The sequence below is a fragment of the Tribolium castaneum genome, chromosome 5, assembly GCF_031307605.1.
Source record: "Tribolium castaneum strain GA2 chromosome 5, icTriCast1.1, whole genome shotgun sequence".
Lineage (NCBI taxonomy): Eukaryota > Metazoa > Arthropoda > Insecta > Coleoptera > Tenebrionidae > Tribolium > Tribolium castaneum.
Genome location: NC_087398.1, coordinates 11,240,693 through 11,446,376, shown reverse-complemented (window position 1 = coordinate 11,446,376; position 205,684 = coordinate 11,240,693). Strand labels below are relative to the sequence as shown.

Here is a 205,684-nt window from a genome sequence, read left to right as displayed (position 1 = left end):
TGGGAGCAAAAAATGGCACAAAAAATTGCTTGTGGGAGCAAAAAATGGCACAAAAAATAGCATGAGGGAGCAAAAAATGGCACAAAAAATAGCATAAGGGAGCAAAAAATGGCACAAAAAATGGCACAAAAAATGGCTTGTGGGAGCAAAAAATGGCACAAAAAATAGCATTAGGGAGCAAAAAATGGCACAAAAAATGGCTTGTGGGAGCAAAAAATGGCACAAAAAATAGCATGAGGGAGCAAAAAATGGCACAAAAAATAGCATGAGAGAGCAAAAAATTGCACAAAAAATAGCATGAGGAAGCAAAAAATGGCACAAAAAATGGCTTGTGGGAGCAAAAAATGGCACAAAAAATAGCATTAGGAAGCAAAAAATGGCACAAAAAATGGCTTGTGGGAGCAAAAAATGGCACAAAAAATAGCATGAGGGAGCAAAAAATGGCACAAAAAATAGCATGAGGGAGCAAAAAATGGCACAAAAAATTGCTTGTGGGAGCAAAAAATGGCACAAAAAATAGCATGAGGGAGCAAAAAATGGCACAAAAAATAGCATGAGGGAGCAAAAAATGGCACAAAAAATGGCTTGTGGGAGCAAAAAATGGCACAAAAAATAGCATTAGGGAGCAAAAAATGGCACAAAAAATGGCTTGTGGGAGCAAAAAAATGGCACAAAAAATAGCGTGAGGGAGCAAAAAATGGCACAAAAAATGGCTTGTGGGAGCAAAAAATGGCACAAAAAATTGCTTGTGGGAGCAAAAAATGGCACAAAAAATTGCATGAGGGAGCAAAAAATGGCACAAAAAATAGCATGAGGGAGCAAAAAATGGCACAAAAAATTGCTTGTGGGAGCAAAAAATGGCACAAAAAATAGCGTGAGGGAGCAAAAAATGGCACAAAAAATAGCGTGAGGGAGCAAAAAATGGCACAAAAAATAGCATGAGGGAGCAAAAAATGGCACAAAAAATAGCATGAGGGAGCAAAAAATGGCACAAAAAATAGCATGAGGGAGCAAAAAATGGCACAAAAAATAGCATGAGGAAGCAAAAAATGGCACAAAAAATGGCTTGTGGGAGCAAAAAATGGCACAAAAAATAGCATTAGGGAGCAAAAAATGGCACAAAAAATGGCTTGTGGGAGCAAAAAATGGCACAAAAAAATAGCATGAGGGAGCAAAAAATGGCACAAAAAATAGCATGAGGGAGCAAAAAATGGCACAAAAAATAACATGAGGGAGCAAAAAATGGCACAAAAAATGGCTTGTGGGAGCAAAAAATGGCACAAAACATAGCGTGAGGGAGCAAAAAATGGCACAAAAAATGGCTTGTGGGAGCAAAAAATGGCACAAAAAATAGCATGAAGGAGCAAAAAATGGCACAAAAAATAGCATAAGGGAGCAAAAAATGGCACAAAAAATGGCTTGTGGGAGCAAAAAATGGCACAAAAAATAGCGTGAGGGAGCAAAAAATGGCACAAAAAATGGCTTGTGGGAGCAAAAAATGGCACAAAAAATAGCATGAAGGAGCAAAAAATGGCACAAAAAATGGCATGAGGGAGCAAAAAATGGCACAAAAAATAGCATGAGGGAGCAAAAAATGGCACAAAAAATGGCTTGTGGGAGCAAAAAATGGCACAAAAAATAGCATAAGGGAGCAAAAAATGGCACAAAAAATAGCATGAGGGAGCAAAAAATGGCACAAAAAAATGGCTTGTGGGAGCAAAAAATGGCACAAAAAATAGCATGAGGGAGCAAAAAATGGGACAAAAAATAGCATGAGGGAGCAAAAAATGGCACAAGAAATGGCTTGTGGGAGCAAAAAATGGCACAAAAAATAGCTTGTGGGAGCAAAAAATGGCACAAAAAATAGCATGAGGGAGCAAAAAATGGCACAAAAAATTGCCTGTGGGAGCAAAAAATGACACAAAAAATTGCATTAGGGAGCAAAAAATGGCACAAAAAATGGCTTGTGGGAGCAAAAAATGGCACAAAAAATGGCTTGTGGGAGCAAAAAATGGCACAAAAAATAGCATTAGGGAGCAAAAAATGGCACAAAAAATGGCTTGTGGGAGCAAAAAAATGGCACAAAAAATAGCGTGAGGGAGCAAAAAATGGCACAAAAAATGGCTTGTGGGAGCAAAAAATGGCACAAAAAATTGCTTGTGGGAGCAAAAAATGGCACAAAAAATTTGCTTGTGGGAGAAAAAAATGGCACAAAAAATAGCATGAGGGAGCAAAAAACGGCAGAAAAAATGGCTTGTGGGAGCAAAAAATGGCACAAAAAATTGCTTGTGGGAGCAAAAAATGGCACAAAAAATAGTATGTGGGAGCAAAAAATGGCACAAAAAATTGCTTGTGGGAGCAAAAAATGGCACAAAAAATAGCATGAGGGAGCAAAAAACGGCAGAAAAAATGGCTTGTGGGAGCAAAAAATGGCACAAAAAATTGCTTGTGGGAGCAAAAAATGGCACAAAAAATAGTATGAGGGAGCAAAAAATGGCACAAAAAATTGCTTGTGGGAGCAAAAAATGGCACAAAAAATAGTATGTGGGAGCAAAAAATGGCACAAAAAATTGCTTGTGGGAGCAAAAAATGGCACAAAAAATAGCATGAGGGAGCAAAAAATGGCACAAAAAATAGCATTAGGGAGCAAAAAATGGCACAAAAAATGGCTTGTGGGAGCAAAAAATGGCACAAAAAATAGCATTAGGGAGCAAAAAATGGCACAAAAAATGGCTTGTGGGAGCAAAAAAATGGCACAAAAAATAGCGTGAGGGAGCAAAAAATGGCACAAAAAATGGCTTGTGGGAGCAAAAAATGGCACAAAAAATTGCTTGTGGGAGCAAAAAATGGCACAAAAAATTTGCTTGTGGGAGAAAAAAATGGCACAAAAAATAGCATGAGGCAGCAAAAAACGGCAGAAAAAATGGCTTGTGGGAGCAAAAAATGGCACAAAAAATTGCTTGTGGGAGCAAAAAATGGCACAAAAAATAGTATGTGGGAGCAAAAAATGGCACAAAAAATTGCTTGTGGGAGCAAAAAATGGCACAAAAAATAGCATGAGGGAGCAAAAAACGGCAGAAAAAATGGCTTGTGGGAGCAAAAAATGGCACAAAAAATTGCTTGTGGGAGCAAAAAATGGCACAAAAAATAGTATGAGGGAGCAAAAAATGGCACAAAAAATTGCTTGTGGGAGCAAAAAATGGCACAAAAAATAGTATGTGGGAGCAAAAAATGGCACAAAAAATTGCTTGTGGGAGCAAAAAATGGCACAAAAAATAGCATGAGGGAGCAAAAAATGGCACAAAAAATAGCATAAGGGAGCAAAAAATGGCACAAAAAATGGCTTGTGGGAGCAAAAAATGGCACAAAAAATAGCATTAGGGAGCAAAAAATGGCACAAAAAATGGCTTGTGGGAGCAAAAAATGGCACAAAAAATAGCATGAGGGAGCAAAAAATGGCACAAAAAATAGCATGAGAGAGCAAAAAATTGCACAAAAAATAGCATGAGGAAGCAAAAAATGGCACAAAAAATGGCTTGTGGGAGCAAAAAATGGCACAAAAAATAGCATTAGGAAGCAAAAAATGGCACAAAAAATGGCTTGTGGGAGCAAAAAATGGCACAAAAAATAGCATGAGGGAGCAAAAAATGGCACAAAAAATAGCATGAGGGAGCAAAAAATGGCACAAAAAATTGCTTGTGGGAGCAAAAAATGGCACAAAAAATAGCATGAGGGAGCAAAAAATGGCACAAAAAATAGCATGAGGGAGCAAAAAATGGCACAAAAAATGGCTTGTGGGAGCAAAAAATGGCACAAAAAATAGCATTAGGGAGCAAAAAATGGCACAAAAAATGGCTTGTGGGAGCAAAAAAATGGCACAAAAAATAGCGTGAGGGAGCAAAAAATGGCACAAAAAATGGCTTGTGGGAGCAAAAAATGGCACAAAAAATTGCTTGTGGGAGCAAAAAATGGCACAAAAAATTGCATGAGGGAGCAAAAAATGGCACAAAAAATAGCATGAGGGAGCAAAAAATGGCACAAAAAATTGCTTGTGGGAGCAAAAAATGGCACAAAAAATAGCGTGAGGGAGCAAAAAATGGCACAAAAAATAGCGTGAGGGAGCAAAAAATGGCACAAAAAATAGCATGAGGGAGCAAAAAATGGCACAAAAAATAGCATGAGGGAGCAAAAAATGGCACAAAAAATAGCATGAGGGAGCAAAAAATGGCACAAAAAATAGCATGAGGAAGCAAAAAATGGCACAAAAAATGGCTTGTGGGAGCAAAAAATGGCACAAAAAATAGCATTAGGGAGCAAAAAATGGCACAAAAAATGGCTTGTGGGAGCAAAAAATGGCACAAAAAAATAGCATGAGGGAGCAAAAAATGGCACAAAAAATAGCATGAGGGAGCAAAAAATGGCACAAAAAATAACATGAGGGAGCAAAAAATGGCACAAAAAATGGCTTGTGGGAGCAAAAAATGGCACAAAACATAGCGTGAGGGAGCAAAAAATGGCACAAAAAATGGCTTGTGGGAGCAAAAAATGGCACAAAAAATAGCATGAAGGAGCAAAAAATGGCACAAAAAATAGCATAAGGGAGCAAAAAATGGCACAAAAAATGGCTTGTGGGAGCAAAAAATGGCACAAAAAATAGCGTGAGGGAGCAAAAAATGGCACAAAAAATGGCTTGTGGGAGCAAAAAATGGCACAAAAAATAGCATGAAGGAGCAAAAAATGGCACAAAAAATGGCATGAGGGAGCAAAAAATGGCACAAAAAATAGCATGAGGGAGCAAAAAATGGCACAAAAAATGGCTTGTGGGAGCAAAAAATGGCACAAAAAATAGCATAAGGGAGCAAAAAATGGCACAAAAAATAGCATGAGGGAGCAAAAAATGGCACAAAAAAATGGCTTGTGGGAGCAAAAAATGGCACAAAAAATAGCATGAGGGAGCAAAAAATGGGACAAAAAATAGCATGAGGGAGCAAAAAATGGCACAAGAAATGGCTTGTGGGAGCAAAAAATGGCACAAAAAATAGCTTGTGGGAGCAAAAAATGGCACAAAAAATAGCATGAGGGAGCAAAAAATGGCACAAAAAATTGCCTGTGGGAGCAAAAAATGACACAAAAAATTGCATTAGGGAGCAAAAAATGGCACAAAAAATGGCTTGTGGGAGCAAAAAATGGCACAAAAAATGGCTTGTGGGAGCAAAAAATGGCACAAAAAATAGCATGAGGGAGCAAAAAATAACATGAGGGAGCAAAAAATGGCACAAAAAATGGCTTGTGGGAGCAAAAAATGGCACAAAACATAGCATTAGGGAGCAAAAAATGGCACAAAAAAATGGCTTGTGGGAGCAAAAAATGGCACAAAAAATAGCGTGAGGGAGCAAAAAATGGCACAAAAAATGGCTTGTGGGAGCAAAAAATGGCACAAAAAATAGCATGAAGGAGCAAAAAATGGCACAAAAAATAGCATGAGGGAGCAAAAAATGGCACAAAAAATTGCTTGTGGGAGCAAAAAATGGCACAAAAAATAGCATGAGGGAGCAAAAAATGGCACAAAAAAATAGCATGAGGGAGCAAAAAATGGCACAAAAAATGGCTTGTGGGAGCAAAAAATGGCACAAAAAATAGCATGAGGGAGCAAAAAATTGCTTGTGGGAGCAAAAAATGGCACAAAAAATAGCATGAGGGAGCAAAAAATGGCACAAAAAATGGCATGAGGGAGCAAAAAATGGCACAAAAAATAGCATGAGGGAGCAAAAAATGGCACAAAAAATGGCTTGTGGGAGCAAAAAATGGCACAAAAAATAGCATGAGGGAGCAAAAAATGTCACAAAAAATTGCTTGTGGGAGCAAAAAATGGCACAAAAAATTGCGTGAGGGAGCAAAAAATGGCACAAAAAATAGCATGAGGGAGCAAAAAATGGCACAAAAAATAGCATGAGAGAGCAAAAAATTGCTTGTGGGAGCAAAAAATGGCACAAAAAATAGCGTAAAGGAGCAAAAAATGACACAAAAAATAGCATTAGGGAGCAAAAAATGGCACAAAAAATTGCTTGTGGGAGCAAAAAATGGCACAAAAAATAGCATGAGGGAGCAAAAAATGGCACAAAAAATATCATGAGGGAGCAAAAAATTGCTTGTGGGAGCAAAAAATGGCACAAAAAATAGCATGAGGGAGCAAAAAATGGCACAAAAAATTGCTTGTGGGAGCAGAAAATAACTTGTAAAAAGAAAAACTGGAGAAATATTCACATAAAATTTAAAATTCTTAAAACAACGGGTTATTTTTTGTTAAATTTTTTGTATAAATATTTAATTCACAAAAAATGGAACAAAAAATAGCATAGAGTAACAAAAAATGCAGTAAAAAATAGAAGGTGGAAGCAAAAAATGGCACAAAAAATTGCTTGTGGGAGCAAAAAATGGCACAAAAAATAGCATGAGGGAGCAAAAAATGGCACAAAAAATAGCTTGTGGGAGCAAAAAATGGCACAAAAAATAGCATGAGGGAGCAAAAAATGGCACAAAAAATTTCCTGTGGGAGCAAAAAATGACACAAAAAATTGCATTAGGGAGCAAAAAATGGCACAAAAAATGGCTTGTGGGAGCAAAAAATGGCACAAAAAATGGCTTGTGGGAGCAAAAAATGGCACAAAAAATAGCATGAGGGAGCAAAAAATAACATGAGGGAGCAAAAAATGGCACAAAAAATGGCTTGTGGGAGCAAAAAATGGCACAAAACATAGCATTAGGGAGCAAAAAATGGCACAAAAAATGGCTTGTGGGAGCAAAAAATGGCACAAAAAATAGCGTGAGGGAGCAAAAAATGGCACAAAAAATGGCTTGTGGGAGCAAAAAATGGCACAAAAAATAGCATGAAGGAGCAAAAAATGGCACAAAAAATAGCATGAGGGAGCAAAAAATGGCACAAAAAATTGCTTGTGGGAGCAAAAAATGGCACAAAAAATAGCATGAGGGAGCAAAAAATGGCACAAAAAATAGCATGAGGGAGCAAAAAATAGCACAAAAAATGGCTTGTGGGAGCAAAAAATGGCACAAAAAATAGCATGAGGGAGCAAAAAATTGCTTGTGGGAGCAAAAAATGGCACAAAAAATAGCATGAGGGAGCAAAAAATGGCACAAAAAATGGCATGAGGGAGCAAAAAATGGCACAAAAAATAGCATGAGGGAGCAAAAAATGGCACAAAAAATGGCTTGTGGGAGCAAAAAATGGCACAAAAAATAGCATGAGGGAGCAAAAAATGGCACAAAAAATAGCATGAGGGAGCAAAAAATGGCACAAAAAATTGCTTGTGGGAGCAAAAAATGGCACAAAAAATTGCATGAGGGAGCAAAAAAATGGCACAAAAAATAGCATGAGGGAGCAAAAAATGGCACAAAAAATGGCACAAAAAATAGCATGAGGGAGCAAAAAATGGCACAAAAAATAGCTTGTGGGAGCAAAAAATGGCACAAAAAATAGCATAAGGGAGCAAAAAATGGCACAAAAAATTGCCTGTGGGAGCAAAAAATGACACAAAAAATTGCATTAGGGAGCAAAAAATGGCACAAAAAATGGCTTGTGGGAGCAAAAAATGGCACAAAAAATGGCTTGTGGGAGCAAAAAATGGCACAAAAAATAGCATGAGGGAGCAAAAAATAACATGAGGGAGCAAAAAATGGCACAAAAAATGGCTTGTGGGAGCAAAAAATGGCACAAAACATAGCATTAGGGAGCAAAAAATGGCACAAAAAATGGCTTGTGGGAGCAAAAAATGGCACAAAAAATAGCGTGAGGGAGCAAAAAATGGCACAAAAAATGGCTTGTGGGAGCAAAAAATGGCACAAAAAATAGCATGAAGGAGCAAAAAATTGCTTGTGGGAGCAAAAAATGGCACAAAAAATAGCATGAGGGAGCAAAAAATGGCACAAAAAATGGCATGAGGGAGCAAAAAATGGCACAAAAAATAGCATGAGGGAGCAAAAAATGGCACAAAAAATGGCTTGTGGGAGCAAAAAATGGCACAAAAAATAGCATGAGGGAGCAAAAAATGGCACAAAAAATAGCATGAGGGAGCAAAAAATGGCACAAAAAATTGCTTGTGGGAGCAAAAAATGGCACAAAAAATAGCATGAGGGAGCAAAAAATGGCACAAAAAATGGCATGAGGGAGCAAAAAATGGCACAAAAAATAGCATGAGGGAGCAAAAAATGGCACAAAAAATGGCTTGTGGGAGCAAAAAATGGCACAAAAAATAGCATAAGGGAGCAAAAAATGGCACAAAAAATAGCATGAGGGAGCAAAAAATGGCACAAAAAAATGGCTTGTGGGAGCAAAAAATGGCACAAAAAATAGCATGAGGGAGCAAAAAATGGGACAAAAAATAGCATGAGGGAGCAAAAAATGGCACAAGAAATGGCTTGTGGGAGCAAAAAATGGCACAAAAAATAGCTTGTGGGAGCAAAAAATGGCACAAAAAATAGCATGAGGGAGCAAAAAATGGCACAAAAAATTGCCTGTGGGAGCAAAAAATGACACAAAAAATTGCATTAGGGAGCAAAAAATGGCACAAAAAATGGCTTGTGGGAGCAAAAAATGGCACAAAAAATGGCTTGTGGGAGCAAAAAATGGCACAAAAAATAGCATGAGGGAGCAAAAAATAACATGAGGGAGCAAAAAATGGCACAAAAAATGGCTTGTGGGAGCAAAAAATGGCACAAAACATAGCATTAGGGAGCAAAAAATGGCACAAAAAAATGGCTTGTGGGAGCAAAAAATGGCACAAAAAATAGCGTGAGGGAGCAAAAAATGGCACAAAAAATGGCTTGTGGGAGCAAAAAATGGCACAAAAAATAGCATGAAGGAGCAAAAAATGGCACAAAAAATAGCATGAGGGAGCAAAAAATGGCACAAAAAATTGCTTGTGGGAGCAAAAAATGGCACAAAAAATAGCATGAGGGAGCAAAAAATGGCACAAAAAAATAGCATGAGGGAGCAAAAAATGGCACAAAAAATGGCTTGTGGGAGCAAAAAATGGCACAAAAAATAGCATGAGGGAGCAAAAAATTGCTTGTGGGAGCAAAAAATGGCACAAAAAATAGCATGAGGGAGCAAAAAATGGCACAAAAAATGGCATGAGGGAGCAAAAAATGGCACAAAAAATAGCATGAGGGAGCAAAAAATGGCACAAAAAATGGCTTGTGGGAGCAAAAAATGGCACAAAAAATAGCATGAGGGAGCAAAAAATGTCACAAAAAATTGCTTGTGGGAGCAAAAAATGGCACAAAAAATTGCGTGAGGGAGCAAAAAATGGCACAAAAAATAGCATGAGGGAGCAAAAAATGGCACAAAAAATAGCATGAGAGAGCAAAAAATTGCTTGTGGGAGCAAAAAATGGCACAAAAAATAGCGTAAAGGAGCAAAAAATGACACAAAAAATAGCATTAGGGAGCAAAAAATGGCACAAAAAATTGCTTGTGGGAGCAAAAAATGGCACAAAAAATAGCATGAGGGAGCAAAAAATGGCACAAAAAATATCATGAGGGAGCAAAAAATTGCTTGTGGGAGCAAAAAATGGCACAAAAAATAGCATGAGGGAGCAAAAAATGGCACAAAAAATTGCTTGTGGGAGCAGAAAATAACTTGTAAAAAGAAAAACTGGAGAAATATTCACATAAAATTTAAAATTCTTAAAACAACGGGTTATTTTTTGTTAAATTTTTTGTATAAATATTTAATTCACAAAAAATGGAACAAAAAATAGCATAGAGTAACAAAAAATGCAGTAAAAAATAGAAGGTGGAAGCAAAAAATGGCACAAAAAATTGCTTGTGGGAGCAAAAAATGGCACAAAAAATAGCATGAGGGAGCAAAAAATGGCACAAAAAATAGCTTGTGGGAGCAAAAAATGGCACAAAAAATAGCATGAGGGAGCAAAAAATGGCACAAAAAATTTCCTGTGGGAGCAAAAAATGACACAAAAAATTGCATTAGGGAGCAAAAAATGGCACAAAAAATGGCTTGTGGGAGCAAAAAATGGCACAAAAAATGGCTTGTGGGAGCAAAAAATGGCACAAAAAATAGCATGAGGGAGCAAAAAATAACATGAGGGAGCAAAAAATGGCACAAAAAATGGCTTGTGGGAGCAAAAAATGGCACAAAACATAGCATTAGGGAGCAAAAAATGGCACAAAAAATGGCTTGTGGGAGCAAAAAATGGCACAAAAAATAGCGTGAGGGAGCAAAAAATGGCACAAAAAATGGCTTGTGGGAGCAAAAAATGGCACAAAAAATAGCATGAAGGAGCAAAAAATGGCACAAAAAATAGCATGAGGGAGCAAAAAATGGCACAAAAAATAGCATGAGGGAGCAAAAAATTGCTTGTGGGAGCAAAAAATGGCACAAAAAATAGCATGAGGGAGCAAAAAATGGCACAAAAAATGGCATGAGGGAGCAAAAAATGGCACAAAAAATAGCATGAGGGAGCAAAAAATGGCACAAAAAATGGCTTGTGGGAGCAAAAAATGGCACAAAAAATAGCATGAGGGAGCAAAAAATGGCACAAAAAATAGCATGAGGGAGCAAAAAATGGCACAAAAAATTGCTTGTGGGAGCAAAAAATGGCACAAAAAATTGCATGAGGGAGCAAAAAAATGGCACAAAAAATAGCATGAGGGAGCAAAAAATGGCACAAAAAATGGCACAAAAAATAGCATGAGGGAGCAAAAAATGGCACAAAAAATAGCTTGTGGGAGCAAAAAATGGCACAAAAAATAGCATAAGGGAGCAAAAAATGGCACAAAAAATTGCCTGTGGGAGCAAAAAATGACACAAAAAATTGCATTAGGGAGCAAAAAATGGCACAAAAAATGGCTTGTGGGAGCAAAAAATGGCACAAAAAATGGCTTGTGGGAGCAAAAAATGGCACAAAAAATAGCATGAGGGAGCAAAAAATAACATGAGGGAGCAAAAAATGGCACAAAAAATGGCTTGTGGGAGCAAAAAATGGCACAAAACATAGCATTAGGGAGCAAAAAATGGCACAAAAAATGGCTTGTGGGAGCAAAAAATGGCACAAAAAATAGCGTGAGGGAGCAAAAAATGGCACAAAAAATGGCTTGTGGGAGCAAAAAATGGCACAAAAAATAGCATGAAGGAGCAAAAAATTGCTTGTGGGAGCAAAAAATGGCACAAAAAATAGCATGAGGGAGCAAAAAATGGCACAAAAAATGGCATGAGGGAGCAAAAAATGGCACAAAAAATAGCATGAGGGAGCAAAAAATGGCACAAAAAATGGCTTGTGGGAGCAAAAAATGGCACAAAAAATAGCATGAGGGAGCAAAAAATGGCACAAAAAATAGCATGAGGGAGCAAAAAATGGCACAAAAAATTGCTTGTGGGAGCAAAAAATGGCACAAAAAATAGCATGAGGGAGCAAAAAATGGCACAAAAAATAGCTTGTGGGAGCAAAAAATGGCACAAAAAATAGCATGAGGGAGCAAAAAATGGCACAAAAAATTGCCTGTGGGAGCAAAAAATGACACAAAAAATTGCATTAGGGAGCAAAAAATGGCACAAAAAATGGCTTGTGGGAGCAAAAAATGGCACAAAAAATGGCTTGTGGGAGCAAAAAATGGCACAAAAAATAGCATGAGGGAGCAAAAAATAACATGAGGGAGCAAAAAATGGCACAAAAAATGGCTTGTGGGAGCAAAAAATGGCACAAAACATAGCATTAGGGAGCAAAAAATGGCACAAAAAAATGGCTTGTGGGAGCAAAAAATGGCACAAAAAATAGCGTGAGGGAGCAAAAAATGGCACAAAAAATGGCTTGTGGGAGCAAAAAATGGCACAAAAAATAGCATGAAGGAGCAAAAAATGGCACAAAAAATAGCATGAGGGAGCAAAAAATGGCACAAAAAATTGCTTGTGGGAGCAAAAAATGGCACAAAAAATAGCATGAGGGAGCAAAAAATGGCACAAAAAAATAGCATGAGGGAGCAAAAAATGGCACAAAAAATGGCTTGTGGGAGCAAAAAATGGCACAAAAAATAGCATGAGGGAGCAAAAAATTGCTTGTGGGAGCAAAAAATGGCACAAAAAATAGCATGAGGGAGCAAAAAATGGCACAAAAAATGGCATGAGGGAGCAAAAAATGGCACAAAAAATAGCATGAGGGAGCAAAAAATGGCACAAAAAATGGCTTGTGGGAGCAAAAAATGGCACAAAAAATAGCATGAGGGAGCAAAAAATGTCACAAAAAATTGCTTGTGGGAGCAAAAAATGGCACAAAAAATTGCGTGAGGGAGCAAAAAATGGCACAAAAAATAGCATGAGGGAGCAAAAAATGGCACAAAAAATAGCATGAGAGAGCAAAAAATTGCTTGTGGGAGCAAAAAATGGCACAAAAAATAGCGTAAAGGAGCAAAAAATGACACAAAAAATAGCATTAGGGAGCAAAAAATGGCACAAAAAATTGCTTGTGGGAGCAAAAAATGGCACAAAAAATAGCATGAGGGAGCAAAAAATGGCACAAAAAATATCATGAGGGAGCAAAAAATTGCTTGTGGGAGCAAAAAATGGCACAAAAAATAGCATGAGGGAGCAAAAAATGGCACAAAAAATTGCTTGTGGGAGCAGAAAATAACTTGTAAAAAGAAAAACTGGAGAAATATTCACATAAAATTTAAAATTCTTAAAACAACGGGTTATTTTTTGTTAAATTTTTTGTATAAATATTTAATTCACAAAAAATGGAACAAAAAATAGCATAGAGTAACAAAAAATGCAGTAAAAAATAGAAGGTGGAAGCAAAAAATGGCACAAAAAATTGCTTGTGGGAGCAAAAAATGGCACAAAAAATAGCATGAGGGAGCAAAAAATGGCACAAAAAATAGCTTGTGGGAGCAAAAAATGGCACAAAAAATAGCATGAGGGAGCAAAAAATGGCACAAAAAATTTCCTGTGGGAGCAAAAAATGACACAAAAAATTGCATTAGGGAGCAAAAAATGGCACAAAAAATGGCTTGTGGGAGCAAAAAATGGCACAAAAAATGGCTTGTGGGAGCAAAAAATGGCACAAAAAATAGCATGAGGGAGCAAAAAATAACATGAGGGAGCAAAAAATGGCACAAAAAATGGCTTGTGGGAGCAAAAAATGGCACAAAACATAGCATTAGGGAGCAAAAAATGGCACAAAAAATGGCTTGTGGGAGCAAAAAATGGCACAAAAAATGGCTTGTGGGAGCAAAAAATGGCACAAAAAATAGCATGAAGGAGCAAAAAATGGCACAAAAAATAGCATGAGGGAGCAAAAAATGGCACAAAAAATTGCTTGTGGGAGCAAAAAATGGCACAAAAAATAGCATGAGGGAGCAAAAAATGGCACAAAAAATAGCATGAGGGAGCAAAAAATAGCACAAAAAATGGCTTGTGGGAGCAAAAAATGGCACAAAAAATAGCATGAGGGAGCAAAAAATTGCTTGTGGGAGCAAAAAATGGCACAAAAAATAGCATGAGGGAGCAAAAAATGGCACAAAAAATGGCATGAGGGAGCAAAAAATGGCACAAAAAATAGCATGAGGGAGCAAAAAATGGCACAAAAAATGGCTTGTGGGAGCAAAAAATGGCACAAAAAATAGCATGAGGGAGCAAAAAATGGCACAAAAAATAGCATGAGGGAGCAAAAAATGGCACAAAAAATTGCTTGTGGGAGCAAAAAATGGCACAAAAAATTGCATGAGGGAGCAAAAAAATGGCACAAAAAATAGCATGAGGGAGCAAAAAATGGCACAAAAAATGGCACAAAAAATAGCATGAGGGAGCAAAAAATGGCACAAAAAATAGCTTGTGGGAGCAAAAAATGGCACAAAAAATAGCATGAGGGAGCAAAAAATGGCACAAAAAATTGCCTGTGGGAGCAAAAAATGACACAAAAAATTGCATTAGGGAGCAAAAAATGGCACAAAAAATGGCTTGTGGGAGCAAAAAATGGCACAAAAAATGGCTTGTGGGAGCAAAAAATGGCACAAAAAATAGCATGAGGGAGCAAAAAATAACATGAGGGAGCAAAAAATGGCACAAAAAATGGCTTGTGGGAGCAAAAAATGGCACAAAACATAGCATTAGGGAGCAAAAAATGGCACAAAAAATGGCTTGTGGGAGCAAAAAATGGCACAAAAAATAGCGTGAGGGAGCAAAAAATGGCACAAAAAATGGCTTGTGGGAGCAAAAAATGGCACAAAAAATAGCATGAAGGAGCAAAAAATGGCACAAAAAATAGCATGAGGGAGCAAAAAATGGCACAAAAAATTGCTTGTGGGAGCAAAAAATGGCACAAAAAATAGCATGAGGGAGCAAAAAATGGCACAAAAAATAGCATGAGGGAGCAAAAAATGGCACAAAAAATGGCTTGTGGGAGCAAAAAATGGCACAAAAAATAGCATGAGGGAGCAAAAAATTGCTTGTGGGAGCAAAAAATGGCACAAAAAATAGCATGAGGGAGCAAAAAATGGCACAAAAAATGGCATGAGGGAGCAAAAAATGGCACAAAAAATAGCATGAGGGAGCAAAAAATGGCACAAAAAATGGCTTGTGGGAGCAAAAAATGGCACAAAAAATAGCATGAGGGAGCAAAAAATGGCACAAAAAATAGCATGAGGGAGCAAAAAATGGCACAAAAAATTGCTTGTGGGAGCAAAAAATGGCACAAAAAATAGCATGAGGGAGCAAAAAATGGCACAAAAAATAGCATGAGGGAGCAAAAAATGGCACAAAAAATGGCTTGTGGGAGCAAAAAATGGCACAAAAAATAGCATGAGGGAGCAAAAAATGGCACAAAAAATTGCTTGTGGGAGCAAAAAATGTCACAAAAAATAGCATGAGGGAGCAAAAAATGTCACAAAAAATTGCTTGTGGGAGCAAAAAATGGCACAAAAAATAGCATGAGGGAGCAAAAAATGGCACAAAAAATGGCTTGTGGGAGCAAAAAATGGCACAAAAAAATAGCATGAGGGAGCAAAAAATGGCACAAAAAATAGCATGAGGGAGCAAAAAATGGCACAAAAAATTGCTTGTGGGAGCAAAAAATGGCACAAAAAATAGCATGAGGGAGCAAAAAATGGCACAAAAAATAGCATGAGGGAGCAAAAAATGGCACAAAAAATGGCTTGTGGGAGCAAAAAATGGCACAAAAAATAGCATGAGGGAGCAAAAAATGGCACAAAAAATTGCTTGTGGGAGCAAAAAATGTCACAAAAAATAGCATGAGGGAGCAAAAAATGTCACAAAAAATTGCTTGTGGGAGCAAAAAATGGCACAAAAAATAGCATGAGGGAGCAAAAAATGGCACAAAAAATGGCTTGTGGGAGCAAAAAATGGCACAAAAAAATAGCATGAGGGAGCAAAAAATGGCACAAAAAATAGCATGAGGGAGCAAAAAATAGCACAAAAAATTGCTTGTGGGAGCAAAAAATGGCACAAAAAATAGCATGAGGGAGCAAAAAATGGCACAAAAAATATCATGAGGGAGCAAAAAATTGCTTGTGGGAGCAAAAAATGGCACAAAAAATAGCATGAGGGAGCAAAAAATGGCACAAAAAATTGCTTGTGGGAGCAAAAAATGGCACAAAAAATAGCATGAGGGAGCAAAAAATGGCACAAAAAATTGTTTGTGGGAGCAGAAAATAACTTGTAAAAAGAAAAACTGGAGAAATATTCACATAAAATTTAAAATTCTTAAAACAACGGGTTATTTTTTGTTGAATTTTTTGTATAAATATTTAATTCACAAAAAATGGAACAAAAAATAGCATAGAGTAACAAAAAATGCAGTAAAAAATAGAAGGTGGAAGCAAAAAATGGCACAAAAAATAGCGTGAGGGAGCAAAAAATAGAATTAGGGAGCAAAAAATGTTACAAAAAATTGCTTGTGGGAGCAAAAAATGGCACAAAAAATAGCATGAGGGAGCAAAAAATGTCACAAAAAATTGCTTGTGGGAGCAAAAAATGGCACAAAAAATAGCGTGAGGGAGCAAAAAATGGCACAAAAAATAGCATGAGAGAGCAAAAAATTGCTTGTGGGAGCAAAAAATGGCACAAAAAATAGCGTAAAGGAGCAAAAAATGGCACAAAAAATAGCATTAGGGAGCAAAAAATGGCACAAAAAATTGCTTGTGGGAGCAAAAAATGGCACAAAAAATAGCATGAGGGAGCAAAAAATGGCACAAAAAATTGCTTGTGGGAGCAAAAAATGGCACAAAAAATAGCATGAGGGAGCAAAAAATGGCACAAAAAATTGCTTGCGGGAGCAAAAAATGGCTCAAAAACAAAGAAACACAACTTATTCTCTGTGCCTTCCTTTTTTCGTGACTTGTATAATTTCTGTTTATTTTGGTTGTTGGGGTAAGGAAAAGGCGAGTAAACGACAAATTGTTTATTAAAATTAATAAGTAAAACAGAACATGAATACATAGTCAATTACTTGCATTTAAATTACTTATATACAATAAGTAGTTGATAATTATACTCCCAATGCAAGGAGTGGGTTCGTGATGGCTGTACACATTACATTACATTGTGTAAATTTTAACAGTGTGACAATGTAATGTTATCGTCTAGGAACACATAACTGTTGCGTTAGTTAGTTACATAGTGAGTGTCACAGCATATAGTATTTTGGATGGGTAGGTACTATAATATAGTAAGAATGAAAAAACACGAGTACCGTTTGCTGGTAGAATCCATACTACATGCAGAGACTAAAGGACAATCCCTTAATCTATGACAGTAGCTCTTACCTAGAATGTCTTCTAAATATTATGTATGTATGCGCAATATAACAATCTATTAAACATTACAATATAATCTGACGAGATTCTGGCGTTCCCTGAATACTATTACAATATTATTTAAAATTTTTCATTGCGTTTTGTACTCTTGGTATTCCTGAGTTTACATAAACACCTAGGTAAGTCGCATATAAAACAATATACAATTACATTGTTTGTACTAACATTTTCAACGAAGGAGTAGTGGAATACATTAGTCTGAGGTAGATTTACAATTTTTGCTTCCATAAAAATTCTTGTTTCTTTGTACTGTCACGTAACATGTGTCGATTATATTATAAATTGTGACCTCTGTATTGAGTTAACAGGCAACAAATAACATTATTCGAGTGCCAATATATACAAATAGCCCATCGGAGGCGAACTTCTAGCGAAATTCACGTCCGACACTCGTAACATACATGAAAATGTGATAACATATAGTAGAAATATAACAGTCATACATCGCATGCACACGCCTTAAAAATAATAACATGCATATGTATGTAAAAAATAAACGAAAAAATCCCTGAACAAATACCTGAGATTATTGCGAAATTATGAAGAAACGTCACATTCACATCGATCGCCACGTTAACATTGCATTGCCACTAGTAATACAATATGACACAGTAGATGTAAACATGTAAAAAACAGATGGAAACGACTCGTGATAACATCAGGAACAGCACAAATTTATAGAAAAGCCGTTTACAACACACGAGGACATGGTTTTACCATCAAACACTGACCAAATCCTCAAATTTTCCATTATAAAAATCGAAACAATTCCGTTTTCACTGATTAATTTTTGTCCAGTTCCATCACCAATCAATCACTGTGCATATAATATATCAAACCCAATTTTTTTTCTTCATAAGATTAAAAAAAACTCGAATTTTTTATAGTTGACACGATCAACTCTCAACAACAAAAAAATTTCTCTCTTTTCTTTCTCAAAGAAGGGTATTACATACGAATAAACTTAATTACACTTTAAGCCTAAAGTAACTATAACATACATATATAAAAACACGAAAATGGAACCCTGAATGCCTCAGATTTTTTCAATGTTTGGTTTAAATCAACAAAAACAAAAAAGATTCTCAAATAAATATAATTACAGCACAACAATTCCCTTTTGTTTTCATGAATTTAAGCGCAAACCATGACATGCATATTTACAGCCTTAACAAATCGCAAAATAACTGAGTGCATTAGGACGAAGCTACTTGAGACACAGTAAGCCGGAGAAAAGTGTGTGTAAAAAAAGAAATTTTGTACTGTGGTCGTTCTTATAAAAAGCTCTCAATTGTATAACAGTGCGATTACAATTCCTATAAAATATAATAATTCCTTTTTAAAAAAATCTACGATTAGAATAAATTAGCGATGAATTGTCATGTTCTATGAGGTAGTTGATGTAACTGAAAAGCCACTTGTGTCGTCTGTACGTATTCAACAGTAACTGTATGAAAAATAGACCCGTAATACAAGAAAAATACTGTAATATACATTATATAGATTGTTGAGGTAGTGTTATGCAGAAGTAGCTATTGATTTAATGACTAGTAGCTTATAATTAATATCTATTTGGTTCATTGTATAGCAATTATGGCATGTTGTTACCTTCAATAAACCCCAATCGGCGGAAAAATCGCAGTGACACAATCAGGGTCCTTTTTTCAAAACCCGAAAAAAATTGAGCCAACAAAATCGGATCACATCGTTTACCGTGAATTGTATTCACCGAAAATAAATCGTTAAAGCTTCTCAAAGGGGGCGAAAAGTAATTTGCTACCATACCTGAGCTTCGATTGTAACTAAATTCTAAATTTAAATGTGTTGCACTAAATGACTAGCTGATACTAAAATGGTAAAGAAAACTGAGGCAGCCGTTAAAGTTATGAGGTAGTTTCTGGGTTAACGGTTATAACCGCATGGCCAGGACGGTTAATATTCACATACACCCTGGCATACAAAATTTCACTTAATTAATACTTAAACCTATCGACGTAAGTAGTTAAAAAAATAATATAAGTACAAGGAAAAAAATTAGAGACCTCGAGACAAATTTTTCCGCGCCGCTCGTTTGGGAATATTGTAAATAACTCATCTTTCGGTCTTAAAATGTAGTAAACAACCTGAGTGTAAAGAAAGCTTAAATCTTAGCACTTGCACATTTTTACAAAAACAAAACAAGACCAGCTCGTATTGTTTCTATCTCCTTACGTTTTCCTACTCCTTAACTAAAGTATAAAAAATGACACGTACCATATTTAAGATAACAACACAGACAAGAGTCATGAATCCGAGACAGGGGCGCGCAAGACGAGAATATATTATATTTACATCAGATCTCAAGCTTTGACGCCCGTCTCGGGGTGCACCTTACATTTAAAAATATCAGGTAGTTGTGGTTTCAGCATTGGTTTTGTTTCTTTATGGATTATGGTTGTGTACCTGCTGTTGCTGGTTCTGAAACGCCTTCAGACTCAATTCGGCTTTGTGTTCGCGGGCTATGTGCCGCCTCACTGTGTTATTGCGGGTGAAAGTACGTGAACAGAACGGACAAGGCACCCGGATCCCCTGGTGCCGCTGTCGTATGTGAGCGCGCAAGTTGGTCTCATAGCCGTACAATCGTTCACAAAAAGGGCACTTCAATTTCTTTCCTGCAACCAGATATTAAATTTTAAATCCAGTCCACATATACGGATTACCAAAGATTAGGATACGAAACGACGTACAAATAAAACGTCCCCAACCTCAATAGTTAACGTTAATGTCGCTAGAGAGCGCCCAAGTTTTCAGAGCAACGAATTTAAAGAAATTGCTGTATTTAAATAACGGTTAGCATAAGGCAAACAAATAAATATAGGCAGACAGAGCATTAATTCTCATTAGTAAGAGATAAAAATAATAATTGCCAATTTGCACTCTGTCCCATATTCAGATTCATATTTCAGATACAAGAAAAATGTTAGGAAAAAAGTTGTAGAAAATGTAATTCTAAAGTCCAAAAGCCGTTCAAGCAACGGATTCGTTTCATTTTACTGCTGATCAAGATTGGAAAATTTAATTTAAAATTAAATGTTTGAAGGTGGTAAATATGATGTAGATTTTTTTGTAGGAAATTCAATTCACTACAACTTTGTGTCTTACTTTTTTGTATTTTCAACCGTACTTTCTGCAATCTTAAAACTAAATTAACTAAATTAACTAAATTGGTAATTACTTTTAATTTTTTCAACTAGTAATCGTACTCTTTTAAAAAATTAAATTGTGGCTTATCTGTATTTGTAGATTTTATAATTATTGAAATGGTCGCATTCGTCCCTCTCCTAAATATACTTAAAAAAGAAATACAAAATGTTATATTGTAAAGAAAGTAAAATTACGTTTTATAATTGTATTTTTATTAAATCTAAAATTTGTATTTTTTCTTCAACTTCAGTTTTTTTTCTGGGTTTTATTTGTGAAGTTCATTTAAAATTTTACATAAAAAATACATTCGAGTTTTATCTATTCAATACTGCTTCAGACAGACTCTGACCAAGGATATTACAACCAATTATTCGAGATGCTGTGTTACTTCTAGCTCTAGTTACACCTTTTGTTGGAACTACATTTAAGAAAGCTGATTCCAATTTGCCAATAAAAGAGTACAAAAAGCATCTGATGGATACGTAATAACTTTTCGCAAAAATTAAGGTTGCTGTTATCAGGGTTTTATTAAATCCTAAAGTATAATTTTGATAAAAAAAATTCAGAAAACTTTTCGTTTTATAAACAGAGGCTTTAATCAAAAACGAAAAATGGCAACGCCGTACAGATACCTATATTTACACGTTTAAAAAAATATTAACCAAAAATATAGTCGTAGTAACATGTTGTCAAATGTTGCACTTTTAAACTGGGTTTTTTTTTCTACAATTCTTTTTGAAAAATTGAATAAGAAAATCATGTAACGTTAAAGTATATCACTAAAAACTGCTTTTCCTACAATTCCACAATAAAATATCTATTTTTTGCAACTTTTACGAGCTGCTGCATCTTAAATAAGAAGCAAAACATTTTTTTAAGTTTTTTTAGTGGTCAGTAAAACCACTAGTATCCAGTCTCAAGAGCGTGCCGGCGTCTTTTAACTCACTCGATATAGCCAAATTTTGTTCCAATGAGCAAAGTGAAGATGATTATTTGATCACATAAAAGAATTTTGAAAAATTCGACTTAATCACAAGCAGGATCGGCTGTCCGGAGCAAAAACACAGTAACCAACAATTTTTTGAAGATGAGCTTTTCACATATTTTACTTTATTTTTACGAAATTAATAAACAAAATTCTTATTTTTTACAAACAGTAACTGCAATACAATATTCCTTTTCCAAAGGAAAAACACAGTACCTAAAAATAATACCTTAAAGACGGTCGATTATAGTCCATTTGTTTAGGTAAAAATAATTCACAAAAAAGTAAAAAACTATATTTTATAAGTTGATTAGCAGAAAATACATTTACATAATAACAAAACTTTTAATCGAACCTTTACAAGACATCTCTGTCTTAGGTTACTGCATAAATTTATCTCGTAAATGTTAAAATTTGTACTATTATTATTAATTAATTGCTTTCTATTGAAAACTACTTGAAATTGTATTTACTTTACTTAACGTAGTAGCATTTAGTACTTAAATAGTATTATTGAGTAGTAATTGTAAAAATTTAACCTATGAAAAACACAGTATATGGCAACACAAAATTTTCACGTTGTTTAAGACACTTTAATACTCTTGTCTTAAACTGCCCTTAAAAACCGATAATTTAAGTTAAACAATATAGGTAAAGAGTAAGTCATTCGTAGAGGCTGTTTAAATAAGTTATTTCTGGGTCCAATGAAAAATTAAATAAAAAGAAGATACTGCACTGCGTTTTAGCTTAGGACAGTCGAGATGTATGAAGGTTTATTTCGAGTGCTTCAACTTTGCACAATAGAAGAATACACAACTAAATAAACCTCTTATCTTACTTCACAATCAGACAAGTTGTTGAAGTCAATAGTACTAAAAAATTTGGATAGGTATTAAAATATTTCATAATAGTTTAAAGTTTTATTTTGGGAGTTAATAAATATTTGATATCGTTCTAAACGGAGGACTATGGAGTTTAACTTAACAGAAATGATTAAAGTAGACTATACTTTAGTTTCATCTGCAAGAATTGCAATGGAAAGGGTTTTAAATTATAAAAACCTAATATATAGTCAGATACGTTATTTAGTAGAAGTTAATAAAAAACCTTATAGAAAACAACATAAAAAAATGCCATCACCAATTATAAATTTGCGCAGTCTCAAATTTATAAAGACGCTGCAATTAGGTTGAAGATACAAAACAAGTGTAAAAAGAACAAAGTTGTAGAGAATTATTTTTTTTATAAAAAAGTTCTTGATAGGACAGCGTGTATCAGAAATAGGTGTGCTAATTTTAACAAGTACCAGGTATCTTTGGTGCCGATTAGACGGTAGACGTATACTAATATTTTTGGAAATATATAACGCTTGACACCCCCTCATTTTTACTCTACCATACTAAATTTTTTGCATGTAGATTTTGTATCTCGTTTCGTTTCCTAATCTACAGCTGAGTACCAACATGGTACCAACTCAAGATTCTAAATCCAACAGAATGTGGTCTCACACCAAATTGGGGAATCCCAGGTTATTGGTACCTGCAAAATTCTTACTTACCATCGGGCGTATTAACCGTTCCGCTTTTATGCGACAATTTTCCCACAGAATTCCACAACGACGGCGGTACCAAATCCTTATCCCTCTCGTGATCATACTTATTAATCTGTCCCAGTGACCCATTAGCCGAACCGTTATTGCTGATCCCTCCACTGCTACCGCTCGTACTGTTCGGCGGTTCGTCTTGTTGAATAGCCGGTTCCATTTTCATCCTTAAATCTGTAAAAAACGCTGATTAAATACCAATTTTACTCAGAAATTTCTTTAAAATCAATGTTGAGCACAACACGCCGCCACTGTGGGCACGATAATGTGGACACCATCAATGATACTTATTGCAAAAAAACGACTTCACGACCCTCTTTCGCACTTATTTAAATAATCAGAGACAGTTTTCAGCAACTTTTCGCCTTTTTTTGAGGGACTTTTTTGGAAATGTCAGTTGTCAAATTGAAAAGTGTGCGCGCATGCGCATTAACTTTCAACATTTCGAGAATTCATCAGTTGATGAATGAACCTTTTTGACTAATATGAAAGAGTTTTAATGCAACATTCTTTATTTATTTCCTCTCATTGTCCCAGTGCTTGTGTTTTTCGTCTAGCAAATCGTCCAACATTTCCCAGGGGGTTAGACTTCAATGAAAATCTGAAGAAGTGAGATGCCACAAAAACAAAGACAGACTCATCATCTATGAATTAACGTAAGGCACGTAGTGATTGTTGTAAAATTTGTAAGCATTTTGATTGGGCCGTTTGAGGTCGGCCATTAAAATTACGATGGAAACCAATCACTTTAGATTTTTTGATTCATTGATCAATTATATTTTAGGATATGATTGGTCCATTTAAGGTCGGCCATTATTATAAAGTGAGAAACCAATCACTTTGAAATTTTGGATTCATTCAATAATTTAATGCGAATGGTTAATTTAAATTTGAAAGTAAACGATTTTTTAAACAACCGTTCTTAATGCTTCCCTAAGTCAAAATTTTAGTGAAAAAATTGGCAATAACTGAAAGAATTACCACAAATTTTGTCTATTAATTGTTTTTGTATCTTAAAATTTCGTTAAAAAATTATGTTTATGTTAAAGATTTGCCAAAAAAACCTTTATGGATTTTGGATATACTTCTGTCCGTTGAACGCGTCATTATCGAAAACATGAGGTTCCTAAAGGAATACACTGCCATGAGTTTAAATAAATAAATAAAGAATTAATTCGTTACTAAAAGATACAGACCACAGACTGCAAGTATAAGAACAATAAGAACAAATAGTCGAAAAAAGTAGATTGTACAAAAATTTTAATGAAAAAAAATATTCGATCAAGAATATAAATTTTCTGTAATATATTGGAAACAAGCTTAAAGCTGAAACTAGTTCTAATTTTTTTAATTGTAAAATACACTGAAACCAGACATCCTTACATGATTGCTTCCTTATATGAAACTTTTTTCAAAACAAATCAGAAATATAAATTGCCAACTTCTTTATTTATTAAGATTACTTTACGAATAAATTTGCTAGTAGTGCCGATGTTAAAAATATTTGAAATGTTCATTTAAAAAAAAAACGGTTTTGCACGTGGCCGATTAATTCGGAAGATCTATTCGCGGATTATTTATTTCGTGTTAGTGAAAGACAACGGTTATAACGCCGACAGATAAAACAGCAAGTTTTTTGTTAGATTTTTGTTATATTTAATCAATATTTTGAGTTCAAAAATGAACTAAATATAGTGAAACAAGCAAGAAAATAATATTAAATTCTATCTCATTTGGTGATTTTTCAGCAATTTAAAAAACATCTTCACTTTTACCTCATAAACGTACTTAAACAGTCAAAGAAGGCAAAAATAATCCCATTTTTTAATGATATAATGATTACTATCGTTAACAAACATCTAGTGAAATACAAAATATTAACCTAAAAATATAGTAATATCTTACTAACCAGTGGTTAACCAATTAAATATGTTTTAAAGTCAAGTTATATAGCCTTATTTCTTAGATCCTTTACCTATAATGTTGTTGTCATTTCTACTAATATAAAAAACCATTTGAAATCAAAGCCAGTAAACTTATTTAAAAAACAGATAAAGCTAAAAATATTTACATATTACTTTAGTAATTGTTGTTTTGCTGTTTTTGTTTTTCATTCTTTATTATTATTATTATTATTATTATTATTATTATTATTATTATTATTATTATTATTCAATATTATTACAAATACATACTTTTCATTTTATTTCATAAAACATATTTTGTGTTTTCTTTTTGCATTTATTCTTGTTTTAGTGATTTTTGGATTTTGTATTTCATAGTTAATGTTTTGTTTTTGAGACAGCTAAAGTAGCATTAGCTAGACTTCTCATTTTTTCTTTAATAAAGGCATTTATTATTATCAATTTGAACGCACTAATTATGCCTCTTATTGTTAATTTTAATAACAGTAATAGGTTTTTACGCCTGGAAATAACTTGGAAAAAAAATCTTAGATTTTTGTAAAGTAGCTCTACCTTCAGCACAGCCACTGTCTTGGCAGCACTCCGAAGTATTGCTCTCTGGACACACCACCGCCGTCGCCGGGTCCGGATCGAACCTATTCTCCGGCGGGGCGTCAGCCTCGGGCTGCAGTGGCAACGAGGGCCTGAAAGCCAGCGAGAGGGGCCCATGGGGGCTGCCCGGACGTCCGGCCGTTTTGCTGCCATCGCGCAAAACCGACGCTCGTTCGTGGAGAGTCTCGCTGGGGCTGCGCAACGGCCGCTTCATCGCCGATTCGAAGGCAGCCCCCGTGGCAGGCATACGCTGCTCGTACTGCCGGTAGTGATGGGGGTGCATGTAGGGCGACATGGCGGGCGAGTAGCTGGGGGACGGGCTCGACTGCTGCTGGCTGGAGGAGGTGTCCATCTCCTCTTTGAGGACTTTGAGGTGCTTGCGTGGGGAGTCCAACGTCGTGTCCATGTGGCTTTGGGCCACGGCCAGCTTTTCGTGCTCGATGCTCAGGCCTTTGACCTGGAGGCATTCGGCAGCTTTGAGGAAGCTGGACAGGCAGTCTTGGGACACGTGGACTTCCCCTTTGTACATGAACTCCAACAGGGCGGACATGTTGGACGCCGAGGTGCCATCGAGGATGATTATTAGGTTTTGGTGAGGGGGCGACGTTTCGAACAAGTCGGCTAGGTGTTTACTACATGCTGCCAGGATCAGCTTGTGGGCCTTAAATGTTACTCCTAAAGAAAAAAATTGTTATTTATTATAAAAAAACAATAAAATTAATAAATTAATTTTATATTTGAGAGCAGTTTTATTTTATTTCCTCCCTTATTTTGATTGAATTACTGAGTTATTTAAAAAAAAAACGTCAAGACTATAAAATTCTGTTTTATTATAAAGTAAGCAGTGGATCCTTGACAAGGGAATCTGGTTTGAAAAGTGGCGGGAAAACCAACTCACCGTCACAAAATAACGTCACGTCGGCCAAAGTTTCGGATTTGAAGAGGTTGCTGAACGATGTTGCAAGATTTGTACCAAAACTGTTCCATTTCAAACAGAATTGTTGTTGCTGAGAGTCCATCTCAACACCAGAATGGAAAATATTATGAGCTGCAACAAAAAATCCAACTTATTAAAAATAATCACTTCACATCTTTAAAATTGCAAAACTTTTTTAAAAATTCCGACAGATGGCCCCCGGTTAGGTGTGTGGTAAAGTACAAAACAATATGCAATTACACCTATCTATCAACCCATCAAATCTCACTTTTTGTTACGTGAGAAAATGAAAATTCTCCGCGAGAAAAACAAAACGCCATAAAAATGGGTCGTAATAAATTAGACAAATATACGAAAATGTATTTTCTCTTGTTAATTCTTTCACTATACAATAAAATGGATAACAATAAACTGCTAGATAAATAATTGTCGTTCTCTAAGTAAAATATTGTAAATGGTGGTGTTTTAATTTGCAAAGTCAATAAATACAACATATTGTAAATGCTAAGTAAAATAATCGAAATGCTAAAAAATAATCTTACTACAGAATAAGCTCGATTATTATGTGAACTAAATAAAACCAGACGTGTTTATAAAATCAACAAAGATCACTCAATCAAATAAAATTTTTGGTAAACTGTTTATTGTGTAACTAACAAAAAATAATAACTAGTAAACAATGAACTAATTAATTAGTAACAGCAATATTTTCAATATTTATTTAGTCACGTTTAGATTGTTTAACTTTTTTAACAATTTACGAGATCTATGATTTCTCTCAAAATTAGTACCCCAGGTGGTTAATAAGCTCACGGAAATTGTTTTCACTTCAAATTAAAATTTTATCGAACGCTAAAACGGCTTCGGGTTCAGTTACATTTTTTGGTTTAATGAAATTTGTACTTATGTAATCTTCTTCGTATGTGTACCTACTTTCTCCTTCGTTTTCGTATTTATTCGATATTTCAACCTACACGTTTATCATTGTCTACACAGATTTTATCGAGCAAAAGCTTACATCTTTATTAATTTTGTTACATAATGTTACTCGTATTTCTTATATTTTTCCATTAAAACACTCAGCGAAAGACCTCTTCCTCTGTGCAATATGTCTTCTTTAATCTCGAAGAAAATGCAATAAAAAGTATTAACACTAATCACTAAATTCCACTAATGGAACAACTAATGTAATCGCATACAAAAACTGTAATAAGTCGAGTAGTCAAAAAATTCCAAGAACACAACTAAACATTGAGCATAACTGAACCACAAGAAATAATAACTATAACTCGAGCCCAAGTTGTTTACTTCATACAGGGTGATTCAAAGGTGTCGAACAAACTTTCAAATGGTAAGAAAAGACGTTCGATTAAACACAAATATGAAGTAAGACTTTTTCAAGCAACGTAATTTTTAATTTTGAATATATATTTTTTAATTTGTTTTCCTTAGCAACGGTATCAATTGTTGCTCTTTTGGTTTTAATTTATTATCAAATTTGCAAGTTTTTTAATTGTTTTGTAAATAATAAGACATTAATTGGTGACTTTTTTCAACAGGTATCTGTTTAATGTTGCAAGAGCTGTCGTTTCCGCGAATTAAAGTAAAAAATTAAAACTAAATCGCCACTTTAAAATTTAACTTTGAAGAGCTATATCTCGTGAAAATAGGTTCGACCAATTATTTGTCATAGGAACTTTTAATTCAGTTTGATGTCCTTTATCCCTATCCAAGAGATAATCCGACACTTTTGAATCACCCTGTAGAATAGTGAGCGCAATTTTTATTTAACTGGATAGCTCTCATAATAGGATATTGCCTTTATATGCCCTAGGTATGGACTAATTTTTAACGTGAAGATCCGATTAAAATCCATCTCTTCCAAAAAACAAAAAAAGTTTTTTTTAAGAGTTGGGATGAATAAACCCAGTGGCGTATTTAATAAAAGGAAGTAAGAAGTATAGTGTGTGAGATTTGCATTGATACATTTTTTTTATCATAAATAATCTTTGGTAGTACTTCTGTTTACACATAATTTTGTGTTTATAATTTTACCAGCGATTAAATTTTTACCTACAGTTTACGGTTTTTTACCTAGCAATTATTTTTTCCCAAATAAAACGTAAATACTTGAATAGTTAGTTGGGTGCAAATCGCTCTCGATCTTTAAACTTTCTCTCCATCCCACTAGATGTCTCGCGTTTATGTATTTTCTAATGCAATCAAATACCAACCGAAATTCAAAAACTCGGATTTTGCCAAATATTAAACTCCAATTAACGTCGCTAGATGTCCCCCCATTCATCTTTCCCTCGTTCCGTTCGTTGCCAAGACAATTCAATCGTTTCCACCTCTTTTGTTTCATGAAAATGAAAATACGATCTTTGTCACATTCGAACGAGTAGTGCAATCCCATGGCCAACCAGGATGCAGATAGTGCTCTTGCGCCACTCACTCAACCTTGTATTCGGTAATAACGCGTGTCCAGGCCCGGACCGGCCCGCGATGCAACCGAAAATTGGCCTTGAATACACACATACACAGAGAACCGGACTCACCCTTGCATGAAAAGCCCGCAATTATCGGGGCACGGTGCACGGAAAGGGGTGCATAAATTAACGAAAAGTTGCAGAAAAATTACATAATAAGCACCTTGCGTTAGTTGACTCATTCCGGTTATCACAAATATTGACCCAAAAACGCGCCGAAAGGCGAGATGCAACACTTCCTCAAAAAACGTGCTAAACGGTCTGCTTTTTGTCCCATTATTTATTAAGGAAAAACAGTTTTAAATGCGCTCGAAATTAATCAACTTGTCACTTGCGCCAAAGGATTACGACCTGGGCTGTCTTAACGAAGACATCAAAAATTGTGATTGATGATAAATCATTATCTTAGCTGTTTACAACCAAAAACAGGCGTTTCAGGCCCAATTCCAGGGCCGGCCTTATTTTTGTCGGGTTGGTGGTTTTAATCAAAGAAGTTACGGTTTTTGATCACGTGATTTGGCGCGAACTTTGAATCTGGTTTTCAATTGTTTCGTTGGTGCAATTGTTCGTTTTTGTGGTGAAACGGGTAAAGTAGGCGCTGCAGCGTTCCGGTCCAGTTTAGCGAGTAAATGGCCTCCAAACGAGCATAAGATGGATGACATAAAGACTATTAAAAAAGTATTAGCGTTCAGTGGCGTCCGTGCACTTTTTAATTGTTTAGCTTTAGCGAAATTAATTGAATGATTAGCATTTTTATCGCCGGCTAATACCCTAGAACGCTTTACCTAAATCAGTTCCACTCGGCTAAATAATTTCCCCTCCATTGTTGAAATTTGCACAGTTGTAAATAAACACTCAGATCGCACGAATAAGATGGTTAAAAAATGCACCGCCACTTTTTCCCCTGTCATTAAACCGATCATTATCGCTTCGGTTCTATGCGGAAAGTTATTTTTACTCTTACGTGATCGCGGTAGGTGGACACACACACGAGCCCGTAATAATGCAAGTGAAAGTATGTACGTATACGTTGCGTTTGAATTTCAAATTCAATTTGCACCGCCAATCTCTCTTGCACTAAATTTTCGCTCCGTTGCATAATTGCGTGTTGTTTGTGTGGTTTTTGGGGAAAAGAACGAGCGAGTCATGGGCGGACGTAGAGAGGGGGCCGTAACCCTGACTCCGCTCAAACGAATCATTTAAACTAGTTTTCGGTATGTTAAGGTTGAAAAATATACGATTCGACGATATTTATGCTTTTCCTCGATCTCTTCACTTTTGACATTTGCTTTTTGACTATTAAATTTTACGCCGGACATTAACGTTTTACACCGAGGGACGAACATCAATCACCTGACTCACCGAATTACGCCCAAGGACCGATAGTTCCCAAATCTTTCTCTGCTGCTATTATGTGGATGCCTATTTTTAGATTTTGGTAAACAAATAAATTCGGTTCCTTATCCTCATCAACAAGGAAACAACAAGATTTGATGCAAATGTTGGGTCAAATAATTTAAAAAATTACTATTTTCAAGCGCAGTCACAATTTAGGCACACTTTAGATTGACTATTCCATCAAAATACAAGCTGAGTCTGTTACCCATATAATTTTATTGTAGGTATTTCAGAAATTAATAATCACACAGAATTCAAGGTTTGTTGTTAAATTACGTTTTCCTAATTTTTTTCTGATTTTTTTTGTGTAATTTCTTTCAATTAGAATTAATTAATCAATTAAAAAATTAAGTAATATTAAGTTACTCCAAAAACAATTATTTCTTGTCAACAACACGCGACGCTTAAATGTTTTGTGCGAAAAATATGTTAAATAAATATCGCGGTAGCCCCAAAAAATTTATAATTAAAAAGTCAAATAAAAATAATTATGAGGCTAGAAACAATTTTCTTGATTTTTTTTCTAAAAATAATAAAACTTAGATTAATTACACTTCATTTTATTATAGTTAGCGCTACAGTCTCAAGTGCATTTTTTGATAAATCCAGTTTTTAAGCCAAAAATCTTAATAAAAAAATCTCAACTTTCTCTCTTGTGTATTTTGTTTTGTTGTACCTTACATTCCCAGTTTTTATGTTGCGTTTTTGATCTTTAATTAGAGTTAATTAGCAACATGACAACGCTCGTATAATTAACGAAAACTCGCAATCACTGATTCAATGAATTTTATATAAAACGTCTAAGCGGGAGCATTAATACAGTGAAACTCCGTTATAATGAACCCGGCTTTTAACGAACGCTAGGTTACAACGATCAAAATTTGGAGTCCCGTTTTCAAAGTCCTATATTATAGTAAAAAAACAGGATATTTGCGATATTATCATAGAATGTATACCTACGTATATCTACGTAATTGTATCTTATTTAATAAAATAGATTAATACTTTTATTTCCTGTATCTATTTCAAACTTTAGAACTCATTTAATTGAAAAATTACTCCAGAAGGATGACGTTTGGTTAGAACGAAGGATCATTTATAACGAACAAATTTGGAAGTCCCTTGGGTGTTCGTTATAACCAAGTTCTACTGTACATTTCACTAAGTCGGTGGTGATCTTTATTATAACGAATTGCAAGAAAAATCGTGCAAAAATAAAAAATAAAGTAAAAATAATAATAAACGGTGATAATTAGTTTTTGCGAAACATCAAAATATACTTTTAGCCAACTTCTTGACTTGAATGCATTGTTTTATTAGTTTTTATAAAAAAATCGAATTTATGAAATGAATGATTTCGCTAAAATAAACTAAACAATCGCGGAAATTCCAAAACACATTTTTTATTTTTTTTGTTCTTTGTACTCATAGCTTTTAGACATATACAGGGTGTATCAGAAATACGTGTGTTAATTATTTTGCAATAAAATTTAGGGACATTTATTAAGTTGGTATCGCGACTGTTGACATAGAAACTACGATTTTTTATGATGTCACTGAAATTTGATAATTCTAGTGCACTACTTTATCTCGTCAACTCATTGAGAAAAAAAAACAAAAATTCAAAAAATATTGCACGTAACTTATTTGTAAAGTAATTGCCCGCACGAGTAATTTATTTACAGCACGAGGGCAGGAAGTGCTGCATGAATTACGAATTGTATTTTTCAAACACAATAACTAAAGAACTACTGATACGTTTTTCGTACATTTTTGCTCATCTTTCAACCAAAAACGCAATTTTTGGGAGAATAAGCGTGAAAAACAAGACGAAAAATAGCGGAATTGAGTCGCATTTATGCAGGTTTTTAACTTAAAACTCAATCACTTCGTTAAGTTTCTTCAAAAATTACGAAAACATTGCCGAATAGGGTCGAAATTGTTGTTATTCTTATGTTATCTAAGGCTTTATTTAGAAGATTTTTAATTAAAAAAAAATACAATGTGTTCAAAAATGGTTATTCGTTAAGTCGACTATATTTATGGAATATAAATTCAATGTCCCGCTTCGTCTAAATGATTATTGTAGTTTCTTAGTCACCTCTGTCAAATTGATAGCATTCACAATTTAAATTAAGCGGCACATTACGTTCAAATGTCCTAGGTGACTTGATGAACAACCATTTCTGAACACTGTGTATTGTATAAATGTAGGTATATTCAGACAGCTTTAGGTGGGACAGCCCGTTCATAAATAAAATGGTGGGAAAAGCATTGAAAGGTTATGTTTAAAAAAACATTCGAAATAAAAAACACCAAGTATGTAGTTTAAATATTTTGGCGGCAAATTCGAATCATTCCACGCGCTCTTAGATTTGTCGTCCGTATAAATCGCATGTGTCGGCTGTAATTTATGGCACGGCATTTAAACGTCTTTTATTTAAACAAGCGTCCGTTTAATAATAAATTTGAAACAAATGAAAAGTGACGCGTTGTCGATTAGCATAAAAATTCGTAAATCTCCTTGATCGTAACGATGTAGCCGCCCATGGAAAAGTTCGTTAACTCCTTCGAGCCGGTCCTGACCCACCTCGTGTCAGTTTGTAATACGCACCGACGGCCTTAGCGGCAAGGCCGTCGTCGCGACGCTCCTCCAGCTTACGCACCGTTTCGGCAGCAGCAGCCGTTATCACTCCATGCGTCGCGTTCCTTATCAGTATCACAGATGGATTTTTATATTGGCACTCACACACACGCACGCACGTCCGCGACTGCACTGAACCCAGCCGCGATTACACTTCGCAAGATTTCAAAACGCCGCCGGCTATCATCAACACGGAACTCAGCGGCGCATAATAAACGCACTTGCGTAAAAGTGCGCCGATTTCGGCCGTTTTTGCATCGAAATCGGTCGCGACCTCAATGCTGCGCTGCGGTTTCGTAAAGAAATCCGCATTTGCACCACGAGACGCATTTTTCCGATAGCCCAGGTCTTGAAGGTGCGTTCACGGACGCAGAACGAGGACGCAACGGAATAAAGACGAGCTCACGCAATCGCAGCCTTGACTCCAACAGTTGCAAGGCGATTTGTGTTAGATCTCGCTTGACTACGACATAATGTGTTACTTTTTATTATCAGGCGACGATTTTGGACGCTGCTGCAAGAGATTAAAGCTTGGGGAAGGTGCATTGACACTGTTGACATGATCAAAAGTCGCCACAAGAGCGAAAAGATTGACGTTCGTTATTTCCATATCTAGTGAGATAAGAATAAGTTACATTGACTGACTCATTAATCAAATAATACTACTCCTTAGATAATAGCAAAGACACACAATACGAGAATATGTCAATAAGCCCTAAAAAAATTTCGAAACTTGATTATGGCATCTGTACTATAGTTGGGTTTCAAATAGACTGGTAACGCTAATTTTCGCGCTTTCACACTCTCATTCTTTGACACTACATTAAACATCATAAAAGAAAAATACAAAGAAATTCACACTAGTGAGTAAATCCCTCAACTTTGGTTTATAATGCGAATATGAGAACAAGAATGAATGAAAGTATGTATAAAACTTTTTTCTTTTAAAAGATATAAAGAAAAAAATGTTGTGAAGACCCCCCCATAAACTACATTGGATGACATCTGTCATCGCTTATTTAACGATACAATGCCACTACTATTATTATGTCAAAAAAAGCAAATAAAAGAAAATACTACCAATTATTAAATCTTTATGTTAAATATTCATTAAAATTATTCAATTTAAAGAAAGAGTTGGAAAAAAATTATTTTTAACGTCATTATTTTTTGTTGACGCGATACAACTAGATTTCATTAGTTTTCAATTTTTTTCAACTTTCATATTTTTTGTAAATACAATTTTTAGTAAATAAAAAAAACAAAGTTTAAAAACCCGACACACCCATCCTTTATTTGAAAGAAACACTACGCGTTGCAACCACAAAGTGGTCATCCTCAGGTGACAATATAATCTCTAAATATAAAACTATAAAGTTGGAGATGAATTTTTAGTAAAAGCATATTTTGTACTACAAAACCCTAATATCTTTCAAATTCTAGAAAGAAATCGGACCATGAATAAATAAAAAAACACCTGGTAGTACATTTTTCTGAAAAAAGTCATAATACCAAACCGATTACCAAATTGAAACACCCAGTATAAATTCTCTGTCTACATAAAAGCCGTGCAGTTACTTAGCGTCCATTCACGTGCAAATAGCGTGCTCTTGGCATTAACTTTTATATGAGTTGTCATGGTAACAGTTTAGTTATTAGCACCACAGTGGTTGTTAAGAAAGTGAACCGGTTTTAGATTAAAAAATAAGAAACAAAATCCCTAAACAAAATCCAAAATAATGCTATTAAAAACATTAACATCAATCTGGAAATGCAATACTCTTGGTTTCAAATAACTTTGTTGTTCACTTTATGAAATAATGTATTGGTAATAAAGCTGACATTTTATGATTTCATACTAATTTGACAAAAAATATTTGAAAGGACATTATTTTTAGTATGACAGGTACTGGCAGTACAAATTTTTGTGAATAAAATTTCAGTTTCAGAATTCTCACTTAAAAATTAATTCGAAAAAAAGTTAAAATTTAGTTTCTGGCATTTCACGCTTATACCATAAAAATTTGAGAGAACATAAAAACATCAAATTGAAGCGTATAAGAGACTAGCGTTTGCGATAGGTATATTTTTTTCTTTTACACAATTTGAAGTATTTAATTTTTAATTAGCACTAAAACTTGAAACACCCTGTACATTCACAAGTCTAAAAATGAAGTAACTTAATTTTTCATTTTTAAGATACCTATTTTTTTATTTGTTCTTCTTAGTAACCGCCTTAAATGTTGTTATTTTGTTTCCAATGATGTAAAATTAAGTTATTGTGGAATTTGAAAGTTTGAGACACCATAAGACACTAATTGGAGATGTTTATAACATTTATCCGCTTAATATTCTAAGATAAAAAAAAATATATACGGTTACAAAAATTTAACTTAAAAAATTAATTTTGCGTGGCTATGGTGCGTATTCTGTAACGAAATCATTAACGTTAATCGTTGTTGCTATAGCAATAACCAATAAAATTCCAAGATTTGCGATATTAACAAGTTTTAAATTTTAACAACTCGTTAAAAAAATGTAGAGTACGCGCTAATATCTCGTAAAATCTGGCTCAAGCAATTTTTGCCATAGAAACTTTTTTAACTCAATTTGATGTCCTTTATCAGCACTCAAGAAATGGTCCACGACTTTTAAATCAGCCTGTATGTCAAAACATTTTTCGAAAAATTACATTAAGAATTTGCATTTTTTAGGTGTAATAACTATTTCCACTTTTTGTTGTTAATTTTATTTTCATTTAAGAGATAACAAAAAATCACAACCTCAAATTTTCGAGTTTTTTTGTTTTGATGGATCAATAATTTTTAATTTAATGCTCTATCTGCCTGCTTTTTTTATTTCCCATGTGTTAACGGTTACACAAATACAACCATTTTTCCAAATTCATTGCTCTGAAAACTTGACGGTAAGACAGCGCTCTCTGGCGACATTAACGGAACTATCGAGGACGGGTACGTTTTATTAGTACGTCGTTTCGTATCCTAACCTTTAGACATCCGTAGCTTCGACCCATCCATGTTATTGTTTTATCGGTTAGTAGATAAGACTTATTTTTTTATTGCCGATAATCCCGAAAGTGCATTACTTGCATTATTTGATATTCATAAAAAAACAGAAAGGAATGCGATGGAGATAAAGATAAAATCGTCATTGACGCAATTTTCGCCTTGAAAAATCACCACTTGCATAAGACAATCAAATTGTTCGGCCCCACCTTCCCGTCTGGCTGTCATCTATATTTCACCTGACCTAAACCTTTCGCATTTTAATCACCATACGCAGGGCCGCACCTAGTCTATGCTCTTTGACGCCAAAAAATGGCGTTTTTCTACGCTCGTGGAGGTTCTAATGAATTCGCCACGACGTGATTTCACCGTGGAAGTGCATGAAGAAAGCGGACTGCAACAATACTCTGACACAGTTTCGGTCGGCCGGTACTTTCGTTCGACACGTGCAGTCTTGCATTCTGCAATAAGGCCATGAAACGGTTTTAAAACCCCGACAACTTTCTTTCATTCGATGCAACGCAAAAGCGCGCCCGCTCCTCTCCAAGGACCTATTTAGACTTGATTGAATAATCCGGAGTGGTTAACTCGAGTTCCTTGACCGTTCGCTCTAGTCCTTTTGAATAAATCGCAGTCACGCGAATCGGAAAATTCGAAACCGAAGGTGAGAGGAAATCATCGCTCGGACACGTGCGCCCCTTCGAGGCTCCTCATCACACCGGCATCTTCTTTCAATCAATTCGAGAAAAAAATCGAATTTGCTTAAAAATAGCGAGTAATCGTAAACCCGCAAACTCGTATTCTCCGACTCGCTAAAAATAGGACGTTGCATAAACGCGCTTTGTTTCCGTGTTTTGGCAACCGAAAGTGCAAGTGGCGAGGCGAAATCATCAAAACGTACATCTTTTTTATAGAAAAAAAACAAGATTGTTGTTATTATCAGAGACCGGATCTTAGCAAGCTTCCCTCACCCACAATTTTAAGGGCTTTTCTTGAAACTCGCATTAAATCTGTTTTGTAAAAAAAAATTAAAAAAAAATATTAAAGAAAAGCTTTACTAAACTACACTAAAAAAGAAAAAAAAAGTGTTTGTATCAAAGAAGAATATTTTTGCTTACAGGTTTATGAAAACTTGGGGAGTGATCAACTTAAAATAATTCTTTTTCAGTGCACTTTTATTATAAATAAAAGCTTTTTTTAACGTATTTTCTATATTGTTTTTTTATTTTTAGCTTTTAAATCTTTACTTATTCTAATCGTCTATTTCTTGGAGTTACATTTTCACTACGTTGTAAGACCATTACTTTGCTGATTTGTTTAGCACTTGTAACTTGTAGCAGTAACATTTGACAGCACAGCCAACCTCTGTTCTCTGTCATCCAAAATAAATGTATTTAAAAACAATTACATAAAAGCGAGTTTTTTCTAACAACGAAACGTAACGAAAATAATAAGGTACTATTAATATATTTATTTCTACAAATGAGTGAACAGTGCGCTTTATATACAAATATCGTGACGTCATAATGTCCAACATACCGTGTACAATGGGTGTGTATGTTGGTATAAGATGTGGTATGTACCAATAGAGCATCCCTTTTAACAGCTAACCTAAAACTTTAACACCCCATTTCACCCCTTTAACGGGTATTTAACTATACAGAATTGCATTGTCAAGCAGATTACGTAAGTATGCAAAATTTCAATACATTCGGACATCAGGAATCCTCTCAAATTTGCTTCGGAAAATATGAAACAGACAGACAGCCAGACAACGAAGCAAGTAAATAAACCTTAAAAAAAAATATTTGACACAATTTTAAATTTTTCCTAGGTCCTAAATGTATCTAAGATCCCAAACTCTTTCTAATTTAAAGAAAGATATTTTCTCATTTTTTATTATTAGTATTTAGTTAAAAAAAATACTTTCATTAGTTTCTTAATGTTTCAGTCACACTGTTTTAAGGTTTCTCAGTATTTCAGCTTTTTAATTTCTTAGTTCCCTCATATTTAATATTCATTAGTTCATGGTTTTACTATTTGCTAACTTCAGTTTTCCAATTACTTAATAGATGCAGCTTAATATTTTTTCAGTCAATTAGTTGACAGAATTTTAAAATCTCATTTCTTTCTCACTTTTTTGTTTTTTTTTTGTATTGTAGCTTTTCAGTTTCGAAGATTTTTATTTAGCTCGTCAGTCTCTTAGTGGGCTAGTTATTTATTTAAAATGTAATGTTACAACTTATTAGTGTTTTTCTTTCCGAGTTCTGTAGGTTTTTTTTAATTACTTACTCATTAAGTCACTTCATTCTTTCGAATTTCTGTCTTACTATTTTTTAGTTTTTTGTGTTTCAGCTTAATAGTTTTTTAGCGCTAAATTTACTTTTTTAAAATGCTAATTTTTTAATTTTTAATTTTTCTCCTTCTCAGTTGAATATACCAGTTATAATAATAACATGAGATTGAAAACTAACTGAATTAGAGCAAGCTATGCCTACAGAACCTTAGCCACATTTTAGCTGTTTATTAATAACCGCAGTTTTGAGGTTATGTTGTTTTATGCTGGCCTGACACATGTGGCTAAAGTTACACTCCACTTTCAAGACTTGCTCTAATTCAGAATATTTTCGATCTCATGTTATAATAATAAACAATCTTTATTATAGGCGAAACTTAACCGGAGCTACTCCAACTTAACCGAAATTAAATTATTTTTTTTAAGGTATTAGAAGTACAGCATACTTTAGTTTTGAGACTGTGAAAAATTACTTATTTACTCGCTTTTAAAATTTCACTAAATAGTATAACCAAATAGTAACAGTAGGCCTGGCACTTGTTTAGCCAATGACACGTGAGTAAAGAAATTTTTGTAAAAAATTCTCCAGAAGTTGTGGGAAAATTAATATCTAAGACAAACTGTACTAAAAACTTCTATTGAAAATAAAAAGATTAATTGAATAAAAAATATTGGTAATACAGAGTATTTCCGGTGGTATTTTCACAAAGTGGGTTCGTTTTCTAGGGTGAGATGAATTCTTACAGAAAAACTAATTTTACAACACAAATAAATGTAAAACAATATTTAAGTTCAACGATTAATTAACACCTTCATTTTTGTGCAATTAATATTTTTTTTTCGTTTTATTCGTTTTTGTAATAGAATTTATTGTAATAAAGTGTATAATTTAACTTTTCCTGCTGAAGAAATTAATGAATAATCTGGCTTAAGTACCAGATTTTAAAACCTAATTTCTGTTTTTTAAAATAAGGTCTCTAGTTATTTTATTATAATTGCGAACTGAGAAAAAATGTTGGCAAGACCTGGAATCGAACCCCAACTTTCGATTATGTGTTTTGTGGTCGAATTTTTGAATGTCTAGCTTCGTTTGCGATCGCATGTTATTAATTGCAAGAGATAAAAGATGATGCAAAGTCGGGTTATACACAGTGGTTCCTAAAACAATGTTTAATGCATGCTTGCACGTGTGTGAGGCTTTTCTATTTTTTTGTTATGTGGGTTATCGAGAAGATTGCAGATTACAAAAGTTTAATTATAGATTAGATTCTATTGTGCAAATTCATTGCCACTCAGGCGAGTCCAGTGACACCGTCTTTATTTACTTTTGCGTGAAACTTTCGGACCAGCTCGTACATTCGCAAGATTCGATCGGTGGCGACACGTAAAATAAACATCAATCGAATGACCGATATTGTAAGGGTGAATAGCACCGAAATGAATGAAAGTGTTTATTTATAGCTCTGCAACATTAATAAAAATGTTTTTTGTGGTGGTCCACCGATAAAGCCCGAAAAATACAGCACAAATAATAAACAAAGTGGTGATAAAAGTGCAGATAGTTGCGATAAGTGTAACCCCGTCTGCGATAAAAACATGAAAGATCAAGCTCGAGTCGAAAATTGGTAAAGGGCGGCTTGACCGGTTATTATAAACAATCAATGCAGAGCCTAATTGAATATTGGTTGGATTGTTCCAGCCTTGAACTCAATGGTGTCAAAAGCGACCGTACACAATGCCATGATGTAATAAACTCAATCATATAATTTTTATATGCGTGTTGTTATTGCTCGTTGCGTTTACTCATGTAAATGTAAAACTTTTACTCGCGAGTTAAAAAAGAAACCGGAAAAAATCTGCCAAGTTTTTCCAAAATAGAACGCACGTCACATGATGCTAAATTGCAAGTTTCGAGGCATGTCCGGGTACACAAAAAAGCCGATCTAATGCTAATGCAGGCCAATGCACTGGAGGCTTCAAGGTTGCAAAAGTTGCACGTTGGTGGGCCCCCTTGTACAAATCAACCGCCCAAAAGGGCGAAGATCATTCAAAGCGATTAGGAATGCAAGGAAACCATCGCGAGGTTAATGTTATCGTTCAATGCCAAACCACCTCTCAATCGGAAAAAGCACCTACCTCGCATTTCCATAATTTCCAAAAACCGGGCGTTATAACCGGAACACTTCCATCGGAAAATCGCACGCACGCACAAAAATTCCAAATAATAGAACTGCAATCGAGATTTTTAGCAGCCGCTATTTCTGGCAACCAGGAAAAAATGTTCGCCGAACTTGCGACTTGCCAAATTGGTGGGGAGGACGCGGGGCCAGGGACGGATTCGCATAGGACCTATTACGTAAGCTCCTGGTGCACGTCCGCGGGCCGCCTATCAACGTTAGCAAGGTTATTTGTGCCGGTTGCCGAAAATTATGCGGACACATTATAACGTGCATTTATTCGCTCGGGGAGATGGTGATGAGATGAGAGAGGGGCCCCCTATTTACGCGAATGCAGTGTGGGGGCAATTATGCCAAAATGGTTTTTGCTACGGATTGCTTAAACTTCAAAATGCGCAACGGTGCAGAACTGGAAGCGAAAAGTCGAGGCAACTGCGTTTCGGGTTTGAATAAATCAACGAAAATGAACAAAAAATTTAACAATTGAAAAAACGGGTACACTTTACGGTCACTTCTTTAAGTGATTTATTATTATTTTATTACACTTCACTAGATAAACGCCAAATCGGTTTCAGTTAGGATTTTGTCTTATTTCTAACACCAAAAATTTCATTTTTTTTTACTTTTTCAGGGTGAATTATTCAAATCGTAATCAAAAAATCGTACTCTCATGATCATACACCCTGAAAAGCTTTATAAATTTCACAAAAACTGTATCAGTCCTGGAATCTCTGAAAATATCCTTGGAATCCGAAAAGGACTTTCAGAGTTTTTCCCCAAATGTCAGAAAATTCCAATATATCCTTTAAATTGTTAAATCCCTTTGCTTTCTAAAACTTTTTTTTCTATCGACCAAATGTGCTGTGTAAAAAAAAGAATGAGGTTTGAGATTCGAATTATTCAAATATATTAAACTTCTGTAAATTGTAAATCTTGGACGTTTTAACGTTACTCCTGAAATTTTAAAAGATAATACATATCTAGTCCTTTAAGAATTTTCCCCTTGACCAAATCTAAGTGAAAATCGCTTACGTTTAAAAAAATCCCACTCTTATAATATCCATCGATCAATTAAAATATCCTGAAAAGCTTTAAACTCTCTCAAAAACTGTAAGAGTCCTGAAAGCCCTGAATAAGTTAAAATAAATTTTCTTTGTATCGCAATCTCAAAATTTTCAGAAAAATCTTTAAAAATCGTAAAAATATCCTTGAAATTTTCAAGAATCCTTAAAGAACTTTCAGTAAAATATTTGTCCTTTCAACGTTTCTCACGAAATGTCAGAAAATCCCAAATACCTTTAAATTGTTAAAGTCCTTAAGTTATTAAGTCTTTTTTTTTTCTATCGATCGAATGAACTATGTAACAAAGACTGGTATTCGAATTATTTTATTGGACGTTTTAACGTTGCTCCTTAAATTTCAAAAGATAATAGTCCTTTAACAAATTTTCCTTTGACCAAATCTAAGTGCATTCGAGTTTTTCAAAATTTAATAAATTTAAAAAAATCCATTCTTTTAACGTCCTCCGCTCTACTAAAATATGATCAAAAAGCTTTAAAATCTTACAAAAACTCTAACAGTCCTGAAAGCCCTAAAATATTCTTCAGGGTAAATAACTAAAACTTCCTTTGTTTCGCAATCCTAAGATTTACAGAAAAATTTTTAACAATCGTAAAAATACCTATCTTCGGAATTTTTAAGAATCCTAAAAGAACTTTTTGTAAAATATTTGTCGTTTCAGCGTTTTTCCCGAAACGTCAGAAAATCCAAACATATCCTTTGAATTGGTGAAATCCTTTGGTTTTTATGTCTTTTTTTTTCTATCGACTATGCAAAAAAAAAACTGAGATTCAAATTATTCCAATTTGTTAAAGTTAAAACAAGTTTTTTAATAATTTTAATATGCTCTCGGTCCACATATATCTATTGTATCCTTAATCAAAGAACTTGTGATAAAAATCTATGGTTTCGGAGTTATTTACTTGTTTGTTACTCCCAATCAATCTCAGGAAATCCTAAATGTATAATCGTATATCCTCTATAAAAATCCCTAAACATCTTAAAAAAAGCTCAGGCAACACTGACGCAAAAGGCAATATATTTGCCTCTCTCTGAAATGCTGAATATTCCAAGGAATCATTAGAATTTTAAAAATTCTAGATTTTAACAATTTTTGGAGCTTAAATGATTTGAATGTTTATTTTTCACAACTTTTAAAAAATCCTTCAAGACGTTGTCACAAAGTACAAATATTTCCTTTCCTTTTACAATTTCAAAATTTACTGAAAAACATTTCCGGCGAAATCTTTAAAATGTTATAAATCGCAACGAATTTTTAAAATTAGATTTTTTTTCTATCAACCAAATGTGAGTAAATCGGCTTGTATTCAAATATTTTAAAATTTTACTATGTATTATTTGAAAAAATTCTAAGCTGGTAATTATATCCTCACGGTTCAATGAAATATGATAATGTGATAAGATGATCCTAAAAAAAGTAATAAAACCCAAAAAAATCCCCGGAAATCACAACAAGTGTCACAAAGACGTCTTAGAAGTCATCGAACTTCTTTTAAATTCTTTGAAAACTGGAAACATATCCTTGTAATTTTCACGAATTCTAAAAGAGCTATCGGCTCAGCGTTTGTTCGGAAACATCAAAAAATACTAAGATATCCTTTAACAAGCCATTAGTTTCTAATCTATTAACAAACCAAAATTCCAGTTATTCAGATATTCAACTTAAAAAACATTTTTTAAATATAATTGTAATATCTCTTGGTCCACAAAAATCTGCTACTATAATCTTAAAAAATCGTCAAAGAACTTGAAAAAAATCTATGGTAATATTATTTATAAAAATCCTTAAACTTCTCACAAAAACCTCAAGAGATCTATAAAAAATGCTTTTCCCTGAAATGTTACAATAAAATCTGAAAAATCTATCACAGATAGTCTTTTATCAATTTTTTTAACTTACATTCGAATAATTCAAATTTTAAATCTTCTTCAGGATAATGCCACAAATCACAAATATTTCCTTTTTTTACAATATCTTAATTTATTGAAAAATATTCGCCGTTTCAGTGTTTCCTCCTTACTATCCTATAAAATTCCAACGAATCCTTAATTTTTTTCTATTATCCAAAATGTGAGTAAAACTTGTATTCAATTACCTAAATTGTGTTATTTGAAAAAAATCTGAACTGGTAATTATATACCCTTGTGGTTCACAGACGTATGATAATTGATAAAATATTCTGAAAAAACTAGTAAACCCCAAAAAATCACCGGAAATCGAAAAAAATCCTCGACTTTACACTTAAATCCCAAAAAACATCAGGCAATATGCTTTGTAAAAATCCCTAAGCAAATCTTATGAAACCTATGAAAGTCCTTCATAATCTTTCAGAACGTTGGCACAAAAAACAATTTTCATGAAAATGTTACAAGAAAATCCCCAGAAATCTTTAAAATTTAAAAAAACCTAGAAAGCATTTCAATAATTTTTTTGAACGTGAATTCGAAACACTTAAATATTAAACCTGGAAATCTTAGAGAACATCCTTCAGGACGACGTCACAAAGCATAGAAGCATTCTTTCATTTTCATTTTTCATCTCAAAACTAGTCAAATTTACACTAAAATCGTTGCCGGTTCAATGTTATAAAATACCAACTAATTCTTTCCTATCGACTAACAAATTTGAGTAAAAAAATTACCATTCGAACTATTCAAATTTTACTAGTATGTATTTAAAAAAAATCGAATCTATTAATTAAATCTCCGCGATAAAAAAATATAATCCTGAATTTACGGGAAATGTCAAAAAACTTCGGTTTTGCAGTTTTTTTACTTGTTTGAAAAAATTCGGTTTAACCGAAAAAACATGAAGAAATTCTAAATGACCCACTCTTATCCTATTATTTTTAATTCGTAAAAATCCTTAAATAAATTTCACGAAAGATCCTTCAGGCCGTTGACACAAAGGACTTCCACTTTCAAGTCCAGGGTCGCACTGAGAAAATCATTGATTTTCGTTATATTTAGAATGTCCGTTACGGAAAAAAATAATCAATTCAATGTCATATGCCTCGATGTTGTGTCTAATTTATTCTAATTGGGCTGTTTTCGTTCATTATTTATAGAAATATAAATTATCTCATGTTGGACACCAGCGTGCAACAAATCAATCAACAGATTCAGCTTCTACTCAATGAATTTCCGTAAACAGGACCATGAAAATTCCGAACAATGGTGTGAAATAGCATTCGTGACCTTTGATTTCCGAAAAAAAAAAAATTAACTGCGGCCTGAACCGCCTCGAACTGGGTCGAGTGTTTCTATTTTTCGCTAATATCAAAAAACGAAAAACGCATCTTATGCAACCCACGCGATTTTTTTTCATCTCCACGTGTAGCCCATCTCCATTAATTTCCGACCGCGAATTTAAAATCTTGCTCGACGAGTTTTGTGTGAATTTCAGCTGTTGAAATGTCGGCCAACTGTTCCGGCACACGATTTTTCACGAAAGCCCCCCGATTCTCTCACGGTTTATTAGGCCAGATGTGCGTTTTTTGCGTGAGGAGGCGCCTTATCAGGTTATCGATTCGGCACTTATCAATAGTTTATTAGACACAAGTCGACATTTTCCTAAACATTAGGATACGGCTCTTCATTTATTAATCGGTTCTGATCGAACTTATTACAAGGATACCCGGGTCAACGCCGAGATAATTGGACTGAGTCACTGGAAAACGAGAAATTTTCTTGGTCGGGGGCGAGCTTTCAGGCCAGAGTTTTTCAGGTTGTTTTAATTAAGTTGCTTCCGTTTACGGGACGGCGAAAGTGAATTGTAAACGGAAGGCGATGATGGGCAAAATTTGACGCCAATAAAACGGTCTCACGATTAAAACATTCCAAGCTACACAAATTTGAACATCTTCAAGATAATTTCGTAATTTTTAAAGATTTAAACCAGAATTTAAAAAATACGTGCGAATTTTTATCTCTTTATGACTGTCAAGAACAAATTTAATTTTCGGAAAAAGTATAAGGAATAGACAAAAAAAAACAGTTTTATTGGAAAGTTGCTCCAGGATTTTTGGGTTTTTTAGGTATATTGTAAGATTTATTTGCATGGGATATTCGGAAAAAGGAAAGGTAATAAATAAGAGTTTAAAATTTCTAGAGAATTATATAAAAGACTCTCAGGATGTAATTAATTAAAGTAGGGTTTTTTCAGTCAAATACCAGTCGTTTCAAATGATTTTGTCAAAAAAATTCCTTACTCCTATTTACGAATTCTCTAATTTTTGGGATGTCCTGGTATTTTCAGAGCATTGTAAAACTTGAAAAATACTGTAAAATATCAGATACGTGTTGATTTTTCTCTTATAAAACTTAAATAAATGTTTTATTTTAATCTAGAAAGCTGTTTCTAAGAACAAAAAAATAAAAATCTAAAAAAGAAAAAAACCTAAATTTCATCTGAAATTAGGACTTTCAAGTACGCATCCACAGAGGATTTTCTCAAAAAAAAAGAATATTAAGAGATTACGATATTTGGAACTTTAGAAGATTTATAAGACTTTCAGGATTTATGTAATTAAATCAGGATTTTTTCATTAGAATGCAAGTTGTTTTCAAATAATTTGATCAAGAACAAATATGTTCAAGGACCAAAAAACAAAAATCTATAAAGAAAAAACAACTAAATTTTATCTGAAATTAGGACTTTCAAGTACGCATCCACAGAGGATTTTCTCAAAAAGAAAGAATATTAAGAGATTACGATATTTGGAACTTTAGAAAATTTATAAAGCTTTCAGGATATATGTAATTAAATCAGGATTTTTTCAAAAGAATGGAATCTGTTTTCAAATAATTTGATCAAGAACAAACATGTTCAAGGACCCTTAATTACAATTTTTCAAATTTTCAGGATGTTCTGCTATTTTCAAAGCTTTGTAAGATTTGAAAAATACTGTAAAGTATTAGATATGTGATGATTTTTGTCCCTCGTAAAACTTGAATAAATGTTTTATTTTAAACTAACTAGCTAAAAAGTGATTGCAGTTTTCCCGAACAAAAAAATAAAAATCTATAAAGAAAAATCTAAAATTTAGGACTTTCAAGGACGTATCCAGAGAGGATTTTCTCAAAAATAAAGAATATTAAGAGATTACGATATTTGGAACTATAGAAAATTTATATGGCTTTCAGGATATATGTCAGGATTTTCAGGATTTTTTCAATAGAATGGAATCTGTTTTCAAATAATTTGATCAAGAACAAACATGTTCAAGGACCCTTAATTACAATTTTTCAAATTTTCAGGATGTTCTGCTATTTTCAAAGCTTTGTAAGATTTGAAAAATACTGTAAAGTATTAGATATGTGATGATTTTTGTCCCTCGTAAAACTTGAATAAATGTTTTATTTTAAACTAACTAGCTAAAAAGTGATTGCAGTTTTCCCGAACAAAAAAATAAAAATCTATAAAGAAAAATCTAAAATTTAGGACTTTCAAGGACGTATCCAGAGAGGATTTTCTCAAAAATAAAGAATATTAAGAGATTACGATATTTGGAACTATAGAAAATTTATATGGCTTTCAGGATATATGTCAGGATTTTCAGGATTTTTTCAATAGAATGCAAGCTGTTTTCAAATAATTTGGTCTAATTTGGTCAAGAACAAACATGTTTAAGGGTCCTTAATTACAATTTTTCAAATTTTCAGGATGTTCTGCTATTTTCAGAGCTTTGTAAGATTTGAAAAATACTGTAAAGTATCAGATATGCGATTATTTTTGTCCCTTGTGAAACTTGAAATGATTGCATTTTTCCTGAACAAAAAAATAAAACTCTATAAAGAAAAAACAACAAATTTTTTTCTGAAATTTAAGACTTTCAAGGATGTATTCGCTAAAAATTTTCTCAAAAAAATTAAGAAATTAAGACTTTTGAAACTCTTAGGATTTATAAAACTTTCAGGATGTATGTAATTAAATCAGGATTTTTTTATTAGAATGCAAGTTGTTTTCAAATAATTTGGTTAAGAACATGTTCAAGGACAATTATTTACGATTTTTTAAACATTCAGGATGTTCTGGTATTTTTGAGCTTTTTTTTTGTAAGATTTAAAAAATCTTCCGAACCAAAAAAATTAAAATAAAGAAAAAAACAACTATATTTTATCTGAACTGTAGGACTTTTAACAATGTATTTTGAAAAGGATTTTCCCAAATTTCTGAGATTTATAAGGCTCTTAAAATGTATGTAAATCTGGATTCTTTTCATTCGAATGTTAAGTCGTTTTCAAATGATTTGGTCAAGAAAAAACATATTCAACGACTGTTTACGATTCAGGATGTCTTTGTCAGACTTAAAAAAAATACTGTAAAAGATTGTAAGTGTTGATTTTTGTCGCTTGTGAATCTAGAACAAAGGCTTTATTTTATTCCAACTGAAAAAAAAAATGTTTCCAGATTTCCCGAACCAAAAAATTATAAAATAAAGACAAAACAACAAAATTTTATGTAAAAGTTTTTTTGGGAGTTTTTGCGGATATGTAGATACGAGTATGTTGTAGGATTTTTACAAAGAAGGGGAAACAAGATTGAAATTTTTGAGATTTCTAGAGATTTGTAGAGCTTTCAGGATGTAATTCGATAAGGATTATTTTATTTGAATGCTAGTAGTTTTCAAGGACTATTTACGATTTCTCTAATTTTCAGGATGTCCTTTGTGTGCGTTGAAAAACAGTGTAAAATATCAGATATGTATTGATTTTTGTCGCTTGTGGAATTTGAACAAAGGCGTTATTTTATTCTAACTGAAAAAAATGTTTGCAGTTTCCGCGTGCCAAAAAATAAAAATAAAACAAAATAAAATATTTCCCCCTTGCAGACTATTCAAAGCAATAAATTTCCCGCAATTCTCTTTTAAAAAAAAGTGAACAACTCTTGGCGTGTATTCAAACCGTCTCCGGGAACCCTTCCAATTCCTGCAAAATCCTGCAAACCATTACATCATTCCTGCCGATCAACCACATGACGTCACAAAAGAAAAAAAACCATCATCTCGATGCGAATTTTCCGCCGCCTACTTATCCCAATTTTGTTGCTCGTCGTTGCTATGTTGCATAACGATTGGTACGTTGAACTCGCGGCCATTTTGGCGCGAAAATGGCGTCTTTTCCTGCGTTAATTAGGATGACTCCTGCAGGTGCGGAATGTGAGATCGAATCGATCATCCCACGCAAGCCGTCCTTGAACCTGAGCAGTGAGCCCCAAAAAATGTCAGGGCTAAAAAAAGTGCATGGGAGCGCTAGCAGCTCCTAGGAGGCCCTGGAGCGTGGGTGACGTAACCGCGAGCGTGTGTTATGTGTGCGTTTAGCGCTGCAGGTTTGCAAATGTCGGCGTTGGCCATGAAATGGGGCGCGGGGCGGGGGGCTGTCGGGGCATTAGCCGCTGCTAAGGACGCCCGATGTGTGCGTGTGCGACCCCAACTGACTCCGTTCCTGCTATCGGGAAAGTCTATCTGGACAAGGTCGCAACAGCAGGCGGGGTTTGCAGCAGGAAATACCGTGCATGCACCTGCAGGAGGGGCGCACGCCACTGTTTTTTTTTTGGCACGGAAATTGGAAATATTCCTGCAATTGACCTCTTCTTGGCCCAATTTCAGGAAGAAAACCGAAATAAATTGGTGCCGGTTTAAGTGCACGCGGGTTTTTGGCAATCGCTGCAATAAAATGGGATCACCGGAAGTGATATCAACTTCCTTAAGATAATGACCCAATTACAAACAAGCCATTACGATTCTTTAAGGTTTGCACTTGGCGGTAATAAACTAATAAAGCGACAACAGGTTTGCCGATAGATAATAAAAATTGATTTTTCGATTTTTCTAGTTTTTCCAATTTAAAATTTAAATGGCAGTTAACAAGAAATGAAGGTTAACAAATGAATGAACGAATTATACAAAATAATGTCAAGTTCTCGGAATCAACAATGAAATTCCTTTGAAAAAAGTAAAATTTCCTGGTAGTGTGACCGACTGACTCTATAGGACGGATACTCTTTCCATTTTCTGTTTATTTCGGAAGAAACAAAATAATTACGTATGTAGGCCAGTGTTAATAATTTCCGGAATTTTGCATGACTTATCTTTATAGTTTCGTTAAAGATAAAAAGGTTTTTTTAGTTCAGTAATACGTTTTAATTACACATTAACCAGAATAATTCCCAATTCAGAAATTTTACTACTGGTTCAAAATCTGTATTCAAAAAATCAATCCAAAATAAATAAAAAAGTAAAGTTAAAAAACCAAAAATTCTGACAAGAATTAGTGGTTTCATTTTTTCTTGAGTTCATGAAATCACGAAAATAGTTATTTACATCTTGAAACCACAATATCCTCAAAAACATTTTTTTTTAAATTAGTCTGTATTTACGTTACTCACTGGAAATGTTTGTAATGGAATTTCTTTATTTCTATGGATTTATAAAAATCTTCGGGATGTACTGCAGAGAATTTCTGGGAAGTAGTCTAATAATTTGAATACAAGTTGTCCACTTTGATTTAATCAAAAGAAAAAAATATATTGAAGGACTACGGGGATTTTCCAATTTGCTAATTTTAAGAATTTCTTGGCGATTTCTGGAGATAATTTGGGATTATCATTAACGCAGTTAAGAATTCCGATGGAATTTACCTGCGTATATTTTTCAGAAATTATAATTCAAGACAGAAAATATGAAAATCCTTTTTTGTCCTGAAAAGAATCCTAAAGAATGAGGTATTTCAGGATGAGATCGCTTTAATTTCTTAATTTAACTAAGGAATTAATTTAATTAATAATAATTCTATTTCATCATAGTGACATTTATGACGTCATTCGTTTTTGATATAATTCTTATTTTTTATAGTATACCGGGTGTCTCGTCTAAGACTGTCGAGCTGAATATCTCAGTTATTTGGCAAGGGATTGTTATGAAATTTAGTAAAATGTACATATTTTAGAAGGTGATTTTTCATATAGGAGTAAGAAAATGATCTCAAGTTAAAAATGTAATTTTGACTCACATTTTTATATAATTTATTACTATTAGATTTTTAAATCCTGAAAAATAGATGTCTACACAAAAAATACCAAATCGTTCGTCTGATCCTACAAAAAAATTAGATTCTGTTAAGTATAAAAATGTGATTGATAAAAATGTAAAATAGTTATTAATGATCTCTACCTGAAACTATAGATTACATTAACTATTATTTTTTTAAAGTGTCTGAATAATTTATAATAATTAACTTTGAGAGAAAATGCAACATTGGCATTTCTATAGTTTTGAAACAGCTAATACGTTTTTGCATCTATGTCCACATAAAGTATAGTTTTTTTCATTTTTTCTTGTAAAACAGACGTTTTTTATAAACGAGTTTCTTCTTCCAGCGATTTTTATTGACGATGAATTTTTTTTATATAAATCTTAAATGATTTAACTTTTTAAAAAGGTATGTAAAATTACGTTTTTATGAATAGAATTGTTGCATTAATTGGAATTTTAATATCTATTATCTAAAATATCTCCATTTTAAATTTCATAAAAATCCGTTGACAAATAACCCAGATATGAGGTTCGAAAGTCTTAGGTGACTCACCCTGTATGGCAATCGACATTATTGTTCACTGTTTTAAATGATACACATCTCTAACTTTCTGGTAATAAGAAAAAAAAATAATTAAAAAAATTAATAAATTTAGTGAAAATAAAAAATATTGACAATTAAACAAAGAGGGCTGTATTTTTTTGTTTTTGACATATTTCATAAGCGGTAATTGTGTTTTATAATTTTTTCGTACAATTAGCATGAAAACGCGTAATATGACACCAAACACAAAAAATAAACCAAAAACAATCACACCCTATAAAATAATGCAAGAACACAAAAATAAATGTATAATACTTTCAATAACTCAGAACTTTTTAAATTTAATTTTCTTCTTTTTCTAAATTTTTATGCTAAATTTTATGATAAAAAGATAAATGAGTACTATCTAAACCACTAATAAAAAATGTCAGTTGTCATTTAAAAAAATTGAATATCGCGTCATTACTCAAAAACGAATGACGTCATAAATGTCACTATGATGTCAAAATGAAGCATTAAAAAAATTAAAACGACCTGTTCGCGATTTTTTTTTGAAAAATTAGTTATAATCGTAACAGTCGTAATAAAGAGATGAATTTAGTGCATTACTTTTGGTTCAGTCTGTTTTTAAAAAATTAATCACAGATTCGAAAACAATCTAAAGTTTAATTTTTTCTAGTCAGTTTTAATAAATCACAAAAATTTTTTTTATCTCCGGAAATCCCGGAACGCACCAATTACGTGAATGGTTATGATTACGAAAAATTCCATATGATCCGAAAATCTGCATTTTTTAAATCAAGTCTAGAATTCATAACTTTGGCTGAAGCTAATTCAAACTGAAATGATTTTCCTAGTTTGCTTTTAATTGTGAAAACTTGGTGCTAATTTTTAGCACGACTCTGGAATTAATTACAGTTACACCCAACGCATATTTCCTTTCAGTTCTTATCTCATCTCTTGTGAGCCTCAACCTTCAAAATCCAGTTACCGCAACTGTTCGTCACATCCCAAAAACGTGAAAATCCAATTTACTTATTTTCTCGATAGAAACTGTTAATTTACGCACTTAACATTCATAAGATGACATAAAATCGCATCCTTGACCACCTCTAATAACAACTTCCGGAATTTTGTTTACAACATGAAAAATCACTCTAGTGTAATAAGAAAAATCCGCCAGATCGCCCCGGAAAAAACTCGTCGGTTATCACCGCTGGAGCATTGCTCCCAATGCATGAGAAACCATTTTTTTTTGGCAAAAAGATAACGAGGTCGAAGGCCACCTGCGTCGAATTCGGCGTCCCCTGCACTTTTGACCTCTTTCTAATCAAGGGTTTTGTATTCAAAATTTTAAATTCCATGGCCGTGGAACAACGTACATTCAGCTCATGAATTTTTCGTGTGTGCATTTGTTAAAAAAAGGATTTTTTTATTTACACGATCGCGCTTATCTATTGAATTTCCAAATACTCATGCACTGATAAAGTGCCCATTTTATTTCGGTGTTTACACACTCGGTAAAAATCCAAGGTCGGACACTTTTCAGATATGAATTTTTTTCCACGTTGAAAATATTTACACGTAGAGAGAAAGATAACGCGCTTTTACACCGATTGCAACAGATTCGAGGACACAGCCAAATTAACCAGCGGCGCGACGTGAAACAACAACAATTTTTCAAATTTTCGATTCATTTTTCGCATTAAATTTATTACCATTCGACTAATTAGCCCACTTACATATTGATTGCTTCTTCAAATCACATTCATAAAGGTTTGTCGTAGAGATAACACATGACTTCACTGTAATTTTGTAACCTTGCATAGGCTCAATGATTTTTTTTTATCTTAATGATATTTTTTATAATACAGTAGCGTTAATTCGTATTTTTATCAAAGATAAAGGTTTTATTCTCCGAAAACATATTTCTGATAGATTATACCCAAATATTCTCTAATTAGGGATAATCAGACTGAATAATTGGAACAAATTTTCTTGGTAACGATTTTCCTTTTAATAATTCAGGAATAGACTGCCAACAATTTCAGGTCTAGATTTTAAAAATTTCTATTTGCTGCTACGCCAACGTCACATTTTCTCTCAAAATTAGTTATTATAAATTATTTATGCACTCCAAAAAATAAATAGCTAATGTGATTCATAGTTTCAATGAGACTTAAAACTTACTTAAAAAAATTATTTGGTAAAATGCGACGTTGGCATTTACATAGTTTTGAAACAACTTATAACTGTCTATTACGTCCAAATTTTTCAGTTAATATTATGTACAGACTGCAAAAAAAGTAATGTACAAAATTCATATCTTCTTTATGAGTCATAATTAAAAAAAAATACTAGAATAGGTCGATTTTATTTTCTTAAATGCTTCATAATGATATTATAATGAATATTTGAGGTCATTCGATTTTGAGTAATGACGTCATTTTTAACTTTTTTAAATGACAACTGACATTTTTTTATGAGTGTTTTAGAGAGTATACATTTTTATCTTTCTGGTGAAAATAAAAAAATAAGAAAAGGAAAACAAAAAGTTACTAAAAGCATTGAGGATATTAGACAAATAGCTTTATCTTTTCGTGCTTGTTTTATTTTATAAAGGGGTGATCGTTTTTTGTTATTTTTTGTGTTTATGTGTCACATTATGTATTTTCATGTTTATTATATAAAAAAATATTTAAAAAAATTCCGCTTATAAAATATATCAAGAACAAAAATATATTAAAAAATTATATATAATTTATTTTTTTTATTTAAAAAAAATTAATTGTATTTTCTTATTACCAGAAAGATTAAGATGTGTATTATCTAAAACATAGATTTAAAAAAATTAAGAATGACGTAACAACTCAAAAACGAATGACATGATAAATCATAAATTTATCATAAATAAATCATAACATATCAAAATGTAGCATTTAAAAAAAGAAAATGGACCTGTTCGTTTTTTTTTTTTTTGAAAAATGCCTAATAATATTGTTGCAACGTTTTGCTTGTAAATTTATTGTGTTTTATTACAGATTGGCTGTAGTCTTTCAGACGAACCGATAGGTATCGTAAATGTCTTTGAATCAACCTTGTCAAAACATCTTCATGTGAGAGTTGATTATCATAAACAGCATTAACTGCTGTAAAACTTATGGTATTCAAAGAAAACTTTGCTACAATAATGTTGTTATTTTAAGTGCGTTACTTTTGGTTTAGTCTGTATTGTTACCACGTTAAGTTTTCATTTTGTAAATACGTTTTCTGAAAAATTATTTATTTCAGAGAAATCTACGTAAATCCCTCTTCAGATCCAACTTTTCAGATCGCAAAAATGACAATTTTTAAATTTTTTAGTCACTATTAACTTAGGAATATATCTTAAAAAAATTGTCGGTACAGACTAAATGCACAGTAAAGCTAATAAACGAACACTAAGGGCCGGTTTACAGAAAGCTAAATTAAAATTTCATTAAAAATTAAACTAATTCGAATTAAGTTGCCATTTAAAATACATTGACAAATGTCAAGTTAATCAATTTGGTCACGTGATCAGTTAGTCACACATTTAATTGCAATTTAAATTAATGACGTTTTTATAAACCGGTCAAATAATAAATGGACAGTAGAAAAAATAAATGTACAGAAGAAATAATAAATGCACCCTCAATAGCGGTTTATACATAGAAGCATCATTAATTTAATTCGCAATTAAATGCATGATTAACTGATCACATGACCAAATTGAACAACTATGATTGGTCTATTCGCTTTGTTAAGTTTTAACAACCAGTTAAATTTTAACAAAGCTTTCTATAAACCGGTCCTTAAAATAATAAACGCACAGTAAAAATCATAAATAAATAGTTGAAAAAAATAAATGTATAGTAGAAACAATAAATGTACAGTAAAAATTTAATAATAAATGCACATTTAATATACATAGGGCTGTAATTACAAAACTGGATAGTCTAAAAATAGGTTTTTGTTTTAAGTAAATGTATTTTCAAGTAAAAAAAAAAACGATTAGCACTGCAAGTTCAAAACACTGATAGTTGCAGTCACCCAAAATAAAATTACGCGTCTACTATTTCGAATTAATAAACAGAATTGAAGATCAATCAAATTTTTCGTTAATTTTTGCGAAACAATTTTAGAGTAACTTTTTTTGAACAAATATTATCGTTTTTCAGTTTATTTCGTTTAAATACAAACAAAATAAAGTAAAATAGGCAAATTATAATAACATCAATGTTATTTATTATTTTGTTTTTACAAGAACTTACAAAATAAATGAGTTTTAGATTCAAAAGTAAAATAAGTTGAATGAAATAAGATCTAACTAATAGCAGTTCTAGCGAAATTGTTCGAGAGAAAATACTTATTCAATGTTTTTGGGTTTGGTTTGAGTAAAATTTTGCGAATATTTCCTTTCTGGTTAAAAAAAAAGACAAAAACTATTTCATTTTCGACCTAATCTAGGTAACTTTTGCTTTAGCGACATCTCTAAACTTACAACTTTTAACTCAGAAAAAGAACATGATTTTCAAACCGCTTATTTTGACAAAATTTCAAACAATCATTCCAAAGAATGATAAACAATATATCAGACTTCTCTTACGATTTCTGATGATTTATAACAGCGGCTGTGGTTGTGCGCGTCATTTTCATTTTGGGTGACTGTACATTTTAGCTACCCTTCATTAATTTTTTTAATGGCAGCTCGTATATTTTGAAATGTTGGGGAAAGATGTTGAAAATGCTTATCTAACTCCAAAAGAAAGAAAAATGTCTATTTGTTTTTGTTAGGGGTGATTTATTTTTGTAATTTAAAAGTTCAGTAATCTTCGATTTTGAGCTAATTTAAAAAAAAAGCTTGATTTAATTTGCAAGAAATAAAAACCAACATTTAATGCATTTTAGGTTTCATCTCAATATCACTAGCTACCCTTACTTTTAAAATTTTAAATAGCACCTCCTACTTTGTAACACACCATTTGAAATAATTAAAGTTTATTATGTTTACTGCGCAAACTGAAATTAAATACTGTGAATAACCGATTTTTTACTGAACAAATTTTAATAAAATACTGTGCGTGGTTTATATTTTTATTTATATTTATTTATATTTTTCACTATGCAAAAAATAATTAAATACTGATCAAAATTGAATTGATTACCACCCAACCACCCATAACTTTAAAGAAATTAAACTTTGCCTACGCCTCTGGTGAGCACCAAAGGCTTTCTCCTTCGGTGGTAATTATTTTACCTCTGCTATAAATAGCGCATTATTTTTCGGTTTGAGGCAATTTCGGTAAACCCCTATTAAAAACCAACCGCATACACCTTATTAGGTAATAGGATAAAAAATTCAGGTAAAGCGAGGCAGGTGATGCGAGAGGAATTAGACATTTGTATGTATCTTGCTTGAATATCGGAGGCCAAAAATTAGACGAACATTGCATGCGTTAAATTAAAAACACGTCGACTTTTACAACATGAAAAAGTTTAGGGAAATTGTGGTCGCTCAATGACGTTTGTTTCTAAGACCAATGCCATTTGAAAAAAAGTCATTTGATTGTTATAATACGTTTCAATTAAATCTCGTCGGAAATCAGTGGGCATTATCCCCCTTTTAGCCTAAAATTGATTATCGCCGGAATCCAGATCCGGCCTCGTCGACTCGCCACCTGCTACATTGTCGGATGTAGCGCCCGGAGCTGTCGATTTAAAAAACAGCACGCTTTTCATTTAATCATTCGGTTGTCCACTGATTGAACTTCGATGTTTGGATGGAAACTCGGAGGTCGCCCCAAGAGTTTACATTAAAAAATGAACACGACCCAAAACATTTTTAAGCCCGTTTGATTATTGATAAGATTTGCTCAGAATGTGCTAATTTTTATCGATCCACTGCTATTTTTGGGGAATTTTCGATACGCACAATTGAAACACTGCTCCACGCAGGGGCGTAACTGTTTTTTTCGCACAGCGTACTCCCCACTAGGCATTCCCGGGCAATATCTTTGTTGCTAACCAACAAAAATCATTACTTTTTGTTCGGTTCGATAAAAAAATTAATTGTGGATCAGCTGCATGCAAATTGGGTTAGAAATGGGTATTTTTAAGCGGAAAGTGGGTCAGTAGTGAGGCAATGAAACGCAGAGTGCAACACGTCCAAGTTCCCGTAATAATAGTCCAGTCAAGTGAGCCTTTATTAAATCTAAATGTTGATTTAACTTACTGAGAAGTATATCAAAAAGTTTGGTCGAAGAATTTGTTGCTTCAACCCTCGAGAAAGGGTTAAAAAACAAGAATAAAGTGTTTTAGATAAAAATGAATTTTGCATAAAGTTTTACATAACAATGTTAGCTTAACTTTTTTTCTACACACTGTTTAAAAATGGTTGTTCATCAAGTCAGCAATGAAATTGTACGTAATGTGCCGCTTAACTTAAAATGTTAATGCCCTCAAAAATGACAGATCCGTCAAAATAATGCAAAAAGGCTTCGAATCAAAAAACGAAAAAATACTCAACAAAAAAATCAAGAAAATATAAAACACACATCATGACAAACTCTACACTTGAAACAAATTTGCCGAAAAATACAAAACAATGAGTAAAAAGCTAATTCAATTATTTGACATTTCAATTATTTGGGCGAAGCGGCACATTAAATTTGAATTACATAGTTGACTTGATGAACAATAATTTTGGAACACACTGTACTTTCAAATTAACAGAGTATCGAGTGATTAAATGTAAAGAGATGATATGTACAATTTTACAAAATCATCATCATTACTTGATTTTTTATAAAAAAAAATCTGCTGAATTCGAGTCCGAATGTCGTTTTTGGATTTGAGTTGACTTTATTTACCGAAAAATTTACAAAAACCTACAATTAAACAAATTTTGCGGTTACATACTTCCTTCTATCTTTGTTCTAGATAAAGCTAAATATTTTTTTCACGGATTACCGAATAAATGCAGATTTTTAGTTCTTGTATGACAAAAATTCTCGTCAAAAAATAGTTTGGAATGAACAAAAATTTCGTAATTATTTAGTTCTACTTCATCACTTTTTTTGACTTTTCAAATACGTTCACGAAATAAAAATGTTCTTTCTTCTGATATTATTTAATTTAATTAACAAAATTAGGGTGGCTAAACGTAAAAGGGTTATAACTGATAACTTTAAAAAAATTACTAAGCATAAGAATTATGTATTAACTTTCTTTTTATAAAATAACAAAGTTATGGACAAGCATGGCTATTGTAAAAAACAAAAAAATGCTTCGGATAAATTTGGCTTTTTAGAAATAAGGTTATAAAAGTTGTGAGATACCAATGACATATTGCCAAAAACATTAAGTTAAAGTCCAGTGCTTTAATATTGTATACAATTGCAAAAAAAAAGTAAATAACACAGTTGATTTAGTACCTCTTTAGGTTCGAAAAGCTACAAACACAAAAATAAATAAAAAATTTTAATAAATTTTGGATGTCCCAGTTTTTTATATCTACGGATGGATTTATAACAAATGGTATAAAAAATGTTTTCATCATACAAAAGCTATTTATTTTGAAAAATAAAAATAAAAATTGCAATAACTTTGTTACTGCAAAAAATAAAAGCTAATACATTTCTTAGTAAATAAAAACCCTGCAACTGTGTAACTTACTATGATTTTTTTTAAAGTTCTATTTACTTATCACTTATAGCCGAGCTTTTAGATCGTCCGTCACTTTTGAATCACCCTGTATACATAATACTTTAACTTTAACATCGTTTGACTTAAATATAAGAAATTAACAAAAATAATTAATTAATAAAGATTAATAAAAAAAGAAAATTAATAAAAATAGAAAACGAAAAACTGAAAATAAATTAAAGAAGTGTTTATTTAAGTGAATAAAATGCAAAATAGGTAAAGAAAAGTTAAATAGACTTTTTAATTAAGAACGGTGTTTCAAGTAAAATACATTTGATTATAAACTCCAACTTTTGTAAACGAAAAAATCTGCAAAAAACAATTAAAAACTCCCTTTACTTTTAACCGCCCTAACTCTCTGTTAATTTTAATATTAGAAAAGTCAAAAAAACATTTTTATCGTCTGTACTTATTTAAAAAGTCAAAAAAGTGACGAAAAAAAACTAATTTGTAAAATTTTAATTCATTCCCAAATATTTCTGGACCTTACTATTAATTTTAACTAATTTGTTGGTGGTTTACCATTTTTAGCCCTAGAAATGTTTGCAAAAACAAACGCTTCAGAGGCGCTTTCATTTTTTGCATTTTTAACTTTAAAAGTAAAAAAATTTCACCACACACAAATGCAATTTTACAAAAAAATGCATTTTTTTGGTTTTCTTCTATCAAAACATAGCCTTGTGTTACTACGTAAAAAAATCCGCATTAATTGAGAAACCCTTTCCAAAAAATATGAAGTTTCTAGCTTTATCCAAGAGAATAAAAATTTCTCCAATTTTTGGTTTTTGTAAGTTTTTCTGTAAAACGTCTTTTCCAAAATGAAGACAATTTCAAATCTAAAAACGACATTCGGATTCGAATTCACCACAAAATTTTACACAAAAATCAAGTGCTATGACGATTTTTTCAAATTGTACTACACATCATTCCTTTACATTCAACAACTTTGTTAATTTGAATAATATCAATAGTCAAGAAAACATTGTATGCATACAATTTTTATTCACAACTACATATTTTTTAATTGTTACTGATTTTAAATAGTCTTTAAAAACCACTTTATTTTCGTTTTGTCAACCCATTCTTGGGGATTGAAACAAAAAATTCTTTGGCTAAACGTTTTTCATATAATACTCGTCCTTCACAGTAACTAAATATGAAAAATGCAGGCTTATCCCCAACATTTTGATTTAAAGGCTTATTTGAGTGGACTATAAGAAATGGATATTTTTATTCGAAAAGTGGGTCAGTTGTGAGGCAATAAAACGCAGAGTGCAACACGTCCAAGTTTTCGTAACATCGGAACATAACCATTAATCTTGCTATGTTCCGCCACTGGTCGCTGAAACCTTGTGAATTATCCCAAGTTTATTAACCCTGTCTATTGTAAATTATGTATAAGTGAAAAGGAAAAAGTTTGGCCGCCCCCGCAGGTCTCGTTCGATTGATGCGCCGCCCCTGGCTTAAATAATATGTTGCCAGGACATCCGTGCAAGGTCAATGAAAGTGGCAGAAACAGAGCGAAAGTGAAATGTCACCGGAGTGACGGACCGGGAGGCGGCGGCGGCGGCAGCCGCCCACGGACCGGGAGGCGGCGGCGGCGGCAGCCGCCCCCGGGCCGGGGCAGCGCTCAGCCTTGGCCCTTGAGCGTGGGCAGACGTCGAGGACGGCGGAGGACGCGGGCGGCGGCGTCGAGTCGTCGCGCAGACACCTTGCACTCGCTTTGCAGGCAGCCGCCGCCCCCGCGCCGCCCCCGCCGCACTGCGTGCCGCACTCTCAGGGTCGATCGTCGTAAAGCCTTCACTTTCTCTCCACATTCAATTATTCTGCGCCAAAAATCGAAAGCGCTCTATGCACCCGCGGCGGCGGCGCCGACGCCGTCTCTCCACCAGGTGCCCCCAAACACTTTCACCGCCCCCAGGAAGTTCAAGGTCGCGCGATTATTCACGCTAATTGCTTTAAATAATAAAAGCAAGCCCTCGAAATGTACACGGTCGAGCCCTAATTTAATTATTCCGAACAGAAATCACATACGCCGCCACCGTCACCGCCGCAAATAACAAATGAAAATTGCACTGCTGACACGTGCGACGCCTAAATTGAACTAATGAAAGTGGGCGGTGGAGCCCTTAAGGGGCGCACTTTACGCAACTTTGCCGCTGAAGTGAGTTTTAGGGCACGCCGAGATGACTTATTTCCAAAAACACCACCCAAAAAGACTTTACTTAAAATCAAATGAATTTATGATCAAACAAACCTGTTTTATTTCTTATTCCCTTATTCGTATCGACTAAAAGTTAATCATGAATAAATTGGACACAATTTCAACAAAACAGTTTCCCTTAAAAACGCCCGTAAAGTGAACAATGAGATTCGCAAAGTAGACAAGGTTCATATCTTATAAATTATAATATGTCGTTATTAACTGAAATCGGCCTTAAACTGTCCATATGTTTGTTATTTATATTTTCTGACTCTATTATTATACAGGGGCGATCAAAAATCGAGGCACCATGTGTGGTAGAAAAATGCTTACATAGTAAAAAAAATAAAAAAAGAAAAAAAACAAAGTTACATATTTTTTCACGTAGAATCTAATTATGAAAAAATATATAGGGTATTCGATTTAAAAATATATATATATATATATATATATAACTTTGATTCCACCACCCTGTTTGTATACCTTGTATACAACACCCTGTGATTAATAAAAATATTTTTAGTTTGTGGGCTTTAAATCGATCTATAGACTAATATAAATGGTATGGCAGTAAGTCAAGCAGTAAAAAAGTTATAGACCGGTTACATCCCCCAGGTCACCCTGTTTGGATTAAATAAAAGTTACTGATATAAAGATTTTGAAATAAATGATATGTGATAACTCAATTGCTGAAAACTAAAAGTGAATTTAAAAACACAAGACGAATCAATTATATGTTATTTCTGATTTTTTTAGATGCAACCAGTAACTGAGTATTTTTCTTTGAACACCGTAAAATTTTACAGCAATTAATACTGTTAATAAAAATCAATCCTCACAATAAGATGTTTAGACAAGGGTGATGCAAAGAAATTTACGATAGCGATCGGTTCGTCAGAAAGACTACAACCTGTCTGCAATAAATTAAAATTAGACAATAAGCTTGCCGGAGTGATTTGCTTAAAGGGTCCCAGCAGTTTGGGGTGATCTCAATAAAATTTTATGGTGTACAAGCAAAACGTTGCCACAATTTTGTCAAGTGTGTCTTGATAGCTTTGTTAAAATTTCAATATAGATTATTATTATTTAATAGTTAAAAAACCAATGTTCATGCAGTTAATGTTTAAAAATTAAACGCATCAGTACCAACGTGGTAAATCAGTAAGTGTAATTAGTATTTTTGGTTGTCTCTTAGGACATGATGTCCGAAGTAACCCATAAATAATTCACCTGCCTGTAATTATTATTCATCATTGTGTTCGGTAACGATTATTTAGTGTGGAATATAAAAACATAAAACTATAAATGAAAACTGAATAAGTTATAAAACTAAGTTTGTAGCTCCAGATTTTTAAAAATACGACAATATTTTTTGCTGGTGTAATATGTTCTATAGGTCTATAAGTATATGTTCTATAGATCATTATATTTAGATGATTGGGAAATTAAATAACTGAGAAAATTCATCTTGCTCTTGGTAGAAACCCTTCTTCGTCCAGGCCTAAGACTTCTGTCTCAATCTTTTTCAAATATTGAAGACGGCATTATTAACAATATTCGAAGCATTAGAAATTATTCCAAAAAATGTTTTAATTACTTTCAGTTTTTTTGACAAGTAGTGTCAAATTTCAAACTTCACATCTGAGTGTGTCTTAATTAACTAAATTTTATCGAAAAATTGGAACAAGACTTGTCCGTCCCTTTTTTTGTCTACAACTGTACAACTACGACTGTAACCAATCAGAACGTGTGATGACAACCACGTGATAATTTGTGACCAATAGAAACTAACTGATAGTATTAATAAGATTGCCTTGAGCGCTTGACAGTCGTGTGACATTTAAAAATACAGCTGATATTAAAAAACAATTGTTTTGTTATGACGTTTTTGATCGTAAAAAAAATAGTGTATGCAGCTCGAACTTAATGGTTATTAAGACACCTGTACATTTATTTTCGAACTCGTTTCTTCAAATTATAATTAAGTCGACATTAAAGAGTTTAAAATTTTTAAAATTTAAATATTTTTAATATCTGAATCCTAAATTATAAACACTATTTTAAAACACGATTTCGATAGCAACGTGTTTTCACTATTTTAAAACACCCTTCCCATAGCGACGTGTTTTAAATTAAAATGTTCCAACAAAAAAAAATTAATACCACTCATGCGAAAACGCTTAATGTTCTCGGGTGTCTAGGTATGCAACTCGCATACGCTCGTTGCATAACGACAGCACTCGAACTTTAAGCTTGTGTTTTCGCACTTGTTTATTAATAATTAAAAAAAGTCAATAATAAAGCAAGAATGAATAGAAAGATTTTTAATTTAATTTTACTTTTTGTAACTGCGTTACTTTAAACTGGCCTTGTATGCGTAATATCAATTAAAACAGGTATTAGTGACAGCTGACAAGGCGAAAGCGGCGACGTTTTAATTTAAAACCGCCCTTTTGGTCCCTTTTTGGGTTGTGAGCAATAAACGTTTTTTAGAATTAGCGCAAGCAAATAACGGGACATTAAAATTCATTTGACAGGTCATGTATGAATTTTTTCCCGGTTTCATCCCCTGGATTTAGTTACTTTAATTTTTTCACTGTGACCAAAGCTGTTGTGTCACTATTAATTTAAAATATTTGACGTTTAGCTCTCGCACGATGAGGTTTTTTTCAAACGAACGCAATTTCTCGTTCTATTTAATTTAACCGAAACGTTTACGCATAGAGAGCATTCCCAACGTTAGAAATCGATCGGCACTTGCACTTTCCATCGTCCTCCGCCCCTCTGAGTCGGGAAACCCCCGAAACTAGGGCACCTCTTTATGATTTTTTCCCCGAGTTAACACTAGACAGGAGACACTTTTCATGTTGATTTATCACCGTGTCGTAAATCCCGCTCGTAAAACGTCAAATTCCACACCCCTTTTATACATTCATGGATATTTCACCTACGATTTACAATCCATAATTATTACGAGCTTTGATTAGACGCGCACGCCGATGGATCATTTCTGGCACCTGCCCAAAATACTCAACATCTCATCAGAGTGAAATAAAAGGGAAACCTTGATTGGTTTCTGGTTCTTTTTTAATCGCCAAGGTCACGAGTGAATTAAACCGTCAATCGAATTATTCAACGCCAAGACAAAGACATTAGAATCATTGAACGAAAAAACTGATATGCATATAAAAAAATATACCAACTTAATTAAATGCAACCCAAAAAATCCACAATATACGAGATTGTGATTTTATTTAATGACAAATTATTTTAAATAATTTTATATGAATCATCCTGTATAGTGGGTACTACAATCGTTTCCAATATCCAATAAAATGTTTAAAGTTTTGCTGGAAATAATATTAAAAAAAATATTTTTAAATAAGTATTCAAAGAAGAAGTAACTTAATGCACAATCTGAGGTTACTATGATATAGCTCAAAATGTAATGTCCACTCAGTATCACGTTTAAATTTTTCGCTACATTGCAAAACAACGATTTCAGAATTGAACAAAGAATTCAAAATTTTTATTCGCGAATATTTTTTTTTGAATTCTTAAGTGGTTCTTAAGTTGTGTATGCATTTTTTTTAAAATAGGAACATGCCATATTTTTTTATACAGAGTGTCCCTTTAAATAATAATAGAAAAGTAGGTAAATGTTTTTTTTTACAAAAGCCGTAGATACTAACCCCCTGCCTCACCTAAAATTATTTTCAAATTTACAGGCTGTTTCAGAAATTACCTACAAAATACATATGTATATATGTTTTTTTTAAATTGATCACCCTAAGTTTTATTGTGTTTTTAGATGTAGCTTTCAATAACGATGATTTTGATGTAAACTGTTATTGATCGATTCCGATTATTTTTAGTTTTTTGACGAAAAAACACACTTTTTTAAAAATATATTACACAAGGCCTAGAGATCCTAAAAACTTTAAAGGGTAAAGTTCAAACTTGATTCTGTACTAACTGAGAAGAGTATTGTGATCAGAAACGTAAAAAAAATAAAAATTTTGTTAAAAATGGAATAACTTAAAAAAGTTAAATAGAACGTCCTATTTTTGTTTCTATTTCTCAAGGATTTTTAAAATCGCCTATTTAGAAACGTAAAGCTTCAAATAACAAAAGTTAATAAGTAAAAAAGTATTTGACTTTAAAAGTTAATTTCAGCAACAATGCAAATTATTCATATAAGTATTGTTATTACCACAGCAAACCACAGGAACTCCACCATAGATTATTTGTTAGATTTAAAAATTTGGGGATTTAAAGATTTAAATATCAAAATTTTAGATAATTCACTGTAATACCTATTACATTATGATGAATAATGACCTAAGGGTAGTAACATAAAACGTATTACAGTAAAACCTCTTAACAAGGGACACCGATAAGAAATCTTTAATTGTCCGTTGAAGAGAGGTGTCCACTAATGGGAGGTGAAAAATTTTAATATTGGTTTTGTTACTATCCCACAAAAATGCCCGTTGGGAACAGGTGTCCATTATTCAGAGATGTCCATTAAAAGAATGTATTAGGTAAAAATTTCACTTTTCGAATAGTGAAACAATAGTTAAGTAATGATGTTTGAAATGTTTTAAGTTAAATATCTTTTGATTAAGCAGAAGAGACTGTTAACTGTTAATGTTATTAGTGTTCCGTTTAAAATCTTTAAGTTATTCTACTTGCAACAAGCGTTTTCGTTTTTTTTTATCTTCTTAATTATAGTGGTTTAAAAAAATATTTCCTTAAAGTTTGAACTTTACAGTGGTAAAAGTTCTGCTTTATAAGATTATTAGTTTTTAGGTAATAAATTAAAAAACAGCATGTTTTCGTCAAAAAAATATTTCAAAAACTAACCAAATCGTAAACAATTTAGAAAAACATTAGTGTTAAAAAAGTTACATCCAAAAGTAGAAAAAACCTAGGTGTTGTTCAATTTGAAAAAAACATAGGTTTGTATTGTAGCAATTTCAGAAACACCCTGTATGTATGCAAATCATTTTAGGTAAATCACGGCGTTAATAGATATCTAAGGCTTTTCAAAAAATAATAACATTTAAAGGTTAAAATAAATATTGGACTTTTCCAACTAAGTGGAACACTCTGTATAGTATAAAAACTACCATGTGAGGATAAATTAAATTCAACTTTATTCGAAACAAATTTTCATAATAATAGATCGAATAACTCAAAAACAAAACAAAATCACATTATTTATAGCACTCTTGATCCCCTATTTTTTATTCACCCTGTATGTATTTTTGATATTCATATCTACCTATACATTTTTGCAAAACTCTGTGAATACATACTCTAACAACATCATTACCAGCAATAAACAACAAAAATTGTGTACAATGGAAAAGAAATTTTTTGCTCGCCACCGTAATTTCCATTTGTTTAATATACAGAATGGCAACTAGAAATGATCATAAATTGCAAATTTTACTTCGACAAAGCGTTTTAGTTAAAAAACAATACAACATTACATTCAAATAATAAAAAATGCGGCCGTAGATAAAATATACTATTCACTTCGTGTATAATGGGCGATATCACACTCAAATAATTAGACGACTCGCTCACTGCGTTCGTTTGTGTTCTAAACAATTCACGTATGATATGATGCACTCATTTAGAGAACATTTTAATTGCGAATAATTTTAATTTCGCTTTCTGTATACCGACCGTTGATACACCAACTATTATTTCAGCTCTTTGTCTCGTAATTTTTTTTTTGTAAATAGTAATTAAAGGTTTTTGACGAGAGAACATAAAACAAAGAATAAAAAACGAACAGAAATTAAATTTTAAACAAATAAAGAACGTGAATTTGCTACATTTTGAGTTTGCTTTTCGCGTCCTTGTCAATTTTCTCGAGCCCACATCCTGTTTTTTGTAAATTTGGTAAAATCGCCGTGGGCGTACAAGCCTCAACCTGAAATTGGCCGTTCTTCGTAATGAAAGTGGTGCAGATGTTCGATATGTTATCTCCAGGAGGCGGAATATGAAATTAACGCGTGCAAACCCCCCAATTAGTCCGTTTTTCGGTAATTTCTAGCAGTGTTTTATGGTTTCGTAGTGAAGGAATAAGGAAGGAACAAGGGGTGTGATGCCGAGGGGTTGGTTAGCTGATTAGCAATTTTGCTCTTCGCTATTACACGGCAGTCAATGAGTCAATCAATAGTTAGGTAGGCATGCATATGCGCTATGTAAGCACCTTCCACACATCCTGCACAAAGGCCGATCGGGACGAACGCCACTGTCGGGGGGCGCCGATGCCGTTTGAAGGTTATAACGCGTTTGATTGGCGGATTTTTCGGGGCGAAAGTGAACAAAAGCACTCACCTGTCGACGAATTTCCTCCAATTTCCCGTTCTAGCCTTCCATAAAATTATAATGCACAGCAATGATTCAGGTACGATTTATTTCGAATTTAAAGACTGGGAAAATCGCGGTTGCCGCGAATTCTTATAATCTAACCTAGCATTTATCACAATTATCACAACATTTATTTAGGTAGTTAATTAGGTACGAGTTTAAGAAATGATTTGCCAGTGTCGAGATGCATTTCTCGGGTAAAACAATCAATTTTATTTCAGGCGAGTTTTGTACACTGGCACTCGGTCTTGCACCTATCGGCGCATGTCAAATTTTACCTTTGCCTTGGTGGTGGATAGACGTTTTTTGCCCAAAGCGGAAGAGTGCGCAACTTGCGTTCGGGCCCACCCCAGGCGCAAACCCACACGCACGTGCGTACTGTGCGTTAAACCACCGACCACACCAGAGGGCGCTACAATACGGGACACTACCTGTTTATTTGGTTGCATAAACACGCCCATCAGAAGGATTTTGTTAAACAATCAAGATTATAATTATTTTTAAAAATAGAGGTTTGATGGATGTCAAAAGGTCCAACATAGACATTGTAGCAAACAATACGTTAGTAAATAGAACAATTATCTTGGCGGAACATTGGAAAGCTCTTATTTAATATAACACAGGGACGGCGATCCCTAAAATAAAATTAAAGTAAAAAATAAAAATGCAAATAAAAACCTCCTTAGTGCTTACGTGATTTCCAAAATATTAATATTTTAAAAAATTAGAAATTTTTAAAAATGTTTATATGCAACTAGTTATACACGCAAAAGTATTTTAAATTGTCTACCTTTGGCAAAATTTTACAATAACAACATAATCTATGCAAGAACCTAAAACTAAAAGAAAAAGAAGAATCACCTAAACGCAAAAAAATACCAATTTAAATTTGGTCCTGGTCCTAATTATATTTTAAAATTTTGCAAATTGAAAGACTATTGTATGCAACCAGCTACATACTCTGGCATATTTTGCATAACCTGTCTATTCCACTTTTAACAGACAAAGTTTATAAAAATTTTTCAACATTGGAAAACCAAAAGAAGTATTAAAATCAAGAACACACAAAGAAGTCTTTACATTCTAGTACCTCTTTGCGTTCTTGTAATTCTAGACCTAATAGTCTAAGGTCCAAATTAAAGCCGTCCTGCACTCACCTGCTTACCGGATAAAACTTATTTAAAGAGTACATTCTTATTCTAGAGCTGTAAAAGAAGTCTTTTAAAATGTGGCCAGTGCTTTATTTAAATAAGAAAAATTGTAAAAAGTAAAAAAAATTGTTTTCTAACAGTGTTAGCTGACATTTTTGAATCTGAGTTACAGGATCCATTCTTTATTCCTAAGAAGAGTTCACTACAGGACCAAAAATATTTTATTTTCTCTTTCACATTGTTAATAAGAAATAATTTTCAAAAAACAGTTTTTTAGATTTTTTTCAGTTTCCAAGATTCTTTAGGATTAAATGTAACTATCACCGCATTTTAAAAGGCTTACTCCCCTACTGCCTGGGTAGAAGAATGTATTCTGTACGTCAATTTCAAAAATGTTACCTAAAATGGCTGTAAAACACTAAGGAAACTAAAAATAAAATCGACGCTTTTAGCTCCTTTGATAACAATCCTGAACATTATTATAAATTTTCTAAACAACGCATTCGCAACACATTCATTTAGATATTATATTTGATAAAAAATAAGTTAATTTTTAGAAACCCATGACAGTAATTATCAGACTAATAACTGTTTAATTAATAGTCGTAAATTTCTGTTTTCACAAACAATCATCATGTATTCAACGAAGAGACGGCATGAATATGGATATAATCTATTCATTTTAATTACTAACTAAAAGCGTCGTAATTTTTTGAAGAGATGAACAAACTACAAAACTCTATCCAATTTTTCAAATGTGTAATTAAGTTCGTATCGGAATTAGTATTGCAGGTTTCATTTTACAGGCCCAAATCTCGTAAAATTATGTAAAACACTCTGTATATTGGGTTCACTTTCATATCTTAGCATTGACTTCTATATGAGTTGCCACAATGGTTTTTATGAAAGTGAACTAAAAGAAAAAAGTTTCTGAAATTTTTTACGGAATTTTGCACGTAACCAGCTACGCAACCAAAGGTATTGTAAATTGTCTAGCCTTACCATTTTTCAGCAAAAAGTTTTTTTAAATTTAGCAATAATCTATAACTACAAAAAATATTAGAACTATATAAATAAAAAAAAAAATCGGTTTTAACTTCGATACCTCTGAGTTCCTGTAATTCAGGTTCTAATTTAAAACTAAAAAGAAATATTGAGATCACATAAACGCAAAGACGTTTTAAATATAGAGACCACCTTGTGTTTCTGACACCTTGATTCCAATTTTCTTAAATTTTTAGCTGTTTCTAGTATCTTCATCACTTTACTTACATTTTTTACAAATAAAAACACATAGAGGTCTTTACATTTTCGGTACTGTTTTGCGTTTCTGTGATCTCTATACTCCAATAACTTTTAAAATGCCGCAATATATAACTTAAAAATCATATAACCATAAAGAATCTATGGCTTTAACATTTTTTAATTTTTAGCAATTTTCCTACGCAACCAGCTATTCACCAGTATTCTCAATTGCCTACCCTCACAAATTTTAAGCCCATAAAGTTTTGTAACATTTTAATACTAAAAAAGGTGTTTGGAACACATGATCAAAAGGATCCTTAAAATTTTTGATATCTGTTTGCACTTCTGTAAATATAATACACATACTAGTTTTATATTGTTGCAAGAATTAAAAACATGAAAAATTTGCAATACAGGAAAAATTCTTTGTACGCAACCAGTTATTCACACAAAGTATTCAGGATTGCCTTTACTTACTACTTTCAGCCTATAAAGTTAATAACATTTTACAATAATTTTAAACTTAAAGAAATATTAACATCACATAAACGCAACGAGATCTCCAAATTTAAAAACCTAACTGCGTTTCTACCCTAGTTCTATGGATTTTTTAAAAATAAACAATTGTTTTATTAATTTTTTTGTATACAACCAACTATACACGGAAAAGTATTTTGAATTGCATACGCTAATCACTTTTTAGCTGACAAAGATTAGCAAAATTTTACCACAATTTAAAACTAATAGAACAATTAGGATCACTTAAACGCAAAATACAACAAATTCAAATTTAACAATTAATTCAACGTTTACCAACCACTGAAATTAAATTCACTACAATTGGCACCCACCTGGTGAATTTAGGCTTTGATGTTGGCAATGCCAGATCTGCCCCATCAGCTGTTTTTATTATTATTGCGATGTTCTTCTCATGACACCGTTTTTCCGCCTTTTTATCAATTAAAACAAGTGTAAACAAGAATGATGCTAGTGCACGTTGCTACAATTTTATTATTTTGTGTTAATTTCCTAAATTCTGGCCATGCTGGGGTGATGCACAGCCACTCAAACGATATCCATAAGGAACGTGAAACGGACGGGGCGTACAGCCCTAGGGACCATTCCCACTTCACAGACAGTGGCGAGCATCACAATGAATTTGACCACGAGGCAATCATCGGAAGCCATAAGGAAGCAGAAGAGTACGACCACTTGCCTCCAGACGAGGCCAAGAGACGTCTCAGGATTTTACTGAAGAAGATGGACTTGAATGGCGACGAACAGATTGACAAAAAGGAACTCAAGGCCTGGATCTTGCGCTCATTCAAGTATTTTTTATTAATTAATTTACACAAATTGAGTTAAAATTTTATTTTTTTAACTAGAATGCTATCAGAGGAAGAGGCAAATGAACGTCTGGAGGACGCCGATGAGGACAACAACGGAATAGTGACGTGGCAAGAGTACTTATCAGACGCTTACGGGGTCGATAATGAAGATAATCTCTCAGTTGGTGATGAAAATGAGCAATTAATCAAAGACGATAAAGAAATGTGGGCCGCCGCTGACACTAATAATGACGGCGTTCTGGATTCAAAAGAATGGATCGCCTTTTCGCACCCTGAGGAACACCCTTCAATGCTACCAATCATCCTTGAACAAACCCTCAGAGACAAGGACAAAGACGGGGACAAATCAATCAGTTTTCAGGAATTTGTAGGCGATAGAGCACACGAACACGACAAAGAGTGGCTCCAAGTTGAGAAAGATAAATTCGACCATGACTTGGACAAGGATGGCGATGGGAAACTCACCAGTAACGAAATTTTATCCTGGATTGTGCCAAGCAATGAGTAAGAGTTTCACCCACAGCTTCCTTGATCAGTGATTTGAGTGGCCGTATTGTGGCGCCATCTCTCGTTAGCATGGTCATTGGTCAAGAAAGCTGTGCCCTAGCCCTAGCCAACTACTCCTGAACTATCATTTTAGGGAAATAGCCGAGGAAGAAGTCGACCATTTATTCGCGTCGAGTGACGACGACCACAACGACGTGCTGAGTTTCGATGAAGTTGTTGAACATCACGAAACGTTCGTTGGGAGCGAGGCCACTGATTATGGTGATCATTTGCACAACATACATCATTTTGAAGATGAATTGTGATACCTTATCAAGTTCGTCGTGATGTGTGTGAAGGTAGCTTTAGAGTGTATTTGTTTTGGAATCTCATCGGTTTTTATAGTGAATTTTATTTATTTGTGAAGTTTTTAATATTTATTGTACGTGCCATAAAACCAAATAAAGTAACTTAAGCTTTTATTTTGAGAATCTTGGTACAAAAAATAACGAAACTATGGTTCATTAACTTAAGGCTGTGGAGTCCTCCTTATGTAATTTTTTCCCGATGGTAAGGCAACTATTGTTAATTGTGGGAATAGAGTTTTGACTTCCTCATCAGATACAGTTGGCTGTACCATAACGTGCTCTTGGGGCTTTAATAACACAAAAAAATATTAGCATATACTCTTTCTCATATTAATGTGCATCAGAAAAGTAGCAGAAATATAAATGCACCTTTTGCTACCTCAAACTGGGGCTGCACCTATTCATATGGGAGAATCATTTTTAAGAAAAATTAAGATTAGGATAATTTGAATCTTCGCATGGACTCTAACATACAATGATCCAACTACTGGGAAAAATATAAACTAAAGTAAAACGAATAAATCGTTTCAGAAAAGTCATAAACCGAATTAAATAGTCGGTATTATTCGATAATTTATATGTAAAAAGCAAGAAGCATTCAACAAAAATTGAAAATTACTTAATAAAATAGCAAAGGTCTTTTTAACTCTTACTTATTATTTTTAATTATGTCATAATTACTATATTAAATTTTACATAAATTATTATTAAATTAATAAATTACTTAATAAAATAGCAAAGGTCCTTTTCATTCTTATTTATTATTTTTAATTAGGACATAATTAAAACCACGGCAACAAAAAAAACAGTTCACTTTAGTAAAATACCGAATTCGATTTATTCCTATGTTCAAATTATTCTTACAATCCTTACAATCTGTTACTTTGTGGATCTAATCGTCGTCCGTGAAAGTCAAAGGATATCTCGAAGAATACAAAAATTTTGATGGATATTTAATTAGTTTAGAACCTTAAAACCATATAACCTAAGGAGTAAGTATCCTTCTAGTAAAAGCATTCTTTCACTGACAAAACCAACCTTCGTAATTTAAATGAGTTGTCGATGAGAGTTTCGTACCACTTTTATTAAAAAATCATTCACATATAACGTAATTAGAACAAATATAATGAAATTTTTAATTCTGGAAATTCAGTGTTCACATTCAAGAGTAAAATTAAAAATTTGCTTTTTAATAATTAACTTTGCTCAACTGAATTGACTGTCTGTTGTTGATAATAAGTGGTAAATAATTTTTTTCTGTTAAATTTCTTTTTTGGTTTACCTTTCTATAAAAAATTCTTTCTTATTTCTTGTTTCTTGAGAAACCAGCAATGATATTTCTTTTTAGCTCTTAGCTCTTAAGTCATTTCTAAATTATTTTCTTTTATTTTCTATGTTGTTTATCATTTTATTTTTATTTTTTTTATTTTTTTACTTTCCATCAATTTTTCTTTGAGGTTAAGTTGAATAGCTTTAAGCTAGACTTCACCTCTCCATGTGTTCATTATTGTTTAATTTCATTCAATAAACGGCTTGTTTTTGAGGAAATAGCAAAACAATTATAAAATGATACATGGCCAAGTTGTCTAAATACATGAAGAAGGCCATGAAATGATATTATATGATTTGGTTTGGTAATAAAGAGATGGCGCTACGTAACGAGATCTTTTAGATTACTAGAATCGAATTTAACTATGGAAAAGAAAGTTTTATTACGGCCATAGTGAAGCGACGCGAGATTTGATATAAGTCGATCATAATTTAACTTACCTTCCAATCAACTGGCGTCGCAACTCTGTGTTTATCAGTCAACTGAAGCGAATCAATAACTCGCAAAATTTCACTGAAAAAAATTAATCAGTTTTACAAAATTTTCGCCAAATTAACCCAACTCAAAATTCCTCCCAGTCGTCGCTGGGTACAAAATCGACAGTCTCATCCTCTTCTTCGCATCAATTATGAAAACCGCCCGCGCTGTTAGGGGAATCCCCTGCGAATCTTTCTCATCTTGATCGATCATTTGTAGCGTTGTGGCCAACTTACGATCTTCATCGGCTATCAAGGGGTACGGAAACCCCTCCATGGAATACCCAGCGTACATTTTTATATCATTCAACCACTTCTTATGCGTTTCAACTGAATCACAAGAGAGCGCAATCACTTTAACCCCACGTTTTGCAAACTCAGAGTGTAATTGCACGACTCGCGCCAATTCGGTTGTGCAAACTGGCGTAAAGTCGGCGGGGTGCGAAAATAAAATGCCCCAACTGGAAGTAAAGTTGATTTTTTTTGAGACAAAGGGGGGTCACTTACGAGTCGCCAAGCCAGTCGTGGAATTTGATCGGACCGACGGTTGTGTCGGCCGAGAAATTCGGGAAAATGTCGCCCAGATTAACCATTGCTAGTTTATAACGTTTTTTTAATAAACGTTATGACTTGATTCAACTCAAGTTGGAATGTGAGGTTAAGTTAAAACACCGGCTACGTAACGTATGCGTAACGCAACGCAGCGCTGTCAACCAAAACGATCGTTTTTGTTTAAAAATAAAAAATTGTTGACTATTTTTAAGTTGTTTGTTGATTATTTTGGCATTAAGATCGGTCACTTTTTATCGTCAATAAATAAAAATAAATAAATTTAAAAGAATAAAAATCCTCACGAACGTTATTCCGTTATTCCGCAGGTACCGACTTGAGCGAAATATTTATTTTTTTCTTTGTTTTCCAACTAAAACTTTAAATTATTTGTAATTACACATTTTGGTGTTACATTTCCCGAAAGTTTATTGGTTAAAATCATTTTTTAAAAATCTCAAAATTCTGCCCAGCTTGGCAACGTAGCAACCACGTGTTTTTGTTTTTAATTTTTTTATGTTACGTTTACGTTACGTCTACTAATTTTTTCAGGCTAGTTTTTTTCTTGTAATACAAGTACAGCTAAATAAAAATGCATTTTTCCATTTAATTACAACACAATTAAATTGGTTTTAACTTTTTTATAACCTTTGGACGCGAATGGACAACTTGAGTTAACAAGTGGGTGTTGTCAATTGTCACTATCATTTTTAATCATTATTTACAAAGAAAGTTGTATTAATTACTTGTTGTGTATTCCCTTCATCGCAATTAGCATTATTCATTAATTTTCCACCATTTTACTGCAGTGTCACCAGGTAATATTATTACTTTCACTTGTAGTTGCTTTTCAATTAACCTTAACAATTGACATGTTGACAAATTATGAAAGGTATTTAACGTTATCAGCGTTCTTTCATAACAGTAAATAATTTTTTGTTATAGAACCCGATTATCAACCGATAAGATGATGTTATCAAGGACTAGACTCGTAAGTACACAAGAATCCAAAATTGTGGCCAATACTGTGTCCATATGTTACAGTTAACTCCAAGGACTTTCAAGGGGCTGTATAACCGCCTCCAAAACCAGGCTCTCACCATGTCACACGTCGCGGCCCCGCAGCCCCAGAAATTGCCCCATTTACCGGTCCCCAAATTGAGTCAAACTTTGGAAAAGTATTTAAAATCAGTTGAACCCTTTCTAAATGAGTCGGAACTGAGCAATACCAGAAAAGTGGTCACTCAGTTTCAATCTGAGGATGGTCTTGGCCCCAAATTGCAAAAACTATTGGTCGAAAAAGCGCAAGAAACGGATAATTGGTTGGCTGATTGGTGGCTTACAACGGCCTATTTGGGGTACAGGGACCCTGTCGTGGTTTACTCCAGTCCTGGACTGGTTTTTCCCTTCCAAAAATTTGGTTGTGAGGAACAACGGCTTGAATATGCGGCCAAGTTGATTGCAGGGGCCCTCAGCTACAAGGAACTAATTGATAGGTGCGTCTCTGTCAGATTATATTGCATTGCAATTAAATTAAAAATTACTTTTCAATTGGCTGTAAAATGTTATGTATTATTTAAACTGAAAAGTAATCGATTATTTTTTTAATTTTCAATGGGAACAAACAACCTGCCAATTTGGAAAAATCAACAAGGTGTTAACAAATCACTTTATTTTCCGATATTTATCACTGTTGTTTGAATCAAACATAAAATGAGGCCAAAAAACTATGTCTTCTCTTTATTCTTGCAAGTTTTATTATTTTTGAGTTTATGGAATAAACTTGAGATTTAAAAATAAGGCTTTATTTTGATGATTTAAAGACAGGAATTACATACACATAGATCTTTGTAAAGAAAAAGTCGTTTATTTTAAGAGAACTTTATGAAATTGTTGAAGAACATCAGAAAAGTAGATTTTAACATTTGCATTTTTTTAATTTAGCTTACTATTCAACAAAAATCGTTTCATAAAAAATGTTTATGCAAAATCTTGCAGATTCCTAATAGAGTTGGTTAATTTTTTAATTCTAGTGACTTGTATCTGTTGATTTTACATTCACATATCGGCCGATTTGTTAAATGAAAACATGTCTCATTTGAGAAAATTTCTATTTTCTTTTTTATATAGTTCTAAAGTTCGTATTTCTCTGCATGTTTCATACATTTGACTAAACTTATTCTTTCAGGAAGATTGCCCTTAATTAAAGAAATGCTCAATTTATACAGAAATAAGTTTTAGTTTGTTTCGTGCAATCTAGTTTTTTAAAGAATTGTTTGTATTCTGTTGAATTGTAGCAGAAATCGCAGTAATAAAAATCCTTATTTTCTTCGATCTAACTCATTTTTCAATGAGAATTGCTTTTACGATATTAAAAGAAAGGTAAGTTAAATAAAATTGTTAAAGAAATCCTCTTATTTCAAAGATTCCTTGTCGATTCACAAAATCACAAAACAAATTCTAAATTTGTATTTTTCTGTAATTAAAATATTTAGTTTCTTCGACTTATCTTATTTATTAATAAGGACTACTGCCCTTAATAAAAAATTGATTGATTCGTCGTTAAGTCGTTTTTTTTTGTTTTTTAGAGAATTTCGATGAATTAAGCTAGAATTTTCCTACGTTATTTTCGATGAGTGTTACGCACTAAATTATCGCAATAACTTTGAATTTTTTACCATGGCTAATCACTGAGTTAAAAAAACCTTTAAGAACCGGTTTATAAAAGCGTCATTAAGTTAATCCGCGATTAAATGATCAGGTGACCAAATTGAAGCATTTTGATTGGTCTATTAGATTACATTGTGCACAACATTGCTCATTAAAATTTTCATTTGAATGTTTTTCAGTGGCAAAATGCCGGTTGAGAAGATGGGAAAGGATCCACTCGACATGAATCAATATAAGAAAATTTTTGGCACTTGTAGGATTCCAGGTGTTAAAGTTGACCATTTAGAGTACAATCCGCAATCGAGACACATCGTAATTGTCCGAAATAATAACGTGAGTTTTGCTTTAATGAAACTAGGGCTTTTACGCTTTTATAGTTTTTCAAACTTCAAGTCATAAATGAATGTGGGAAGATGCTCAACACTGGCGAATTAATTAGTTGTCTGAGTGAAATTGTGCAAGAATCACAACAGATGGGGCCCCCTGTTGGAATCCTAACTAGTGAGAATCGAAACAATTGGGGGAGGGCCTACCAAGACCTCACGCTAGGTTCGTTCAGTCAAAGTGGCCCGTGACTGAATTTAAGTTGGCAACAATTGAGTTGCCAACTTAATTTCCCTGCCAACTGGAACAAATAACTGTGATTTTAGATATGACGAGTTTAAAGTCAGTTCGTGAGATTCAAACCTCGTTATTTTTGGTTTGCTTGGATAAAGCGTTGCCAAATTGTGGCGAGAGTGAGAGAGTGATAGCGAGTAAACAATTTATTCATGGGGGAGGTAGTGGTGCCAATGCTGCTAACAGATGGTATGACAAAACGGTTCAGGTGAGAATATTTTTTTCCTATTTTATTGTCTTTTATTCAAAATTATTATAGTTTATCGTCAGTGAAGATGGCTGTGTCGGTTTGACTTACGAGCATTCGCCAAGCGAAGGACAGCCAATTGCTGTCATGACTGATTACATTGTTGATTACATGTAATTAACAAAAATGTATTTTTTCTCTCACCAAAACATAACTTTGCAGTAAAAATGACACGTCAATCCAACATCCTGATGTAAGGTTTAATGGAGAACCAGAAAAGTTACAATTTAATATTGATGAAAGCGTACAAAAGGCCATCAGTGTTGCCAGCGCCAATGTTGATAAGTAATAAAACTTGCGAATTGTTGCTAATTTTTTAAAATAATTTTATTGCAGACTTGCCGCAAATTTGGATTTGGATTCGTTTCAGTTTGGTTGTTATGGGAAAGAGTTTGTCAAGTCGCAAAAAATGAGCCCCGATAGTTTTATCCAAATTGCGATTCAATATGCCTTCTACAGGTAATTTTATTTGTTTGTGCTATGCCTTCAATTAAAATTTTGGTCGCTGAAATTAAGTTGGCAACACTCAGTGCACAATAAATAAAAATGTGATAGTTAATGTTGCCAACTTAATTGCAAAACCATAAATCATTTGGTCAAAAAAACAGCCTTCTTAAAAGTTTTTTTAAGCAAAAAAGCAAAAAACCGCAAGATGTCGCCCTGTTAAGTGACGCCACCTGTCGCCTAATAAAACCGAGTTGTTTATACACAAATAAATAATTAATTTCAGGATTCACAAGGTGCCAGGCGCTCACTACGAGTCCGCAGCCACCCGAAAATACATCCACGGCCGCACTGAAACAATCCGCTCGTGTTCAAACGAATCAATCGCCTTCGCTAAGGCCATGTTAAGCGATTGCAAATCCGACAGCGAAAAAGTGTCAGCTTTGAAAGAAGCCGTCAACGCCCACAAAAAATATTCAATCGAGGCTGTGAATGGTTTTGGAGTTGACAGACACCTCCTTGGCTTAAAACTAACAGCGCTTGAAAATAATCTACCAATCCCGCAACTGTTTAGTGACCCTTCATACACCAGAAGCACGCATATGAGAATATCGACGAGTCAAGTGGCCACAAAATGCGATGGTTTCATGTGTTATGCACCACTAGTGCCCGACGGTTATGGTTGCTGTTACAACCCTAGAGCCAATGACATGAATTTTGCCGTTTCGGCCTTTGTGGAACACCCAGATACCACAGCTACACAATTTCGTAAAGCGTTGGAAGAGAGCTTGCAAGATATGCACGACGTGTTGGCAAAAACGCAAAAATCGAAACTTTAATAAATTTGTATTTTGATAAATTCTTTTTTATTTTGATAAAAAAAACAAACTTACATAGTAGATTACTTGATTAAGCTCGTCTGGTGTCAGACAGCACTCTTACAATACAGCCAACTCCCCCTACGTTGAATACTTTCTCATGCCATACCAGTAAGTGGCCACTGCTTCCTTCCGAAGGATATTCGAACCCGCGGTAGATGTATTTCATCAACACGTCGACCAAGTCAGGGTTTAACGAATTAACAGCCTCCTCAATCTGAGAAGGCTTGATAGCCAATAAGACCCTCAGCGTTAAATTAACGGCGTTTTCCTTGAATAAACAGTTAAAAACACACTAAATGTAGCTAAGCAATTACTTTGATTTGTTGGTTTTTGCTTCCAAGCGGGGCGTTCACAAGCACGGCTTTGAGTGCCTCTAAATGTTTACCTGTGTCTCTAATTAAGGAAATTTGCAAATTTTTTTGACTGGCAATAACAACTAACAAGGAAAAGGATATTTTTGCAGTAAACCGTTGACTTCTGACTCATCCGGCCCAGTGGGACCCCCTTGATCACCATCGTCTTCTTTGAAATTGTCTTCACAGTATTGATCAACATCAATTTTTCTGAAAGCTGAACTCGACGTGTTCTTTGCCATTATTATTACGTAAAGTATTGTTGAAAATACTCTGTTAATTCAATATTTAATAAAATTTGTTTGTGCAAAACACCACCCACTTTGACAGTGTCACGGGTACCAACCAGAAAAAAATCAAATGTAAATTTTGTTGAATTTAGAGTGTGTTAATTAATTGATACAAAAGGCAACAGCTGAGCAAAGTATTTATAATTAGACTGTTATTTCGGAAGCATAAGTTTCGGTCCTTGTACTATTACTATTATTTTTATAATTTAAGAAATTTAAACTGGTGTCGTAGTGCCAACTTAACCGACGTAAATTCTTTCAGATTGTTGTTGCGGAAGGCAGAATGGTAAGTTAAATAAATCTGAGTTTATTTTATAATTTACGGATCATCTGGTAACCAAACGACCAAGTTTCGCCCCCATTACCGTCCCCCGACTCTTGCATTGCGTTATTTCCCTCTTTCCTCGCAAATTTCGTGTTTGTGTCCGTTAGGTTAACTAACCTACAATTTTTTCAGGGTAAGGTAAAGTGCTCCGAACTGCGAACTCGCGACAAGAAGGAGCTCACCAAGCAGCTCGATGAGCTCAAAACCGAGCTCACAAGTCTCAGGGTGGCCAAAGTGACGGGCGGCGCCCCCTCGAAACTGTCCAAGATGTAAGTGTTGTTTTGCTTCAGCCACCAAGTAATGCTCGAATTACAGTCGCGTTGTACGCAAAGCCATCGCTCGCGTGTACATTGTGATGCACCAGAAGCAAAAAGAGAATTTGCGGAAGTTGTACAAGAACAAGAAATACAAGCCTCTGGATTTGAGACCTAAGAAGACCAGGGCTTTGCGCCGTGCGCTCACCAAACACGAGAGACGCATCAAGACGCCCAAGGAGCTCCACAAGAGGTCGATCTACCCCCAGAGGAAGTTCGCGTTGAAAGCTTAATTTGTACAATTAAATAAAACGTTTCGTAAAATAGTTATTTCATTTTATTCATCAGGTACGTGTTGTTTTTGGGGTCGTAGGATAAACATGTAGACCGTGTACAAGCCCTTGGGGAAGTTTCGTTGCTTCACTTGTCGGTAACAGTCCAAGTCAGCTTTTGCGAATATTTGGCGGAATAAAGACAAGGGGCGTGTGACTGAAGAGTCTCGCTCGTCTTTGTCAATTTCCTCACTTGACGAAATGTTTTCTTTGATTATTATGACACCATTTGGTTTAAGTCCACTTCTGGAAGAATAATTAATTTCAAATAAAAACTGTAACCAAAAGTGGCAAACACTTACTGGCACGACTTTAAAAACGTAACTAAATCCAGATCTGTCAAGTGCCCCAAAACCCACTGGCACCAGATAACATCGTACTGTTTCTCGGGCTTGAAACTCTGGAGCCCCACAGAATAATAATTAACCTTCTCCTGCAACTTGGGCCCTAAATACTGTTCGGCTTGACTTAGAAACTTTGGATTTTGCTCGACTAGATCAATTTGATCGAAAAAATCGCTAAGGAGGTGCTTGGTTATGCGCCCAATGCCGGCACCACAGTCAAGGGCGTGCCCCCGGCCTGGGGGCTCCTTCGAGTTAAACAGCTGCTTGAGCAGCAATTTGGAGTCCCTAATATCGGTCTGAGAGATGTGCCCGAAACCGCCGAGCATACCGTCGATGGTTGGGGGGATCTCGGACCAATACTGAACGGCGTTTGAGTAAAATGAATCATCGGTTGTCGACGCACTACTCACTTCCATTTTCACACTTAAAAATTATTAACAAAATGAAAATGAAACGAAAAAGGCGGGCACTTTACGACATAACCTATCATTTTTTGACATTTGGTAAAACTGGCACGTTCCATAAATCGCAATAAATTAATACAGCTTATTAAATTATAATTAAATATCACTCAAAATGGCAGGCAGTCGTGGGGGCGAATCACTAATTGTGTACAAATAAGTCGGTGAGTTTGTCCAAACTTTTTGATTTTTGTCAGGGTGACGTTTCGGAAAGCACCCAATTTGGCAGCGATTGTTTGGTCGACTGTAATGTTCATGATTTTTGGTGCTATTTTCTTATTCTATGATCCAATTTGACAAATCGGTGTGACAAATAGCCCCACCGGCGTTTGTCATCATGTTTTGTTGTGTTTCGTAACAAATTCAATGGATTTGTTCCATAAAGCGTTGAAAACAATACTTTCGTTATCATGATTGTGATAAGGCACCCCAAATGCTATTAAAGGCGTGTTGGTAGTGGACGGTTTTAGTTACAAAATGCGCATAATTAGAACAATGCAAATCAGAAAAGTGTTTCTTCTGGCCATTTCTTCAGCCTTTGGTATTCTGATGTTACTTATAGTAACACGGGACTCTCCAATAAATGACATCGACCGAAAATTCCGATTGTGAGTATGAATGAGTTATTTTCGTAAATTCGAATTTGTGGCCTTTAGGGAAAAAATCGACGAACTGATTCACTCACAGGCGAGCTCCCTGGCTTGCAAACAGCCCAACTTGCCGGTATTTTCCCCCGAAATGATGAAATTCGTCCATGAGGAGCCCCCAATTGACTGTTCATCGGCAGGGCCGGACTGGGTCAAATGCCAAGTAAAGTTTTGCCGAATTTTAGCACAACTCTCAAACGCTGATTCAAGGGTAGCGAGTGTCGAATCCAGGACGAAATTAAGGCGAGACACGGACGCGTCACTTGTTCTTTCACTGATATAATCCGAGTCAATGATTTTGAGTCAACCAGTGGGGAAACAACCTACTCAGACTCCTACTATAAACTCGAAGCGAGCGATGTAGTCAAAGTTTCGTGTCGGGGGCAAAAGGCCCAATGGTCGGCGACTTTGACCGGAATTCGCCTCGATAAAAAAATTTGGGAGAATACTAGTTGGAGTAAACTACCCTCGGACGCTGTGAAGTTCAACGTTTTGATGTTCGGTTTCGACTCAATTTCGCGCAACTCTTTCGTGCGAAAGTTGCCCAAAAGCTACAAGTTTTTGACTGAAATATTGCACGGGGACGTTCTACAAGGGTATAACATAATCGGGGACGGAACCCCGCAAGCCCTAATACCGATTTTAACGGGGAAGACCGAACTGGAACTCCCTGATACGAGAAAACGGTTCGCAAACACGAAATTCGTGAACTCGTACCCGTTTATTTGGAATGAGTACAAGAAGGCGGGATACGTGACTGGTTACTTTGAGGATGTGCCCGAACTGGGGATTTTTACATATCGCCTAAATGGTTTCAATGTTTGTGTGTTATTGTATTGTTGGCTATGAAGTCAGAAATGGTTTTAGGAAACTCCAACTGATCACTACATGCGGCCGTATTACCTCGCTTCGTTGGGGGAAAGACGCAAATGGCCAAGACTTTGTACCGGGGAAATACCGAGGCATCAAGTCATGTTCAATCAGATGAAAAATGTGATAACACAACTGCAAATTTAAATACTGAATTATGTGTTTTAGTTTTTCACAGTTTATAAACAAAAACCCAAGTTTTTGTTTGGTTTTCATGGAGAGTTGTCACACGATGATTATAATTTGGTGGGGGTTGCTGACGACGATTTCTACAAGTTTTTACAGTTTCTGAAGGAGTCGGGGGTTTTGGATGATACCATTTTGATTATTATGGCAGATCATGGGCACAGGTAATTCCCCGAGCACGACTTTCTTGATCAAATGATTTCTGTCAACTGTGCATATTTACAAACGAGCTTGTCAGTTGTCCACGTATTCTTTACGAATACTATCTAGACTCTACTCAACTATTTTACCAAAACACTTTCTATATTTTTTTTAATTCTTCTTTAGAATTATTTTGGATACATATTGCATTCAAAATTCTTTTATAAACACATTTTCTGCATTCTTCAAATTCTCTTTTAGATTCCACTCTGCGTCTTTTCAAAATTCTTCTATAATTTTGTTACAGTTTTTCTTGTTTATTCTTTATTATTGCTTGTGTAGTTTGTATAGATTTTTCGTAACTTGTTTAATTTATTTTATAAGTTATTTTTTAGATTTCTTATTACAGTATTAGTTTCTTCTCACATATCTTTTACAAACACTTTTTTACATTGTTTTCTATATTTTCCAAATTGTATTTTTCTGCTTCGTTTATAGTTTCGTTTAGAATTCATCCAAATTACTTTTTAGCATTATCTTTGTACTCATCTTTAGATCTTAAATCTAGACTCGTTATAAATTCTTCTCTAGATATTGCTTTGCAAATATTACGTAGATTTTTACTAAAAATTATTTTATAAACACTCTATATTTTTTTAGTCTCTAAATTCTCTTTAAAATTTTACTTTGTATATCTTTTAAAAATTCTTCTCTAGTTTTGTATAGAATTTCTTTAGAATATTCTTTAGCATTGTTTCTGTTTTCTCAAAAATTTTTTTTTAGGTTTCCCTGATATTGTACATTTGAAATTTGGATTTTTTTCTAAATTCTTCTTTGGAATCATTTTGTATACTTATTGCGTTTAAAATTCTTTTATAAACACCTTTTTCAAAATTCTTTAATTGTTTAGTTTAGGATTTTTCTTGTTTATTATTTAGCATTGTCTGTGTAGTTTGTGTCGATTTTTCTTAAGATTCCTTTCTTTTGTAAGGCCGTCCCAAGATTTGAATTCAGGAAACTTTTTTAATTTCTTTTATAAATTCTTTAACAAGTTTTTTTTTAGATTCCTTATTACACTTTTTTCTCCTAGCTTCTAATTAAACCCCTTTACTAAACACTACTTTTTCATTTTTTCTACATTCTCCAAATTCTCTTTCTCTTCTTCGTTTGAAAATTGATTAAAGTTTCGTTTAGAATCCGTCCAAATTATTATTTTATCATTTCTATACTCTTCTCTAGATTTTCTTCTCTGATTCTTTTGTAAATTCATCTCCAGATTTTTTTATAAATTCTTCTCTAGATGCTCCTTTACCATTATTTTCCAAACTCTGCTCAAAATTATTTTATAAACAGTTTTTCTATATTTTTCCTACAGTCCCCAAATTCTTTTAGATCCTAGTCTGCATCTTTTCAAAATTCTTCTCTAGTTTTGTATAGAATTTCTCTAGAATATTCGTAGCATTGTTTCTTTTCTTCTCTAATTTTTCTTTAAATTTCTCTTTGATTCTGTAAATTTGAAATCTGGATTTTTTTGATTTTTTTTAGAATTATTGTGTAGACTATTCATAATTCTTTTATAAATACTCCTAGTACATTGTCCAAATACCCTTTTAGGTCCTACTTCGGCGTCTATTAAATATTTTTTTACAACTTTGTTTAGAATATTTCTTCTCTTCTATATATTTTTATTAAGATTTTTCTCTGACTTTCTTCTAAAGCCGTCGAGATCTAAAATCTGGATTCTTAGTTTTCTTCTCTAGTACACTTCTAGATTCTTTAAAATTATTTTGTATACTGTACTCAAAGTTATTTTATTATTTTTATCTACATTTTCCAAATTCTTTCGTAGATTCTACTCTATTCTTTTTTTCAAAATTTTGTTATATTTTTGTTCGTTTAGATTTTTTCTACATTATTTTTTCGCATTGTTTCTCTACAAAATTTAACGTTCAAAAATCCAAGTGTCTTTCTAAAAAAAATTTTTTTTTAATCAACAAAATATTTGGAATAATATTCTCTAGAAATTCTGTACAGAATCTTAGAATTCAAATAATTCGAAACGGCTTAAAAGTTCTTAAAATATTCTTAGAATTCACCTAAATTGCGAAAAATTTATCAGATTGGCAGCAGTTTTTTAAATTCAATTTGGTAACTCTAAAATAAAAAGGTGGCGGTCACATTGATCAAGGAAGCAGCGTCTTTATTTATGTATTTATTTTATTTTATTTGTTTGTTTAGATTTGCAGAAATCAGAAATACGATTCAAGGTAAACAAGAGGAACGTTTACCATTTTTCTCATTTACGTTTCCCGAAAGTTTCAAAAATCACTTCAAACAAGCTTACGAAAATTTTCAAAATAACATTAATAAGTTATCAACCCCGTTTGATATCCATTTTACGTTGAAAAGTTTGCTGGAATTGAACGATATTGGGGAGGCAAATATCAATTATAGAGCAGTGTCACTGTTTACAAAGGTGATTGTGAAATGAAATATTTCCCACCTGGGTTATAATCATTATTTTCAGATTCCGGCCGAGAGGAGCTGCTCCCACGCGTACATTGAGCCCCACTGGTGTGCGTGTCTCGACTGGGAAAAAATCCCCCTTTCTGACCCGATAGTAAAACGAATATCAAATTTACTAATTTCCACTTTAAACGATTACACGAAACCGCACCGCCACATATGTGAGGTGTTATCAGTGTCTGATATTGAATGGGTGATGAAAATGACACCCAATGAAAACCTCATAAAGTACAATAAAAACGCCGACTTGGACGGTTTTGTTGCCGATTTGTCGGCGAAAATGCGAATCAAAACGAATATGTATCAAATTAAAGTGGTTGTGACGCCTGGAGATTCAGTTTTTGAAGCCAGTGTGACGTATTACATTGATGAAGATAAGTTGAATCTTAAAATGAGTGATATCAGTCGAGTCAACATGTATGGAAAACAAGCGAGGTGTGTGGAGGATAATCTACCAGATTTGAGAAAGTTTTGTTATTGTAAAGATTGAAAAATATTGCTCAGTGTTTGAGTGACTAAAACTACAAATGTGAGTGTAGGGGGCAGCACCAGAACAAATCGTTTTCTTTATCAGTATTTCAAGTTGCAGCACTTTATAAAAGGGACAACTTGAATTGTTTTACATGATCAATTACATAATTGTTTTTGTTTTTATTAACTGTTTATTTTGTACATAATATAATGATTTTCAAAAAAAAAAGTTTTTTTCTGTCGCTTTTGAATTTCCTGCATGCAACTTGGAAAGAGTTTAAATTTTTTTAAAATATAATGTACGATAAAATGGTTGCATTGTGTTCATCTCTTACTAAAAAAATTAATCTGTGTGCAAAACCAACCATTTTTTCAAATTCATTGCTCAGAAAACTTAGACGGCGATGGAAGTGCGCTCTCTGGCGACATTAACGGAACTATCGAGGACGGGAACAATTTGTTTTGTATCCTAACCTTTCGATATCCGTAGACTCAACTCAATAGCAATTGGGGATTTTGTTTTTCAACGTTGGCGTGCGGTGTCACTAGTGTCACCCCTCAAATAAATTGTTGGTTTTGTAAATTAAAAAACATCACAAAATATCGAAAAATTGTCATTGAAGAAGAGCACAGCTATTATTTATCGCAATGTCTCGCGCTTCCACACGTTTTGACACCAAAAAAGTGGTACGTTGATTTGCCCCTGCGTCCAATTTCGCCCCCTAGTCTAAAATTTCAGAATTCCGAATTGGTCACTCTAACTTACGGCGCTTTGGTGACACAAATGATCAAAGACTTGGACAATACCGACGATGTGAGTAAACAGTTGGAGAGGTTAGGTTACAACATGGGTGTGAGACTCATTGAGGATTTCCTCGCAAAAACAGGGACCGGTCGTTGTTTGGACTTGAAAGACACTGCGGATAAAATTCAGAGCGCTTTTCGCATGTATTTAGGCGTACAACCGAATGTTGCCAATTGGAGTGCGGCAGGAGATGAATTTTCATTTATTTTGGATACAAACCCCTTGACTGACTTGGTTGAACTTCCCGATGAATTGAAAAGTTTAAAGTACTGCAATGTCATTTGTGGGGTTATAAGGGGGGCTTTGGAGATGGTCCAGTTGGATGTGCAAAGTTGGATTGTTCAAGTAAGTTAAATTGGAATGAATGTGATCCATTTCTATTATCTAGTACATGTGTTATGGATGATAATGATAGCAAAATTCCAATTATGTAAATTATGTAAACTCTATTTCAAAACTACGGAAATTCCAACATCGCATTTTACCAAATTTTTATTATTGTTTTTTTAATAAAGTTTTTAAAAATGTAAAATAGCTGTTAAAATAGTTATTGATTATTTGATTTGTCAATGAAACTATAAATTACGTAGGGCTAATGGGTTTTGTTTTTGTTTCCTGTGTTTTTTCTTACAGTTTTGTAAGAAAATAACTGAAGGAACCGTCAGGTTGGTATTTGAGTTGGGGGACATTATCATGAATAGTAATTTTTTGGATTTAAGATTGGTACCATTTTTTACCAGTCAAATTAAATTTAAATAGTATTCGTTCCACTCTCATATTTTAATTAATTTGTTAAATGTTTGTCACCTGTTCTTTAATGAAACGAGTATTTTTATGTGTATTAAAACTCAGATATGGAAATTACGATACGAGCCGTAGTCGAGTGTCGTAAAGAGTAGGAGTGTTTTAATAGCCATTAAATATGAGCTGTATAAACTATTTTTTCTAACACCCGAGCAGTCAATTATTTTTAAATGTATTTATATTTATTCCTATTATTCCCTGGTTGTTATATTGCATTCTGAGCGGTTTCATAATGAACATTATTAAAGCACAGGTCACAAACATTTAACGGGTCCATTATTAAAGGTTGGGAGTAGAAAAACATCGTAAATAAATGCATAATACTATACCTGTTGGGAGTGACATGATCAGGAATTACTTGTTTCAGGATCAGCTAAAAGGGGACCAGAACACGGAAATCAGGGTTAAGTTCATCAGGAGATTAGAAGATGCAATGCCGGCTGGAGAAGACTAATAAATTATATTGTTTTGTGTTTAAACTGGACCGCGTTTTCTATAAATTTCGCTACAGCTAGGAGCATAGGTTCACTCAAGTTTCTACCCATAAGTTGTAAGCTAATCGGCATTCCATTACTTGATAATTTGACAGGAATTGTAACTGCGGGAATTCCTGAAAAATGATTTATAAATTGTTAATTTAACACTAGATATTTTATTATTTACCGGCCATGTTCGCCGGTTGTGTGCAATAATCCTGCAAAGCACACTGCTCCCTGTTCGTTTTTTGTGCAAAATCTTTGTATAAAGGCGCTGTAGTTAAAGTGGTTGGTGTCAGTAACACCTGAACTTGTTCCCAAACGTTATCAAAGTCTTGCAAAATCAATCGTCTGACTTTCAGCGCTTGATTGAAGTATTTATCGTAATTTCTAGTGAGTAGGAAATAATTTCCTGTTAAAATACGATTCCTAACAACTTCGTTAAAACCCAAACTGCGACTAGTTGCAAACAGTTTTTCCGTTGAGGAATTTTCTTTAGCACGAAAACCGAATTCAATGCCATCGTATCTGGCCATATTGCTGGCAACTTCGCACTGGTTCAGTATTGAATAGCACACAATGCTGTACTCAGTGTGGGGCATTGAAACTGGCTTAACAGTGGCCCCGTTTTCGTGCAGAAATGTGGCGATTTCGTTCCAAGTTTGCAAAATTTCGCTATTTAAATGCTCACAGTGATACTCGTCAGGAATACCGACTTTCAAATTTTTTATACTTAGTTTATTGGCTGATGGTAATTTTATACTTTTGTACGGTTTTGTCAACGAAGTTGAATCTTTAGGGTCAAAACCAGCCACTGCGTTCAAAACTGAGACGCAGTCGTCCACATATCGCGTTAAAATTCCTGGTACGTCCATTGAGTTCACTAGAGGTATCAACCCATGGCGTGAAACCAACCCATAGGTGGGTTTTAAACCCACGAGACCGCAATACGAAGCTGGGTTGCGCGTCGAGCCGCCTGTGTCAGACCCAATAGCACTAAAAAATAAAGTTTTTATTGATTGAAATGGATATTATTATTTTTTTAAATAGTACATAGTACTATGAAAATTCATTATTTTTAAATATATATCTATAAGAAAATGGCATATTGGTGCAATTGGGCTTTAGGTTTAAAAAAAAGAAACACGTATTTTAAGATTTTTGGAAATGTCCCCAAGAGTGTTAAATTAAAAAAAAATTGAAGTTATATTCGTATAAATAGATATTTCTAAGGTTTTTTGAAATCTAATCGCAATGGGGCTAAGTAGGGGATGAAAGTTTATATGAAAATCTGTAAATTTGTAAATCATACAGGGTGTTCGCCAAGTTGAGACATACTTTTAACAAGTTTTATCATCATCATCCAACACCTTCGTAAAATGTTGATGGTAAAGAAGATACGACGATAATTTCTTTTTTTTAATGAAACCGGCCTTTGAAAATTTACAGAAAAAAATCAGCGAGGCATTGGTATTAATAAAAAAAACTGCCACAGTTATTAAATAATTATTAACTTAATTATTAACAATCATTTGAGTTCCTATATTGGGAGAATAATATCAAAAAAGTCAATAGAAAATTATATGCTTTACAATTTTTATTTAAAACTTTTTTCTAGCTCTTACTGTTTTTGAAAGATTTTTAAACAATTTATTTTCGTTTTTTCCTCTTGAAACGAAAAATTCTTTGTCTACTTATTTGACTAAACTAAATAATAATAAACTTACGCAAAACACGTCCCTGTGGCCACTGCAACCGCACTGCCCCCACTACTACCCCCAGAAATGTGAAACTGATCCTCTGTGAACCCCCAGTGATTTTTCGTCGGCCCGAAAATGGAGTCCACAGTTCCTGAGCCCATTGCAAATTGGTCCAGATTTGTTTTTCCAATGAGCACAGCACCAGAGTTTCGTAATCTCTCATAAACTGTAGAATTATAAGTCGGGGTGAAATTTCTCAACATTTCCGAACCACACGTAGTTCGAATGCCGCAAGTACAAAAATTGTCTTTGATAGCAACTGGGATTCCGTCGAGTTGGGATCGAGGTTTTTTAGTATCGTAACGAGAGACAGATTCTTCCGATTGCTTTTTTGCCTCATTGTTAGTGATTGTTACGAAAGCGTTGTATTTGTTGAGTCGTTGGGCTTTTTCCAAGGAGGCTTTTATCAAGTCCGTGGCAGCGATTTTGCCCTCGTTTAATAGATGAAACGCCTAAAAAACACTCTGAAGTGAGGAATTTATGGTGGATTTTGGTACCGTTTTAATGTTGGAATTAAGGACTTTGTCCATTTGAAATGTGGCTCTTGCAATTCGTTTCGTTCAAATTATTATTACTGTAACTTTACCAATTGTGACACTGTCTGTTTATTTAAAAAATACGATTCAAAAGAGAAGTGTGAGGCAAGCACACATAACCTACAAAAACACGTGACGTAACGTAAAGATACGTAAAGCCCGGTTTACATCGCAATAAAATTAAATATTTCCCGCCATTTATGGCTCTGTTTCATAAAGTAATTTAACTAAATTATAATAAATACATATTATCGTTATTTTTTTATGCTATAAAGTAATATACGGTCCGCGCAGACAACCAATCTATTTTAATTTGGCTAATTGCCCGAGATACGCCCTTTATCCACTTTTTTCCATACCCAATGCAAATTTATGTAAATATACAAATTCACTGATTAATAAGTGGTATAAAAGCAATTATTTGCGGCGTATTTTTAAAAAGTACCCACACCATGATGAAGCTTAGTTCCAGTTTTGTTTTTTTGGCTTTTGTCGCAGTCGTTGCAGGTAATTATAAAAATTTGCAATAACTGAATAATCACCACTTTTTTTTAAGTTTTAGGGAGTGAGTCTGAATTTGACTGTTCCGGGGACGGAGAAGAGTACAGACTTTGCGGAACTGCTTGTCCTGTAACTTGCACCCAACCGGAAGTAAGGCCTTGCACTTTGCAATGCGTTGAAGGATGCTATTGCAGAAAAGGACTCTTCAGGGACGAGAGAAGTGGTAGATGTGTCACGGAATCGCAGTGCAACGAAATTATTACTGGAAATTATTAGCTTAATTCAACTCTGGATCACTTGTGACTTCGTAGATTAGAAATAAACAACAAACATAAAATCCAAGTTTTTAATTACAAATACGTAAATAAATAATTCATAAACAATAATAATAAATAATTATACAAGTTAGATATACATATTTTAAAAAATTAAGTACAGATTGATCAATCTCAGTATCACAGCTTTTAAGAATTATACTAAAAATTTAAAAGAAATAATTTGCATCAATTGCTGTCGGCTTCGGCTGAAGAAGGGCCTCCGTTGCTCTTTAAAACGCACTTTTTGTAGTGAGTCCTCATATTGCTACTTTGCGAGAACGCTAATCCGCATTTCTGACAAGTGTACGGTTTCAGTCCTGTGTGGAAATTCATGTGTGTTTTTAAGTGATGTTTCTTCGTAAAGCTCTTCGAGCACAGATTGCACGAATAGGGTTTCACGCCTGAAAAATAAAAGTTTATTATTTTTTCTAAATAAAATGTGTTGCTAGAAGAGAAATATCTCTCTCAATGAACCTGGCTAACACCGGTTTTACACCGAAGATGCGTGGAGTTTCATTATTTTAAAATAACAAAAAAATAATAATTTCAAAATAAGTTGGTTTGTGATGAGAATGGTTATGCAACTAAATATACAAACAGCTACAGTGTCCCGCGAGTCGAAAAAGTGCATTTTGACCTTTAAACAACGTAGCTTTTAATACTGATAACTTTGGTCTAAACTTGTATTAGTCGATTCTCCTTAGTTTTTTAAATAAGTGGATTTTTTTGCCAAAAACACGTTTAAAAAAATAATCAATTAAAATCCTAGAATCCTAGACTTTTAACACATTAAAGAAAAAAATTCAAACTTTTAAATCTATACGAGCCGGTTTATCGAAACCACAATTAAAGTTAATTCCGTAGTTAAAAGTTAACAGCGCGAATGGACCAACCAAACTGTTTCAATTTGGTCACATGATCAGTTAATGACGAATTTAATTGCGAATTAAATTAATTGATGCTTCTATAAACCGGTCCTACCAATTATTTAGCGCATTGCAGTTTACAACGTAGAAAAATTCAAAAGTTTGCTAAAGGTTGAATAACTTGAAAAAGTTAAATGGAATGCCCTATTTTTAGTTTTTGCTTCTTCAAGAATATTAATTGTCTATCTAAAAACATAGAGTTTCAAATGCCTAAAGCTCATAACTAAAGAGCTAATGTCATTTATAATTTCAGGGACAGATTTAATAATCAAAATTATTTTGGTAAAATGCAACTTTGGCACTTTTACTTGTTTGGAATGGAGTTTATTAAAATTTTAATTGTTTCACTGTAATAAATAACGAACAATGGCCTAAGGGTAACATTAAATTTATAATTATATGCGTTTTCCAGCGATAGATTCGACTTTTTTTTTAATAACCTAGAAACATTAAAATTACTGGGATCTTAGGTTGGTAGTATTCCCGCGTTTGTAATCCTCCGCCGATTTGTCATGTTTTGTGGTCCTGTCAAATCCGAATTTAAAACGTGTTGTGCTAAAGATTTAGGACTAATTTCGTTTAAAAACGTTTGTAAAGTGTTCATAATCGTTTTTAGTTTGTGTTCTACTCATTATTTATTGTTCATAGTGGATTCGTTTTTGGCCATTTGAAGATATTCACGAGATGAAGATTTTCAAGAATTTTTACAATTTTTCTCAGGTAAATGCATATATTCCTAGTTGATTATTAATAGGGGCTTCATCTTAAACATTGTGATTCACCAAAACGAAAATTAAAACGTTTTAAAGGAAAAACTAAAATTGAGTCCGGTACTACTTTAATCGCGGAGTGTTAGTAAGTAGTTTTTCACTTAATTATTGGCTGGAAATAGTAACAATAGTTACTTTTGTAATATTTAAAGTTAAACATTTTTTGAGCAGTCAGAGAGCAATCATTTAATTCTCAATGTTTTTATTAGAGAGACCATTTAAAAAGTCTTTTAGATGCGAAAATAAAAAAATATTATGTTCCATTTAGAATTTTTAAGTTACTCAACTTGCAAGAAACTTCATTTTTTTGATTGCATTGAAGTAGACCAAGAAGTTAATGTACGTCTGCCATTTTGTCAATAATTTAAAAAAATATTTCCTTAAAGTTTGAACTTTCTTTTATGAAGTTATTAAAAGTCCTGCGTTTCTAGGATTCTTAGTTTTTATGTAATATTTTTTTTTCGTAAGGAATCAAAAATAAAAATTACTAAACATAATCGTCCAATAACAATTCTCATACCGACGTTTTTAGTTTTTTTTGTCTTTGCAACCGAATATTCGGAAATAAAATTAACTAGACGCCCTCTGATAATGACTTTTGAACTATGTCGAAAACAGTAAAGAAATTTTCGTAATGCCACATTTAACTGACATTTAATGAATTGTTCAACAAATTTGCGTGTATAGTGTTAATTACTTACAATAGAAAGAATTACTTTAAAAGTACGTGGTGGTAAATACTAGCGTTGACTTTGGTTCTGTAGTTTTTCGTGGTATAAAGTGTTTATTGTTGGAACTTGAAAGTGGATAAAAAGTGAAAAATATTTAAATTTTAATTACAAAGTGTTATCAAACAGTTGTCTAATTAAAGATTATAAGTAATGGATCACAGCGAACACAAAGTTTGGTTCAAGAAACCAATAAATTAGTGAAATGTTATGAATTTTAGGTTAGAATTTTCCACTGAAATAATCATGAAATGCTGCGGTAAATCTACAAAACTACAATAAAGATTAACAACTGCTGATACATTTAAACGTAAATTATGCCAAAAGGTAGGCTTTTCAATGTCTTTGTAATAATTTTCCAATAAAGAAAGTGAACCAAACAGTCATTCGTTATTCGTGTTTTCCTCGTCATCTCTCATTTGTCAACATAAGTTTCTTGCTTCAAAGATGCAATAATCATTCCGCATAGGTAATGTAATAATTGTGAAGCCCCAAAATTCGTACAACGCTCAAAATATCCGAATAAACATTTTCCCGCCATTTATGGTTACTGTTTTCGACCTAGCTCAGTGGCGCCCCCAACGGTAATTTTACTTCCGAATTGAGGCATGTAGTTAGAGATCGTGAAATGATAGAAAGACCTCGAGCGGACGAGGGGATGAGTGCACTTCTCTTTAAAGGGGTGAAAACCTTATTTATCTCGTATTGTGTGTTATACTTTAAAAAAAAGGCTGTCTGTTTTTCAAAGGCATATTTTTTATTAAATCCTACGTCTAAGGTGCACTAAAATATAGGAAGTTTCATTAAAAAAAGCATGCACCCAAGTTTGTATTGTAACTCGTTTTTGTGTAGCTACTTATAAATTATTTTCGGTAATAACTACATGGGATTTAGTAATTTATTAATTTTGTACATATGTATTTTTTTAATAACATTATCCGTATACATACCCTCCTACAACATCCTTTCTTTTTTTAGCAAAGATTAAAGATTCGGTGTTACTACTATAAACGTAGGATTAATTTTTGCATCAATGTGTGATTTTAACGATGTTATAAAATTTTTCGAAAATATTTATAGACAGAAAATAAGTGAGTTCAGGACTTGCTAAAATGTCATAAAATAGAATTAATTTATGACGCTTTTTGTATTTCAAACCTTTGGCATAAAGTGTCACTTTTCATAATAATAATTTTTTTCTTTAAAAAAATTTTTGAAAGAACACCTTTTTTGACACATTTTATCGAGTATTTTAAACGAGCAAAGGACTGAAAACATTACGTCCGTCTAAAAAGATGCGTAATAAAGTGGAAAGCAATTCCATTGAACAAGAACAAGACGTGCAAAATGCCGCAAATTCATTAATCCCCTTTACACATCTCTAATTATCAAGGTGTGAGAAGCAATTTCATACATACCTGTATGTAGCCTGGCATGTAAGCTCATATTAGATCGATCTGCGAAAGTTTTTCCACATTCCGGACAAGAATACGGTCTCTCTCCTGTATGAACACGTTGGTGCTGCTTTAATAGCATTTTTCTCGAAAAGCTTTTACCACATGTGGGACATTCGTGCGGCTTTATTCCTACAAAAGAGTACTGGTTTTGTTAATCGTAAAAATTTCAAACGGAAGAGTCTGACAATAGATAGATCAAGAACAGGAGGATAATATGTTACTCCCACTTTTTTATACCAAACAACAATGAAATTACAAGTTACAAATAACAATAAAGGATTTAGATTTATGAGAGGAGCTTTCCGCACACCTGCAAAACTGATGCGGTCACGTTTGCAGAGAATGCGGACGAAAGTTCTAAATCTTCAATTTAATCTCTAACTCAATTGTTAAACTTGCCGACAGACTTATTTGTTTAACAATTATATCTTCATGTTTGCGGGCATTGTTTGGACTGAAGCTGTAAAATATGATGTGCAAAGTTGTAATTTTCATACTTCGTAGGTATAATTACTGTTCCTTTATGTAAACTGTATTTTGTCTAGCTGACACTTTGACGTGCCAGCCAGATAATTACAGAGAGAAACTCGATGCATTTTAAACTGGTTATTAATGATTATTATTACAAAAATTTCTTTACCTGTGTGAATTCGAAGATGCATATTGTAAGCCACTCTTTGATTGAACCGTTTTGGACAGTGGGGACAAGCATATTCTTTCCGGTCGCGATGTATCTTCATGTGGCTGCTTAAATATCCCCGATCGTTGAAGTTTTTGCCACATTCGGGACATTTAGCTGCGAATTCTTTCGTTCCTTCGTGTACTGATCTGTAAAAATTACATTATTTTTACGAAATTATTCCCATTCACTGCTTGCTTCAAAGTGCACGTTGCCAGTAGGTCAGTTAACGTTGTGAATCTTCCAATGCTTTCATAAATATTAATAAGTTTCTGAGGTCCCATTTTAAGATTTTTTCCGAGGGGTAAACGATGGAGGAAATCGGTTTACAAATTTGAGGAAATCATTGGAAATCATTTGAAAATATTATGGGAAATTAAAGGAAATTAGAATTTTTTTTATTAAATTTAGCGTACAAAATTACCCCCTGATTTTTCCAATTTTTTTTACAGTGGTCGTCGCACTATTTAACAATTACTTGAACTAATGGTTATTAAGATTTGCTAGTTTTTTTTTATTTTGTTGTTCTAAATAAAATGCAAGTTTTTGGGATTACTCAAATCGATTCAAAAAAATTCCTCAAAATACGCAAAATGTTCACTAAAATATCAGTGAACTTGGTAATTTCTGGCATTGGCATTGGTTCAATTACGCATCATGTAAATAATAAGAGAAGTTTTTCATGAGCTAAAGTGAACAGAATAAACTGAAAATTACTTGCAATTTTATTTAAAAAATAATTACAGTTTTCTTTAACATAATGTACGCAATGTTTTAAAAAAATTATACTGAACGAAACGAGCCAAGATATTTCACTATTTTTTTAATGGCACCTCAAATTTTGTACACCAGATTTCTTCAAGTTTTTTCCCTAATTGAATATGATTTCCCGTAGTTTTTTTCAATTTCCTATTTTTATCATTATTTATTTTACCCAATTCTAGGTTGGAGCTTGTTTTTTTTTGTTTCGTTAGATATTCTGAATTGTGAAACCTACTAATTTTAGTACTACCTACAAAGAAAGTTTGCTTGTACAAGAATAAAAAATTATATTTAAAAATGAAGATGGGACTAGTCAGTGCCGAAACATGTTTAAAAATGAGCGAATATCTTAAAAACTAAGAAAGATGGATTTTTTAAATATTTTTTTTTGATGTTTCTGGACCATAGGCCACACCTCCCTGCTAATTGTTCTGCCAATTTTGGGACAGCCTGTATAATTTTAATTTTTGAAGACTTTATTTTGTGAGTTTCTCCATTCTAATTAAAAAAAATTGCACTTTGAAACTACAAATAAATTCCCTTTATTATAAATTCTGTTGAATTTAAAGGTCACCAGTTAAAAAAAGACTGAACTCAATTAAAAAACGATTTGCAATTACAGTGATTCTTGTTGAAAAATGAATTAAGTCCGAGGCTAAATCGATCTAAATAAGACGAAAAATGGAAATTTTTTACCTATTCACTAAATTTTCACTAAAAAAATTGCCGATTTTGCAATTCTTAAAGAACCAGAAAAATTATAAATTCAACTCATTAAAAAAAGTAAATCTAATAAAATAAGCTGAAACATGCTGTTTTTGATTTCCGCATCTATTAAAATAATATGTAGCAATTTTATATAAAAAAATGCGATTTTCGGACGTAATTCAACAAAACACACAATTCTTTAAGAGAGCCTGATTGAACGAAACAAGTGAAATAAATAATAAGATTTTTTTAGGAATGTCTTTTCGTTAAAAATTTAGTCAAGTGGATTAACTGGAATACGCCTCAAAATAGAAACGAACTTATTTTTTAATCGATAAAAAAATTCTTAAATAAGTCAAGTTTTTATACAAAAAATTCGGCCGAAGTGTGATACTAATTGAACAAAAAAATAACAGACTGAACTCAATTAAAACATATGCTTTGCAATTAGAGCAAAATAAACCTAAAAATGGAAATTTCTAACTAATTCACTAAATTTTTACTAAAGAAGTCCGCCACTTTTACAACTTTTAAACTAACTGAAAAATATTCTCCTTGAAAAAAAAATTAAATCAATTAAAATCAGCTGAAAAAATCAATTTAGAACATTTTATTTCTAATTTCCGCATCGATTAAAACATGTTGTAGTTTCGAATTTCGGATTTAATTCAACAAAATATACACATTTCTTTTATAGAGCTCGATCAAATGAAAGAAGTAAAATAACTGATGAGAATTTTTTAGGAATCTCAGTTCTCGTTAAAAATTTAGTCCAGTGAAATACGCCACAAAATAGAAACTTATTAAAACTTGTTTTTAATCTACAAACATGTTTTTAAATAAAGTGAAATTTTTATATAGGGTAAGTCAATAGTGGGTTATTTCTGATTTTTTGTTAATATGCAACCAATAATACTGATTCCAGCAGACCACATAGGTAATCATTAAAAAATTCCAAAATTAATCCACGATTACATCGTTTAAGTATTGTCAAGTTCATTTTAACAGTTTTACTAAAGTTTCATTATGGACTATTATTACTTAAGAAAATAAAAAAAAATGTTGATTTAATTAATGGTTTTTTTTTAATTATACAATCTCCAAGTGGTAAATGCAATTAGAATTTTTGGTTGCATATTAGTACATGTGAGAAATAACCCACTATTGACTCATCTTGTATGAAAAATTCGGCCGAAGTGTGGTATTAATTTAACACAAAAAAACAACTGTTAAGAAAAACAGAGTGAACTTAATTAAAAAATATTTTGCATTAGACTGATTCTTGTTGAAAAGTAAACTAAATCCGAGATTAAATCGAATAAAATTAGCCGAAATATGGAAATTTTTGACCTATTTATTAAAATTTTACTAAAAAAATCCGTCAAACTTGCAATTTTTAAACAAACAAGAAAATTATTCTCTTTGAAAAAAAAACTAAATCTAACAATATTAGTATTTGATTAAAAAAACTTGATTGAACGAAATAAGCGAAATAATAATGAATGATTTTTTTTAGAAATGTCTATTCTTGTAAAAAAATTAATCGAGTGGAATACGTCGCAAAATAGAAAATTAGGTTGATAAAAATTTTCATAAATAACTCAAAAAAATAGAGCGATAGTTATTGCTTAACTAATAGAACAAAAAATATCTTAAAATAAGAAAAAAAAAACTTATATACAATAATTTTTCAATCCTTAAAAAAGGGAATCTTCCTCAGTTTAAAAATGACATGGAACAATGTATAAGCTGAAATATTAATTTTAGAACATACCTACTTTTATTGTTATTTTCCGCATCATTTAAATATAAAATCTCAAAATAAATGTTTTATTAAAAAATTCATTTATTTAACGAATTTACATTGTTTTAAACAAAGTGTAAACAAAACACGCCAAAATAACTCAAGAGAATGACAATTATTATTGAACAAATCCAGATACATTTACAACGTCTTACAATAGTTTACATCGATTTTATAAATTATTAGGAATTAAAAGTGAGCCGAATTTGCGATTTTTGCCTTTAACTCATACATTTAAAAAAATCGAAACATTATTTCGAAGGATTTTTTAGGTAGAAATTCAACCACGAGATCTAAGCTATTTTTTTTCTGTTCTAACAGGTAAAATTTGTAACATCAAGAAATTTAAAAGATATTAAAATTAACAAATCATTTACTGATTCAATTCCTGCGAGAGGAACTTAATTTGTGATTACAATTCCACAAAAAAAATTGTAAAAGAAAAGTTACTTACCGATGGTATTTGTAATTGCGCAACTGACTGAACGTTTTCTTACAATCCTCACACTTGAAAGGTTTCTGTTTTTCGTTGTCGTGACACGAATTTTTCTCTTCCGTTCCTTCGTCTTTCCGACTACAAAGCGTTCTATTTGTGTGTTTTTTCGGACATGTAAACGCAGTCGTACTGTCATTAACACACTTGTCATTTTCTTTATTTACCACTAACGAATCATTTAATTGAGGTACGAGTTTTTGTTCAAAGACTAATTTATTTAATGAGGTAGATAAGTCCAATTCTGAGGAAGAATTCGAGCTTGGTGATAGTATACTATTAGTTTTGTTTTTCTGGTGCTGTTGCGAATTGTTGTTATTCGGATCGCTCTCCTCCAGTCTATCACGTATTTGATGAACATTCTGAAAATAAACGGATTAATCTAAAGTGAGAACTTGAATTATTACTGGATGTTAGTTGCAATTTTGTAAAAGAGCTTAGCTTAAATTTATGTCGCTTCCCTGCCCACACGCTAGAGAACAGGTCACGATCTGTCGTGCGAGAATATATGGCAATAACGAGTCCCGATTTTTGAAAGTTTAATAAAATTGGACGTGCCATAAAATGCGAAAATGGGGTAGCTTTTTGCAGTAAAGTTTAATAGATTATTAATATTAATAGCGAGTGGTCAGTTGAGTTGAGTTCTGATTTGTTTTTCTTTTAATAACACGAACGGCTCTCTTGAAGCTTGTCTTTTTTTGTAATTACCAGGTTATACCTGCACATGGCAATTCTTGGTAATTACTGCTTTATCTACGATCTTCAGATGCACTTGCGAAAATCAAACTAAAAACATAAAACAAAGACGCGCTTCAGTTTCTGTTTCAATCAAACTGACTGTGAAGTATTCAATGTTATGTTGCTGTCGGCCGAACATTAACAATTTCATTATCAATTTGGCTTTTACCGCAACGTGATTCAGCAGTATTTAGCCGAAATTAGGTTCATTAATTAGAAAAAAAGAATTACTTGTTTTCTTTCTTCGCTTGAAATAAGAGCGGAATTCGTTGGCATAATTTATTATTGTTGTTTGATCTTTACAACATATTTTCCAATCAATCAATTAATTAAACTGTTCACTGCGGTTTACAGTTAACCTTTTTGCAACAGAATTTTTAATTAGTATTTTTTTACATTACAAAACAAAAATTATTTAGTACAATTATGAAACATGTGTAAGCACTTCCTAAGATTTGCTCCAATTAAAATATCACGAATGCGTTTGCATTATTAATTGTTTCGGGAAATGAGCATTAATTAAGTCGTTCAGTTAATGAAGGAATCGATTTTGAAGATGCTTGGCTAAATCACTACCTATCATGAGTCGATAAGTAGCTGCGGATGTCTGAGTGATTATAAAAAGAGAAATTTCTGCTTTAATCAAATGCACATTCTTTTACGGACAGATATGTGCGTAATAATCCCAGTTTTTTAAATGCTTGAGTAGTAAATCATACAGAAAGCGACTAAATATTTATCGGTAGGAAAACATAGAGGGCAGAAAAAGTAGTAACCAAATATTTATTTCACATAATTTCAGCTTTGTACGTTCGGATCTAACGGTAAAATCGTAAAACGGCGGATGTCTGTAGTCCAATATTAGCAATGTTTCGCTGAACTTTAATTGGTATTAAAATATTACCTACCTGTACGAAGATCGGAATGTCTGCACTTTCCAATAAATACTCCTAATATTTCTCTTTGAATAAGGTGTTCAGACTTATTTATTTTAATAAATTGTTGTATTTTTTATGTTTATTCTTCTACATAAAATGAATTTTTCGGTTGCTTTGTGTTTTTTTTCTTTTTGCTGATTTATGATTTCTTCACACGATGACAGAAGTATCGAAGCGCGACATGATCACGCAATAACGCAGCGAGCAAAATTTAATCACAGTGTGTAAATGAATAATAATTGCTATTATTGCTTTCATTAACCACAGAAAGTTGACCGAGTTGTTTACCTCAAGAAAAATGTGCGTGAAAATTTTGTTAATATTAGTTTCAACTTATTGTATAAATAGATATTGGATTTCGATTGCGTTTTACTAATGAATAAAGAAAAGCTGAAGATACCCGCTTCGGTGATTTTGCTCTTCAAGAGAATAAAACTAGGTTTATGTACAAAACGGTTTGGATTTTTGCAAATTTTCTTGTTGCAATGTCTTTTAAAACTCTGAATCTCGATGCTCTATGCGCTTATGCCTGTTTGCCTAATTAGTAGAACAATAAAAAAAAATATGAAAAATCAATTTTCTTAACATTTTGGTACTTTTTATATTAAATGGTATTAAATTTACCTTTTTTGGTTTGTTTAAGCATATTTTTGCAATAGAAACAATTTTTTTTTTGAAAAAATATGCCTAAAACTTGATGGAAAAACACCAAATCGATGTTATTTTCGCCTGTTTATTCGATTACTTCTGTTTTGAATGGAAATCACAAAAAATTCGTCAAAAATAGACAAAAACAAATGGTGTTTTTTACTAAATTTTCAGTTTTTGTCGTAAAATTTTTCTAAAACAAACTGAAAAATCAGAGAAAAATCACTAAATTAAAATACAATAATTATTAATAGGTTAATAATTTTTAATCTTTTCGAGCGTTTTGTGTGTTTTAAAGCCAGGAACTATTTTGCGATAATATTTTAATACAAACAAAAATAAGAAAATTATTAACATGTTATTTTTGCCTTTTTAGGTGATCAATTGATTATTATTTAGCCAAGTTTTTTTTCGAAAAAATTTGCTAAAGTTGTCCAAAAAATCCCGAAGTTATGTCGAATATGATATTACATTTTGTTTGTTTCACTTGATTTTAGTTGGTTTTTGTTCAGAATTTCATCAAAAAATAAACCGAAAAAACAAAGCCTGGTTAAAAATTGTTTCATTTTTACCTTTTTCCGTTTCTAAGCGCATGTTATAAAACAACCATATTTAAATTTTTTGTAATATTTTGGTAGATCAAACCGAAAAACCACCAACTTGGATAAAAAAAATTTTTTTCGGGCGTTTTATGATAGGTATTTACTATACAATTTGAGTAGTTTTGACAAATTTCTAAACTTTGTAAGATAAATTACATTTTGTTTGCTTTTTTCTTGTGTTTTAAGACCTTTTTCAGTTAGAAAACCGTTACTTGAAATAAAAACCAAATTTTTTATAACAGTATCGTCAAACAAATAAAAAATCTTGGTCAAAAAGGTTTAAATCAAATTCAAAGTTTCTGTTTTGCTCGAATAAGCCGAAAAATTAGCGAATTAAAACAATAATTACATTATGATTTGTCTTTTTGGAAGTTTTTTAGTTTGAAACCCAAATACATATTTCGCAAAATTTTGTTAAAAGTAAGACAAAAATGACAAAGTAAAGTCTTTTTTGATTGTTATTAAAGCAAGTTTTTTCGGACTTCTTTTTGATACTTTGCTAAATCACACAAAAGAATCACCAAAATGGATAAAAAATGAATTGACTATTGTCTGTCGCAAGCGTTTTAGCACAAAATACTCGATTTTCTCTTGAGGTTTTGTAAAAAATAAGCCAAAAAACCAATAAATTAGTCCAAAAATTGTGATGTTGTTTTGAAAAATTACTAAATTCTGTCGGAAATTACATTATGTTTGGTTTTTTCTTTGTATTTTAAGACGTTTGTCATTTTGAAACATCATTATTTGAAGTAAAAACCAAATTTTTTGGCAATATCGCTAAACAAAGAATAGAAAAATCCAAAATATGTTTTTGGATTAAATTCTCAGTTTTTGATTGAGATTTCGTTAAAACAAACCGAAAAATCAGCAAATAAATACAATAATTAAATTATCATTTTTTTTTTTGGTAAAATTACATTTTGTTTGCTTATTTCTTGTGTTTTAAGACGTTTGTCACAAACACCATTGTTTGAAGTTTTTTATTAAAATATCGCCAAACAACTTAGTCTTAATCAAAAAAGATTTTAAATTAAATTCTTAATTTCTCTTTGTGATTTTGTTAAAATAAACCCAAAAATTTAGTGAATTAATACAATAATTACCTACATTATCATTTGCCTTTTTGGGCATATTCCGCTAAATTTTGTTAAAAACCAGCCGAAAATGATAAGATTACGCCGAATATGATTTTACTTTTGCCTTTTTTAAGCGTTTAAACCAGATTTTAAGATAAATATTTACTCAAGTTGCCCGAAAAATTTATCCATTTTTGAACTAGAGACTCGATTATTGCCAGATCTTTAAATACACGTCAAAAAATTAATCGAATTTAATATTATTTTGTTAGTATCACTTGAAACATTGGAACTACTCGTAGATATGTATTTAAATATTTCATATTCGTTTAAGCTCATTTAAGAACACAATTAAAACGTAGGTATACCGGACTATGCAAAGAAAAGGAAAAAAACTATTTCAAAAATATGTCTTTATTCAAAATAATTATCAACGTAAAGAAAATTTCGACAAAAAATTGAAGAAAGCTGAAAGTCCGTATCAAACCTATTTACCAAAAATAATTTCAATAGTTTTTGAAAATCAATTTTTTCAGATTTAGGATCAGATTTCGAGTAATATTTTTAATACGAGTTTTATTACAAATTGTAAAATCACTAAACCAAACAAGATAGTTAAATTAATTATTAAGTAATAAACAAATGAGTGCCCTTTTTGTTAAAAAATGATGCAACCAAAAAAGCACATTTATTTTTAAAGGAATTTTTAAAATAATCCACAGTGAACGGAACAAGCTGATGTTAGAAGCAATATTTAACGATTTCTTGCATTTATTCAATAATCTTTTTGCACCACAAGTCAATAATGCAATTTCTTGCCTTAATTCTGAATAATCTCTTGAAGCAAGGACTTGGAATAAATTGTCTTCGTTGATTTGAGCGACTTCTTGCTACAGTTATGTTAACATGGCATTCCATGCTCTAGCAATTTTGCGTAGGTAAAATCGCTCAATATTATGATTTATTCATACAATAGTTCAAATATAGATAATCAGATGAAAATCTGTTTACGGGCCGTTAAACCAACGCGATCTAAATGATTTCCAACCGTCATAAGCAAGTCTCAATATTGACTTAAAATATTTGAACTTTCTAACATGAATACTGATTTTAATAATGGGTATAACATGTGTATATTAGACGCGAAGTGAGCATAATGATTCTTTTCTCATACCTAAGTTAACCAACATTTAAATAATCGCTCGTGTAAATATTTACCGCTCGTTCAGTGCTTGAGAGGCAGGTTCTTGGGTCGGACAGGACGGGCATTTCCCTGGGCATCCATGGGCTCGGTATCACACAGCTCACCAACTTCCGCTCCTTTTTGCTGGGCATGAAGCTGGAAATGGGCACTAAACTGGGCAACTTCCTTTGGTTTCGTTTGCTGAACACGTCGTTCGCTGGTTTTTCCTCCTTTTTCTCGAACAATTTGTATTCTCTGAGCGTGTTTGCCTTTTGCAAAAACTCGACGTCAATGTGTAGTTTCAACAGATTTGCAGCCGTGAGGAAGTCGTTGATTGTGTTTGAGTAAATGATGACGCTTCCTGTGTAGATGTAGTCCAGGATTAGGGACATGGTGTTGCTGTTGATGTCGGGGAAAATCAGAACGGATGGCTCGGTCATGTCTTGCAGCAGCAAGTCCTGCAAAAAATCCATCCTCACTAATGCAAATTCGAATGACTGGCGGGATTTTGCGCAAAAAAGTGGCCTTACTGTTGTTCTTTTCGCTTGATTGCTTTAGTCCATAGCGATGTCATAATCAATTAAACGCCTGTTGGGATTCTCTCAACTCTATCTAGCCAAAAGTGCAAAAAATGCGAAATATTGGAGAGATTTTCACTCGTGCTGCTTCCCCGACTTAATTATAAGCTAGCACCGTTGCACGTGAAACTTAATTGAAGGTTTAGTAATAGTAAGTTCGCATAAATTTGGCGAAAATTAATTGTAGGCAAATATTATAATAAGAAAGTTTGTATTTGCCTCACTGAGAACAGTAATTACCGTATTTCATTAAAATACAGTCAGACAATAATAAACACGTCGTAAAATTTTGCAACGCTTTGTAGAACTATTGTATTGTGAACACGGCGGCAAAAGATCAAAAGCAGTTTATTAAATTGGTTTAAAAAAACCTTCAAATTAATTATTTGCCTACTGAATTTCATGCAAGTTTACTTTATTTTGAGAAAATTTAGTAAAGCCCTAGCTAGTGATTATCGGTTCACACTATTTTTTCCAGTCAAAAGCCCTTTTGATAAACTTCGTTTTCTACAAACGAACAGATTGTTCCCTTAAAAACGAACGAATGTCAAAATATTTTGAAAAAACAAATTTATTAAAGCTCTAAGAAGTGACTGTTGGTTCATTATTTTTTTGCAGTTGAAGGCTTTTTTGATAAACATTGTTTCCGGCAAAAATTAAGAAAATCGCTACACATTTAAAAAATGAATTTCCTGAAGTCAAAAAGACTTGGCTTATATTATATTAATTACAAATATTATAGTAGTTTTCATACCGGGTTCTCAAAAACCGGCGCTCATTGGTACAATACAGAGAAATCCTTACATACACATAAAGGTCAAAATAGTAAAAAATTCTTTGTTTTAAAGTTACTAATAAATAAAAAATTTTAAATAAATTATATGTGGCAACGTTGTCTAACAATTGTAGGCACATAAAATTTAATTATCAATAAAAATAAATTACTTTTCAAGCAGTTTCCTAAGAAATATTTTCCAGTGTTGGCAAATCTACAAATTGTGTTTTTTTGATGAATTTTAATTTTTTTAATCCAAAAACTGCTAGTAAACTTAAAAATAATTATTTGTCATTTTGTTAGGGAACGGTGACTTAATATAAAACATAAAAACATAAAAAAATTATGAAAACTGAAGAAATTAACAAAATAAGTTTAAAATATGACTTTAGGAATTTCTTAAGATGTTTGCCATAATCTACACATGTTTCTCATCAACCTATTACTGAGTTAGTGCGTCAGTTTTTCATCACTCTGTATAATCGAAACAAGGATTAATAAAAAAGGTAAACTGAAGTACTTTCATTATTATTAAAAATTCGTCAATAATTAAAAAGCATTGTTAAACAAATTTTGAGGAAGTTCTCTGATAGCCTAGAATAAATAATAATAAAAATAATAATAATAAAAATAATAATAATAAAAACAATAATAATAACATTATAATACAATAATGACAGTGTTAGGTGTCAAAAAAGTCCTTAACATTGTACAAGAATTTTTTGCTAAGTATTTTTTAAGTTTATGTTTAATTTTATCGAGAGTATTAGCGTTTTTAATTTCCTGCGAAGGGCGATTGAAGAATTTATTATTATATTATTATTGTTGAAGAAATAAGCTTTTCTGACTCATTGTGACATATTCTCTTTCAACCAAATTAGTAAAAAATGACTAAAATAATATTTCATTACAACAATACAACTTACGACAGAAGATGATTAGTGTGCAGCAAAATGCAAATTAGGTTTTCCTCGGGTAAAATTGTTTATTGCTCATCATTTTCTGTCTCCTGCAGCATTGTTGTAATGAAATATTATTTTAGTCATTTTTCACTATTTTGGTTGGAAGAGAATTCTTGAAAAAATGTTTTATTCAATTGCTTCTTTTATCAAAGATAGAAATTCCTTATTACTTATTATTAGTAGAGAGGAGAGACCATACCTTAAGAAACTCTACTAAAGAAATCCGTTTTGTTAAAAATGTAAATTTTTGACACTATTTTAATTTTTTTAATTTAGTTTTCCTAATTTAAAACATACTTTTTTCAAATTTTTCTTTTATAGTTGTCTGAAATTTTGCAAAAGATTAATTAACTCTTTTGTGTCATAAAAAATTAAATGTTTTACATACATATTTTTTTGTTTTGGTATTGAAATCTATTACAACAGTAATAAAGTTTTTATTTTTCCCATTACAAGAATTCATAAAAAATTATCCTAAATTACTAAATTTTATTATCTACATACTTTCCTTTTTATAACCTTTTTGACAACGGTACTTAAAGTTTCTAACTTCCTAAAATCTAGGTTCGGCTCATAAATTATGTAATAAACTATTTAACTATTATTTAATATTTTAATTTAATATTCTCAGTTTTTGAATCTCTAAAAATCTATTATTTTTTTGTTATCAATTGCAGATTTTGTTGAATTTGAACAAATAACAACTTGAACGTCTATGTTCAACTAAATTCAGCCAATATAATACAAAAATATAAACCAATTTTTAATTTATTTCATCATAGCACTCAACACCATCTTAAAACTGATCCTTGTTAGCAATTTTTGACCACTTTATTTAAATTCTTGTAAGTTTTTTTAATCTTCTATAATCTCAGAAAAGGCTCCATCGAAATTTATTAGAACCATTTTTCGCCAATATTTTGTGCCATCCCTAATTATTCTACTGAACTAACTGATCTAAATTTTCTTCGTAAGAAACTAAATGAATTCTAAGAACTGAAAACACTATTATTTCGCTATTGTCAAAAACACATTCTATTTGAAACGCTTATTAAGGCATCAATCACCTGTACTTGGTGAATACTGACTCCATTCAACGTTGATTATTTACAGGCAAAAAATGCATTATTTTTCCAAACCTTAATAGCGAAAAATAACAAAACATGATCTTTGGTGTGTATTAATCAAAGTATGTACGCATATGTAGAGAAAACTCTCATACAGTACAAAGCCACCATGCTGTGTCAATTAAGTTTACACATTGCAGCTATTTAGCAATTATTAGTCTTATTATCACTCAATAATAGAGAGGTATTTTTGCCGGACCCATCTAATAGCGTTAGTAGGTACGACAATGATTGATGTTCCAGTTTCTTAACTAATTGAACAATATTAATAGTCATGGATAATTAAATCCTACTTAAAACAGGCCCAATCTTAATTAAAATAATAAGTACCTACATGTAGGTAAATGATGATGAGTGGCAGTTATGATAATACAACTTTTTCCGATTTCTATACACATTTTTGCAATTTAAAATTCGCTTTATTGATGTTCCAATTATGTCCGCCTAATTTACTGGCGAAAAATAATAAATATGCACAAATCTGAGTTATTGCTAAACGCGGCTTCTCTAATCTTGTTTACCATGCGTTTCAGTTATTCTGGTATAATTTGATCTCAAACCAATGGAACAAAGTAGCAATTATAAACGTATTTGCAAAAATGATCTATGCTCACATTTTTATACAAGAATACAAATACCACCGTATCTTTGAGATAAATCTTAAGTTGAGAATATTAGAAAACACTTTATCTAGTTAATGGACGCCTGCAGCTTCTGGTAGCTGTACTTGCAAAAATCGTAATTATTGGGGTGACTAGAAACTGCTCCAAGGAGCGATGTGTTTAATCAGATTTCTGCTAAATCAAATGAATTTACCAAGAAATAGGCGCTTTTAAGGATGATTATTGTTTTCGTTTGATTGTCGAAAGTTTAGGCCAGCTGCTGGCTAATTCTCTTTTCGGCGCTATTTAAGGCCCGTCCATTAGTGCTTCTGTGTTGGTAAAAAGTGCTTAGTAATGGTTTCTTTTGTTGAAATTAGATATAATGGCACTTTAAAGCTATCTCTCCCATCAACACAAAAATACGAAGGTAATCCTAATGTAGCATTAATTTCCAATTTTCACCTCCTCTCTGGAAATACGTGATGGTGTTGATGGAACGATAAATTTTCCATTGGGAAAAAAGGGAACCTCACGCATCACAATGCCCACTTGATTGATTCTACACGGTCTTCATTTTTTATTAACTTACTTTTTATTGAATTAGTTGAATAGGCAACGGATTTTTTAACTCGAACATTGATTTTTTATTGATAGAATCAGGCCTAACGGCCCACATACAGTGTCTCAAAAACTTGAATTTTTTTTTTAAATTTTCAGTTTTAAAGGAAACAATGTGTACGTAATCACTGCAGTTCTCTTTAAGAACTATTACAACGATAAATAATCGGCATAAAATATGTGACGTCGGCTGGAATTTGATGCTCAAACATTTACAACACAAAACGTGTCGACAGTATTTCTGTAATAATAAATTACGTCTCTTGTGTGCCTAATAGGGAAACTATGTAGCGTGTCTAAGGGGAATTCGGGATAATTTACTCAGTCTTGCCAGTTCAGGAAATTTAAATTCACTAGATCGGAGAAGAAAAAGTTGTCAACTTTACGACTATTCTCACCAGGTTACAAGACTTGATTTCATTCCCAATTGAGTTTTTTCACAACAAGGCAAAAATATTGTCTTTTGATCAAAAGCTACTTTTCGACTGTGTTTAGTATACGGATAATTAAAGGCTAGGAAATAAAACGACATACAAAAAAACGTTCCCACCCTCGATAGTTCCGGTAATGTCGCCAGAGGGCGCAATTACCAGATTTTCAGAGCAATGAATTTTAAAAAACGATTAGCACACAGAAATACAGACAGATAGAATATTAGATTCTCATCAGTAAGACATTAACATAATGCAAAAATTTTACCGTAAACTATATTTAGAAAAATTTGAAACTTTTACCAATTTGCTTTCTGCTCCATGTTTTTCGAAACGCTGCGAATACGGACACAGGTGCAAGAAAAATGTTTGGAGAAAAGTTGTAGAGAATTAAATTTCCTACAGAAAAGTCTGCAAGATCATATTCTTATCTTCAACCAAAGTCGTTCAAAGACGCTCAAGCGACGGATTTGCTTCATTTTGCCGGTGGTCAAGTATTGGAAAGTTAATTTATACCTAAACCGTTTAAGATAGAAATATGGTGTCGCGGACTTTTTTATAGAAAATTTAATTCTCTACAATTTTGTTAGTTACACTTTATTTGTATCTTCAACCGTATTCGCAGCGTTCGCAAAAATATAAAGTGGAACGTAAATTGATAATTCTTTGCGCACCGTCGCATATTTATCAAAACGCTGGGAATACGGTTGAAAATATAAAAAAAGTGTAGGGAACAAAGTTGTAGAGAATTAAATTTTCTATAAAAAAGTCCGCGACACCATATTTCTATCTTCTACAGTTTAGGTATAAATTATCTTTCCACTACTTAACCACCGGTAAAATGAAACGAATCCGTCGCTTTAGCGTCTTTGAACGACTTTAGGCCCTAAACCATCGACGATAGAGATATGGTTTTGTGGATTTTTTTAAAGGAAATTTAATTCTCTACAATTTTTTTCTTAACATTTTCCTTGTATCTTGAACGGTATTCGCAGTGTCTTGAAAAATACAGGACGAAGCGCCAATTTTTTCTGTCATGTTTTAGTCTTCCGATTTTCTGAGTCTGTTAAAAATCCAAAGTTCAACATTTATGCATTTTTTCCAAGTAATTAGTTGAATTTAAATTGAAAGCTCGAAGCGTCCTCATTTTTCTCTGCCGTACCATTTTTTGGGTACAGAAAATCTGCGCTTTCGTCTCCTAACTTATAGTGCTCCGTAGTATAGTAAACTCTTACAAAACAACAAATAACACTTTCTTAAAACATTTGTTAACTTTTATACTCAATTGAGTGGAAAGAAATAATAAGTAACATATTTTTGTTTTTTTAATTTATTAAAAAAATATCCGACTTAACGATTGATTTACTCACATGCAGCATAGGACTAGCAATTGACAAAATGAGCTTGTGGGCCATTAGCCGGTGTCCTTGGCAGCTCAGGATAACATCACAGGATGCCTCAGATGTCAACAAACGAAGTGCGCCTTCACGAATCACTGCTTCCATTTTTCTGAAATAAGGAAAATAAAATTAATGGCGTGTGTTGCTCATTTGAATACAATGATGCCTTTGGGCGAGACACCGCAACTCGGGTTTCATGCATGAGCAGCATTCGGTAGAAAACAGTTAATAAAAGATAAAAATAAACAACGTGAAATGTCAAATTTTGACTATTATTACTTGTGGTAGCTGTTTCCCAACGGAACAAAAAACAACATAAACAAAATTCGAATTAGAAACTTCCTGGTGGTTTTTACAAACACAGTAGTCTCTAATAATTACCTCCAACTACTTGAGTTGAGCAAAGAAATGCAAAATGGTAATGTGGACCACCCCGTAGACCTGTAATTTCTCACAATCAGTTTCAAAGAGGCGGAACTGCTGAGCAATAGCACCGACAAGTTGTAAATCAAATCTCGCTAGAGCCTCATTAAATGTTGTACCTCGTAGTCAGCATTTTTGATTAAAAAAATTCTTCGAAATTAATCGATTTATAATGTGCTTTTTACACTCTTGTCGTAGTTTTCTCAAATAAATCGTTTCGTGTCGAGAAATTTATTGTAACATTAGGAAGTAGGTGGGGTGTGCTGGTGTTAAACTTGTTAGTAATTGCAATTATCCGAGATAATTACTTCTTGTCCACCTTTTCTCATTGTTGTAACTCCATTACTTAGTCGTGTTATGCCTAATAAATTGCAATTGTTGATTTTTCGTCCAGAATTAACTATTTATCGTATTTCCGCCGATGTGTTCGTTCAGGTGCACGTCTCTAAGTTTATTATTAACAGAGTTAGAGCTTGTCGTTATCTGAGCTCGTATCTTATCTGTCACATTTACTCCTTTGAGACGTTTGGTATTTAAATTCCTTTTCGTTTTGGTTTAGTAAAATTAATTACTTTAATTAAGTCCCTTTCCTGTTGCGAGTGCGTACGGTTTTTTAAACGTGAAACCACAAACGCTAATTACCGCAATTATGCTAAAAAAATGTTTAATTATTTGAGGTAGTAGAAAAAATAGGTTGCATGTCATGAGAGGCTCTATATTTTACAAACCAATTAAAGCATAAAATAGTGCACCAACAGGAAATACTATTGATACAGCTGAATGTGTTCGAAACCAATTTGTTTTCATTTCCTCTATTAACACTCATGTTCGATTATATTAAAATTTGAGTTAAAGAGCCAAATATTTCATTTTAATTAGCATCAGAGCTTATCTATGCAAATAATTGAGTTGCCACAATTTGTCCATTGGCCATTTAGAGAAATACCTCCGTAATGGCATAAAGCGTTCTATCATTTTTCTTGGAGTAATGTTGGCAATAAAGTATTTATCCAAATATGGCACTTGGCGCATAACGAGAAGAGAACTTGATAACTAGCTATTAACAGCGATTATGAGGATATATGTGTCAAATTAAATTGTCAAGTAACCGATGTTTTGTTGGTGTAGTAAGTTAAAGCTAGTTATTCCACAAGTTAGAAATTTTTTGTAAAATGCAAAAATGGGGGCACAACTTTCAGTCACTGATCGATTATTTACGAATTAATTAATGCAATTTTACTACGAGCTTATTTATTTCTCGCCTCTTTGTACTTTAGTGCTTCGATAAGTCATCTGTGAGTGACACTAATTAGAATTGCAATTTGCGAGAAACATAATTTGTAGCGATAGGGAATAAAACAAAGTAGGAAACAAATCGTGGTTTCAAAGAAACAAGAGGCGCTCTCTACTGTTTCATAAGCAAAAAATTACGAAATGTGACAGAATTGCAATAGAAATGTCACGTGCTATACCGTCCGCTTTAAATCGCCTGGAATGTTGGTTAAGTTTCCTTGTTTGATATTAAATTGCTTGAAAAAGCCAGCAGTTAACTAACACTGGAGAAAGAAAAAAGAAAATAGGCGCAGTAATGATTAGTGACTATCACCGATGAAAAAATACGACTTTGAAGTGAAATGATTTTTTTTACAATTGTCATAAATTTTAAATTTGGGAACAAAACAGGTTTAAAGAAATTTTATACCAAAAAATTCAGTATGACAATGAACATAACTGTTACACAAGAAAATGAGAATTTATTTATGACAACATTAAAACACTTTACAATCATTGTTTTAAAGAAAAAACAACGTCAACGCCAACGTCGCATTTTGTCTCAAAATTAGCTGTAATAAATTATTCATGCACTTCAAGAAAATAACAACTAATGTAATTTATACTTTCAATGAGAGATATAATCACCAACAACTATTTTACATTTTTATCAACCTTCTTTAAGAAAATAATTTGGTGAAATATGATGTTGGCGTTTTTATAGTTTTGAAACAGCTAATAAGTACAGTCGAACAAAGTGAAAATGAGTTATCGGATTACAAACTGGACGACATTTCAAGATAAATTCCTTTAGGAGCCAATTTACAAAAGGGAACTTAATATTTAATTCAGAAATAAACTAATTCGAATTAAGTTGTCATTTATTTTTGAGTTGACAAACGTCAAGTTAAATAAAAATGTATTTTTTATAAAATAAATAAAATAAAATAAAAATAAATTTGAGTTGTTATTACATAAGCGTAAATAAGTCGAAAGTATTTAATAACAGTTACTTCTAAATACATAATTGCATTTTAAAATTTTGGAAAATACAAATTAATCTTTACAAAAATTTTCTAAAATATTCTTTTACATAAAATCAAGTTTAAAATAAAGAAAGCTTATTTTTACATATTTTAATTTTGGAACACAGTTTATCAAAAAAAATATTACATTAATCATAGTTTGTCTTTTGTCAATTTCATCTTATTAGTGCATAATTTTCTTAGGAAATGATTTTTGTTAAAAGTTTTTGTTTGTTTGGTTGTTGTTTAAACTATTTAAAAAACTAAGCATTTTCATTGAGGTAATTTAAATGTACATACGTACAATGTGTTTTTAAGTAATTCTCATCTAGTCGTCTATGAATTCGGAAACAAGCTTCGATAATAAAAGTGTTTTCTTGTACAGTGTAATAATTTAGTTGCATTTTAACGAAATTTTTAAAAGAAATTAATTGAATTTCTCAACTGACAGATTTAACATTTATTGACAGATGATTCAATTGAGCAGAGCGGCACAATTTTTTTACATGTAAACCAATTTCAAAGTTAACTAGATCAGAATCATTTAAAAATACATTGTATCTAAAAAAATTGAAATAATTTTGCGGTTTTTTTTTTGGTTAAACCAAATAAATTATTTTGGTTCGTTTTTAATGACAATTACAAAACTATTAGAAAACTTAGGGTCTGTCTACAGAACGTGTTAATCGCAACTAAATTTTAATTCGCGATTAACTTGAAGTTTGTCAATGCAATTAGTTACATTCTAAAGTTTTTAATCTCGCTCAAAAAACTGGCGGTGGAGAAAATCTATTTTGTACAAAAATTATTTTAATTAATTTTATTTTGAAAAAAATATATAAAAAATAAAGTTAATAGTGATTTGTTATTTAATGCGTAGTTTTCTTTAAGAAATGGTTTGTTAAAATTTTCATTAGAAAAACTCACTATTTTCATTTAATTAACTCGACGTTTGTCAATGCAAAATAAGTAAAAACTTATTCGAATTACATAGTTTAATTCTGCTTAGGGCGTCATTTTCACTTTGTTCAACTGTACATGTTTCTGTGCTTCCCATAAAATTCATGTCTTAATTTGAAGATTTGAAGACTACAAATTTATGCAGTTTGCAATGGTTAACTTGTTCTTAACACCAATTAAAGAGTAAGCACAACAAATAACACGCTTTATTTAATGTTAGTGTTTGACAAGATGTTAGATAAGAGAGCGCAGTTTGCTATCGATAAACTTTGCATAGTCTTAACTAATAGCAGTACGCTGTACAGCCCATTTATCGCTTTATTTGTCTCAATTTGCACTGAATTCTAAACAGATTTAATTTGTTTAACCCTCTTCTTTACGATTTCCGGCTATTCAGTACGTTTTCTTTGTGATTTCTTTCTCCGACTTCCGATTTTGAATTTGGGTTAGCACTTGGTTCGAATCAAACAATTTATTCTCGAATGACTTGCTTGAATGTTTTTGTCGATGGAGCTGTCGGTCAATATTTTATTGGTGTGCTTATTTCAATTCTTTCTCTTGCTTGAACCTCATTGGCTATTGTATCTCACACACATGTTACTGACAAATCAAATGAAACCGCTGACATAAACACTTCCTAGGAGCGTAAAGCACATTTTTAGGTCATCAAATTTATGCTAATGAGGTAGCAAAGTACGCATAAAATGTTTATTGATTGATGCATGAAGTAAACTAATAAGGAATTGGAACATTATGACTATCTTTTATAAAGCAAGCACTAAAGACGTGTTGTATAAACACTGAAAGAATAGATCAACAGGTGAGGCTAAATAAACTATTTTAACACGAAATAAAAAGATCTCGTCCTATTAATAAGTAAGCTGAACCGGTTTAATAGCAAAAACATGGCACGAGCGATGAACATGTAGGTAAAGTAAGATCTGGCATCTATAGCGTGTTAACCGACAAAAATAAACATTTTTCAACAGTAATTGCACTGAAATTAGTTGGCAATATGCGATAATGAAGGCAGAATGATTGACAATGTTACCAACCTGAAACATTTTAAATAAACTTATCTACGCGTAAAGAGCGTAACTCGTAAAATCAAGCCGCGATTACTCATCTGGAACATTTAAAAGAGCATAAAATCGGTTAGCATTATAGCAATGTGAGCTTCTTCGTATTGACAATCACAGGCCGGATTTGCGCAAAATTGGAGAAACGCCGTTTTTCAATTATCATCGTGATGCTGGATATCACGGAACAGTTAACCAATTTGTGGAAAGGAAGTTAACAATTTCAAGATGAAATTAATTCAAATTGTCGTAACGACTAGCTCAAGTAGTGACACACGACGTAATCAAATAAATTGGTGTGTTGGCAAACATCAGCGATTAAAACAAACATCAGTTGGATGATGCCATTGTATTCCGTTTAGCGCGATTAGAAATGGATTAGTTGCAAAGAAAGTATTCAATTAGTGTGACAGCACGCGCCACATATTTCTTTTTCTTGCATAAATAATTAATTTTAGGTTTGAGATTTAATGGCCATAAAAGAGAAGAATTTTGCCCGATCGTAGCTTGACAATTCAATCAGCGCTGAAAGTTGTAATTATTTCTAATTGCTGCCATCGGTAACTTAATTATTGTATCAATAAACCAACTTTCAAATCAATTCTGATTAATTTCTGGATAATTTCAACATTATTGATTGTCAGTACTTGCATCACACTCGTCACTTATCTCCAGTGTGGGTATTTCATAAACCGAATTCTCTAAACTTTCCGAAACGTGTAGAATTTATTCAAGCTGGATTACGTTACAACCTCGAGATTTTTACATCCTGAGCCTCGCAGAATACGGTTTTGAGAGGTGAATGTGATGTGAACTTTGATCATGGATGTTCTAAGCCAATTTGAGTTGTTTGTAACAAAATTATTATAACGGACAGGTGTACCAATTTATCGCGGACTTCACTTCGTTATTCTTCTGCTTGTGCAAACAACACGCGTGTTAATTGCCTCCACACACCGTGAAATGTATCTTAAGTTTAACTCCCTTAGTATTCAAAGAGAGGTACAATAATTTAAATATTTGCGAATAATAAGCAGTAATTATAATGACTTCAATGTAGGATTCTAGGACTACAAAACAACTCGCGTGATGGTGGATATGCCAACAAGATTAATGAAAATAAATCACGTTCTGCCAGTAATTAAATTAAGCTCACGTGTCTTTCCAACTCTTTTCAATTAGTCAAGTGCAGAAAGTATTGCAGTTTATTTTCTCCTAACCACATTCAGGTAAACAATAGGTAATTGGTTTTAACCGTAACCAAAGTTTTTCACTTATGAAGTAATAATGCAGTATTTCTGGTTGGAGGTTTCTTTTACCAGACGTGAAGTTATTTTAACAACATGTATGACAGGTGTGTGTGTGTTCAATATGTATCAAGTGACTTTTAAGTCAATTTGAAGAGGAGGCCACTTGGCTTCTTTGCTCTGAGTGCGTTTTTGTCAATAATTTGGAGACACTTCTGTCCAGTTTAGTGGAATTGTTGAAACGAGCTAAAACTTAGTTAGAGCTTTAGTTTCAACACTGTCACATTTACAATACTTTCCTACACCTTTCCCAGTTGTAGTTCAGAATATAACATTAATTAATTTCAGAAATTGTTTTTCAGAAGGTATACAGGGTGTCGTCCGTTTTTCGAGCTCCACCATGGAGATCACAGTTATTATGAGAGATACGAGGTTGGTTAATTTAGGGTAAAGCATTTTTATGCTGAACAATTATCTGAAAGAAAATTTGAGTCATTTTTAGTTTTTGAATTATTTGAAAAAATACGGAAATTTGTAATTTTTGTTTTTATTTTTCAAGCACGGAGCAAAAGAACTAGACGTTTTTTACAAGAAATCTAAATCTGTCATTCCATTTTCCAACTTGTTCTGGATGTCAGAGTTACAACACTCAACTTTATTTTTTTTTGTATTTTTGAAAAGTGTTTTTATTTTTGATTACAGTGATGCATTACATGATATGATCGACTCTTCCTTGCTGATCAAAATGGAGACAAAAACATTTTTACGAAGAGTGCTTTGAAAAAAAAACGACAACAATTTTGTTTTTAAACAAACTAAATTTTGGAAGTTTACTTGAATTTCGATCTAAAACATTTAGATTTCTGTCAAGCTTACTTACTTAAAAACGAAACGACATGATAAGCTAAAAGTTTATTCTTCGAAAAACAAAACAAGACAAAGTTACAAAAATTCTGCTCGCCTATTTAATAGAACTTTTCAAATTTAGTTTGTTAAACAAAATTTTTGGAGTTTTTTTCCAAGGCACTCTTTGCAAAAACATTTATTTCTTAATTTTAATCTGCGATCATATCATGTGACACATCGCTGTAATCAGAAACAAAATGAAAAAAATTTTCAAAAATACAAGTATCAAATATGGCGTCCATAAGAAAAACAAAAGTTGAGTGTTGTAACTCTGACATCAAGAACGCCTTGAAAAAGGCGATGACAGATTTAGATTTCTTATAAAAAAGTACCTCAAGTACCTTAAAAACGTGTAGTTTTTTTTGTTTTCGCTTAAAAAAATAAAAACGAAAATTACAAATTTTTGATTTTTTTCAATAATTCAAAATGTAAAAATAGCACATCATTGTTCAGCATAAAAATGCACAACTTTGCCCTAATTTAACCAACTTTGTCTCTTATAATAACTGAAATCCTCATGGTGGAGCTAGAAAAACGGACACTCTGTATGTATGTTACGGCTAATGTGTAAAGTTGGCTACTTTAGAAACTAGGTAAACTTTGGCTATTTTAACAGACAATACAGTTTCAATTAAAATAGCGGCTAGTTTATAGATTATTTAAGAATTTCTGAATAATATGAAAACCATACTTTATTGTAGCACAAAAAATATTCCATTTTTTAGCTATTTTATTAACTAACCAATTCATTGGCTAACTTAGTAAATAAACTGAGGTTAGGATATTTTTTTATTTTTGATAAACTGAAACAGTGGATGTTTTAGCTAGTTTATAAACCAATCAACTTACCAACTTTCTGACAAGTTGGAGTTACGATCATCCAAATGCGAATATAAAATATTTTCATTTGATCTGTTAAGTAAATTAGCCAAGAATTTTGGCTAGTTTACAAACTAACAGTTATTTTAGTTGAAACTGTGTTTTCTGTTAAAATAACCAACGGTTTGACTAGTTTACAAACTAGCCAAGTTTAGCTACACATTAGCCGTAACATGTAAACCTTTTGTAAATTAGAACATTCAATTGAAAAGACGAATTGTGTTTCACGAAATTAATATAATTATCGAAAAGTAAAAGGTGAGAGGCCTTTGTTTAGTTGGGTACTTTTTCTCTCATTTATATTTATTGTGTTTTCTTGCTAAAAACTGAAGAATGTTTGACAAACTAGCAACGGTGGTCTTTTTATAACCACGATTTTCGTTTACAAATTTTCTTAGACACGTTTAATGCAAAATCTCCACGAATGAATTTAAACCGACACTTAATTAAAACCAGGTTTAGTTATTATGTTTTTTGTTGTTGGTAGAATGCTTTAAAACAGATATTGGTTATTGCCGCAGTGTGTATCTAATAATCAATCTGTGAATGAGTTAGGTGTTAATATGCTGAGAAGCCAATGATGACTAAGCTACTTACTTGGCTTAACCAATGACGGACTACCGAGATATTTTTATTATCTTTGAATAAGTTATTTTTTGCAATGGTGCACAGAACTCACATTTGTCTGTCACAAGTTCTCGATTAATGGATTTTGACTGATGGAGTTCTTCAATTAAGATGCTTTTAAATGATATAGAGGGAATAAAAATGATTTTTTTGGTTTCCGGTAACAGATTTTGCTTTCCTTTCAGTTTCGTAAAAAACGTCTAATTAATATTATAACCTTTCCGTTGGTCGTTTTATGCGTACTATTCACAGAATCGTTCATTAATAACCCTTACTAATGAATGAATGTATCGTTTATTTGTAGAAAATCATTCATTAAAGGCATCGACTGTTTAAAAAACTGTCTTAATTGATAAAAATACGAGGTGAAACTTCTGTCCATATTTTAACGGATTTTCAACTGTGTGGCTAAATTTTCCGTCCAGTTTTTGTGTGTTAAACCTCCCATATGCACTTTAGTGGTCAGCTTTCTTTTGGCATCATTTTTTGTTTTACTGGATCACTATTAGAGACAAAATGAGGTAAAAAGTTTCCGTTACACTTTGTGGAGACTGATGATTACATTAAGCAGATTAACTGTAACGGCAGTGTTTGAAAACAATAAATTCAAGCAGGAAAAATGGGCATTCAAATCAATTAAACTTTCGGATTTTTTTTAACAGGAACCTTTTACGAGCGGAATTTTTGTGTGTTTTTAGGTACTGGAAAAATCCAGCCACACTAAACTTTGAATTAATTATATGCAAAATAACAGAAGTGCGTCAGAGAAATTAATTTGTTGTGGGCTTGACTGCTAAATCAAAGGTGATTTTGCTGGAAGTTTTTCTCACAGAAATAAATGCATGTCACACATGCTGTTCTGGTGTTGTGCAAGCTACACGCCTAAAACACGTTTGAAGACCCATAAATTTAAGATTTCATGCACAATCCGTTATGCTGGACCCACGATTAGATCTTCGGTAATTATTCGGTAACATATGGTTAAGTTTTCCGCTCCGCTCGAATTTTGAAAATTAAAACACCCAAATATTCCACCGTTTTTGTGGCACAGTTCCAAGCTAGTGCACGCTTGACGTCAATGGCTTAAAAGTGGTCACGAATTCTAGCATACATGCAAGCTAATGAAATCTGAATATTACGGAAGATTTTGGTTGGTTAATTTCGTTTTAGCCAAACAAAATACAAAAAACGCGCAGCAAATTGTTACTTTCTAGCAATAGGCAAATTGCTTTCATTAAGCCAATTATTTGAAAAACGTTCTGTTACAACCGGTTCGATAAATGGTACTTATGTGGCGTAAAATAGGTATCTAATAACCAACCGTTGTTCTCTCGATTTTAAAAATATTAAGTATAACTTAAGAGGCTTCCGACTGCTCCAGTTGAAAAATGCGACAATTTTTCAATGATTGACGTTCAAGCACTTACAATAAAACATCGTGAATGACAGATTTGAATAAGTTACTTTCTTATCATTCTGTGGTACGATGAATCGAGTCGATAGCATCCATTCAATCGGGCTAACGGGACAAATTTATTTCTAATACAAATTTTTAAAATAAGTGAATGTTTAATGAACTATTGTTACAAGCAAAGCAAGTGTAGTTTCGCACTTTGAATTGATTTAAATTTATTACAATTATTTAGAAATTTAATTTCTGTGTTTTAATTAACATGATTCGTGTAAACCATTGGTTCAAACTGTGTTATTATAATCAGAATAATGAATTGTTAACAACAATTTTAAACCAAATGTTTAATTTGCTTCCTCCAAGCTTTTTTTAACAAAACACAAGTCTCAAACCTTGACATTCAACCAATTTTTAATAAAAAATTATTGTTTAAACTTTTTTTTTTACTAGAACTTACCACAGGGTGACCCACGGGTGTGTAATCGCCTAATCGGTCTATAAGTTTTTTGCTGTTGGAAATATCGTTTAATATTTTTCAATAGATCTACTAAAAGTTCTCAAACTAAAAATATTTTTGTTAATCACAGGGTATTGTATATAGGCTGGTGAATTAAAGTTATATTTTTTAAATGGAACACCCTATATATTTTTGTATAATTTGATTCTTTGTGAAGAAATAATGAACTTTGTATAAACTACACTAGTTTACGAAAAACATTACCAAGAAATAATTTATACTGATTTTGTTTTCTGTTTACTCACTAAAATACATATTTGTCACATTTGTCTGTCATGTCTAGTTTGGCATTTGTTGTTTCTGTGATAAACTAATTGTTAAACATTTTATTTGATTTAAATTATCGTCAAGTGAATGTACGGTGCTTTCAAAAAGTCTTTAGATCAGCTCTTGCTGTGGAATTTAGATTGACAGATTGTTATTGTCTTTGATAAATTATCGATTTATTCTGTTGAAGTGTCAAATGCGCTACTTGCCATTTTGTTCAACGCCAGTATTTTCCTATGTAGTAATCGTAAGAAATTAACATACGTTCAAAATTTCACAGCAAGAGTTGATCTAAAGATTTTTTGAACCCACTGTAGATTAAGTCCAAACAATTTTTGTTTTGTTTGTGGTAAAATTATCTTAATAAAACCTGGAAACTATTAAGCGATCAAATGGTCTTATACAGAGTGATATTGCTAAAATTTTTAAATACTGATACTTTCTAATGAATATTTAAAAATTTTGACGACCTAATTTTTTTTTATTTCAGTATCAGATGAAGGACCGGTTTACAGAAGCGTCATTAATTTAATCCGGAATTAAATGCGTGATTAACTGATCACGTGACCAAATTTAAGCAATTTGATTGGTCCATTAGCGTTGTTAACTTTTAACAACGAATTAAAATTAATGAAACCGGTCCTTAGGGTTAATTAATTATTCTACCAATACACATGGGTTTTATCTATTGGTAAAAAACCTTATAAACTCGTGCCATTGAAGGTCTATCTCTTTCTGTTTACAAATTATTTAATTTTTCGTTATAACAAAACAACTTTTGAAAAATCACTACGAAGTCGCCTATGAATATTTTTCGACAAATTTACAATAGAAAACCTTAGAATACATTTTAGTTTTAGGAAATGTTCGACTTTTGATTAAAGCACGCAAATAATGTACAGGGTGAGGTAAACTCAAAAAGTTGAATAACTAATTTTTTTCATATGGAACACCAAGCTGTCGAATGGTAAACATTTTTATGGTAAATTCCATTAAAAAATATAACTTTACTTCACCATCCTGTGTATAATAAAAATATTTTTAGTTTGTAGAGTTTAGTTAAATAGATCAGCATGGCAATATTTTCAATAGCAAAAAAGTTATAGACCGATTACGCACTGAATATAGTGTTCTGGGTTAAGTTTTCGGCACTTCAAATCACGTTTTCTTGAATTTATTTAGTCAAATTGGCAAACCTTGCAACAGTAAACAAATATCTCTATTGAAAAAAATTATATAAATTAGTAAATCTGACAATATAGGAAACAAAAGAGCAACAATTAAGGCAGTTGTTAAAAAAAATCTGACTGTCAACACATCTGCCTCACTCTGTAGACAGAAGATACGTATGGAATAATAGTGATAAAAAATATTGGCAAAATTGAATAATTGTTGTTTTGGGTGAAATTGGGTACAAAACGCTAGTCAGTGTTGCCAATTAATTTCAAAGACGCTGTCCAGTTGTACGATAAATTTAATTCGTTTTCGCAATGAAATATTTCAAATTTATGGCCGCCTTCATTGATCAAGTCAGTTCGCTGATTAGCTTTCTGGACGAGTGGTAGAACTCGTACCTTATTTATCTATTAATTAATTAATTCTTTGTTTCCCTTATTCGGTCAAAGTGCTTTTGAACGACTTCATGAATTTTGCGATTGAAAGCAGACACTCACACTAGTTTTTTGTGTGAATGACAGTTGTGTGATTATTTGTTAATACCTGTCATCTTACGGGTCATGAAAAATGCAATAACAATTAAAAATCTGACGTAACCGTAATAAATACGTAGTTAATTCAGTTTTATTTTCTAAAATTAGCTTTTGTAATTACAGTTATAAGACGACAAACTCGGTGTGAGTTAAAAAACGACTAGTTCCGCATGATTTGGGGTGAATGCAGCTGAAAACACACCTGTTTCAGTGGATACGAAATTAATGAAATGTAGTCTAATGCATTGTAATTCCATCACTTGTTCCACTAGATTACGCCTGAAAAATCGCTCAAATAACGCATGCGAGCAGTTTTTCGAATTATTTATAACAGCGAAGCTTTTACTTCCTCGTGTGATATTCACTGGATTTTTCCCAACTTTCCACAAAATGAAATAAATATGTACAAACACAACGGTCTTCCATCATTAGAGAAATGTTTATTTGAGCAAAAATCGCCTTCTTTCTCTTTTATAGCGGTCATCGTCACGTAGTATTTTTCACAACAACAATAATAATTAGAATTCCTCCTCACGCACGTATCGTATAGCAAGTCCATAATCCACAAAGAATGTATGTTAACCGTTTTATTACGACTTTTTAGAACAATGGCAATTGTTGATTTCGGACACAATAGTCTCAGGAGCGGTGGGCGTGAGCCGCTTCTCGTTTCTAGACCGAAACAATTTAGGGTCACAAGGTTAAGGTAATATTGTCAGGATTGTCATTGCGCTCATCAATCATCCTAGCTATTGTCACGATCGACTTACCAAAAAACTCGAAATCTCCGAGCGAATAATCACTGCTGTTTACTCTCAACTACTAGTCCCTAGAGCACATTTTCAAAGCAAAACTGTATCAAGTGAGACCGGGCCTCCTATGCCAGCACAGGTCACGATGAGACTGACTTTGGCTGGCTGCTTAGTGGTGGTCTAGGTTGGTTATCCCCTCTTTGTTTCACTTTTCCGCGCCAGGGATGTTGGCTGGAAGTGTGGATGCGGAAATGTTCCTGCGCTCATTCATGCCGTTCCTGCTGCGTGCGGCGACTTCGACGCTCGGTCAGACGACGAACGCGCAAAATTTTGGAAAAGTCTGCGCGTATTATTACGCGTGTGTGTATATGGTATTGCAACTTTCATACCATGAAAAAGCGGTACTTTCTTTCAAGAAAATAGGTACAACAGTATATGGCGGACTGTGGCCGTATGTACTTTCAGTTATATGTAGTTTATTAGATACGGTTTGTAGTTTATCTTTTCTGTCAGAAAGTACAGTTAGCGAATTTCCTTGTGCACGGTGTTTCGAAAAACGGGCGCTCTTCTCATATTCCATACTTAAAATTCGAATAACAGGCAGGAGATTCTGATCATTCTCTGTCAGAATTCCGTCATTGATTTTATCTCGACACGTCAACAGGAGAAAGAAATATGTCGGGACATGTAACTTGAAGAATTTTTGATTAATATCTTGGAGAGTTTTAGTCTTAAGTTTATGATTGCGCAATTTATTCGTGTCACCCGAATCGCGTAAGAAAACTATTTACGACAAGAATATTGCCGGAGTTAAACGCAATCTTGCAGTTAATGGAAGAGTTATAAAGTGGTTTCCAAATAAAAGACATTGTGGACGTTAGATATGCTTCAGCACTTTATGCACAATTAAACGATCAAATTTGCATAAGGTGTTTTTAGGGGAACGTTTCGTGCTCTAATAAGAGCCTGAAATAACTTCCTGCAGCAAAAAAAAAACAGCCAAATACGTGCTCTTTTTGGACGAATACATTTTTGCCAGGAAAATGCACGTTAAGTTAAATGTTTATTTAAAAAAAGACAAGGATAAATTGAAGAAGTATACTTTTATTTTGTAATTTATGACCTAAGTACTTTAAAGCACTTGATATTTAACAAAAAATTAATACAAAACAAAATACAGTAATAATACCTGACGTTACCTGGTGTTTTATTGTTCTAAAGATGTTTTATTTTATTTTTTAAATCTTTCAATTAGTCCTGAGGAAGATTTCTATGATAACAGGGTCGCTAAAAAGTATGGATACTGTTAAATAATAAGTTCGTTCTAAATCTAGATTATTAAAAATACGAAGCTAAACCTAAATTTTTTGGTCTAAATACATGTTTAAATCCTCAGCACTTGCAAAAATAATGTCATTGTTGACATAATTCCGTGATTTATTGGCTTACTTTTTTTAAAATTTTGCGTAATTATGCTGAATAAACGCTTAGACAAGGTAAATCTTTGGTCATTTTTGATTTTTTCGTTCTTCTTAATAAAAACAGGAAGAAAATCTTGATTTTGGTTCTAAAAACTTAAACACGTTTTTAGAACTTCAAAAATAATAACATTTTTGACATAATTCTCTGATTTATTGGCTTACTTTTTAAAAAATCCTGCGCAATAAATGAGTTTTTGCTGAATAAACGCTTTGAAATGGTAAATTTTATGTCATTTTTGACCAAATTTGGTGGTTTTTCCGTTTTAGTTTAATAAAAACTAGAAGAAAAACTTTTTTGGATCTAAAAACGTGTTTAAAATCTCAGAACTTGCAAAAATAATGTTATTTTTGACATAATTTTGTGATTTATTAACTTACATCTTAAGAAATTTTGCGCAATTATTAATTTTTGCTAAATAAATGCTTAGAAAATGTAAATTTTTGGTCATTTTCGATCAAATTTGGTAATTTTTTCTTTCTCGTTTAATAAAAACAGGAAGAAAAACTTGATTGTTGGTCTAAAAACTTATTTAGATTTTCAGAACTTGCAAATATAACGTCATTTTTGACATAATTTTGTGATTTATTGACTTACATTTTAAGAAATTTTGCGCAATTATTGAATTTTTGCAAAATAAACGCTTAGAAAATGTAAATTTTTGGTCATTTTCGAACAAATTTTGTGATTTTTTCTTTTTTGTTTAATAAAAACAGGAAGAAAAACTTTATTTTTGGTCTAAAAACTTTTTTAAATCTTCAGAACTTGCAAAAATAATGTCATTTTTGACATAATTTTGTGATTTATTGGCTTACTTTTTAAGAAATTTAGCGCAATATTTGAGATTTTACTAATAAACGCTTAGAAATGGTAAATTTTTGGTCATTTTCGACCAAATTTGGTGGTTTTTCGTTCTAGTTTCATAAAAACAGGATGAAAAATCTGATTTTTGGTCTAAAAATGTGTTTAAATCCTTAGAACTTGCAAAAATATTATCATTTTTGACATAATAATTGCGTTTTCGTTGAATAAACGCCTAGAAAATGTAAATTTTTGGTTATTTTCGACCAAATTTGATGATTTTTTTGTTCTAGTTTAATAAAAACAGGAAGAAAAACTTGATTTTTGGTCTAAAAACGTGTTTAAATTCTCAGAATTTGCAAAAATAATATAATTTTTGACATAATTCTGTGATTTATTGGCTTCTTTTTTTAAGAAGTTTTTCGCAATACTTGCGTTTTTGTTGAATAAACGCCTAGAAAATGTAAATTTTTGGTCATTTTCGCCCAAATTTGGTGACTTTTTCGTTCTAGTTTAATAAAAACAGGAAGAAAAAGTTGATTTTTGGTCTAAAAACGTGTTTAAATCCTCAGAACTTGCAGAAATAATGTCTTTTTTGACATAATTTTGTGATTTACTGAGTTTACTTTTTAAGAAATTCTGCGCAATAAATGAGTTTTTACTAAGTAATCGCTTAGAAAAGGTAAATTTTTGGTCATTTTCGACCAAATTTGGTGGTTTTTTCGTTCTAGTTTAATAAAAAGTGGATGAAACTTGATTTTTGGTTTTAAAACGTGTTCAAATTCTCAGAATTTGCAAAAATAATGTCATCTTTGATATAATTCTGTGATTTATTGGCTTACTTTTTAATAAATTCTGTGCAATAATTGAGTTTTTGCTGAATGAACGCTTAGAAAAAATAATTTTTTTGTCATTTTTGACCAAATTCTGAGATTTTTTGTTCTAGTTTAATAAAAACAGCAAGAAAAACCTGATTTTTATTAGACTAAAAATAGGTTTAAATCTTCAGAACTTGCAAAAATCATGTCATTTTTGACATAGTTCTGTGATTTATTGGCTTACATTTTAAGAAATTTTGCACAATAGTTGAGTTTTTCTGAATAAAAGTTTAGAAAAGCTAAATTTTTAGTCATTTTCGACCAAATTCGGTATTTTTTTTCTACTTTAAAAAAACAGAAAGAAAAACTTGAGTTTTGGTCTAAAAACGGGTCTAAATCTTCAAAAATAATGTCATTTTTTAAATAATTCTGCGATTTACTGGCTTACTTTTTAAGAAATCTTGCGCAATAATTGAGTTTTTGTTGAATAAACGTTTAGAAAAAGCAAATTTTTGGTCATTTTTGACCAAATTTAATAATTTTTTTGTTCTAATTTAATAAAAACAGGAAAAAACTTATTTAAGTTTGAATCCAAGCAAATCATGAATAAAATGTTGTTACAATAAAACCAGTCTGATACTTAAAAATAAACTGAGGTTTCGTCCAGACATTTAGTTGTTAGCGACAAAATTTTTCATTAAAATAATTTTCAGCTCGACGGGGTATTCAATGAATAATTCATTGTAATTCAGCTCGCCTTGATGGCGTAAATACGTCCATTGGACATGGTTATGGATGATCGATTCTTTCCGATACATTTATCTCTCCATGAAACCAATATTTTTCCTTCATTATCAGCCACAGCCACACAATGATTAAAGAACGTAATTATCGATTTGCATATTCCCTGATTGTAAAGCTCGCTGCATCGGATTTAAGCTCGAACAGTATTTCAATGAGACTTTATTGTATTCCTGCCTACATTTTCTTGGGAACATGTCCGTTACTTATTCACACCCATGCATAAGCATGAGGTGCTTACAAATTTTTAGTGCACACCTCTGTTACGAAAGTCCAATTGGATTTGTTGATTAATTGAATTAAATTTGATGGCTAACGTAAACATTTTGCAAAACTTGAGTAACAAACTGTTATAATTATGGTTACGAGCCGAAATCAAGCCAAATCTAGGTCAACGAATTAGTTTTCTAAACATTTATTTCGCTGTTTTGAACATGGGGTCCCACACTCATCTGTCGGGCTTTAATTATGATTTGTAGCAATTTGGCTATGTAGAGCATGAGAAAGTGGCTATACTCCTGGTCAGTTATATTGTGGTCACTTTCCTATAAATAAAATTTGAAGAATAGTTGAAAAAATAACAACACATTAAAAAGCAATTTACAATATTTGGCATTTACGCACGTTGACATTTTGACTGCCACAAACCTTTAACGACCTTGTTATAGGTTAAATCTTAAAATTGTCTTGATAGGTAACAAATTATTTGTGTAATGACTGGCAATAAACACGGTTTAATGACTTTTCGTTAGGATTTTGTGGCCCTTTCCTGAAAAATTGTCTTCTTTTTTGTAATTTTTTAAGTGTTTATTAAGAAAAAGAATATTTTGAACACATCACCAGAAATTAGGAAAATCGGTAGTAGCTTATAATTTCGCAGTAAATAACGATAAATGTCATAAGGCAAGCAACCTTCGGGGCGGTCGAGTACCTAATTTGTACTAACTTTATGGAGCATTAAATTTGTCATTAATTGTACATCGAGTAATATATAGAGAGATTATCCTAAGTTCCGTTAAAACAGAGACATATATCGAATACATGAAACTATTTTTTATCTAACTACATGGTGCTACACGCTAAACCGTTTCAAGAAAATTAAAATCTGAAACAATTTAGTTACGTCTCAAATATTTATCATGCCGTAAATTTATTCATACGAATATTACATTTAAATCCCTATAATTGTTACAGTCAATTTTTTTTAAATAATTTTTAAAGTATTTCAGTCATAGGAATTAGGATGTGCTTGTGCAGGCACATTTGCCAGCCTTTTGCTTCTATCGCTTTTATTTTTTCATATAATGTTAAAAAACTATAAAAAATAATCTTTGATTGAAAACCACTCATAATAGTAAGTTAACAAAACAACGAAACAATATTATTTAATTATTAACAAAACAATATTATTTAAAACAATTGACATATTGGTTATTTGGTGATTTATTATTAGATTGGCAAAGTAAAACGGAAAAATAAATTCCTGGTGTTAACTGTCCAGATACATTTTTACGTGTTGTTATTGTTTTTCTTGGGCGTCGAATTTTTTTCATTTTTAGTAAATCCACAAACAACCAACGAAGTTAGAAAATGACCAAGGTGTTAACATTTTTTTTCGGATACTCATCATTTTGTTGCATATAAAACTTAAAATAACGCAAAAATCGATTTCTTTTATTTTATTCTTAAAAAGTTTAAAAGTTTTGAGTTCATTCAATCTGTGGAATAGTTGAACTTGTTAATTATTATCAAAACAGATCAAAAAATCAAAAACTAAAGTTTAACAATAGCCTTTCTTAGCCTTTTTATAAAAAATTCTGGCTTTATTGTAATAGCAGATCTCACACAAACGTGTTACATAACTTTAAAAAAATTCGCTTACTGCAAAAAAGTTTTATTAATTTGATGTAAACATCATAAAAGAGTAGGTTTCCAATTCACATTTTTTAGGTAATTTGGTTTGCTTTAACTTACTGTTCAACAGAAATGTTTTATTAAAAAAAATAATTTATGCAACAAATTGCAGGTAGTTTATAAAAGCTAGTTGAATCTAGTATTTTTTAATGATTGGTGGTCTTTCTCTGTTGAATTGATTTGTTAATAAAAACTTGTCTGAGTAAAGAAAATCCAAGAGAAAATCTGTATTTTCTTGTTGATATGATTCTATTAATTTTCTGTTTTTCAGCATAGTTTGTTTCACTGAACTTATTTTGAAACAAAAATTCCTCATATGTAATAATAAAAATGTATTTTAAGTTTTCGGTAAAACAAAACAGATAAAGTTCATCCTTTATTTAAAACAATTGACATGATCCACTAGCATCCACTGCTTATTTGGTGATTTCAAAGTAAAACGGATAAACAAATTCCTGGTGTTAACAGTCCAGATACATTTTTTCGTGTTGTTATTGTTTTTCAGTTTTCGTTAATTAAAATTGCTTTTCAGTTTTAAGTGTTAGATTTCAGTACAATTAGGTAGTAATTATGTGATATAGGTGGTATGTTTTTTTTGGAGCAGAAAAGCACAATCATACAACTAAAAGCTGATAAAATTTTCGTTACATGAGACTTGAAAAAATATGAAAAAGTGAAAACAATACAAATAGCTAGATTTTAAATTTGAATTCCGTATAAAACAATGAATAGAAACTATTCCCTTGTGGATTTTTTTGAACAGGAAAGTGCTAATTAAAAGTCAAGTACTTTTACGTTTTCGTAAAAATCACATTTTGAAGCACTATTAAAAATATAACTATCTAAACTCAATCTCATTACCTAAGTGCACTAAGAAACACAGAAGCATAAAAAACAGAAGATAGAAAAAAATCCAAAATACAAAACTGAAGACAAAAGTTAGCTACCTGTAAGTAGCTAACTGTCATATTCTACAATTTTCTTTAATATGTACAAGGATCTATTACTTCCTTACTTGCACTAAAGAACACAGAAATAACACAAAAAACAGCAGATAAAAGTGAGATAATATAAAATAGAAGAAAGTAGATTGGAAACACAAATCATAAGATAGAAAACAGAAGTTATAAAACAAGAACAGATGATATGACAGAAAATAAAAGATCGAAGACAGATAACCGAAGACAAAAAAAAAGAAGACTAAACAAAACTAGAGGAAAAATACTTCTATTCAATACCTGTCTACGTACAAAGACTTTTTAATTTTCCTATTGTACCTTTTTCCATACTTATACAGCTTTATTACTTGCTTCCAATTACCTGCATTAAGAAATAATAGAAGAAAGAAATAGAAATAATAACAGTAGATAAAAGTAAGATGAGATAGGTAAAATAGAAGAAAATAGATTAAAAACAGAAATCAAAAGATAGAAATTAGAAGGCAGAAGTTAGAAAACAAAATACAGATGACATGACAGAAACCAAAAGATAGAAGACAATTATTTTACGTATTTTTTGCACGAAACAACATTTAAGCATATTTTATTGCAGAGATTGACATGATAAAAATTTTTATGCAGCGCTTTAATATCAATTAATTAATTCTAATTTAAAGAATTATTATCGAAAAAACTTGAAGAAATGGACATACACAAAAAATGTAATGTTAGTATTGAAATAGTATACGATGATTTTTATGTGATTATTATACCAGATTTAGGGCGTTAACAATTTTCGTAAAAACTTCTAAGTTTTGGAGCAAATTTCATTAGGTCTAAATGAAACCAATGGTTTTTTACAGCAATTACAAATACAAAATTCTAAGGCCTTTGAAATGAAATTGGAATACTTAAAGTTAGATAGTTGGGTAAAAAACTGAAAAACAATTTCAACAGCGAATTTACTTGCTCATTTACTTTATGTGCTTCATATTTTTATTACCACTGAAAAACCAACGTTAAATCGACATCAATTAGGTAATCTATAAGCTATTTCCGCCAAACTAGCACTAATATGTGCTCAGTTAAAAACTTGCTTTTGCAAAGTTATGCTACTGGAATATAAAGTTTTTCAGTCTTGAATATTACAGTCATACCGTTCCCATCTTATCTACATTTGAATACCCATGCCTATCACTTACTGCCATAACAATAATCTCTGCAGTATCCTGCTTGTACATAGTGCTAGGTAGCTTTTACAAGCGAGTAATTTACATTGCAACTATTATTACCTTGTTTCTTCCGAACGGTCTATTTTTCAATAACCGTTTGCTCGATTAATGTTTGCAACCAAAATCATCGAATGCAGTGTAATTCAAAGCCAGAAAAGCAGCAGTGCAGTGAAAGACATTTCTATTCAACACTTGGGTATAATTATCTAGGCTGAATGTACCATCATGGTTAAAAACTAGTTACACCAACTAAAAGGAGGCCACAATCGTTTAGATTTATTACACTGAAAATAAAGAATTAGGTGAGTGATAATACCAGCATCCGAAAACTTCTGTGGGCGACTACAATTTTAATTATGTGGTGACAGAGGTTGTAAGCGCATTTTCCTAAAAATTAGTACGCTTCTTAGAAGCATTACCTTGTAATTAATGTCTGTCACAAGGGTCACGAAGAGCCTAGTTAGGGATTTTTTAATTCAACAACATTAATTTTTTTGTATTACTTATACTATGCGGTCAAGCAACCTAATTAAAAGTTACTGGACATTTGATATAATTTTTGCTCATTATAACATAGCTATGCCAGTTGAATCTTTTTCTAATAACATATTACAGCGGTTTTAGTGGTCTTGTCTGCTTATATATTCCGAATCTGCTGTCGTCTGGAATTGCCTTTGATTGAAACATGTAATGCATTGCAAGAATGCACTTTGGTTTGGTCTTGTTGTCTTGTGAGCACCTTCACTTGAAAACGAGACCGCACCCCCGTGTCGTTCTGCAAGATTGCGGCCTTTCCTCTTCCTACACGAAAAAAAATCAACGGAACATGAATGCGAAATTCGCAGCAAGTATGTACAGCATGAAGGAAATGGTTTAATAAAATAACTAATAAATCAGAAATTATTGATTGATTGGAGTGTGAGTAACGGTCAACTATTTACAATTAATTAGTAATTAAATTGGTCGCGAAAAAACCACCTAATACAATAATTGCAACTGCATCCTTCTTTTTTACAACAATAATCGAATAATAAACAGTAATACATTTAGTGGGCACTTTACGCACGATGACTTTTATTTTGTAACGCAGTGACTCGTCAGATTTTCTCAAGATATTTTTTCTATCAAATCCTATTAGTGGTATTCAACAAGACAAAACAATAGGCTCATTTTTGCTGGCGAGTACACATTGGGATATGTTTACCAGTGGCAGCTCGCCACTGTCCCATCTAACGTAATGTTAATTAAAAAATTGATTAAACATCATGCTAAGAAAAAAATTATTCTTTTCATCAACATTTTAAATTCTGTTCTAAACTCGGAAAAATTTTTGAGTTCAATTATATTTTTTCCAAACATTTCCAAAAAGAAGTGGGTTACACGCTTCAAAAACCAGTCAAATTACTCTAAACACTTCACAGTCATTTCAATTTTTATCTGAGTTGGTCCTTTTTTTAATAAAATTGTAGATACAAGATAATTCCTTGTTTAAGAACGAGATAACTATATCTAAAGGAAAAGACTATAATTATACAATTTTTAAACGTTCTTTGTGATTTTTAGCATATTAGTGAAAACGAGTGAGTTTGTGACTGAAAAAATAGGAATTGATCAAAATTTCATGAAATAAATATTAATAAAAAATGAGTGGCAAAACGAATGTTGTAATTTTTCGCCTTTTTGACTTAATTTTGCAGAAAATTAGTTTTATTACGTTTACTTATGAAATGAGCTATACAAGATGAGTGTGCTAAAAGTGTTTTTTTCTCTGTATCAAAAACTAACAGTGCACTGAAATCAGCGTTTGCTAACTTAAATTTTTTCTCTCAGTATGTAATTCTTTTTGGAAATATTTCGATAATAATTGCTTATAATCAAAATTAATTTAATAGTTATAATAAATAGTTTTTATCATGAGCCAAGTTTAGCCGAAGCTCCTATAACTTAATCCAATACAAAACAAAGAAAAAAGAAAATGCAAAGTGGATAAATAATTCTGTGGATTCGGGGAAAAAGGGGGTAAGTGTAAATTTACATTTTTCGGGAGCATTGCTTTAAGTACAAGCTAGTGCTGTAAATGGATATGCTATATAGCAATGGTAATTATTTTCTCTTAAATAGAAAACTTAGGACCGGTTTATAGACGCGTGATTAATCTAATTCGCAATTAAATGCGTGATTAATGGATCACGTGATCAAATTGACAAAATGTTATTGGTCCATTCGCGTTGTTAACTTTTAACAATGAATTAAATTTTAACAAAGCTTTCTATAAACCGGCTCTTAGTAGTCATTTAGGTATAAATTGTACCACATTTTCACCTAACAGTCTTCTAAGAAATAAAAGAAGTTGTCCCATTTGCACACAGGTAAAAATGGACTTTTTCTCTTTTCCCCGGAAACCACAGAATTATAATCAATCTTAAATAGAAAAAAATGTATTAAACAAAATGAAAACAAAACAAGAAAAGAAGCTGTGAATGAAGAGACAAAAATAAAAATAATAGTAAAAAAGAAAACTAATATATTTTTATTGATATTTTATGTGCTGTTTGTCTGCTTACTTAAAAAAATTAACTTATTTGCGAAAACTGTTTAAAGGAAGCGATTTAAAATGGGCATTTAATTTATTGTAAACAGAAAGTGCGTTATAAGTAAACGAACGTTAAAACATTGCTGAATGAAAAAGTGGTAAAGACAATAAATTACAAAATATTGAATTGTGGATATTTATAAATCTATATAGTCGTAATAGTTTTTCACGGAGGTAGTGTTGAGGATACCGGATTTTTGGGAACAAAAACTGTTGAAAAGAATTTGAAAACGTTGGCAAACTTAGCCAACCAAAAAATTTTACAATATTTTTGTAGCTTTAATACGAACCTGCAACACGTATTTTGTATTTTTTTGAGTCTGTACTTTGTAATTTGTGAAATAATTAAAAAAAAATTAAAACAAACGTATAATATAGGACCGGTTTACAGAAAATTTAATTAGTATAATTTTTTAAATTTCAATTCAATTTAACTTTTTTTGTCCATGCAAAATAAATGGCAAGTTAATACCGAATTATTTAGTTAATTATTTTGGCCTAAGTTTGAATAACGCTTCTATAAACCTACCTTTATTAATTAATTAATAATTTATTATACCTTTGGATTGAAAAAAATTATGCAATTATATGAAATAAAGGTATTTAACAACAAACCTTGATTTCTGTATGATTATAAGTAGTTTCTGTACAGTAAAAATAGTTATTTGTTATTCGACGATAAAGAGATGTTTATCTACAAGTGAAAAGGTTAAGTTCAAGAGTGTTAAAGTCACCAGTGAACAATCAGCCTTTATCGTCGTTTATATACAACATTTTTTTTCTGTAGCAGGACTTTAAATTTACGAGAAAAGAATTATTGTTAATCTGTTAATCCTTCAAATTAATACATATGTTAGGGTTTGTAAATTTAATTGAATAAAATAAATTTAAAACTTTATTTTATTTACCCTTACGGTTAAAGTGTTATTTTATCTACTCAAAAGAGTTGACAAAGAAATAGATTAACATCTGCTATAGGAAAAATACTTTTAGCAGACTCACCTTATGTAAATAAACAGATTAACTTTTAGTTTGATTTTTATAAAAATTATGCAGAGAACACAAGCAAATCATTTGATCATTTTCATAATAGTAGCACAAACAATGGGTGGTATTAGTAAAAATAAGCATTTACTTACTGTAGTAGTATAAAGTTTTACTGCAAAGTAAAAGGTTGTGCTTTATTTATTATCTTTAATTTTGTATTAATAATGAAAAATTTTAACTTATAAACATTTGCTTAGTTTCTAAGGAATTGTTAACAGTTGTGTATGGATGTAAGTTACTTAAAAAAAATATTTTTTAATTTATTATTATTTAGTATTTATTTATTTTGGCATATTTCTTTTTTGTAAAGTGATGATTGAAAACTTGAAACTAGTTGAGTTTTTGGAAAATTTTACATATCTAATAGCTGCAAAAGTGGGCTAATTATTATAGGCCAAATGTCTCGGATTTCCCAATCTTATTTTATTTCAAAATTCAGCCAAAAACACAAAATTGTGTTTAATTTTTGTAAAACTATAACAGACACTGTTTTTAAGTTTTGAAATTTTAAAAATTGAGCTTATGAAACGAATGAAATGAAAAATAAATACTAATAAGATTCTCTAATAAAGCTTGTATGAAGTTTTTAGATAAAAATTACTTCTAAATAAGCAAAATTTCAGTCTCAAAATGAGCAATTATGTGTTTTGTAGCACGTTTCAAATGTTTTTTCGGTTTTATGTAATCAAATGTTAACTTTACATTATTAGGCCTATTGGTTTTTTAATATAATATCTAACTTTTAGTATTTTTTAACAGGCTGACTGTAGTATAAAATAAAATAAAAATAAAAAATAAAATAAAACAAGATAGTTCGAATAATTTAATCAATTTTTATATTTTATGTCTTAGATTGTTTAGACTCTTGAGTTGAAAACCTTTAATCTAAAAGCTGAAATTCGTTGAATGCAACATAAGAATTGTTTATTTTTATTTTTAAAGCTTCGAAAAATTAATTAATAAACATATACACTAATGAAAAAATTAACAATTTAAAGACCTCAATAAAAAAGAAAACAGATGAACTGTAACTGGCAATAAAAAATAAAGCGAATGCTTATTTTTGTGGATTCAACCCAATAAAATTTTTAGGGTTGCTGTCTATTTAATTCGCAAATTTATCTGATTAAATTTTTTCGAATTGCACATAAAAATGTTGATGCCTGGTGTGATTTCCGACACGACAAGTTGATTTGTGATCGCTGATTGACGGTCTTTTTTACCATCTTTAGGCTTGTTGGGTTAAAAACGTCAACCAGCTTGGAATACACAAACAGCGTTATAGATCATGGAACGTAGCGAGATTCCATAAAAATTGCCTTACTTAATCTTTGCAAATTTTCACTCTTATTAAACAAATTAATTTGAAAACATTAGCTGGGAACCCGACTAGAACCCATTTCATAAATCTCTCGTGATTTATGAAACAAGTGCACTCAGAGCTAATTATAAAAATTGAAATTTTTTAGGGAGAAACTCCGTGCACGGAGACTGAGGTCAAAGTTTCCAACGCAATTAACATAATCTCGCAAGCTGACCCTTTAGAAATTTTAATTGCCGCCATTATTATTTAAAAAGACGGTTAATGGCCAAAGACATTTGTAACTGTAGAAATAAATAAGTTAAAAACAAGACTTGCTTTCTAACGCGCGAGTGAGCATTTTTCCCATATAAATTGAGCGCATCTACAAAGTGTAGATTCTTTCGTCTGACAATGTTATTAAAATGAAATTTACCGTTTCATTACATGTTGTGATTAAATAAAAAATGGCAAATGGTGTTTGGATTTGAACTCCGTGTCGTGACCTGCACTTTTCCACTGGCGAATGTGAAAATAGGACAATAAACAAATTAATCAGATGGTCAAGAATTCATCCATGATTTATTGCCAGATTTGCGGTGAATGGACGTTGCTTATTGAGCAGCTTTCCACCACATTGTCTAGTGATATATTGCTGTACCTACATGTAGTTTGAAAAAATGGATTTACGACTACCATAATAGTAAACAAAAAATCCACTTTTTTGTAAAAATGTCGCTTGCTTTAACACAAACCGAGTAAATAGTTCGTTTGCGGTCTCTTCTGTTGGATTAGGTGAGCGTATACAGTTAGATTTGGATAGTTTTTGTATTTTACAGTTATAAAAATTGGTCTCCACTGAATAACAGATCAGATCAACCAAATGGAAATTAACGTAGGTAAGGGTTTATCGGTTGGTGCGATTTTTGAATATTTATATCATTACTGCAGAATTATTAAACTTAATAGTCCGCAAATGCAATTCATCTTACAACCTTACCATTTTCTAATTGTGATAACAATCTAATCGTATTAATAATTCTGCAGAGTTACGTCTTTATAATATTATAAATTTTCAATTATGGCCTTTCATAACGGGATCGCTGGAATAGACAAAGGATCTCATGTCTAGTGAACTGGAACTGAATATATCACCTAAACGTTTAAAAAAACACAAATGACTAAGTAATGTGTAGAGTCTGAATCTTAGGAAACTTCCCTAACTTGCAATTAAAACCCGAAATAAATCTGGTTTGTGAAATATCTTGGTAAATATTTGATCCAATTTTTTATGTTCCTAAATTCTAAATTCTAAATGTTTAATCTTCCTAATTTAAATATAGTATGTTTTTCTATTTTTTTATTAGTATTTAGTTGAAAAAAACTATACATTCTCGTAGTTTTTTAATGTTTCAGTCACACCGTTTCTAAGTTTCTTAATCTTTTATCTTTTTAGTTTTTTAATTTTCCATTTTTTATATTCATTTCCCCAATTTTTCTGGTTTTTATGTTTTTCTATCTTAGAATTTCTGTTTTCCAACTTCTTAAAGTTCTCACTTTGCAGTTCTACAGTTTTTTAATTTATCACCGGTTTATAGAAGCGTCATTAATTTAATTCGCAATTAAATGCGTGATTAACTAATCACGTGACCAAATTGAACAAATGTGATTGGTCCATTTGCGTTGTTAACTTTTAATAACGAATTAAATTTTAACGAAGGTTTCTATAAAGCTACAAAATTTTTATCACAATATTTTTTGGTTTTCTTTTTGTATTTCAGCATTTGGTTTCTAAGTTTTTTTACGAGATTTTTTAGCTTTTCAGTTTCTTAATGTGTTGGTTTTTTATTTAGAATGTAAAGTTTTAATTTATTAGTGTTTCTCTTTTTTCAGTTCTATAGTTTTTTCAGTTTCTCACTCTGTCAGTCACTTAGTTTTTGAGAATTTTAATCTTACTATTTTTGGTTTCTTTCGAGTTTTAGCTTTTTTAGTTTTTCAGCGTTTCTTTCTTAGAATGACAACACTAGTTTTAAAAAAATGTCTTTTACTTAGAGATTATTTATACTGATTTTGTTTTCTGTTTACTCATTGTAGTGAGTATTATACACTATTATTATAGCTAAAATATAATTATGCCACATTTGGATATCACGTTTAGTTTTTTTAATATTTTCACTAAAAATTTTAAAAATTTGTTTTTGGTGACAAGTTTGGCATTTCTTGTTTCGGTGATAAACAAATTCGTAAACATTTTATTTACTTTAAAATATCGTCAAGTGAATGTAAATTAAGCCCACAACTTTTTTTACATATGTTTGTGTATAAATTATCTAAACAAAACCTGGGAAGTTTTAGTGATGAACATGGTGAATTATTTCATCAAGATCTTTAAAGTATTATGAAAAGAGATTAATTTTTTAAGTTCAATCTAATAATTTTACACAATTTCTAGGACCCTTAATTAATTTTTTTTTTTCTAATTTTTGTTGAGATTTTGGTCTATTTTCATATCCGAACAATTGGACTTAATGCCATTAACTTTATTATCTTTGGAAAGCTCTCTTTAAAAAAAAAAGATTATTGTTCTCGAAGTCTTCGAGCTAATAATTTTTGAAAAAATTGTGAATAGACTTATTGCCAATAAATTTATTATCTTTGGAAAGCTTTTTTTTTAAAGATTATTGTCCTCGAACTAATAGTTTTTCAGAAAATTGTTAATAAAAGCATTTATGTGTGTTGATAACTTGGAAATTATCCTGAATTTTACGATTTTCTCAAAGCCAAGTGATTTCCTGAGTAATTTAAAACAAGTTTACGTCAAAATAATTCAATTTTTTCAAATGAGTTTGGTTTAATTGAAATGATGTAAAAATTAGTCACTTTAGTAGGTATTAGCTCTCGAAAGTTAAAAAGTTTTCAAAACTGTAAAAATCAGCAAAAGTTTTATGTATATAGCAATTTGTAAACTCAACAATTTTGTCAAGATTTGGCTCAATTTCCGGTATCCGGAGCATTTATCGGACAATAACTCCGGAACTATACGAGTTAACCCCATTAAGTTTATTATTTTTGGAAAACTCTTTTAATTATCTATTTTTTTAAATAAAGATCATTGTCCAATTATTTTTGAAAAAATTGTTAGGTAATAATTTAAAATCAAAAATAGGTAAAATTTGTAGGTTTTTATAACTTGAAGATTATCTTGAATTTTAGGATTTTGTCCACGCCAAGTGATTCCCTGGATCATTTTACACAAGTGTACGTCAAAATAATTCAATTTTTTTGGATGGTTTTGTTCATTCCATTACCAGCTCTTGATAAGAATGCTCTTGTTCATACTGCATTGAAACGTTTTCAAAATTGTAAAAATTAGCAAAGGTTTGTTGTGTAGCAATCTGTAACTCTTATTTGAAGAGTGGCGCTACTTTATGGTTGTAAGTAAAATAGGCTAGGCAACTCACAATGCACTTAAACGTGAAGGTTGCCTAAGACAGATTTTTTGTCTAATTTTGAGTGTAATCAAAAAATAATAAATAAAGCTGAGCTGTTTTGCCGAACCAATTACACATTTCTGGATTTTGATTTTTTATTACGTCCATGAAATGGCAGTGAGATAAAAATGTGTATTTACGTCTAATAATAGATATTTCACAATTTGTACATCAGACAACGACAACAATAACTAATGATAACGCAGTTTTGTTATTTATTTGCATAAACCAACATTGAAAATTATATGCTAGCAGTCTAAATAATAAACAACCAAGACAATTTCGTGTGTCCAAAACCACAAATAACTATAGGTACACGTAATAAGGTGGACTCGTTTTTGGACGCGATTTGAGAGTTTTGCACTATTTATTCCTGCTTGAACCCATTGACGGTCGCTTCTGGTCTTTCGGCTTCTCTCCTTGTAAGCTGGTAGTAAACAACAAGTCTGCCACTTAACATAAACAAAAATACTAGGGCTGGTGCTGTCCTCTCCAGTTTATCGGCCACCATGTAGTGGGAATAGACGGCCATGAGGGTGAGCAGCAGCAAGCACAAGTTCGCCCCATTCTTCACTTTATCTAAAAACAGAGCCAAAATTGCGATTGTGAACTTGACGCAACATTCGTGTTATTTTTGGTCTAACATTGACAAATTATATAGGTTGCGGTCGAAAATTTGGTAATATCAGACTAAAATAAACACATTGCTCACAATCCACAAATAAATGTTATTTTATAAATATTGTAGCAGACGGTTTATTTCGCGCTTCGATCATTTTTGCGAGCATTACTTACGGTTCGGCACGAAGGCCATTGCGATTCCGCAAACGATCTCCAAAGTGCCCACCGTTCTCCGGTACCATTTCGATGGGATTTTGAAGTCCAGTGCTTCCGAAAACGGGAAGACTTTGGCGTACTTGACGTACTCTTTCCGCTGAAACATAGTTTTTATGACGAGCTGTGGGCGTGCGAATTTACCTTCAGCACGCAAACAGGATAATAAACTCGCTTTTTATTGCGAATGCAGTAAATGAAATTTTTGTCGCGAAAATATTTGGCAGGCATCGGGCCAAAAATTTAAAATATCGGATTGTGTAACACGGCGACTTACCAAGTCTTTGTGCAGGTCCTTGGAGATGTAGCTGGACAATTTGATAAAGCCCACGAAAATGAAAAACAGTCCTAGTAGTATTGAGAGGGATTTTAAAACGATTGATCCCATTGTTTGTTTTAACTATATCACTGGTTCGCGCTGGAAAATGTCACTAGTGTATAAACATTGTTGTTTATTTGTTGTTAATTAGTTTGGTGTTGATTCTGGGGGCACGATCTTGCCATCTTAAACGACGGCGACGCTCTAAACAAAATCGATATTGGGCGCCGTGTTGTACTAACCGTTCTTAAAATATCAGAGATTAGCGTATTAGTCGTTACAAAAATGTTTGCAATTTTGCGCAAAGGATTTTTGCTTTTTGATGTTGGAAACGTAAATAAATTTTGCAAATAATATTGACTTCTGTTTGTCGCAGTCTGTCTTTAATCAAACAAATGAAAAATTTTAAATTCAAATTAAAATATTTGGGCGTGTATCATCATCAACTAATATTTAAATATTTTACTTATTTTCAGTGTCTGGTAAATATAACTATGAATTATGTCTCGATGCGTGTAGGTAGGGAAATACAAATTCTTTATTTTGTTATGAATTATAATCAATAAACTCTGACAATAACTAATAATGGTGTAAAGAAAGATAACAGGGTAAAAAGGAATAGTTTACAGAGGGAGCCACAAATATCAAATATTTGAAAGGATAATTGAAGGATTCCATCTTTAAAAAATATAAAAACTTGCTTTTTCAAAAAGTTATAGGCGTTTCTTTTCGAAAACTACATCAAAGTGCTATCTGCCAATAACTCTGAAATTAGCAAGGAAATTAGTAATCGTAAGTCTATTCAGCTTGGTATCATTGGAAGGCACTGTTAATTTCCTGTCTTATGTTATAAAAAAAAATTAATGTCGTACGAGTAGGTAATAGTTATCTAGAAAATTGCTAATAAAAGCAAAAACGATCAAGAAATTTACGGTTTCTCTACGCCGCGTCTGTCAATCTCCCAAATTATTTTATATTGTTAAAAATATATCAATTTTGTTGTATAGTTTTTTCGTATTTTTATCTAATACTCTTTTTCATAATAATGTCATAACATGTATCGAAGTGGGCGTTGAGGGGGATATTTTTAAAAAATACTTTAAAAAATATATGTATTTACTCATTTGGGGTTGATCTATTAAAAAACTAATAGCCACTTTATTTTTTAATGCTTAAATATGTTTTGAAAAAAAATTCTTAAAAAAATTAGAAGCTTTAAAATGACTAAATAATTAAAATATTAAATATTAAATATTAATTTTTTTATATGTACTTAATTATTTATTTATTATTTTATGTTTTGGGAATAGTGTTATTTTTATTGATTTTTGCATACCTAAAAACATCTCCATTTTGTCAAATAGTTTTCCCGTAATTTTTTAATACCCTTTTTTACATTAATTTGTATCTATCGAAATGGGCGTTAAAAGGGATCATTTAAAATGACAATCATTCTAAATGATCCTAAACCCAACTTTTGAAAAGTATTTCTCATACGGGGTTAATCTGTTTAATCTATAGTCACACTATATTTTTCAGGAATGTAAATTTTTTCAGAATTCTACATTTTCTGTATGTATTCCTTATAAATTAATATTAATTATACGAAATTTTATGTTTCAATCTAAAAGACATTATGCTTAAATTAAAAAAATTATAAGCCCTAAAGTTATTAAATAATTAAAATAATTAAATTTAAATAAATTTTTTTTTATTTTTTCTTAATTATTATTATTTATCGGGTCTAGTGTAATTTTTTACGGATTTTTGCATAGCCAAAAGTATCTCTCTAATTTGTCAAATAGTTTTTTCATAATTTTTTACTCTCTGCTATAAATACTCTGTGCTTTGAAGTTTTGTGGTGGTTTTTATCATTGCATGATACATTTTCATTCTTATTGCATTTTTTTTAGTTTTAAGTTTTCTTTTTTCCACCTTTTTTGTACTTACTTTTCTGCAGTTATTATATTTGGACCACTTTTATGTTTTTTTGTATATTTTTTTATTATTTTGGGGCTGAGTTGAGTAGCCTTCGGCTAGACCTTGCTTCAAAGTTTGATTATTATTATATTTTATTCATTTAATTATTTTTCAATAAAGGTCTATTATTATTACTAATTACTAACAATTATTATTATTAAAAATTGTGAGCTTTAAAATTACTAATTAATTACATTTAATTTTTTTTGTTTAAATTTTTTACTTATATGTTTTAAATATTTTTTAGAGGCGATTACGATAGTGCCAAATTTTTTGCTTTAGTTTTAATACCATAATGTGATCATTAGACTTTTTAATTGGAGTAGGAGGTTTTTTTTTCGTATATATGGTTAACTTGTGCAAACTGAGGAAAAAAAATTATAAAATAAATTATTATCATTTGATATTTGATTCTTTGACTTTTTGGTTGATTAAATATGATAATCAGCGTTGTCATACAAATATATTTTTTTATTTTACTAGGCTGAAGATGAACTAATTGGTTTGAAACATGTTTCTTAGTTTTTTTTAACATTAACTTTTGGACAATTAATTTTTGTAGTATGTGACTTTGATTTTTTTTTCTTAATTTTTTTGTAAAATAAGTGAATTAACATACTACTTATACTCGTACAAATAAAAAAAAATATTGATATCTTGTAGTTTTGCCGTAATTGGCGTTCAAATAGTGAAAATGTTGTTTTCTTTTACGTGTAAATTGTAATAAAATAATTGTTTTCCACAAGCAAACGTTAAATCATTGTGTCTGTATATTTGGTTGCCTACCATCAACACTTCTACTTTGATGAAATCTTTTAATTTTTTGTCCTTAAGGATTGTGGGGCTATGTATTTAAAAAAAATAAGTCGAAGGCATTTACGACATTTGGACGAACAATTTTTTCTTTACATATTTTTTGGAACATTATTAAACACATTTTTTATTTAAATTAATTTAACAAATAGAGTACGGAAAAAGGGTGACGTTTAAATTTCTAAACGCTAACTGAGATGTGTCACCCTGTATTGTAGACTTTACAAACTTGTAAATTTCCTATTGTACTGTCGTCGGTGCAATTTCGAGCAACTCCTGATGAATAATACCAGAATGAATGAATCAGAATTCGCTTATTGGCGAAGTTTGAAGTGTAGAAAGTTTGAATATGTTTCCTGCGCAAGCCGATTGCGCAGTGGTAAAGTTCACAGCCCACCTTGTGAAGTGTGTGTTGCGAGTTGCGAGGACGCGGTTGAGGTGTGTAGGTACCGTTTGGTGTTTTTTTCAAATAATCACCCGAAAAAACAATCTTGAAACTATCGCAAAAGTGCGTGAACACGATGTAAAAGTGCGCAGTGCGTAAAGTGCCCAGTGTGTGCCTTAAAAAGTGGCCTTTGAGTGATAAAATAAATGTTTGCGTTTGTGAGTGTTGTTTTGGCCAGGTCTTGGGATAACCTACGACAACAACAGGTAATTAATGCGCGTTTCTTCGCACTTTTGACCCGAAATTTGCGCGAAAATGCATTTGGCGGAAGTTTGGAGTTGTTGAAAAGTTGCGAAGAACAGGTAAAAGCCTGGTTCACACCGGTGCAGTGGACACGCGGTGCTTTAAATCGAGTGTTTAGGTCAAGAGCGCCGCTGTCATGTTGGCCGAATTGCTCTTGGCCGGTGTGATTCAAGTGTCAACCTCATATGGGGATTTTTTACTCTGAACGACACACTTGTTAACAATTTATTACAACGATGGGTTTGTTCAAGAATGTGACCTATGGAGAATACTAATTTGGCTTTCTTGTCCGGTTTAATACCAACATTGAATGTTAATTACAAAGCAATAACGCTTCTTCTACCTGGTTTGCTGTCATAAAGAAATCTGAAATTTTTCCTGGAAAATTTGAGTTTTCACCAACCTGGCAAAAATAAGGTCCCCTCAAGGACAAGGCCTGCTATTTACTTCTCGGCAGAAAAGAAAAAATGTATTATTTCCTCAAAACAGTTCATAGAATAATAAAATAAATCAGCTATTTTTGGAATCTAATCGCAAACGACTTAGAATTTGATAAGAATGCTAACTTGAAGAATGTTCGTTTAAATGCGGATATAAAATAGAACTTTTTAGCATAGTAATAAACCAGAACACGCAACCTGACAACAATCGGGTCTAAAAGTATTTGAAAACTAACTAGAATTCATTCTAAACATTCACAACTAATTACCGCTAAAATTAACACTTTTTTCCAAGAAGGAGTTAGCTTTCGCCAATCTTATTAACGTTACTTGACTTTTAGTACATATTAATTATAATGTTTGTCACTCTTATTTCGTTTCCTTGTAATTTGATGATTCGTGGTGCTTCTAAAATTCAAAATTTGTAAGTCATTTGAGGGAGTTTAGCGGAAGTGACCTCACGTTTTAAATTGCGAGTTGTTTTAACATTTTTATTTTTAGAATACGTGGAGAAAGAAACTATTTGTTAAAATATTCTACGGTAATTTAGCTACTTTATCAGTTTGCTTTGTTTGTTGACAATACTAGACTTTGTTGTTATAAATGCGTTTATGCTTAAAAAAGTTGAAAAATATTGCGAATCGAATTAAAGATTCATTGTTTTTAAACGCTTTTATTTACTGTCTGTTTCATATTTTCTTAACCAAATTTGAGAGTGTTCCTGTTGTTCGAATGAATTGAAATTTGGCATACTTACGTAATCTGCGTGACAATGCAATTCTATATACAGGATCACTAAAAAGTATGGATACAGTTAAATATTTTTAGAAAGGTTTAACAGAGAACCTTGAAATTTGGAAAACAGTTAAAAGTGTTTAAATTCTATCATCTGAGAGCTTATTTTAATTTTTATCGTCATTTATTTTGAAAATATAAGGCTAACTTGATTTTTTTTAATGGCACAAAGGGTTAAATTTAATCATTTTCAAAAGAGATTTTTTTTCTGAATTCAATGATGTAACATAATGCCCACTTTTACTTTTATTAAAAGTAAAAATTCTAAAATCTTTTGGAATAATAAATGTAAGTCAACTTTGAAAATAATGTTATTAGAGAAAGCCAAAAAATTAGTGGAAATTATTTTGAACATCTTTTTATTTAGTGTTTAAATTTTTTTAATTAAAACATTCTTTTTCAGTTAAAAGTGTTATTTTAACAATTATTTTTAATTTTTACTTATTTTTTTATTAATGAGCTAATGATAGCTAAAGACATTTCCAAGGCCAACAAAATTTTATTTTTAAATTATTTTTTTTTAATTTTGATAAAATTAAGTTATGCATGTGTTATGCCATGGAACTCAGAAAAAAATGTTCTTCTCAAAAATATTAAATTTGACTCTTGTTGCTATTTAAAACAAATCAAGTTAGCCTTGTATCCGAATAACAAATAGAGAAAGAAATTTCATAAACATCTGAAACTATAGAATTTATATACTCTTAAGCATACATCAAATTTCAATAAGTTTTGATGAATAGTTTTTATAATATGTAACTGTATTTATATTTTTTAGCGACCCTGTAGTTAATTATTAAGTGGGGTGTTAAAGTTGTATATGTATATGTATTTGGAACACCAAAACTATGAAAACGCCAACGTCGCATTTTCTTTCAAAATTAGCTGTTATAAATTATTATTTATGCACTTCACTTCAAAAAGAAATACCTAATGTAATTTATACTTTCAATGAGAAATTTAATCATTAATAACTGTTTTACAATTTTATCAAAAATTATTCGGTAAAATGTGTCATTGGTGTTTTTATAGTTTTGAAACAGCTAATAAGCTATCACATTATTGAATTACTAACTGAAAATGTGATAACCGATGAAAACCTGTATTTTTAAATCTAATTACAGTGTGAATTGGATAAATGTACAAATATTTTTTGACAGTAGAGCTCAAAAGAAATCAAAATAAATGAACTTGCTTTTACTAAAAATATTGCAACCTCCATATCAGCGTCTAAAAATTCGTCAAAGAACGCAACATCCACTAGGTTTACGTCTTTTCTTTCATTTACTTGACTAATGGGTGGTGATTTGAGGAAATGAAATTCGGTGGTATCTAAAAAAAAATTATGCAGAATTTTTACATTTTTATTATTTTTTGATTCGAGGATTGGTTTTTTCTGTGACTGTTTTTGCTATTTTATTATATTTTCTAGAACTAAGCCCAGAGACTAGATTGATTTAAAATTTTTGTTAGTGCCAAATTTATTCGCCAACCGAAACTCTCTAAATCTCAGAAACTTGAATATTCTGATGATTCAAGTTGAACTATTTTCACTTCTTTTGAACTCTACTATCACCTTTTACAATATTACTATTTCACGAAGTATTTAAGTTTTTTACAGTAGATAGGTACTTATTTATTTGGTCTTATTTCATATGTACAGTAAAAATAATTGCTAAAAAGACACTTTTTATTTTATCGTTTATAGCGAATCTGGGATATAACGAACTGATTTTGAATCTTTTTCTGAATTCGTTGTAACCGAACACTATTTTTTTTACACTGATACTGTAAAAAATACACAACTAGTGAACTACTGAAGCTTGTCTTGGGATATGTGAAACGAAATTTGAGTGCATTGAACGAACGAATGAATCATTGCTGCACCTAAGACACAATTGAGTAATTATTGTTGATTAGCTACGAAAATACGCGTTTGAATTCATTCATTTTTGTGATAGTATTAATAAAATATTCTCTTAATCTTTTTTTTCTTTTCTTAGATCTACAGTTAGAGCGATTAAATGAGTAATGGTTTTTGTCACGCGAATTTTCGTTTAAAGCGTGAGATTGTAGAAAATCCTCCAGGAAATTCGAAGCGTTCAACGAATTAGAACTTGGTTGAAAATCACCACCGTGTATGGCGCGTCCGCCAAGTCGCTGACCCAAGAAATATAAACCGTGTCATGACACAGGAAACACCTCTAATAAGCCAAAGCGAACCATTCGAATGGCAATTTTCAAATTGAACCGAACTAAACTACAAAAATTACAAACTTTTACGCAAACAAGGAAAATAGTGACTAATTCCGAGCTCCTATCTACGTTACTTTAATGGATATCTATTGTGATGAAAGAAATTGCAGTGATTTATTGGTTCATTCTCTTAATGCAGTTGCAGCTGCCTATTACACGTGGGCGTGTATGCAAAGTTTAACGCGTTTGATCTCTAATTTTGTTACAATATCAGTCCATTAAGTACAAGCTACTTGAATTATTTTGTTTGTAAAAATTACAATAATTTATTATCCGTGCTAGTAAACAGCGAACTAATTTAATAATTTATTTTGTGTTTGTTATTGAGCACTGATACCTATCTCTTACGCAAGGTAATCTAATCAAGCAAAACAAGAACATGCTTTTAATATTTAACTTTGAAGCTAATAACGAAGTGCGCAAGTTTTCAAAACTTTAATAAGGACACAGTTTTAAGGTTCTAATTTCCATATCAGTGAATATCTTTGCAAATAATTCTGTGTAAGCATTATTCACATACAAATTTGAATTATCTGAACATTTTTTCTTCTTTGTGAACTTCCGCAAGTTCTGTTTTCTTCTTTTTATTACTCATCGTGATCTTAATCACACGACGCTGACGCAAAATGATGTTTTAGAGGCAGCAAACAATGCTTACTTTTTATTGATCACTGTTTAGTCTACGAATCCGTAGAAATTTTTAATCGCATCATACCTATAATTTTGCGCTGGATACAAATGAAAAATTGTTGCGTTGGATAAACTCTTTTTGATCAATCGTTGGCTTTTGTAGCGGGAAGTTGCTTGAAGTCACTTTTCGATGCGTGTAAAATGACTGGCTAAAAATAAAATAAAACGTCCAAAGAATGGAGTTTCCAATCCATTGTGACAAAGTATTAGAATGTGTATAAGTTAGCTGCTAAACGATGGACGTTGCGGACGTTGAGTCACCAAAGAGCTTCAGAGAAATGAAATGAAACCTCAATGACTCTTTTCCTTCCTCCGGTTTTTAAATTGGCATTTAGTGTTTGATTGCACAGAAACGAGCACACCATCAAATGATAATTGTCTAAAAATTTGTAGTAATCACGCATGGAACGAGTTTTATTGTTATTGAAAAGTAGATATTCCGTCTTCAAGGCCGCTAAAATAACCTTGAATCCACCGGAAAAATTCATAATTAGTTCGCTGAGATTCAGACATCTGCATCGTTATTGCGATTACACCGCAGAAATGATAAACAGAAAAAATGTTTATTTATGTAATGCGACCTACATGACGAAGTGTAAAGGAATGCACACTTCCATGCAGTTTACTTCTTAAATAAATCGATTTTTATTGTTCAAACCATGTGGTGGTAAATTTCTGGTAGACAGTCGACAGCAAGTTAGAGGTGCTGTTGCAGCTGTATTGCCAACTAGTAGAAGGTCAAGGTAGACATTCTCAAGACAATTTGACGAACTGAAGAGTTCGTTGCTCCCACTCTGTAAATATTGTTATGATTCTATCACTTGTTTATCACGGTTTGAGGCAGAAAAACGCACGGTTCATTCATTGTTCAATCATACATAAAAAGATTTAAATGAGATTTCAGTGAGTAATTCGATTAGGTTTTATTAATTGTTGTTTACTTCTTGAAGGCGATTTGTAATGCAAACGTGAAGATGGTGATGGGACGGTGGAAAACGATCGTCACAAGGACACAAGGAATGTCGCTATTTCTTGAATATTTGCTAAGATTTAACACGATTTCCCAAGAGAATAAGCGATTCCGTCTAGTCTCAGGATGCGTATTGTTTTAAATTTGTGTGTTAGTTTCACTCAAAAATATTTGTAAAAATGCGGACGCATGGTACAGACTTGAACCATTTATCGAATATTTGCAACTGGAAATGATTCATGGAAGTGAAGTTGAATCGATTTGTATACGAATTGATGTTTGGAGAAATATTTAAAGACTTTCAAGACAAATAGTGAAAGGAGTTTATTAATAGTTTATGCATAGGCGAGTTTTATTTCAGACTAGTTTGTTTATATGTCAATCAATTTAACACTAGTGCTGTGAGATAATTGCATAGGGTTGGCTAACAGGAAGGAAATATTTGACAACTGTTATTAACGTTTCGTAAACATTGAATGTTTGAAAATTTCATCTCAAAAGCTGTTAATTTTTAGATACAATGTGATAAACTTCCCACCGTTTTAACTATCTTTACAAGTTTTATGAATTGTTTGTTTTATAAACAAAACTCTTAATTGCGAACAGTTGAGTACCTGGCGGTGAAAAGTTTACGTTTTGTTAAAGGGAGCAAGGGAGAGAGCGCGATTGATTATAGTTGGCAACATTGATTTATACTAATTCAGTCTTGCCATCATTTTTTTTTATAATACTGTTAGTGTTACCAGCTTTAAAAAATCACCAGTTCCTAGTTTGTAGAATTGCCTTATTTGAACCTATTTTGCCGATTACCGCATTTATATTTTTCTACTAGTATAGGTACAGTCATACAAAGTGAAAATGTCGCTTCAATAAAACGGTGGATGCCAAAAGAAAGCGAAATTAAAATTTAATTCAGAATTAAACTAATTTGAATTAAGTTGCCATTTATTTTGCATTGTCAAACGTGAAGTTAAATGAAAATGTATTTTTTAATGAAAAATTTAACAACCATGGAAAGTCAGCAATTTTTTGTTTATTTAATTCATCAGTTTTTGAAAATTATAATTTCCACATAATAGTTTAACAAATCTAACATAAACTGATTAAAATCTACTTTGTTTCGATGTCAAACCTAAAAAAAAATTGAGATGTTACTACACAAGCGTAAATAAGTTGGAACTTTTTAATAACAATTAGTTTTTAATTTTAAAAATTTCAGAAACTAAAAATATGTAAGTTATTAATTTTTACAAAACGGTTGAAATAGTATGTTGTTTCACAAAATAAAGTTAAAAATACAGAGAACCTATTTCATAAAAAATATGTTACTTAGTTTAATTTTGGAAAACAGTTTATCACAAAAAATATATTAATAATAATTTGTCTTTTGTCAGTTCCGTCTTATTAATGCATAATTTTCTTTAAGAAAATATGGTTTTTGTTAAATTGTTTATCTACTATTTAAAAAAACTAAACATATTCAAAATATCAAAAAATAAATTTTGTAACAACTAAAAAAATTTCAAATAGTTCTGTTTTTTTTTCTGGTTAAATAAATAATTTTGATTCGTTTTTAAAGACAATTACGAAACCAATAGAAAACTTAGGGCCGGCTTACAGAACATGTTAATCGCAAATAAATGTTAAATTGCGATTAACTTGAAGTTTGTCATTGCGAAATAACTGGCAACTTAATTCGAATTATGTAGTTTAATTCTGAAGTAAATTTTAATTTCGTTTTTTGCTCAAAGGATTAAACCACTAGCGGTAAACGGAGACGTAGAACTAAAGCTTCTTTTCGCAAATAAACAATGGTTTAAGTCATAAGTTAATAAGTTATATAAAATCAAGTTTAAAATAGAGAAATCTATTTCATATAAAAATTATATTACTTTTATTCTTCGACGCTGTCAAAATTTACGGTTTTTCTCCTGTGTAAAGAAGTTTTGACAACTGTTTGGCTTTTCTCAGTACGAAACGTCAGATTATTTAACAAATTTAAAGCAATTTTAAGCCTTGCTGAGTCTATTTCGAAGAATAGTATGTTGTATTCAACTCGTTTTTGTGTAAATCGGTTCATTTATTTCGCCTCGTGGATGATAAACCACTCGTTTTCACTCGTGGTTTAAAAATCCACTCGTGAAATAAAGCGTCCGATTTACACTCAAACTCATTAAATAAATAACTATTATTTTGAAAAAAAAACAGTTAATAATGGCTAGTTATTTAACGTATAATTGTTTTTATTGTTCTTTAAAAAAACTCAACATTTTCATTTAATTAACTTGTCATTGTTTGTCGATGCAAAATAAGTGGTAGCTTAATTGGAATTAGTTTAATTTAGAATTAAATTTTTATTTCGCTGTCTGTAAACAGGCCTCTAAGAAATTTATTTTGAAACTACGTCAAGTTTGCAGTTCGATAATTTACGACCATGGTTTATTGAGGCGTCATTTTCACTTTGTTCGACTGTACAAGAGTTAGTTTTTTTATGAAATTAGTGGTTGGAGTTCAAGATGGCTAAAGTACGAGTATAATTTTTGACGGGTTTTATGACCAAAAATTAGCTTGAGGTAGAAATAACACAATTTTTGGCATATTTTATAATTTTTCAATCTGTTTGTGGCGAATGTTTGATGTTTTAGCAGAAAACTGAGAGTCAAATGAAATCCGAAAATTTCGACCAGAAAGGATGAGGAAACGAGTCAGACAGATTTTCCGTCCGTCAGTAAATGAAGTGCATAAATTAAAGAGCCATTATCTCGGTGGTTATTTATGGCCAAGAGTTTTAAAGAAATGATAACCTATCTGTGTTAAGAATGCCAGACGTAAACAAACCTGCGAGGAGTGCGAGGTGTTCTGTTTAACGTCGGTGGATGTTATTCGAGACTATGGGAAAATTTTCGATAAAACTGCAATATTACATCAGAAAAAGAAATACTCTGGTTGTGTAATGACATGCAGTCTTGTAGATTAGGATGTTTAAAAAGCGTAAACCAAACAGACAATTTAATTATCTACGACAAGAGGACAGTCAACCACCACGCTTTGTTTCACTTGGTCCGAATTACTCCAAGAAATAATTATAGCGTGCGGTTTCCCTGAGATGCAAAAATCCAAAAGGTCATATCCTTGACTTATGTGGAATTTGTGCCAGCAATGACCAGCCCTAATGTGGATTTATTTGCATGTCTGCATGCAACGATTTTATTTTTACCGTAAAAAAATCCCATATTTAAATACCACGCTCTTATCAACGGGGAGTACTTAAAACAAATGTAAATATTTGGGCCTCAATCGGCTTCTTTGCATTCGTACATTCCGGAAATTGTTGAAATTTTTCAAATTTGTCTCTGAGGGGACTGAGACGAGTTTACCTGCACAAAGCCATAAATAAGACAAGTTTCAGATTAAAGAATGACGAAGTTAGTCACGCTTGTATTTAGTATTCGGCAATCATGATGATTCCGTCGTTACAACTGCAATTACATGAATGGTCTTGTAGATTCGTTAGCCGTTTATCAATGGATTTGCTATGCGTGACTGTAATCTAATCATCTTTGGCTCATCTAAACAAATAGCACAACACTAACAATTTTTTATCGAATAAAATTCTCAACATTTGAGAAACTGAATTAAACAATAGTTACACTAGCGCTTGCCTAACCAGGTTTCGCGACAAGTGCTTTCGTTGCAATTTCAAAATCGCCTTTTATGGTAATAATTTTGTCAAACATTGAAAATCGGCAAATTTCACATGCACCGGACTGCTCTCGTTGCATAAAAGACTCTTGACACGAACGTCAAGACAAGAAAGAAAAATGCAAATTTGGGCCAAACTTGAAGGGATCGCGCTATTGTTGCTTGAAAAATTCCACAAAACGCCTTGTCCCCACAACAATGGTACAATTTGGTCGTAACGAGGTAGACAAATTCATTGACATAGAGTAAATCACAATAAATGAGCGTTGTTCCCACGGCGGATATCCTAGCGGTGGCTAAGGAGCCGAGGGCGTGTGTCCGAGCGTATCAACCCTTCCATTTATGACCGGAAGTTGCTTAACTCGAAATTTTTGTTTCAGACGTAGATGCATGGTAACGCCAACGACCGCAGGGCCCTCGAACGAGAGGCTCTGCGAAATGTTATCAACCAATGGAACGCCAATCGACTGGATCTGTTCGAGTTATCCGAACCGAATGAGGTAACCACAACTTGTTTTCTTAAATTACTTGAAAACTGTCAAAGAACTTGAACTACTTTCGTATTGTCTGACGAAACTGAAAGATTTGCATAAACAAGAAGAAGTGACACGAGAATGTCTAATAAGTTCAGTTATTCAGTATGGTTGGGTGAATTTGGACAATACGACGTGGGTACTTCCTCGGGCTGGGCTAGGTCAACCGACCGTGTCTCCCGTTCCCTCACTAGGGCGAGGTCTCTGATTCTTGAGAAGCTAGGTCAACAGGTGGCCCAACTCCAATTTATTGTGACAACGTGACGGTTTAAAAAATATAATAATTTTTATTCGAATTTATTTTCATGTTGCCATAAACCTCAACCATTTTACGGTTTCTGGCTTAATTTAACCAAATTAGGCAACAAATTGATCTCAAGTCAAGCAATAGCATGTTTTTAATTCTTTGTGCAAATCAGAAAAAATCAAATGTCTTTGGAAAATCGGACTAAATAAAATTTTGAGTTTTTTTACAAGTTCTGCATTTTATTTAACGAAAAATATGTTAATTTTTTTTTAAATAATTAGCGACCTCTTTCATTTAGTCACTAAAATATACAGGATGCTGCAACTCAGTGATACGCTGTTGAGAGTAAAAAATCTTGTTTTTTTTATTAAAGTCGTATTTTAATAAAAAATCGGAAGCTCCAACTTTATTTCGAAAACTTCTTCAGTTTTTATTATTTTTCAATGTTTTTATGTAATAAAAAAATCAACTGGTTTACAAAATTTCGCTTTTTGTCTGTTGTAAATGTTACAGTTGATCCTACATACTTTTGGAGTTTAGCTTTCAAATCTGAACTCCAAAGGCCTTCAGCTCGAGTTTCCATTTTAGAGCTTATGAAAAAGTACGGAAATTGATAATAACTTGAGCTGGAATAGGAAAAAACTGTTGGCTGTTTTGAAATGAGTGTCCAACAGTTACTCAGTAACAAACAAATCTGAGGCAACAAGTAAATGACTAAAAAAGCTATGTGCATTTTCCTAAAAAAATGCTAATATAAGTTATCTATATTTCGTAAACTAGAGGTGATAGAATTTTGTTGGCTTGTTGACACCAACAGCAAAAAAATCTGGGACAACAGATAAGTAAATGATTAAAAACTGTGTACCTTTTTATTAAAGAAATCATAACCCAAGTTACCTTTATCTCAAAAACTAGAGCTGATATAAAAAATCTGTTTGCAGTTTTGAAGTCAGCGTTCAACTGCATATCTGAGGTGACAGACGTACTGTAAAGTACTGTTATTTTTATTTTGCTATCAGTCAGTCTCTAGCAGTTTTTTTGAAATATAAAATATGAAAATTTATCAAAAAATTAAAATTTGCATGAGCATGAGCCAACAACTTTGGAAACCGTTTCAAAAATAATTCATTTTTATCGTTGATCAACTTTATTGTAATACTCGTAATATCATTTATTTAAAATTCGTTATTTATCAGTAACTTTAATACACAGTTTTTTTTTACTACTTTTACCTTTATATTTAAGCATTTACGCCAGTTTTTAAGCAATTTTTATCGGAAAATAGGTTTAAACTTTTTAAATAAATTAAGTTTTCATTTAACAAATCGGCCGAGTTCGCGGTAGTGATGCTAATTCAACAGAAAAAAGCGAATTTATTAATAAAACCACATTATGAATTGATTATTTTGTTAAATAAGGGTGATTCTTGTTAAAAGATAAGCTATATCAAGTAAAATAATCTGACAAATGAAAATTTAGCACCTATTTTTGTGGTTTGGCGTTTGGCGTTGATCTAACAGAACTTTCTGACATCAGCGAGTTTTTAATAAAAAAATAAACCAAAAAGTAAGGACAGTATAGTTGTTAATAATGCGAGAGCGAAAACCCAAGCTCAAAGTTCGAGGGCTGTCGTTATGCAACGAGCGTACGCGAGTTACATAGCTAGACATCCGATAACTTTAAGCGTTTTCTTATGAGCGTATGCGAGAGTTATTAATTTTTTTTTGTTGGAACTTTTAATTTAAAACACGTAGCTATGGGAAACGTGTTTTAAAATAGTGTTTATAATCTAGGATTCAGATATAAAAAGGAAGGCTTAAAACGTTACTAACAAAAAAAAACACATCGTTTTGGATAAATATTTGTTGGTATAACAAAAACGTCATCCTACGTGAATCAGCTTATGTTTTTCCCTATTTAAAAAAATTAAAGTAAAATAAAGTGAAATGAGTAATTGAATGAGCCAATACTAAATATTAATGAATCATTTCGTGCCTTCGTGTGTACAATAATTTCAATATTTGATATTGGAACTTGTGGACTTTGAAAGACAAATAATTTAGAAAATTATCTAGAAAAAAGACGTTAAACCTTTTTCTACTAGGTTTTAATTAAAACGTGTGATTTTATTGAAGTACATACTACTTTAAATTTAAGGAAATACTTATAATTACTTGTAATTACCCATGTTTGTAATATTTATTTTGCATACAACATACAGAAAAAGTTAAAAAGAAAATAACAAATACGGATTCCAACGAACTAAAGGATTTTTGTATCTCATTTTTAATTTTTTTATTTTCTAATTGTACCAATCCATAACAATCGTTTTTATTTTAATTTTGTACGAATTCGTCTCAATTTCAATTAAATAAAACAGAAATAACTGTCCTTTCTAATAAATATGTTAATTTTATTTAATGTTTCTTGTAGTATTTTTATCCATTTTCCTACTTTTCTCTAAGTTATTTGATTGCTATGTTTGTTATAAAAATTCCAGCCATTAAACACGGCAATTACGCCGAGAAACCTGGAAACATACAAACGCCAGAAAAATGACGAAAGTAGGTGAAGAGTTGATGCATTTGTTACTTTCACAAATAAAATATAATCTGCAATTTAAATCAGATAATGTTTACACGGAGAAAGAAAATAACGAAAAATTTCGCCGGCGCCCTCAAGCGTTACAAATGAAATGATGTAATTAGTCTCCAAAGTCTTTCGACCGCATCAGAACTGTTACACTTATCATTATGGACGAGAGGGTGTTTAAAACGCATGATTAAACAACACATATGTTTATCATTTGAGAGGAATTTCAGCACCTGTTCAGTGCGAAAGAGGCGTGTCTTAAATACTATGATGCCTATAGTGGGTTACTATTTACTCCGCAAGGTAAAGGACAACGACCGCATTGGTTTCAAATTCTTGATAAATTGTGGAAATATTTTGAAACGTCTCAACGGTACAAAAATTTCATAATTGCTCCCAACGGTTTATCGCCAATACGCTCACTCTCATTGTGATGCAACTAATTATGGGAATTTTAAAATGAATAATTATTTTTTCTAGGACTTGGAATTCCACGGTGTTATGCGATTTTACTTCCAAGACTCGGGGCAAAAAGTCGCCACCAAGTGCATACGAGTGGCTTCGGACGCCACTGTGGAAGACGTGATCGGAACTTTGGTCGAAAAATTCCGACCCGACATGAGAATGTTATCAGGTAGGAACTAACGCACTGATTTTTTTCACTGACGTCATGTTTTCAGTGCCTTCCTACGCTCTCTACGAACTCCATGAGGGATGCCCCGAACGACGAATGCTTCCCGACGAGAAACCGCTCCTTGTGCAGCTCAACTGGCACGTGGACGACCGCGAGGGACGGTTTCTCCTCAAAAATATTGACGACAAAACGGTAAATACTCCAATTTTGCAAAAATCCCAGTTTTATTCATTTACTTCAGACCAACTCGGTCGGTTCTCTCGACTCGAATGCGAGTTTTCGGCGAAAATTATCGAAGCGAGAAAAGAAGCAGTTGAAGAAACAGGAAAAACTCTCGAGAATGAAAAGCGAAAATGGTGATATTAACGATAAGGAAGACGGCGTTGCGGAAAAATTATATACAGGTTTGTGGTGGGTTTGTTGTTGGACGGTACAGATGAGTGTTTGCAGAATTGCCCGAAACGTCGTTCACGCGCTCGATTTCGAACCCGGAGGCGGTGATGAGGCGGCGGAGGCAACAAAAACTGGAAAAGAAATTGCAGCAGTTTAGGTCGAAGGATGGAGGGCCTGATACGGGTAGGCTGTTAGCTCTCTCAGTTAATTGTTATAATGCATAATTAACTCGATAATTAGGCGAAAAGCGGGTTAATTATTATCGATAACAATTTAATTAATATTATCTCTAAATTGATTAGTGATTGAGACAATTATAGCTAATGAAAAGAATGATTGAACGTTCAACACCAGAAAGTTCGTTTTAGTCCAGTTAACAGCATTAATAAAAATTCCTTTCAAAGATTATGTAATTTAGAAGGTTGAATTTGGGCGTTTGGCTTAGGAAAATTTGTTTTAAAGGCAATCTTTATGCCCGTAATGGACCTTATTACAAATATTTATCTTCGAGTGCAGTCGTTGAACGTTTAAAATTTTCATTTTATTAATAGTTTTTTAATTGTTTTTTCAAGTGGGTGTTTGATATGGCAGCAATGTTAATGCTAATTGATAATTTTTATGGCTTTTATAATATCAAGACAGATTTGCTACTTGCATCATTGTTTAATGGCTCATTACAGGATAAGTAATAGCTAGAGTAATGTTTGTTTTTAATTGTTCTTGCAATAAAATAGTAATGAATTAGGGAATAAACTTGAACACATGTGCACGTAACTAAAGATGAAATTCCGAGCGTCCAAGTTGGCAACATTGAATATAAAACGCTTTTGAATCGAATAAAATGTAAAAAAAAATTGAGATTATTTTTTGACTGCTAAAAGACAAACTACACCAAAATTTCTTAGTAATTTCAGGTAGATATGTTATTTTACCCAAAAAATTGTGTCATTATTTAAAAAAAAACTTTAATAATTTCAATTGTTTGTATTTTATTTACCATAAATTGTGAGGTCGAGTTACAACCTACGTCTGTGCGCCCATATAAGAACAATAATATTGCGTAATCGATTGTTGTAATATTCTGTAATATTAAATATTGATTGCAAGTGTTACTTACGCAAATTAATTCAACGTATTTATCTTCCATTTCATTTGAATTGCTTTAAGAAATCTTTAATGTTTTTACAAATTAGAAAAAATACAAAATAAGTCTGCTAAAAGTAATTTTTGTTATCTTAATCTTAAAAACGAATAATCGGCGTTTTTTTTAAATATACTTTAAATTTTTCTATATCCATGTGAATTTTTTCTGAATGTATCTACAATACTTCGTAATACTTAAACATTTATTAAATAAAAATATTTTTTGTTGGTAACATTTTAAGCCTTCTGAATCCTATATTATAAACACTATTTTAAAACACGTTTTCGACACCATCGTGATTTCACTATTTTAAATCACGCTTCCCATAGCAACGTGTTTTAAATTAAAATGTTTCAACAAAAATAACGATTTCAACAATTGAATAACGAATTTCGAATAAGCGAAAACGCTTAAAGTTCTCTGGTGTCTAGGTATGCAACGAGCGTATACGACAGCTCTCAAACTTTAAGCTTGTGTTTTCGCACTCGTATTATTAATAACTGTAAAATAACAATTAACAAAAAATTTATGATTTCTAATATCATAGGATCATGCATAAATGGTGCTGTGTACAAAATAGACGTTAAACAATTGGCTCTATCTCTAAAATTACGTTGAATTATTTAAAAACAATAAAAATAATAATATTTGTAAAAGCCTCCTAACGTTAGTGAATTAATTATTTAACCAATTTTAATTATAATGAATTGTAAAAAAAATGATAAAAATCACACGCTCAAAGAAAAATATAAAGTATTTAATTGCAGACGCTGATTTTTGTGATTTATGAGATTTTTGAAATACTGTAAAAATAGGCATACTTTAAGTAGATGCAGCCGAGGATTCAACTTAGAATTATAAAAAACATTTTTCTGTGTTTAATTTTTCAATAAAAGTTTCGCAAATTTACTTAAAATTGTGATAGAAACGGCCAATTTAAAAAATGTAAAACAACAATGAATATAAAAAGTACAAACTAATTATTAAACACTGATCGGCTTGTTTGCATAAAAGAAAGTAGATAAGCAGTGAAAATAATAAATTTTGCAAAAAATTATATTTATGAAAAGTTGTACTTGTTAAGTTTTATTACGTGGTAAAATTAGGACACGTATTTCTGATACAGCCTGTATATAAAAGAATAAAAATAAATAAAAATTACGAAATAGGTAAAACAAATTTTAACAATTAGTACCTAACATTAAGCAATTCAACCTGAGAATACCATTTAAAACTGTAAGAGGCAGTACACAGTTTACAATAGGTGAAATTACGTTAAGTAGGCCAGTAGCGTTTAAATGGGTATAGAATAACACTCTTTTCGAACCAATTCGTGACTTTTCGACTTTCTTTTGACGTAATTCCTCTGAATAATTGCGAACAACTTGTTAAAATGCTTAAGAAAATGGGAAAAAATAACGTAACTTTTGACAAAATATTACGATAAAACATCAGTTTTTAGCCGAAAAACGTGTTTAAGTATTCGTCATTAGCAAAAATAACACCACTTGCACTCAGTTTGAAGAAATTTTGCGAAATTGGTCTACTTTTAGACACATACATACAAAGATTGTTGCTATCTCCCAAATCACCTTAATTTAAATTTTTAATTTTTATTTCAATAAAGATTTTTAGAGACTAACGACATTTTTACATATATTTTTTACACAGTACAGCATTGAAGTTTCGTGTGTTTTACAATTTACGCAGAATAAATAGAAATTTATTATACAGCATCTTAGTATTTACTCAGTTAATTTAAACTAAAGGGAATTGTAGAAACGTTCTGAAAAAGTTTACATGCATAGAAAAAGTGTAAAGTTTTTAGCAGCAAATACATTCAATTGTTATTTTGACTTTTGAATGTAAAAAATAACGAGAATTTGACAAATTTATCTCATTTTTGATCTAGAATCTGATTTAGATTGCCGTATTTAAAATTAAATAAATAAATAAATAAATAAACATGAAAATTTTTGCTTTAGGTGTGGATAACGCTTACACACTTAATTTTTTTATTAACGCATTGTCTTATACTTTGATAAGGACTTGCATACACAAATGTGTAATCGATTGATTGTGTGTTGTGTAAATTATTGTAATTATTTAAATTAAAATTTCTTTCTTAGGTGGCACTTTGAAAATCTATGGCGAGGCCTTATGTAAAGACGTGCCTTACAAAACCCTCCTCCTCTCAGTGCGGGATTGCGCTGGTGCTGTGGTCCGGGAAATGTTGGAAAAATACGGTCTCAACAAAACAGACCCATCTCAGTGGTGTCTCGTCCAAGTGACCCAACAACCAGGAGTCCCTGACACTGAATACGTCCTCGACGATGACGAATGCCCCTTATCTATTCTAATGAACTCGCCAAACACCGGTAAGTGAAGATAACTAATCTGCGTTCGACTGAAGAGACAACAGGTGGCGCACTGTGTGATCCTCTTAATTTTTTCCCGATTTCCGATTCCGGTTCAATCAAACATCAAAGTCACAGAATTGTTCATTTGTATCTTTTTTGTCGTAAAAAAACCAAGCCGATTTCCGGTTAATAACCCGGTTGTGCCAATGGTAGATTTCTTACCTTTTCTGCGTGGGTGAGGGTCTCTTGTCCTGAAGTAGCGCATGCTTGGGTGCACACACCGTACCTTCAAGCAGTGCGTCATTCTCGGCGAAGCTTCGCCGTGGAACGTTCAGTTTCTTGAGGACCAATATGGACAATATCGGTAGATTAATCCGGGACCAATCCCGCTCGAGTCCGGTGACTCCGGACAGTGATTCAAGTGTTTTGATTGTGTTCCGGCCCGGAATATTATGCTAGTTTCGTTGAAAGATGATGGACTGGGGCATCAGACGTACGTATTAGTGCTGCTTTGTGTTGTTAGATGCATATAAGAGCGAGTCAAACGAGTTTTGCTCGCCGGCCGCTGCATCAGTGGCTGATTTATCGAGTTGATTTTTCGAAAACCAGTCACGCGCGATGCTCACTATTTTCAATATTTGATCGAATGTGAAAAATTTAGACGGAGGATGACGTTTCCGACGTGGAATATGGACTATAATTAATTAACAGTGCAACCTGTTGGGGTTCTCATGATTGATCGGCGATTCCACTGCATTTTGGCTGATCCGTTTCTAAATGTAATTAGCCTTGGGTATTTTGAATAAATACGTTAAAGAGGAGTGGTGAATAAAGAGAGCATTATTTGCATCCGGTTTCAAGGGAATTGCTTGACTTCCTTCCCTCGTAATGTTGGCAGATGTATAAAGCAAACTTTAAAGGTTAATGGATATTAATTGAATGTGAAGTTAATTCTAAAGTCAGTAATGATTTTCAAAATTTTTGCACGATTTTCTACTGTGAGCATTTTTATAGAGATCTTCCGTGAGGCACAACGTTATTGAATTTTTCTACCGGTGAAAACGTTTCCAACTTCCATTTGCTTTGGTCTATTGTTCGTACAATGTTACGAGCAGGCAATAAAACAGATTTGTTTTTAATTATTATTTTTGTGCTTGTTTGCTTTTATTATTTTTATCGTTGCTGTTTTTAATGCTGGTCTTAACTAAAGTTTATGTCTGTTTGAAACATAAGCAGAGTGAACTAGAACCGGACATTGCTTTATGAATCTTTTTACTTCTGTTTATTTAATATCTCGTGTTTGAAGAATTTTTAATTAGAAATGTCTAAAACAGCAACGATTTGACTGCATGGCAGGGGGTGATACCATTTGGGCGTTTTAGGGGATTTTTTGATAAGTTGCAAATGATTTGCATAATTATTTTTCATACATATGCAAATAGTACAAGTTTTTATTTCACTGGCGGTCAAAACTGTTATGGAAATACATATGGACTAATTTAAGCTAATCCCTCATACATATTTTCAAGACACATTAATGGTTTATTCGATTGTGTCACGGTAAACGGTGGAAAATCGAACAGAGGAGAATTTTTAATTTTATATATCATGTCACGTATTTGTTCGTAAAATTCGTTGATTCACGTGTAAGACGCTTTTATAAAAAAAATCTGACGTCTAGAATGGAAAAAATCACTTCCTATCTCGTTGCACAAACAGTTGTTTGAATGCGGTATTTCACGTGAAATAAATTTGTCAACCTGAAATTTGGTCATATTTGGGATCCTAGAAAGCATGATTGTAAATACATAATGATCTTTTTGTATGGGACTTTTTTGAAAAGTTATTGACTTCAAAAAATTACGAAGTGCGAGACACAGAGTTCTCGGAAACTGTTAATCAAATAATTAATCCATAACAAAATATTTATAACGATGCTTATATAGAAAATTCACTGTAATTTTTTCTTTTTAGAAAACCGGAAGTGAAATTTTAAGTCCGAATTTTAGCAACTTGACTATTTTTTTTAGTTTTTTATTTTAAAAAATAGCTTATAATATATAGATTTTATAATATAAGTCGCAAATCTCTATTTTTTAGGAGATTCAGTACTTAATGTTCGTGATCGACCGGTTTACGCGAGAAATTACGCGCTTTTGTGTACATTAAATACTGTATATTCTAAACGAATAGAGATCCCATTTTGTGAATTGTAGTGTAAATTCGATTTACTCTAAGCTATTTTTTGAAATCAAAGTAATAAAAAATGTGGTCCACGTTATTAAAATCCGGATTTTAAACTTCACTTCCGGTTTTCTACGCGAGAAAAAATTAAATTTGATTTTAAAACAGTGAATTTTTTTATAAGTATCATTTTAAATATTTTGTTATTCATTGCTTAATTTGAATAACAGTTTACAAAAACGTTATGCTTAATACGTGGCGTGACGAAAAAATGGGGACAAAAGGAAACCGAAGATTCTCCAAGTCATAATTAAACGATTTAACCCAACTTAATTCTATACCTAGTTGCACCGTTTAAAAGGTAGAGGACGCCAAAGTTCAAAAATAATTTTCGCTTTCTATTAGTAACTTCCAAATGTAATAATCGATTTAGATGAAATTTGGTACAAGTAATTTGTCATCAAAACCACATGTTCTGATGCTATTTCTTTTGTTTTTTTGTTATTGTAAAGTACTTACCTATCAACCATTGAACACATTTTAGGACACATTTTTGTTATACGTTGTCTGATTAGTGTAATTCTTTTTTTAAACGAGAGACTCTTTATTTCTGAAAAAAAATATCTGATAAAATTTTTGTATCGACTTTAGTTTTGGAATAAAAAAATAACTTAAGTAGAAGTGTCATCATTTTGGAAGTTCGTCAATTATTGTAATCGGTTTTAAAAAAGCATTTAATCATTTAATATTACTTTACTTATTATAATTGTAATTAATAATTTTTGCATAACGGCAGTGTAGATTCTAATTAGTTGTTTTTTAATTTTGTGAAACTAATTACATTATTGTTGTCTAACATACACGCACATAAAGGAACTAAAGCCAAAATTAAAAAAAATAATTAAAAACCAGTAATAATAAATGTAATATAAAAAAATTTATAAGTTACAAAAATTGTTCAAAAGAATGGGTCTTTAGAATTACCAAATTTTATCAAAATCGATTTTTTCATTAGAAAGTTAAATAACATCGAAAATAATTTTTGAACTTTGGCACCCTCTAACTTTTAGACGGTTTATAGAGGTCCTCATTTTTTCGTTACTCCCTGTGTTTAGTAAATTTTTAGAAGTTTATAATTTTTAAATACGTCTCTCACAAAAAATCATCACGTATTTGCATTCAGGACATCAGGACAACAATTGTAACGGAATTTCAGGTTGTCGAATTTTTTTCGCTGTCCACTTCACGTGAAATGCCTCTAATGCTAGATTACAACGTAAAATGTGCGTAGATTTTTCTGTATAGCCTTGTGGTTGAAAGATTTTTATACTTTTCTATCTACATTATCAGAAATTTGGCAAAAATGAATTGAATTCTCCCGAAAATACTTGTTTTTTAACTATCTGTTGTGAAAACTTGGAGACTTCTTAGAGGTGTCAGAGAGCGAAAAGTGTTTAATTTATTTAAAAAAATGTCCAGGAATTACCACGGTAAGCAGAAAAATTACACGGACATGTTTTCTCTGAAAAGGTGAAAATGGTCTAAAAACTAATAATACACTACATCTTTTTCAATTGTATTTTAGATAACATCAATTGAATTTCAGATTAGTAACATGTATTTCAGAAAAGGTCAACTGTAATTCAGTGTAGTAAATTTGATTCAAAAAAACTACTTGTAATTCAGTTTAGTTAAGAGTATTTCAGGAAATGTCAATAGAATTTCAGATTAGTAACTTTGATTTAAGATAACATTTTTTGTAATGCAGAAGTTGTAATTTGTATTTCAGAAAGAATAAGTTGTATTGAGTTGTAAATACAGATGATAAATATGAATTATAATTAACGTCATCTGAAAAACAACTTACGATACTGAATTACAGCTAACATTTCTGAAATAAACTTTACCTTTTCAGGAACAACAGTTAAAAAGGGTGTAGTCTGCAATTAAATTCTTATAAAAAGCTTCCTTAGGTTTGTTTCCCAAAAACCTTTTACAAAGTTTCATCAAAATAATTAGGTAATATACCTCAAAATTCTAATGGTGAATATCAAAAGGAAGAAAACCACTGAGTGAAATTAATTAATGTAAATAAAATTTAGAATTAATGATTTTTAGTATTTTGGTACGAATTATAACATTTGCTGTCAAATATTCTTTTAAAAATTACATTTTTATAATTATAATTTTAAGTAATTCAGATTCATATAAAAGTCCAGTACAAAAAAGTTATGTAATACATTACTATACTATCTCGATTCAGAAGCATTATTTTTTGCATACCAGTGTTATTATGTACTTATCAGCAAATATTTTGATAAGTTTTTGTTGAAAATAAGAAGCAATGTTAAAAGGTTTATTTTGGAATCTGTGCAGTAATCAACGGTAAGTATACGAACCGCTTGAAAGAATCCCCAACTTGCTTTTAATTCACGAGGCGTGTAAGATTCGAGAGCTTTGAAGTGTTTTGTCAGTTGTCGGAGTATCTTTCTTATTGTAGAAGTTACTTTTCTTATTGTGTGTAAGCGGCAAGCAAGCAATTCAAATCTTTAGAAGCCAATTTTTCTAATTTACCCCGAAATGATACATCGTGGAAATAATCAAGAGTGTAATTTCCATAAATAATGGTTATGCGCAATCTAATTTCAATAAGAGGTGCATTCATCTTCGTCGCTCTTATACACAAATAATGATTTTCATAGACAGTACGTGCATGCGTACTATTGTACCATGTCTCTAAATATTGTATTAAACGACGTTGTAAAGGTCAAGATTTTTAAATGGAACACCCGCTCGGGATTCCAATGCCGAATCATGTCCATCCATCACACAGATCAATGATTTTCGTTTCGTATCCTGCATCAAAATACAAACAAAAAGACCGGCTCGGAGTGAACTTGAACGATGAGAGTCTGTCAATAGGGGTGGGCGGTTATAACCTGTCCGCCGTCACCGCATGCCATGTAGTAGTGCCTTCAAACCTAATTATCGTTGATAGTAGAGGTATTAGTCGATCCCGAGCCGCTGAGGGTGGCTCATCACGCGCCGCCACCATTCTCCAACAAACGTGCTGTTGTTGACCATTTATCACAACCCATCATCTTCATGACTGTGATTTTTACATCCATCGAGCAATAATTGTTTAAATAAGTGCGCCAAAATGATGGGTTTTCGCTCCTACAAGCGGCTCCGGAACGCCAAATGCGAAGTCATGTTGGGTACGTCTTTTTTTGAGTCTCATTTTTTTCAATTTCTATTGATTTTGGCTTTTTCGACGCCCGGTAAACACAGTTAAATTTTAATTGGACCTTGGTCATGAATAAGTAACGACAGACACGTGAACTAATAATCCTCGAATTTTTTAAACGTGTGTTAACAGGATTTTTTCACTTTGGAGCGAAATCGGCGAAGCGCAAATTCTCTGTTGTTTATTTGCAACAGTTAATTATCTTTTGTTCGTTTGTAGGTCAAAGAGGCAGATCGAATTTGCCGCATTCTCTCAAAAATCCTTGCATTGAATTATTTTTCTCAACTCAAAGTGAACAATAATTTTAACATGTTTTGTCCCAGCTAACGTAAGATGTGTGATACGTCGACTCACACAATAGAATTACAGGAGAAACTGCAAAGAGCGAAAACTAATATACGAGCTAAAACACACTTGACGTCAAAATTGTAGTAAATTAAATATTGTCTATTTTTTGCGTGGTTGGTGCTTAAATATAACAATTTTGGGTAATAACACTTTTTTCCCGGAACGGGTTTGGCATGTGGAACTCAGAAATGTCAAATTATTTATATATTTTCCTGTAGTTGTGTCGTAACACATTGCGCATGAACTTTTGAGTTTTAATTAAAATTGACAATGGCAATCTGTCTGAAAGTTTTTCCAACGTAATTACAGCTAAGTGCATTAAGCTCTTCGCTCCGGACAATGTCTTCACTTATACGTGCAATTTTGCCATTTATTTCTTCTATATTTTTCATCAAAGCTATCAATCTTGTATTGTATCAAACGCTTTATTATTTTTTCTATCGGAATTAAATAATAGACCGTTCGATTGAAAAAATGTTTGCGTGTTTTCAGATCCTTTTAGTTCTTTCAATTTCGTAATTTTTAAATACAGGCTGTCCTAACGATCCGAAAAAGTTCCATAATTTGTTTATTATTGACTTTTTATTTTTTGTTAGATTATAGCTGCGTTTTTCTGCAGGTTGCAAATATACAGGCTGTCCCATTATAAAACACTAAAGTTATGTTTTTTTAATAGAACACCTTATATTTTTTTGCATATTTGTATGTAGTTTTTCACACTGATTGTCCTTGGTCGATTTCGCTTAGTTTTTGAAATAATTTGATTTTTTGACGAAAATACGCTTTCTTTAAAAATGTATTACACAAGAACTAAAAATTTTAGAAAAGCGGAACTTTTCACTATTAAAAAAAAAGTTTAAACTTAAAGATAATATTTTTTTAGTTTTTTACGATCAAAAAGATAAAAAAATGATCAGGTTTGTTGCAAGTTGGATAACTTAAAAATTTTAAATGGAACACTATTTTTTATTTTTGCATCTAAAAAAACTCTCTAAAAACATTAACAGTTAAGTGTTTCTTCCTGATTACCCCAAAGATATTTAACTTTAAACATAAAAAAAATTATTAACCATTGTTACAGTACTCAAAAAGGGATTTTTTTTTCTAATAATAACTTTAATGCTACATTATTACAATGAAATAACTCAAATTTTACTACTATTTTTTTTAATTTTATTATTTTTTTAATTATTAGTTTCATTTAATTTTTTATTATTATTTTTATTTTTATTTATTATTTTACTACTATCATTTTACTATTTATGGCGAAGTTTAAAATCCTTGTATAAACTCCAGCAAATGATCTGTGGTGGAGTTGCTTATGGTTATCCTATGGTTTTGGTAAAGACAATGCTCATGAATAGTGTGAATTGTTGCTAAAATTAACTTCTGAAGTCAAATATCTTTTTAGTTATTAAATTTAAGCATTTAAAATTTTATTTTCAGACAGACACTAACAATTTTTGTGAAGGAAAAACAAAAAATAGGGTGTTTTATTTAACTTTTTCAAGTTATTTAGCTTTTAACAAATGTCTTAATTTTTCAACGTTTCTGATTGTAATGAGCTAAATAATTGGTACAGATTCAAGTTTGAACTTTTAAGTGGTGAAATTCTTACTTACTAGAATTCTTAGCTTTTGTGTAATATTTTTTTAAAAAGCTTAGCTTGTTTTTGTAAAAAAATCGACCAATACAAGTCAACAGAAAAATTATCAGTATTAACAGCTGTTTTTTTAATATTGGGACACTTGTACATATACCGCAATATTTTTAAAATATGCAGCAGAAACGCGGCTAAAAGTTATGGACTTTTTTCGTATTGTTGGCACATCCTATTTTTTTTGGGCTTCGATCTAGTGAACTAGATTTGAGTGTACGGTATTGTACTGCACTAAAGGTTAAAGTACAAAAAATGGAGAAATCAATACGTATGATTAATCGTTTTCAAAGCTTGAACTTTAAGCTGTTCGATTTTTAAATTTGTTCAAAAAATATTCTTTAAGTATAATTTTTTACGCTTTATTGAGTCCACCAACTATGAAATGCGTTTATGAACATAATTCAATTGAAAGAAATTAAATCCGGGGTAACCTTCCGAGTTAACCCGTAATATAAACCAGTGTCGCGGTGCGAGTGAATTTAATTGAAGTTGGTTTATATGTTATTGGTTCTTTATGGGCGATTGGATATTTGTTAATTAGATTTATGTGTAATTTCCGTTTATTTACTTAACAGTTAAACTTAGTTATTTTCACTTGGTGTGCCATGTAAAGAGTAGGTCAAGTTAGGGGCACTCATTTGACCATTGCTAATGTGATCGAACGAATGGTATTTTAAAAAGCGGGATGGAAATAATTTCCGTTGCCTGCCTGGAAAATTAAAGTTGGGATGGGTGTAATGAGAAAGTAATCAATTAATTTGAGCTAAATATAACCGTTATTATACTGAAGTTTGTGAAAAGTTGATTCGACATTATTTGACTTTGCCCAATTCGCTGAAGCGAAACACTGATAACTCCAAGGAGCATTTCATCGGAGGAAAGTCTAAAGTAATTATTTACGTCTCACAGTTTTCCAATATGTGTGGATATTGATTTGTTCGAATGCAATCTTTTATACGCAGTATCTGTCGTCTTTTTCCCCGTTTATTCTTCAAGTTGCAAGTTAAATATTTACGCACCGACAAGTAGGTTGCTAAAATGCCTAAACTGTAAATACAGGCATTCAGATTTGCTGCGAATTCTATTTTCTGATCCACACGTGCAAAGTGTTTTACTTGCAACGGACGTGTCATTGTCAACGTTATGAACGCCTTTAAAATTGTGCCACGATTCGGTCTGTTATTTATTCCATATTATTCTTGTTAGTTTTTTAAAATCTCGATTTTTATTTATAGGCTCCATCATGTTTCACGTTAGGAGACGACCGGCAGATTGCGCTCCCCGAAAAAGAAAGAAAAAACCAGGGGCGCTAGGCACCAACACCAATAATCCGAGAGATGTTCGGGATGCTGTGGCCCTTTTGGTCGAATTGGGGCCAGATGGGTCCGCCCCGCACCCGGGGGACACCGCCAGGACGATCCGACTCACAAACGATGTCATGGAAGTGAGTAAAATGCGTTAATAAACCACAAAGAATAATCTAAAACTTGACGCGTTTCTTGTCTAGTTGACAAGATCGTTGAGAATCTTTGGTTGTGTTGTCGATTTCAGGCCTAGAAACGAAACTTTTTGCGAATTTTTATAGTTTCATTGGACCAAAAGATTTGTTTTCAAACTTGATCTAGTTTTTAAAATTTACAAGTATTTCAAGTGCAAATAGTCGATTTGGCATCTAAAGCAGAGTTCTAAAAATATTTTTAAATCATTAAGTGTTTTTAACAGAATTGTAATCGGCAGGTTGTTTATAGAACAAGTTTATTATGTTAATCAAGACAAGTGCAATTTATGAAAATATAATTCAACAAGCTGTTGATAATTTATTAGAGGAGTTGTTTTTCTATTTTTAAATTCTAATAAAATGCACAGATTTTTACGAACTCACGAATATTTCCACATTAATTTGCATCGCTGAGTGAAAAAAGGAAATATTTTTTGTAACAAATGCTGTTCCGTGTCTAAACCCCACATTAGAAGTATTGGAAGTTTTAATAACGATATTGATCTGGAAATTGGTACTCAGCCATAATCCGTTAAGTTTTACTCAAAAAAAAACTTTTCCGGATATTTTAGGAATCGCTATTAACTTTCTTATTTTAAATGGAAAGCACTGCGTTTTTGGATTAGTCAACTTATTCTAAGGAAGTCTGTATCAGCTTTTCCTATACCAAAGTTTTGCCGTTTTCAAGATATTTGTTTTTTTTAACATTTTTGGATTTGTTTCTTTCACTAAAAAAACTGGTAACTCTTCCATTTTTATGGATTTTGAAATTATATTTAGAAAATGATCTGTCTATTCTTCAGTTGTTCAAAATTGGAAAAGATGTTATAGATTCCAAAGTTTTAAGGTTAAATTTGGACAAGTTCAAGTACCTACTTATAACTAATTTTTTTCAAATGAGATGGCGATAATTTTTATTTCACTAGATAGACGAGAATTTTTTCTGTGATACTGATGATTTTCAAGTTATATTGTTTTTTTTATACTTTATTATCTTTATCAACTCCAGCTAATTATGCATAGTTTGCCAAAGAAACATTTATGATTAAATAAACGACAACTTTCGTTTATTATTTTGTAATCACTTTTGTAAAAGAAAATAAATTCACTGAATTTTGATTTGAAAAATTTTGATTTCTTACATTTTTTCTCTAGTTTCGCTTATTTCCATATGAGAAAAGGAGTTATAGCTAATGAATTTCTCAGTTACTTGAAAACTTTTAAACAAAGGTACGGAGTATGGTAGAACTAAATTTTCTACCTTTTAGGGTCGGTTTACAGAAAGTGAAATTAAAATTTTCAAAATATTAAACTAATTCGACATAAGTTGCATTGACAAAAAATCTCAACAATGTTAGCTTATTGTCGAATTAATATTTGATTGCAATTAAAATGTTCTGTAATTCGACATTTGTTAAAATTCAATTCGTTGTCAAAAGTTAACAACGCGAATGGACCAGTCAAAATGGTTAATTTAATTGTAGATTAAATTAATGACGCTAGTTCTTAGTGAAAAAACTAAGTAAAGGTATTTAATGTTCTGCAAACTTAATTTAGTTTCTATTCTTTTTCGGAAATTTAAAATCACCCAAGGAAAGGTCTAAGTTTTCGCTTTAAAATGACCAAAAACGATTTCAAAGTTTTTAAAAATGGCAGACTTATCGATTTTTTAATTGGAGGTGGACATTAAAAAAATAAAGAACTCTAAATATTTCGTAAACGGGTAAAAATTTAAGGGAAAAACTACCGTAAAATAACTCCAGTAATCAAAATCTTGAAAATATTTTCATTGAGTAAAACCTAAGTGACCTAACAGATTAGGTTGTACGAGTGTATGTCGTAGTGTAATTGTAAAATCAGGAGTATTATAAATCGCTTATTAATTATTTCTCAAGGACTGAGTAAATTGTAAGGAATGAATAAGTTCAGAATTTTTACAATACGACTAAAAATTCGAGACCTATTATAAAACACCTAACAAGTTTTCATCTTTTCGAAAAATACAAATATATATTTTATAAAACATTACTATCTATTAAAATTATGTAGTTTAATTAAAAAAAAAACACAGTAAAAGTTGTAAAAATGAAATTTATTCGACCAAAATCCTCTTATATCTCAATAACTGTAAACGTTTGGATAACGGAAGTTTTCACTTCTTTTAAGTTCTACCGTCACCCTTTGAAATATTTGCACAACTGTCAAAGTTTTCTTTCTACTTATCTCCATAATTTTCTATAGTTTTGATAAAACGACCCTTTATTGACAAAAGCATTGCCATATAACTATCTGAACAGTCTGTATAGTTTTGGAGTTTGTCGAAGAGTTGAGTGGAGTAGTGTGTATTATACAAGGTGGGACAAATGTAATATCATCATTTGATTGTGTCATAATTTTGGCAAACAGCGTCAAATCTTATTGTGCTTTGATACTTATGTTGTTGACAGATAGAGAATTAGTTGTGAATAATATACAATACAATCCCGAAAAACGCATTATTATTGTTATACTTCTTGTTTGACCAATTTCTGGGTCGTATGATTGCTAGATCTGACGGTGCAACAATTTTTTCTTGGTTTTCTTTTGTAATTTCGCGTTTACCACAACAAATAACAAACCTTACAAGTCTTGAAAATCAACATTAAAAAAGAAATCATTGATTTGGAGCCAAATATTTAGCAAACAAAACGAGCACAAATTTGCACAAACACAGGAGGTGGTCATTTGCACAATTACATTTTTTTAACTTAATGTCATAACTCATCAGTTTTATATGTTTTTGTAATCTTTCCAAGATAACAGTACTCATTTTTTTCATTTCTAACGAAGTGGCAGCCAATTTACATTGTTACATTACTTTTGCCCCACCCTGTATTAATTGCATTAATCCTCAGAACAGTACTGAATTTTTACTTACAACATATTTTCGCTCGCCGGTAACGTTATGACGTGAGTGTAATTAAAATTCATTAAATTCATCTGGGAGCGCTCGGCCTTTTTAACCAATAGCTTACTATTCAATTATCTAAATTAGCTGCGTTTAATGATATCGAGGGCCGTATCAACGTCTGGTATTCCTCATCCGCTGGTCATATGGCTGTTGAACAATGCCGATATTCATTGCGTTGAGTCGGGGGGAGTAACACTTCAGTTACAACAACCACAAAACTATTATTTTTTCGTAAGGTGGGATCAGCGAACGGCATCGCCCTGCAGCTCTACGGCCCCCACATCCAGCCCCGGCATTGCGTCATCACCAACGCCGACGGGGTGACATCTTTGACACCTTGTCATGCGGACGCCCATACCTACGTTAATGGCCAGCGCATCCATCAAACCACAATTTTAAACCATGGAAGTCTTGTTAAATTTGGCAACAGCAACACCTATCGATTTCTAGATCCGGTTCACGAAGACAGAATGAGGCATCCAGCCGTTATGGATAATGCCAGGATATACGATAGGTACGTCTAGTTTCTAGTGCATGTGCATGTTTTTTTTTTGTTGTTTTTTTTACGTTGCTTTGTGATCATATAGCCGGTCGCCGCGAGCTCTCAGTCCTACTGAGCCCTCTCGGGAAAATATCGAAACGACGTTTGATCTGGAAGGAAATGTTGAAACGATTTCGACGGCCAGTGGAGCCAGAGAGGATAACAGGTCGCTCGGATCGGCATCCGAAAATAGGTCAGTTGGGCTTTTTATTATTATTTTTGCCTCTTATTGTGAATGTTTTGTGGTGATATTATTGTACTAGGATAGTCGCATGAGGACATTTTGCAGTTCACTAGGCTGCACTTCCGTTTGCAATTTTATTACAGGCATTATTTAAGCGAATCATTTCAAGATTACTTGGAAGAAGTTTTCGTTAAAATATTACTGACACCAATCTTTGCAATAAAAATAATCTAAGATATCACCGTAATCACTATGCAGATAATCCGGGTGTGGTTTTGTATTGTTTATCTCTATACCACGATTCAATGTGGATCAGTGTGTCAGTGTCGAATTATTAGTGGTTTTTAGGTCTCTGACAAAATCAGATTTATTTTGATAGAATAGATATTTCGATCCTGTGATTTATTTCAATTTAGAGATTCCATTTGTTGACTTGAGACGAAGTTTTGTAGAAAAATAACTGGATTTCTTTTTAAAATTTAACGTGGAAAACCAAAAAATAGCTTGCAATATTGTTGAATAGTAGAATATCGTTAATAAAAACCTTGTCAGCTTAGGTGACTAAATAAACGTATTAAAAAAAACACTGAATGAGAGACTGGTGACACTGTCCGCTAAAATGGTAAATATACAAGGTGAGTCTTCTAAAGTATTTTTTACCATAAAGTAAAAGTCAAACGGAAATAAGCGTTTTCTATTCATTTGATTTTTTTCGGAATTTTTATAATTTCTTGCAATAAATAACAATTAATTGAGGACCCGTTTATAGAGAGCTCAATTAAAATTTAATACGTGGTTAAAGGTAATTTCGTGGCATCTGATTGGTTTAATTTGGTCACATGATCCGTTTATCAGGCATTTAATTGTGGATTAAATTAATGACATTTTCTTTAAGCCGATTTATAGAAGGTTCAATTAAAATTTAATGCGTTAATAAAAGTTAAGTTCGTGAATGTGGGTTTCAATTTGGTCACGTGATCAGTTAATCAGGCATTTAATTCCGGATTAAAGTAATGACGCAACCCAATCAGATGCTTGCAATCACAAACTAATTACAAATTAACTTTTAACAATGCATTGAAGTTTAATGAAGCTTTCTATAAATCGGCTTTAAAAATTTTAATTTAATTTGAAAAAATAAAATCTTTCTATATAATAAATTCTTGGTATTATTTAAAATAGAAAAGCTTAATAATGTTTTACTTACGTAATATCTCTCTATTTTTAGTAGATTTTTTTCGCTATTCGTAATTATTTTTAGCAAAGGCTATCATTCTATAAGTTTATACCTTTAAGTTATAACTCACGATGTTTTAATAAAATTAAAAATATTAAAATATTAATTAATCAAAAACATATTTTTGGTGTTATGACAAACGACATTTAAATGCTATTTTTGTGCAAAATTGTGTAAAATAATTGTTGTTTATCTGAATTCTTAATTTCTATTTAATTGTTTATTTAGGCAAGTGAATTTTTTTTATGGATTTTTTACAAAAACAAGATTATTTTAACCATCACTTATTCTAAAATAATTTAAGAAATCATAATTTTTCCAGCGACTTAATATTAACTGTGATATGAATTAATAATTAATTTAATTATTTTTTATTTTATCATAATGGTAAATAGAAAAATTATGAAAAAATCTACTGCAGGTTGATTCAAAAGCGTCGGACAAACTCTCGAATAAAAGATGTTTAGTTAAGCACAAAAATGATTTCAGGCAACTTAATTTTTATGTATTATTTTAATTTTCCTTAGCAACTGTATCGATTGTTGCTCTTTTGTTTCTCACGATGTCGAATTCAATTTTAAGTTTTTAAATGTTGCATATCATAGGACATTAATTAGTAAGTTTTTTCCACAGCTATTTGTTTAATGTTACAAAAGCTGTCGTTTCTGCTAAATAAAGTCAAAAAAATATGATGAGACACCAAAAACATAACTTAAAAATTTAACTTTGAGAAGAGTTATTTCACGTGACAGAAGGCTTTTTTGTCAATCTTAGGAACTGTTAATTTAGTTTTATGTCATTTTCAACGTCCCGTAAGATTGTTTTCAATCTATACAGGGTGCTTGTTTTTCGAGCTCCACCATGGCGATCTCAGTTATTAAAAGGTCGGTTAAATTGGGACAGAATTGTGCATTTTTATGATGAACAATTATTTGAAAAAAAATGTATGTATCATTTTCAGTATTTGAATTATTGAAAAAAAAACGGAATTTTTTTGTTTTAGTTTTAATTTTTTCAATCGAAAACCAAAAGACTTAGACGTTTTTAAGTAGGACGTTCTTCAGGCACTTTTTTACAAGAAATCTAAATCTGTCGTCGGATTTTCCAAGGCGTCCTTGATGTAGGGTTACAACACTCTACTTTGTTTTTTCTTATGGAAACCATATTTGTTTTTTGTATTTTTGAAAATTGTTTTTATTCCTGATTACAACGATGTGATCGAATTTTACATGCTGTTCAAAATGGAGAAAAAAGCATTTTTGCAAAGAGTGCTTTGGAAAAAAACACCAACAATTTTGTTTTTAAACAAACCCGATTTTGGAGGTTTAATTAAATTTGGAACTGGAGAGTTCACATTTCCGCCAAGCTTACCTATTTAAAAACTAAATGACACGATAAGCTTGAAGTTTATTCTTTGCAAAACAAAACAAGACAAAGTTATAAAAATTCTGCTAGCATATATAACTGTCATAATTTAGTTTGTTAAACAAAATTTTTGGCGTTTTTTTTCTAATGCAGTCTTTGCAAAAATATTTTTTTAATGAAATTTCAAGGTGGAGCTTGAAAAACGGCACTCTGTATAGAGAAAAATAAAAAATATTGAACAGCTAACCTTGATTGCTATGTGATTTTTAACGGACTCACCTTGTATAACATTTTTTTAATAAATAAATAATAATAATTGTTTTTAAAAACGCAGTTTATTTGAACCTGTACTACAAAATAACAATTTTAATAGGTTGAGCGGCATGGACCGCTACCCCCGCGGCCAGGACCCTATCCTCCCCGCCGTGCTGGAGTTCCCCGAGGACCCCCAGGAGCAGTTCCTAGCTCGCGTTATAACGCATCTCGACGTCACAACACCAACATTTCGCCTCGCCCCAGCTTACACTCTATACCTCTGTGCCCGTTATCGAGCATCGACTCACTACCGCCCCGAACTAACACCAACAGAACGTGCCCACAAACTCACCGTTTTGCTTCAACACGCCGCCATGCTGATCCGACACACGGTCCAAGACCGAAGCACCGAAAGCATATCTCAAGCTTTCTGGTTAGCCAACGCCAGTGAATTACTACACTTCCTCAAATCGGACAGACACGTCAGTGCGTTCTCGATCCAAGCACAAGACACACTTGCAGATGCAGTACAATTAGCTTTTAAGAATTTAGTCGCGTGTTTAACCGACGAGTTAAACTCGGCCATGGCTCATTTGATGTCGGTGACAGGGGATGACCATCCCCGCGAAGTTATAAATATTTTAAGTGGTGCTATGAATCTCCTACGGAAGTGTCGGGTCAATGCGGCCCTAACCATCCAATTATTTTCCCAGTTGTTCCACTGGATTTCGGCCAAAGCGCTCGCAAATGTGATCAGTAACAGTAATTTATGTACGAGAAGTTTCGGCAATAAACTCTTCAATCGATTAAGGAACCTGCAAGCTTGGGCTGAGTCCCAAGGCTTGGAGTTGGCTGCGGAGTGCCACCTTGCCAAGATCGTGCAATGTGCACACTTGATGCAAGCACCTAAATACACGCCGGAGGATTTAGCCAACTTGTCGTCGGCCTGTTTCAAATTAAATTCGATGCAATTGGGGGCTTTATTAAGACAGTACAAGGCGGAACCTGGGGAGAAATTGGCACCGCCCCCGTTGCTGGAGCAGGCGGCCAAAGCGGCCGAAAGCGTCGCCGACGAGCTTGCGCGGGCTGAAGGTCGCGAAGTCACACTTTACGAAGACCCAGCGCCACCACTACAACTTTTACTCCCCGATGATGGGTTTAGCTGCGATGTCGTTCAAGGGGTTCCACCAGGTCTTGCCGACTTCCTGCACCCGCTGCAAGCGTCGGGTTTGTGTCGTCTGGCCGCGCAACCGACGAGTTCGGGCCATTGGACAGTGTACATGTCCGCGCCACGGCCTCCCAGTGCTTTGAGTACGACCCAACCAGAGGTAAAAATAAAATTTAAAAAACATGTTTAATTTTGCCGCCTTTGTCTACACAACATTTTTTCAAAAAAAAATAATAATTCAAAGGAAAATTTTACAAACTTTAAAAAAAGTTTTGAAATATGTTGTTATACAAATCATCCTTCAAAACTTTAAATGGTTTCACCTCTCTTATGACATCTCAAGTGAACTGCTAAACTGCGCATAAACTGCTCGAAAATGTTACGGATATTAGTGCTTTAATATACACTACTCTACAACAGTTAAGATGTCTAATTATTCTCATACCATACAAATTCTATCAATTTTTGAGCAATGACATTTGATAAAAACAAATCAGTCAATATGTATTAGCTGTTTCAAAACCATGTAATAATCTATTTATTTAAATGACATAGCCCAAGTTATCTACAAATGCAAGATATTTCTGAAAATTATCTTCAAAATTTTTGGAAATTTTTTTTGTAAAGCTACCAAACATACACTTAATTTTAAAATGTCTCTTTTATTTTTTATATTCATTAAAAAACACTTTATTCCAGAAGTAGTGTTTTTTTAAACGTAGCCATTTTGACCCTTTTTTTATAATATTACGTTTTCTGGATTCAGGCTTTTTTACCACTACTCATTGTGAATTTTCTTTATATAAATTAAAACTACTAAAAACTTCTTAATTCTCTTAAAACTAACCAAACAGTAACAATTTACGAATTAAAAAATGCGACGAAAACTAAAAGTTTGATCAGTTGATTTGAAATAATGGAACTCGTTTTTTACTACGTATTTTTTATGAAAATAAAGCAATTTTTGCTGCCCTTAAAATTTTGCCATCTTGCGCTATAGCCCATTTAGCCCTTATTTAAATATGGGCTACTGCACAAAATTCATATGTTTGTTATAAGTTATTTTTCAAAAAAAATCTCAAACAGGTTGATTTTATTTTTTTAAATGCTACATTTTGATACCATATTGCCATTTTTTTGGCGCTGACGTAATTTCTGATTGTTTTTAATGACGACTGACATTTTTCGTTAGTTATTTAAATAGTACACATTTTCATTTTTCTAATAAGTATAGAAAAATTCAAAAAAGTAAAGTACAAAAATAACAAAAAAGAAGAATATAAAATAAGAAAGTTACAAAAGTTATTGAGAATATTACACAGTTGTATTTTTTTGGTTCTTGCTTTATTTTTATAAAGGGTGATGGATTTTTACTTATTTTTTTTGTGTTTAGGTGTCGTATTTTCTGTTTTCATAGTACATTTACTAAAAAAAATATAAAAAACAATTGCCGCTTATGAAATAAGTCAAAATAAAAAAGATAATTATGTTTAATTGTCAATATTTTTTATTTTATTTATTTTTTATTTTTTTTTCAGTACCAGAGAGATGTGCATTATCTAAAACAGTGAACAAAAAATGTTATTTAAAAAAGTTAAGAATTATGTCACCAAGTTAAAAACCAATGACATCGTAAATGTCACTCAGTTGTAAAAATATTGGATTTAAAAAAATTTATTCGACATGTACGAGCATTTTTTTTAAATAACTAATAACTAAGATATGAATTTTGTGCGTTACTTTTGGTTCAGTTTTTATAGTATTATAGTCTTTATTATACTATATCTATTATACTAGTATTGAAAGTTCTGATAATGATATTTATCTGAAAATTAGTTGGGCTCTGTTGAATGAAAATTCAACAATTTATGTCGGTTATACGGGAAGTTGATATTAACTTTCTTATTTTAAATGAAAAGATTTGTTTTTACTTGATAACTCGAGTTATTTCAAGGGGATTTTTATCAGTTTTCCATTTACCTAAATATATCCGTTTTTGAAATTTTTAGAGTTTTTTGAAAATTTTTGGTTTCGCACCTTTCACTTAAAAAATCGATAATTCTGCCACTTTTGGAGTTTTAGAGATCGTTTTTTGACAATCAAAAACAAAAGCCTGTCTCTTTGTTTCAGTGCAAATTTGTAAAAAATGTAATAACTCCAAAATCTTAACGTTATTTTTGGACAACTTCTGCAAACTGTAAGTCAGTTTTTTCAAACAAATGTTCCAGTTTTTATTTCTTTAAGTGAAAAAAAAATTTGCAACGATATGTATACGCATTCCCTACACCTATCGGTGATAATTTTCATGCTTTCATGTTATGAAAAACTTCGATTTATTGTATTTTACTCAGTTTCTATTTGGTATGACAGTACATATCTATCGATGCAGAATTAGATTCTTCACCATTTAGTGAAATAAAAATTGTATTTTATTTGAAAATTTTGAGTTATAGGTGTTTAAAGTTCTATAAATGTAAATCAAAAAAAATATTTTGGGGTTTGTTAAGTTTTTTTTGAGAAATCTGAGAACACCAAAGAGAAAATTTAAACCTTCTTTTTCAAAGCCAAAAGGGTTTTAAAATTTTTAAAACAGGCCGAGATCGATTTTTGTTGTCAAAGATGAACATCCAAAAATTTTCAAAAAACTTTAAATATGGGGAAAGTTAATAAAAACTCCTTTAAAATCACTCATGTAATCCAAAAATGCAGTAAAAAACATAGCTTTCGATTTAAAATAAGAAAGTTGATAGCGACTTCTGGTATAACTGGCAGTGCCATCATATTGCAATATTTTCATTAATCAGGTCATTTTCAGATGACTATCATTATTAGAACTCCTAATACTTCCAATGTGGGGTTTAGAAGGAACAGTCTGTATAATTAATTCTTGACTAATTTAATGCAGGTCCAAGTCATTCGGTTGCATAAGGCTGGGGGTGGCATGGGCTTGTCGATAGTGGCAGCCAAAGGAGCCGGTCAGGAGCGACTCGGAATTTATATAAAATCGGTGGTTCCCGGAGGAGCTGCAGATCGAGATGGGCGATTGGCTGCTGGCGATCAACTACTATCAGTCGATGGACAATCCCTTCTGGGAATCACACAAGAAAAAGCCGCCGAGTTTCTGGTACGGACCGGAAGTGTTGTCACACTTGAAGTAGCGAAAGGGGGTGCTGTGTATCACGGATTGGCCACATTGCTTCAACAGCCGAGTCCTACACCTCATCGAGGTAAGATTCCAACACAAACACCCATTTTATCCCCCTGTATAATAACGCGCTAGAAATTATTTTAGTGGCAGTTAAATCGTTAAGGCTAGTTAGCGTAAGCTAAAATTTTAGGCCGCGTTCTCAAACCTACTGGGATTGGTGTTAAGCAGCATTTTTATGCATGAGTTCATGAATGCGATAAATTGAGTTACTCATAATTAAATCGCCAACATCCAACGTATTTTTCAACTACTTTACAATTCTATTGAATAACGAACTCATTTGGAAGTATAATCGAAAAAGGTAAAGAAGGTAGCAAGAAACTTATTTGCATTTTTAATCGGTTGAAAGTACAGCGAGACAGAAAAATTATACTTCGCAGTGACAAAGAAATCAAAATTTAGTAAATCAATTAAAGAAATTCCTGCCAAAAAACGTTATTTTAATGAATGATTTTGACGTTTAAACATTTAATTCTTGAAAGAAACCAAAATAACTGTCCAAATTAAAAAAAAAAACATGGAGATAGTTATGTACCATTATTTATTGTGGAAAATTGTAGTGTAACTTTTTACTGCTGGTGGCTATACAATTTTTTTGGATGATTTTTGTCATAACGACCGTAATAATTAATCGCAAATTATCAGCGAGTAAAAAGTAGATTAACAATTTGTAGAGGATTTTATCTGTTTATTTTTCAAAAACTGATTTGACAAATAATTCTGTAAAAAATCAATACGTCATAGCAAAAAACTTCAAAAAAGCAGATGTTGATTCAGTACGTTTAAATCTTCATATCTATATTAATTGTAATTTTATTTAAAGGACGATTTCGTTGCAGATCATTGTAATTTATAAAAAACTATAATTGGACATTTATTTTGGAACGTAAGGAGTAGTAGTTTTGGTTTTATCTCAAAAAAAAAAAAACGAAAAAATAGTGTGTTCTAATCAGCCCATTTCTAATGGGCGATTAATAATCTTACTATTAATGTATGGGTTATTATCAGTGTGAGGAAATTTTATGGGCGAAGGTTAGTGCATGGGCGCGCGCTTGCAGTCAGATAAACCTTTAAACCGAAATGTTGTGGAACAGCTTGCATTGTTGATATAAGTTAGGAAAGAGTATTAAAAAATGTTTAGACAAAGAATTTTTTGTTTCAACCCTCGCGAAGGGGATGAAAAGACGTTTTAGCTAAAAATTTGCAAACACCTAAAATTGGACACATTTTGCGTTTACATACTCATATCTTCCTTCTGGATAAAGCTAGAAACTCCGTTTTTTTGCAAACAAATTTTCAATAAATGCAGATTTATACAGTTTAACAAGGTTGAGTTTTGATAAAGGGAAACCAAAAAAATTACATTTTCTTGTAACGTTGCATAATTGTGTAGTGAAATTTTCGAGATGCGCGAAAGTTTTTTAATTTAAAAGATAGACTCCCACATAATAGAGACGAAATAAAGCTAATACTTGAAATAAATTTTTGGTGCAAAAATCATTTCGTTATCTGTAAGACTCACCAATTTATTGCAATTTAAACTTACTGCAAAATGCGCCTGAGGTGAAACCGAACCGTATTTCCCTCTGAAGCGTGTTCATCGCCTTTGATAACATTTCGAGAGCTAAAAATCGTAATTCGTAAATGATTAAAAAATAATTAATGTCACTTATCTATTAATATTATACCTTTACTTTTAACCGCCCTAACTCTGTTAATTTTAATAATATCTAAAAAGTCAATAGAACATTATTATCTCATGTACTTATTTAAAAAGCATAAAAGTGACCCAGTAGAACTAAATTACGAAATTGTAATTCATTTCAAAGTATTCTTTGGTGTGACATTAATATTTTTTTAATTATTTACCATTTTTAGCCCTTGAAATGTTTTCAACCACACCACGTTTCAAAGGGAAATACGCTGCGATTTCACCTCGAACACATTTTGTAGATAACTAAATAAACCTTCTTTAAAGTCCTTTTAAAAAAAATATACAAATCGTAACGTTTCTGACGAATCAACCGGTAACATTAATTGTATAAACCCCTAGTAAACTACGCCAATGCACGCGCTGTAACGGACCATTTCATCGATAAATATGAACATCGCGAGAGCGCTACGACGAGTCAGCTGATCGGTTGTGGCCTCATGGCCATCCCATAAAATTTCCTCACACTGGTTATTATTAATCGGTTTCATTAACAAATTAGTTTATTTAAGTATATTACGAGACTTTGAAAACTGAATGTGTGTATTTTTAATAAAGAATAACCTTATTGACCGCCATTCGCTTATCCACATGCAGCTGGGGATTTCTACGCTGAATCCTACTACAGCTCGCAAGAGTCCCTCTACAGCCTAAACAATTGCTTGGTGTTCACGCCCCCGGCCACCAAACCCAAAAACAACGTATTTTTCAGCTCCGATGACACTCTTTACAAAAAAGAAACGCGCAAATTCACCATCCCTCGAATCGAAGTCGAGAGTGACGAACCCGTTTTCAATCTACAAGTAACCGATTTTTCCGAACCATCCCCCAAAAACATTATTCTGGGGTACGACGAAACGGGTACCAACTTTGAAACGAAAAAAGTCGAGGACTTTACCGTTATCAGCAACAAATCGTGGAAAGACAAGGCCAATAATTTCGTACAACAGAAAAGCTACTCGATCGATATTCCTGAAAATCCCTTCGTGGATATTGGGCAAGTTGGCGACACTGATAAATTTTTAAGTATAAGTAAGAAGTCGCGCCAACAGAAGCTGTGTTCGTCGTCGTTGCAGGATTTGTCGAGTTCCACTTCGAGTATCAATAGTGGAGTGCATGAATCGAACCTGGATTTGAGTCACATTGATCCGGACACTCCTATTAAGCATAAAAATTGGAAGTCGCCGGATGAGGTCCGGTTTGGACAAGTTGATAGCCAACGGTTTGAAAGTAAAGCTACAAGTTACCCCGATTTGTCCGATTATAAATCGTTCGGGAGCAAAAGTAAAAGTGTGAGTGAGGAGAGATTAAACGATAAATTGACGGAGTATGAGAGACTGGAGCTTTTGAAATTGTTGCACGACTGGAGCTTGAATGGCTCGTACTCGAAAAGTGATTTTAATATACGTTTGACGAAATCTAGCGAACACCTGGAAAAGGAGAATCTTGAGACGTCTGAAAAGAGTCTGAGGCGGAGCAGCGTTAAATTTAGTTCCGAGCCGAATTTATCTCCGAAGTTTGATATTGTGATCGTTAAGTACAGTTCGGAAGATAACATCAAAGAGAAGAAGGCAACTGATTTCGATTTGATGCACAAGTGCGAGTTTCGTAATTGCATTTTTAACGAAGATTTTGGTAAAGTTGCGAAGCCGAAGGGTATTCTGAAGAACAGTCGAGAACGTCTCCAGGAAACCGAGTGTCTTAATAATCTAGCAAACCAAAAAACACCAAAACTGGGCCCAAACTGTCGCCGCTACAGTGAAATAATCGAACCAAAATCGTTCAATAGTCAATTAGTTCGTTGCGATAGCTTAGAGCGCTTAACCCACTTGAACAAGAAGTCTGGCCACAAAAAATTCCCCGACTCTTACATAGTCACAAGACGCAATAACCAACGCAACAAAAACTCGCCAAAAAAGTCCCCGAAAATCATCGTCCTGAAGAAGAAATACCTGCCGAAAACGTGGAAAAGCTGCAGCGACATCAAGCACCGCAAAACCGTGCGCAAATGCTGCCGCTACGCGAAAAAAAATTGCCCCATTTTGCGAAACTCGTCGGAAACGTCGCGGAAAACCCAGAGTTGCGTGGACATCGAACGGGATTACGCTGCTAGGTTAGCTGGGGATTCCCAAGTTGGCGCTTTTGATTGTAAGAAATGGCTTCCAAAGTTGCGCACGAATTTTATTTTGGTTTTATTTTATGCAAGCGTTTTTGAATGTTTTAACTTGTTGTTGGTTTGTTTGTGATTGGGGGTTTGTCCAGGTCCTCGACGCATGTCTGAGCGGGATTTGCCATCGAGGGTGGACTCAGAACGCACGATTCCCTCTTCAAAGTCCGTGCCAGCGCTTCATCACATCTCACCAAACTCGGAGCAACCTCGGAACCCTCACGACGTCTTTAACCCGGGTTATAGTCGGACCTCGTCGAATAATAGCATCAATACTAATAGTGCACCACCTGCGAACGGTCCTGTTAACAACCAGGCGGGTTTGCGCAGCAGGTCTACGCACAATCTGCACCAGCAGGATGGGGGATTTTACCAGAATCTCAGCGTTTATAGGAACAAAATTCCCAGCCCGCAACAATTGGGAGACAGGTAAAACCCCAAATAGTTTATTGAAGAAGTTATAAATAAAAAGAGTGTACATTAATTTTAATTTAATGACGTTTCGGCGGTAAATTTCCATTTCCATGTTATTAATAATTATTATTATAAAAGATCAATAAAATTAAAAACATACTTAAACGGCAATACCGCCACTCGTGTTGTGAAAGGAAGACGAAAGGATAAATGATGGTCAAATAAAGAAGAAAAATTGTGAACTGCCTGCCCACAAGGGCACAGCAAAATATAAATAATGAAACGGAAGGATTACAACAATAAATATAAAAATTATACAGAAAATTGTATAAATAGAATAAACCAATACAAAAGTACTTGAAAAACATGTAACAAACAAGAATATAATCAATAAACAATGTAAAAGGGACGAAATAACATACCTCTAATTACAACGTAAAGACCTCATGCGAATTAATAACGAAAATAAAGCTGTTGATCTTGAAACTACTGTTTTTAACAATATTCTCGATGATATTCCTATTTATTATATTAGCTGTTTCAAAACTATAAAAACGCCAACGTCGCATTTTACCAAATCATTTTCTTAAATAAGATTAATAAAATTGTAAAATAGTTATTAATGATTAGATCTCTCAATGAAACTATAAAATTACATCGGCTACTATTTCCTTGAAGTGCGTAAATAATTTATAACAGCTAATTTTAGAGAAAATGCGACAATGGCGTTTTTATAGTTTTGAAACAGCTAATAAATTATAGATTATGTTGATTATAGATAACTCATATTATTTTAGAATTATTCAACAAATTTCATCCTAGACTTAAATTTAGAATTAATAATCGCATTAATTTTCTTGACACCACTTTAATTTTTAATAATAATTTTATAGTTTTTGATCTTTACAAAAAATAAATGACTCTTAATACATACGTCTAAGTTTTTTGTCCAGAAGTTATAAATTTCTAAATTATAAAAAAATTGTTTATTGTGTACTAGTTCTTAATACTAATACTAACTGAATAAAGAAAAATTTTTTTAGATAACAGTTACCCTGCTCACTTGATATAAATAAAGTAATTTTTCAAAAGTTTAACAAGAAAAATAAAAAATGTATCACAGTAGCCGCCCGGTTATCCGAAAAAATAATGTAGGCTCAGGCCATTCTGGATAACTGAATGTTTAGATAATACGGGGGTTAATTATAGCATTCCTTAATTCATCAGATTAAAGTAAATTAAGAACATACAAATTGTTAGACTTTTTTTTAACAACTTATGGTATGCACTTATTTGAAAAACGAATCAATACGTGTTTGTCTCAACACTGCCTCTACTCCTGGCCGCAATATCTCTCCACCTTTTACCTTTTTTTTTTCATCTTCACCTTTTTTTAACAAATCGTTTTTATCGAGACTTTTAATTTTTGGGCAATTGTCATAACTTTTCGTTCACATTTTTACACTTTATTCATTTTTCAGCGACGTATACTTGAGACTATACATAGAATCAAGTTGATACTGGTAAAATCTCTATTGTATGACTCGGATATCAAAACAATTTTTTTTAATATTACTAAGAAAAAATAGGAAAGAAAATTCGGTTAACCGGGCGGCTATTGTATTAGTTAAATCATCAAAATTTTTAAATATATGTCAGTTTTCCTTAAATTATAATTATTCTTAAATCTAAAATTATAATCTTTAACTAAAAATGTAAATGCTTGGAAACCTGTTAATTCTGTATATTCTGTAATGAAATCGTTAAAATTTAAGGCCGTTAATCGTTGTTCCTATAGCAACAACCAATAAAATTTCTAAATTTGCGATTTTAACCAGTGTTAAATTCTAACACACCGTTAAAATGTTACAGAATACGCGCTTATGATTTGTTATGTAGTAAAGTTAAGACGAAAATAAAAAGAAAATATAGTCAGTTATAAAACTGATGATTATAATGACTGTAACAATTACTATACAGGTGTTCCAATTAAAATTTGCCTTCGTCTATGATAGGATAAAATGCTGAAACAGGTCAATTTTAGTTTAAAAGGAGACCAAATATTATCTTGGTTTTAAAGATATCTCAGCATCCCTTCAGGTCTACCCTTCCAAAAAATTTAAACGGCAAGAGAGTTCGAGTGAGAAATCATTTTAAAGCTGCTTTCATTGCCTGTGCAACCATGTACTTTTCTACAATTATTATGAACGATTTGTTCTTAAGAATTTCGAATTGTTCTAAGTTTTACTGAAATTTTCCAAATTGAGAATCTAAAATAATCTAGCTTAAATTTTGAAGATTTTTTTTGGTACTGATAGACTAAGAAATGCTATCTTGTTTGCACTAGTGTTTTTACGTATTGAAGTAACAAGAAATTTAGGCTTAAGGTGGTAAAATTACCATTTTTACCCAGTATTTTTCATAATTTCTTCTTCATTTCGCAAATTATTGTCATTAAATTCTTAAAATGGTTCATAGTACAGAGAAAAGAATTCAATTATCAAGGAGGCGTTTGATATTACCAGAAATGTTGAAAATTGTTAGACAAAAATTGGTTGTACCGTTGTATGGAAGTTGGGGGTGAACATTTTCTGCAATACATTCCTCTCAAATTTTTTTGTAGAGAGGAGGAGCGATTTTTTTATTTTGTTACTTTAAAAAGTAGAAACATCAGGATAGATAACATTTCTAAGTTAATTTATATCAAAAAACGTTCAAAATTTGAACGAGAGGTTTCTGGATTGACAATTTTCAAAATATCAATGATCATAAAACAACTCGTTGTCAGTTGTCACTCGTGGTTTAAAAATTCATTCGTGAAATAAAGCGTCCGATTTACATTCAAACTCGTCAAATAAATAACTGTTGTTGATTTAGATGGTTTTCTATTGTTTTATTTTATTTATATAATTTTTTGTATTATTTTGTTACCATTAGTTTTTAATGGTTTGAATTATGTGGTGGGAGGTTCACAATTTTTCCTCTTTAATTGACCACCATTTAACCTTTAGTCTTCGTTCCACCACACGGGCGGCAGCATCGTCTTTTAAGTAAGGTTTTAATTTTATTGAATTTCTGTAATAATTATTATACTAATGCTGTAGACGTGTTATGTAATCTGATGAAAATGGAATTAATTAATGAAATTAATGTGGATTCTTTTATTTGTAACCCCTTCATGCAATTGTTATAGTCCAAGAAATTGCAAGTTTTTTACCCAAATAATTTGTTTAAATTAGGACTTCCGCCCTTCGAAGTTCTCAAAACTCTCTCCAATCTTCAGTAGTGAATTCCCAACGCCCGGCTTCGGCCTACTACCCTCCCCCGATGTCTGTGAACGCCTCACGTTCCAATCTCCACCAATCAATCCCGAATTTGAAAAGTCCCCCATCCACCCATCGAATCCATAACGAGGAGTCCAGGTCCGGCTCCTACCCAAGCGTCAACCAACAACACCATCCCCAGAACTACCCGGGTCCAAACCACCCCTATTACTACGACCCGAATCGTCCACCTCAAGCACAACCCATCACAAACTACCCTAATAACGTGCAACACGTCCACTCGAACGGACAGCGACAAGATTATAACAACGTCGGTGGTTTACTGCGTGAAGACATGGTAAGACAGTCGCAAAATGCCCGCCACGAGGAGATAATGCGCTACTTGAGCACGAATAATGCTCGAATTAACGAACAAAACCGAATTGAAGAAATGAGAGTTTCGAAAAGTGACGATTTGTTGAAGCATCACCAAGCCAACGATTTGATGAAGTACGCCAGCAGTGGAAACATCAGAGCACACGAGAGTAGCAAAGTCGAGATTCCTCTCTACCGGATGAAAGACGAAGAAGAGTTAGATAAAGGTAAATTAATTTTAAAAAATTAACGTTTTTTTTTTTAAACTTTATTAGATATGCAATGTAATTCTGACTTCCATAAATAACCAATACTTTTGTAATTATTTTTTGTACATGTTTAATGCCGAAACGTCTATAAATGTACTACTGTGAAATCTCTTTTAACGGACACCTCCTATAAGCGGACTGCTCCAACAAACGGACAATTTTGTTGTTCCCATTTTGAGCTAATGTATTTTAAATGGTATTGCTTCTCTTTTAAACGGACGCGGGCAATGCAATTCGGTTTCTTGAAAACAAAATCTCTCCTTTGAGCGGACAGCATGTCATACGCGCGTGTGTTATTATTAATAGTTATTATTGTGACGATTCGTCAGATAATTTGGGGAATCACATAAGCAGGTAGTACATGTTTTATTTCATTGGTAAACTGATTTAGATTAGACCTAAGAAGTGGTTTTAAAGTTATGTGTATTATATATTGCACTAGTTTTGCACTAGTCCTATATTGGAATATATACAGAGTGAGTTTAAATAACGTTTAAAATTCGTAATTCTTTTATTTTTCAAAAATAAAACATGCAAAAACAGGTAACTTAGCATTATTGAGTTCAATTTTGATCTGACTGGATCAGTCATGGCGGCCAATATGGCGGCGCCATGACGTCATTACAGAATTTTTTAAATGGAGCGATATCATTTTTCTTATAAAATTAGAAGCCCTACTAATAAGTCTTTAAAACTGTGCTACTTATTTTAAATATGGATGAACCAACCACTTAATAAAATTTAAAATCATCATTACAAAGTGACGTATAAAATTCATTTTTTGTATTTTTCTAAAATAAAAAAATGCAAGAACGAATAACTTAGCATTTTAATTGAGCTCAAATTTGACATAACTGAATAAGTCATGGCGGCCAATATGGCGGCACCATGACGTTATCAAAGAATTTTTTCAAATGCATCAAATATGCACTGTTTTTATTTTTTATAAATTTTTAAAATTAAAGGTAATGAAGGTGTAAAACCGATTTTTTTTTGTTTTTGTTTTTTTAACAGTAAATTTTGAACCGATTAGAAAAAATCTTTAGGTACATCATATCATTATTATTTTATTTAGGGATATCATGCCATTAATTTTTTTTATTATTTTGACATCATACTTTTTTGGGACACTATGTATTTAATCAAAAATAATTTTCTGAACTGTGTCCTAGAGTACAAATACCATCAACAAACTATCAAAACTCTAACTTTTATAATAACTGAGCTACAGAGCTGGGCTTTGGACCATCCTGTATATGTTTTAAGTACGTTTTAAATACTAAGAAAAACTACAATTTTTAACTACAATTGTAGTTTTACCGAATGAAAACTAGAACTATCTGATAATTTTAGTAAAAACTCGAATTAGAAAATATTAGCAGTTTATTGTAATTTTGACTAAACATAATTTACGTAAAACTAGTCTTTTTCTTAACTTTACAGTAAATCGGTTGTTTGTGAATAATTTATTTTAAACACATTATAAACATCCTCTGTTTCGTGTTTAAAATAAATTATTCACAAACACGGTGAAACAACTATTGAGCACAAAAAGAACCAACTAAAAAGTACCGCTTGTACAGAAATAAAAGCACAACGAACGGTTTTAATTATGTGTTCCAATAAAAACTGCTTTAATCTGACTTTCAATGTAATTGGTTCGGAATTTTCTAGTTCTTACTAAGATTATCAGATAGTTCTAGTTTTTTTTAAGTAAGACTAGAATTTTCTAAAAGTGTAAAAACATTCGACGTGGGAACTGAAGAATTACCCCAAACTAGTTTTCCAAAAATAAATATATACAACTCTGGGAGAAAACGTGTTTTCCTTTCATAAAGTAGTAAACCACAGATAGGTAACAAAAGACAAAAACAGTTAAGATTAGTTTTTCCTAGGAAAATATGATAACACTTTTATATATAAATTATTATTTCTTTTGAGAGGACACCTTCATTAACCGGACAAAAGCATACCGTCGGTGTCCGCTTATAGGAGACTTCAGAGTAGCTGTTTTAAGATCTGTAAGCCAGAATTACATGAAGAACAACATAATAGATTCAAAATTAAACTTGGTTTTATTAGATTTGCGAATGGCCAACAATGTGAGGTCGCAAAAATTAGTCGCCAATGCGAAACAACAACGCGTAATGCAATACCAGCATCCCAACAACCAATACTACGCCCCCTACAACTTCCAAATGGCTCAAAACACACAAAGTATGCAAAATCTCAACTTGAACCAATACCAATATTATCCGACGTCCCCGACATACAAATCGCCTCCGGTGGCCCCCAAGCCGTCGAAACGACCCGACGAACCACCAGAATTGCCGCCAACTAGCACCCATCCTTTGTACTCTGCCAGCAGTCAAGATCCACCGAAGATGGCATTTTATCCGACTTCGACGGTACCGTCGACGAAAACACCGCGTGATCCTTGGGCTAGAGAGGAACAGGAACGTCAAGCTGAAGCAAGGAGGGAGGCTTCGAGACAGTGGCAGGAACAGCAAATTCGGGAGTTGATGGCGTTGCCACAGAGGACGCCACAACAGGAGGAACAGTTGAGGGTGTTGCAGTTGGAGAGGGAGTTTCAGAGGAGGGCGATGGAGGCTGCTGAGCAAGATGACGATGATACTGAGAAGGTAAGGGTCAACATTGCCCCTTCTTTTTTTAAAGCATTTGCAACACGTCTACTTATACCAATTATACCAATAATTAAAGTAATTGTAATTTAAAATAAATGCCATCAAATTTGAGTGTAAACTGCTATTTTTATACGATGACAATAAATGGCTGTTTTTACAAATTTTATCTATCGGTCTAGAAGTTAGAAATTGTCACGAACTTGTAGGAATTTAAACAAGAGTATTAATCTTAAATTTTGTGTATGTAACAATTTGATATCTATTTCGAAATCTTGCATGGTTCAGAACAAATGAATATAAGTATCGAGTTTGTAATTTGCGATTTCAGCTACCGATGGCGTATTTTTTGACATTTTTTATTAATTAATGTAAAATTAATCTATGAATTAGATTTACGAGTAGAAGAAGGAAATGTTTTATTAATAATTTTGTTTTTATAATATTTACTAAAATATTTTGTGCTTATTATTCTTAACCCTCGAATAAATAATGAGCCCCCTGTATGATTATATTTTAGCTATTGGCGTTTCGATCTGCCGAAGTGTTGTTTTAGAAAATTAATATTTTGGAAACCATTGAGTGCGCATTGTTCTGAATTTTAAAAACTTACTTTTACTAGTTTTCTAAGAGGTCCATTACTTGGTCAAATTTGTAATACATAATTCACGTAGTTCTCTGCATATGAATATTTAATTGCACAATTTCGTAACTAGTGTAATTTGGGGGTTGTTTTCCCAAAAACAAAAACATATTTTGCAAATCTGCTGCTAGTGTAAGCTTAAATATTTAAGTACGACAATATACAGGTGTTCCAGCGATGTAAAAAAGTCTATTATTGACCTTGCAATGTTAGAAAATTAATCTTTTTCTTACGAAAGTTGTACATACAAACCCCCACTCACTTAAAATTATTTTCAAGTTTACAGGTTGTTTCGCAAATGAGCTGCAATACAAACTTATGTTTTTTTAAATGAAACAACCTATATTTTTTGCATTTTTGGAGAGAATTTGTAACTTGTTAATTAGTAATTTGTTTTTGAAATAACTTGATTTTTTGATAAACCACGCTTAAAAAACATTACATAAAAACTAAGAATCTCGGAAAAGTAGAACTTTCACCACTTTAAAGAACAAAGTTCAAACTTTAAGGATATAATTTTTTAGCGCACTGCAATAAAGAAGAGAAAAATGAAGTTTGCTGCAAGTTGAATAACTTAAAAATTTTAAATGGAACATTAATTTTTTTATTTTTGCATCTAAAAGATTTTTAAATTATTTCTCTAAAAACATTAACAGCTATGGGTCTTTTGCTTATTACTCAAAAGATGTTAAACATTAAACAATAAAAGAATTATTAACTATTGTTTCAGTAATCAAGAGGTAAAATTTTTTACTAATAATAACTTTAATGTTAGAGAAAATAGGGTGTTCCATTTAAGTTTTTCAAGTTATTCAATTTTAAAAAAAAATCTACGTTTCTAATTGTAATGTGCTAAACCATTGGAACAGATTTAAGTTTGAAGTTTTCCCCTTAAAGTGGAAAAAGTCCTACTTCCATTTGAACAAACAGTTATAAATATAAGTCACAGTAGAATAATGTCCACTAGAGGGCTCACAGTTATTTTATTTGGTCTTGCAAATATAAATTTTAAAACAATTTACGAAGTACTTAACTGTTTAATAATAATTTAATTATTATGTAAAATTGCTTTTTAAATCTAAATTTAAAATTTAAATTTTTCAATATTGTATAAGCCTTCTCATTTAAAACAAAGTTGTTTTTAATCGAATTCCAATTTTCCATTTCTTTAGTTTTGTACGTCTTGAATTTCTTAATCAGTAGGTCTCTTGAATTTGATATTTGTGAATAAAAAGATTGTTTACTTTATTTCTACGTTTCTAAAGTATAAATAATATATAAGGAAACTACGCTTATCTTGAATATTATTTTTGAATATTGAAACAGGTCATCAGAACTTAAAATTCTACAAAATGCCAATTGTCATTTATCATTTATTTCAATCAAAGTAATTTTCAGTTTTCAGTTCAGTTAAAACCGTTATAGGTTTTAAAGGAATTACTATCCACAAAAAATGCAATTATCTTAAATTTGAACTTAATTATTCCAAAATTGTGTTGGGGACTCTGATTAGCTAAAAAAAAGAGACACCAAGCCACTCTTTCTCTGTGTAAAAATTTAGGAAAAAATGCTTCAGTTTTTCAGTGTTATACTTTAGTGGGAATTTTTCATTGACCGTTTGTTTAATTATTGAACTTCTGTTCTGTGTCATTAGAATTAGAATTGTCTGGTGTGGCTCCTGGCGACCCGTTTTTAGTCTCAACACGCAAAAATTACGTTCCACGTATTACAATTTATCATTTTATGAATTACACGCAACTGATTATTACCGAATTTTCACCGTTTTTTTTGCATTTACTTCATGATTTGTTGTTTTGGAGATATAGTAAAAACATTTTTAAGGGCGGCAGAATTATCTTTATTTTGTAAAAAAAAATATACGAATGGGATAATTTCACATTTGCACAAAAAATAATAAAACTGAAAAAAAGCAACTCACATTTGTACAGATTGCATTTTGACTAGATTTTTAGTTTTCGTTTTCGAAGTTTAGAATAACAGTAAAAAAAACCTACAATACCTACAGAAAATTTTCTCTAAAAAAATTGAATGGCATGGTACTTAATAAATTAATAATATTGTAAACAAAGTGCAAAAATGGCTATACGTTATTTAAAAAGCAAAAATTTCTTAAATAAATACAGGTTGCTTTTAAAGGATATCTCAGAAAACAAGGGAAGATCTACATGTACGAGTAGGTAACTTGATAAAGAACTTTTTCAGGTTTAGATTTTTAGAGAGCTTGTACTGGAACTGGATTTGATATTTTAATAAAACAAACTGAAAAAAATTAAAGATATTACTAAGTTTTATAGAAAATTTACAAAATTTATGAAGTTTTGTTGTTTTATAGTTGTTCCGGTTGTGTAACTTTCAGAAAAAAATATCACTCATAGAAACTAATAATAGTAATAATCTAAAAATGCAAATCACACCTTGAAATGATTTGTATTACAAAGGGGGTAAGTGCTACAATTTTCAAAGGTACGGCAAAAATGTCTCCTCTTCAATAAAAATCAACTTGATTTTCGGGATTTGTAATTTTTTTTTTTTCTGAATTATCTAATTTTTTTTCAGAAAATTGTCTTTGATAATTAAAAAAATATCATCAAGTCGTCAGAAATTGACTTTATTGTAAAAATAAAAATTAAATAATAACAATAAAATTTATAATAATTAAAAGCAAATATTCTTTTTACTAAAATTTAAAGAGCAAGTTAAAGACTACCAATACATATCTAAATTAACTAAATTTTTTTATATAATTTTGTTTATATTTTTGCAGGAAAGTCCAAGTCCGAGTATGTCCCAGCCTGTCCAGAACCCTCCACCTAAGCAGGAACCGCCCCCTTCCATCCTGAAACCGGGGGCTGTAAACACCCAAACACAGCCGCCTCCAGAGCCAGTTGCGCCGCCCCCGCCTGAACGAGGCTCCAGTTTCGCCGTAATGTCCATGCGGGCGAAGGAAAACACGAAACGCGTGTCCTTCGACACGTCCCCTCCGCAACCCCCTCCCAACACCTTGCAACTGGAGGAAACCGTCAGAGAGGACCCCAATGTATTTATTTTTACTTTTGTTGTTGGTAGAATTGTTTAATTTAATTATTGCAGAGTTTTATTCGCCAAGCTGAATCGATGTTGGCGTCTCCGACCACCCCCACGGACGCCTCCCCCGGCGCCGCCGTGGCCACCCCGGGGGTGATCGGCGCCCAGGAGGTGTACAGGGACCCCAGGGCGCGCCGATTGGCCGAACAAGCGCAGCAGAAAAATCAAACAATGCCTCCGGTTCCTGAGAAATTGTCATTTAAAGAGAAAATGAAAATGTTTGCGATGGAGACCGGCGAGCAGGAAACTCCGAAGGATAAGAGTAAGATAAGTAGGGCACAAAGAGAAATTGATAATTTGGGATCACCAAGTTCGGGACTTGTTCATTAATACTTGTTACTACTTGTTGAATGTGTGATAGATTTAAAGAACCAAAATGACCAAATATACAAGATATTGTTAGTGGAAATTTATTACAATGTTGTCAGTCCTGCTAATTTATCTTGCATATCTAACTGTACCGTCCAACCTGCAGCTAATTATGCGTCTACAACGACTAAGTGTATTGATTGATTTTAAACGTAGTGGCTTATGACGTGATTCAATTGAAATGAGATGGTTTTTGTTTGATAGAGAACTTTATTCAAATATATATTGTATCATATTTTAGAGATCCTATTTTCGTCATTTTATATATAAATTATTTTTCCTAGAGTTTAGATAACCATGATATTGTAAAAGCAATACTTGCACATAAGGACCAATGTTATACATACACTCACACTTTCAATTCTCTCTACATTCCTTCTTTCGTTACAGCTTTCGTTCGTTTGAGGCAATAAATGTTCATATTTACATTCAAATTTTATGACGTAGTGTATATAAAATATGTAAATTGTCATCAAAAGTAGCAGTGGAATTCATTAGATTGTCATATTTAATAGAGTATAATATAGACAAAATTCTGTTTTATTTCTTTATTTTATGTACTATGAATAAACAATATACATATTAAATATTCTCTTGTCTTTGACTACTTACTTCCCAGCCAAAACTCCAACCTTCAAAGTTCCACTTGATCCTTACCTTCACTTGGGTGAATTTAACATACCCATGGGGAAAGTTTTTGAAAAATAAGTTGTAACAATTTTTTAAATAATAATAGTCTATTATGAAATTTTAGCAAAACTATTAAAACAAGCTTGACAATACCCAAACAGTGTAATCGTGGATTAATTTTGAAATTTTTTAATGATTACCGATCTGATCTGCTGGAACCAGTATTATTGGTTGCATATTAACGAAAATTCAGAAATAAACAAAATAATCCATCATTGTACTACAATTTCAAGCAGTTTTCAGTACCAAAGTAATAAATTAATAATAATAAAATACACTGATTTGAAGGTCTTTCTTTGAATTTCGGTTTTTTTTTTCAAATGCAGGCTAAACTTTTCAGTGTTTATTATTTTTTATGGTGTAGATGACTGTAGAGAATAATAATGTAAAACAATTTCTCAAACCATTTGCTTTTTTAGTTAAAAATTTCAAAGCTTTGTAATTTGCAGTATTATTTTTAAGAAAACTACGAAAAAAAATTTTACTCTAAAGATTTTTGGAATTTATACGGGGATTTAAAGATTCGCTATAAACAAAAAAAAATCATTTGGGTTTATTTGTGTTCTGTTTTATTCGCGGAAATAAAGTATGTGTAAAAAAGATTCAAATTTATTTGCTACGTTTTGATAACGGCCGTTGTCATCTTCAGTAACTTTCGTGTTCTGTCATACTTTTACGTACGTGACAATGTGAATTTTTGTTAAAAAAAAGCGTGAATTTGACGTTATTGTGGTTTTAAACTGACCAATAATGATCTAAGGGTAATATTAAAGTTATTATTATTAACTGAAAATTTCACTTTTGTCTGTCTACTACAAGTATTGTAGTATTGTTGTAATATTGTAAATATTTTTAATGTTTAAAGTTAAATATCTGTTGAATAATCACAAGAGACATTTAATTATTAAAGTTTTTAGATGGAAAATACAAGAGTCTATTAAAAACTTTTAGGTTATTCAGCTACTTGCAACAAACTTCATATTTCTCTTCTTTCTCGCAGTGCGCTAAAGTGGTGAAAATCATACTTTTCTAGGATTCTTATTTTTTATATATCTTAAAAAGCGTGTTTTTGTGGAAAACAAATTTCAAAAACGATACAAAATCTACCAATAACAATTTAAAAACTTCAGTGTTAAAAGCTATATCAAAAAATGCATATAATCTATTGTATTCTATTTAAAAAAATATATACTTTTGTTTGTATGCGCACCTAATTTCGGAAACTTGTAAATAATTTTAGGTAAGTCGGAAGTCGGGGAGTTAATATCTAGGGTTTTATAATAAATTAAAGGACAATAATTTCAATTACCTATCTTGTTTTATTAAATTAAATTAAATTAAATTATCCTTAAAAAGTGGATTAGTGTTAATTGTGTATTTTTCAGAATAATGAAGTTACGAATACTTTTTTTTTGAATTGCTTTTTCAAGAAAATTTCTGCGATTTTCAGGATATATATATATATATATGTAATTTTTGAATAAAAATTTTGCAAATTTACTTATAATTTGGAAAAGATAACGTACTGAAACGTGTAGCCGCCTATGGGTACAAAGATAAAAGTGCCGAGGTATTTTCGTTGTGATAGAAACGGACAATTTAAACAATTTAATATAACAATGAAAATTTTTGCTAAGTATGGAACACTGACCGGCTCGTTTGCACAAAATAAGGGAGGAAAACAGTTAAAATATTTATTAAGAACTTTGCTCAAAAACTGGCGCACCAACTCAGTGGTACGTTATTGAGAAGCAAGTGCAGATTACGGGAAAAATGTTGAAAAAATTCCTAAAGTCATGTTTTAAAAAATCTGAAGCTACAAACTTATTGTGTTAACTTTTTTAGTTTTCATTATTTTTTAATGTTTTTATGCTTCACACAAGGTAATCGTTCCTTAACAAAACGATGAATAATTATTTTTAAATTTTCTATCAGACTTTAGCAGTCTCTTTAATTTAAAAAATTAAAATTCATCAAAAAAATCACAATGTGTAAATGTGCCAACACTGGGAATTATTTCCTAGGAAACCGTTTCAAAAATAATTTATTTTTATTGTTGATCAAATTCTATTGCGATCATGATTGTTAGACAACGTTGCCACATATCATTTATCTAAAATTCGTTATTTATCAATAACTTTAATACAAAGAATTTTTTTACTATTTTTACCTTTATACGTAACCAGTTCTCTACCACACACCATTGAGTTGGTGCGTCAGTTTTTGAGCACGCTGTAGAAAAGTTGTTGCACTTGATGAGTATTATTACGAGGTAAAATTAACACACGTATTTCTGATACACCCTGTATACTCAAAAACACGATATGTGAGGAAGTCCCAACAAAAAACAATGAATCAGCCAACCCTCTTTGTTTCCCACCTTGCAAAAATTACTTATCTGAGCGATTAATTTTTTGTCGGTGACGTTTTATCCATATTCTTACACAATTATTGTGCCGTTTAATTCTATTCAGTTTATTACACTAGCCGCTAGTGTTTATTACTTGCAGTTGTCCGGTACAAACGTCTCATAAATAAAATCACAATTTTCCGGTTTCAAAGTTTTAAATTCGTTGGTTAGTGTGTGCTGCGTGAATGGATTTCCAGGGACAAAAGGATGGTTAGTTACCAGTACTTTTATTTTTTGAAAAATTACATTAAAACTAATATTTTCAACTAATTTAATGGCACGTTTTCTAATTTCATTGTTTTTTGTTTCAGTGGGATGAGGCTTTCAATCTCATCAAACTGTGGCAGAAAGAAGATGCTGTAAAGGTAAGTGATAGTGATAGTTAACGGGATAGTTTGACTGCCACAATGAAACAAAACAATTTTTCAATCATATTCTTTTTATTTACAAAATAATATTGCACAGAAGCGTAATTTGGGCGATTTATTAGTGGTTGATGTTGTCGGAGGTTAGTGCTAGCGAAGTTAGTGCGCTCCTCCTATTCGGACTGACCCCGAGATTTTCCCAATTGATCCAAGACAGGCGTGCCGTCAGATCTAAATTTGCAAAATACTTCAATGAATTAAAAAAATTGTATAAAATTACCACTGGTGTTCCAATTGGCTCTATCGGCTTTGATTTCGCCCCTCAGACACCTCTCCACATAAGTCAGAGGGTCGCAGTCAGCGGTTAAAACCTCCCTCAGTAGCGCAATGTAGGCAATAGCCAGTCTCAAAGTATCGATTTTGCTTAGTCTTTTCTCGTATGGGAAAGTCGGGACGTGCATTCTCAGCTCGTCGAATGCAGAGTTGATACTGCTGCAAACCGATATTAGTTAGGATTGTATTGCTAAATGTATGAGAAAATCAAACTTAAACTACGACACAAAATATACAACAAAAAAGAAATCACCTAAATACAGAACAAATAGCAAGCAAGCCACATATCAAGACGGGTGTACCCGGTGGGTCCAATAGCAGACCTCAGCATCCTTTTCCGCTCCCTGATGTTGGCTGCGTGTCTTTGGACTCGGTAGGGAGAGGTGCCGTAATAGTCGGAGTTGGCGAGAGAGCTACCTCCACATTGACCGCTGTCTGAAATTAAAGATTTTTTGCTTGATTCGTGAAAGAAAAACTCCAATTTGCTATGACCAGAAAGTGTAATAGCTAATAAATTATAAGTTATAGTGTTTTGTTTATTAGTAATTTTTTGCTAATTACTAATAAATTCGTCTCAGGTTACGTTGAGGAAGATGCTGTGAAAAGAAATATTTTTTTAATATTATTTGGAAAAGTTCGGCAATTTTGCATTCGAAGAGTAAACAATAGTTTTCATAATAATTTTTAAAGAAGCGTTTTCTATTGAAAGAACTGAAATAAAAGCAGTAGAAAACATTTTTTTTACTTTAAAAAATAAGTATAAAGTGACAGCCTGAGAGGTAAATTGCAAAGGAAATCGGTATACAAAATTAAATAAATTATTTAAAAAAATTAGAGGAAATCAAAAATACAAAAAGGACAATAGTACAAAAACAATAATAATATGTAAATAGTCTTCATCATGGCCAAAGTTCAGCCGGAGCTACTCTAACTTAAACCAATACAAAAGAAAATTCAAAGAAAATTGAATAATTACAATCATTCTTAAACAACAAAAGAATAAATGTGTCAATATTTTTAAAAATTAGCGTGAAGTTTACTCGAAACACGCTAATTTTGTTTTTGTAAAGCACAAAATTTATATCATTGTTCTGAGTAATTTTTCAAAAAAATTCTCGAATACGTCGTTTTTTATTTTTAATTCCCGGTTTCTGACCGGTAGTTAAATTTATCTCTCCGTTAAATATAATTCCAGAAACTGGGCCTAAGTTTTACATTTTGATGTCACAGTGACATTTATGACGTCATTCGACACCATCTTTTTAATGTCAACGGACAGTTTTTATTACCGTTTTCAATAGTACACATCGTTACCTTTCTGGTAGTGTAAAAAAATTAAAAAATAAAGCAGACAATTTCAAAAAAAGAAAATAAAATAAATACATTAAAAAATTTATTAAAGGTTTTATACAAAAAACCTTATCTTTTTATTCTTGTTTTATTTTATAAGAGGTAATGGTTTTTTATTTATGTTTTTATTCATGTTCTTGTGTGCGGGTTTCATATTAAGTGTTTTCATGCTAATACCTATTTAAAAATATGTAAAAAATTGACTCTTATAAAGTAAAACAATAAAAAAAAATAAAACCTTTTGTGTTTGATTGTTCCTACCATGCGATCATTGAATTTGTAATTAGAGTAGGCGTTTTTTTCTTTGTAATTGATAGACTAGTGCAGACTGAGTGAAAACTTAAAATATAATTATTAATTAGATATTATTGTTCGAAATTTTGTTATTTGACTCTTTCATCTTATTTAACTATGTTAATCAGTGTTTTTATACAAGTTAAAAGAGTAGATATTAAAGCCTACTCTAATCATAAATTTAAATGATCACACGGTAATAATTTTATTATTTTTTTTATTGTCAAAAACTTGAAAGATATGTATAATATCTAAAACAGGGAACAAAAAAGTCGGTTTTCTTTTAAAAAAACTTAAAACTGACATTACGACTCAAAAACGGATGATGAAATATCATGTCAAACTGTACTATTTAAAAAAATAAAATCGACCTGGTTTAGGGCTTTTTGAAAAGTGACCATTAACAAAGATATTAATTAATAAAGGCAGTTAGCTGTAAAAGCAGACTGAAATTGCTTAATGTCTAAACTGATTTGTTGTATTATTTTATTCAATTAAATTTCGTTAAATCGTACCAACTTTTTTTAAAAAACAACACTCAAAATTTCCCCTTGTTGGAAAATCTTTTAGACAATGGAAAGGAAGTGAAGACTTTAAATAATAAATAATATCGTACGTGTTATGTTTTTGAAATTCTGGTCCATAGAACCTTCTTTATTAAAAAAATTAGGTTTTAATTAATTCGCATTTGTTTGATTAAAATTATTAAACTTCTTGTTTAGAAAAAAGTTAAAGATTAAGAAAATTTTTGCCAAAAAAAACAAAAAAAAGTGGAACATTTATTTTTTCTTTGTAAAACTAAGAAGAAACACTACCAGTTTCAACATTTTTGTTAAAGCAGTAAAACTAGTAAGTTATTCTAAAGAACTTTTTTTATTTACAAGTCAAAAGTTTAAAAATTCTATAAAAATGAATTTATTTGTACAGCTGAAAAGCTGGCTATCACCACCCGCTTATTTTCCCCTTGTGTACTTACATGTAATAAGAAAATAAGAAGAAAAAATAAATTAAACATGAGAATAAGCAAACACATTTGAAATAACAAAACAAAGAGTAGCTTAATCCCTGCAATCAAGGAAAAGAAAAAAGAAAGAAGGAAAAGTAGTAAAATAATCAAAGAATGTAAAAAATGTAAGTAAGCAAATTATAGTGGGTATTTTGAAAATGGTACATAAAAATCTAACATGGAAGAATTAATTAAAAATAAATGCAAAATTATAGAAAACAGTTTTTTTAGACAAATCCGGACATAAATCGTTATTTTTCTAAAAACGTGGATTTTTTGATGGCGAAATATAAATTGAGTTTTTTTATGATTCAGGTAAAAAAATCGGTTAAGTATTTTTCATAAAGCTTTGTGTCGTCCTAGACAAATTACATTAGCATGAACCTGGATATTTTGATTTTAGAAAGAATTGGACCGAGCTTTAGAATTTTAAAATTTTGATTTTTAAATATTGAATTTGTAACATTGTACTAACCTGGATTGTGATGTAATGTTGATAAATAATGGTGTTGCAAATTCGAAGTTGATGTTTGCCGAGTTGCAAACGCACAACTCGGAAGATCTGAAACTTCTTCTTCTGAAAGTTCCCCAGCACTGTATCCACCAAACTGCATACTAAGAAATAAATAACACAATTTTATTGCAATCACTTTTGTAACGAACAATCGTTAAATTCGAAAAAAAAAACACTTACTTGATTGGGGGTGAAGAGGAAGAATCCGGTAACTGCCCCCGATTACCACTCATTATTTCCACACAAATCACAATAAATCAATTAACGTTGTAACTGAATTACTTAGACTGAATACAGCCAAATCCCCGGGGATTCGCAATTTATAACACGATTATCGTAGTCAAAAATCACACCACAGGGGAAAATAAACACAAAGTCCTTCGTGTTAGGGTTGAAATTACAAAACTCTACACAAAACAAGGATTTATTTCAAACGATTTTCACTCTTCTGGTTGTGTGGTTTAAGACCTTTATTGCATTCCGAATTTAGTATTGATCAAGGGGTGTGGAACCCTTAAAGTGGCCAATGGCAAGCAGGAAGTAAATTACTTTGTTTGTGATTGGTGCAAATGGGATAAAGGGGGCTGGAGTGCTTTAACAAGTCTAAATGGTGCTCTGTTTTTGACGTTCCTTTTATGCGCTCCATAAAGACCTGTCTCTGCCAGAACTCCGGGTTTTGCATTTTTTTCTACTATTTTTGTGTAACTTGTGTAGAGGGGCTTTGCTGTTTCGAAACTGGAAGTGTTATTAATTATTATTTCTAGAGCTATTTAAAAAATATATATCTAACGCAAAATTCATGCATAAGACCGAAATTACTGCGTAAAAGTTACACAATTTTGGGGTAAAACCCACTTATTTTGCGAAGCGTTGTTTTATTATGACACAAAAATCGATTAAGGGTCAAAAAGAATGTTTTTTTGAGCTATTTCGTCGAAAACAGGCCAAAAAATTACAAATAAAAATTGTGTTCTTTTTTTGAAATAACTAAACTAGATAGAAATGGACGTTCTTTTATACTTTTTATTTCTGTAATTTTGTTTAAGATACGCCGAAAAATAAATTAATTTGTTTTGTTATTTTGTATTTGTAATTTTTGTTTTGATTCTAATAAATGTTGAAAACGAAATTACTTTGATCCGAGCTTTAATTTGTTTCGCAAGATTTATTAGCTCGTTTATAACTTATAACTTAATAAGTGAGTCTTTTTTGATGTTTCTAAAAACCAATAAAAACTTCCTATTTTATTCACTTTATTACTTTTAGCCAATCAAATCAAAATTCTAGTTCCTAATTGATTCTAGTAGTGGTGTTGTTTTTAATTTTTTAATAAGCTCAAAAATCAGGTGTCATTTAAAAAATTTAAAACCACAAATGACATTCTATTACTCAAATACCAATGACTCATAAATTGTTTTTTTAAATAAGATTGATAAAAATGGAATATAGTTATTAATAGTTATATCAAAAGTTATTAAGGATTATATTTCGAGATAAAATATACCATCTAATAGAATAAAATCTACCCGTTCACGGATTTTTCTCAAAAATAATTTAGAATAAAGATGTGAATTTTGTGTTGTGCTTTTGTTTTTTTAATTACTTAATTCTTAGATTAATTAATTAATTTATTCAATTAATTAATTATAACAAACTCCGAATATGCATCAGTCAGTTCGTTATGTACAGATGTATCAAAAATACGTGTCTTAATTTTAACAGGTAACATAGC

At 32.2% G+C, this 205,684-nt stretch overlaps 15 protein-coding genes across 31 annotated transcripts; 7 read left to right on the top strand and 8 right to left on the bottom strand.

The window, feature by feature from the left end:
• Positions 1–16,432: 16,432 nt before the first annotated feature.
• chinmo (Chronologically inappropriate morphogenesis) lies at positions 16,433–67,333 on the bottom strand. Of its 5 annotated transcripts, none has more exons than XM_008194805.3 (5): positions 67,059–67,333; positions 26,046–26,195; positions 25,109–25,822; positions 22,587–22,805; positions 16,433–19,511 (listed from the first exon to the last, which is right to left on the bottom strand). In XM_008194805.3, the coding sequence occupies exons 2-5, from the start codon at positions 26,164–26,166 to the stop codon at positions 19,282–19,284; spliced, it is 1,284 nt and encodes a 427-aa protein (XP_008193027.1). In that variant the 5' UTR covers positions 26,167–26,195; positions 67,059–67,333; the 3' UTR covers positions 16,433–19,281. The 5 variants fall into 5 exon arrangements, with proteins under 5 accessions (XP_008193027.1, XP_015835513.1, XP_008193025.1 ...); XM_015980027.2 differs by lacking the exon at positions 67,059–67,333 and adding an exon at positions 52,516–52,615; XM_008194803.3 differs by lacking the exon at positions 67,059–67,333 and adding an exon at positions 40,074–40,339.
• LOC103312911 (serine/arginine-rich splicing factor 2) lies at positions 59,971–60,596 on the top strand. Its single transcript, XM_008194773.1, has 2 exons — positions 59,971–60,429; positions 60,522–60,596. Exons 1-2 carry the CDS (start codon positions 59,971–59,973, stop codon positions 60,594–60,596), a joined length of 534 nt encoding a protein of 177 aa, XP_008192995.1.
• Positions 67,334–70,354: 3,021 nt separating the features above from the next.
• Positions 70,355–71,804, top strand: LOC659171 (uncharacterized protein). The gene is made up of 3 exons (XM_965498.5): positions 70,355–70,815; positions 70,873–71,340; positions 71,477–71,804. The coding sequence occupies exons 1-3, from the start codon at positions 70,469–70,471 to the stop codon at positions 71,646–71,648; spliced, it is 987 nt and encodes a 328-aa protein (XP_970591.2). The 5' UTR covers positions 70,355–70,468; the 3' UTR covers positions 71,649–71,804.
• Prx6a (Peroxiredoxin 6a) lies at positions 71,785–74,202 on the bottom strand. The gene is made up of 4 exons (XM_965567.5): positions 74,004–74,202; positions 73,583–73,957; positions 73,461–73,533; positions 71,785–71,977 (listed from the first exon to the last, which is right to left on the bottom strand). The coding sequence occupies exons 1-4, from the start codon at positions 74,087–74,089 to the stop codon at positions 71,852–71,854; spliced, it is 660 nt and encodes a 219-aa protein (XP_970660.3). The 5' UTR covers positions 74,090–74,202; the 3' UTR covers positions 71,785–71,851.
• Positions 74,203–74,573: 371 nt separating this feature from the next.
• On the top strand, positions 74,574–78,883 carry LOC659316 (carnitine O-acetyltransferase). Of its 3 annotated transcripts, XM_008194809.3 has the most exons (11): positions 74,574–74,726; positions 74,889–74,937; positions 74,991–75,036; positions 75,090–75,541; positions 76,895–77,048; positions 77,093–77,264; positions 77,366–77,541; positions 77,593–77,693; positions 77,743–77,865; positions 77,917–78,039; positions 78,311–78,883. In XM_008194809.3, the coding sequence occupies exons 2-11, from the start codon at positions 74,918–74,920 to the stop codon at positions 78,861–78,863; spliced, it is 1,920 nt and encodes a 639-aa protein (XP_008193031.2). In that variant the 5' UTR covers positions 74,574–74,726; positions 74,889–74,917; the 3' UTR covers positions 78,864–78,883. The 3 variants fall into 3 exon arrangements, with proteins under 3 accessions (XP_008193031.2, XP_970726.2, XP_008193032.2); XM_965633.5 differs by lacking the exon at positions 74,889–74,937 and having other exon boundaries at positions 74,576–74,863; XM_008194810.3 differs by lacking the exon at positions 74,889–74,937 and having other exon boundaries at positions 74,577–74,726.
• On the bottom strand, positions 78,854–79,615 carry Arpc5 (Actin-related protein 2/3 complex, subunit 5). Its single transcript, XM_008194808.3, has 3 exons — positions 79,361–79,615; positions 79,220–79,292; positions 78,854–79,173 (listed from the first exon to the last, which is right to left on the bottom strand). The coding sequence occupies exons 1-3, from the start codon at positions 79,498–79,500 to the stop codon at positions 78,934–78,936; spliced, it is 453 nt and encodes a 150-aa protein (XP_008193030.2). The 5' UTR covers positions 79,501–79,615; the 3' UTR covers positions 78,854–78,933.
• An 81-nt stretch (positions 79,616–79,696) lies between these two features.
• RpL35 (Ribosomal protein L35) lies at positions 79,697–80,453 on the top strand. Its single transcript, XM_965762.4, has 3 exons — positions 79,697–79,834; positions 80,006–80,142; positions 80,189–80,453. The coding sequence occupies exons 1-3, from the start codon at positions 79,832–79,834 to the stop codon at positions 80,418–80,420; spliced, it is 372 nt and encodes a 123-aa protein (XP_970855.1). The 5' UTR covers positions 79,697–79,831; the 3' UTR covers positions 80,421–80,453.
• Positions 80,442–81,462, bottom strand: Ntmt (N-terminal methyltransferase). 2 transcript variants are annotated; one of them, XM_064357048.1, is made up of 3 exons: positions 81,287–81,462; positions 80,762–81,226; positions 80,442–80,705 (listed from the first exon to the last, which is right to left on the bottom strand). In XM_064357048.1, exons 1-3 carry the CDS (start codon positions 81,301–81,303, stop codon positions 80,465–80,467), a joined length of 723 nt encoding a protein of 240 aa, XP_064213118.1. In that variant the 5' UTR covers positions 81,304–81,462; the 3' UTR covers positions 80,442–80,464. The 2 variants fall into 2 exon arrangements, with proteins under 2 accessions (XP_064213118.1, XP_064213119.1); XM_064357049.1 differs by having other exon boundaries at positions 81,279–81,433.
• Positions 81,463–81,558: 96 nt separating this feature from the next.
• LOC659581 (uncharacterized protein) lies at positions 81,559–86,333 on the top strand. Its single transcript, XM_965873.4, has 7 exons — positions 81,559–81,872; positions 81,921–82,074; positions 82,122–82,730; positions 82,779–82,904; positions 82,950–83,131; positions 85,347–85,584; positions 85,636–86,333. Exons 1-7 carry the CDS (start codon positions 81,742–81,744, stop codon positions 86,122–86,124), a joined length of 1,929 nt encoding a protein of 642 aa, XP_970966.3. The 5' UTR covers positions 81,559–81,741; the 3' UTR covers positions 86,125–86,333.
• A 282-nt stretch (positions 86,334–86,615) lies between these two features.
• Positions 86,616–88,355, top strand: Bet3 (Blocked early in transport 3). The gene is made up of 3 exons (XM_965930.5): positions 86,616–86,792; positions 86,845–87,255; positions 88,082–88,355. Exons 1-3 carry the CDS (start codon positions 86,754–86,756, stop codon positions 88,166–88,168), a joined length of 537 nt encoding a protein of 178 aa, XP_971023.1. The 5' UTR covers positions 86,616–86,753; the 3' UTR covers positions 88,169–88,355.
• Positions 88,156–90,645, bottom strand: GatA (Glutamyl-tRNA amidotransferase, subunit A). The gene is made up of 4 exons (XM_008194812.3): positions 90,448–90,645; positions 89,918–90,402; positions 88,378–89,186; positions 88,156–88,324 (listed from the first exon to the last, which is right to left on the bottom strand). Exons 1-4 carry the CDS (start codon positions 90,478–90,480, stop codon positions 88,173–88,175), a joined length of 1,479 nt encoding a protein of 492 aa, XP_008193034.2. The 5' UTR covers positions 90,481–90,645; the 3' UTR covers positions 88,156–88,172.
• A 674-nt stretch (positions 90,646–91,319) lies between these two features.
• Positions 91,320–124,558, bottom strand: LOC659718 (zinc finger protein 679). Of its 2 annotated transcripts, XM_001811749.4 has the most exons (7): positions 124,402–124,558; positions 111,280–111,418; positions 104,852–105,274; positions 99,593–99,993; positions 95,826–96,013; positions 95,147–95,314; positions 91,320–91,705 (listed from the first exon to the last, which is right to left on the bottom strand). In XM_001811749.4, exons 2-7 carry the CDS (start codon positions 111,412–111,414, stop codon positions 91,491–91,493), a joined length of 1,530 nt encoding a protein of 509 aa, XP_001811801.3. In that variant the 5' UTR covers positions 111,415–111,418; positions 124,402–124,558; the 3' UTR covers positions 91,320–91,490. The 2 variants fall into 2 exon arrangements, with proteins under 2 accessions (XP_001811801.3, XP_008193035.2); XM_008194813.3 differs by lacking the exon at positions 91,320–91,705 and having other exon boundaries at positions 95,152–95,327.
• Positions 124,559–140,989: 16,431 nt separating this feature from the next.
• LOC659780 (uncharacterized protein) lies at positions 140,990–142,154 on the bottom strand. Its single transcript, XM_966054.5, has 3 exons — positions 141,909–142,154; positions 141,593–141,731; positions 140,990–141,376 (listed from the first exon to the last, which is right to left on the bottom strand). Exons 1-3 carry the CDS (start codon positions 142,017–142,019, stop codon positions 141,165–141,167), a joined length of 462 nt encoding a protein of 153 aa, XP_971147.1. The 5' UTR covers positions 142,020–142,154; the 3' UTR covers positions 140,990–141,164.
• A 2,968-nt stretch (positions 142,155–145,122) lies between these two features.
• cno (canoe) lies at positions 145,123–197,581 on the top strand. 6 transcript variants are annotated; one of them, XM_015979923.2, is made up of 18 exons: positions 145,123–145,394; positions 154,665–154,784; positions 158,137–158,290; positions 158,337–158,482; positions 158,532–158,694; positions 158,741–158,866; positions 161,957–162,205; positions 170,862–171,070; positions 174,311–174,588; positions 174,662–174,808; positions 177,775–178,984; positions 181,730–182,051; positions 184,341–185,891; positions 186,006–186,339; positions 189,564–190,189; positions 192,314–192,873; positions 196,302–196,574; positions 196,628–197,581. In XM_015979923.2, exons 2-18 carry the CDS (start codon positions 154,671–154,673, stop codon positions 196,949–196,951), a joined length of 6,786 nt encoding a protein of 2,261 aa, XP_015835409.2. In that variant the 5' UTR covers positions 145,123–145,394; positions 154,665–154,670; the 3' UTR covers positions 196,952–197,581. The 6 variants fall into 6 exon arrangements, with proteins under 6 accessions (XP_015835409.2, XP_015835410.2, XP_008193036.2 ...); XM_015979924.2 differs by lacking the exon at positions 174,662–174,808; XM_008194814.3 differs by lacking the exon at positions 184,341–185,891 and having other exon boundaries at positions 145,127–145,394.
• A 2,930-nt stretch (positions 197,582–200,511) lies between these two features.
• Positions 200,512–204,266, bottom strand: Fer2 (48 related 2). Of its 4 annotated transcripts, none has more exons than XM_015979928.2 (5): positions 204,133–204,266; positions 203,914–204,053; positions 201,091–201,223; positions 200,736–200,947; positions 200,512–200,686 (listed from the first exon to the last, which is right to left on the bottom strand). In XM_015979928.2, exons 1-5 carry the CDS (start codon positions 204,183–204,185, stop codon positions 200,577–200,579), a joined length of 648 nt encoding a protein of 215 aa, XP_015835414.1. In that variant the 5' UTR covers positions 204,186–204,266; the 3' UTR covers positions 200,512–200,576. The 4 variants fall into 4 exon arrangements, with proteins under 4 accessions (XP_015835414.1, XP_015835415.1, XP_008193038.1 ...); XM_015979929.2 differs by having other exon boundaries at positions 200,736–200,944; XM_008194816.3 differs by having other exon boundaries at positions 201,112–201,223.
• Positions 204,267–205,684: the final 1,418 nt, after the last annotated feature.

What these genes read in the sequence shown, in the direction of transcription:
- chinmo (XM_015980027.2), bottom strand. Translation starts at nt 52,600, where the DNA reads ATGCAAGGTTACAAAATTACAGTGAAGTCATGTGTTATCTCTACGACA. An exon ending in CGTGACGTTATTTTGTGACG is followed by an intron (nt 25,823 to 26,045) that starts GTGAGTTGGTTT and finishes TTTTTTCTTTAG; the next exon opens with GAGTAACATTTAAGGCCCAC. An exon ending in AGACAGTGGCTGTGCTGAAG is followed by an intron (nt 22,806 to 25,108) that starts GTAGAGCTACTT and finishes CGTTTTTTACAG; the next exon opens with ATTTAAGGATGAAAATGGAA.
- LOC103312911 (XM_008194773.1), top strand. Translation starts at nt 59,971, where the DNA reads ATGTTGCCAGGACATCCGTGCAAGGTCAATGAAAGTGGCAGAAACAGA. An exon ending in CCGCCCCCAGGAAGTTCAAG is followed by an intron (nt 60,430 to 60,521) that starts GTCGCGCGATTA and finishes TATTCCGAACAG; the next exon opens with AAATCACATACGCCGCCACC.
- LOC659171 (XM_965498.5), top strand. Translation starts at nt 70,469, where the DNA reads ATGATGCTAGTGCACGTTGCTACAATTTTATTATTTTGTGTTAATTTC. An exon ending in TGGATCTTGCGCTCATTCAA is followed by an intron (nt 70,816 to 70,872) that starts GTATTTTTTATT and finishes TTTTTTAACTAG; the next exon opens with AATGCTATCAGAGGAAGAGG. An exon ending in TGGATTGTGCCAAGCAATGA is followed by an intron (nt 71,341 to 71,476) that starts GTAAGAGTTTCA and finishes CTATCATTTTAG; the next exon opens with GGAAATAGCCGAGGAAGAAG.
- Prx6a (XM_965567.5), bottom strand. Translation starts at nt 74,089, where the DNA reads ATGGTTAATCTGGGCGACATTTTCCCGAATTTCTCGGCCGACACAACC. An exon ending in CACGACTGGCTTGGCGACTC is followed by an intron (nt 73,958 to 74,003) that starts GTAAGTGACCCC and finishes CTTTACTTCCAG; the next exon opens with TTGGGGCATTTTATTTTCGC. An exon ending in ACGACTGGGAGGAATTTTGA is followed by an intron (nt 73,534 to 73,582) that starts GTTGGGTTAATT and finishes AATTTTTTTCAG; the next exon opens with TGAAATTTTGCGAGTTATTG.
- LOC659316 (XM_008194809.3), top strand. Translation starts at nt 74,918, where the DNA reads ATGTTGACAAATTATGAAAG. An exon ending in TAATTGTCCGAAATAATAAC is followed by an intron (nt 77,049 to 77,092) that starts GTGAGTTTTGCT and finishes ACGCTTTTATAG; the next exon opens with TTTTTCAAACTTCAAGTCAT. An exon ending in GATTACATTGTTGATTACAT is followed by an intron (nt 77,694 to 77,742) that starts GTAATTAACAAA and finishes ATAACTTTGCAG; the next exon opens with TAAAAATGACACGTCAATCC.
- Arpc5 (XM_008194808.3), bottom strand. Translation starts at nt 79,500, where the DNA reads ATGGCAAAGAACACGTCGAGTTCAGCTTTCAGAAAAATTGATGTTGAT. An exon ending in GTCAACGGTTTACTGCAAAA is followed by an intron (nt 79,293 to 79,360) that starts ATATCCTTTTCC and finishes AATTAGAGACAC; the next exon opens with AGGTAAACATTTAGAGGCAC. An exon ending in GCAAAAACCAACAAATCAAA is followed by an intron (nt 79,174 to 79,219) that starts GTAATTGCTTAG and finishes TGTTTATTCAAG; the next exon opens with GAAAACGCCGTTAATTTAAC.
- RpL35 (XM_965762.4), top strand. An exon ending in CCCTCGAAACTGTCCAAGAT is followed by an intron (nt 80,143 to 80,188) that starts GTAAGTGTTGTT and finishes CTCGAATTACAG; the next exon opens with TCGCGTTGTACGCAAAGCCA.
- Ntmt (XM_064357048.1), bottom strand. An exon ending in ACGTTTTTAAAGTCGTGCCA is followed by an intron (nt 80,706 to 80,761) that starts GTAAGTGTTTGC and finishes TTATTCTTCCAG; the next exon opens with AAGTGGACTTAAACCAAATG.
- LOC659581 (XM_965873.4), top strand. Translation starts at nt 81,742, where the DNA reads ATGCGCATAATTAGAACAATGCAAATCAGAAAAGTGTTTCTTCTGGCC. An exon ending in ATCGACCGAAAATTCCGATT is followed by an intron (nt 81,873 to 81,920) that starts GTGAGTATGAAT and finishes TGTGGCCTTTAG; the next exon opens with GGAAAAAATCGACGAACTGA. An exon ending in CGGACTGGGTCAAATGCCAA is followed by an intron (nt 82,075 to 82,121) that starts GTAAAGTTTTGC and finishes CGCTGATTCAAG; the next exon opens with GGTAGCGAGTGTCGAATCCA.
- Bet3 (XM_965930.5), top strand. Translation starts at nt 86,754, where the DNA reads ATGTCTCGCGCTTCCACACGTTTTGACACCAAAAAAGTG. An exon ending in GTTTTGACACCAAAAAAGTG is followed by an intron (nt 86,793 to 86,844) that starts GTACGTTGATTT and finishes CTAAAATTTCAG; the next exon opens with AATTCCGAATTGGTCACTCT. An exon ending in TGCAAAGTTGGATTGTTCAA is followed by an intron (nt 87,256 to 88,081) that starts GTAAGTTAAATT and finishes TACTTGTTTCAG; the next exon opens with GATCAGCTAAAAGGGGACCA.
- GatA (XM_008194812.3), bottom strand. Translation starts at nt 90,480, where the DNA reads ATGGACAAAGTCCTTAATTCCAACATTAAAACG. An exon ending in TTAATTCCAACATTAAAACG is followed by an intron (nt 90,403 to 90,447) that starts GTACCAAAATCC and finishes AGTGTTTTTTAG; the next exon opens with GCGTTTCATCTATTAAACGA. An exon ending in GCCACAGGGACGTGTTTTGC is followed by an intron (nt 89,187 to 89,917) that starts GTAAGTTTATTA and finishes TTTATTTTTTAG; the next exon opens with TGCTATTGGGTCTGACACAG.
- LOC659718 (XM_001811749.4), bottom strand. Translation starts at nt 111,414, where the DNA reads ATGGAAGCAGTGATTCGTGAAGGCGCACTTCGTTTGTTGACATCTGAG. An exon ending in TCTCAAGCACTGAACGAGCG is followed by an intron (nt 99,994 to 104,851) that starts GTAAATATTTAC and finishes GTTTATTTTCAG; the next exon opens with AATGTTCATCAAATACGTGA. An exon ending in ACATGCCAGGCTACATACAG is followed by an intron (nt 91,706 to 95,146) that starts GTATGTATGAAA and finishes TTTATTTTTCAG; the next exon opens with GCGTGAAACCCTATTCGTGC.
- LOC659780 (XM_966054.5), bottom strand. Translation starts at nt 142,019, where the DNA reads ATGGGATCAATCGTTTTAAAATCCCTCTCAATACTACTAGGACTGTTT. An exon ending in AGGACCTGCACAAAGACTTG is followed by an intron (nt 141,732 to 141,908) that starts GTAAGTCGCCGT and finishes ACTATGTTTCAG; the next exon opens with CGGAAAGAGTACGTCAAGTA. An exon ending in AATGGCCTTCGTGCCGAACC is followed by an intron (nt 141,377 to 141,592) that starts GTAAGTAATGCT and finishes CTCTGTTTTTAG; the next exon opens with ATAAAGTGAAGAATGGGGCG.
- cno (XM_015979923.2), top strand. Translation starts at nt 154,671, where the DNA reads ATGCATGGTAACGCCAACGACCGCAGGGCCCTCGAACGAGAGGCTCTG. An exon ending in CGACATGAGAATGTTATCAG is followed by an intron (nt 158,291 to 158,336) that starts GTAGGAACTAAC and finishes TCATGTTTTCAG; the next exon opens with TGCCTTCCTACGCTCTCTAC. An exon ending in CCAAGTTGGCGCTTTTGATT is followed by an intron (nt 185,892 to 186,005) that starts GTAAGAAATGGC and finishes GGGTTTGTCCAG; the next exon opens with GTCCTCGACGCATGTCTGAG.
- Fer2 (XM_015979928.2), bottom strand. Translation starts at nt 204,185, where the DNA reads ATGAGTGGTAATCGGGGGCAGTTACCGGATTCTTCCTCTTCACCCCCA. An exon ending in AACATTACATCACAATCCAG is followed by an intron (nt 201,224 to 203,913) that starts GTTAGTACAATG and finishes CTTTAATTTCAG; the next exon opens with ACAGCGGTCAATGTGGAGGT. An exon ending in AGCCAATTGGAACACCAGTG is followed by an intron (nt 200,687 to 200,735) that starts GTAATTTTATAC and finishes TTGCAAATTTAG; the next exon opens with ATCTGACGGCACGCCTGTCT.